This window comes from Phyllopteryx taeniolatus, chromosome 14 (genome assembly GCF_024500385.1).
Source record: "Phyllopteryx taeniolatus isolate TA_2022b chromosome 14, UOR_Ptae_1.2, whole genome shotgun sequence".
Lineage (NCBI taxonomy): Eukaryota > Metazoa > Chordata > Actinopteri > Syngnathiformes > Syngnathidae > Phyllopteryx > Phyllopteryx taeniolatus.
In genome coordinates, this window is record NC_084515.1 from 11,605,557 (window position 1) to 11,817,285 (window position 211,729).

Genomic DNA, 211,729 nt, shown 5'->3' on the forward strand with positions numbered 1-211,729 from the left:
ACAATTTTGCACAATAGAAATAAGAGTATGTATAGAGTGTGTGTGTGTGTCTGTGTGTGCTCACACACCAAACTAAAAAGCATCGCGAGCCACTTCATCTTACATCGCTCAATTATTCATATCCGGCTTCAGCGCGGCGGCGGACAGGAGAGAGCGCGCGTGGAAATATCCTGTTGTGCTCATTAAATATGCACGCGCTCATTATCAACACACAGCTTTCCTTGTGAGCCTATTTGCATATTTGTGGACGTATGCAAATGAGGGAGTCGCCGCCTGCTGCTCTTGATTTGACTTGACACCGTAAGTTCATGAAAAATTCAGCGCTTAAGTCACGCCGGCTATTTTGGGAGATGAAAACGTGCATTATTGCATCGGGGGTGCAAGGGGAAGGTGGCGCTTTGGTGTCCGTTTCCTGTTCTACGGTTATCGTCACAACACTTCGCTGAGCTCAAGTCTCGTGGGATTTGCAGACGCCACAATTAGGACGGTCGTTATACTTTTAGAATCCAGAATTCTATTTTATTGATTAAAAGATAAAAGTGATTTTGCATTTTGAAACACTGACTTGTGCATCTGAGGTGGAGGTATTATTTTTGTCCACTTGGGGTCGCCATGCTCGCATTCTACTGTAGTATTTGTTACTTTGAGTGTGTATGGCTTTAAAAGGCGGCGTTCAGCCTGGTGAGTGACGTGGGTGTCGAAGAATGAGAGTGTAGAGATGGCGAGCTGTTTCGCTTTTTTTTGCAATATAATTATTCAATTGCTCCAGCCCAAGCTTACGACAGTGCAAAGCTTTTTTCGTTTGTTGTTCCATTTCCTGCTCTAAGGTTATCGTCACACGAGCGGAGCTGAGCTCTAACGAGGTTTGGTTTGAAAATCCAAGTTTGACCTTTAATTTTTGGGATCCAAATTCCATTTCCCGCTCTACGTTTGAGGAGATTTGCTTATGTAATGACTAACCTTGTAATGATACAGTATCGAAAGGGAAAATTCGGCTACTATAATAAACAACTTTTTTTTTTAATTTATATTCGTTATCTTTATGTCTAAAATATATTAGGCATGCATCAATTAATCGACAACTAATTGATTATCAACCTTTTCAACAACTATTTTGATAATCGATTGTGCTAGATCCAGTTTACCTTAAAATTGTCCAAATACTCAAAATTTCAGTCTCTCAGCAATAAATATTCTAAGAGAAAGCAAACTGATTATCTTTGTTTGTCATCAAAATAAGACATTTGCAAACCTCTGCTTTTACTTTGGAAAACAATGATCAACATTTTTGCCTGTTGTCTGGCATTTTACAGACCAAACCAGAACGGAATCACAATTAGTTTACATTTGTGCATTTTCTGCACTGTCAATTGAAATATCTAGTTTTTTTTAAATAAAATGATGCAAATTAAAACATGGCTTTTACCTGATTCATCAATTAATGAAAAAAAATAGATTAAAAATAATCGTTAGTTGCAGCCCTATGTATTACATTAATTGATTTATTTAATAAAAAAAAAACTGTGGGCCAGAAATTGACCTTCAAATGGGATTTCATCTTTAACGACAGCAATATGAAGGCATGTTGAATGTTGCCCTGCACGAGCCCAACATTAGCATAGCATTAACGTTCATATGTTGCATTGGTGCTTGTGGACTTAAAGGCTCAGGCAACATCTGGTGATTCTCCATAATTCTTCTTTCAACACTTCCCACATTCTCGCTTCCTGCTCCTCATCTTTCCTTGGGTTCTGTTCAGTGTGTGTGTGTGTGTGTAATAATTCACCAGAATGCTTGCGATGAAAAATGAAACACTTCAAAACAGCAGCAGCAGCGCCAGGAGGCCTGAAGCAGATGGAGAAGACAAAAGAGAGAAGTTTCAAATTAGTGCAACAAACTCAAACAGGACACATTTTTTTTTAGCACGGAAATAGAAAATGGCCGCTCATTAGCAGCAGGAGGCAGCAACCGCGTCCTATTTGCGTAACAAACACACTTCATGAAGCGTTCTTCTTAATAGCATTGCAGTAAAGCGTTGTAGTCTACTGACCTCTTGTGGTGGAAAACCTCACTTCATCTTTATTGGCAGCAACAAGTGGTCACATGATTAGGGACACCTGATTGTGGACAGTGGCATTTTCTTTCCAAAAGTAAACACAGCTATAGATATATGTTATATCTATAAATACAGTGGCATTAATCAAATGAATTTATTTTTATTTTTTTTTAAATTTGATTTGAAACTTTGTTTCAGCTGCGGTTGTTCATTTATTTTTTTAAGTGCTCTGAATAGAATGTTGAGTTGAGCCAAAAATAATGAAAATACCATTTCAAAAATCAAATGCAACAATGAAATAAAATTTAAAATTTCATTTTTAAATAAATGAAAAAGAAGGTATTAAAACTAGTAAGACAATACAATAAAATTAGAATTAAAAATTATAGTAAAAAAAATCTAACAAAATACAAAAAACTAAATCAAATCAAATCATCCATCCATTTTCCAAGCCGCTTCTCCTCACGAGGGTCGCGGGCGTGCTGGAGCCTATCCAAGCTATCATCGGGCAGGAGGCGGGGTACACCCTGAACTGGTTGCCAGCCAATCGCAGGGCACATACAAACAAACAACCATTCACACTCACATTCACACCTACAGGCAATTTAGAGTTGTCAATGAACCTACCATGCATGTTTTTGGGATGTGGGAGGAAACCGGAGAGCCCGGAGAAAACCCACGCAGGCACGGGGAGAACATGCAAACTCCACACAGGCGGGGACGGGGATTGAACCCCGGTCCTCAGAACTGTGAGGCAGACGCTCGACCGTGGAAATAATGTCAGTATAATACAACTGGAAATGATTTCATTGCAAAGATAAAATACAAATTTAAACTATTACAAAGCATAACAAAAACGTAACATTCATAATAAAATGTATAAGATGAAATACAACGCAATTCAAAAACATGAACAATATGAAAAAGAATAATGAACTGAAATGAAAAATAGAAATCGAATTAAAATGTATGGTAAAATATCTAATATGAAAAATATAAAATGACTAACTAAAAACACTACAAATCAAATGAAACAAAGTAAATATATACTATTCAAAATATTTGCTCTTTAATAGGATTAGATTCATATATCAATTTTAAAATGCCTTTGAACTGCTTATCACGTCTTTATCATCATTCATTGTGATCAATGTGGGTTTCTAGAGGCTCCCAATACTGAATCTCAGCAATTAGTGGATCAACCACAGTTTGATGTAAAATTGATTTGGATTTGTTTTAAGCGCTATTAACTCCTAATAGTGTATGGAAGGGAATTAAAGATATGTTACCCCGAAAACGTCCAACAGATGCCCCCATCGCGCCATTTTCACGCACTCACACAAAAAGAGACACGTGACACTATTCATATTGTATAACATTTATAGAATTGCTTTTCTCTTTACAAGCCGTCCTACAGAAGGACCAAAGGAAAACACACACGATATGGTCCATAAACCAAAAACTATGTAAACATATGATTGTCACTCACTGCCAGTCACAAAAAAAGTCGAGAAATAATAAATAATCTACATTAATTTGTACAATATGCACACGAAGAGAGTAACTTTGGGTCCCCCACTCAAAGAAAAGAAGCAGACGTACACGGGTCGCGATCACAGCAACATCCAGCCACTTTTTATTTTTTTTTTTAGACATTTTTTTGCCGTTTTAATGAATTCATCACCAGCGGAGCTTAAAAAAGAAAAAAAACAAGAAGAAGAAAAGCAAGCCATTTCATTATGTACACGCGGAACAACACGTTCCCATTCCATAAATGTGTGGCGCTCGTTGTCCGGTCGGGATCAAGGCAACAAGCGCAGGTCGTTGAGGGTATTGAGGAGCAGAACTGTGTGTGTGTGTGTGTTGGCACGCTACCGAACAACACACTTGGCACGTCGGACACGTCGTCAAAGTCTTTGGAGTCTCTCGCTTGGTTTTAGGAGTTAGCCGGAATTCAAGTATTCCAGAGCCACTTCGTAGCAGAACTTGTACTGCTCCTGTATCAGGGAAGGGGGTTAGGGACAACAGTACAGGATCAATCGGGTTCTTGCACCTGCAGACAACACTGGTGGACAGTTGGAAACCGAAAACAAATACTTTGAAGATTGCAGCGCCGTCTGTCTGATGAAAACCAATGGGGCTCTTCCACTGATGTAGACAACATTATGAAGTCTAAATTTGTGAACAACGTTATAACCTCCAGAACGGCAGGTCAGGTGTGATCAAAAATCTAAAGAAAAACTGTTGAAGATTGCTGCAAAATTGCAGCGGGCACAGCCCTGTGTGTCTGATATATGTCCCCCCCGAAAATCAATAGGGATCTTGCACCGAGGGAGGGAACATTATGACAACGAAGATGACAGGTCAGCTGCTTTCAAAAGCAAAAGGATGCAAAAATAGCAGCTGGAGTTTTGCCCATTCAACGCCGACACAATCTGAATTTCTCATGAAACAGTAAACGCTGTCATGCGTCGGAGTCGTGCAGAATGATGTCCTTGTGTCGTTTCTCCACTAGGGGGCGCCCTAACTCCTTTCAATCCAACGCGCATCTTTCCCGACGACAGTCGTCTCAGTTCTCGTGTGACCGTGCGCGAAACCCCGCAGGCATTTACAACAACAAAGGCGGGTTACGTTCGTGCTGCAGAATGTCCTGAGCATGATATTGCTTTTGCAGCCAAATCTTCTGCGTCACTAGCAACAAGTGGAGATGGAAAATATATCCCACGTTCTTAAATCCATCGCATAAAACAACCAGAAGGGCAACCAGGAGAAGGTTTTGGGTGAGAGTCAGCGTTTTCATGTTTCGTACTAGAAAATAAATCCTCTCTTTTGTAAAGTTAAACCAATACTAAAAGCACAAAGTATTGTAAAACATATCATCATATGTTCAGCCTGTAATCTTTGTTTTTGTACCGTAAGCCTTAAGGGACCACAAAAGAAGTTCTTTCATTCATTGCACAGTATATTTTTTTGTACATGTAAAAATAATCCCCGAAAACCCGACCATCCCTTTAAAACTCCGACCGGCGCGGCGCTACCAAATAACCGGCACCTGATCTGATCGCGTCAACTGCCCAAAATCATCAGGGCCCTTGCAATTATTGCTGTAAGGAGTTCGTATGTGTTGCGTGGGGGGCTGCGGGCTCACCAGCAGGTCCACCATGTTAGGCTTGTTGTTCCTCAGCGTCTTGACAGCGTGAAAGACGTCGACGGCGCGCTGGTGCTGCAGCATCTCGCACACGATGCTGATGGCGCAGAAGGTCCCGCTGCGCCCGCCGCCGTTCCTAACGAGGCACCAAAGCACAATTCATCGGTTCCGGGTTCCAACTGTGGCTGTAGTAAAACTTTAACAATGTCCTGTAACATTTTCAGGATTGTTGATTTTCAGGGTTAGCAAGCGTAAAAACAAGTGAGGCAAGGATTGTTGGAAAAATATACAACTAAAAGTCAATCAAATGTACATTTAATTCTCCCTTGAGGGATTAAATTAGTATTACAAATGGTAGAAGATACATTGAATTCTTTTTTAAATTAAAAAACAGTATTCATTAGCAAATTCTTCTTTTAGATTTGATCATTTTTGTATTTAAATTTGTCATTTTTGCCCATGATATATGTGTTATATATGCGTGTTTTTTGGTAAAACTGCAATAGTAGTTTTTCTTTATAATGCTCCAATTTAGTTGATTTATAATTACAATTTTATTTTATGGTATTTTAGTATTATAATTAATTTGACTCCTTTTTGCTTTATATTCGTTAGTATGTTGTGTTTTTTGGCAAAACTTGTTTATACTTTTATCTTATTAGACTATACTATAATTACTATAATTATCACTTATTTTTTTATTCATGTTTCATTTGTATTATTATTCACAATGATGATTTATTTATTTATTTGCCCATAACAGGTTTCTATATCTTATTTATTTTAATTTAGACTTTTTAAATATTTGTTTTAATTATTTGCCATTTATTTTTTGGGGCCATATTATGTATATCATATTAGCCATCTGCCCATTTTCCGTACTGCTCGTCCTCACGAGGGTCACGGGCATGCCGGAGCCTATACCGGCTGACTCTGAGCGAGAGGAGGGGTACACCCTGAACTGGTTGCCAGCCAATCGCAGGGCACATACAAACAAACAAACATTCGCACTCACAGTCACACCTACGGGCAAGTTAGAGTCTTCAAAGAATCTACCATGCATCATCGTTTAGTTTTCCTCTCATGACGACTTACAGCTGGAAACTTTGACTTTTAGGTGAAAAGGCTATTTTGTACACACACACAAAAAACCAAAGAAAAAGCAAAAACTAACAACCCATCACTTAGGTAGAGAAAGTATTGGTGCAACAAATCTGAGGGGCCACTTGATGAAGCGCTTTCCTCTCTAACCAGAGTATCTTTGTTGTTGTTCAACTTACAAACAGTGGACCACGGTGCGTCCCTCGCCGCCGTCGTACTCGTCCTGCCACTTTTCCACCTGGCGGATGAGCTTGAGGAAGGAGCGCTTCGACATGGGCGTGTCTCGGTACATTGGCCAGCCCAGGAATTGGAACTGCTGCACCATGCGGTAGCCGTCCTGGGGCTGACCGAAGGAAAACGCCACAAACGTGGAGGGTGAGAACCACATAGGTGTGCGTGTGCGTGTGCGTGTGTGTAGGGCTTCTAGACCTCTTGGGAGGCCCAGGCAAGAAGGATATCTTTGTATTCCAAACACAAATTAGCACCACTTTGGACAAACCAAACTGACAGCAGAATTGAGGTTGACATCATTTGACAACAAAAACACTTTCTCTGCCAACGGGACAAATTGCAGAATGGGTAATGACATACTTGTTCCGGGTGTACGAAAAGTCACCAGACACTTTCTTTTTCTATTTTGTTTCAGGAATAATTTGGACAAAAAGTGAGGCCATCAGCATTAGACAGCGTCGGCGTTTAAGTTTCTGCAAGCGTATTATTCCCTTGCCTAAGGCTCGTCAACTGACAATGGAGGAGAGTTGCAAAATTGCCACCCCGACTTTTTTTCTGTCCCCGACTGGATTTCAGTGCCACTTTGAGGAGCTTTATTTGTAAATGTCTCAAAACAGGATGTGTTCTTCACAAACCACACAGCGCAAAGCCTGCAACTACCACCACTCATGAACACGCACAGAACTCCCACAGCAGGCATTTGCGCAAAGCCAGGGAAAGTCCATCTGGATCGTTTGGAGAGTGATAACGCTTTACCTGTTGAGCAACATCAATTTTACTTGAAGGCTTTGTAAAACCTGAAATCGGTACAGCTTTACCATTTTCCTAAGCATCCGCTTTTGTTGATGCCGAGTTCCAGTGCGGCCTTCAGGGTAGACTTTCCCAGGCTTTGCGCAAACACCTGCGTTTTTTTTAATCAGCCTTCTACTGCGTTGTCTGTCAAGAACAGAGCCGGTTTTCGAGTAACTTGCCACGGATAGCCTAAATTGTACTACGCGTTGGTGTGGTGTGACGGCCGTTCAATACAAAGATTAAGTGCAGTCGCACTTCAGAAAAACATCTTGCCAGGTGGCCATTTTGCAGTGTTGCTCCAATGTTAATTGGTGAGCCATGGGCAAGGGAATGACATGCTTACAAAAACCGCAACGCCTATGCTGTCAAATGCTGTTGGACTCACATCTCTCCAAATGATGCATTGAAAGGAAACAGAAAAAAAGGAAATGTATTGTGACTTTTGGGATACGCTGTATATTACGTCCCAGCTCATTTAGTAGCAGATACATACAGTATTCCCACTTACCACTGTCATAATCTCTTTTTTTATGTGTGTGCCACGAGTGAGTAAGATCTCATTTTCATGTACTGTAGTATATTTCAACAAGCCTGCTACTAGGGGGGCCCCATTAGGGAGAGTTCCCAATCCTGGCGTGTCATGGCAGTGTGTGGTTCTAGTTATGTCATTGATACGGACGAGCATTGATGGATGAGCACGGTTACCACGGGAGACACGCAGTTAAGCAATCAGCAAAGATCCAGACGCTCGAAATCGCACCCAGACACGTCGATCGATATCTGCTGTCAGCGATCGCGCGTGATTTGATGGGCCCGGACGCAGCACGCATGCTCAAAACGTCTGGGGTCATCAAAACGCTCAAATAGTGCAAAGGTCAGCTTTGAAGTCACCTTTCGGCGGAGTTGATTGACATGGAGTGGGGGGAAAAAAAAAAAAAAAAAAGATTGATTTTATCATTCAAAAAAACTCCAAAAGAAAAAAAGTACTAAGATGACAAGTAATTTTGTTTTAGTAAATAAGATAGCTGAAAACATATTTCTAAAGAACAAAAAAGGAAAAATATGTATTGAATGTTTTGAAATGAAAAAAGTAGGGTTTTTTTGTTTATGAAATACATTTTTCAAAGATTTATTTTCAATTATTGAGAAAAAAAAGACAAAAAAATCCAAAGTGGAAATCAATGTTAGAAAATATTTCTGGAATATATTTCCTCCTTTAAAAAAAAAAAAAAGTAGTAAATGTCAATTTGTTACATACACCTGCACAATCAACTTAAGGATTAAATGTAGAAAAGAAAAAACATTCTAAAATGACAATGAAAAAATTTTCATTTTTTCATGTTAAAAAAAAGAAATATATATATATATATATATATATATACCTCATTCAAAAAATCATTTTTTTTTCAAAAGAAAGGTTTTTTTTTTTTTTAAATATATATTTTTGGTGAATAAAACTTTTTTCAGAGATAAAAAGGAAAACAAAATTTTAAAAGAAATTTTGTTTTTTCTAGAAAATGTATTTTTGTGACGTCCCTAAATTATTTTATTATTCATTTTTATTTTCTGAGCACTTTTTTTTTTCCATTGTATCATTTATAGTTATGAACTATTATTCATGTTTTATATTTATTTTTATATTTTATTTAGATAGTTAAGGTCTTGTATATTTTAATGATTAATGATTATTGATGGTTAATGATTTTTTATTTTTTTTAAAATGTATTTTGGCAATATATTCGAATATGTTGCGTGTTCAAGCAAAACCTGGCTTACAAAACACCTGCTGAAGAAACGGTATTTAAAGGGCCAGTTTGCTCAACCTCCTGCGACAATGTTGATTGTGCTCCCTTTGAGTTAAAAAAATAAAAATAAAGCGAGCGAACAGAAGGCCTCGGCCTCTGCACAGCTTGAACGGACAAATGGCGGTGACTGAGTGGGACGTGTGAGGTGCGCCGGCAGAATAAATTGTCGCAAGGAGAAAAACAAGTTGGGATGAAACTAACAAAAAAATAAAGGGAGAAAACTCACTAAACATTTACTGTGCGCGTACCCGTGCTGCGTTGTAGATGCGGAATATTCTGCTGATGATGTCCTCTTCCAGGTCGGCGGACACAAACTCCACCTGGATGGGACCGTGACGGTGGACGCCGTTTTCAGGCCAATACTGTGGGCACAACTACAAACAAAAGACACGATGCTTTACTACTACGTACAAACTTTACAGCCATCAAACAGAAGATAGATTTTTGTTCAATTCATGTTCAATATAATCTCATGTGTAAAAAAAATTAAGAGAGTAGTACATTTCTTTGAAAAAAAAGTAGAAGGAATATTTTAACTATGAAGAAAAAGTTTATCCAAAAAAGATGAATCTTAAAAAATACATTTGGAGAAAAGTCTTGAGTAAAAAAAAAATAAAAAATTCTGAAACAGGTAGACAGAAAAAGGGACTTTTTTTTTTTTTTTAAGAAGAAAGTTGTAATATTACTAAAAATAAAATTTCTTTTCGGGACTGTACGCAAAATTACATTTTTTTTTGTCATACTGTATACTCATTTCCCCCCGCACAATGCTATGCTATGATGAAAAAAAACCCTCAAATGAAGACATCAGCGATATTTGTATGTTTAAAACGATGCTTCCATGTCTTCTTTTTCCCCCTGCTGCTTCCCAGGAGAAGAATGAGTGCGTGTATTTTGTATGCGTGTGTATCCCACTTGTGGATCACTCACACGGGAATGCCACACTGAGTGAGGCTCGGTCACATGACGGCGAACAAACAAGAAAAAAAAAAAGAAAAAAAAAAGCCCACTTGCGAAGGGTTGAGATTGCAAACACACAACAGCACAAGTACACACTGTGTGAGTGTGTATGTGTGCATGTTGTCTGCTGATGTGTGACGAGCACAAATAGAGATGCTGATGGTGAAGACGGCACGCTCCCTCGCCGCCACCGACAGCCGCACTTCTTGCCTTCCCACCTCGGCGGTCTACAGTGAGAATTTCCAATGAAAGGCTTCCCCCCTTCCTCACCCAGGGAGGAGGAGGAAGAGGAGGAGAGCTGCCGGCTTTGATGAGCGGCTGTTATGACAGAGCCTCGGGCTGAGAAATGTGGAGAGCGATCGGAACTGCTCGCTCAGCTCACTGACAACACGCGTGCACTGCTTTTTACCCACAGTTCATTGCTACTGCACGACACACTGAGGCCTCCCCTGGGACTTCACCATATTTCTGATTGGTTGAGAACATGTCCCCAATTACATGTTTTTTTTTTTCTTTCAATGTTTTCTATGTATTTTGGTTTTTTGAGAGTTTAAGATATTTTTTCTTATATTAACTAAGTAATAACTATATAATACTGTTTCAACGCTAAATAAATTAATCATTTCTATTTATCTTTTTCATTTAAAAACTTATCAAATAAAAAAATATTTTGTTTCCTTTACTTTATATTTGTCCATACTAGCAATTCCTTGATTAAAAATTATTCAAATTTAACATTTATATAAAATTTGAAAAAAATAAAAAAAATATAAATTCTAAATTGAAATTAATATTAAAAATAAAATCTTAAGAAACATGGAAATTAAAAAAACAACACATAGTCCAAAAATAAAATTATGATTCAAACTAACTCCACATTAGGGATGAGCACGAAAACGGATTAAAAAAAAAAAAAAATAAATTAAAAATGCAGATACATTTTCATTAAATACAAATTAAATTAAAATTAAATCCTAATGGCAAAATGTAAAATAAAATAAAAACAAAGTAAGTTAATCTGTTCTAGTAGGCTTTTCCTGGCATTTTTTTGGCAGAAGCCTGGAGGTTTTGTACTAACTCTCCCTTGAGGGAGGGGCGTGTACACTTGTGCAGCCAAATTACCTCAGGATATTTTTACTTCAATTCTCGAAATTATTATTATTATTTTTTTAAATTGAGTTGTTGGAGTTGAATTAATGGTGGCAAAACGTTTGAAATGATTCATCTTGGTCTCATTTGTTGATATCACAAAAGCCTGGCATTTGAACAGGGGTGTGGAGATGACATATCTTTGTTTACTCTAGCTGCCGTCCTCCCTCTGTTACGGTTCTGACAGTGTGAAAGGCGCTTTAGCGCACCTGGGCAGGGTCGACGTCGTTGAGCATAACGATGGAGGTGCAGTGGTAGTCCAGCACCAGCCTCCAGAAGTCCTTGACTGTGTTGGGGAGGGGATGCTGCGTCACGATGAACGCCGACGGCTGCTTGTAACTCTGCCGAGACAGACAGAAACAGATATGTCAGACATTTGGAATATTTCGGACAAAGTTGTAAGCGCACAGTCGTTAGAGCGTAGTGTACGAACTCCATAATGCAGTGTTCAATCTGAGGAGACGTGATGTTTCTCCAAAGGCTGACACAGCCACCATCTGGCAGTCAAAGCTGACGCGCCAGATGGTGGGTTTGACCGAAGAGACGCAAAAGAGACAGAAACCGTGTGGAAAAAGGTCAGGCGCTCATAAAAAAAAAATTGTAAATTAAAGAAAAAAAAAAAAAAGCTACTTTAAGGACAACAGGATGAAGGCTTTAGCATGATCGCTTGATACCTACAGTATGCTAATCTGTTGCGTGGATGCGAATGTTTGACCCTTCTTTGCTAATATTCGAATGGAAGACAATTCAGATAAAACTACTGCTAACATCCATGCTAACCTTTTTTAGGGTTGCAACCGTTTACAAACTTTTCATTACGATCCTTTTCATGAAAACAGTTCTGATAAAACTTTGGCTGACACCCATGCTTATCATTTTGTGGGCCACCATTGCTTACAAGATCATCTTTGACAATTCCAATAAAACTTGCTGCTTACATCTATGCCGATGACTTTGGGGCGACCACTGTTTACAAACTCTTCTTTGCTATTCTTAAATTGAGATAGTCCTCAGAAAACCGACTAACATCCACGCTAATCTCGTTTGGCTTCGTTATCCTTTTCATGAAAGGCAGTCCCGATAAAATGTATACTAAGATCCATGCTAATTACCTTGGCGCTGCAATTGTTAATAAATACTTTTTGCTATCACATAGGAGACAGTTCTGATCCATGCTCATCATTTCAGGTATTACCTCTCTTTACAAACTACCATTGTCATTAAAACAGTTCTGATTAAATTGCTGCTAACTCCAATCCTAATCCCTTTCTGGGGACCATTGTTTCCAAAGTCTTTTCTATCTTAAATGGAAGACAATACAGCTAAAAGTGCTGCTAACATCACGCTAATCTCCGGCGGCCGCTAGTCTTTCGCCCGGAAGACGGCTTCGATAAAACCGCCGGAAAACTGTGGTCTCTTACGTCCATGAGGGCGGCGTTGATGTAGTTGGAGCTCTCGCCATCGATGGTGATGAGGAAGGGCAGGCAGCGGTCGGGCGGCAGCACGTCCATGCAGCGGTTCTTCTCATGGTTCCTGGGAAGCAGCGCGATGCTGCAGTCCTCCACCCTCAGCGTGGGTGTCACCATGTTCAGCGTCTGGACCAATGGGAAAAAAACAAAACACCAGGCTAGTTAGCCATATGCTAACAGTGTGCTGTCAGAGTGGGCGAGGTCATTTTAAGCTTCAGGGTGTCTATTTGGTGCATCCAATTTTTCAGTTTCAAGACGTGTTGGCTGAACTAAATGAGCATAGGTCCAAATACAGCAACTGCGACACAAGCCGTAAATTTCGACTTTAACGGTGAACTCCGACTTACGCGGAAAATCGTGTTACGTCGCCAGCATAGGAACGGAACTTGTTCGTAAATCGAAGGACTTTTTTAATCATATAAAATTTTTAGGGTAGTTTTTTGGGGAAAGTGACAATTTGGGCCTACCCTGAACTCCTCCTTGATGGGGCTGGAGTTAGTCTGCGGGTCGAGTCGGTTCATGTCGTAGAAGACTGAGCGGAACTGTCCGGCAGGGATGGTGGTGTCGCCGCACAGGCACGCCTCCAAGATGGCGTCGTGGATGAAGACGTACTGCTCCTGCGAGACAGTGCATCCTCATTGCGAATCCGTCAGGGAATCAGTGTCATCAAAAATAAAAAATAAAGCAGAGGACAGAGATAGGACAGTAACCTCAAAACTGGCTGCTTGCAAGAACGCTGTAAATTCAGTGGGAAAATGTCCCTTTTAAGACCTTTCCATGAACCGGCCATGTTTGTTCCCGTGCCCATCCCCAGGCTGTTTACTCTGACTAATGTTTGTCTTTGGGTGCATGTTTAAAGGTCACATGACATATTTTGCTGTGCTTTGCTATCACTGCAGGAACTACAGTACCTCCAATACTTTGACCTTTTTGGGCCCCCCCCTGACCCAAATTCACACTGACAACCACCGGGCATTGCCAGTTTACAATTCCAGCGTCTTTAATAATGTTCTGATCAAAACCACGCATCCCCTATGATATAAGGACAGAGTTGGCACACCCCTTGTCACCCTCAAAGAAAAAACTTTAAAAAGCAAAGCCTGTTTGAAAATAACAAAAAACATGCGATAAAAAAAAAAAAAAAAAAAAATCCCAAAATTGGGTACAGTGGACCCGTGTTCAGGATTTGTCCCTATCCCCTGTAAATAATTGACGCTCTTTATAAATGCCATAATTTTTTTAATTATCTTTTTAAATCGATGCAAATGACCAGGGGATCTGGTAAAAAGAAACAAAAGACGACTAAGAAGGATTTTCTGCAAATAACGGGGATAGGTCCCCAAAAAAGAATCCACAACAAAACTAGAGATGAGTGAGTACCAAAACCAGGTATCGGTATTGGGCCGATACAGGCCTTATTTCAAGGTATCGGGTACTTGTGAAAGCTGCAGATACCCCCCACCGATAGCTAAAGTTGGCGCTACACTGTGGCGGTTTGACACACTGGCGAATAATCACGTGCATCAAAAAGAAAGTTCACAATTATCTGTCATTGTGTTAACTGAAATTTTATGTCTAAAAAGTACCACTGGTATTGGTACTCAATATCGTATCATTGAGTACTCATGAGTGAATACTTGTATTGGTATCGGTCTGAAAATTGTAGTATTCAACATGCCCCCCCGAAAAATACTAGCGCATTATTATCTTTGTAAAAGCCTATTTCTGATGCAGCTTGAGTTTGTAGGTGTACGTAATGAAGTGGCCAGTGACTCTACAACGCAAACTACGTAGAATGAAGCAGGAAATGGCAAAATGTACCCCCCTCCACCTCCTCATTCCATCAATCAGTCAAGCAGCTGTAACGGTGACAGCGCTCGGGGCTTGATGGAAATCTGTTCTGAAGTGACATTTTCAGCTGACACCCGCTTGTCGTCTCCCGGTAAAATCCGCACGCACGCACAAGGTCGGAGAGATGAGGGCGATTCGCAAGAAAACACGTGTCGCCGTTTAGCTAGGCATCACCGGGAATGCGACCTTCTGACCGCGGCTCGGTTTCCGCCGTTGCGCTTGAGCCGTGGCACGGAGCTACAAACCAGCCAATCGCGGTGGAGCAGGTCGACGAGCCACAAACACCTGCAAGGCCGGGAAAAACAAACAAACAAACAAACAAATAAAAAACGCTCTTTGGGTATACTTTGAAGGTCACTGAACTTAGAACTGGAGGAGAAGTGAGTCAGGATGAGCGGCGCTCGGGCAGCAGCATTGTTGAAGCGCTTGTCAAGCCCAGCAACACTCTCCAATTAAAATTTTATAATTTTTACATTTTATATTCCTTTATTGTTTTATGCCTGTTATTTGTATATTTTCTATGTTACAGAATCAGAAAAATACAGCAGAGCCAGGAAAAAAATAAATACTAATTTAATAATAAATTAAGATTAAATACAAATTTTAGACTTTTCATTTAGCGCTTCATACATTAGAAAACCTTTATAAATTATCATTTAACACTTTTTATTTTGTGGTTTTCTACATTAAAAATATATAAACCACTTATAAATGAGTGTATAATAATTAAAATGTAAATATGATTAGTTGAATACGTTAAAATGTTATTTTTTAAATAATGTTAATATTTTCTGTTATAAATTTAAAAATTTCATATGTTTTATTTTATGCTTTTTAGTGGTAATTATTTTCTACTATTATTTTTTTCATACTTATTTTGTGATTTTCAGAATGACAAAAATCAGAAAAATATCGCTGAACCAGGAAGAAACAAATAAAAATATATAATTACAGTAGTTCATTTTTTATCTGTTTAAATAATGTTATGTATTACGTATTTTTGTTTCATAATTTGTATTTTGTGATTTTCCATAAAAGAAAAAAGTAAAAATGCCACAGAGCCAGAAAAACTAAATTAAATATCTAATATTTACATTCGTATTTATAATTATCAACAACAATCAAAATTAATGAAGTGAAATATTTTTCAAAACCAAATTTAAAAAAAATAATATTTAGCTACACCTCGGACCAGCCAATCACAGAGGAGCAGGCTGTCAAGGAAGAAACGACTGCAGGGGGTTGGGGGACGAACTAGGTTTGGGACACTTTGAAGGTCACCGAACTTGAGGAAAAGTGAGACAAGGCTTGCAGCGCAGCTCAAACGTTCGCCCATTAAGACCAACGATGCTTGCCGATTCCAAAGGGAATTACGAGCAAACGATGCGTTCAAGTGGCGCCAGATGGCTGGTGTTCAGGAAAGTCCTTTACTCGCTTATAAGCCTCTAAAGCTCTTTTATGACGGCGGGCGTACATGCCAGGCGAGCGTGCGCCGCAATAAACGCCTTTTGTGAGGAACGCTCAGGTGACAGTGACACAAATATTTCCTGATTGTGTCTGAATACACTAATATTTGTGCATTTTGAGAAGCGGTACATGGAACGGTTTGTAGAAAAAGCTGTTATATTTTACATTTAATATAGAGCAGTGATTACTGGGTTCCTTCCGTCCTTTCTCTGCCATGTGGGACAGTCTCTGCCTCAAGTTGCCAAGGAAAACATGTTGTGTGCATGACTGGACATCTATTTATTTTTTAATCGTGCCCCATGAATTCTGCCTAGCAACAAGTGACTGTGTGCAAACATGTGACATGAAGCAGTGTTGGAAAAAAAAAAATAGAAATTAAATGGGCAAAGCTGACAGGAATACATTACTATATGGTGCCCCGTGAATTCTCCCTAACAACAAATTACCGCGCAAATGTGTAACATTTACATTTCATGCAGCCTCCCCCTGTCCGTTTTCCTGCAATATGGGGCAGCTGAGCCCTCTGCCCCAAGATGTCAAAAAAACGTGTCATGGCCATCACTGGTGTGAGACATTTTTCTTTAAATAGCAAAATTGTGCCCGGTCATTTCTGACCACTCAAACGTGTGAGCTATTATGTTTAATATTTAATACAGAGCGATTACACATATGAATAAGCATGCTTGTATTTTGTTAAGCAGTTTTCATAATGTGTGTCAGTCTGACTTTGACTTGGTTCCTGCTGGTCTCCTGTCCTTTCTCTGCTTTGTTGGGCGGCATATACAAAAACACCTGATGCCCAGCGGCGCTCCCCTTGGTCCCGGACGCGACCTACCTCGGTCTGGACCATGTTGACGCGGCGCGATCGAAGCTCCCGGACACAGTTGTAGATGTCCACCACGCCTTCGCGCTCCGCCATGTCCAGCATGATGTCAATGACGATGAAGCAGCCCGTCCGGCCGGCGCCGGCGCTGCGGAGAAGGGAAGGCATGGCGGAGGTTTGAACAAGAGAGAACACTTTCAAACGGAACGGCTGATTTGATATTTTGTCACAAAACGAGAAGAATAGGAGTACATATAGTATAGTGTGTGTGTGTATATATATATATATATATATATATATACACATACATACATACATACATACACACACACAGTATATGTAGTACTTACCTGAACTAGATGCCAGCCAATCGCAGGGCATATATAAACAAACAACCATTCACACTCACACCAATGGGAAATTTAGAGTCTTCAATTAACCTACCATGCATGTTTTTGGGATGTGGGTGAAAACCGTAGTACCTGGAGAAAACCAAAGTACCCGGACAAAACCCACACAGGCACGGGGAGAACATGCAAACTCAACACAGGACAGGCCGGATTTGAACCCAGGTCCTCAGAACTGTGAGGCGCATATTATGTGTGTGTGTGGCCTCCACTTACAATAGCAGAAAGTTGCTTCTCTCAAAACGAGATGAGATGGAACACTCATTAACGGACTCATTAACTGTACGTCTTAGTATTTACTGTTTAAAAAAACTTATTCAAGTATTAAGTTGTGAGCATGTACCTGCAGTGCACCACCATGGGCCCGGCGTTGCTTAAGGTCTTGGACTTGACGCGGCGGATGAAGCCCAGCAGCCCCGTGGAGTGGTAGGGCACGCCGTGATCCGGCCAGCCCGTGAAATGGAACTGACGGATCTCTCTGATCTCGTGAGCGCATCGCTGAGGAATGACGATGGACACGCGGTCGCCGTGGGAACACGCACACACACAAGCATTCCAAAAAATTGTTTAGCTTGTGGTCATGACAAATTTTAAGTGACAGTTTCATTCATTTTCGGTTTTTACACTGTGGATTGTCGGAGACAACATTCGTTCATTGCTGTCATGCGAGGTGTATCATGAATAACTGGCGAGAAGAGCTATCGCATTGATCATATGACACATACACTGCGCACCGTGTTTTTTTCACTCTATGGATTACTTATCACAGTTCTGTTTATTTCTATTATGCACGCTGATGGTTATCATTAATAACTGGTCAGGGGAGCACTCACATTGCTATGACTGCATGTGCTCGTGCAAGATCAAGTGTATCGCTGACAATTCTTTTGACTGCGGATTGTTTCTTATTTTTCTGTTTATTTCTTTTGCTCAAGGTGGCGGCTATCATGAATAACTGGCCAGAGGAGAGATCGCTTTAATCATATGATACATACTGTAATTTCTCTTGGAAAATATGCTCACGAGTATAACACGCGCTCGCAAAATGGAACCCAAAAATCTGGAAAGTTAATAGTTGGTGTATAGTCCACCGGCCATTGTTGTGTTGCAAGTCTGGAGATGCTAGCAGCTGCAGCGCTAGCTAGCTTCCGTAGCGCAGCGGAGTAGCGATTCAAAAAGAAGTGAGTTCCGAGTGAAACATCTGAAAAGGTAGCCAAGTGGGGACAGCGTTACGGCGGAAGGTAAGCGGTAATCTACCAGATATATAGGAAAAAAACTAGATAAGTGGCGTTGCAATGACGTAACACTGCGCCCTTGACTTGGAAGTACATCCGGACAGATACGATAACGGCATGGCCGCGCCCATAACGACAACATGATTCTCAGTGAGCAGCAAAAATGTACTTTGTTTATATACACGTTTGTAACATTATACATCATATAGGAATGATAGTAGCTTACACCTTTTTCACCATAGGTTCTGGTATATGTTGATACAATGTGATCCCCCCCGCCCCCATTTTCCTTATACCTATGTATAGTATGCTTTATCAACTGAGGATTTTTTAAGAAAAAAAATGTGTATTATACACAAGAAATTACGGTAAATTGCGTGCGACCAAATGTGCTGAGGCAGAGCCATACCTTCTCCACGGCGAAGGTCCGGATGACGTACTCGGAGAGGAGTTCGGTTTCGATGAGCGTCACCTTGATGTCTCTGTAGATCTCCGTGTCGTCTGGCCAGTATTTACAACACTTAACCTAAAAAAAAAAAAATAAAAAAAAAGAGAACGACGCGATAAATCACATCTGATGAGCGCAGTAAAGCCGCGTTGCGCAAGTTGTAAAGATAAATGGCACGACACACCGCTGCCTGATGTCTCAGCTCTTCGGGCACGTCAGAATGAGCCGGGCGGCGCCTTATAAAAACTTATCAACGGAGGGGGGCCTCCATTTGCACGTTATTGCTTTTCATCCATCGGCGCTTCGGCCAAGGGAAAATTAGGTAAATGGTACAGAACTCGGGCGGCCGGGGAGAGAGAGAACATGAAAAAAAAATGGATGAGGGAAAGGGAGGTGGCAGTCCAATAATGATGTGAAATAATAAACCCTGGGCTGTTAAGAACAGATTTCCCTACAGGAATCTAAGACACTCCCGTGGAAATATTACTGGTATTAGCCATAATAAGAGTGCAGAATTACCCGCCCTCCTCCTCCTTTTCTTCAATTAAACTGTTGCTAGTGAGGGAGATGGAGGGATGACGAAGAAGCGCATTCACTGGTCCTCTGAGGGGCCCGTGAACGGGTTAGCAGTGAAATGAGAATTTGAGAACACGCGTGTGCACGCACACACGCACGTTGCGTAATCCCCAGACGACATCCACTTTCAGCCATTCGGAGGCCATTACAATATCAGATGTCGGAATGACCCGCTGCACTCGGCCACAATTGGCCTCAGTAAGGGGTTCGTCTTTTGCCCGGACTGGATTATATCGAGTCGTCTTGTTTGTTTTTATTGTGAAATGTGGCGGGTTATAGTGACTAACTGACAAGGACCAACCGCGTAACGCTAATTTTGTGTGTGTGTGTGTGCATTGACATTTCCGTGTGGCTGACTGAGCATGTAGTGGATTTATTGATTGGCTTATTTCTAATCGTCAAATTTATTTCTATTGTGCAAGGTGGCAGTTATCATCAATCACTAAAAAAGGACTTAATAAAGTAATTGTGTGCTCGTTTGCCTTGACATTTACATTGAGAGTGCAAATGTAACTGAATTATTTACAGTTTATTCCCAGTCGGTTGGTTGATTTCTATTGTGCAAGTTGATGGTTATTATTACTACCAAGAGGCGCGATTGCTTAATCATGACATTTACACACGTGACCGAGTCTGTTGTGGATTATTTTTTACTCTGTGGATCATTTCTAGTCATTTTATTTATTTCTATTGTGCAAGGTGGCAGCTATAATGAATAAAGGACAAGGACCGATTGCGTGTGTGTGTTGATGTTTCAGTTTGAGCATACAGACATGTACGCATTTACAGACTAACTGGTTATTTCCAAATTGTGCGTCATTTATTTATTTTTTGCTGTTACGACATTTATGTTGGGAGTGCTCATGTAACTGGATTATTTCTAGTCGTTTTTTACAACCCCAATTCCAATGCAGCTGTGACGTTGTGTTAAACATAAATAAAAAAAGAATCCAATGATTTGCAAATCATGTTCAACCTATATTTAATTGAATACACTACAAAGACAAGATATTTAATGTTCAAACTGATCAACTTTATTGTTTTTAGCAAATAATCATTAACTTAGAATTTTATGGCTGCAACAAGTTCCAAAAAAGCTGGGACAGGTGGCAAAAAAGACTGAGAAAGTTGAGGAATGCTCATCAAACACCTGTTTGGAACATCCCACAGGTGAACAGGCTAATTAGGAACAGGTGGGTGCCATGATTGGGTATAAAAGGAGCTTCCCTGAATTGCTCAGTCATTCACAATCAAAGATGGGGCGAGGTTCACCTCTTTGTGAACAAGTGCGTGAGAAAGCAGTTCGAACAGTTTAAGGACAATGTTCCTCAATGTACAATTGCAAGGAATTTAGGGATTTCATCATCTACGGTCCATAATATCATCAAAAGTTTCAGAGAATCTGGAGAAATCATTGCATGTAAGCGGCAAGACCGAAAACCAACATTGAATGCCCGTGACCTTCGATCCCTCAGGCGGCACTGCATCAAAAACCGACATCAATGTGGAAAGGATATATCCACATGGGCTCAGGAACACTTCAGAATACCAATGTCAATAAATGCAGTTGGGCGCTACATCCGTAAATGCAACTTAAAACTCTACTATGCAAAGCAAAAGCCATTTATCAACAACACCCAGAAACGCTGGCGGCTTCTCTGGGCCAAGCTCATCTAAGATGGACTGATGCAAAAGTGGAAACGTGTTCTGTGGTCCGACGAGTCCACATTTCAAATTGATTTTGGAAATTGTGGACATCGTGTCCTCCGGGCCAAAGAGGAAAATAACCATCCAGACTGACGCAAAGTTCAAAAGCCAGCATCTGTGATGGTATGGGGCTGTGTTAGTGCCAATGGCATGGGTAACTTACACATCTGTGAAGGCACCATTAATGCTGAAAGGTACATACAGGTTTTGGAGAAACATATGCTGCCATCCAAGCAATGTCTTTATCATGGACGCCCCTGCTTATCTCAGCAAGACAATGCCAAATCACATTCTGCACGTGTTACAACAGCGTGGCTTCGTAGAAAAAGAGTGCGGGTACTTGACTGGCCTGTCTGCAGTCCAGACGTGTCTCCCATTGATGAAGTGTAAAATACGATAACGGAGACCCTGGACTGTTGAACAGCTGAAGCTGTACATCAAGCAAGAATTCCATCTACAAAGCTTCAACAATTAGTGTCCTCAGTTCCCAAACGTTTATTGAATGTTGTTAAAAGAAAAGGTGATGTAACACAGTGGTAAACATGACCCTGTCCCAGCTTTTTTGGAACATGTTGCAGCCATAAAATTCTAGGTTAATGATTATTTGCGAAAAACAATCAAGTTGATCAGTTTGAACATTACATATCTTGTCTCTGTAGTGTATTCAATTAAATATAGGTTAAACATGATTTGCAAATCATTGTATTCTGTTTTTATTTATGTTTAACACAACGTCCCAACTTCATTGGCATTGGGGTTGTATTTCTATTGTGCAAGGTGGTACTAGCTAAGGTGTGAGAATCAGAGCCAATTTGCTCGCTTCTTCCAAATAAAAATTGGAGTGTGTCATACATCAAAGTACACCAGGTGCCATTTCCTTGTGCTGTAGTGTGTGTGTGCGGCAGGATTTCCCAAAATTCATCAGGCCAGCGCACCGAGCAGATGGCCCGCTGCGCTACGCTCCAGCGACTTTACGAGTTAGCTCGACTGTGCAGCCACAGCCGCCATTGGCCAGGGATCATATAGCAGACGCTTGTGGGACCCCCACGGGGGTCTAGAGGACGCCGCCCGCCGCCGCTAAGCAGGTGTGCAGAAGGTGAGGGGCGGGGCTCAGCGGGTGCGGAAGCGGCCTAATGAGGTACCAGGAGAGTAGCTGGGGGGGGGGGCGGGGGGTGGGGCCGTGCGATAGGCGCTGTGAATCATTGAGCAGCTCTGCTATGCTGCAAAATCAGCAGAATGTGAAAAGGTGCACTTGTTTCAGCACCTTTCAGCCACCGGGGCGCTTTAATTAACAGCTTTGTGCCGCTCTTGAACGCTGCTCGGTGATTCAAGTGCAACACATTAGGGCTACAGGAGATAACTTGTATTGTACTGTTTAAAAATCATCAACTGTTGTCCTCACTCAAAAAGAACCCTCTCGGCAACCACGCGAGGAGCCCAGGAGGGGTCACATGACTGGGGCTGGAAGTCTAGCAGGCCGCTACTCACCCGGCCTACTTCGACTAAGTTGGTCACCATGACGATGGCCGCCGTGTTCTCCTGCCACACCATCCGCCAAAAGTCCAACACCGTCTCCTGCATGGGGCCTGCAGACGGAGAAGAAATTGAAGGAAACTGAAGGAAAACAATAACTGCTGCAATTTGATTATTTTGTCCACCAGATTTACGACACACAGGACAGTGTTTCATGTTGTAAATTGTCGATTAATAAGTTATTCACTCCAAATTATTCGGGTTAATTAGAATGATGATTATTAGTTTAATCAAACATGAGTGTTTGAAATTATTACAAATTAATTAGCGCATGCAAATCAAGTCGACACAGAAGTCTCCAACCAACAGCAATTATCTGGAGAAATTAGTAAAATTAGGTCGACCCGCAATAGCAAAGTTCATTATTAAAATTAACTCATTGTCTTACTTGTTGGTTAGATGCATTATAATTACATGCAATAAGAACCAGGTCAAAAACAAGCACAGGCAAAATGTGAGACAATATATAATTGCACACCATATTCAACATCAATGGCAACATTTTAGTAGTCAGCCACAAAAAGTGATAAACGTGATATGTTGCTGCATGCTTTGAATGGGTAAGAAGTGGCACTATATGCTTGATGAATTTAAAATATAGAAAGACATTTTTTTTCCATCCCCCATTTATCCCAACATAAAATGAACGAGCTTGCTTTGTGTCAAGAATTTCATTTGAAGTACTTGATTTTTTTTGTCCACCAGATGGTGCTCCCTTCCCCCATTCGAAGCATGTAGCAAATATTTCACACTTCAGTTTTCTGCAAGGCTGCCTAGCTACTGAAATGATGAAGGCGATATTGTTCTTACGCACATTGACTTTTCAGTTCTTGATCGCATTTGATCTGTTTTTCATGGCATTTAAACCTCTGTTTTGTTGCACTTGTTTGAAACGCTCCAATCTGCTCGTCTGATTGGTTTGTGACTCCTGCCAAGCTTGTTCTTTGCAAAACAACATTTAACGCTTTTATTTTAAAAACACAAACAAGAGATGACCTTGTGTTTTGTTCTCAAGAAAAAAAAGAAAAAAAGAAAAAAAGAAAAAAAAATTGACAAAAGTAAAACAAATACCCTGTGCTTGTCTTTTCGCATTTAAAAACAAAACAAAAAACAACAAAAGAACAACTTCGGAGTATCTGCATCATCCCACCCAACCACCTCCCACACTTCTCGATCCCGTGGGAAGGAAGAGGAAGGAGAAGTTTAGGCGAAAGAGAAGTGGGACAGCTGGTGTGTAGGTAGCACTTGGCATTATTATGATAAAAAACAAAACAACCCCCCCCCCCCCCCCCCCCAAAAAAAAAAAAAAAAAAAAAACCCTCATCATTCACTGGTGGTCTGGTGCCAAGCTGCATCCAGGACGACTTTATTGTTCCATATGCGTATGAGGACCGGAAGAGGAAGGCTCTTTAACACCACCAACTCTACTGAGAATCTATTTGAATATTACGAGACAAATAAAATGACTAATACAGTAATCCATCGTTTATCACGAGGGGTTAGGTTCCGGAACATCCCCGCAATAGGTGAAATCTGCTAAGTAGTGACCACATACGCTTTGAATTATTTATACACATCATATTTTAAAGCTTTATGAATCTCCCCAGACTCATTAATCTTCCCCACACTCCTATTAACCTCTACCATACTCTTATAAACACTTTCTAGACTCTTAAACATCTTTTAAACGCTTAAATATACAGTAATGCACAGTAGTGCTGTACACTATGTACATTTTCAATGCTAAAATGCAAAGATTTTGAGTTTTCTTTCTTGTGTGTGGCCTTGGCATTGCGGTGATATCTGATGACTTTCTTCATTTTTGGTGAATTATTGTTCAGATTCAGTGACAAAGTCAGGCACACGCTTACGTGAGCACATTAGCACCGCTAATGAGACACGTGTGCCTATTTTGCTCCTTCTCAGTGGGAAAACCTTGCCGAGGGGCCGCTCGCTCACACTCTCCGAGATCGAAGAGGAAGAAATGGAAGCGTTTGAGCGCTCACTCGCTCGGGGAGCGGCAAGGTGAGAGCGGTGTTTTTTTTTTTTGTCTTTGTCTGCAAAGTTTGCAGACGAGTTCCTTTCAACTGCGAGGGCGGGTGGTTGCGTTGTAGGGGTTGGCGCAGCGTTTCTTCGTCAGAGGCAAGGAAATGCGACGGTGACGGATATTCCGGTGGCCGTGTAGCCTCGTCACGGATCGACGGGAGTCAACGCCGCGTGGCGCTTGCCTGGCGGCCGCTAACAAAATTTATTTATTTGACTCCGAATAATGTACTTTTGCTCATCTATCTTAGATGGCAGGAGATACAATTAACCTGTGCATCCACCTATTGCCATTCATACAAAAGTAGCTTTGTGTTCAGCTAAACAGGACCACATTTCAGTACATTTAGTAAGTACATTTGTGAGAAGTTTTGTACACTGTATACACCTTTTGTGACATTTTTGTTTGCCGGTGTACTGTGAGATTTGGAAATGAATGAATGATTTAAATGAATTTTTTTTTTACCTTGGCTAAATAAAGGTTGGGAAACACTGGTTTTGGATACCTGCTTCCGACCGGGGCTCCAATCCAGTCGGACTTCGTAGAAAGTACGAGCCCAAAATGGCCGACTTCCTGTTCCATTATGGGATGGGCCCATGAGGCTTTTTCGTGCGCCCTATTATAATCGATATGTCCAGCAAGTTTTGTCAACTGGGGAAACTGATGTCCAGGAGGAGCTAGTGATTGCGCTTTTATATTATTACGAACAATTTGTACATCAACACTGCACTTAAATATAGGAAAATAAGACAAATTTACTTAAAATATATTTTTAAATGAAAAGAAAAACATAGATTACAAGTTAAATACAAATGTTATCTAAATAAATGTAAAAAAAACTAATATTAAATGCAAACGCACTAAAAAGTTAAATACATCTGAACTGATTCTTAACACTAGAGGGAGGAACACTTAGAGAATCACTGCTTTACTGTAGATGCCAAATATTTAGGTTAATTTTAGGCACTTTTCTTCTACACTTCCAGGCCACAATCGATTGCGATTGGACACCACCCTGGTCCATGGAAGTAGCTGGTAACTGATGAGAAAGAAAGAAAGAAAGAAGAAAAAAAAAAAAAGGTTGGTGGTGGGCCGGTTGAATTGATCAGCGCCTCATAAAAACGAACCAAGGTGAGCCGTTTAATGTGGCGAGTAAATGAGCTGCACCGCGAATACATCAAAATAGGTAATGAGCGGGCGAGCTCGGCGATGATGACTTTTAATAGAGTGACAGCTGTTGCACCTGTCGTCGTCGTCACCTTGATGCCGCCGAGGGACTCGTTGGTAGCTCCAAAAGCTAATGAGCGCCGCTGTCGCCCATATTCGGCTTTGAGCTTCGCCGGCGCTTTTCCTCGGTTTAGCCGAGCGGCTGTTTGCCGCTCCTAGAGGGTCGACGTTTTGGAGCCCCGCGCCAAACTTTTTGCTTACGGGTCATCAGCCAAATAATTCATGAAAGAAGGTTGCTCTCTTTCTCCCGGAGAATACAGATGTTTCCAAATGGGTTGGGGGCAAAAAAGGCAACCAGCGAAGTGGCCGGGCGTGAATCCACTATATGCAGAACGTCACATGACCAACACAAGACACGGGATAGCATAACTAGGATCGATGACATGACAGTTTGAAGCCGAACTTGCTGAAATTTTGTTTTCCTTATGGCTGGTGTGATATATGTAAACACAAACAAGGCCTAAACATCAGCTATTGTTATCTTTGGTAGCTCTGTGGTGAGATCTTGTGTTAAAAAAAATATATGTTGCAGAAGTTTAAAGTTCCCATGGGTGTTATGCAACGGTAGCTTTCGTTTTTCCCCATTTTGCCGAATGCGGAAATAGGTTGCGCATATACCGGATTAAACTCGGAATTTTGCCACACCAAACTTCACTCACTCCATGTTTACTTGCACTTCCATTTCTAGAGCAGCCCATTTCTGCAGCAACCTAGTTGGGTCTGAATCAAGTGCCTTCACCCATGTTATTTGTATGCTTTTAAGAGGATAATGTTACTGCACTACATTTCCCCAACTGTTCACCTCATGTTTGTTTGTTTTTATTTTTACACTAGGTCAACTGCCATTTTATTTTTATTCTTTGAACTCAAAAATATTCTCAGGCCACACTTCACTCACATTCTGTTTCGATTTGAACAGCAGCTCGTTAAGGCAGAAAACTACTCTGGCCTGGATTAAAAGTGCTCTGTTATTTATATTCTTTACCTTCCAAATGTTTCTGCACTAAACTTTACTCAGTGCCGGTTTCCCTTTCCATTTCTACTGCGGCCCAGGAGGCAGAATACGAGTCAGGCTTGAATTAAAAGTGCCCTCTGTTATGTTCCTTTTATCATTCTTTTAGCTCAAAATATTCCCTCTTAAAATGTTCTCGTGCAAAACTTCTTTCACTTTCCGTCTGTCTTCAGTTCTAACTTTTACCCCAGGCTGTTTAGGCGGCAGACTCGCCGGACTAGACTTCAAATAAGCCCTCTGGCACCATGTGAATTTTATATATTTTTTTTATTTTCAGTTTTTAATTGAAAGATAGTTTGTTTAGGCAAAAAGCTAGTTGAGCCTGAATTAAAAGTGCCTTCTGCCATTTTGTTTTCATTCTTCTAACTCAAAATGTTCCCGCACCAGCCTCGACTCTCCACCCAGTATGGATTTCTAAAACAAGACAGTCTTAAATTAAAAGCGCAAAATGTACCTGCAACAGAATGTTACCTTCCGTTTCAATTTTCTTTAAACAAGTCAATTTAGGCAGCAAACTAGTCGGGCCTGAAACAAGACCGCCCTTTGCCGTGTTAACTCAGCTTTTGTTTGCTTTGTGTTTCAAATTTTAAAGAGTCATTTAATGGAACAAACAAGTCTGGTTTATGCAATGTTGTTCTTTAAGCTCAACGTGCCCCAACGTTCGATTTCTCCTCTCAACAATTAAAAACAGATAAATTGATCTCGAGGAGGCGGCGGCGTAGTCACGTGCGCATGTTTGGCTGGGCGGTCAGCGCCACGCGAGCACGTCTGGTGAACAAACAGAGCCTCGGCTTTAATTGAGACGCTGAGGAGTAGCGGCGCCGCGCTAATGAACAGCTAATTATGCAACTCCCAGTTCCCCCCGAGCAGCTTGCGAATGTATTAAGGCCTCCTCTTCGCTAAACACCAACAACAAAAAAACACCTCACTGTTTTCTTCTTCTTCTTCTTTTTTTTTTTTAAACTTATTATTTTTTTACCATGAAAGTAAGGTACTCAATCTCCACGCACGCTACCCTGCGCGTGCTATGTGAGACTAATGTGGTAACCATTGAGCATCAGTCACTCATTAACCTCCAGGGTGGCGCTAAGTGCTCATCGCCTTGTAAATCCGCCGGCGGGAGAAACACAGTGACAAAATGTGTCCGCACATGTCAGATAATCCAGTTATTTTTTATTTATTCATCCCGCAGCCCGATTAATAGCTCCTGCCGCACAGATGGAAGAGAGACAGAGGAGCACGACGACGCATGCAACAGCATCCCTGTGTGCTCGTACGCACACACACACTCAAATCAACAAGTTTCCGTCGGTGGCATGAGTAAAAGATCACAGGTTTGATTATGCAGGTGGAAATGTGTAGAACAACCACAAGGAAATTATTAAGCAGAAGTGTAATGGTTCACTTTTTGTTCCAATGTTTACACATGGACATTCGAGCCGCAAACCAGTTGGGCCTGAATCAAAAATACCCCCAGCCATGTTCATTTAATCCTATTATCTTACATTGTACTGTACCCAACACTCATTTGCCGTTTACTTTTGGGTTGGTTTCTAAAAAAAAGCCCGTTTAGGCAACAAACTAGTTGGATCTGAATAAAAAGTTCCCACCATGTTCATTTGATCCTTTTCAGCCTAAAATGTTTCCACGTGAAACTTCAATCACTCCGTTTACCTGCAATTTGTACACTAGGCCGGCCATTCAGGCAAAATGTTTCTACACCAATCTTGACTCACTCTCCTTTGACTTTCTACTTCAAGTTTTAAAACATCCTGTTTAAACAGGACACTAATCAGGCTTGAATTAAAGGTGCCCTCTGCCATGGCATTTGTTTTCATTTTCGCTCAAAATTTCCCTGCATCAAAGTTCGCTCACATTTCGATTTTCAAAATAGCCTGTTTAGGCAGCAATCTAGTTTGGCCTGCATCATAAGCGCCCTCTGCCATGTTCGTATTAACCTTTTAGCTCAAAATCATCCCACCCCAAATTTAACTCATTAGTACTCATTTATTTAATGTTTGGATTTTTAAGACAGACAATTTCGGCAGCACTTGTCGCGACAGAATCAAAAGTACCCTCTGCCAAGTTCATATCATCCCTTTGTCTCAAAATCTTCCCACGTCACACTTTTGTGTTTCGACTTTTAAAACAGCCCTTCTAAGCTGCTAACTCGTCGGGCCTGAACCAAAAGTGCCCTTTGCCATGTCGTATTGTTTTTTCCTTTTAACTCCATTAACTTAACTTCCCGTCTACCTCTAAAACAGCCCCTTTTGGCCTCAATTCAAGTACCCTCTGCAGTTTTATTTTCTTCCCCTTCCCCTTCCCTTCCACCCGGCATTCTGTTTCAATGTTTAAAACATTCAAGCAGCACACTAATCAGGCCTGAATGAAACGTATTCTTACCTTGAGTGGCGATGTAGTGATTTGGCCTGTGGTAACCCTACAAAGAAAAAGAAAAAAATTACAAACCCATTCTCCGTTTGCGTGATAGCAAAAGATCAAAGACATTTCCCCCCCCCCCCCCCCCCTTTTTGGCAACGTGCATTAGTGTGGACGTGGACACCTACACCCCAATCGTGAATGTGTGACACATACACACGCACACACACATCTGGAGTGAAGCTGCAAAGTGTCGATAATCCTCGCGATACGACTAACGGCAGCCGTCTTCACAACGGGCTTCCAGTCTGCGGGATTACGCTAATCCCTTCAAGTTGCGCTTGCCCAATTCCTTGTCTTGTCCCCGGAGACGCCAGGCGGGAAACAAAACATCAGGACGACTTAAAGGCTTCCTTCCCCCATCATCATCATCATCCTCCTCCCTCATTCATTCGAGCCCGGACCGCTGACAAACGCGAGTGGACGCAAAAAGGATGCTTCCCTCGCCCTTGTCCTCTATTTTTAATGACGCCTTTATCTTGTTTGTGCTTTCATGTGACGTCCTGTCAGGCAGCGTTGCCGCATTAGATGCTTATTCAGGTGAGGAAATGGACGCCGGAGAAGAAGGTCAACAGTGGAATAAATCATGTGTCTAAAAGGGAATAAAACATGCTTCGTGGTTGTTTGTTTTTTCTCGCTGCTCTGACCATTTCTATGTTGTTTCTACGATCGCCGCGCATTCTTGCCAGTTATCAGCGTTCACCTGCAGGCCTCGATTTGCGTTCTCTGACTGAATTAGCACACGGCTGCTAATGGGAGCTTCAAAGCCACAACTGTAACATGCATCCCCCTTTACTTTTTCTACAAATAAATGCTGGAGGGGATGGACTAAATAAAACTACTGTAAATAGCCAAAACCTGCAGGTTAAGTACAACTACCGTAAATCCCATGAAAGTTGCACTGGTTAAAATAAGACTGCCTTGACTCCAGTAATAGTTGTGCTAGCTAAAATAAGACGACCAATGAAGAAGAAGAAGTGACTTTCATCTGTTTCCAATAATCTCCCAAAATTGTACGGATTAATTAAGACTACCATAAATCCCCCAAAATTGCACTTGTTAAAATAAGGCTACCATAAATAACCCAAAAGGTTGGACAGGTTACGATAAGACTACCATAAATTCTGCACATGCAAAGGTAAGAAAGACTACCATAAATCTCTAAAAAGTGCACGGGACAACCACAAATGTCATAAAATTGATCACCATTTAAAAGAAGACTAGTGTAAAGCCCATAACATTTGCACAAATTAAAAGGTCCCCTTCCATCACCGTTTCTACTATTTTCAAATTGTATAATCTCTTGATATGCAAGATAATTTGGGTTGAACATGCCCAAAATGTCCTTTTTTTCAAGCTATTCTAGTTAGTCTTTTCCCCCTGACATTTGAAACGGTCGAATTTGTCATTATTATGCGACAAAGTTGCACCGGATAAAAATAAATAAAAGACCACTCTTAATCCCTCAAAAATGACACAGGTTAAAAGACTAGCGTAAATCCCCTAAGAGTTGCACTACTTAAAACAAGACTACCACAACCCCCCCCCCCCCCATAAAAATTACACGAGTTAAAACGAGACTCCCGTAAATTCCATAAAATGTTCACTACTTAAAACCAGACTACCGTAAATCCCCCCAAAACTGAAAAAGTTAAAATACAACTAAGGCTTGCTTGAAATAAAACTGTTGTCTCCCATTGCCTACAAAATGTTTGACTGTTGGGTTTGCTAATGCTAATTAGCATCTTACTATAACATAATGATGGCCAACATACTTGGTTTATCGTGAGTGCTTTTGCATTCGCCACTGCGCATGCTAATTTGCAATCAGGGCGAGAATGCGGTTTCGTAGCCTAATGACTCGACATGTTTGGGGGTACATTGACTCGCTTACTACCGAGCCCTCGTGAAGACCATCATCATTATCATCTGCCGGCTTCCGCGCAATAACAAAAACAGCGGGGATGTTGCCTGCACGGGCTTTTTATTGGCGCGTTCTGATGAGTTAGACAGTAGAAAAAAAACAAAATAAAACATCGTTAGCCGTCTGTCTGCACTCTCTTGAATATGCACGTGTTCTTGACTTTAAGTGGGCCTCGGCTTTGTATGGTGCAGCATAATAGCCCATAAAACCAATAGCGGCCAAAGGTAAATAATTGAAGGCACACCTTGCATTATGAATTAATGTGGGGAGGCCGTAACAAGAGATTACAAATGAGCGTGTCGGGCAGGTACATCACCAGGCTATTAGCGGCTCGTCATCCTCATGGCGGCATTCGCGGCGAATCAGGTCATAAAAGCGAGCTAGGCCGCTTTGTAACACGTTTCATGTGTCTTTTTAACGACTTGAGCGCAGCGTAAAAGGTGCGCAGAGACAATGCAGTGCATGTAAGTGCTGAAATACGAGTGTTGCTTAGCATGCAGGGGATGGTGTGGTTCATTGTGGATGGGATGCCAAGTTCTATGAAGGACAGATGAAAAATACAAATAGGAAGAAAATGAATAAGAAAAAAAAAAACCTTTAAAGAAACTTTTAAAAATGTAATTAAAAAAAATACAATATTAAAAATAAACTTAAAAATGTAATTAAAAAAAATACAATATTAAAAATAAACTTAAAAAAATTAAAATAAAAGTATAAAAACTGAAAAGAATGATGACTGAAAATGGGGGGGGGGAAAAATAAGAAATACAAATATAAAAATTAATAATGCATTGATTTGTCCTTTGTCCATGCATGTGATAAAGCCGGTGCTCTGGAAAAAAAAAGCTGTTTTAACGCTTTCTTTTATATGAAGAAATCTACAAATATATACACACACAAATGAATACAGGTACAGTGATAATAAAATATTGAAATAAATACACTGTATTCATTTTTAAGGCCTTTGGATTTGTTTAAGATGCAAAAAATGTGATGAAATAAGATAAAAAACCAAAATAAAAACAGAAAAACAATTATGAAATCAATCATCCATCCACCCATTTTCCAAACTGCTTGTCCTCACTAGGGTCACGGGGGTGCTGGTGCTGACTTCAGGCGAGAGACGGGGTACACCCTGAACTGGTCGCCTTCCAATCGCAGATTATGAAATTATTGATTGTTTAAAATGTGTATACAATAAAACAAAATGTATCAATAATACCCAGCCATCCATTTTTTTTTTTTACACCGCTTATTATCCTGTTCAGGGTTGCGGGGAGCTTGACTTTGGGCGAAAGGCGGATTCCACCCTGGACTGGTCACCAGTCAGCCACAGAGCACTTATTGAGACCATTCACGCTCACATTCACACTTTGACTGAGTGGGAACTAAATCCATCCTGCCTGGACCAAAGTCAGGCGAACGTACCACTATACCAGAAATGACCCATATAAACAATTCAATATACACGGATAAGCGGAAGAAAATTGATGGATAAAAAGAAATTATTGTGACAGCTTTTCTATGCTCTGCCCGCCCTCAGGGAAAAAAAAAAAAAGAAGCTATAAAGGTGGAGGGTAGAACCCCTGGATTGGTTTGGAATACAAAATAAAAAGCATCCATCCATTTTCTTTAACGCTTCTCCTCACTAGGGTCGCGGGCGTGTTGGATACAAAAATAAAATGTAAAAATACATTTAAAAAAAAAAAACATTTAAAAAAGTTGCATACAAATAATCTCTCCACTGGCATTGTGCACGTTACAACGGCAGCCCCTCGATAAAGGAAGCTCACCTTGCACTTTGTGTCAAGATCACACAAATGTTTTTCACTTAACAACAACAGCAAAAACCACAACCCAAAGAGCAACCTTCTTTCTCGTACGAGCGAAATTGGAGGATTTGTGAAGGTCTGGCGAGAAAATAAAAACAGCAAAAATGAAAAATGCTTGCTTGAGTCGCAGTGGAAGGATGACGCTTGACAAGGAGGATTGGTTGCCACAACACCCGGGGATTGTCATTATTAAGTGTGTGACGATAACCGTAGAGAGGGACAAGGAATTTACTGCGAGGTGGGAAAGTGGTATGCGAGAGGTCTTTGTGCTGGCTCCTCAGTACGATACCGCCAAATTGACGAGCAATTTTAACACACCCACACAGTCAACTTCTTTTCAGACTGTGACTATTCTGGGATCTTTTGCGCATTTCATAAGATGTTGTACCACAGCGATTCTTGAGTTGGTGTTGAAGCCTTGGTGGAGGTCCTTCCTCCTCGTATTTTGTGTCAAGCTCTTTTTCCAACCATGTGTTTGCTCTTTTTTTTAATCTCTCGGCGAGCGCTGTCATCCTCTGATCTTTATTGCTCTTAATTCAAGCACACACTGATACAGCAGCTCTCTACAGTTGTGTGTGTGTGTGCGCGCATTTGCGTGCGACTAGTCCCCATCGCTCAGGGCCCCCTGCGACGACGGCACCGGCGTCCTCTCCGCCACCCCCGAGAGGAAGCGCGGTGACCTTTTTGCGTCGGTGGTGCTGGCTGGTGTGTGTCTGTGCGTCAGTGTGCGTGTGTGTACTTACATCAACGTAATTTGCATTAATGTAATCGGAGCTCTGTTCGCCCTCCAGGGCCTGCAGCCTGACACGCGAGTGATCATCTGGAAAAAGAGGCAGAGGAAGAAGAAAGCAGCATTGAATTAATGACATTAACCAGGCCACGACATGTTGAGGAGGAGGAGGGGGAGGATGAAGACTGACTGTCACTCTTTAAGGCTTCTAAGCCTAGTGCCCACCTGCTCAACCATGAACATCCGCCATATTTACCTCACCTCAGATTACCATCTATACGCCAAGATGAAAAAAAGAGCTCAGCGGTCAACATTTTGCCACGGATGATGACATGATTGACGCCGTAGAGGAGTACTTGGGGGGCCAATACTCAGGCTTCTATGAAGAGGGGTTCCGTAAACTCCACGACTGCTGGAAGAAGTGTATAAACTTACAATGGGACTACGTTGAAAAATAAATGTTTCAATTTGTCACCCTTTTTTTGGTACCATAGACCACAAACCTTTCGATAAGCCCTCGTATAGTCCACATCAAGACTCACAGACAAAATGATCTTTGCCTCATAAAGCACCCTGTCGTATAAGTTTTACTGTTGTCCCGATTCGGTCACCTGATCGAACGTCTGGTCCAATCACATTTTCAGCTGATCGGTCTCGGCTGAAAAAGAGCGGCTTTTATTTTATATTTTTATGAACAGAGTTCTACTGGTTTTATGCAGTGGTCTGTGCAATTACTCTGCAGTCACAGTGATCTGTAGTGGGGGGCGTCTTTTGTCTGAATCTTGTGTTCAAAACGGCCACAAGCTTTAGCGCTCGTCCGCAGCTTGTTAAAGAAAAAGAGGCACCAAGTGAGATATGGAAACGTTTTGCTTCCACGGCAGACAGTCAGAGCAAGCCGAAAGACTTTACAAGTTAAACCAACAACTAAATCCCCACAGACCACAAGAGGGAACAGTACGGCCAAAACGCTCGCTCAGCGGCATTGTTTAAGTTCAAAGAGCGACAGGTTAGAAAATAGGACGCTTTTAAATGACTTACCTTCAAATAGAAGTCTAGTCAGTCTGACAAGCAAACTTGTGCCCGCCTGGTTGCATTCGACAAGGCAATTAATCAAAAGTGTTATTTGTAGATTGTATTGTATGTGTTTGCAGCGCAGTCGAGCACTCACCCACCAACTACGCAGTACACCCGCGACACTAGTGAAGGTAAGCGGTAGAGAGAATTGATGGACGGAAATTTAGATGGCCAACCAAAACGGCCAAAACGTTGTACAATTTGGAGTTCAAAGCATCATTATCTGTGCCAGCAAATGTTCTTTGCCATTTCTTTGGTTTCTTTTGTTATGCCAACACTGAAGGTTATAAAGTATTAACCCAAGAACAGGAAATTTAACTTTGAGTGTATTTTTTAAATATCGCTTTGAAAGCCTATTTTAGTTACATATTACAATTTCTCTCCCATTTGATCAAATGAGGCTTTTAAATTGTATGTGTTTTACAGTACGCTTTATACTTCTATGGCTATAGCATTGGAACAAGAGCCCATGATACAACAATCCAGATCTTGATTAATAACGATTTTATCCCATACCTTTTTGTAGGAATATCTACTGAATTCAACAAACATTGTTGCTGAAGGCACTGTGGGAAGATAAATACATAACCATGAAGCAGAAAGGTCAAAGCTGCTTCAGCTGTGCTGATAATAAAACTCTTTTGCTTCTTATCCCGCGTCGCAAATAAACCAGCTGGTTGAGTTAAAAGAAAAAAAAAAAAGAAAAAATCACGAGCGAGGCGTGTTGTTGTGTACGCACATGCAATAATGTTCCCGTATCGGTTCTTCATGCGGTTCTCGTCCTTCTTGGCCGAGTCCCACGGCGCCGACTGTCCCTCGAAGAAACGCTGCGAACAAAGACAACAGTGGGAGGTAAACATGGCGGCATTGGGAAGCTCTTTAAAGCAAAAGCTCTTTAAAGAAAGAAGCAGCATTGCTGTGTGCAACTTAATTTGAACATTTACTTTTATAATAATAATAATAAATATAACATGATATAATACAATAAAGTCAATTTGTATGATTTCCAATGAACAAATAAGACAATTGGCAGCAACATGGATGGAGTCAACAGTCTGCTTGTCATTGAAATGATGTCTTACGATGTAAAACAAACTGTATATGCAGTGCATACGCCTCAGAAAGCTTTTGAAAAGAATCCCTCATAGCATCTTCTGCTGTTTTGTGTGTCCCAGAATTTAGAAGAAATTTGAACAAAACAAAGAGAAAACTGCAATTTTATGCTGGCAACTATATTATTTCCTATGATGGGGAACTACTTTTGAAATTAGAAAGACTTGGTTATCAACTAGAGCCATGGAAGGTGTTCCACTTCAGAAATTCCATGACTTTCCAATTCAGATTTTTTCTTAAATCCGATCTTTTTATGTAGTCGTTTACATTACAAAAACAAACGCGACTTTTGCTGCGGACGGGACGTCAGATTGCGCATGCGCACAAACATGAGGTGCCGTGTTTACGGAAGTAAATATGACCGCTCGCGTTGGTCTAGTCATGAATTTTAAGGATTTTGTGCAACTGGAGTCTACATTTTCTTATCTTTATCAGTTTGAAGCATCTTTTCGCCACTGACAGTTTTCTGCTCCTTCGTCCGCTGTTGCTTTTGTGGAGTGTCTGTTTTGCCAAACAGTTGTGACGTTTGTCACCTTTTGATGACATATAGGACAGGTGAGTGCCACCTGTGCATAATTTCAATTCAAGTATTCCTTTCAAAAGCTTTACACAAATTACTAGCACATCTGACACAACACAGGTGTCACATTACATCCATCAAAATGCGCGTGTGGTGGGTGGGGGGTAGGGGTGGGTCACATTTGGTTTGGTAAATGCCCTTTTGGTTGTGTATGTGCATCCATTTGTCATCTACTTTACACTTTACATGGAAAAAAAAAATAATTCAACATTAGTGGTCTTACCTCGTTGATCTGATCCAAAGTTAAGGTACAAGAAAGAACATGGGTCAGAAAGAGATATAGTACAGCGTTAAGTCAACAGCACCACACGCTCCAATTCACTCAGCAGTAAAGGAGAAGAAAAAGGGCATTAACCTGAGGACACGGTGATGTCACGGTGAAGACGCAACGTACAAGGATGGGAGGACGTGGGTGGTGGGGATTAAGTGGTTTCTACCCTGTGGTTGTGGCCACATGAATCCAAAACACACACGCTGCATTGCGCCTGGAGGGACGCCCACGGCGCCACAATGATCCCCGTGGTACAGGTGGCCACGCATGTTGTTCAAGCCTCTTCATTCAAATTCACTCAGGAATTCAACTTAACAACGTACTTTATATATATTTTTACTATTTGTGCTCGTCCGTTTCCCTAAATATTATTTAACTGTGACATATCACAATAATAGATGTCCATTTCATTGTATTTCGTTATAAATCAGTCATTATTAGGTCCACTAAGCATGAGGGGTGTTGTTTCGAGCACAAAAACAAAACAAAAAATAGAAATGTTCGAAAAAAAAAAAAAAACTATGCTATCAGGCTAGCGTGCGATTGCTTTCGAATTTTTGGCTTAATGTTTAACATTTACAGGGTTAATACTGAAGAGTCTGTGTTATTTGGTCATAAATGGCCACAGGTGTTATTAAATCTTATAAAACTTAAATGTCAAACTCAGGCCTGTAATTATGTTTGGCCTACGAGACCATATCAAATGTGTATTAGAGCTGGCCCGCCAGTATAGCGCGTTGGCCACTAAAACTACAAATCCCAGAACACTTTGCTAGTGTGTTGGTGCGTCAGTCGAGACCTGCAAACACCTCCTCCTTTTCTGTTTCAGTCATTAGGAACCATGCTACCAGTCTCCTCAGACAAATTTACATCTCCCCTTCCCAAAAATGGCCAAATGAAAAAGCTTTCAAGCAGCAGATTATCTGTTCACGACACATTTTATATTTCAGATCTACACATTGTATCTATTTAAATAAGAACCAAATACCACTGATGTCATTTATTGCACATTTGATTTCTCATGTGTTTATACTATTAAAGTCTGCTTATTCCAGATTCAGTTGAGTTTATTTTCATATGACATGGTTCACCATTACATATTTGGAGAAAATGGAAAACAAACAATTGCAGTCAATTTTCAATAAATATTGAGCTTGACCCACGCCGTTGTGCCAATTTTAAATTTTGGCCCACTGTGAATTTGAGTTTGACACCCCTGCTCTAAAGGGAACTCAACATTTTAACAATGAGCTGTCTATAAGTGGAATAAGCCAATCACAGTTTTCACAATGAACCACTTGCAGTCCATTTAGCATTTACCGATGCATGTGAAGTAACAGAACCACAAAAAATAATTACCTCTGCTAAGGAGCTGCATGTTTGTTGCCTGCAGTGACGACTTATAAAACATCTGGTAAAGTTTTTCATGGGCTTTGGCGCTGTGGTTGAAAGGCCAGTTTGAAGACGTTTTCGGGAGAGAGATTTTGGCGAGTAAGGAAATGGGAAGAAGGCAGCATTTGACAGAAAAGTGCACAACCACCACTAACAGCAAAAAAACACATAAACAACATAATACATTGTAAACACGCTGAGATGGGAGAAACATTAACAATTTATCCTGACAGTGCAGCGGGGGAAAAGCAGGCAGAACACAGAACATAAATGAAGAAAGGCGTACACAACACTGATGAAGCATCGCAACCACATGTCCAGACCCACACAAGTCTTTTAAAATACCATAGCTATTGTTTAACATCAAGTGTGTTTTGGATCATAGTAAAATAACCGCTTGAAATGTTTTTCATTTTGGTAGAAGTCATTTTATTTTAGAAGTTTCATTTTGTAGGATTTTATTTCCATTTTCTTTTAGCATAGTCTTTTTTTTTTTATTGTTAAAGAGGAGTATTTATTTTCTTTAGGATAATTTTTTTTTTTTTAATTTCCTTTAGAATATTTTTTTTTTTTAGTACATACTACTAATACGATATATTTTTCAGAATTTATAATTGGAATTTATACTTACATTTTGTTGAATTTTTGTTGGGTTGTCTTGATGTTTTATTAATTTGTTCAATCAAAAAAAATCAGATTCTATATTTTTCAAATGTGTTTGGTTGAGGGGTGCAACTAATTTAATAAATGATCAATCCTGATGATTTTTTTCATTAATCGAGGAATCGGATGATAAAAAGCATTTTTCTAATTTCCATCCCTTTATTGAAAAACACTATTTCAAAGTGACAGTGCAGAAAATCCACAAACCTAAACTGATTCCAATTCAGTTACTGGTTTGGTCTGTAAAATGTTAGAAAAGAGGCAAAAATTTATTTTTGCTTTTCAAGGTTAAAGCAGATGTTTGCAAATGATAAATGCAAATTATGATTAAACAAGGATAATCAGTCTGCTTTCATGGAGGACTCCTGAAATTGGATAATATTTAGTCTTGAGAGACTTGAATCCAGAGGATTCGGAAAATTTTAAGTTAAACACTGTCTCTGAACTATTAATTGATTCAAAATAGTATATAATGACTATTGGGTCAGTTATTGGACCCCTCGCTTTCAGCCTGTATATGCTAGCCTTGGGTCAAATTCTTCAGAACTTTAATTTTGACTATCATAGCTATGCAGATGACACACAGTTATATCTAGCACTGTCTCCAGATGACTACAGTTCAATTGAGGTGTTGTGTCACTGTCTAAAACAGACAACTGGATGAGCCAACATTTTCTTCAATTAAACCACAACAAAACTGAGATAACTGTTTTTGGCAATAACGAAAAGAGGATTCCTGTGAGTAATTTACAGTCACTCTCTTTAAAAACCAAAGACCAAGTCCGAAACCTTGGTGTTTTCCTAGATTCCGACCTGACTTTCAACAGTCATATCAAATCAATTATTAAAACTGCCTTCTACCATCTGAAGAACATATCCAGAGTGAAGCCTTGCATGTGCCAAGCAGACCAGGAGAAGCTCATCCATGCTTTTATCTCAAGTAGACTTGACAATTGTAATGGTCTTCTAACTGGACTCCCCCAAAAGAGCATTAAACAGTTGCAGCTCATTCAGAATGCTGCAGCTCGGGTTCTGACCAGAACAGAGAGCTCAGAGCATATTACTCCAATTCTAAAGTCTTTACACTGGCTCCCAGTCAGCTTTAGAATAGATTTGAAAGTTCTGCTATTGGTCTACAAATCACTAAATGATTTAGGTCCTGAATACATGAAGGAAATGCTAATGGTATATAAATCCAGTAGGGCTTTGAGATCGACAGACTCAGGTCAAATAGTGGAGCACAGAGTCCAAAGCAAACATGGTGAAGCAGCATTTAGTTATTATGCTGCACACAAATGGAATAAGTTGCCAACAGAAGTGACGTCAGCCCCAAGTGTGCATGTTTTTAAGTCCAAATTCTTTTTTTAATTTTTGCTTAAAATTTTCATAAGCCATTTTTTTTCTTTGTTTTTAATTGCTTTTAATCATGTAAAGCACATTGAGTTACCTTGTGTATGAAATGCGCTATATAAATAAAATTGCTTTGCTTTATCGGAGATGGCGGTGGGGACTCCGCCCCCACCCTTCCGCGTCGATGATCAGCTTCCGATCGGGAGACTACTTCGCCTCCTGGCGACGATCGCTATTAGCTTCAGAACCCCCCATGAACCTCTTGCTATAGTTACCCCCAAAAAAAGGCTTTTAAAAACTCCAGTGTACGTGTGGACATGTGGGCTGACTTTTGGGACACCCATCCGCCTACCTCGTACTCCTCCTTGAAGCCGTAGCCCTCGGCGCACTTCATCTGCGTGATGTGCTGCAGCAGGTCGGCCACGCGGATGGCCGGGTGCAGCTGGCCGCTCTGGTACGGCACGTCTACTGCCTCGCGTTTCCTCAGCGAGTGCGACTGCACCAGGCTGCTGGTGTCGCTGCCCATGTTCTGACTCTCGTCTGCTTCACGAAGCACAGGGACAAGGCCCGGGAGTGAGCGCGGCAAAGTGGGCGCCAATGCGGTATACAGCAAAACAGGGTGACTCGGTGACACGATGCTTGAAAGCGGTAACTGCTATGTTGTGACATTCTGGTTCACCGCAGATGGCCGTTTATCTCATTTACCGCTCAGCATTATGTCACCAGCCACCAGATTGACAAACAACTCTCCAAAACTAGTAATCTGTTTGTAATGGATGGTCACAACAACACAACGCCATTAAGTAAGAGGATGAGTCATGTGGTGGGAAGGTTCAGGTCCATCTGTCTCAGAATACAGTTTACAAACCTAAAGCCATGGAGGCCGCATTCTCACTTTTAGTTCAGTTAAAACGAACTGTGGCACAAAAGCTCGGATAACGCGCTTCGTTTGGTCAAGTGTGAATACAGTACTATCAGACGAACCCTGGTGGGTCTCAGTTCACTTGGGCTTAAGGGTGCGTTCACACATTTGGTTAGGTTAAAACTGCTTGAAGTGTTGGTCTAGGTGGTCTAGCAAGTGAACCCTCATGCAGTTTGGCGCACTTGATCTCAAGATTAGCGTTAAAAAACAGGTCACGTAAATGGTGAAGTGTAGAAGCTATCACCTGAACCCCAGTGCGGCTCAGTTTACTTAAGCTTAAGGGTGTGTTCACACTTGATTTCATTTAAACTCTTGGTTGGGACTGTTCTGTTCATGGTCTTCATTTAGTCAAGTATGAACGCTAACAGGAGGTCTCGGCCTGTTTGCAAGTGAACTCTGGTGCGGTTTGGTTCACTTAAAATAGAGAAGCGTGTTGCCAAAAAATACATTTTACATCAAATAAATGGTCAAGTGGTCACCTCAATCATTAAGGGTGTGTTTACACTTTGGTTTAGTTAAGCTGGTTTGTAACTGCTGTGGTTTGCTACTGCTCTGTTAGAGCACTTCATTTTGTCAAGTGTGAACGCTTAGAAGTCGTGCCGACCTGTTTGCAAATGAAATCTGGTGCGGTTCGGCTCTATTGAGTTCAAGGCCAACGTTAAAAATCACATTAAGTTTACGTCACGTAAATAGTCAAGTGTGAAAGTGCTTCACTGAAGCTTAAGTTTACACTTTGGTTTGGTTAAATTGAACCCTGACTGTGTGTTTGGTTGGTTGTGCGTTATGTTTGGTCAAGTGTTAACGCTATCATGCAAGACCGCTTCAAGGGTCTAAGACTCTTGCACACTGACTGAGGAGTATCTGCAACATTTGCACAATCAACATTGTCCCAGATTATCGCGATACTCGTCACTTTAAACTGCATACACTCCTTCAAGTCTCGGCGCCCTTTGAACAATGGTCATTGCAATATTAGTCATTCGAACTGCTCTAAGTGCTCGAGGAGTCTGCATCTTTTGCACAATTGTCCAAAAAAATAAATAAAAATAAATGTGCCTGCATTACGAGATAACTATTAACCCTTTATTGCTCAGTGACTGTTTTTTTTCAATGTCTTTATGTCTCAAAAGTGTTCTCTGTCAATTGACTTGTCTGTTGTCGTACCAGAGCGGCTCCAACTACCGGAGACAAATTCCTTGCGTGTTCTTTGGACATACTTGGCAAATAAAGATTATTCTGATTCTGACCGTTTGCAAGTGTACTCTAGCATGGTTTGGATCACTTGAGTTTAAGGATAAATTCACACTTTTGGTTCCGTTAAAACCACATGAGGTGGTTTTGCAAGTGGATCCTGGTGCAGTTCAGTTCACTTGAGTTGAAGGGTGTGTTCACACTTTTGTCAAGTGTAAACGTTTTCATGCCAGACTGCTTGAAGAGAGTGTCTCGGCCTGTTTGTAAGTGATCTGTGCTACTGTTCGGCTCGCTTGAGTGTGAATGCTGCACGGATCTGCATTAAAACAGCGAAATCGTGAATATTTAAGTGTAGAAATTCTCATATGCACTGGAACAAACAAAATATGGGCACAATGTGTAAAAAACAAAAACAAAAAAAAACGCAAGTACCACTATGTACTACAATTATGAAATCCAAACTTAAGAAGAAAGAGCATATTTTGTGTGTGCATTTTAAATTTTTCTTTATCATCACAGCGTGTCACAAAAAATAACGCCATGGAAAATTATAATTCCGACTAAATTCACATAACAGCAACTAATATAGATTTGTGCAAACCAACAGGTTTGTTTCGGTTGATCTTTTGAACGACAAATACCCAGTTAGTGGCAGACGTGAGGCACAGATGTAGTTGGGGGGGTGGTAGAGGGGCGGCGTGCACCCACAAACATGGAGGAAGGGGATGTGGCAGAGTGGTAGTGGGGCGGAGGGATTTTAGCAGAGAAGCATTACACAAACACAGCATCAATTCCCCCCTAGCTGACCTGTTCTTTCGATAATTAAAAAAAGAAAATAGCCCGAGAGGGAGGCGGAGATGGAGGTGAAGATGCTGCCCTAAGGCACTCGGATCATGCTATGCTAATGATGCTAATGGCGGCATGGGATGGAGCGGGACAGGGAGGGGTGGAGTGGCGAGGGGAGCGGTGAAATGCTAACACTGGTCATGCAAGTGATGTCACAAAATGTCGGTCGCTCGCTGTCCGACAGAACAACGCCCCCACTTCCCCAACCCCGGCCCACCCGGAGGCCCACATGGGAGAACTTACCATTAATGGGCACTTTTTACATAAGAGGTGACGGATATGGAAAAGAGAGAGAGAGGGAGAAAGGAGGAGAGAGAGAAAGAAAGGGGATAAGCAACAATACAGCATGATAATCTGGTACAGTGTTTTGAATGCTACGCTATACACGGACCACCGCAGCCCGAAATAATACTTCGGCCCAGTAAGGGTGGGAGGGGGGATTATGAGAAGATGGGAGGGTGTTGGGGGGGGGGGGGGGGGGGGTGCTGACTGATGGAAGGTGGGATAATTTGCATGACAAAAGGAAAAAGAACCAAACAAGGAAGTCGTGGATTTAAAGGAGGGAGAAGAAAATGGCAGGATTTGGATTGCTTGCATTGTGAAATGGTGTCAGAAATTTTGTACGAATTCATACAAAAATTGATGGCAGTTTTCTGGGTTAGTAAAGAAATAGAAAAATAAAAAAAATTATTTCTCTTAACCCTAACCACTAAGACGTTTTTGTGAAAAAATATCAATTTTTTAACTTAGCATATTAGTCAAATTGGGGAGATAATTTGGATTGTCATGTGACAGATAATTTACGATTTAAAGGATAACATGGGAATTATGAACCATGTCACAAAATTTAGTAGGATCTCACACAAAAATGATTGCATTTGTGTTTTTCCCCCCCTAAGAGACATTTCAAATGGTCCAAAAAAAAATTCTAGTAGAAAAATATTTAGTAAAATGTTTTTTTAGCTTACTATTGGCCATATTTGGGGACGATATTTGCCATTTGGATTGTTGGAATTGTGAATGTGGTATCCCAATAATTTAGTTGCAAAATTAAAAAATGACATTACATTTTTTTAAGTTGACTGAAGAAAGTAATAACACACCCATTCAAGTTATAACAAAAAATCTGTTCTTTGGTAGCAAATATTTAGTAAAATATTTTATTAGCTTTGCATATTGTCCATATTTAGGTCCGTAGGAATTTATACAAAAATGATAGAATTTTGGGGGTTGAATTAAAATAAATATCCCCTCTCTTTATAACAGCAAAATATGTTAGCTGAGCATATCGGCCATATTTGTAGACTATTTAGTTAATTATATGTTCATCATTGACAGTGGTTAACTTATTTTTACACTTGTATGACAGCTAAAAAAGCAGGTAACACATAATGGCGACAGTTTTATGCCAGGAACGTCTTATTTCTACTTCTTGTCGACATTAATTTGCTTTATCATTTCGACGACTGTGACTGGCGCAACCTCATGCCAATTGCATCATGCTTCATTAAAAACTAATGGTGGCATATGGCGCTGATGAAAGACACCGCTTTAAGTTACGCGCACTGTTAAACTCCGCTTCTCTTGTTCTGGAGAACTCAAAGTGTGGCGTGACGCCCACAATTTGTCGTCGTGTGATGTGTTACGGGGGCCACGTCCTTTTATCATTCCATTTCATCGGGAAGCGAGAAGCAAAACACAAACAAGTAGGCCGCCGACGGCGCAGGGACGACAACATTAAAAAGAATAATAGAAGAGCTTGTTGTGTTGCGGGGAGCGAGGGCAGGGAGCTAAATGAAGAGAGGGAGGGGAAGACATGGATGTTTTTGTTGAAGGGAAAGGTGGTAAAGCTCGTTTCCGCCTCCCAAGCTGTTTACTTCCGTCTAACAAATGCTAAAATAGTCAAATGTAGCCCCTCGCCACCTCCAAAACCGCCCCACACACCCTGTCCACATCTGTCCATGCATATGACAGGTCAAAGACGTATGTGACATCACACGCGAATGGGATGCAGCCAAGCCCCTCCCACCCCACCAGAAAGACCCTCGTTTGAGCGGGAAGATGAGCATGAGGAGGTTTAGGCAGGATGAGCAGGCAGGTATGATTGTGAGGATCTTTGAAAGAAAAAAAAAAAAGAAAAAAAAAGAAAAAAAAGAAGCCAAACAAAGCTGAAATGATGGAGGGGAGAGGGTTGGGCGAAGAGGAGAATCTGTGCTTTTCAGTCCTCAAATGTAAATGAGTCACTGCAGATTTGACAAAGTAACGAGACTCCGTGCTAATAGGCTAGCTGCTTATGTCAAGGCTGCGCAGCATCTCGCCCCTATTCTGCTAATGTATTGTTCACTTCTATCATTCTTTTTATGGCATTTATGTTATGTAGCACACAGCTATCACACTGTCATGCGCTCACTCTGTGCTTCTTTTTCAGGGGCATATGTAGCACACTTGTCACGCTCACGCTGCACTTAGTCAGGTTTTTGTCACAGTCTGTGCTCTTTTCAGACTTTTTATATTATGACCACATTGCGGTCACACACTCTGCACGTCTTTTAGCAAATTATCATCACTTCTCTCACTCTGTTCTAGGGGTTGACTTTACTACTTTGCATCAGTAATCACGTCTTTGGCATCTCGTCTTCCAATCGGCCAATTTACAGATGACTTTCTACTTGCTCATCAACTGCCGTCACCAGACTGTAACACTCTGCGGACCAGCGAAAGTTCAGACGAAAAAGACTACATACGTCGGCGCGGCTCAGAGTAACAATAAGTCGGTTGTGGATGATAACAGCGATTAGCCTCGCTAGCTTCGGTAATTCCAATCGCCACCAGTCTTGAAATATTCATACCAGCGGGACCACGGGACTGGCAGCGAGGCGTGAAGTGAAGCTCCATCGACGTCGCCAAAATATTTTAGCACATCATAGTCGACTACAATATATATATATATTGTTCGACCTCTACTCTATAACTTATTTCGGCTTTTTTAACTGATGTCACTTCTCATTCTGAGCTTCTTTCTTAGGCTTTTGCATAACACACTGTTGTCAGGCTCTAACCCCATGCCTCTTTTTCTGGCTTTTATGTAGCACATGGCTGTCTAGGTTGATTCTTTGCCCCATGTTTGTGCCACCTGCAGTTGCCATCGCATGCTATAAAAAAGCCCAGAAAAAGAAGCACAGAGTGAAAGAAGTGAACAATAGTAATGAGATGTCTGGCTTATGGGTTGTTACACCTCGTACATATAACGGGTCCTCATTAATACGTCATGTACAGAATGAGAGAAAGGGGACAGATTCTCACCTAAGATGGCGGTCGGCACAAATGCGTCTGAGGGCACAAGTGTTTGGAGGAAGAAAACAGTTGCAGTAAATACACACAAGAAATACAGTGAGTTTAGCTTTACATCTTTACATACCTGGGTAAAAGGCGCTTGTCGGGATGGAGGTGCTGAGGGTGTTGGCTTTGGGCAGAGTGAAGGAGGAGGGCGATGATCCGGCTGCAAAAAATAAACAAATAAATAAAACAGCAGGATTTAGGAGGAAATTGGGCAAAAAATTTGTAGTATAATGCATCTGAAGTGTAAATATTGCATATACACTAATCTGCTCACTGCCATGTAAACAGGAGGTCAGTATATTCTCATTATTTCATCCCGCTTTTATGTAGCACACTGTTGTCACGCTGTTACGCTCTCACTGTGCTTCTTTTTAAGGCTTTTATGTAGCACGTTTTGCTTGTCTTTTTGTTTTGTTTAGCTCAATGCTACCAGGCGTTTTTCACTCTGTGCTTCTTTTTTCATTCTTTAATTTAGCACACTCATGTTCTGCTTCTTTTTCAGCCTTTTTGAGACGCTGTCACGTTTTGTCACTCCTTGCGCATCTTTATCAGGCAACCATGTAGCACATGGCTGTCTCGCTGTCCCAGGCTCGTGCTTCTTTTTCAGGCTTTTATGTCGCACACCACCATCATACTTTGTCACTCTCTACATCTTTTTTAGGCTTTTGTGTAGCACACTGCTGTGCCACATTGTCCTGTTGTGTGGTCCTTTGTCAGGCTTTTTTGCAGCACAACATTGACGGGCTTCGTCACTCTCTGTGCTTCTTCCTCAGGCTTTTCATCTTGCACAAAGCTGTCACACTATGTCATGCTGCCTGCTTGTATTTCAGACATTTAAGTGTCACACAGCGCCATCATGCTTCGGCACTCTGTGTGTCTTTTTCAGCCTTTGATGTAGCACACCTATGTGTCACGCTCTCACTCCGCGCTTCTTATTCAGGCTTTTGTTTAGCACACCACCCTCACACTTTGTGCTTCTTTTTCAGGCTTTTGTGCAGCATGTGACTTAAGAGTATCTGAGAAGCTCAGTAGCCCCCGTCAATGTTTGTTTACAAATTTTTCAGAGTGAACTCAGAGGCCACAGTAACCGTCATGTGAACATGTGGATTTAAGACGGGCAGTAGATTAAGCGCAAAATAAAGTGGATGGCGGATAAGAAATAAAAACTCTGGAGGCAATACGCTCGATGTTGAGACGCGCAAAGAGCATTATTACGAGTCAAATGTCTAATCTATCACGTCTTAATCCCAAACGGCACTGTCACTTAAGGTCGCCGGCAGCTACCCTGATCATAAATCAGCCGTTTAAATCTTAAAAGCTAGCAGACAACAAATCTGGAGTCCACGCCGACAGACAGTTAATCAAGGTCAGCGCATCATTGAGGCTCCTAACCGGCAGGGGTTTTTTGTGCGGGTGTTTGAGTGTACACAAGGAGGACTGCTCCATTTGTTTAATCAGATGCTCAGGAGGCGGGATTACGGTGGGTCGAGCCCCCGGGCGCAGATTTAGCCCAGCTGCCCATCAACAAGGGATTAAGTGGACCCTGTGAGGGGCCGAAATGAAGAGGTCATCACGCCACAATGCATGGTGTTGGGTGTGGATGTGCGCGTCTGCCCACCCTTGATGGAGGTCTGTGCTACCAACATTGGAGTAGAGCATTTTCAACCAAATAAAGACACACTTGTCTAGGGGTGCGCGCTATGTGCAGTATATGCGATAGATGCACACAGTACAACAGCAGAGAAATGAACAATATCGCAGAAGATTAGATTTTTGCCTATCATACCTCGGCCGTTGAGGGTGAGTGTGCACTCGCTACGCGTGTTAAGGGTGAGCGCGCACTCGCTATGCGTGTTGACGGTGGTGAGCGCACACTCGCTGCGCGCGTTGAGGGTGTGGCTGTGCGGATCCATGAAGGAGAGCGCCTCGTCGCAGTTGGTGCCCTGCTCCGTGTAGCTCTTGTCCATTGAGTTCACCATCACGGTCATCTCCTGACGGGTGCTGTTCAGCGTCTCTTTGCGCTTCTTGGCCAGTTTCCTTCAGAATAGGGGGATTAAAAAAAAAATAATAAAAATTTAATGTCGTCTTAATAAACTTTTAAACATAGCGTCATCCTTCCGTCTAGTTAATATAACTGGTAGAAATTTGGCAACAACCATATGAATTCCCTTAACCAGTGGTCCCAACGTTTTTTTGCACCAGGGACCGGTTTCACAAAGACATATTTTGACGTCATGACGAGCATAGAAACAAACAAAAACTAATGATTAATAATACTGTACAACTTTCCATTATGCTAAATTTTAGTTGTTCTAATTAGTGGGTTAGATTAAGTTAGATTTTACTTTTTGCAGTGTAGGAGGAGTTCGCTCGGGTAAAACCCCTGGAAACAGCCTAAAATCCAGGATAAATGGCACCTTCAACACAAAATTGCCACCTACCTGTACATTTCATAGCAAAGGTTTTCTATTAACGGTGTCATGATAACTATATGCACTGGATTTCATATTAATCGCACAAACTGGTATTTTCTTAAACAGTAGCTATTGTCTTGTGTTTCATGGCGAAGCATCAAACTTTGCCGCCAAGCTCTGCCCAGACTCAATGATGAAAAGTCACAAATTTTGGCAATTAGCATCTAGTATGCTTGTTCAATTTTGGTCTAAGACAAGTTCGTTTTTGAAGGCCCATTGTAAACGACCCCTAAATGGCCACTTTAAACCAAAATGGCAGAATACCGGTGTCTTTTCAGGTTGTGTGTACATTTCATGTTGCCAAGTGAATTTATTTTCGGTGTTTGTTTTCAAGAGGAACTCGTCCTTGTAGGACCCCTGGAAATGGCCCAAATGACCCTAAAATGTCCACTTCAAACCAAAATGGCGGCCTAAAACCAAATCAAAGTAAATAACTGCTCATACTGTCCGTAAGTCATTTGTCATGAGACGGTGGGTCACATATTGAGCTCTGGTTTGTGGTCACATTAACTTTTATTAGGCACCAAATGACTTTTCCACCTTTAAAATAAAACAAAAAACGTATGAAAACGTGGAGGAGGCGGGACATCCTGACCCAAATCCATCAGAAGCCCTCATGATTGAAAGTCTACCATCTTGGAACTCACACTTTTAACCTGCTGTGCGTATTTCTGACCCACTTTGAGACAACTGTACAAAAGCACTTTGTTCTCTATTACAACAACTACCAATCTTTAATTAAATAATCATAATTAATATTTAAAAACTGTAATAAGTGTCCCAAACCTTGAAAGGCACTACCTGTATATTCATAATTCAGCCCCAACTGTGAATGTTTTTAATTCCAGGTTAAAAACTACTTGCACTTTACGTTCTTTTCATAATTTTAGTAAGCAGTTTTATTTCTGTACTTGGTTTTCAAATGTTTTTTGCCTTTTGTTTTTAAATGCTTATAAATGTTTAACGTAATGTCAAGCACATTGAGTTAGTTACCTTGTGTATGAAATGTGCTACATAAATTAAGATGCCTTGCCGCAATGTATTAGATTCCAGATTTCTTCCTCAGATTTTCTGTGCTATAAACCTTTTTTTGGCAAAGCAATTTATAGTTAAATACAAGCAAAAAATAATCAGAATGATAATAATTATATAATCAGAAAAGCAAAATAAAAAATAAAAAGTAAAATGTGGCTTGATAAACTGCGCCTGGCCTGTACTACATTCTGTAGGCATTGTCATGTCATTGACGGGTGGATAAAAGCTTAAACAATGATTAATAGTAAGAACATAATCCACAGAGAGCGAGTAGCGAGGAAAGACTCCTTTAATCAATGTGATTTCTTTTGTGGTTTTTCTCCTTTTTAATTAGATATGCTTATTGTTTTACTCTTCGATTTACAAAGTCTCAACTTGTCTCTATTTTATTATTTTTTATTACTTATTGCACCACTCGTGCACGTAAAGCCTTAAACACCAGAAAGTCTTTCAAACTTAAAAATATGGAATTTCTTTCCTCTTTTTGACAGAATAAAAAGGAGATTTCCCAAAGGAGAGGCTCTCTGAAGCCGAGCCTGACCCCAACAACGGAAGGAGAATAAAAGAGTGTTCCCGTGGCGATTAATAAAACATGGAGTCAACGCTCCGTTATTCCACAAAAAGTAGCTGGAATGCCGTCGGAATGATCGCCTTGCCTTGATGACCCCTCCGCTGCGCTCTCCCGCTGCTCTGTTGCGGCAGATCTCCTCTGTTTGTTCAATTTCCTGGCATATGGCGGCGTAGGGGAGACCCCCCGCTTGCTTCGAGGGGCTCAGCGTAACGCTAATGGCGCGGCAAATTCCTCGGCGAGCGAAAAGTGACAAAGGTGACATTTTCATGCCGGCGGACGCGTTCGCTCTTTTCAATTGGCAATTAAGAGCGTAAACAGAAAGACGTTGTGTGTAATTGCAACACAGGAGGAGGTGGCGAGCGAGAGGGGAAGCTTCGAATATAGCCCACCACGACAAAACAAACAGTTTTTGGGGGTACTCTTGCCATTGGAAATGTGTTCGAGCCCATTTGACACGTAAATTACCGTATGCACCGATTGTGACTTGCAAGTTACTAATGCTGACCTTGCACAATTAAAAATATCCTGGAAAAAAAAAAATCTGCAATGCAAAAAACTATCATCTAATCAATGTGACAGCTCCTTTCGGAAGTAATTGATGAGAAATGCAGGATAGAAATATGCATTATTAAACTCAAAAACATGCGCTTGTGATGTGCGGGTATTATTTTTGTCGAGTTAGTGTCCCCATCGTCATGTTCTACTGTAGTACGTGTGACGAATTGTGTATGGCTTTAAAAGGTGGGGCCTGTCCTGGTAAGTCACGTGGACATCAGCGAATGAGAATTGAATTCAATTGATATTGTGCTGCTCCTTCTGGTGTGTGCGTATAATATGGAGACGGTGACAGTTCCATAGTAAACTGCAGTAATATTAGTCATTCTTTGCAGATGATAAAGAATATATGCCTGTTAGTATTCTTATACTATCTGCCTACATACGTTGCCCTTCTGTTTGTGTTCAAATATCTGTTGCTTAAAGGGCAACTCTGACACAGATGCTATTTGTTGTCCCTCTTTGGCGTTTTGCATTGTTTGTTAGCATTAAGCACAACAGACTTAACTAAAGCAATGCTATGAGGTTGTTTTAAATACACAATGTGTAACTCTTTAGTTATATGTTTAGTTTGACATTACACTTTAATTGGGAGTGTTAATGAACAAACAGCTTGAACCCTCTCTTTTGAAGAATTGTTCACTGTCAAACTTGATTGTTGTGAAGTGAGTTGAGTTTAGTTCACTGCCACCATACCGTGCTTGTATCTCAGATTTCTGCTTGCAAGTCAAAGCAAAAAAATAAAACAAAAGAACAACAACAGCTCATATCTTACTCCTATGATTATATGCAATTTTTGGGCTTTGGCGGAGGTCTGAGCACCACTGAGTGACATTCTAGTTTAGTTTCAGCATCTGCTACCAGTGGGAGAGGCACAGCACAGATGAAGGGAAGCTGCTTGCTCGGCGGCGCAGCTGATGAAGATGAATGACGGCGCTAATGCTGCGCTAATTTATATGAGGGGGGAATTTAATGATGGATGACTGGATTAACGACTCTTACGCGCCATCAGAGATAAGTCGGAGAAAAGTACGCCGTAAAATGTTTGCACGAGTTGATAAATGGGACCATTCGTCATGTCGTGATACCAACAACAAGCGCGCTGAGATGAGCGCCGACCTCTGTCAAGGCTTGTGAAATCAATGGGAGTGAATGGTGACATTCTCCACATAATGTTAGATAGGTTTTTAATACTGCTCATGTTTACAGTAAAGACTCCGTACTACTTCATAGTGCTGCTGTTTTTGTTAGCATGATGGAAACAAACAGAATGACTAGAAATAATTTGCAAAGTCAAACAAAAAACTATGGGACCATCGCTCATTGCACGGACTGTTTTGTAAAATTACTGTAATGCAATCCCCAGATGCCATTTATTAATGATATCCGTAAATTTGAACAAAGGAAATCAACAAACGGGTATGATCGACAACGTTTATAAAAAAAATTAAATAAAAAAAAAAAGGGGGTAGAAATAATCCATAGGATGCTTGGTCACGGACGAGCTGTGAAATACAATTACAGTAACGTGATCATTCCTTTCCACCGATTCATAACTGCCACCTTGCACAATAGCAACAATGACTTGAAATTATCCACAGAGTATAAACAATCACTCGAAACAATCCACACTCAGAAAATTTCACGGCACTTGGTAGAAATAAACAGTACAATCTACGTATTATACAAACACTGTAATGTGATGCAAGTTGCTAAAGGGAACCACAATCTTGCACAATGGGTATGAACTCAAAAACAATCTAGTCAACCACAAAAAGGATGGCAACGAGTGAGTTGACTAAATGAGCAAAATGAGAAGAGCGTCGACGCAGGGATTGATGCACACAGCAGCGTAGAAGAATACATGAGATAAATAAATAAAAACAACCAGTAAAAGGTTAAAAAAAAAACAATTTAAAAATCCATGCCGAGTCGGTGGGTTTTGAAGCTCCGCCTTAAAAGCGTCACTTCCCGCCGTCGCCGTTTCCCCGTTCAGTTGTGGGCTGAACTCCTGGAGCTCGGAACCGCAGACGCTGGCGCTAATGAGGCGCGACTGATGTCGTCGCCCGTGGCGTTTATGCCTTGCCTCCGCAAACACCTCCATGCGTTCTCGCTCTTGTCTATTGTTGTCCATGCACTCTGTATATTTTTGTTGTTGTGCTTTCATTAGCTTAATTTTTCTGTGTACAACTTCCTATCGTTCAATTTATGATGGCAGTTGAGCCCCGAATTAATCACATCCTGGCTACATTTTGAGGGCGATTTAAAAAAAAAAAAATATAATGACAAAGGGAGCGTCTGGCATCATAGAGTGCTTTAATGCAGACACTTTCAGTTTCAGTGAGGTCTCAGTGTTTTACTGTTTGGAATAGGAAAGAAGCAAGTTCAGATTGTACACAATTTTGAGACAGCCTGCTGGCCTTCTTGAAGAAGTCAGAAATGAACAATAGAAATAAAGGCTGGTTTCAAGGTATGTAAAAAGTCACGTTTTCAAAACCGCTAACACTTTCTATCAGCTGAGCTTTTCTATGAGCTTTTCTATTTATGTCAATGTAATATTTATTGCGATCCCTCCTCTCATCGGTTTTTCATAATGGCTGTAGAGAAGTATCGAGTCATTTTCTGCGAAATGTGTACTTGTAGTCTTGAACTACATTGTGATTCAATTGTTTATATTCTTTACGCGTTTACTATGTACCTATAGGGCGCGTTTAATGGGAGAAAGTTATTTAGAGAAACATTTCAAAATAATTCATTTTAGAGCTGTAATTGCAATACCACGAAACCCCAATGTTTTGCTATTTTTGATAGCGGCCGGTGCCTACTTGCAAATTAGAAAGAAACAAAGATACTATAGATCCACAGACAAAAAGTGCTCAGTCAGACATGTCACAAAATTACTGTAATTCAGTCATTCCTAGCAAGTCACTACTACTAACCACAGTCAGTCACACACAGACGTGTCCTACCATTAATCGGATTGCTCCTCTTGCCAGTTATTTATTCATGATAACCAGACCCTAGCACAATAGAAATGTGGTTACTTTCCTGATAAATAAGGTACCAAGTGTGGTTCCGTTCCACCAATTACGGTGCCTTTCCCGATGCATTAGGTTCATGATAGAGCAGGGACTAAATAATAAATAAATGATCACTAAAGACACTATAAATGGTTTTTGATATGTAAGGAACCATATCAGGTACCAAAAATGATACCTGATAAATAACAATGAAAGTAATAATATTATTAATTACGTTTGATGACAGTTTGATTACATTTCTTAATTTTGAATCAATGCAACAACAAGACGTGTGGGGAAAAAAAGAGGATTAAAAGCATAGATCTTTTTTTGTGAATTAGTTAAAACAGCAACAGTTTAATATCCTAACAGTGTTCATATCAAACCCATACATCCTGCCCACCCCCCCCGACATCCTGCCCACCTTCCTCCTGCCTCCTCGTCCTGCCTGCTCATCATCATGCGGCGCAGCTACGCCGCTGAATCTGCCAGGCTGCTTGTACCAATTAGCGTGAATCTTGCTGCACGTGTGCCACGCGCTGCCTTTAATGAAGGCGTTTGTTCGTCCACATTGTGCGTGCTAGGGTTTCTCACACACCGCCATTAGCGTACCTCCTGCCTCCCGACACTATCCACCCATTATTTATGACATGGGTTATGTACGAGTACTATAAAAAGTAAGCAAGGGGACGAGCTTGAACTAGCCACTAATGTTAGTATCCTACTAGGACTCCAATTTGCTGGTCAGGTTATAGCATTTTTGGTTTGCCATGGAATAAACTACTCTTTCGCTGTGAATTATACACACAACATTGAATAATGACAACATTAATTTCATTAAAATGTTGGGCCATTTTTGTTGCACTTCTGAAAACTCCATGTAAGCGAAAGTACTCAGTTGTTTACTTTCACAGAAAGGCACCTGAACTAGCCACTAGTTTTAGAATCAAGTGAAAGTGCAGCTATTTGAAACAAAGTGGAACTTGCTGCTCGTGTTAGCATCACTTTTCGGCCCTATCCACTACTTCCGTTAACACTTGTGGTTTCTTATATTCTGATAACTTCATCTAAAGGAATCCATACATTCAGATGAGCTTTAGGACGTTCTCATAGGAAAGCGGCTAGCGTGGCTGCTGTTTGATGGGCTCACTCACACCCTCACGGGACCTCGGCAGCCCTTGAACGCTCTCCCGCCACGCCACCAAGCCAATACCACCCGCTACACCGGGGCAGCCAGACAGCTGATTAAGGCCACGCTTTTGACGGCACATGTGAGCGCATGCCTAACGAGCATGTCAAGCGACTTCAGTTGGTTGCTACCCCTGGCGGTGGTGGCTGAAGTGCATATTTTGGCGACGGCACTTTGAGGGACGCACATAAGTATTCACAGGCTTCATCAATCATACAGGTGACTGCTTGCATTAAGGAAAGATGCTCCAGAGGAGCACCTATAACTAGTTATTATTAATTAGCCGTTAAAACATGGATAAGAACAGCTGTCACTAGGCGAAAGGTTTGCATTTCATTGAATAAACCTGACTGTCCACCGCATTAGGCCACCACATACCAAGTAATGTGATTGCTAGCATGAGAGTAAGACACTCCCACAGTAGGAACTATACATCAAGTTTTGATTACCGTAATTTCGTGTGTGTAATACGCTTATTTTTCCCCCTCCAAAATTCAAAAGTGGATAGAGCGTATTATACATATGTATAACGAAAACTTTTTTTTTTTTTTTTTAAAACAAGTATCTCCATTGGGCAGGCTTACAAAAAAAAAACAGACTAGGGATGATGCTTCAGACGAGGGTCTGTAGCTAGTTATTAAAAAGATGTTAGAAAGTTAGAATTTCAACCAATAAACGAATGTCCGATGATAAGCAATGATACCTCCGTATGACGTGTAACGTGACGGCTAGAATTTCAAGACAAATTAGAACCTTTTAGCCAATAAATGTGCATTATTCTGACTTTTTCGCTTCAACGCGGCAGCGGACGTGAGCAACACACCGAGTGTTCAGCGCAGCAGCATTATCTGCAGGTACATTGGGGGATGTCCTTTGAAGTGAGGCAGCCTCCGTGCCGTCTCAGCGATCAACGCAGATTAGCCACAAATGCAGCACAATGTGAGCCTCGCCGCCATTCACGGCAATTTTTTTTTGTTTTGTCCGTGTTGACGATATTTCAATGGGAAACTTGAATAATAAAGTCACGGTGTACACGTGCAGGAAACCAAAAGCATGCCGGAGAGGGGAAAAAAAGCAAATCAGGTAAGCCAAACAAAAAGCATGAGATACAAGATGTGGGAGGATGACGTGGGGGAAAAGAACAACTGCATGCTAAGTATGTGAGATGTGCTAAAGCAGCTAATCCTGCAAACGTGGCACGTATATGGAGGTGAAATAAGTAGGGTGTGGTGCGCTGACATGCGGTTCAGAGAGAAAGCATGGCGACGAACATGGGCCAGAGTTTGGTTACTTACAGGTAGTAAGTGTAGGAGTGATAGGTTCTTCTGCCGAGTGGGGTGGTGGTGGTGGTGGTGGTGGTGGTGGTGACGGTGGTGGTGTTGGTAGTTTTTTTTAAGCAGTGGAGGACAAGGAGAGAGGGAAAAGAGGACGGGGATGGAATGGAAAGAAAAAGTAAAAATATATTAATGTTTTTGGAATAAAAAGAACAAAATCAGACATGGTGGCAACACGTGGAGGCTTTGTGAGGTGATCGCAATGAAGTCCACCAGAAACCCGTGTTTTCCCACATGTAGATGTTAAAATTGAGCAGTTTTACGAAGCCATGTTGTTAACAACTATCTCCACTGACCGCCAAAACTGTCCTTAAAAAGATGACGGCTTTTGACTGGGGATGGGTGTTCAACTAGATTTCCTTGACCGATTGAATTGATGAATTGAATTAATGAAAAATTAACGTCCTTTAAAAACATAAGTGGTGGACCGAATGTCTTGCGCAATTAAATGGGAAAATTAACAAGCTTTTTTATTTTTAGTATTTCTATCGGCATGCAATAACTGTCCTTCAAAACACATACATCCGCTTAAGAATAGGGATGGACGGTCAACTACATTTCCTTGATCGATTAAATGGGAAACACTTCATTTTAAACCATCATCTACATTGGCTGCCAGAATTGTCACTAATGATGTGCTTCATCAATAATACAGATGATGCCTACCTAGTTACAGCTAGTTATAATACTGAGTTAAAACATACATACTGAGTTGAAAAATATGAACAAGAAATTTTCTCCCTAAAATTGTTTTCACACATTGGATGTAGTATGAGTAACTGACTTGATACGATTCTTATAATATAATATCTTGTATCTTAAAAGAAGTCAAAACTGTCCTAAAATAAGCACAGCAAGATGTTTAAATATCACACTTTTTTTTGTACTCTTCCTGACAAAAATAGAAATGTGATACACACATTATTAATAATAATATAAAAGAAGGTCCATGTCTGACCTCCCAGGTCGAATCTTAACGAGGCGCTCACATGTCGGCGCACACGACTTTGATTGGCCCACCCGACACCCCGGTTGGCCCGAGTCATTTGCGGTAAATTCTCCCGCCTCGGCTTTGATTGACTCAAAGTGAAAACAATTACTGCTCCGATGGGGATTCGCGTGGAAAAATGAAAACTCTTAATTAGCGGGCGACAAAACATAAATCAATAAAGAGTTTTTACCTCTCATTCCCTGTATTTCAACACATTTAGCTCACAGGAATAATAATAAGAATTAAAGCACATGAAAGAATCATGGCTCCCTGCGCTATTACAACGTAGAAATAAATCAGCAATTCATCTTTGCCCAACTGTCTAGTATACCTGCTTCCAATTGGGGCTCATTTGGAGGAATTCCCGAATAGGAGTTTGTCATGGCATGAGCCCTGAAATTCATCCAAAATGGCTGCTTCAAAGGAATATGGCTGACTTCCGGTTAAATTTTGGTCATGGATTCTTGAGACATATTTATGCACCCTGTTATGATAGACGCAATTGTCTGTCGAACAGAGAAACTGTCTGAAGCTCCCCTAATAATGTCTTAAGCTTCCCCCAAATGATAGGGTTGTTAGTGGCTATTCGAACACTGTCCCCCCACCAAGGGTTGAGGATTGTATTTTCACCCCCCCCCCCCCCCCACACTCACTCCACTGACTTGGGGGGGCTAAGCCCCCTCAATCTGTCGAACCTAGTGACGCCCCTGGAAATACTTTTATGAAGCACATGAAAGAATCATCTGTCCTCGCGCCACATGACGTCTCACACAGCAGCAGAATGGAAATACAAAAGTATAAACAGTCACCGTAGAGGAAAAGGACATTTGATATTTGCAGAGCTTTGCTTCTTATTATTGCAGCCGTATGAGGAGAGGGGCCATATGTAAACATAGCCTTTAGCTACGCATTCATACACTTTCAGAATATTAGAATATTTTTTCACGGCTTATCTCCTTCGCGGGGCTTCACAAGTTCCCCGCCGACGGCATTTGTTGGAGGGCGCAGCGTAAAGGGATTAATATTTCCCCGATGGGGCGTAACCGCCTGATTGAATTAATTATTCACAACAACAAAACGCAAAGCCGCACAAAAAGAAAAATGACCGCTTACCTTTTTTTCATGAGGAGCACCACGCCGAGAAAGATGATGACGAAGAGCAGGATGCCGGCGATGACCCCGGCGATCTTCACCGTATGGTCCGTCTGCTTCTCTGGCTCCACGGCGTCGGGTTTGTGGGTGGCAGCACCTGTTGAATGAACAGTATTTAGCCAAATTAATAGAATTCTACGAAGAATGCAATTCAAGCACTTTTCACAATTTTCAATTGCATTTGTTTGTTTCCTATAAAGAAGAGAAACTATTATGTTGAGCTTTTCTAAAAATAAAGAATCAAGCTGTTATAGTATATGGGATTTTATATATACTTTCCCCCCCCCTCTCCATTCTATTGTGTCATTATTTTGTTTATTTGAGAAGCTGTCATTTATTGGAGAATTCAAAGCTTGTGGTTTGATGCTGCACTTTCCTAAAGAGAAAAGAATTAAGTGATACGTTAGTAAACATTTAGTGTCTTGTTTCATGGTTTACATATAGTACATTATTTTTGTTTGAGAATCTTTCATTTATCGGCTTGCAGTGTGACGTTGCACTTTCCTAAAAAAGGAAATATTTAAGATGTTATATATGGTTACATATTTTGCTTTGATCTTATTGTACACATTTTGTTTGATTAGAGAATTTACTGCTAGTAGTTTGCATTTTATTTGTTTAGTTTTAAATGTGATTACCGTCATTTCTCGTGTATAATGCGCACCCATGCATAATACGCAGTCCCAAAGTTGACCTCAAAATTCTGGAAAACCCTTCTACCTATGTATAATGCATTTTTACAATGCATGATTTTGCTTCTACCCATATGATCAAAACATGAAGTATTATCTGTATTTTGTTAGTTTGTAGAATTATTTTTTTAGAATTATTTAGAAGTTAAGCACATTATTTGAACACGTAATCCTTTTTTTTTTTTTTTAAATTTACTTGCTCTTATTTAGAAATTCACAGCCCTACTTTTATTTAGTAAATTAGAAAACACACAGTTGTGCTCATATGTTTGATTACCCAGGCAGAATTTGTAAGATGGGTACAATTTTTGAAAGAAAACATGAAGGACCAGGCGATTTAATGGACATTTAATTATATTTTAATGGAATTCAAATTAAACGGTCAAGCATTTCAGAAAAGCATCATCATTCAACAAATCATAACCATAAATAAATTAATGATTGTTGTTGTTCAGTCATCAGTCATATTTAAAAAAAAAAAAAAAACTTTCACAAATTCTGCCAGGGTATGTAAACTTATGTGCACAACTGTACATATATGCAGTCATATGTACCCCTGTCATATTGAATGAAAGTGTAGGCTGCACATTTTTTATAACCACTAGGTGGCGGTGGCATTTTGGAATGAAAGTGTACAGCTTTTTCATAACCACGAGATCGCGGCATACATTTATAAAATGTGAAAGTTTTTTCCATTTGCCCCTATACCTCTGTATAATGCGCACTATTGAATTTTGACAATTTTGGGTTGAAAAAAATGTGCATTATACACGAGAAATTACGGTAAATGCGTTTCTGTTTACACTTGTTTTGCATTTTGTTCCCTTACTGTACCTCATGTGAACCCAAATGGGGTTTCTAATAATAATTTTTATCCATCCAGCCATTTTCTGTACGGCTTATCCTCACAAGGGTCACAGGCGTGCTGGAGCCTATCCCAGCTATCTTCGGGCAAGAGGAGGGGCACACCCTGAACTGGTCGCCAGCTAATCGCCAATAATTTTTATATTACGCTTATTTATTTAATAAAAGGCCTAGCACAGTTCTGTCGGAGTGATATTTTGGTTTTATTTGGAATATGTTTCCACATTTTCTGTGTTAACATAATTATCTGGAAAGCGCATAAAACATTTATCTGCTTCAATTTTGATGCATGATTTCTTTTCATACTAATTTTGTTTTGATTTATTTAGACATAACGATATTAATTAAAGCTGCAAAACAGCGATTGTCGAAATGATTAACAAACTTGGCCGCCATGCTCTAACCCCGTTAGAAGGCATAGCTGTGGTCAAAGAGGCTTTGAAAATTAGCGTCGCCCATTTGTCTTGTATACGTGGTTCAAATTTGGTAGCAACTGGACAATATTCATCTCTTGGATGAGTATGTCCTTGAAGGCCCCCTGGAAATGGCTAAAATGAGCCTTAAATGGCCACGTCGAACCAAAATGGCAGACTCTCTCTTTTCTGGCATGGGTTTTGAGACTTTTTGGAGGGTCTACTCATGATAGACAAAGCAATGGGAACAGACCCTCCTTGGTGGAGGTAATAAATAAAAAGCAGATCTTGTTAAAATTCCGCTGGCTTCCTGCTAGCTGTGCGAATCGCTCGGAGAATCTCAATCCCACTGGGCGTCGAGACGGGAATACAGACGAGCCTCTTCCTCTTTCCTGACGAGCTCAAAGTAAGGATTTGTCACACGTTCGTGGTGAAGGGAAAAAATAAAAACGGTGACATGTGGCATCAGCTCCATCAGTTCGCAGCTGATTGCTACCATGTCAGTCCGGCCAATGGAATGGAGGGATAAAAAAATAATCTGTTAATAGCGGCCCACCGGAGCGAGAACAATATGTCAGTGGGATGGATATGCACCTTTTTTTTTTGATCGGGAGACAACATAGTATCACATTTGGCTGACGTGGTAATTCGCCATTCTAAATTTAGTAATGCTGATGTGTAGGTGCAGGACACTTGCTTCTTATCGCGTTAAAACTCTATTCCTCACTATTACGCCTTGGCTATATCTCCGCCCCAGCAGATGCGTAGTGTTTTGGTTATTTCGGGCATTTAAAAAATGTATCTTCTCGGGTTTTATCTTTTCCCCACCGCATCTTTTGTATAGTGAGCCTGGAGCGTTCTGGCCGCAAACGTGATTAAGCGAGGGTGCACTTATCTCACTTAGAGCTTCGCGCAGGATGCCGCTAAAGGTTGGGAGTCTCCGAGAGGACAATACAGAGTTGCCGACATTTATCTAAGCTGTTAAAGGTTTAATGTCGTTTGCGGTCCCCACCATAGCAGTGTGTTGACTGTTTAGCCTCAGCACATTGCGGCACACCACTTATGCATGAAAATCTCCAAAATGTTCACATTTTAGCATTTTGTAGAAAGTTCGAAACGACAAATATCAGGTGTGCCGTGGGAAATTATCCAATTTCAGTTTATTCGTCCAATATGTTTTACTTATTACTACAAATAATGTATCTTTGGTCATCTATCTATGCCAGCGACGTACAGTGACAGACAGTAGGTAACCTGTGTATCCACCTGTTTGTTGTCATTTATACAACAGAATAGCTTTGTGTTGAACTAAAAAGGCTCATATTTCACACTAAGTAAATAAATTGAGATGAGATCATCATTTTTCATTTTGTACGCATTGCACTCAGTGTGAAATCGGAGCCTGTTTTGTTGAACACAAAGCCATTATTGTGTTGTATGAATGGCAACAGGTGGACACAGGTTAAATGAACTTTGTGCCATCTAGTGGAAGAGACCAACTGCTCTGCATTTCACTATATGTCGCCGGCATAGATGGATGACCAGATATGCATTATTTGTAGCTTTACATTTTTTTTGGACTAATTATGCCCGTGAGGATAAGTGGTAAAGAAAATGGATGGATGGATGTCAAATTGGATACAGTAATGTGCCTCAGCACAGTGGTTGGGAATCACTGGTCGAGGATGCCTTCTTCTGTTTGGGGCTCATTTGGAGGAATTCGGTAGTGGGAGGATGTCCAAGTATGTCAGAGCCTTGGAATTCGTCAAAAGGTTTACTTCAAAAAGAGAAATGGCTGACTTTTTTTTTTTTGCTTATCCTGTTAAAATACGTCTGCATACTTTCACTTACGAAACATCATACGCCCCCGTCCATCCCTCACCCCTCCACACTGCTGCTGTCCTTGTTCATAGCCTTGTCACTTCTCGCCTGGATTATTCCAACGCTCTCCTGTTTGGTTTCCGTATTATCACAAAGACCCCCTTAACAACTCCACTAGCTCCCTGTCCAATACCGCATCCAATATAAAATACTGATGCGCACCTTCAAGGCCCTCGCCCCGTTCTATCTCGCTGACCTCCTTCACGTTGCCATCTCCCGATCTCTCAGATTTTCATCCTCCATCCACCTCACCGCCCTTCTGCCCATCTGTCCACCATAGGGGACACAGCCTTCAGTCACTGTGCCCCCCCGTCTTTGGAAGTCACTACCACTGGACCTCCGAAAGACTGGCTCATTTAACACCCTTCAAATCCAAACTCAAGATACCTATTTTGGACTGCCTATTCAATTTAACATTTCCCATATTATTTGCCATTTTAATTGACGTTTTTTGCTCTGTTATATTTTTTGCATTGCTTCATTTCTTGTAACTGTTTGTATGGTGACCTTGATTGCACTGAAAGTCACATATAAATGAATTATTATTATTATTACATCTCCACAAGGGGCAGAGCCAGGCGGTGGCCTGGGGTGGTCACGGCCACCCTAGACTGAAACTCGGCCACTGGTGCATCCTGTCATGATAGACATATGTGTAACCCCAATTCCAATGAAGTTGGGACATTATGTTAAACATAAATAAAAAAAGAATACAATGATTTGCAAATCATGTTCGATCGATATTTAATTGAATACACTACAAAGACAAGATATTTAATGTTCAAACTGATCAACTATTGTTTTTAGCAAATAATTTTATGGCTGCAACATGTTCCAAAAAAGCTCGGACAGGGTCATGTTTACCACTGTGTTACATCACCTTTTCTCTTAACAACATTCAATAAACGTTTGGTAACTGAGGACACTAATTGTTGAAGCTTTGTCGGTGGAATTCTTTCCCATTCTTGCTTGATGTACAGCTTCAGCTGTTCAACAGTCCGGGGTCGCCGTTGTCGTATTTTACGCTTCATAATGCGCCACACATTTTCAATGGGAGACAGGTCTGGACTGCAGGCAGGCCAGTCTAGTACCCACACTTTTTTTACTACGAAGCCACGCTGTTGTAACACACGCAGAATGTGGTTTGGCATTGTCTTGCTGAAATAAGCAGGGGCGTCCATGAAAAAGACGTTGCTTGGATGGCAGCAAATGTTTCTCCAATACCTGTATGTACCTTTCAGCATTAATGCTGCCTTCACAGATGTGCAAGTTACCCATGCCATTGGCACTAACACAGCCCCATACCATCACAGATGCTGGCTTTTGAACTTTGCGTCCATAACAGTCCTGATGGTTCTTTTCCTCTTTGGCCCGGAGGACACGACGGCCACAATTTCCAAAAAGAATTTGAAATGTGGACTCGTCGGACCACAGAACACTTTTCCACTTTGCATCAATCCGTCTTAGATGAGCTCGGGCCCAGAGAAGCCGGCGGCGTTTCTGGGTGTTGTTGATAAATGGCTTTTGCTTTGCATAGTAGAGTTTAAAGTTGCACTTACGGATGTAGCGCCGAACTGTATTTACTGACATTGGTTTTCTGAAGTGTTCCTGAGCCCACGTGGTGATATCCTTTCCACATTGATGCCGCCTGAGGGCTCGAAGGTCACGGGCATTCAATGTTGGTTTTCGGCCTTGCCGCTTACATGCAGTGATTTCTCCAGATTCTCTGAACCTTTTGATGATATTATGGACAGTAGATTATGAAATCCCTAAATTCCTTGCAATTGTACGTTGAGGAACATTGTCCTTAAAATGTTCAATTATTTTCTCACGCACTTGTTCACAAAGAGGTTAACCGCCACCCTTCTTTGCTTGTGAATGACTGAGCAATTCAGGGAAGCTCCTTTTTTGCCCAATCATGGCACCCACCTGTTTCCAATTAGCCTGTTCACCTGTGGGATGTTCCAAACAGGTGTTTGATGAGCATTCCTCAACTTTCTCAGTCTTTTTTTTTCCTCACCTGTCCACGTGTCGCAGCCATAAAATTCTAAGTTCATGACTATTTGATAAAAACAATAAAGTTGATTAGTTTGAACATTAAATGTCTTTGTAGTGTATTCAATTGAATATAGGTTGAACATGATTTGCAAACCATTGTATTCTGTTTTTATTTATATTTAACACAACGTCCCAACTTCATTGCAATTGGGATTGTACTAGATTTCATGTGGAACTGGTTTTGGGGGCTGAATTTCGCCCCAAAATTACCGCCTCCACCAACATGCCCGACTCTAATGGTTAGAGTGCGAGAGAGCGAGAGAGAGAGAGGGTTGCAGCGATGGCCGTGGCGGCTCTGACCTGTCAGCTGGTGGTCACCCGCCGCCGGGGCAATGCGGATGTACGGTGTTGTGAGCTGAGTCACAAGGATGGCGGCTGAGCGTGACAAAGGTGAGTAGATCCACAACGCCATGCAGCAGGTAAGGAGAGAGAGGACACACACACACACACGCACACAAACACACACACACACAAAAGAGTGAAGCCACACTAACTAAAATAACGCTGCTGACTGCCAATATTAAATGGACAAAAGTATTTGGACCAAAGGTCATATAACCTACAGAAAGTCAACATGTAATTCCCCCTTCATGCACACATTGCAGTTCATCCCCCAAAGGTGTCGGATATTGTTCTTCCACATGAAACTCTTCCAAGCATCCTGGGAAAGGAAATAACTTTTCCCCTTTCAAGAGGTGAGTCCCATATTTTTGTCAATGTAATGCAAGGATACTTAATGAAAATAAATTAGGAAGTGGAAAATTGACTTTACAACAACGTTCTTGCTTCACCGTGGATGTACAGTACCAGAGACAATTTTATTCATTTTTAACTATAGCCAACACAAATTGGCCATGGGTCAAATGTTGCTTTCAAATAGCTTACTAAATCGACGCAAGGATCCTACTGATTTTGAATAATAGCTGACAAAGGTAGGCTGGGGTATCTTAACTCATAACCTATTTCTTTGTCAGCATTTCTTGAAGCTTTAATGCAGGGGTATCAAACTCATTGTTGTCACGGGCCACATCGTAGTTATGACTTTCCTCGGAGGGCCGTTACGGCTGTGAACGCATATAAATGAAAGATTACATCATATAATTACATACACTATACACAACACATGAATAACCAGTTTTGAATTCAGAAGCCTATATAAAAAGATGTTTATCAACTATTACATTTCTTTTCAAAGGGGGATTGGTAACAATAAAAAATGCTTGTAAATTTCTCAATGTTATTGAACCAGATCACAATGAGCAATTTTGATTTGCTTTCGCGGGCCAGATAAAATGATGTGGTGGGCCTGAACTGGCCCCCTGGCCACCAGTTTGACACCGGCGCTTTAAAGAATTCAAGCCCTGTATTAATTCAAGCAACCTATGGATTTCCAATGATATAAGAGAAGTAGTAGGGAATTAAAATCAGATGCATATGTTTTTTTTCTATCCAAAATTACAATCTGATGCTCAAATGATGGAACAATTTAGTCTCGTAAATGTATAATCTTGCATGAATTTAAAAGGTTTAAAAATCTACTGATTTGCATTTTTCAGTGACAAAGTCATATTCTATTCTATTGTATCTTTTTCTGATATGTGCCAAATCTTGGCTGAGGTAGTATAGGGCAAGTAGGGCATTGAACTTATTTTCTTCGCTTCAAATTTGCAAGGTTTTGGGGCCTTTATCAAAACAATAATCCTATTGGCTTTTAATTCTATCAGACAACTGTTGGCCAAGGTAGATGGAGTCAAAAATGGGATTTTCCTGTATTTTACTGCCACAACTTTAAACTTGACAGAACTACTGTCCAATAGCAAAGAAAGAAATTAAAAGAACAGGGATTGATGGCTGTCAAAAATATCAACGACATCGATTAAGCGAAGCCAACTCAACTATCATCACCTTAGCGTCGACTACAAAAAAATCTGAAGTCGTTTAACCCCTACAATTCAAGTGTCTCTGTTAATGTGTTAATTTGTTAGAGGTGAGTGCACACAACCTAAAGCAGATCCTATAAGGGGTCGTACCTTTGGTGGCGACTCGGACACAGTCGATCTTGGTTTCCTGCACAAAAGATAGGAGAGGCAGGACAAAGAAGGTTATTATAATGACCCATATCCGTATAAGCGGGGGTGCACAAATACCAATAATAATTGTGTGTAGCCCACTTTACACTGATATGGTAGCAATAAAACAGCATGCAACTCAATGACTGCAACAAAGAAACGTACTTGAACGAGAAGACACTTGGTGCAGATTGGCGGTGGAGAGTTTGCAGACAGTGACGTGCGATCAGAACCTGTGACAGACCTTGTGTCTGAATGTATTTATATAAAAAAAAAAAAAAAAAAAAAACAAAAAAAAAAAAACCTTGTTTTGGCCTCTCAAAAGTTTCCCACTCGGAAAGGGAGACAGAGGTTTTCCAAACATTCGAGTACTGAAAAGAATAAAGGACAGGCAATAACAAGGAGGCTGTGAGCGACACAAAGAACAGGCATCTTGTGTCCCTGAGCTGGGCCTAACTGCTGAAAGGTTGGCCAATGCTGAGGGAGACTCTCACCGGCCACTTTAATATCCAAGAGCAAAGCATTCTGTCTGTACAAAGATAACTAAAGCAGTTACTTGTATTTGGTGCTTCATGACAAATAATCAAAGGTTCAGCCCACATCCTAGCAAGTGGATCCCCACCATTGTGTTTGGCTTGGCACCTTAGTTGCTGGACCAATTTCTGAGATGTAAGCATTAGATGGCACAGAGAAAAAAAAAATTGCAATTTTACATTAAGGAAATTGTTTTCTTCAAACCGAGGAATGTGGTCCTTCACCTGCTCCAAGTGGTGTCTGACAACTTATTTTTTGATTTGGCGCTATGTAAATAAAATTGAATTGATTTGAAACCAAACTGGCTGACTTCCTGTTGAATATCGTGCATGTGCCCTCAGGACTTTTTCATGTGTCCAATTATTATAAACACCCAATTTGGCGTTGATTTGTGAAGCTAGTTTCGGGGACTGCAAGCAGCAATAAATGGGCCCTCACACGCTCGTTATCACAGCCAATCCTCAAAATGGTCATTTAACACCAGGCTTCGTCCACATTGGATCACATAGTCAAAAAAGATTTACAGTTTTGCATTGCCTATTTGTCTTGGATACATGTTTCCAATCACAGCACAGGACGAATTCCCTAATTGTAAATCGCCAAAGCCCTAGAATTCACCAAGAATGGGTGCATTAAACCAAAATGGCTGTGTTCAATTTCAGGCACAGGTCCTTGAGACTTTTTCATGCACCCTGTTATGATAAATATCCATCCATCCATTTTCTGAACCGCTTATCCTCACAAGGGTTGCGGGAGTGCTGGAGCCTATCCCAGCTATCTTCGGGCAGGAGGCGGGGTACACCCTGAACTGGTTGCCAGCCAATCGCAGGGCACATACAAACAAACAACCATCCGCACTCACATTCACACCTACGGGCAATTTGGAGTCTTCAATTAACCTACCATGCATGTTTTTGGGATGTGGGAGGAAACCGGAGTGCCTGGAGAAAACCCCATGCAAAGATTGAACCCAGGTTCTCAGAACTGTGAGGCAGACGCTCTAACCAGTCGCCCACTGTGCCGCCCCCAGATAGAACCGTTATTACTATATGTTTTTATAAAGTACAATAAAGTGTTCTATGTTCCTTATTAAAAATATATTACAAACATTTTTAGGTTTTTTGGGGGGAGGCTGGAACGGATTAATGGTATTTCAATTTATTTCAGTGGGGAAAGATGATTTGGGATGCGAGTGCTTTGAATTACGAACATGGTCACGGAACGAATCAAACTCGTATCCTAAGGCACAACTGTGTATGTGTTTGTTCGTCCATCTGTTTATTAATTAGAAGTGTACTTATTGGTTTATGGGGTATTATGAACGGTTGGGAAGTACCATTATGATTTAAGTGGGTGATTGGATTCCACTGATGCTATAGAGACTCAATATTCACCCAATTTCATGTTGATCTGTGTGGCTGATTTTTTTCCAACTTTCTAAGGGGCACTTACAAATGGCTGTTTCTGGGACACCAAAAACACAATTTTAATACCATTTTATGTCCTGACTTCCATACTAACTGACTCACGCAGGAAAAGTTTGTGTAAGTATTCTATTCTGGAGTGCCAACTGGCTAATTGAATTCAGCCAGGGCCTCACGTTATTACCGCTGCCCTCCCGGAACGGACGTGCCGCCGCTGCTCAAGGAGGCTGGCGGCAGCACATTCTCATTCAGCTCTAGCGGCTGGCGCGTTCTGCAAATTGTTATCGAGCAGCTAGCGAGGAGGGAGGGGAGCGAGGGTCACGTAGCTTCCACTCGAAGATTGGGGGGGGGGGGGGGGGGGGGGGACCTGTGTGATCGGTAGGCTGGCCCACCGCTGCGGCTGCAATGCCCATGACACTTAACAACCACCGCAATGCCTTAAATGCGAGCCTGGCATTTGGCAATAAAGCAGCAACACAGACGCTGTATTACTAAGATGAGCACGATGCAGTCAGTATGTATGAGTTTCATTCCTTCAATGACTTGAAACCAAGGGGCAGTATATTACCGACATACAGGTAGAGATACACACAAAGAAGAGTTTTATAAATGACTCAGTAAACTGCATTAATATGAGCTGTTTTACAAAAAGGTTAAAGAATATAAGCTTGTGAATATTATTTAATCCGTCTACATTCACCGTTAATGCTCAAATAATGGTTGCTTAAAGGGGTATAACAACAATAATGATGCTCTTTGTTAGCCGTCTATGCAAACTCGAACTAGCAGACATTCCAACAGCTTCTTCCCTCTTGCGATCAACTTCTTAAACACCTAACCTACAATTCCATTACAACATGCTGGCAATTTTTTGACTTGAGTTCTTTGTCACATTTCTGTGGGGCCAATTATACATTACTCACGCACTCACTGTAGTTGTCTCGCCACGCTGCACTATTTGCATATCTGTTGTTGACCAATAGTGGCCACTCATGCCGGAGTAGCATCTGCTCCATTTGCACACTGATTGAGGAGTATCTGCAACATTTGCACAATCAACATTGTCCCAGATTATCGCGCTACGTGTCGTTTTAAACTGCATACACTCCTTGAAGTCACGGCGCCCCGTGCACAATGGTCATTGCACCGGACTATTGCAATATTAGTCATTCGAACTGCTCTAAGTGCTAGAAGACTCTGCATCTTTTGCACAATTGTCAAAAATAAATAATTAAAATGTACCGGCATTACCAGATAACTATTAACCCTTTATTGCTCAGTGACTGTTTTTTGTCAATGTCTATATGTCTCAAAAGTGTTCTCGGTCAATTGACTGTCTGTTGTCGTACTAGAGCGGCTCTAACTACCGGAGACAAATTCCTTGTGTGTTTTTTTGGACATACTTGGCAAATAAAGACGATTCTGATTCTGATGGTGTTTTGTATTATGTGAGCATTAATGTAGCAGACATTTCAACTTTTAAATACACAAATTATTTTTGTTTAGTTTGCCAAACTCCAACTGGGAGTGGCAATAAACAGCTTGAAGCCTCTTTTTTTCAGTAATTGTTCACTATCTGCCGAGTTGTTGCTTGTTGTGAAGTCAGTTTGCTGCCAATCTAGCACCCGTATCTAAAATATTTGCTTGCAAGTCAAAGCAAAAAAAAAAATTAAATAAAAAAACCTAATACATTTTAAAAATAATAATCCATCCATCAATTTTCTGTACTGCTTAATAATACAAGAGAGAAAAACAAAAAAAAATAAAAAAATAAAATAAAAAACTTAAAAAATAAAAATCAGACCAGCGATGGCTTGTATTTACAAAAACTTCAAATCGGGTCAATAAGTTAAGGCACCACTGTACTGGTTATTGTTGCTACTGCATGTGTCCATCCTTTTCCGCATACTGGTTATCATTGCTATGTGTCTGACTTTGAACATACTTGTCACTGATACAACATGTCTGCTTTTATTGGTCTTCCTTTCAACATCCTGGTCATTGATTTTATGTGTCTGCATTGTGGTTACTGGTGATCTGAGTCTGCTTTGTCCTAATACTTTTGTCCCACTGAGGGACTGCCATGTCTCACCCCGTTTGCGGTGCTGACAGCTTGGTAGTAGACGCTGTAGCTCTTCTGGGGCAGCAGCGGTGCATTCCAGTATCCACTGTAGGTCTTGTTGTCGCCCACGGTGAAAGGTTGCGGCGCGTGGATACCACCGGCGGAGAACTGGGCGGCGAAGTAGTACTGCGAGTTGAGCTGGGTAGCGTTCTGGAATTGGATGGGCACCGGGTAGCAGCGCAGGATCTCGGCCGTGCCCCGCGCCCGTCTCGGACGCTCCTCCTCCACCACCACCTGGTAGGCGCTGTGAAAACAATGCCACATGAGATAAACGTGCACAATATGATGAGATTCTAGGAGTCCCCAAAATCCACTCACTACGACCCAATGTTAAGTTACGAAAAAATATAATGCCCCGCACATCAGTTTCTCAAATCAACACTGAATTTGGTGGACAAATCTATCATAATAGGACGCACGGAAAGGTCTCATGGACCCATGCCCAAAACTGAACAGGAAGTTGGCCATTTTAGTTTGAAGCAGCCCTTTTGGGCAAATTCCAGGGATCTGGTGTACTTCGACCATTGCCACCTAGCAAATTCCCCCAAAAGGGCCTCAATTGAAAACAGGAATCATGCACAGATGGGCCACACTAATTTTTAAAAACTTTTTTTGCATATGCTATCTATGGCGGCTAAGCATAGTCTCAAAGTTGGATGATTATTTCGAAGATGAAAACAGGGTCCGAGGGCACGTTTATCACAGCTTACAGCCCCGGCAACTAGTTTCACCAAACAACAGGAATATTTGGTGACCATGTCTATCACAATAAGTTTGAAGAATCCATGCCAGAAAATTAACATGATGTCGGCCATTTTGCTTAAAGCAGCGATTTTGGACAAATATCGGGGCAGTGATATATGTTGATGGACTATAACAAGGGACTTTGCCAAATTTAGCCATAATTGAAAGGAGATTTTTAAGGCCAGATGGGCGACGCTAAGTTGCAACACTTTTTTGCCTGTGCCCTCTAATGTGGGACAAGCATGGGATCAAACCTGGATGATCATTTCTTGGATGAAAACGAGGGAATGTTCATTGCCGCTTACAGCTTTACTGGTTTGACCAATCGACACGAAATAGGGCGGACCTGTCTATGATAACAGAATGCACGAAAAAGTCTCAAGGACCAATGCCCGAAATTGAACAGGAAGTCACCCATTTTGGGCGAATTCCAGTGCTGTGAACTCCTAAGTAAGGAATTCTCCCAAATGAGCCCCAATTGGAAGCGGATATTCTGGACAGATGAGCGATGGTTAATTGCGAAGGGTTCTCTAATGTGGGCGGAGAATGGTGTCAAAGTTGCACGATCACTTCGTGGATTCGCCATGGAAAATGGGGTGCGAGGGCTCATTCAGTAGCTCCCTTGCGCAGTGTGCCGTTACCCTTTTGACCCTCCGCGACTGCAATTAGAGGGATCACCCTCTTTCCCGGCGGGATTAACTATTTCCTCACCTCTTTGAGCTGCTGATAAACAGGTGAACCGCCGTGAGTTCTGCAGATGACGGTGCAAGCGAGGGCCCTCGTGATAAAGTGTCAGGTTAAAGAGTGCGTGCTGTACACACTAAGGCGTACTTCATCATCCAAGCCCCAACCGCAGGGAACAATTAATCATCTACGGTGCGTGTGTGCGTGATCATCAGTGTACATTAGCTAGGTGTTTCGTAGGTTTGCTTCAAACATGCAAGGTCGCAGAAGCCATTCAGCTGCACAGATTGATACGAATGCTTGAGTGGTGCATCAGGATCCCGATATGACATACTATAGAGTTGCCAACTATGATAGAACATATGATCATCAAATAAATTTGAGAATATCTTCGAACGTTCAGACTGAGAAAAACAATAGGGCCACCATATTTTGAGATAAAGTTTCAGAAGGAGCTGCAAATTTGATCTTAGATTTAATTTGATCAACGTTAATACACTTTTTGAAAAGCAATGATAATTATTTCATGTTATATCAATCAAAATGTGTCAGAATGCTGAGAGATGCCTTCGCAAAGTATAAAATGCCAATTACCGTACTTTACATATACCAGTACCTAGGGTTGTGAAAAAGGTATACTCATTCCAATAGAATATGTAATGTCTAATGTTATACGTTTATACTGTATATAATAGGGTACTTTTTCAATGCTCACCGAGGGTGCGTTCCGAAATTCTGACGCCCCTACTCGGAGAGGGAGGAAGGGAGGGAGAGAGAGAGAGAGAGAGAGAGAGAAAGATTGAGAGAAAAAGAGAGAGAAAGAGAAAGAGACTGGCAGGCAAGCTAACTGCTCAGTGGCTCAGGCCCACAGGAGCTGTGATTTGTTGCTTCATAATAAACCCCAAGATAAATGGACTAGCGTATCCCGTGGTCATTGAAGACGCTACAGTACTAACTAAAATGTAATACCATATCATTGCGCAATGATATGAGTCTGTCACCATCTTTGTTTTTTTGCTAATATAAGAACCAGAGTAGAAAGGCAAGGTCAGGAAGCGAAACCAACGTCAGCGCATGCACACAGACCACAATGTTGCACCCAATAAAATGCAAATTGCAACAGAATACTGAGAGATGTTTTTTTTTTGCTAAAATGTCAATTGAATAAATTTGACAATATTTCAGAATGTTCCGACTGAGAAAACAATAACGTGTCTGTTTTTTAATCAATAAAGGTTATGAAATAACTGTAGAAATGTATATAAAACATTTTTTGGGGGAATTCTGAGACAAGATGAAATGCCAATGGAATCATATGAGAATATTTTGGAATGTTCGGACTGATAACTATAACACACCTGCATTTCGCAATCAATGAAGGAGATGCACATTTCAGAATTAGAATCATCTTTATTTGCATTTCATCTGCACCACTTGCACACCGACTGAGGAGTATCTGCAACATTTGCACAATAGACATTGTCCCAGATTATCACACTACTAGTCACTTTAAACTGCATACATTCCTTGAAGTCTCGGCCCCCTTTGCACAATGGTCATTGCACCAGACCATTGCTATATTAGTCAGTCAAACTGCTCTAATTACACTGGCAGTGAACCACGGTTTGTTATTGAATGTACGAAATGACTTTGTTGGTACACACACCTCTTGACAGAAACTGATATAGGATGTGACACTGCCCGTATATTCATCCAGGCTGCCAGCTGAATTTTCAAAGACACTCCAGTCTGTACAGTCTAGAAAGCTTTGAAGTTCTATCTTTGCTTCGTTGGTCCACCTTTTCACCGTTTTCACCATAGGCTTCACACATTTAAGTTCTTGTCTGTATGTTGGTATTAAGTGAATTAAGCAGTGATCAGATGAGCCCAGACCTGCACGGGGGATAGCACGATAGTATAGCAGTGGTCTATAATGTTATTTTCCCTGGTAGGACAGTTGATGTGCTGCTTGTATTTAGGGAGTTCGTGGTTGAGTTTAGCTTCGCCGTAAGCCTCGTGCAAGCAGCATTTCATACATTACATATGTGGAGCAGTCTCTTCACATTACAAACATTTTTTTTACAAAAACACATTTCCACCATCTTCTCGGTAGCAACGAGTTCATAGGACGACCACGATGTAAACATCAAGGCAGCTGCGAGTGGACTCTATGACAATCAGCAGCTTGCCGATCTCACAGTGGGATGCAACTCGCATGCTAAACCGGTCTAAGCGAATCTCCGCTCCAGGCCCAATTGGCCAACTCAGTGGACAAAGTGGTCTCTGTCAGACACACAGAAGGGGCCAAAGTGACAATCTAGCTCGACACAACAGAGTGTAAGGGGGGAGGAAATGGGAAGAGCGGTGGACATTTTCTGTTCTTTAATGGTAAGAATGAGCCAATAACGCAAAACTGGGAACATATTTGTCATTCTTTTTGCTTTCCAACTGTTGTGATGATTCTATGCAATATTAAAATTTTAAAAATGTCTTATGTGGAAGTTTGTATATTTAACAGATTTTCAAATACAAAATAAATATGTTGGGGGGGGGGGGGGTGGAGGAATAAAAGATATTTGGAAAAAATATTCTGATAAAGAATATGTTGAGGTAAAATACATTATAATATTGTTTTAAATAAAAATACAATATTTATATTAGAAATATTTTACAAAAATAATGTTAGTGGTGTGCATATCTATATATATACATATATATACATATACATATATATACATATATATACATATACATACATATATACATATATATACATACACATATATACATATACATACATATACACATACATACATACATACACATACATACATACATACACATACATACATATATATATACATATATACATATATATACATATACATACACATACACATGCATATATACACATACATATACATACATACACATATACATATATATACACATATATATATATATATATACATACATATATATATATACATATACATACATATACATATATACATATACATACATATATATACATACATATACACATATACATATATACATATACGTACATATATACATACATACATACATATATATATATATATATATATACAGATACATATATATATATATATACATATATATATATACATATATATATATATATACATATACATACATATATATATATATATACATATACATACATATATATATATACATATACATACATATATATATATACATATACATACATATATACACACATACATCTATACACACACATACATGTATACATATATACACACATACATGTATACATATATACACATACATGTATACATATATACACATACATGTATACATATATACATATATACGTATACATATATACATATATACATATACATATATATACATATACATATATATATATATATATATACATATACATATATATATATACATATACATACACACACACACACACACACGCGTATAAATGATGTGTTGAAATGTTAAAATAAAAATACATCTGTTAATGGGGAATTAAAAAAAAAGAAAAGAAAATAACTATAAAAAGATAAATATATTTGTTCGGGTGAAATGTATAATGTTCGTAGAATACATATTTTTTAAACAATCTGTCAGGGCAAAAAACAAAACTGTTAATTAGGGAGAAATATTTTAATATGAAAAATTTGAAAATTAATAAAAAATTTGAAATCCTACATTGGAAATTATTCACAAGGTAAAGCTAATACTTTTCCTTGAATGACTATGTAACATGGATACCACATACAGCAACTTCTCCTTAGAAAAGAGCTGAGAGAGATTGACTAAATCTGTACTTTCTGTTCTGCCAATCAGCAGCTTATAGCGGGAAAGCAACAAATAATAAAAAGGAGACTCCCGCAGGTGTATCTCTCCATGTGATACGATGATGCGGCTGCTCCATGCGTGATTTAATGATACAGCATAGGGACGGCTGCTTTTCCTTTCCCGCGGCAAAGTAGCGAGTGCCAAAGGCGAGGAGGCTCTCGGGGTTACGAACTCGTGTCATGTGCAAATCTCAACCTGCTGCTTCGTGTCTGCACAGCCGCATACTCAAACGTTCTATTCGGCTGGCTCACAGACAACAACAATAAATATTTTTCAGCAGTTTGTTTACAAGGAGAAGCAACGACGACTTCACGAGATGATTTGGGGTGGGGTGGTATGCAATTCTTCTGTTCTTATTTTTGATTAATAATCACTGCTGTCAGATTCATGTGAGGCTTTGTCACCAGCTCACAGTTGCGAGGATGACTCACTTGGACAGGCCCAAGGCGTAGGACACAAACACATGGATGTCGAAATACATGAAAACAAACAACATTAAAGACCCCTGTTGTAATGGCAAATTATATAAATGATCCAACTTCGATGCCATCCAATGTGGGCAGAAAAAGTTTGGCAATTTAGCGTTCAGTGCTCATTGTGGAATTCACCAGAATGACTATTCCAAAGCAAAATGGTCAACTTCCTGTTTATTTTCTAGCCTATACACAATCAGGATTTTTGGAGCCGATCACCGATCAGCAAGTTTTAAAAAACGATAACCGATCACAAGATGGAGCAATGTGTCTATTTACATCATCGATGACGTCATTGATCGGATCTGCGAATTATGACATGGAAGCCGATCAGCAAAAAATGCTAAGTATCGCCAGATTCCGATCAAGTCGATCAGATCGGTGTAAAGTCTATTTTCAAGCCCTTGAGACTTTTTCGTTATGTTAGACGTGTTCACCCATTTTTATGTTGCAAAGTTATCTTCAGGGGCTGAATTTAAAAAAAGGGTTAGGGTTACTAAAAACTAATTTCTCGTGTATAATGCACACCCATGTATAATACGCACCCCCAAAGTAGACCTCAAAATTCTAGAAAACCCTTCTGTATAATGCATTTTTACAATGCATGGTTTTGCTTCTACCAGTATGATCAAAACGAAGTATTATCTGTATTTTGTGAGTTTTTTTTAAAGAATGCTTACTTTAAGCACTTTATTTGAACACGTAATAATTTTTATTTACTCGCTCTTATTTTGAAATTCACAGCCCGATGGTGGTGATCAGCCGGGGAGCAGTAAGTATACCCACACCTGCTCTGAACCTCTGACCGTGGGTAACTCCAGAGTGGAGTCCAAACCCTCTCAAGAGGACTGGTACCAGAGCCCAGGCTGTGTGTGGAGGCGAGTCCGACTATATCTAGTCGGAACTTCTCGACCTCACACACCAGCTCGGGCTCCTTCCTTGCCAGAGAGGTGACATTCCACGTAGCTAGAGCCAGCTTCTGTAGCCGGGGATCGGATCGCCAAGGTCCCCGCCTTTGGCCACCGCCCAGCTCGCACTGCACCCGACCCCTATGGCCCCGGCCACAGGTCGTGAGCCCATGGGAAGGGGGACCCACGTTACACTTTCGGGCTGTGGCCAGCCGGGGCCCACGGGTGTAGGCCCGGCCACCAGGCGCTCGCCTTCGAGCCCCACCTCCAGGCCTGGCTCCAGAGGGGGGCCCCGGTGACCCGCGTCATGGCAAGGGAAAACAGAGTCCATTGTTTGTCGTCATCATAAGGGGTCTTTGAGCCGTGCTTTGTCTGGTCCCTCACCTAGGACCTGTTTGTCATGGGTGACCCTGCCAGGGGCATAAAGCCCCAGACAACTTAGCTCCTAGGATCATTGGGACACACAAACCCCTCCACGACGATAAGGTGACGGCTCAAGGAGGGGTCCAGTAGACCAGTTTCACCTATCAATAAGAAATTGGATGGATATACAAAACACACAAAAAAGCCTCAAGGACCCATGCCAGAAATCAAACAGGAAGTCGGCAATTTTGGTTTGAAGTAGACACTTTTGGGTGAATTTCAGGGATCGGAAGTACTCCTCCAAGGAAATTTGCCCAAACAAGCACCAATCAGAAGGAGGTATAAAAAGAAATGGGCAACGCTAAATTACAAAAGTTCTTGGCCTATGCCATCTAATGTAGATGGGGGCAAAGTTTGATTATTTTAAGCATTTTTGCCATTACAAAATGGGGTGCGGGGGCCTATTTAGAAACCAGTTTGACCATTCGACATGAAATTTGGGGCACACGTCTATCAGGACAAGATGCACGAAAAAGTTTTGTTGACCCATGAACGAAAATGAACAGGAAGTTGGCCATTTTGGTTTGAAGGAGACATTTTGGGTGAATTTAGAAGAGTTTATCAATTGGAAGCAGGTATCCTACACAGATGGACGACACTACATTTTTTTTTTTTAATTGCCCCATGACCTCTAATGTGAGTGGAGCATGGCATCAAAGTTTGATCATTTTGATGATTATTGATATAACTGCTTGCAGAATTTTGATTCCCCCCCCCCCCTCATTAATTCACATTTTCTCAATTCACCATTGATGTTGTCCGTTTTAGTGATTTCATGCTTTGAGTGGCTAAAAGGACCTAACAATAGTTAAGAGGTTAAGGCGCCATCTTAAAAACAATGTGTGTATGAATAGATTTATTTGATCCCAGTTGTTAAAAGTGGCAACCTGCGCCGACACCAATTAGCTCCCCACCCCCTCTGCCCACCAGACATCATAGCTTTCTCCTCCGCAGACCAATTATGCCGGATTGACTCGCCCTCAAGTGGACGGAGGCCACGGGAGTCAGATTTATTTTTCATGTGGGCTTATAACAGGGGCGGAGGCCTCTCCATCACCGTCTTGACTCACGCTAATGCTAACGGGGGATGAGTTAAGGCGGCCGTTAACCTAACGACTCCGGACCAGACATCTGTGCAGCTCATGCCGTAACATAAGGTGCGGGAAGACGAGGATTTTTGTGTCATGTTTAGTCGCAGCTATTAGCACATGCCTGCTTGAAGCAAAAAAGTTATTGCATATCTTCGTGGTGTGTCAAATCACTTGGCACGCTCAAGTACAGTGGAGTCTGATGCTACTGGCAGGGGGTAGCACACACAGGTGGGCATTTACAAATAAAAACATGCTTAGCATGATTAAATATATTTAAAAAGTATATTAAAATAAAAAAAATCTGCTCAAGGAAAACAATATATATATATATATATATATATATATATATATATATATAAATGGAGAAATATGTTAGGAAAAAAAAAACATATATATATATATATATATTTAAACATTTCTTTAATATTTTAATACAAAATAAATCTCTTGGGAAAAAAATATTTAAGACAGAGATAAGTATAAAATATCTTAAAAACATTAACATAAAAATGTGTTTGAGGAGAAAAGCCTCAATCAAAAAAATCTGGTGAGAAAATGCATAAAAACCTTTAAAAAAAAAAGTTCCCACCCTAACAGCACTTGTTTATTTTAGCACTGTGCCAAATCACTTGCCATGCTCCTGTGCAGATAATCTGACGCTACAGGGATCAAGCAAGCATGTCATTTGCAAAACCACACTTCGCAAGGGAAAAAAAAAAGGCGTGTATTTTAAACATCTCTGCTAACTGGAGGCAAAGGTGACGCCGGCAAAAGGTCTGATTTAGTGGCAGCAAAGATAAGCTGGGGCATCTCGAATCATTTATTCCCGCACAAGCTTGTAAACATTTATTTTGACGCAAGGTGGGTGGATTCTGGCCGCCGACGAAGGGGGGCAAATGTTATAGTGACATTATTGATAGACATTCGTCTTAATCCTCTCAAAGGAACAGTGTCGCCTCTGGTGAAAAATGTTCCCAGGGATTAGCGGCCCAATCTGAGCAGTATATATTTTTTATATGATAGCAATTAGCTTCTCCTCGGATAATCTCTGCTATGATTTTAATTCGGACGGAGTGGCGGATGCTTAACGGACAGTCGTCATAGGGTTATCGTGTCATCTTCCAGCGGACTTCCTGCAAAACAACTCGAAACGCCTGTAGGCGCCATCAGCTCCCAAACCCAATCAGCGTGTCGCATGATCAAATCAAATATGCTGCTGCTGCTCTGCTGTTATAAACTAGAAAAAAAGTGACCAAATCCCTCTCACTCTTCTTTCCCTAAAAGGGCTTTAAAAGTGATTTCCTAAAGTGTACCATTTCAAAAATTAATTAAACGTCATGTGAATTAAAGTCCTTTTCCCAACGACATGCAAGGTCCTCTGTGTCAATGATGTGATTTCCTGTTTTTGGTCATTTGTGAATGTGGGATTCATTAAAAATGACATTCCCTCGCACGCACGCACACACGCAATTTAAAACGATTAATCACGGGCAATTTAAAACATCTGCAACATGTTTTTGTCAAAATACCCCAAGAAGCTAGAATGACTTCACTTTTCAACAACTTTTCCAGCCTGGTTGAAATCAGCCTATCTTGTGGCGGCGAGCCTGTCTCTTGTAAATGAGCCACAGCTCATAGAGTTTCCCCTCTACAGCAGGATCAACGTCGAGCACAGCTTTCATTAATGTGACAACTAGGGGCCAAAAATGTTGATAAAAAATGTTTGATATTTAAACAAATGTATTACAATTTTGGTTTTTTTAAACAATAAATGCATCATTATTATTAAAATGTTTGCATTTGTGTTTTATTTTCGCATTACATTGGTGCCTTGAGATACGAGGGAGTTGAATTTTGAGTTTTTCGAGATAGAAGCCGTCTTTCAGACGATTTCTTTTGCTTTGACTTTCGAGCACAGCCTTGAGATACAAGGCTGGCAGTGAAATCAACTCACTTCACAATAAGAAGCACTTTGGCAAATAAACAATTCTTCAAAAAAAAGAGGGTTCAACCTTTTTTATTGCCACTCCCAGTTGAAGTTTGTCAAACTAAATATGAAACAAAGAATTACAGCTTGTGCATTTAAAACAACCACATAGCTTAGCCTTTCAATTTGCTAGCTTAATGCTAATGATAGAGAGCATCTACGTTGTGGTGCAATAACCCTTTAAGCAATGGATTGAACACAAACGGTGCAACAACTCATGTAGACAGACAATATAACAGTACACAGTCATTTAGCCTTATTCCTCTGTGAAGAACGCCTAATGTTAGCACTGTACTGATGATCTGTGAGGAGTTAAGACTCCTCGAACAATATAGCCATCCGTGTCTTTCTGTCTGTCTTATATGCCCCCAGATGGCCAAGGCGGGCACACCAGGAGGCGTAGGATTCAATTGATAACATTTGACAAAATGTTTGTATTTTTAATTCTAAAGATGTCATTACTGTATATTTTAAATGTGTTTTGATAAGATGCAATATTAAGGAGTGCTACTTTTCCTCCAAAAAATACAGATCACATTTTCATTTAGATTTTTTGGGGGGAAGGCAAGAACGGATTAATGGCATTTCCATTCATTTCAATGGGCAATGATGATTTGAGATAGAAGTGTTTTGAGTTACGAGCGCGCTCACAGAATGAATTACTCATATCTCAAGGCACTGTATTTGGAAATATAAATTACAGTACACAAAACAAATACAGTATATAAAAAAACATTTGCATTTGATTTTCATTTTAGCATTATTGTGTGTAAAAATTTACATATGAGTTTATATTAATACAAATAAAGAACAAACAACTAATTTCACAGTATAGAGAATGTATGGTAATCAAAATACCCAAATACATAGTATGCATTTGTTTTTCACTTTAACACTGAGAAGAAAGGTATTAATTGATAAATAAAAATACTCCATAAATGATCAGCTTTGATAGTCTCGGATTCAATCTGTGCAGGTATACCCAATATTATGGTCAAAGAAAATGCTTTGCTCAGCATCACATGGCAAAGATTATGATGGTATGAAAAATAAAGGGAGAAAAAAGTAGGTGTAAGCTGGCAGAAGTTATCATCTCCAAAGACTTTTTGGGCGGGTGGTAAACAAAAGCAGCAGCCTGCTGCGCTAATTAATGGAAGCTGTGATTCACCACGCGCTTCGTCATCATTTGAGCTTTGTAATTGGCCCGCTGACGGGACGCCAGGTGGAGCGGCTCCCCCCGGATGGTACCTGCGAAGAGATTAAAAAGCCATCCTTCTTGCCATAGAGGCACGCCGTGCTAAACACTGAAATTGTAACGACTCAGTGGAGACTGTTGTGGAAATGCAGCTTTGAGTCTCTCGAGTTTACCGCCTGCCCAAGAGAGGGCTCGGGTGGGGCACTCATGCTCACCAAGCCCCCCTCAAAGTCTGGTACTTCCTAATGAGAGCTCCAAAGCAAAGTGCCCTGCTTGGATTGTTGTCTGCCCAAAAGGGGGCTTGGCTGGGACACTCATGCTCACCTCGTCGCACTCCCAAAAAAAGTCATATTTGTTTTCTCAATGAGAGCTCCAGGGCAAAGTGCCCAGGCCTTCTCAAATCATTGCCCGCCCAACAGGGGCCTCGGCTTGACCACTCATGCTCAACCAGTTGCCCCCATGTCTGGTTCTTTTTTTAATGAGCGATTCAGAGCGAGAAGTGCCCAGGCCTGCTCGGATCGTTGCCCGCTCTAGAGTGGCCTTGGCTGGGGAATCCATGCTCAACCAGTTTCCTCTGTAGTCTGGTTCTTTTTTTTTCTGTCTTTTTTAAAGACCATATATTAAAGAAATTGCTAGCTAAGCCCATTATAAATATGTATTTCATATTTCTTTGTGTTTCCAGTGAACCACTGAACTAACTTAAAGGCCTTGTAAAGTGCATTTCAGATATTTTTTTTCTAAATAAATTATATGTTTGAAGATAATTGCTGAAAATGTGCCAAGACAGAACTATGTAGTACTAAATTGTGGAGATATCGGGTTAAACTGTTTTTCACCATTTCACTTTTCCTGGTTGTGTTTTGGGCATAGCTAAAACGGCGTTAATTCATTAATAACTCAACGTCCATCCATAATAATGGCCTCAGCTTGGATTTCATGCTCACCTAGACCTTTCAAAAAGTCTGCTTTTTTTTTTTTTTTTCTAAATGAGAGCTCCAGAGCACAGGTTAAAGTCTTTTACATCTTACAAAAAATGGTTACCGCTGCACTAACGTACAGTTCTGTAGCCCGTTTCCTAGACTGACAGTGTCTATTAGATGAGGCAGGCAGGTTGTGCCTTCAGCGAACCAAAACGATGACTTTGCTCAACTCCGAACACAAATGTGATAATAATTCCCAGTAAACGCGCCGACAAAACTGGTTCAAACGAGTTCCTCGGTTGCCCGGAAGCCCGTTGAGGTTCAGGGTGAGACTCCCTGCTAACATGAAAGAGTCGTAGAGGCGGGACATCTTGGAGCTAGCTCATGCCAACCGCTCCAAAGTTTCTTCTCATCTTCAAAGCCAAAATGCACGAAGCTCTGAAGATAAAAAGCTTTGATAATTCTCCAAGCGTCGTCGTAACACTCTCCAATGTTGTTCTTTTTGGGTTGGGCTGTGGTTTTACTGCGAAGACGTACCTTACTGGAGCGCCCCTGCTCTGGGCGGGCTTCAGCAGGACCGTCACCGTGCTGTCCGTCTGGTTCAGTGATGTCTCCTGGTCGTACGCCGGCATGGACGGAGCTTAGGGAGGAAGTCGCAAAGTCAAATTTTGCTCTTTTAAAAAGGTAATTATGGTTTTAAAAAATGTACAGTAAAACATCAATTGGTGAATTACCATTTGCGCACTCAGATACTCGCAATTATTTTCTTCTGTCGAACAAAACTAACTATTCACTAAAAAAACTCAACCAATTCACGCCTATCCGCACATTTCTGTGCTATAAATGTAATGTCCTAAGATCCTCACAGTTTTTTTTCAAAAATCAAATAATCTGTAAGCCATTTATTTTTTAAGGGTAATGTAAGATGAATTTGAAATGATATTAAAGTGATCTTGGATCATATTTTGGGATGCGGTCAGGGTTTTAACTATTAATATAGGCAATTATAAAAATGCGCACAAAATCCTCAAAAGCATCTCTGGCCTAACCAGTTAACTACTCGAGAACTGGCATATTAATGCAATAGCGTAAGGAAGTAGAAAATATATTTAAAAAAAAAAATAAATAAAAATAAATCATACGGTTCCATTTCCATTTGCATGACTTGAACAGGGCTAAGCACTAGCTTCATGATTTATTCAACAGACCCACAGACACCGACCTGAGATCTTGGTGGTGAACTGGGTGATCACGGGGGGGCCGTAGCCTTTGGCCGTGCTGGCGCGCAGGGTGAAGGAGTACGTGGATCCCGGGTGGAGGCCCGCAAACGCGTGGGCGGTCTCGTTGCCTGCCTTGGCCACTTTGCCGCTCTGGTTGGAGAGGTCCAGCTCGGGGTCGAAGGAGCTCACCGCCTTGTAGGAGATCTATGAAGGAGATGAATATTCAGTGGAGAGTGTTTGCTGCTGCCGCTCCAGGGTCTGTGCTTGAAAACATCTCCAATCGTTTTGCCTGGTCTCGGGAGAATCTAGCAGGATTTCATACCCAAAAAAAAAACAATACTGTACTGTTAAGTCAAATCAAGTTTGGACGGACGTTCTGGGTATCTGCTGCATATTTTATTCAATTGTTTATATATAGACTATGGTATTTACTGATCCAGTTGTCTTGTTACATATAATGCTGCTGACTATTATTGCTACTGTTCACATTCACTTTTGTACATTTACAGTATGTGACTGTGTATCAGTTTGCCATTCATGCGTATAGACTGTTTATAGGAGGAATATTTATTGACGTGTATATTTTTTGCTGCTACATACAATGCTGCCATCTATTGTTGCTGCGATTCGCATTGACTTCTGTCTGTATATGGCATTTATTTATGTATTGTTTGCCACATATTCTCGCTGCATATTTAGACCATTTATTGATACATACAGTATGTAGTTTGTTTGCTACATATAACACTGCTGACTATTGGTGCTACTGTTCACATTGACTTCGTATGCATTGGGTCTATTTATTCATGTACAGTTTTTCATTTACGTAGACTTTAGTAGTAGACGAGTAGTTTTTTGCTACATACACTGCTGCTGACTATTCGTGCCACTGTTTACAGTCACATCTGTATATGAATCATCTATTCACGTACAATTTGCCAATCATATACTGTATATAGACTATAAATTGACAGTATATTTGTTGCGGCATACAACACTGCTGTCTATTGTTGCAGCTCTTCACATTGAGTCCTTAGTATACAACCCCAATTCCAATGATGTTGGAATTGTTTTTATCAAATAGTCATGAACTTAGAATTTTATGGCTGCGACACGTGGACAGGTGAAAAAAAAAAGACTGAGAAAGTTGAGGAATGCTCAACAAAAACCTGTTTGGAACATCCCACAGGTGAACAGGTTAATTGTGAACAGGTGGGTGCCATAATTGGGTATACAAGGAGCTTCCCTGAATTGCTCAGTCAGTCACAAGCAAAGATGGGGCGAGGTTCAACTCTTTGCGAACAAGTGTGTGAGAAAATAGTCGAACAGTTTAAGGACTATGTTCCTCAACTTACAATTGCAATTTTATTTATTTAGGGATTTCATCATCTACGGTCCATAATATCATCAAAAGGTTCAGAGAATCTGTAAGCGGCGAGGCCGAAAACCAACATTGAATGCCCATGACTTTTGATCCTATAAAGGATAGGACCACATGGGCTCAGGAATACTTCAGAAAACCAATGTCAGTAAATACAGTTTGGCGCTACATCCGTAAGTGCAACTTGAAACTCTACTATGCAAAGCAAAAACCAATTAACAACACCCAGAAACGCCGCCGGCTTCTCTAGACCCGAGCTCATCTAAGATGGACTGATGCAAAGTGGAAAAGTGTTCTGTGGTCCGACGAGTCCACATTTAAAATTGTTTTTGGAAATTGTGGACGTCGTGTCCGCCGGACCAAAGAGGAAAAGAACCATCCGTACTGTTATGGACGCAAAGTTCAAAAGCCAGCATCTGTGATGGTATAGGGGCTGTGTTAGTGCCAATGGCATGGGTAACTTACACATCTGTGAAGGCACCATTAATGCTGAAAGGTACATACAGGTTTTGGAGAAACATATGCTGACATCCAAGCAACGTCTTTTTCTTGGACGCCCCTGCTTATTTGTCTTTGTAGTGTATTCAATTAAATATAGGTCGAACATGATTTGCAAATCATTGTATTCTGTTTTTATTTATGTTTAACACAACGTCCCAACTTCATTTGAATTGGGGTTGTACATACAGAAGATAAATCATTTATTGATACATGAATAGTTTTTTTTTTAATGCAAACTGACTATTCTTACTGCTTTTCATATTTACCTTTGCATACATATTTACCTTTGCATACATCAATATAGCATCTATTCATGCACAGTCTGCCTTTCACATACAGTATATATATTTTGTATTGCTACAAGTATAGTTTTTTGATACGTACAATACTGCTGGACTATTTTTGCTGCTTTTCAGATTCAGATCTGCTTATATAGTAGTCATGTCTTTATATAGTTTTCCATTCATATCATAAAGTTGTATTGTATCGCCATCAAAGGCTTGGGTCACACTGCATGGCAAAATGGCCAATTTGGACTTTTTGTTAAAGCCGATCTTTTTACGTAGTTTTTCACATTACAAAAAAATAATAAATTCGGCTTCTATTGTGAACAGGATGTCTCTGAGAAGTGACATGCACAAAACACGACGACACATTGCGCATATGTAAGTAATATGTAATATGGTCCTGCGTGTACGGTAGCTCTTATCCAAACCAATTTGTGGCAATTTCAAGGATTTTGTGCTTGAACTGACTGGTCCGCCATATTTTTATCAGTTTTAAGGCATCTTCTTTTCACCACTGAGTGTTTTCTGCATTTTTGTCTGCGATTGTTTTTCGTCTGTTTTGTCAAATAATAGTGATGGTTTTAGCCTATAATGACATAGGTCGGATGTGCGCGACCTGAGCATCCGTACTGCAGTCCAATCTGACACATATCCGATTTATATCCACATACAAAAGAGGCCTGGGTCGGATTTGAAAAAATAATAATAATAATTGGAATTGTACCGTTAACTTTGATCTGGACAAATCAGCTACATGTCAAATTGGGCAAAATTGGATTTGATCTGCTGTGTGAACATAGCCAAATTGTGCCAAATGAGGCTGGCATGTGTGTTAAGTTGATGGCTTCCTGCGCGTTTTCTCCCGCCATAACTCACTGCTTTACCCAACTTGTTTAAGAGCTTAAGTGGCGAGGTTACAGCCCATTTGTTCATTTTTGCCCCAACCCGCACACGCCTAAGGTGTTGATGATGGTGTATGTATTTAATTTATGCGTTTGTGATGCTTCATAAATCCCGACACCCCGCGTCAAGGGAAAAAAAATGCAAACCAATATTACGTGGAATGGAATTTGCCGACATGTTTTTCATTATTTCTGCTGTCACGTTCATTAGGACGGCGAGAGAGGCATTGACGTGTAATTTCAAACTAAAACGTTGCGATACGTGCTTGGGTGGTGCGGACAAAAGGACTAAATGAGAGAAGGCTTCCGAGCATTTCCAAACTTGATGGACACAAATTATGCGGCGCTCCTGACTCTCTTTTGTGTGCCTTAATTGGAATGATAATGGAGCTTTTCCTTTTTATGAGGAGCGTGTGGCGTTTTCTTGAAGTGGGGACTGGAGTTATTCTAAATGGATATTAGCGAAAGCACTCGCCTTAATGCCTCCCTGCAGATCCAACACAATGAAAGGCACTGGCACTTCCTGGACACCGCAACTCGTAGCTGACAATTGGAGTGTTGTTGCCGCCACGGCCACTGCTAATTTTAGAAATGTCAGGAACAAAAGCCTTGACGTTAAGTCGCAAGTCTGCTGCTGTCTAAACTTTTAAATGTAACATGAAAGTCTGGAATACATGAACAACATGTTCGGGATATTTAAAAGCATGAATACCGGTAGTCAGCAGTGTTGTATATTACCCCTAAAAAACTATACGTATCAATTACTAGTCTATATACTGCATGTAAATGGGAAACTGTACATGAATAAATAGATCCTATAAATACAAAAGTGAATGTGAACAGCAGCAAGAATAGTCGGCATCCCTGTATGGAACAAAACATACTGTACATGTACAGTAAATAGTTTCTCAATAGGTACAGTGTACACTGTATATATGAATGACAAACTACATGAATAATAGCTACCATGTATACACAGAGATCAATGTGAACAGCAGCAACAATAGTCGGCAGCGTTGTATGTATCAACAACAACAAAAACTACGTCTAGAAATAATATATCTACATTTATGTGCATGGTAGAATGTATAAATATGCATGTACTATAGTTTCAGAAGGTAAAGTGGATTACAGCAAGTACAGTCAGCAGCATTACATATAGGAAAACTTCCGTAAACTGTGTCTATGTGAATAAATACCATATCAGCAGATGTGACCGTGCACGACAGCAAGAATATATGTAGCAAAAAAAGTAGAGTATAGTATCAATGATGATCTATATACTGTATGTGAATAGCAAACTGTACATGAATAAATCCTATATCCGGTATACAGTCTATAAAAGTGAATATGAACAGCAGCACGAATAATCAGCAGCAAGCAAATAAAGATCACCAATATCTTCTCAGAAGAGGATTGGTCACAATAGATGAATATTAATAATAATAATACACACAACGAAATACTACACTATGCTATACATGTGGATGTGACTAAAAGGGCGCAATAGTCAGCGCCATTTTATTAAATCACAATTAACAGCTGGATTATCAAATTTTCAGGGGTTATTGGAGTAAATAAATGAACAGAAAAGCCTGAAGTTTGTGGCTAGTAGCAGTAAGTGGTGGGTTCTGAGAGCCTGGAGGCGGTTGTTATGTTCTATAAAACGGATCACACACGCACACGCGCACACACACACACACACACACACACACACACACACACTCGCTTCCCTGTTACGTGTCGCATGAAATTTTAAAGAAGATAAACAGCCCAGACGTGTCGCTCTTTAAGCCATTAAGCCAACCTGCTGTGTGTGGTGTATTTTTCTCTCTTTTTTTATGGACATTGTTTCTGCATCCGCTCGACTAAACAAAGCCCCCCGCCGCCACTCAATCCTCGCTCTAGTCCAATGAGAGGAGAACCCCGCTAACCCAGTCAAAATAACGCATCACGGTGAGCAAACAGCGACCAGAGAGGGAATCAATCTGTGAGAAAGGCGGTGGGATTACTTCCCAAACCGTAGGCTTGGTGAAGATCAATCTGTGTGTGTGTTTGTGTGTGTGCGTGCATGCGTGCGTTTGTTTGCCTTATGGAGGCGTGAACAAGGACGGCGAGCGGCCGTGAGTCAACATTTACTCGCCACCGCAGTCGAGTAGCAAGAGATTGTGCTTTCAATAGAGTTCAAAGGGCAAAAGAGGACTTCGTAGATATTCTTTTCACTGTCGTGCACTTGAACGAGTGTCCGATTGTTTTTATGCATTACGAATGAGAGTGGTTAGCTAATATTTGGACTTGTACAAGTGTCTTTCTGTATGTCCGCGTGACGGTTAAGAGTGATTAGCATATTTTCAGACTCGTACAAGTGTCTTGATGTTACGTTATGATTATGATGCTTAGCTAATTTTTGCACTTGTACAAGTGTCATATTGTTTTGACGCATTACTATTGAGTAATATTTATGCTTGTATGACTTAATTACTTTGTTTTTACGTTTTCCAATCATAAGTGGTTAGCTTATTTTTACACTTGTACGAGTGTCTTATTGTTTTTATGCATCACATTCCAGATTGGTTAGTTTATTTTCGCATGGTAGGTTAATTGAAGACTCTAAATTGCCCGTAGGTGTGAATGTGAGTGCGAACGGTTGTTTGTTTCTATGTGCCCTGTGATTGGCTGGTGACCGGTTCAGGGTGTAGCCCGCCTCCCGCCCGAAGATAGCTGGGATAGGCTCCTGCAGCCCGCGACCCTAGTGAGGAGAAGCGGTAAAGAAAATGGATGGATGGATGGATAATCAAGAGTGGTAGGATTATTTTTTACACTTGTACGAGTATTTTATTGTTTTTACGTTACTAGTGAGTTATTCTACACTTGTATGAGTGTCTTGTTTTTACACATTGCTATTGATTGAGTAGTTTATTTTATACTTGTATGAGTGGCTTCTTGTTTTTACGCTTACTGTTGAGTGGTTTGCTTATTCTATATGCGTTACAACTGAAAGCAGTTACCTCTTTTTTACACTTATAGGTCTGTCATATTTATAATTTTTATTTTATTTTTATTTACTGTAATATTAGAAAATGGATGGATGGATAAATTAAAATAATTCATTTATACCTATTATCTGTTTTATAAAATGCTTGTACTAATTTCTTTTTATTATTTTCATTTGATGTAGTGATAATACATGTGGTTGAAACCCAATTTGACAAAACTAAATTGACAAATATTTTTGGTGCGTGCGTACCTCATATTGCGTGATGATGCCGTAGGTCTGCGCCGGCTCTCGCCACGTGACCACAATCTTCTCCTCGTAGGCGCTGCCCTGGATGGACTCCAGCGGGACAGCGCCGGGCACTGCGGGACACCAACACGCGGAACAGATTAGCGACACCGATAAATAAAAGTCACGCTTGTCGCTGTCACCGTGATTTATCCCGGGGCCGACAATCATCCAAAGAGCTTTTCAAGGACGTCCATTACACAAATGGCCATTGACCAAAGTCAAAGATATTTTAATGGGAATGTTTAAAGTGGTTGACATTATCGACACGCATGCTGCATGTCGTACAGCGGAGATGAGTGGCATGCGGGCACACATAAATAAAGTAGGGGGTGCGCCTTCTCTGATGCGACGTTGACGTGGGTGTATGATATCGTTGCACCTTTTAATAGAATTTCTGCCACAAATTTTGATCCAACATGTCTATGAATAGGCTTTGTTTGGACTTTTTGAGGGGTGTAGTATTTCTATATGAACATTGAATGGGGTGCGTTCCTTTGGGTTTGACCTATCATGTTAAATGGAATTCCGGTAGGTGATTTTTGTATTATTTTGTCACGTGTTTTGCTCCAACATGATGTGTTTAAATGGGCTTGGTTTTGATTTGTTTTTTTGAGGGGGTGCACCATCTCTGACGAGACAATGAAGGGGGTGCGTGACGAACAATCAGGCTTTATTTCTGTTATTTTGTCACATTTTGATCAACATATCTTTAAATGGGCTTTGTTTTTACTCCTATTTTGAGGGGGTGTGCCACCATAAAATGATCTTCAGGCATGTGTGTGGCTTCAAAATTTTGGGTTGGAACTATTACATAAATTCAACGATCTAGCCAACTGCCCATAACGTGGTGGCTTTGTTTGTTTAAAAAAAAAAAAAAAAAAACAAACAAAAAAATGTATTTAGGAGGTGTCCCAGTCAAGGTGCCTCTTGGGCGAGCAACTACCCTAACAGGCCCTGGGCTCTGGAGCTCACCGTCTTCATCCGTCTGCACCTCCAGCTCGGCACTTTCCTTGACGCCCTCAAGGTTGCGCAGCACCAGCTTGACACTGAGGTTGGTGTAGGGCGTCAGGTTGTGGATGGTGTGCTGCGGGTCGCGGCCCTGCGCCTCGTAGCACACCTCCTCGCGGGTCTGGTCCTTTCCGCCCACCCGCGAGCGGTACTGCGCCGTCAGGTTGTAGCTGTGGCAGCGCGTCACGTTGTAGCCCAGCGGCTCCCAGCGCACCGTCACCTGCTTGGACTGTACATCCAGCACCTCCAGACGGCGTGGCCCGTGCATGGGCTCTGCGGGGACAGGAGGGAGGAGAGAGTGTGAGGTGACATGCAGACAATCAATTAGGACTCATGAAACGCCAGGTGGTACGCATTACTCTCAGCGAAACGAGGGAAATGGATGCAATGTATGTGGCGGCACAGCCTCCGCCGCTCTTCTTCTCTCTTTTATCAACATTTGACACCCGGTCAAATTTCATTTGTTTGAAGTTGATGGGCTTCCTGTTTCAAAGGCACAACATGACAGAGAGAGAAGGAGCAAAGGCATATCCCATCGCTGCGCTGCACACATGCCGACGCACCCCCAGCACCACGCTGGTGCTAACCCTCCACGGGGAGCGTGTCATGTCTTCACTGGGCGCCATTTTTTCCAAATGGCATGTGGCTATTAATGACACCCCGTATGGATGGAGTCAGTCACTAGCAATGGTGATTATTATACATTATTACACGATAGTTGAATAATAATATCATCACGATACCACGACAGTGTGTTTTTAATTCATATTTTGGATGAAATACTTAAATTTTGTACTAATATTGTGTATTTTTTAGGGGTTGCTGAGACTGTTGAGATACAAATTCACTTGCAAAGTGGATTGCTCTGGACTGTTGACCACTTTTAGTGGTAGAAGAAAATAGATCCAACTTTTCAACTGCCACACAAAAAACATTTAAAGGCAATACCGGTACTGTTCTGAGAAAAAAAAAAAGAAAAAAAAAAGACAATTCGGCTTTAGGTCTGTTGAATTTTGAGAAGGGATCTTTTTTACCGTTTTGGATTGGAGTGCAATTAAAGGCATTTTACCCTGAGTTAACAATATTACCGTCTGTGTGAATGTTTGATACAGTCCTCCACTAAAATCTATTAACAAAAAAAAATAAAAAAAATTGCTTTTTAGGACAAATATTGTATATCATTAAAATGTGATTGAGATTAATTATATATATATATATTTTTTAATTGAGTCCCACCCCTAGTACATTTCAATTTGTCCATTTTTGTCATATTTCATTTTTATTCCATGTTTGTACTGTACTTTTGGCTTCTATTTTCCCCCCCAAACGCTTTATTATTCAGCTATTGTGGCCATTTTTGTAATGTTCATGTATTGTATACCCTTGATATTTGGGTAATTTTCATGTAATATTTGTTCATCCAATGTCAAATATTTTGTCTGTTTTGTATTGTTTTCTAATATTTTGTCATATTTTTTCTAATATATATATTTTTTAACAAATATTTTCATTCATATGTTCCATTTGCTGTGGTATTGTTTTTTCTATTTATGTAATATATTTTTAATCTATTTATTTTGAGCTAATTTTGGCATAAAATTGTGCGTTTCTCTGTGCCCTATACCTCCAATTATAATAATTTGGGATACGTTTTTCATCAGAAAGTAACAATGTACATTTTTAATGTTTGTATAGATACTGTACTCATCAATATTTTGTCCCACCCCTACAAGACACCACGTCTGTTGGACACCATCTTCCTTCCTTTTCCATCTATTAGTGCTATTAATTCCATCTGATAAGGAGTTGGTCCACCGTGGTGGCACATGACCCCAGCCCCAAGTCATCCTATCACCTCGAACCATTCTGCTTTTTCCATTGCGTTTTCCGAGGCTTTTTTCCCTATTCCTAATCCTTATTTTGTTGCCGTCCCACCTCTCTGACAAGAAGGTGAAGGCGGGCGGCAGCAAGGTAATGGGATCAATTTCCGTTCCAGGTTAAATTTGCAGCCCATTTCTCTGGAACTTAACACTTTAGCAGCTATTAGGGAGGAGACAGGGTGCTCCATTTTGGCTCCCATTCCTCCCCGGGGATACTCGGCCCTGGCGGCGGATCGGGCAGGCGGCCATGCTTAACATTCATTGGGTGCACCGAGGTGGTTGATTGTGTGGCGGAATCTACACCGAAACACTTTGGGCTGCCGGAGGGGGCGAGGGGTGAAAACATTGCAACATCTGGAAAGAAAAGTTAAAAGACACGGGGAGGAAAAAAAGAGGGTTCCATTCGGGGAAACGAGGTCGTAACGTTAGCTCGGGAGGCGCTAACGCTAGGAGAAAACGTGGCCTCCACACGGCTGAGCGACAGATGGAGCAGTTGCGAACCGGTGGATGCTTTCCCTCCCGAAAGAGAAGATGAAACGTCATCGCAAACCGTCACCCTCCGGGCGCGGTAGCGACACTATGGCACTTCACACAGAGCTAGAGCGCTACAAACGTGCCAGTCCGCAAAGTGAAAAACATCTGTCTGGAGGGGGAAATGTGTGAACCAGGGATTTTATGCATCAGCCTAAAAAAATGGTTTTAAACAAACGCAAAAGTCAATACAGGTAAAACGCCCGCCTATTTGCAAGCCTAAACTTAACTTCTCAAGATTAGCCAGACAAAGGTTAGGATTGCTATTGACAGTGGTGGAAGTTAGAGTTGTTTTGATGAGACATACTTTTTTACTTTTACTTGACTATTTACGTTAAGAAAAATTATACTTTTTCCCCGTTCCATTGAACTGCACCTATTTATTAATTTATTGCTTTCTTGACTCCATTTGGCCAATCAAACAGCGCCAGGGAGTCACATGACCGAACAGTTTTTGCGAGCTCGCCAAAGTGATTGATTTCCGTGAAGAATGACGGACGAAATGTAGGCTACACCGGCATGCAACTCAGTTTTAAGAGGCAGAACACCCCTGGCTTCACATTAAGCCCATGTTTACATTTCAATGTGCGAAACATAACAGCTTCATAATGAGCTGTCATCTTTATCTGCCCAAACGCGGAAATTTTAGCCTACAAAAGTTGGTTTAACGTGAGAAAGCACGTAGCAGTAAGTTGTTGATTTTTCTTGTCGTTTCCCTCTTTTTACTGTATTTTCCCCCTAATATTTCTTTATTCATCCTAATATTTCTGTAGTTTTTTTGTCTCACTTATTTTTCGATTTGTATATTTTCCCTCCATAATTGTCCATTAACTTTAACATTTTTATATTTGTTTGTGTACGCTTAAAAATATTTTGCAGATATTTGTGTTTCATATTACATTTCATATGTTGTAATTGTTATATTTATTAATATTTTATATTTGCTTAATGTATTTTCTTTCCAATAGTTTTCCATTTTAAGTAATATTTGAAGCATTATTCTTTTTACAAGCAACATGATATTATATCTAGTGACGGAGTACAAGTTGTACAAAACACGGCTAATAACACCCTTGACATCCAAAAGCTAACATTTAGCTGTTGTGATATTTTCTACGTCTGCAGTTTGCTGACACACAGGCCCATTTATCAGAGGCGTTCCACCTAGATGCAAGTGTGACAGCCCGCACAAATCACAGCGAAGGGGCTTGTCTGCTTGAGATTCACACTTTCCCGCTTTTGTCCTCATTTTTTTCTCCAAAGCTTTAATTTGATTTGTATGGCCGGCCACCCTGCATTTCTGCCATTTACCGCGTCCCTTTTGGCCCAGTGCAGCTTCCAGATAGTTCCGCAAATAAAAGGGCTTAAAACTTCAATTTTCTGGTCATCTCACCGCGATGAGACGCTTGTGAAGTCCATCTTTTTCTTTGTCGAGTTTCTCTTTTGCCCCTTTTCTACTGCACAGTACCTAGCTTCAGCAGGTAGGTAGGCCAACTGAAATCAAGCATTTTCTACAACTGGCAATAAGTCTTTCACATCTCTGTGGAGATATTTTGGTCCACTCTTTCTTCCGGAATTGTTTTAATTCAGCAACAATGGAGGATTTTGGATTTTCAATTGGATTGAAATCCGAACTTTGACGAGGCCACTCCAACACCTTCATTTTGTTTTATCAAGCCATTCAGCTGTTGACTTGCTAGTGTGTTTTGGATGTGTTTGTTGGATTGATGGCCGAACATTCTCCTTTGGGATTTTCTGGTAAAGAGCGAAATTCAAGGTTCCATCCATCACAGCAAGTCATCCAGGTCCAGGAGTAGCTGAGCAACTGCAGACCTTCACACTATCACCCACCTGTTGGTATGATGTTCATTTTCTGAAAGCAGTGGTGAGCAGTGGTTTTCGCCTTGGACCTCTAGCATGAATGCCATTTTTGCCCAGTCTCTTCCTCATTAACAACTCATGAACATTGACCTTAACGGAGGCAAGCGAGGCCTTCATTTATTTAGATGTTGTCCTGGGTTCCTTTGGGACCTTCTGGATGAGTCGTCACTGTGCTCTTGGGGTAATGTTGTAGGCCGGCCACTCCTGGGAAGGGTCACCATTGTTCCACGTTTGTTTTTGTTTTTTTCTTTTTTTCTCATTTGTTGGTAATGGTTCTCTCCGTGGATCGCTGGCCTCGGGATCCCCCGAGTTGGTCAAAGTTGCTGGATGGAGGCAAGTCTGGACTTCGTTGCTAAAGCTACTACGACCTGAATCCGAAGAAAATGGATGGATGGATGGATAAACGAGCTCCTGTTTACACAAAAGAAACATTTTGTTCCCTTAGGTACGTACCCAACCATGATTTTCGCCATACCATTACACCCCTAATACATATTAACGTGCTTCATGTAAAATTTCCTCCTATATTCTTGCATGAGCACATACTGTACCACAATGCCAGTGAAGTCACACAAGCTCTAGAGGCTTTACAGGGTAAAAGTAGTGACAATACCAAGTGTAATACATCCCGGCATTGCCCTAACTCCTGAGGAAAAAGTATCAAAAGAACATCTTCATGTCTGGAAATGAGCTCTGGCAGACAAACGATATCACCTGCATCGCTGATAAAATTGAATCATTTGAATTTGACATTTACATTTTCCACCCCCCTCATCATCATCATTATGGTGTGACATTTGAATCATGTTGTCACAAATTAACGGCACATTAGCGCCACTTGTCAAACATTTCTTTGCCCGTAAGAAATAAAGGGGCTCCATGGTTATGTATTAGAATAGTGATTCTCAACCAGTGTTCCGGGGCACATTAGTGTGCCGTGAGAAATTATAAAATTTTACGTAATTGCTCCAAAAATTATTAACAAGAAATAATGTAATTTATGCCAGTGAGGCATAGTGACAGACAGAACAAATAAATGCTCTTCTATTCCATGGCAGGAAGTACATAAAGTAATTAATGTATCCACTTTTTTTGACATTTTTGTTTGTTGGTGTGCCGTGAGATTTTTCAATAGTAAAGTATCTGCCTTGGCTTCATAAAGGTTGGAAATCACTGTATAAGAACTATGTCTATTCAGTAAAAAACAAGATATATTGTGATACATTTTTCCTCCTCCGTTTGTGTACTGAACCGCTATACACGCAACATCTGGTTCTGCCTAGCTGTTGTACGGAAGAGCAATTAGCTTATCAGATCATCCTAGGGCGCCACAAGCACAGAGTCTTTATCGGATCTGCATCGATTAAGCACGAAGACGCCGCCGGCTCCCAAACATCGATGAGAACACTTTGCTTGTGTGATTCTGTGATTAGACATCAGCGGGGACGCAAGGCGACAGCTATGAGGCTAGCCGCTATCTTGGCACCTAAGTAACCAATGTGTGGTTGCGCATACTGTAAAACAATACGATACACTAGAATGCTGTTATTTTGTTCCTGCAACAGAAATTGTGCTTTTGATATTTTGTCCCACCGCAAATGAAAACTGATCAATCTTAGTGGGATTGCATCGATTAATCGAATAACTTCTCTTCTTTTTTTTTTTTTTTTATCCATGTACACTGTATCAGAAAAGAAAATCTAGTAACAATATTTTGTCCCATCACAACTCAACATGTATCAATATTCAATGCTTGTAAATGGAGACCAGGAAAAAAATAAAATAAAATCATACATTAGGATATCATTATTTTGTCCCACCCCACATTCCTAAAATGATCACAATATTGATATGTTGTCAGAACCCTGGATAAACACAAGCATCTTCTTCTTTTCCTTTCGGCTTGTCCCTTTAGGGGTCGCCACAGCACGTCATCCTTTTCCATGTAAGCCTGCATCCTCCTCTCGAACACCAACTGCCCTCATGTCTTCTCTCACGACATCCATCAACCTTCTCTTTGGTCTTCCTCTAGCTCTCTTGCCTGGCAGCTCCATCCTCATCATCCTTCTACCAATATACTCACTAGTTCTCCTCTGGACGTGTCTAAACCATCCAAGTCTGCTCTCTCTAACTTTGTCTCCAAAACATCGAACCTTGGTTGTCCCTCTGATGAGCTCATTTCTAATTCTATCCAACCTGGTCACTCCGCGATCGAACCTCAACATCTTCATTTCCGCCACCTCCAGCTCTGCTTCCTGTTTTCTCTTCAGTGGCACTGTCTCTAATCGTACATGTCCTGTATTATTCTAACATACTCCAGACCACTCCAGACCTCTGCATACAGTACCACAGTTCCTCTCTGGGTACTCTGTCATAGGCTTTCTCTAGATCTACAAAGACACAATGTAGCTCCTTCTGACCTTTTCTGTACTTTTCGATCAACATCCTCAAGGCAAATAATGTATCTGTGGTACTCTTTCTAGGCACAAAACCATACTGTTGCTCGCAAATACTCACTTCTGTACAGAGTCTGAGCCTCCACTACTCTTTCCCATAACTTCATTGTGTGGCTCATCAACTTTACTCTGTAGTTCCCACAGCTCTGCACATCACCCTTGTTCTTAAAAATGGACAACAGCACACTTTTCCTCCATTCCTCAGGCATCTTCTCACATGCTAGAATTCTATTGAACAAGCTGGTCAAAAACTCCACAGCCACCTCTCCTAGATGCTTCCATACCTCCACAGGAATGTCATCAGGACCAACTGCCTTTCCCTTTTTCATCCTCTTACGTCTTCCTTACTAATCATTGCCACTTCCTGGTCCACCACACTTTCCTCTTCTACTCTCCCTTCCCTCTCATTTTCCTCATTCATCAACTCCTCGAAGTATTCTTTCCATCTATCTAGCACACTACTTGCACCAGTCAACATATTTCCATCTCTATCCTTAATCACCCTAACCTGCTGCACATCCTTCCCATTTCTATCCCCCCGTATAGATAATTTTCTCCTTCTTTAGTGTCCAACATGGCATACATGTCATCATATGCCTCTTGTTTGGCCTTTGCCACCTCTACCTTTGCCCTATGTCGCATCTCAGTGTATTCCTTTCGCCTCTCCTCAGTCCTCTCAGTGTCCCTCTTCTTCTTAGCTAACCTTTTTGCTTGTATGGTTTCCTGTACTGTGAGGCTCCACCACCAAGTCTCCTTCTCTCCTTTCCTGCCGGAAGATACACCAAGTACTCTCCTGCCTGCCTCTCTGATCACCTTGGCTGCAGTGGTCCAGTCTTCTGGAAGCTCCTCCTGTCCACCGAGAGCCTGTCTCACCTCTTCCCAAAAAGCTGCACAACACTCGTCCTGTCTCAGCTTCCACCACATGGTTCTCTGCTCTAACTTTGTCTTCCTAATTTTCCTCCCCACCACCAGAGTCATCTTACACACCACCATCCTATGCTGTCTAGCCACACTCTCCCCTACCACTACCTTACAGTCGGTAACCTCCTTCAGATTACATCGTCTGCACAAGATGTAATCCACCTGCATGCTTCTACCTCCGCTCTTGTAGGTCACCCTATATTCCTGCCTCTTCTGGAAAAAAAGTGTTCACTCCAGCCATTAGCATAATTTTTGCAAAGTCTACCACCATCTGTCCCTCCAAGTTCCTTTCCTGGATGCCATACTTACCCATCACTTCATCATCACCACTATTTCCTTCGCCAACATATCCATTACAATCTGCACCAATCATGACTCCCTCTCTGTCTGGGATGCTCAGAACTACTTCGTCTAGCTCCTTCCAGAATTTCTCTTTCACCTCAAGGTCACATCCTACCTGTGGGGCATAGCCACATAACACCCTCAATTTCAAGTTTGAGCCTAATCACTCGATCTGATAGTCTTTTCACCTCCAAGACATTCTTAGCCAACTCTTTTAAAATAACCCCGACTCCATTTCTCTTCCCATCTACACCATGGTAAAATAATTTAAACCCTGCCCCTAAACTTCTAGCCTTACTGCCTTTCCACCTGGTCTCCTGGACACACAATATATCAACCTTTCTCCTAATCATCATGTCAACCAACTCCTGAGATTTTCCTGTCATAGTCCCAACATTCAAAGTCCCCACATTCAGTTCTAGGCTCTGTGCTTTCCTCTTCTCTTTCTGCCGAAGAACCCGTTTTCCACCGCTTCTTCTTGGACTTCGACCCACAGTAGCTGAATTTCCACCGGCGCCCTGCAGGTTGACGCCGCCGGTGGCAGACGTTGTTAACCCGGGCCACGACCGATCCGGTATGTAATTCTTTGGATGAACGCTCATATTTGTTTGGCAAGGTTTTAAGCCGGATGCCCTTCCTGATGCAACCCTCTGCATTTATCCGGGTTTGGTACTAGCCTACAGTTTGCACTGGCTTGTGCCCCACATAGGGCTGCATTTGCCCCCGATAGGACTGCATTAAACACAAGCATGAAATCTGGATTAATATCCAGATTTCATGCTAGTGTTTTGATACTGCATCATAACAAAATATGTTGCATTGTGATATCAATATTTTGTTCCACCGCTGGATTAAACTGATTGATATTGGATTCTTAGGTAATGATACTGTATCCTAACAGAAAAACAATGTCACTATAACAATAAGTAGTTGTACCCATTCTTAAAACTGATCCATATTTTGATGCTTGTGTACTGCTATTGTGTCATAACAGAAAACAATGCAATACATTGTGGTATTGAAATTCTTTCCCCATGTCCAGTTAAACTGAACTGACGCTTCTGTGTTGATGACGCTTACAGTATTGATACTATATCATAAAGGAAACCGATACATTACCATACCGATATTTTGTTCAATCCATGGACAAAACTGCTCGATATTTTATGGCTGGGTACCGATACTGAATCATCCATCCATCCATTTTCTGTACCGCTTATCATAACAGAAAATAATACAATACATTGCGATATCAATATTTTTTATATGGATACATCCTCTTGGTAAAACTGGATGATATTTGTTTTTTGTGTTGATACTGTAACATAGAAAATAATATATTTGTCCTGATATCAATATTTTGTCCCAGCCCTTGATAAACATTTATTTGAAGCTTGTCTATTCAGTATCATAACAGAAATTGATATGAAACAAAATTTATATTTTGTTTCACAATACATGGCTCATATCATATACATCTTAGATACAAAATATAGTATACTATATATAGTATAGTTCGACCCGCCCCTTGGTAAAACTGAACAATATTTGACAATTGTGTCACAATATTGATATGACACGTAACCAGGAGGAGGAGGCATGTGCGTTTGGATTGCTGATGTAAAAAACAAAAACAAAAAATTTGGAAAAATTGCATCTAGTTGGCATGCTGCCCTATCAGTGACAGAACAACATGTCAATGGCCAACATTTAATCACTGTCTCCTTTTTTCACCCCCTCAAGTGAAAAGATCGCAGAGTTGTTTACCGCCTTCTTTTACACCTTGGCGGCGGCAGCGGCTATTGAGGTAATGACACGGCTTGAACACTCAGGAAATAATTTTCATATCCCGTACAAGCGAGACATGATGATAGCTGGCGATAACAGACAATCAGAGCGCCCGTTCTCAAGTGCTAAAGAAGGGGACGAAATGGAAGGGAGTCAGGAATGCTTACGTGGAGGACGACGACGATGACAAAATATCAATATCACTATGTATCATATGGTTTTCTTTCTATTTTGACTGTCATGATAGAAAATCATGACACGTGTCAAAAGTCATTTTAACTAGGGGAGGGGCAAAATAACGATATTGTGGCTCATCGTATCATCTCTCCTTCGAAGCTTTGCAGGAATAATTTTTTCACACGGACTAATGTTACTGCTGTGAAATGCACCACTCTGTAGAAGTAATTTGGCGCAATGGTGGAAAGCCAGGATGAAAATATTTGGATAAGACAAAATGCTGAAAGGTTGGTATTATTTCACACCAAAGAGGGAAGATAAAGGGCAATGTGTACCACAACAGCACATCATGATCGTTACCACAAAGTAAGGTTTTTATGTTCGGTGATTTAATATATTATAGTTATTGAACAGAGGTTAAGAAAACGGGTAACTAACAGCCAGTCAAGTCAACATATTTTCATTCACTGACGGCGACGTCACTCACCAGGCCAGGCCCCACCTTTTAAAGCCATACACATGCAAAGTGACAGATAAAACAGAAGAACGTAAGGATGGCGACCCCAAGTGGACAAGAAAATAACTGCACCTCACAAGAACGTTAATGTGTTAATAATGTAAAATCAATTTGTTTCTGATTAACGGATTAATCGATGGGATAATAGGTAGAATACGCAGTTGAATACTCAAGTCTAAAAATATTCGATTGCCCTATAAACAAGCATTAAAAATGTATACATTTTTACAAGGGGTGGATCAAAATATCGATATTGTGACATATCATTTTCTGTTATGATAGAATAGAGATAAACATTACATAATCTGTTTGAACTCAGCATGGGACAAAAGAATATCGCCACAATTCTATTCTTTTGTCTTGTGATACAGTATTGATACACAAACAAATTAACTAGGGATGGGACAACATTGATATCGTAATTTTCTGTTATGATACAGCACTCAAAAACAAGCCAAATCATCTTTGAATTGGGTTTGAGTGCGCCCCTCTCAAAGGCAAAAAGTGGAAGCCTTCAGAGCTTGACAGGCGTGCATGTCTTATAACAGATGGCATTTAGTAAGGCAGTGCACGTGTTCCTTGCTGCTCCTACATCAGCCTCTACATCCATTACCAAGTCAAAGACAAATGCTCAGGAGTTGGAGGGGGGATTGCACCCCCCCACCCACACACCTATATACAATATCCATATACACACAGGCTGGGCGGTACACCTTGGGGGCGTGGATAATCACCAGGATTTATTGAATGGTGCTGGCCGCTCCTCACTCTATCAAGTCCTCCTTTATAGGCCCGCTGATAAATGACACTGAGGTTGGAGGAGGCGGTGGGGGGGGGATTGAATTGAAAGTACAAAATGAGGCGCTGGTCCGGCCTGAGCTGTCTATTCACTCCCCACCCCCACCCCGCGAAGTAGTGAAGGTGGAGATGGATGGCTGATTGTCGACAGTCAAAACAACAGAAAGGAACCTCAATACAATTCTTTCTTTGTTGCAACTATACACATCACACATCAGTGACTTGGAACTTCAGAACTTGTGACAAAAGCATTATTAATCTAGTTTGTCGTACCTCTAGTTAACGGCGTTTCATATTTGACACTTGTGTATTGATACTGGATCAAAAAAGTAAATGAAGTGATCAATTTTGATGTTTTGCCTCCCCACTAGTGAAAACAAAGAGACATTTGACGCTTGTATATTGTATATCTATGTGTACTATAATGTAAAACAATGGGATGCATTATTATATCAATACTTTTTTCCCCCGCACACAGGGGGTCTCATCGCGGTTTACGGCTTTATTTTTTAATTTGCCCCCGCTAAAATCTTTTGAGGTACCACTCTACTGCAGCACTTTAGTCTCTATAGTTTAGTGGTTCCCAACCTTGATGGTGCCAAGGTACATATTTTACATGCTCACGGCACATCACCACACAAAATGTCACAAAAATAATATACAATACCAACATAGGTGCCTTTTGATAAGAGCTTATTTTGTTCCGTGACGATGCTCCTAACTCAAAATAATAGTATCTCAAATAATTTTTACCCATTGAAATGAACGGAAATGCCATTAATCCGTTCCAGCTATGTGATTGTTATAAATGCACAACATGTAATTACTTTTGTTTTACGTTTAGTTTGACAGTAAATTTCAACTGGGAGTGGCATTAAACTGCTTGAAGCCTCTGTTTAAGGGCTGCAACTAACGATTATTTTTATTAATCTGTCAATTTTTTCAAATAATCAATGAATCCGATACAAAATATTTCCATCACCTTTGTTCGAAAACAGGACAATATTTCAAATTGACAGTGCAGCAAACAAATTCATTACGATTCAGTTTGCTGGTTTAGTCGATAACGTCAGAAAATAGGCAAAAATGTTGATCATATTCATCTCCAAAGTAAAAGTTTGCAAATGTCTTCTTAACATAAAGATAATCAATATGCTTTCATGGAGGATTCCTGAAATCTGATAATATTTACTGTCGAGATGCTGAAATGCCAAGGATTTGGACAATTTTAAGTTGAACAAGCGTTCTAAATGATTAATCGATTATCAAAATAGTTGATTAATTTGATAATTGATTACTTGTCAATTACAAACTGCTGCAAAAAAAAAAAAGTTAATTGTACCTTAAGTTCTACCATCTAGTAGAAGAGCACTTAATTGTTCTGAACGTCACCGGCATAGATAGATGAACAAAGATATATTATTTGTAGGAAATAAATAATACTTTTTAGATCAATGAAGTGAAATTGGATAACCTTCCACAGCAGACCTGATAACCTTTGATGTTGCACTGAGGATAAAGTACACGCCTCGCCTCATATTTTTTAAAAGGATGCAACATCATTTTGATGTCCAAACAAATGGCGAGCAAAATGTTGCCTTCTCGTAGGCGCCGAAGGTCACTAGATTATTCATGTTTAGTCGCGACAGGTCGGGATGAATGGCCCCAAACCTGCGCCGCCGCCCTCCGGGGGTCCCTCGACCAAGCCGCCATGCACACTGCGAAAAATGGATGACGCTGGCTGCGAGGAAGCGGCTCTTGCTCTCGTCCGGCTTCTCTCTCTGACAGGCCGGGCGTCAGCCTCGGATCCTAATTGAGCGGTTAGGCCTGGCAGGGCTGGATGCGATACATCACGGCAGCTCCAGACCGGACGGGACACTTCCTCGCTCTCCCGCTTGCTCGTTTGGGAGGAGATAATGAAAATATTTGGGTCCACCTCTGTTGCTTTGCAAATTATGCAATGTTTGCCACGACAAAAAAAAAAAAAAAAAAAAAAGGACGCTTTAACGCTCAGGCGAGGATGTTTAACATTCACTCAGAGGGAAAGGCAGCAGCGGCCTTGAGAGGTTTCACATCAAAAGCGGGGGCGCATGCCATTGTTGTCAGCCGCTATTTGCTTGAAACAGAAGAATGTGTTCTTTGCTTTCAAAGGGGCTTGCAGAAGCATTTTATTCTTGTTATCCTCTTCGCTTAAGTGCGCGGCGCTCACAGCTTGCTAACATTTTTCAAATGTCTCCATTTTTCAGCATTTGGCAATGGCACTCTCGCTTCCATTTTCGTGCGAAGTCTAACAAGCCCTCCCTCCAAATGATCAGGCGGTGGCCCCAGCAGAGCAGCACCCGGGGTGGTAACTCACACTTTTCGGCGACACTGTCGAGGGGCCCTCGTCGCACGGAGAAAACCACTTGCAGCCTCCAGCAAGGAGGCGTATAAAACTTTTAACAACTCTGCAGTGAAGTTGTATTGTTGAATCCCAGCAGTGGTGAAAGTAAAACACTCCAAAACAGCTATATAATATACAGTGGTTAAGAGTTTTTCGAGATACAAGCCGTTGTTCGGTCGATTTGTTTGCCTTGACTTGCAAGCAAAAATTAAAGATATATGTGTTGTATGGTGAACTCAACTCCATTACAAGCAGCAGCAGATGGAGAACAATTCTTCAAAAGAGGCTTCAAAATGTTTGCCACTCCCAGTTGAGGTTTACCAACTAAACATAAAACAAAGCATTGCATTCATATTTCTAACCACATAGCAAGTCTCTTTAGCGTAATGCTAATAAACAATGCAAAATACCACAGACAGGCTAACGAATAGATACAATATAGAAATATTCTCGCGCATATATTTTTTTTTATCCTCTGACAAAAATAACTAAAATTACTTCAGCTTACTGAACCAGTTGTGAAACTCTTCTAAGTATATGAGACTTGCTATGATAGAAATGTCCACCCATTTTCGTGTCCATCTGTGCTACTGGAGTCAGGCGCTATGTTTTCAGACTTTCCAGGAATCACTTCTAAGTTGGTTTCGGGGGTGTAGGGGGGGGTCATGTTGCGGACCCATTCTCACCAAGATAGACACACTTGCAAAAAATTGGTGAGTCTTTACTAAAATTGAAGCCGCAAGCAGCGATGAATGGGCCCTTGCGGCCCCTTTATTATGCCGAATCCAGACAAGGATCAACAAACTCTCATTCTCCAACCACATTAAATGCTTTCTTCTTAAAAATAAGTGTCATGTGGTTTATTGCATGTTTTTGGAACACTTGGACTGTTTTACCGTGTCAACACCTACGGAAATTGTTTACAAACTCATCAACTGATTCGGACCACAGAAAGAGAAACATAGGCGTGAAAGCACCCTGCCTGCATCATGGCCGTCAGAGTTCCCGTGTGATGGCTGGAGATGGACTCCATCCATCTCCTTGTTGTTTGCCCAGTGAGACGTGTCTAATTAACACTCCTGTGAATGAAAAGCCTCCTCACCGTACCGCCTCTAAGAACATCGGTGGCCACATACAATGGCGAGCGGTCATGTGATGTATAGCATTGGCGAGGTTCATGAAAAGACCCTCGTAATTTGTTCTGTGGGAGAAAGACACTCTTTTCCCCCCCCCAAATTATCATCATAGCCAGTTGGAAGAAGAAAGGAGAACTGTGCTGCTATAATGTCGGCTCTGCGAAAAGGTGATTTGTGCGGAGCTCAAGGACGCATCTTCACACGAGTGCCGCCGGAGAGTAGACAGTATAGACTCTTCGTTATGGTTATTTCCCTCATCTTCAGACACAAAGTTATCTGTTCTCTTAAAACCTGAGCAACCGAGGCAAGTGGATGTATGATAGTTGGAAAAAAGGATAGAATTTATTGTTTGCAATTCAGACTCCAGAAATGTTTAGAAGCAGGTCTTGCTGTTTTCTAGGGATGTAACAACAGGGGGGGGGGGGGGTCTAGATTCCGTGCATACCTTGGTTTCAAGGTCACAGCTGGATTCACTTGGATCATCACACTTTTTCTTTTGGAAAGTATTCATGAGAATGTAAATGTCTGCCTTTAGCTGTACTTCTATCCAATTCTTTATTGGCACTCACTTTTGCCAGCTACCGGCCAAGCATGCATGTCAGTTTTTTTCAGATCGGTGGTCAAATAAGAAAAAAACACAACTATATTGTTATCAAAGTGTGCTTGCTGATGGCTGTGTGCAAACAATCATCACGGCCATTGTTTGTCACCTCCACTCAGGAGCCTCCGGAGAACTCAAGTAGCATTAATTTAGTGGCACTCCTCGATGCTCTCGCCTCGTGTTTATAAATTCAAACCGAAGTGCTTCTCAAGGTCTTTAAATGTTTTCTATTCACCGCCTTTAAATATTCATGTGCTATCTGCTGTAATTTTTCTCACAGATGTTTTTTTTTGTATTTTTTTTTAACCTCCTCTTCCACTCCCTCCATCGTTTTTGCTAAATTATGGATGTCGCGCTCCCCTCGCTCACTCGGAAGCGCTCATTCAGTCGGCTCGCGTCACTCATAACATCTCCCCGAACACGTCAGCCGAGAAGCGATTTATTCAACGTTTTCAGCCCCTCCTGTAAAAGCTTTATCTCGGATTTCACGCGTCTCCTGAGTGGGGCGGCAGTGAGCGTTTCGCAAAGTGCTTCACTTTGATTTACGCTCTTGACAGGGTTGATTCTTTTTTGTAAATGACAGTACATGAAGATTTACACTGAATATGGTGTTTATGTCAGGAAATAAGGACATGTTGGCAACACTAGTTTTTTACTGAATAAAGATGTAGACTGGTAGGTTAGCTTCTTAGATTAGCTGTTAATTAGCTAGCCATTTTAGGATTTGAACTGAAATTGGATGACCTCACGAGACGTCTGCGTGTAAATGTTTTTGACTCAGTCAAGGTGTGGACTGCTACATTAGTTTGTCGCACTTGTTGCTAAGTAGGTGATGACTAGATACTAACTACATGGCCACGCCAGAGTTTGAACTAAAACTGTACGACGTTGCACAAAAATTAAGTGTACATCACGTTTTTGACTGAGTGAAAATGTAGACTACCGTATTTTCACGACCATAAGGCGCACCGTATTAAAAGGCGCAGTCTCAGTTACGGCGTCTATTTCTGTATTTAACACATACATAAGGCGCACCGTATTATTGGTCGCAGGCATGGTAAAATGTAATATGTTTTTAAAAAGGCAACGGGAGCAAAACTGTGTTGGTTGGTTGTACTTTATTGAAGTATTTAATGTACTCACGTAATTTTTTCAATCAATCCTCATCCGCAAAACCATTAAAGTCCTCATCTTCTGTATAAGAAATAAACAGCTGGGCAAGTTCTCCATCAAACACGCCGGGTTCCCTCTCGTCATTGTCGGAGTCAGTCTTGTTGCCGGGGGGCTGTTCAGCAATGATGGCGGCTTTCGCCAACAGTCAAAGCAGATATCTTAGCTCAGGCATCCACAATCCATTCACATATGGTGGTGTAACTCGCCAAGCACTTCGTCTTCTTGACTTGGCGAAGCTCGTTTTCCTGCTTCCTCCACTTGCGAACCATGGATTCGTTGATCTTGAATTCTCTCGCGGCTGCTCGATTTCCATGTTCCCCCGCGTAACTGATAGCTCGCAGTTTAAACTGAGCTTCGTAAGCGTGTCTCTTCGTAGGTGCCATTTTCGGGGGTCCTTAGCCAAACCGTTGTTTTGCACAATGCACATACCGGCGCTATATATCTACTGGGGGCGTGCCTTTAGCGTCCTCTTTCTCGCGCACCCTTCCCCCTTTAACGTCCGCATGCTGTCCTCAGTCACGTCCGCCTTTCCTCTATACAAGCAGCGTGTCGGCAGGAAATGCTCCCAGTCAGTCAAGCGGAGCGCTCATCAAACTCACACAACATTTACAGATTTTGGAACTCGGTGCACATATAAGGCGCCCTGCATTATAAGGCGCCCCGTCCATTTTGGAGAAAACCTAAGACTTTTAAGTGTGCCTTATGGTCGTGAAAATACGGTACTTAGCTTCCAGCGCTTCCTAACTAGCTGGCCACTTCAAAGTCTGCACTGCAAATGTACAAAGTTGCGAATGATGTGAGCATATGTCACAAGTTTCTGACTGAGTGAAGATGTAGTCCGTGTCGTTATTTCTCGGACTAGTTGATAAATAGCCAGCCACTTCAGCGTTTGAGCTGAAAGTGTACAACCTTGCATGAGGCGTCAGTGCGTGTCACACATTTTTGACAGAGGGAAAATGTAGCCCCCCTGCTACTATTAGCTTTCGTGATAGTTAACTAGCTCGTCACATCGCACATGATGTCTGTGTACGTCACACGGTTTTTGACTGAGAGAAAATATCGACTGCAACATTAGCTTTTCATGCTAGTCGCTAACTAGCAAGCTATGTCAGTATTTGAGCTGAAAATGTATGCCCACACACGGGATTTTGACTGAGTAAGGATGTAGACCAGGGTTCGGCAAACTACGGCCTGCGGGCCACATCCGGCCCATTGATCATTTCAATCCGGCCCGCCAAAGATTGGTACAGAATTGCCCAAATCATATCAAAATCATGACGACATTCATTTGACCTTGTCCTGTAATGCCGAGTGGTTCCACCAGGTTGTGCTGTAATGCCCAGTGGTTCCACCAGGTTGTCCTGTAATGCCAGTGGTTCCACCAGGTTGTCCTATAATGCCCAGTGGTTCCACCATGTAGCGCAGTAGGTACAGTGATACATTGACTTGACTTTGGTTGTTCTATTTTTTACTCTGCTACTGCTCTGAACCCTTCTTCAACCATGCGTGGGCCAAAGAAGAGAAAAGTCGACAATGAGTGCATGGACTCCTAAATACTTTTTCCACTGAAGTCCGGTCGAAGGCTGTATGGCTAATTTGTTAAGAAACCATTGCGGTTTTAGAGGAATATAACATCAGCTGTCACTTTTTTACCAATGGAGCCAAGGAAATGTCAGTAGCCGTTTTAATAGCATAATAATTCACTTTGCACTTTCCTAAAAAGAAAATGAACTACTAATGTTGCCCTTTCATAAACAGAAAACAGACTACATATGTTGGATTTTACAAAACACAAAATTAAGATGTTACTAAATATTCCCTTACTATTTTATACATTTTCTTTTTTAATAATCTTACATTTATTGGAGCGTTAACTGCCAGCAGTTTTCAGGTCGATGCTATACTTCCCTAAAAAGAAAACATTTAACTGTTACATATTATGATTCTTATTAGTTTATTGCTTACGTGATTTTGTTTATTTTCTTTCATTCATTGGAGAATTGACAGCTAGCATTTTGCAGTTAGATGTTGCGCTTTCCTAAAAATAAAATAAAAAATGTTTAACACTACTACATTTTTCCTTTTTAATTTGTTTTGCTTATGTGATAACCTTTCATTGATAGGATAATTTACCGATAGCAGTTTACAATCTTGTGTTGCACTTTCCTAAAAAGAAAAAAAATAAAGTTGTCATATAATGTATAACTTTTTCAACTTTATTGTAGATTTTTTATCATTTATTTGAGACTCATATTTGGTGGAGAATTTACTGCTACTAGTTTTATTTTAAAAATAAATATGTCTGTGTTTCGACAAAAGAAAAGCAAATTTTTTTTAGCATTTTAGTCTCTTATTCCACTTAGTGAACCGTATCCGTTTTAAACCAAGGAACACACCCAACTGATTTTTTTTGCCCTACAGGAAAGACTCTTTATTGGTCTCAGCCCTGTGACCTCTTTTGTGGCAGTACACCATGTCCACGCTGGCTCCAAACACCTGCTCAGACTCCACATCTATTACATCAGTGACTTTGTTCCCATCTGTGCTCGGTCGCGCCATGTGGGAGTCGACCTCATCTGCTTGGTTTTTGGTTTGGCGTGAACGGCCGTGTAGGAGGGAATCTGCTTTTTAAATCTGGGCTCAGACCTCGCTTACAGGAAGGAGAGGGAGGAGTTTGTGTTCAGCACAGCAAGCTGGTTACTTAGCTTTTAGCTCTTAACGTGTGATAAAATGGCTCAATGAGAGGTAAGCTTACAATGCTAGCTTCGCACGCTAGCTGCTGACTAGCAAGCCACGCCAGCGTTTGAAATAAAAGGTACATCAAGGCGCAAGACATCAGCGTACAGCACAAACTTTGGACTGAGTGAAGAAATAGACCTCTATGTTAGCTTCTCACCGTAGCCTCTAACCAGCTACCCACTAGCTAGCTAATCACTTCATGCAGTTACACTGCATGACCTCGTGCTTGACGTCAGCTTAAATCACAACTTTTTGACTGAGTAAAGACATAGACCTCTATGTTAGCTTCTCACATTATCCACCGAAACTGCAAATGTTTCATACATTTACATACATGTTTCACACCTCATCATAGACCCGCTACCTTCGCTTCTCCCATTAGCTGCTAACTAGCTAGCCACTAATAGCTAAGCACTTTGGCGTTTCACTAAAAATGTACAAATTCACGTGAGGTGTCGGCACACGTTTTTGACTGAAGACGGACCACCAAGTTAGCTTCTTGTGCCAGCCACTAACTAGCTAGCCGCTTCATGTACAACATCGTGAGAGACATCAACTATTGTCACAAGTTTCTGACTGAGTAACGGCCGCTATATTAGCTTCTTCTGTGAGCTGTTAACAAGCTAGCCATTTCATGTACAGCCTTGCTAAAGACGTCAGCGTACAAACTTACATTTAGCAGGCGGACCAAAATTACCACCAAGTAACCATATTATGAACGTTAACTCACCGGCACATCTAGTTCGGGCCCTCAGCGGTGGGCCAGGCGCACCGGTGCCACCCTCCAGAGGCCTGGTGAGCAGCACGCTGATCTCATACTCTGTGTCGGGGTCCAAATGTCCAATCTTGTGCATGGTCTTGTCAACGGGCTGCAGGTCGTACATGGTGCCTGACACCGTACGGTACTCCACCTCCCGGTCCACGATGGGTCCGTCTCCGTTGATAGAGTTGGCATTGAGCTGGATCCACAGGTAAGTGGCACCCACAGCGGTCAGCTGGGGCGGCGCGATGGGCACTGGAGGCTCTGGAGGGGTTCAAAGATGTGTGTTAGTTTGGTGTGTGATGATCAAAATAAAGCAATTGTCACTTTCCGACAACCATTTTACACTTCACACCAGACACTAAAAACATTCTGCCTTTAGAGCTAGTATGAAAGCAATTGCTGCTGTCTGACAACTATTTATACTTCACAATAGATGCTGGCACTGATGCAATGTAACTATCTGATTAAGGGATCACGCGTCACTGTGTGAAAACACACACAGTTGCGGAAATATCCCACTTCATTGGGCTCTGTGTGAAAGAGACTGTGCTCTGAACATGTGACAACCTTGACAGTGACCTTTTCCTCCATCATGTCACTGACATTTGTCTAATTTGGCTTGAACCTTGTTCCAGCTCTCCCTAAATCAGCCTTCTACAAATGTCAGCACAGGTTCTTTCATCTAAATCTGGCATTTCTATTACATGATTGTGTTCAGCAATACTAAGTTGGCCACAACTTCTGCAAGTCTATTTAATGTTCAATTTTGTACAGTATCATATTGAATATTCTACACAGCTCTAATGAACAGAATTTATGTTTTATATAAATCTAATTCACCATATTGACATGTTTCATGCTTTCTCCAACGCTAAAGGACTATATTTACATTTATGTAGCATATTTACAAATGTAATTACCTATGCACTGCTAATGTACCATATTTGCATCATACTGAATGTTCTATACAACAGCTATGTGCCATATATACATCACATTTAATACTCTATACAATTCAATGTCACATTTAATGTTCGATACAACTCTATTTTGATTGATTTAATGTGATGCTAATTTCTTCCTTTTTTCTACAAAAATTGAGAAGTAAATGGTGATTTCTTCACAGTATTCAAATTTGGCGAATTCCAAATTTTGTGGGTTATGAGCTGGAAACCCAAATTATGTAAAAATAAACAAATAATTGAAATTGTTTAAATTGTGGGCCCTGAATCTATAATTTATGAAAGCTTGACTTTTTGAATGGGATTATGGAAATAAATAAACTTTTCTATGATATTCTAATTTATTGTAAAGGGCCTTTACATCATTTAATGTTCTATACAATACTACCTCGCGTACTTAAAAATCTAATGCATTCTAAAGGATACGGCCGATGCCTCTACTGAGCTCAGATAACGTTATCATGGAGTGAGGTTAGTGGAGGTTGTCCCCCATAGGAAACAGATGGTAAGCACACACTAACCTCAAGTCAGGTTAGGTTCCCTAAACTGCATCTAATCCGAACTGTCAAACATCACCTCAAGCCAACCAGCTAATCCAACAGACCTCAGACTGTCGGAGGCGTCCAAATCTGGGCTTGTTTTGATGGGTTGTGGGGTCAAAAGTCTTTAAATGTCTGAGTCTTTTTAAGATGCCCACTTCAACATCCCACAAAGACATTGTGCTACCCCTCTCCTTTACACAAGCCTTAAAAAAAAGAAACAAATCTTTGGGCACCTCCTAGGGGTTGTGTGAACACCTAAAGCAGCTTTTCCCAAACTTTTTAAAGCGTGCCCCACCTTCAATACCCAGACAGAGATGGTGCACCCCTTCTTCCCTGCACACATCCTAAAAAACACTGTGTGTCTTCTAGGGCATGCATGAACAGATAAGCCTTTCCAAACCTTTTAAACCAAGCTTCCCCCTTTCTCCCCAATACACGAGATGGAATACACACACACACACACACAAAAGCCCAAACACTGGCTGTCTCTAAGGGGCAGACTTTCCGAAACGTTTCCTGCCACATTCCATTCTGACAGAGGTGGCACACCCCCTGTCCACCGCGACCCAAAAACAGAAGCAGTTTACGGTGATGAAAGCGTGTAGGTGCACTAAAACCGCCGTGTTGAAAATTACGGATTAACGGTGTGAAATACACTCAAGTGCTGCCACACGTCAGGGGTATTAATGACTTGCTTTTCCCAGCGCAGGCACCGGCAAGCTCGACCACGCGTCGGCTTGGAGATGGCCGAAGGTGGGTGTGCGACATAGGCGGCCAAACGCGGGGGTCGGCGAGCAGCTGCCTTTGCGATGTTTGACCACACGGCCAAGTGGAACGGCGACAGCTGCGTCCTCCTCGACTGTGACATCTACAGACTAACAGCAGCTTGGTCGATATACTGTACGTGTTGAATGTGTGAAAATAAACCATATGTTCAAGCTGGACTATTACTGCAAAAGAGAAAATGGTGGAAAAGTTGAATTTTCCACCATTTTCAGCTGCAAAACGATATTTTGCAGCTGTTAATCCTTTTAAAGCAACTTTTTATTTGCACAATATGAAAATCTTTCATGTAATCCTAAAAATTTCTTCACAGTATTGTGCCCATCTTTCTGTAGAAAAAAAAATCATTCTAGTAAACAATCACAAGAGAAGGTTTATTTTAGGGAATAAATCTTTATAATGGACATACGTTTTATGCAAAATGAATCTTATTCTGAAAAGCGAAGGTACCTTATTATCTAGCTATAATATAAAAAAAATGTTTCCTGCAATCTTTAAAAATGTACACGTTTCTTTGCAATATTGTGCCTAACCTTTTGTACACACTTCAACTATATGATCATAAGCGAAGGCTTGTTTTGCAGTTATAAATATTTATAATGAACACAAATAACCCCGTAGGGGTCGGGTGCAGTGTGAGCTGGGCGGTGGCCGAAGGTGGGGACCTTGGCGATGAGATCCCTGACTACAGAAGCTGGCGCTAGGGATGTGGAATGTCAGGGAAGGAGCCCGTGCTGGTGTGTGAGGTTGAGAAGTTCCGACTAGATATCGTCGGGCTCGCTTCCACACACGGCTTGGGCTCTGGTACCAGTCCTCTCGAGAGGGGTTGGACTCTTTTCCACTCTGGGGTTGCCCACGGTGAGAGGCGCCGAGCAGGTGTGGGTATACTTATTGCCCCCCGGCTCGGCGCCTGTACGTTGGGGTTCACCCCAGTGGACAGGTGGGTAGCCTCCCTCCGCCTTCGGGTGGGGGACGGGTCCTGACTGTTGTTTGTGCCTATGCACCAAACAGCAGTTCAGAGTACCCACCCTTTTTAGAGTCCTTAGAGGAGGTGCTGGAGAGTGCTCCCGCTGGGGACTCCATCGTTCCGCTGGGGGACTTCAATGCGCACGTGGGCAATGACAGTTAGACCTGGAAGGGCGTGATCGGGAGGAACGGCCCCACCGATCAGAACCAGAGTGGTGTTCTGTTATTGGACTTCTGTGCTCACCACGGATTGTCCATAACGAACACCATGTTCAAGCATAAGGGTGTCCACACATGCACTTGGCACCAGGACACCGTAGGTCGCCGTTCGATGATCGACTTTGTGGTCGTGTCATCGGACTTGCGGCCGTATGTCTTGGACACTCGGGCGCAGCTGTCAACTGATCACCACCTGGTGGTGAGTTGGCTCCGATGGTGGGGGAAGATGCCAGTCCGACGTGGCAGGCCCAAACGTATTGAGGGTCTGCTGGGAACGTCAGGCAGAATCCCGTCAGAAGGAGTTTCAACTCCCACCTCCGGCAGAACTTCACCCACGTCCTGGGGGAGGCGGGGGACATTGAGTCCGAGTAGACCATGTTCCGCGCCTCTATTGCCGAGACGGCTGACCGGAGCTGTGCCCGTAAGATAGTCGGCGCCTGTCGTGGCGGCAATCCCAACCCGTTGATGGACACCAGCAGTGAGAGATGCCGTCAAGCTAAAAGGAGTCCTATCGGGGCTTTTTGGCCTGTACGACCGCAGTCAGAGTTTGGTCCGCATTGTCGGCAGTAAGTCGGACTCGTTTCCGTTGAGGGTTGGCCAGATGAGGTGGCTCGAGCATCTGTTTAGGATGGCTCCCGGACGCCTCCCTGGTGAGGTGTTCCGGGCACGTCCCACTGGGAGGAGACCCCGGGGACGACCCAGGACACGCTGGGGAGACTACGTCTCTCGGCTTGCCTGGGAATGCCTCGGGATCCCCTTGGAAGAGCTAGAGGAAGTGGCTGAGGAGAGGGAAGTCTGTGCTTCCCTTCTGAGGCTGCTGGCCCCGCGACCCGACCTCGGATAAGCGGAAGACAATGGATGGAGGGATCTTTATAACAGACAAACATTTTGTTTGAAATTCAACAAAATTCTTACTGAAAGGTTTAGGTGCGTAACAAAATCCCTCCAGACCAAACATTTTAAAACCTGAGATTCTACTTAATCCTCATAGATTCCACATACTTTCTTGTAAAATAAATAAATAGAATAAAAAATTGGTACATTCAGAGTAGTCAAAAGTTGAATTTGGGAAAGTCAAAAGAATTAGAAAGGCATCCTCACAATAGACAGACTTTTGAATGAAATTCTCCAAATTCACACACGGGGCATTTTTGTACAAAATCATACTAAATTGAGTATAGCCATAGCTGAATTAGGGAATGTAACAGCAAAATAATACATTTTAACCAAATTAAAATATATCTCTCTTTGTTCGAACTCCAGTAACAGTAGTTCAAGTTTATGCAACCATTAACACCCAAGTACACACGAAGCCTTTCAGCCGTCCAAGAGTTGTCACTGTCCTGTTGATTCATGGTAATAATAATAAATCCTGCTTTCATTTGCCGAGAGCATTCTTCTCTCCCGTTAAGATGGGGGAGGGACCTCGTGACTCTCCTAACCGGGCTGGAAAAGACAATCGATCGCCTCTGGGAAGATGACCTGCGATTCTGGCTTCGATTCACCTCCCTCTTCTCGGTGGCTATTCCCATTAGAGCCAGAAAAGCTCAGCTGGAGCGCCGTGAACCCAAGGAAAAGGAGCCCAGGTCTAGACGGGGGGCAATAATTATCAGCCCTTTCAGAACCGCTACGGGAGAGCCCATCACGAGGATGGAAAGGGACAAGGGGGTCAAAGCGAGCCGATCCATATGGCACAGCACACTTTCACATAAATCTGGCATGAAAATAAGGACTGATTATCAAGGATAATCCAGCATTCATTCTCCTCCTGTTGACAAAGGCGGCGGTGTATTGTAATGAGGCGGGATGAAAAATCCACAGTCCGTGGTCACTCCCATACACATTTAAGGGGGGATTTCCAAGTCATTGCTCCAAGGAGTGAGGGTGGGGGTGGGGGGGGGGGGGGGGGGGGGGGTTTATTACGGCGAGATCCGGATAATGATTGAAATATTTACGACAAAGGCACCTTAAGATTGCTATTAAGTTTCCGCTAATGTGCTATTGAGAGAGGGACTGAGTGCAAAAAAATGGGGGGAGTTGTATTTGGAGAGTGGACCCACCGACGCACTCAAACGTCAACTCAACGATTACCTTCCGATCGTCTAATACTAGCACCTCCCGTCGATGAATGGTTGCCGGTCCGCCAATTAGATGTGCTTGCATGCACTGGTCCGTGGCGGAAAAAAAAAAAGGTTGAGGATCACTGCTCTATAAATATTGTACATTATAAAACATATAGCAATAACAATTAAATAGAATGTAAAGCATGAAACAGTTTGTTCGTCATAATTACTTCATTGCTGCTCCTGGTGTGTGCAACTTAGCCACAGTGGGGCAGTATAATACAGTCATGCAGCCAAAAACAAGAGTTTCACAACTACCGTAAGTGAATCAGTAACTGCAGTAATATTTGTCGTTTTTTGCAGAGGATGAAGGAGGGTTGGCTTATTGGGAAATAATGAGATCCTTGCAATCGACAAACATTTTGAGTGAAATTCCGCTGCATTTTCACTGAGAAAGGGTTATTAGGTTATTTGGGTACTGCAATAATCAAAACTGAAATTCCACACAAATTGGGGTAACAATCAAATGGTCACAAATCAAATCAAATCAAAATCTTCGAAATTCTAATGAAAAAGGATCAATAGACCAACATCTACAAAATACCGTGCATGTTTTGTACAACATTCCACTAAATTCTAATACAGATGCTGTGATTTTGTAATATGCAAATGCTCACATTTTGCAATGTTTTGCACCAAATTCTACTAAAATGACAAGGTTAACATTTTTGAACAAAATTCTTAACAGGGAAGGGGCTTCTTTAGCCCTTATCTCCCTCGCCCACTCTGTTGTGTCCATTCTGGCGTGATTGACAGAGCTTGATCTGCAGCAGCAGGATTAAACCTATCAATCACATAAGGCTCAGAGACAAAAAAACGAAAGAGATAAAGAGACTGGGGCAGAGGGAAAAAAAATAAATAAATCAAGGCAGTAAATTCAATTGAGAGCACACGGAGAAGACTGAGGTGAAGAAATATAGGAGGCCATTACCTGACGACTATAGGGGCTGTAAGGAAAGTGAGGCCTTGCAGCGAGAGACGACTCCATAAATTCATATCAAATGACTGCACGAGTCAAACATCAGTGAGGCTACTGTAAACCCGCCTGCCGCTTGCCTTTGTGATCCTTTAAAGCGCCATTGTGCTCAGTCAAGGACGGACCCCATTTTACAGGGGAAAAGTCCTCCAGGTAACCAATCACCATAAAAAAATAAAATAAAAATGAGGTGGGTGGGGTGTTTTGGAAGAGCCCTGAAGTACATTTACGTAGCTTTTGCTTCCTATTTATCTCCCGCAGACTTTGTGTGAAGGTGAGTTCTACTTACCGTGGCTGAATTTTAAATGTTCCTGATTTCTGAGTAATGTTAAACTTTTGAACGGTGCAAGTCTTTCAAAAATGAGGACGTTTCTAATTGACCCAAAGCTTTGGAACTGTAGAATATCAATATATTTTTAATATTTTATAATCGAAGGCGCGGCACGGTGGACGACTGGTTAGAGCGTCAGCCTCACAGTTCTGAGGAGCGGGGTTCAATCCCTGGCCCTGCATGTGTGGAGTTTGCATGTTCTCGCCGTGCCTGCGTGGGCTTTCTCCGGGCACTCCGGTTTCCTCCCACATCCCAAAAACATGCATGGTAAGTTAATTGAAGACTCTAAATTGCCCGTAGGTGTGAATGTGAGTGCGAATGGTTGTTTGTTTGTATGTGCCCTGCGATTGGCTGCCAACCAGTTCGGGGTGTACCCCGACCCCTGCCCGATGATAGCTGGGATAGGCTCCAGCACACCCGCGACCCTAGTGAGGAGAAGCGGCTCAGAAAATGGATGGATAATCGAAGGCTGATTTGGGTAACAACCAAATCCTCAAAATAGACAAACCATTTGTAGGAATTTTTTTTGGGTGAGAAATGACATAACCAAAATGGCAACCTTCTCTTGTCTTTTCGGACGTGGGTTCTTGAAACATTTTTGTTGTTCTCTTCATGACAGACAGGCCTACCAAATTTCAGGTTGCTAAGTGAAACTGACTTCGGGGGCTGAATTTATAATGTATCTAAATCTGTAAGTGATCGGTTTCAATGTAGTTTGCATTTGATTGCGTAGACTGGTTCTGGCTCAATACTCACGCTTGATGGTGAGCTCCCCGTAGTTAGACACGCCGACCCCTTTGTCTGAGTGGACGATGCATCGGTAGCGGCCCGAGTCGCCCTTGGTGGTGTTCTCCACGTCGAAGGTGCCAATGAAGCGGCGGTTATTCCAAGGTTTAGTAGCCTTCATTGGGGCCTCCCGTCCACCCATTCCCTGTTTGAACACACATACACGTACGTACAAGGGGTTTCACCTTGTGTGCTGTAGAATCTCTACTTTTGTTTGTTTGCCTGAGTCCCCATTGCAAGCAATACATTAATCACACTGCAATGCACAGAGAGGCAGCAGCTTCTCCCCAGCTGTCACCCCTCACAGCGGGCAGATGGGGGTGAGCATTTGTTCATTAGAAATGTTTCTTCACCGCTGTCATCGAGCTGGTATTTGGCCTAATGTTTGTTTGCAGCTCTGGAGCAAATGAGGACGCATTTGTGAAAATGATGGCGTACCTGGCACAGGACCTTTAAGCCCGCTGATCACACGAGTGACGGGGCGTGTTAGCATCATGGGCCGAAAAGGTTCCGGTTGGCAGATGCACTACCTTTGTCACTTGGATCAAGGTCGACCGCAGGCTGCTGTGTGCCAGATATAGAAGGCGCTCTCCACAGAGTCTGCGTCTATGTGGGTTAAGCGTGTACGGCAGTGAGCTGACACCTGTAATCCCCTGCTTGCCAGCCAGCAGGTTACACCCAGGATGGAATGAAGCAATGTGTTAATGTCACAGCTTGAACTTTGGACTTGTCACTCAGATTTCAAGACAAAAAGGGAGATCTTGGAGGCTGCGTTGCAGAGAGCAAGACCAGACCAAAATGGAGGCAATGTGAGACTAAATTAAGAGCCTGGCACGTCGCTGTCCCCTCCGAGCCGCGCTTTCTGGTAGCCTCGTCACACAATCCTTTGTTTCGGCTGTTTTGTTTCTGCGACAAAAGACTTTCTGCAAACCGAGCATTTTCAGTGGCCGAAAATATGGTGCATCACTACTGACTACAGACCAAGACCAAGGCTCTGTTATTACAGTATGTACAGGTATAAGTGAGGCTAACATGTAACCTTGTGCAGGGAGATGGAGAATAGCCCCCCCACCTGAAGCCATAGGCGGAAACTGTCCCGCTTGCGTCCATTGACAGTGCAGTGAAAAGACGCAGTCTGCCCAGCGTTGACCTCCACTCCCTTTATCGTGAGAAAGTGTGGCGTGTTCACTGAGAAACAAACAAAAAAAAAAGACAAGACGTTATCAGGCAAGTGCGTTGAATGCAAGGAGAGATTAAACTGTGGAGTTGAATGTCAGATGTGTGTGCTGAGAACGTTACAACCCCTGTGGCCATGGTTCGCTTGTGAACGTGAAAGGAGCAGGAGAACTAGCCTTGAATGGATGCTTCACTTTTACTTTAGTATGTGCTACTCAAGACGCCTCGTGCCCGAATCGCTTGGTGAGGAAGGAGGCGGGCACCTAAATCTCCAGAACGAGACACAGGAGGCCGTTCTGCTGCTAATTGCGCTATCGCTTCACTTCCCCCATGCCCTGAGTTAATGATACAGCTCTTACAGAAGCATTTTCCTATTGATTGTTCGGGGTTAGGGCTGCGGATAGGTGGTAAGGAGTCAGGGTGAGAATTAGGCTTACGTGTAGAGATAAAGGTTACGGTTCAAATTAGGTGTCAGGGTTAGAGCACAATGTTATGGTTTGGTGATCGGGTTTGTGTTTGGAGGTTATGGTTAGCGAGAAAGCTAGGGATCGGGGTTTGGATTTGTGTTATGGTGAGAGCTAGGGTTGGTGTTTGTGGTTAGGGTTAGTGTTTTGGGCAAGGGATAGGGTCGAAGGTTGTGTGTTAGGCGTAGGTTTAGTTTGAGACATTGGTTTGCTGTTTGGGGTTAGAGTTATAGTTAGAGCCCTAGGATGGTGTTTGAGGCAAGGGATAAATGTGAGAGTTGTGGGTTAGGGAATAACGTTAGTATTATGGATAAGGGCTAGGGTTGGTATTTGGAGCTAAAGGCCAAAGCTAGGATGAGATGCTATTTGCGCTGATGTTTAACTTCATCCCAGCACTGAATGAAGCAAAGTGCTCTGGAAAAAAAAAAAAACCCAAAAAACATTTGTCTCCTTTGTAACGGATCCTCATTATCATTCGCACATCGCATATTCTGCGGGAAACAACTTGTGTGGAAAATTTTTCATGAGTGCAGGAAAAAAATAGGGCAATCTCGCCAGGCGACCTTGATTTAAAATGTAACCGAATCTCTAAAGGCTCAGCGAAAAAAATAATCTAATTCTATCGCTTTCATCGCTAAGACTTCCACTAGTGCTTTTTTTTTTTTTTTTTTTTTTTTTTTTTTTTTTTAAAACAACCTCATCCTTCAGCAGCGTCCAGTCCAGTCACTGCCAAGAGAAGACATGTCTATTTTTTTCCTCCGCTTTAATGACGAGGGAGGGTCACAGCATAATCACACCTTGGATATTCCTAACGGTCGTATAATTAGAAAATAAATGCTTTCATGGTGTTGCCTATCAGTCAAAGAGAGCTGATTGCCACTGAGAGCAACATCGATCCCACCTCATGCTTTCCCCCCTCGCATTTAAACATTGATCACGTCGCAAAAGGCATCGATCACCTTGGATGCATTCAAATGCAACACGTATAGCCCTACGAATCTATCGTATTGACACAACATTTGTAGGAATTGGGCTGCTTTCAAATGGTTACTGCGTCATTAGCATTTAACAATCAGAGTGTGATACTTGCAGCTACTGCATGAAGGGCAAAGCAAAGTCTAAATCAATGGGTGCAAACCCATGCAAGCTATTGATTTAGACTTGAAGATCAGTGTGTGAAAACCTCTCAGTGTAACACGGGAGTTCCCAAACAGTAGTCCCTTTCATAGGGTTAGGAACAGAGGCTAGGGTTAGGGATTGAAACCTGTATGCACTAGTGATTTAGACTAAAGGCTCAAAGTGTTTCAGTGTAAGGCAGAGGTTCCCAAACAGTAGCCCCTTTCACACTTAGGGCTAGGGTTGGTGATAAGGGTTATACAGTAGATAGAGTCAAGTGTGAAAGGTTTCGGGATTTGGGGTTATGTTAGGGATTAGAGGCAAAGGGTCAGGGTTGACGGTGAGGACTAATGGTTAGGAACAGGGTTTAAGAAAAGGGCTCAGGTTAGGATCAGCAGCTGGGGTTGTGGGTTATGGCTGGGGGTTAGGGATGAAAATTTGCCTGCGCTATTGATTTAGACTTACAGCTCAGTGCAAAAAAAAACTCTTTATGTCAATCAGGGAATCCCAAGTAGCCCCCTTAGGGATGAATATTCAAAATTATTTTGTCATGTGTTTTGACCATGTTTGCATGTCTAAACAGTAACACGACATATTTGTTGGCAACAAACAGACCTCGTTGTGACTTTTGCAAGGGGCAGGGGGTGGACTAACTCTATCAGGTTGTGTGGCTTGAAAAGTTTTGGGAGTTTTATTTTAAGGATCCCACACGGGCTAAAGACTCAAAAGCACATAGATGTGCAATCCTGACAAGGCCTCACAGTCCCAAAAGCAGGAGCCCAAAATCTGCAGCCGGAAAGTCCTAAATATACTGGTACTTGCTTTATATATGCTGTAATATTAACAGGAATTTGAGCGCCTGAGACACGAGCTGCTTTGCTGAAGATCCTTAAGGGATGAGAGAATGAAGATGGTATTTGTTTTTCATTCAACTTTTTTTTTTTCCTGCGCTACAATATCTCGCTCAGACATCGCAAGTGAACCGTACACTCGTAAATCTTAAGGGAGCTACAAGGAGAACGTTTCCCCACTGCCCTTTGTTTGACGAGTGAGCCTTGAGAGAACAACAGGTTATATTTGGAGGGGTGTCATGCAAGGGACAATGGCTTTTTGATGAGGTTTTATGATGGAGGAGAAGAAAAGGGAGGACTTACTGCACTGGTGGCCTTGGACCAGGACATCTTTAATGGCCAGCATGCCGCGCTGCCCGGAGGTTACAGCTTCAAACACGATCTGGGGAGCACATACGACTCATAAGGCAGACCATAAAAAATGAGACGCTACCTGAGTGCTTAGACGAGAGAGTGAATTTAATTATTTTTGTAATACATCCACGCTGATGTGCAGTGTGACATGCAAGACTATAGTTTCTATTTCTTTCCTTCTATTGTAGCTTAGTTTGTTTTGTAATCCGGTCTCAATTGGGCTTACTTGTCTAGCAAGGTCACCTTCAATCAGTTTAGTCAATTGCACTTGCATGGAGAAGGTAATTTATGGAATACACATATGTACGGAAAACATGTCACGAAATGTAGGTATCTGTGGATATTCAGCACTAATTTACCTTGTCACCTGAACACCATTTTGGAAAACAGGGAGAAAAAAAGGGCTATGGTTGATTATATGAACAAAGTCCAATTCCAATAAATTTTGGATGTTATGCAAATTGTAAATAAAAACAAAAAACAATTATTTGCAAATCCTTTTCACCCTATAATCAATATAATACACTACAAAGACGAGGTATTTAATGTTCGAACTGAGAAAGGTTATTGTTTTGTTTTTGTTTTTAAAACAATATATATTTTCTACTTTTGAATGCCTGCCACACGTTCCCAAAAAGCTGGGACCGGGGGCAACAGATGACTGGGAAATAGAGTTGGGGTTAGTATCCAATGGTACCCTGATTTACAACTGGATCAACTTGCTCCATTTTTGGCTTTTAGTTGCGAGCAAAAAATGGACTCATGATCGAACAGATGCGTTGTCATTCAAGTGAAGAGGGAAACAAAGGAGAGCAACAATTTGATGCACTTTCAGCTGTTTATTGAACAGGATAAATTTACGGCTTGACAGCGTGCAATAATTACAATTCATGAAACCAGTTTTTTTATTTTTTTTTTTTACATTCTCTTTCATTAAGTTTTATTATGTTTTTACAGTGGTATTTTTTCCATTTAAAAAAACTTTTTTTTTTTTTTTTTAGGGGTGGCTGGAACGGATTATTGACATTTGCATTCATTTCATTGGGGAGGGTTGATTTGAGAGTCAAATTATCACTGCATTAAGGTTAGGGGTGTAGGCCTAGGGACTAGGGGGTTAGTGACTCGTGGCTATGGTTATGATATTGCGTTTACGGCTAGTGGTTAGATGGTATTATTAGATTAGGGTTAGACATAGGGTTTTGGGTTAGAGTTTACAGCTACGGATAAGAGTTAGGGTTTATGGTTTGTGATTTTGGGTTTAGGCCTTGGGACTACGGACTACTGGCTAGGGGTTTTGAGACTGGGGCTAGGGTTAGAGCTTAGGGTCAGTGGATAGGGTGAGATCTAGGTTAGAGTTAGGGTTTAGGTTTAACGCTAATCTAAACTTCACGATTGAACAAGAGTAAAGCATTGTGGTGTCTGTCTATAGATGCATTTACACAGCTGCCGCTATATTCCAAGTGTTCCACAGGAGACGCTCTTCTCGCTATTGTAATGTCCAAACTCCAAAAGGAGGCAGACAACTGTGTTGCGCTGGAAACAGTGACCTCATTCTGTGGAACGAGCTGCCGGATAAAAAAAACAAAAAAAAACAAATGGTCCACAGGCCTGTCTGAGGGCGTGTCTCTACAGAATGTCAGGTATTTTCTTGCTGGTCTACACGTGATAAAAAAGGAAACAGAATGTGCATGCCTTCCCAATCTAAAGGTGGGGCGCACTGACTCCTTTACACTCCCTGCCACTACACGTGTCCTGCATACCCATAGTCCATACATACAAACATATGTATTAACTGGTCATGTTCCCACATTACGATGCCACACTGATTTGCTGTCCGGAGGCTTTCACTGAGCATCTCAGATTCCTTTTGGAGCCTCTGAATGTGGTGGCAGAGATGCTTCTCATTGTCATTTGGGAGGCTGGATGCCTTCAGATAAGGCCCTCTAATAATTATTAATGCGGCGCCGAATATGAAGGGGAATATGTGGGGCCACCAATGATGGCCTCATTACGGACTAATTTAAAGGAAATTAAAAGGCCGAGCTCTCCATGCATCGCCATCAGACAAATGAACTGGACCTCGCCGCCTAATTGAAATCCTTTTGTTTGCGCAACAGACATCACTCAGCCCATCTTAATAGCTGCGATATAACTGATTCAGGCGTCGATGATAGCGCACAACATAATTGGGCTTGCCCTCATATACGCAGGGGGATCGCGAGCCGCAGACGACGTCGCCGCAAAAAAGTTCAGCTTCTTCATTTGTCAGAGGGACGGGCGTCTCGTCAACGCTGCAGTCGCCCCCCTCCCCACGGGACGTGGCTAAGTAGTACAATACATGCAGGATTGATTAGCTCCGGCCCTACTGTATTGAAATAAAGATGGATGAGCATGCGTTTTTCCGCCACAACGTAGGACAGCTCAAACCATGACTGAAAATTGTTGTAAATATTCCCCGCTAAGTTTTTGGGATGACCCCGCGAATAAGTAATTATCCATGCCATGAAAGCCTAGAAAGCTTTGCAGGTAATTGAGAAATAATTAAGAATCAGGTGTCTTCCCTTTGACAATTGTGTACTGCAGGTTACCAAGCAATTAAAGATAGCTATAATTAGTGCCGTGTTGTTAATTAGCGACAGTTTCAAGCGTTTTTGTGGCTGCGGGTTGTATGAAGATCATTACCCTCGCAGTTCCATCATGCGGTGCTACAGCAGGTTCATTTTCAATTCATGGTTTGGTCTACAAACAGTGGAAAATTGGGTCATACAATTACTGTAATGTAATCATTCCTTGCCAGTTAATCAGGATAATCGTTAAAATCCATTTTTAAAAGTCACCTATCCACATTTTTTCTGTGAAACCTATTATCAGCTATTCGCTAAAAAAACGTGCCTAGACTTGGTGATTTTTGTGCTACTTCTGAAAAGCCATAAGATGTAACAAGATGGCACACTAAGGTTAATAGGAGTAGTTGGTGTCATGGAAGTATATGTTGATGTGATACATACAGACTTGCGTGTCGGAGAGGAGCAACTCTAGCCTGGGTGAGTAGCAGCTGTTTCAGAGATCCTTCGGCAATGTATTGTTTTTTCCTCTGCTGAGTAGCTATCAATGATAGAGATCTTGCCATTTCTTGACAACTGATATTTTTAAGTAGCGAAGGCAACGTACACACATTTTTCAAAATCATCTGTAAACTCTATTTTTAAGGGTAATGTTGTAAGATGAGTCTGTCATGATATTTAAGTGTTTTGGGATCATATTTTGTGGCAATATTTACAGTTTAAACTGTTATTACAGGCATTTTATGCAAAGAGGTTTGGGGGGTATTTTCACTATTAACAAGAGAGCTTGGTTTCTACCTGCAAATACAGTGTAATGTAATCCAATGTCAATTTACCTGTTATAATCAATGCGACTGCCCCTCTAGTTATTAATGATAACCCACACCTTGCACAATAGAAATGAACGGAAAGACAAAAAAAAATTCCAAAGGGGGAAAAAAATAAAAATAATAAAAAATTAATAAATATTTAAAAAGTCCACAGCATGCTTGGTCCCGTGAGGGCACCCGCACTCACTCACTAACCAAAAGACGGCTCCACTTGTGGTTTCGTTCAGATGCAACTATCTACCTTGACTTGCGAGTGCCCAAACTTCAGAATTTTCAAAGTTACGAGCCTTCGCTTGGTCGATTTTTTGCTCTGTGTTGCGAGCGAGCTTTAGAGCACTTCAGAACTTCGTAAAGTGTTTTTTAAGAAGAAAAAGAGCACTCTATAATATTGGTACAGTAATGACATAATTAAACTGAATGTAAAGAATGAAACAGTTTTTGCATCCATTCAATGGACATTGTGCTGCTCCTTCTGGTGTACATGTTTCAGCCCCCTGGGGGAAGTGCAATACAGACATATAGCTAAACTGTACAATGAGACTGAATTAGCTTCTCAGGAAGAAACAACAAAATTAGCATTAAAGAATACATGGCTGTGAGTATTTTTATATCTGTCTACATGTGTTGCTCCGCCGTTTGTGTTCAAATATATGTTGTTATAAACAGCGACATTGATGCCAATTGCTCGCCCGTCTAAGGCGTTTCCAATGTTAGCATTCAGCTAGCAGACTATGGGGAAAATATATGGTTGTTTTAAACAAAGCATTTCTCGTTGCTTTGTGTCTAGTTTGACAGTAAATTTCAGCTTGGTCACTCACTAGGCCACGTCGATTCTCTTTTATTATGTTTTTATAAAATACAGTGCTATTTATCTTTATTTAAAAATAGTGCCGCATTTTGGGGAGTTGGAACAGTCAATGGCATTTCAATATCTTTCAATCGGAAAAATCTATTTGATATACGAGTTGATTAAGTTAAGAACTTGGTCAGGGAACAAATTAAACTCGCAAGTCAAGCTACAATTGTGCATGCATTACGTGCATACTATTAGTTTACGTTTCAATCTGGAAGCATCTGATCAGACTGGCATTGCATAATTTGTCTCACACGGCTCAGGCTGCTGTAGATTGTCAAACTCTCTTAACTGTTGCCTCTCGCTCTCTGGTGTCCATGCACCTCTCATTAAGTGCCCTCGCCTATCTTGTGTTCGGCAGCGAGAAACTCACCAGTGTCCCTTGTTAACCGAGCTATCGGGCTGCCTTTGGTTTCCCCTCTCAACGACCGCCCACCTACCACATAATGAAATAATTAACCGACGGAGCAGCCGGCCCCCACAACTGGAGGTTAAGGGGTCTCGCTGCATCAATTAACATTTGGTGGACTCGGAGAAGAAGCCCGGCGAAAGAGTAATAGGGTGGTGAGTGTGAAATCACCCTGCCCTGGCCGTCAGTGGTGCGCACCAGTAAGTGAAAATGAGTTTCAGAAATGGGGCTGAGATGGAGGAGCGAGTGAACGGATTACCATGGATACAGAGGTAGCCTCGTGAATCAATAAGAGGTGTTTTCAATGGGACGGTATTGTTTGGGCCGCCTCAAAAGAAGCACTGTGTCTCGCTCGGTCTCATTAAGACGGTTTAATGACTTTGCCGTTGCGACAAAAAGCGCTGTGCAATGACTCATCTTGTTATTCCCCATATGAGAAAAATTTAGAAAACTCCTGTTTCCTCACCTGGTAGAAGTTCGGCCAGTAGGTGCTGACGGCCAGCTCCACCTGACCCCAGGCGCGAGACGCTGGGGCGGACACATTCCACACAGGCATTCCCATGGGGCTGTTGTTCTCTTTGATGTAGACATTCAAGTGGCCCGGGTGGCTGTTGTCCCGGCCGCCAATGTAGTAGTGGAAGATGACGCAATGGGTGTCATTCTCCCGGAGCTGGGGGGTCACCAGTAAGGCCTTCTGCCCGGAAAAGCGTCCAGAGGTGTTGACCATCATGAAGGCTGCACCTACAAAGCGAAAGACAAGGGATGTCAACAACTAAAATGGTCCTTGATAACCACAGCAGACAAGACATTGGGGTCTGGCTCCGACCTTGGGGATTTGTGTTACGAGTTTCATTTCTTATCACCCATCTGTCAAGCTCAAATTTCATAGCAAATGGACAAACTCTTAAGGATGACTATCTATGAAGGGCCACTAGAAATGGCCAGAATGACCCTTAAATGGCAAAAATGTCAGACTTCCTGTGTCTTTTTTGTGGCTCTACACAATAATAGACATGCCAAAAAAGGTCATGTTGCAAAGGGAAACTGGCTTAAAGATATTTTTTTAAATGGAGAGTTAAACTCCGCTGTTATTGTCCTGCCCACATGCAACAATGAAAACCCCAATTTCTCGCAATATAGCATCGCCAATCGGTCTAATATATGCGGTTCAAATCTTCAAGAATGATTTTGTCACTGGAACTGGTCAAAAACACCCTACAATGGCCTCTTTCAAACAAAAACAGCAAGCTTCCTGTGTCTGGTTCAGGCAAGGCTTCTTGGGACTTTGTGGGTCTACTCATGGTAGATTAGGCTTTACACGATCAGGATTTTTGGGACCGATAAGTGAGTTTAAAAAAACAAAATAAAAAAACAAAACGATAACTGGTCACCAATTCGATCACAAGATGGAGCTATGCGTCTACTTAAATGACTTGTTCATTTACTATATAAACGTGTACAGTATACTGAGTATCTTCAAAAGTATTCTCTATTCAGGTCATGCATTCTAATCAGGTCAGGTCAAACCAACATTACCACGACAGAAATAATGGGTGCTAACTTACTGTAATTATATTACTTTATTGTAATTAAATTACTTCACCCACACCAAAACTTTAGAGCATGATTCGACATAATGCCGGCATGTTTACGTACAACCGTTAGTGCTAGCACTAGCTTGCTAGGCTACATAACGTTTTCTTGCCTGCTTGCGAGCGGTATTGTATTAAAAGTATGTGAACATAACTCAAGCAATCCTTGAATTTAAGTCGTCTCTCGAGCACCGGTGACCACCAGCACACGTTTTCCCCCCATTTTGTTCTTATAATACACACAACGCGATCCATTGTTGTCGTCGCCATGGTAAAGAGTGTATCCATGTGCGTTTGCGTTGACAAGATAAAGCCCAGTGATCGTTAAAGACTGGATGCGGTGGTATCGGAATACAAGATTTTATTGCCATAGTCTGACAATACAAGTGCAGTGCAATCGTGAAAGACCAAATGTGTCTTGTAGTCTGATCCAGGCGTTAACGTGTTGTCTGTCCCACACCGCCGACATGTTTTTTTGGGTTTTGTTTTTTAATAATTGTATTGTCGGTCAGATAATTGACAGTACTACGTCAAAAAACATGCGACAAGGCTAAAAATAAACAAGCTTTTGGATTCAAATATATTGTACACGATGGCGACAAAGCAGACAAAGCCTGTAAAAGTCTTTTGCGGAGCCGATCAAAGACATTGATCGGATTGGCGAATTATGACGAAGCCGATCAGCCTAAAATGCTAAGTATCGGCAGATATCAAACAAGCCGAGCAGATTGGTGTAAAGTCTATCATATACTAAGGGAAACTGTCCTATTTTACAGTGAGTCAATAAAATTTGCTGCCATGCGCAGATCACCCACAATGACTAAAACTTCAAGTCTCACAATTTATTGTTGCCTGTTTGTTTCCCATATGGAGTTCAAATTTGGTAGCTATCAGACAAAATCTCTAGTACGAGTTCATGACTAATTTCCAAAATTAGCCTAAAATGACCTTTTCAAACCATAATAGCTGACTTCCTCTGTCTCAGGCATGAGTTTTGAGACTTTTTTTTGTTGGTCTGCTTGTGATAGACATGCCTAAAAAATTGTCATGTTGCTAAAGGAAGCCATCAAACTTTGCTGCCATTTTTCTGCCCACACGCAACAATGAAACCCCAAAATTCTTCCAATTCAACAATGCCCTGTATATTAAATCAACTTTCTAGGAAGAGTTTGTAGAAGGACCCCTCGAAATAGCTAAAATGATGCTAAAATGGTCTTTTCAAGCCAAAAGACTTCCTTTGTATTTTTTGGGTGGGGGTTCTTGAGATCTTTTTGTGGGTCTATTCATAACAGACCTATAAGCAAACCCCATCTGTCTAGTGTATGTAGCTCAAATTTGGTATCAATTAGAGAAAATCTCTCTAACAAGTTCATCTTTGGAAAAACCTCTGCAAATGGCCAAATTGGGTGGTTCAAACCAAAAGAGTGGACTTCTTGTGTCTTTTTGGGCATGGGGTCTTGAAGCTTTTTTTGTGGGTCAACTCATGATAGGCATTGTTTTTAAATTTCAGATTTCTAAGTGAAACTGGCTTTGGGAGAGAAACAAATCTGACAGTCAGTACTCTTCTAATCCTCAGTTGCCCCCTGTATGTTTTTGAAAAATCAGGCCCCGAGCCCCGTTTCACTTTGAACGCCATGCCTGTAATGACACAGGAAGTCTGCCATTTTGGTTTGAACCTGCCATTTTTAGGATAATTTTGGCCATTTCAAAGCTTCAAAAGTCAATTTTGTCCAATTGCACCCAAATTTGAACCACGTCAAAAAGACAGTTGCGCAACACTAAATAGTTTGATGACTTACCATAAAAAAACAATACTCAGACAACCTGGCACCATAGAGTATGAGCCGTACCAAACGTCTTGGGTGCACTATGTGCCCCGGCCCTGAATATACCTGTGATCCTTGTGACCTCAATCTTGTGAAGATCTTTTACGGACACACTGGGAACAAGAACTAAGCTGAGGACTCTCCCGCCGTGACTCCTTCTACGCCTCCCCCTCAGTCCTTGCTTTGTCATGTAAACATGACAGAATTCCCCCCCCCCCCACCCCACACACACACACACACTCCACCCGCAGCCCCCTCGCTCGTTATCTCAAGTCAGAGACAGATGGAATCGTCGAGCGTTACAAGCTCTGCACAACAAGACAAGCGGGGCGAGCTGGACTCATTGACTGAACAAATAGGCTATTGTGAGAGCGCGCCGGGCCGAGGCCGGTGATGCACTCGATGTTATTTCAGAACCACAGTTGCCAGATGTTGACTTTAACAACAGAGATCCTGAGCTTTCAGTTCTGCCTCGCAGTCTCACATTGGCAAAAAAAGGTCGATACAAGAGCGAATGCGGTATCTTGTCAGTTTGCCAGCTTAATATTGCTCACTTGTGTTTTATTGGCACCACATGAGGAGCATTAGTTTAACTTTTAATATCCAACCCAAGCAATAAAAGCTAAACGGGGGCATGTATTGATTTCCCATCACTTCCTCCTGCTCTCTCGCTAAAGGAAAACAGTCCACACGAATATCTTTCATCTTTAAGCTGGCCTGGTTTTGTATGCTTATTGATGGTAATAGTCGGAGAAGTCAATTTATCAAGAGATAAGAGCATTTTCTCATTAAGGAACTTGGTTCTCGGGACATCTCTGCAGACTTATGAACCATCTTTCTGTATTCTGCTTTAATTATGGCTTTAATTTAGACCTACTAGTATATAATAATCCTTTATTCATCAGAGCTACTGTATGTACAATTCATGATACAATTGACCATCAATTCAAACATAACACCAAAATCTACAGTTCAAATTTAGTCTTCAGTTTAGTAATGCACCACCACGTTTTGAAAATCCAGCCCTGGAACCTGGTTTGACTTACAAACGTGAAATTAATAGAAAATTAATAGCATGTCTCTCGTCAGTAGATCCACAAAAGATTCTCAAGAACCCACGCTTGAAAAGACACAGTCTGCTATTTTGTTTTGAAGCCGCCATTTCAGGATAATTTTGTCCTACAGATATATATATCCAGGTACCTTCAAAAGTCAAACTTAAGAGGAGGGTCTTTTAAGATTTGGTGGGGCTTCGGAACCTGGAAGGTGGTTGGTTCAATATCCAAGGAGCAAAAGAGACACTAGGGAACAAAATGAAATAAATTCGTGAGACTAACTGCCCTTTAAGATACCAGCAAGGCACCCATTTGCTGGGGTGTCATACCATTTGTGTTGTCCCTCTTTGGTGGGAATCTTCAGAGTCTTTTTAAGATGTGGTAGCGCATAGGGACCTGGAAGTTGGTTACTTCAATACGCAAAAGAGCAGAAAAGCTCTAGGGACCACAATAATAGAAATTTGAGAGACTAAACGGCCTTTAGTAAGGCACCCTATTTGCTGGGAACACCGCATCACTTGTTTGGTACCTCGTTGAAACGCAGTTTCAAATTAGGGGATGAGGGGGTCCTTGGGAAGCTGGTAGGTGGTTGGTTTAATACCCAGAAGAGCAGAAATGTCACTAGGGACCACAATATGAGCGACAAGGTGCCCTTTAAGCCTAGAATTCTGCTGTGGGCGTCACATCACTTGTGTGGTTCCAGTTAAAACGGCGGTTTTAAGCATGGGGACCTGGAAGTTGGTTTGTTCAGTACCCAGAAGAGCCAAGGAGTCACTAGGGACCACAATTATAGAAATTTGAGAGACGAGGTGCCCTTTGGTAAGGCGAACCTTTTGCTGGGGTTATCATTTCAGTTGTGTGGTCCCTCTTTAGGGACCTGTTTCAAGCATGGGGACCTGGAAGCTGAGGAGCCACTCGGGACAGAATATTCGAGAGAGACAAGTTCTTAGCACTGACCTAGTGTCCTTTTGCATGGCACCCTCTTTGCTGGGGTCTGTCACCTCACTCATGCTTCCCCTTCACGTTGCTATACCGCCCTGAGGTTCTGAGTGTAAAATTGAATTACCTCAAAAACTATTAAAGGATCATTATTCTCATCTTCAGCGGATGCTCCATTTAAATGGGAATAAATAAATTGTGCTACTCAAGAATGTACATTCTGCGCTATGGGGCCGTTTCCATGGCAACCGAGCAAATGGCAGGATGCAACAGCTCCAGAGATGACCCAGAGCAAGCTAGTTTTTTTCCCTTCTTTTTTGGGGGTGGTTGTGTTTGATGAATAAGTTATGTAACAGGTGCAGCACGGCTCGCGGGAGACGGAGAAGGTTGGGAATGGCCATCTGGTACCGAAAAGGTGGGATCCTGAGGCTAGTGAAGCATTTCGAGCAAAAGATGGCGACACCACTAAATGCCCCTTATGAGAGAGGCCGCCCTCATTACAATTGGCCCGGTGTGGCTCATTGTTGTCATTCGCGTTGAGTTTGTCTCCAATTAAAGCTTCATTATTTCCGATACAGGAAGCGGAGCTGGCTTTGAGGCGTTTCAGGTGTCGCCTGACGTGAGACTCTGGCTGATGTTTCGCTAATAACGCTTGGCCATCTGTTGTGAGGCAAGGCGTCAACACTTCTCTACGACTTAATGAATTGTTGAGTTGTGGCTCACATGGCAAAGTCAAACCTCTGCACTCACATTTTCGCACAACAGCAAAGCCCCTTTTGTTTGGAAATTAGGAATGGAATGGGGAAGAAAAATGTTGTTTAAAATAAAAATCTTCCCGGGCTGCTTTTTGTGTAACGCCCTCTTAATTAATAAATAATAACACACAATAGGTGGACCTATTATGGAAAATTGACTTTTTAATTGTTTGCATAGAAATAGTTGGGTCTCTGGAGTGCATACCATTAAGTGTGAAATTAAACCAAGTAAATATTTTTCCTGTGTATGGATTTAGGGGAAGCACTGTAGCAAGTGGGTAGCATGTCTGCCAGCTGCCTGTTCCTGTGGTTCAGGATTTGACTCGCAGTTGTGGCCTTCCTGTGTGGAGTTAACAAGTTCTCCCCAGGCTTAGTTTTCTCCGAGTACTCCAGCTTGCCTCAACTTTCAAAACCCAAGCTTTTTAGCGTTATAAGAAGACTAATTTGTCCATTGGTGTGAATGAGAGTGTGAATGTTTTTTTTCCCCAATCATATACCGGATGTAGATTGGACACAATTCAATCATGTACAGGACATATATACATATATATACATATATACATATATATACACATATATACACATATACACATATACATATATACACATATACACACATACACATATATACACATATACACACATACACATATACATACATATGTATACATGCATACATACGTGTGTGTGTTTCCATTAACGCGTATATGTTTTCCTTTAACGGTGGCGTGTTCGAGATCAATTAAAAATTGAGCGAGCTCTCAAGGCTGCCTCACTCTGCTACTCGGACCATCAGATTTTATATTATTACAAATGTAGGCCACCTTTCACCTTCTATTACAATGACGAGGTGCAGAACACATCCAGCGAGACTATGAAAAATGAATTAGATTAGAAAATGAAGTGTCCCTGCTCCAGATGAGACTGACGTTAACGTTGCCACTCTTCACACGTGAATGTGAGAAACTGATAGATTGGTGACGCGTGGCTTTGAAGTTGACAAGTGAGGATTTTTTTATTCAATTCATTGATCATTAAGAATTCTGTCGATCGTGTGGAATTCATTGTGGTTTAATTGCATCCCAATAATTGATTGGCACGTTTTAAAATTTTCGTATCCTTTTTTGTAATTAAACAATACAATAATGCATAGTATCGTCATTTAGTATACCATGTTATAAGTGGAGAGTCTTAACTAGGGCGTGAGGCCACGTTTCTGATGTATTTCATTGTTTTGTTTGCTAAAGTATGGATACAAAAGTGTCATATCGAGCAGTTTTAACCAGGGTTGGAAAACAATATTGGGATCTATTGTTTAGTTTGATACAGTATCAATTAGACTTTACACCGATCTTATCGGCCGATAATTAGCATTTTATGCTGATCGGCTTTAATGTCATAATTCACCGATCCGATCAATGACGTCATTGTTCGGCTCCACAAAAGACATTTACTCCGCGTCGCCATCATGTAGGGTATATTTGAATCCAAAAGCTAGTTTACTTTTAGCCTTGTTGCGTGTATTAGACGTAGTACTGTAAATATCTGACCGGCAATAATGTTATTTAAAAAAAAAAAAAAAAAAACGCCATTGTGGGACAGACAACACGTGAGACTACAAGACAAATTTGGTCTTTCATGATTGCATGATTGTCAGACCAATGCATTCTTGTATTCCGATACCACCGCATCCAGTTTTTCACGATCACTGACCTTTATCTTGTCAACTCAAACGCGACCGGATACACTCGTTATCACGGCCACGACAACAACAATCGATCGCGTCGTGTGTATTAGAAGAACTAAATTGGGGGAAACGTGTGTTGGTGGTCACCGGTGCTTGGGAGAGGACTTTAATTCAAGGATTGCTTGAGGTATGTTCACGTACTTTAATACGATACGGCTCCCAAGCAGGCAACAAAACGTTATGTAGCCTAGCAAGCTAGTGCTAGCACTAACGGTTGTAGTGGCGTTGTGCCGAATCATGCTCTAAAGTTCCAGTGTGTGTGTGAAGTAATGTAATTACAATAAATGTACAGTAAGTTAGCACCCATTATTTCTGTCATGTTGTAATGTTGGTTTGACCTGACTGATTAGAATACATGACCTGACTAGAGCAGTGATTACCAACCTTTATGCAGCCAAGGCACATATTTTACAATTGAAAAATCTCACAGCACATTAACAAACAAAAATGTCACAAAAAGTGGATACATTAATTACTGTATGTACTTCCTTCCATCTAATAGAAACACATTTGTTCTGTCACTATGCCTCACTGGCATAAATAGATGAACAAAGATATATTTATCGGCCAATCAGATCGGTCAGTGTAAAGTCTAGACAAAATATCTATACAACATCGTATTGTATCCTGTATTGTTTTGTTTATGATAGAATATTAATTGTCACTCCCATTTATACAACCCCAATTCCAATTAAGTTGTGACATTGTGTTAAACAAATAAAAACAGAATACAATGATTTGCAAATCATGTTCCACCTATATTTAATTGAATACACTACAAAGACAAGATATTTTATGTTCAAACTGATCAACTTGATTGTTTTTAGCAAATAATCATTAACTTAGAATTTTATGGCTGCAACACGTTCCAAAAAAGCTGGGACAGGTGGCAAAAAAAGACTGAGAACGTTGAGGAATTCTCATCAACACCTGTTTGGAACATCCCACAGGTGAACAGGCTAATTGGGAACAGGTGGGTGCCATTATTGGGTATAAAAAGAGCTTCCCTGAATTGCTCAGTCATTCACAAGCAAAGATGGGGCGAGGTTCACCTTTTTATGAACAAGTGCGTGAGAAAATAGTCGAACAGTTTAAGGACAATGTTCCTCAACGTACAATTGCAAGGAACTGAGGGACTCTAATACGACAGCAAACAAATCACTGTAATAAAATTTACATTTGGGACATAAAAAAGTGCAGAGGAGTCATTGAGCAAAGTAGGGGTACCAGTAATGTGGCAATGATATCATGACAACTGTGTAAATGAGGCCGAGTTGTCAAGCAATTTAAATATAGATATCTTGTATCGTACAGCTTTTGTTCATGATACAGTGTTAATACTTCAAGGCAACAAAATATCAATGCTGCATTGTATCGAATAGTTTCATTTATGATATAGTATCAGGACAGTACAAGTCTTTGCAGACACACAAAGTGAGAACAAGTCTCACCGTGAAAACGGTGCACTCATATTAAACAACAAAGATGAAAAACTGTAATTGCATTGATCAAAGTGTACAGTTAGAAGGTATTTAGATGAATTCGGAGGTGAATGATGCTCCGAGCAGAAGATATAATTTGCAATAATGACGAGCGCTCATTATTTCTCCCGCGCTCAGGTCCTGAACTCGGAGAAAATTATTATGCGTGCGGTGGTGGGTGGTGGTGATGAGGCGGGGTTGAATGAAAATGAAGGGGCGCTCTTTAAACCCCAAAAGCCTGCAGGTCTCATTTGCTCATAAAATTCTGAGAGGTCGCGGCGGCAGAAAAGCGCGCTTGCCACTCAGGAAATGTCAATGAAGACAGGGCCGTCCTGTATGCCACCAATAAAAATGGCTCCGGCTGCTAATATGGACCAACATGAAAGGTGGCCTGATAAAAAAAGACGGCCTACGTGCTCACCTCAAACCGTCAATCAGGACCACTGAGCCGGCCTGCTTCCTCCATTGGTGTGCAACAATTCATCCCCATTACATTCTGTGGCTGACCTAGCAGTTAGCTTCTCAGACTTCCCTTGTTCATTCTTTGGCTCGAGTTGTACATGACTAGCTACTCCACTTCCAACTTTAAGTGATAACGATGCTTGTCATAAGTGAAGCCTCTTCGTCGCCATGGTGGCGAGGCTTAGCGATTTAGACGATGGCTCCGCACTGTGTAGCCGCACTAGCAAGCAAGCTGCAGTGTGTAGCTTAGCGCCGAGTGTTCCCTCGGTAGTTCCTGAGCAGCCGGGAAAGCAGGGAGGATGGGTGACGGATCGATGTAGACGCATGTGCGGTTAGCAGCTCTTCCAGCGCCGAAGTCAAACATGCTTGAACCCAGTTTCGCACTGAGGCAGATTCAATGTCATCAGGCGTTATCGTGATTGCTCGGTAGAGTGCCAATCTATACTTACTCTTAATCTATACCAAATTTGTACAGTCTACTGCACATAGCGTGTATACCACACACCTCTATTTTGTCGCACTCCTAGTTAATACTGATTGATATTTGATGCTTGATGCTTTCAATAGCTTCAATGTGCCATCTTCTTAGCAGTATGGCCAATTGGCCTTGTTGCAATCAACGTCTCATCAATGGCCCATTATATAAGAGAAGCTGCTGGTGTGAGTTACCCGTCGGCATCATTAGCAACAGATACGCTGAAGTTGGAATATGCAAATACATTCTGCATGGTAGCACTACAGTGTGCCGTTTTAATCCTGTTTGCCACTTCCCCTCATGCATGCACAAGCATCTCAAATATCCCAGTGTGCATCTCCACACGGGAATTAATCCACAAATGTATCAAGATGACATAATTTGACGTTCCGTTTGGTCCTCTAAATCGTATAATGGGCTTTCTCCTTAACCTTGCCAACTCTGCAGTGGGACCTCACACAAACTTGTGAATGGCTCTAAAAGCAATTAACTTATTTTGTGAAACACGGCGTACCCCCCAAGCCCCACCCTTCCGCCTCCCCCTCGTCCCACAGTGGCAAATCCCATTTTTGGCTGATGTGATTTGAATTCTGATTCAATTCAGGATGTCCTTCCCGTCGTCCCTCCTTCCACTCTTTCACTTCAAAGTGCATCCAAAACAACAACAGACCACCTGTTGTAGGGGACAGCCTGTCCTTATAAGAGTATTAGGATTTTGTATAAAATGTCAATTATTGAATTATTTTTTTTTTTTAAATGCTTCATTTTTTTAACGAGATGTTTGTAAAGTAATCATTTCATATTACTGTATTTTAAATATTTCAAATTACTTATTATAGTGTTTTTTACCATACTTAATACATTCATTTAGTAATAATAAATTAAGAAAAACACTTTTTAAACCTTTTGCAAGTTAACTTAATGTTTTATAGATTCGAATAATAATTATAATCATAATAGTATTTTTGTGCAAATCCCTCCATTTACTCTGCTATTAAACACATTTTCAAATTGTGCCACTTCAACCATGTGGTGGAAATCTACCTTGTGTGGTGAACACTGTCATCCAGACCTTTGTGCCAAAGAAAATTCCATCGCCATGATTGTTTCCATCGACACGTTATCCTCCTAATCGCCACATGTAAATGGCAAGTGGACTTGTTTATGCCTCCATGCAGCTCTGATTACAGGCTTGGGCATCTTTAGAGTGGCTCAGCCCGATTCAAAGGCTGTTAAATACCAACCCTGCCTTTTATTTTATTTATTTATTTTAGAAGTAAGCGCACCAGCTGACACTCAAGCAGTCGCAGCCCGGCCCTCCCGAGGGGCTCATTGCAGGGAATCACAGCAAAAAGGATGGCGGAAGAGTCTCAAACTGAGATTAATTAGAGTGTGTGTGTTACGTCGGGCACAATGGAAATTGCAGCTCCTGCTTAATGACTTATTGTCTCGCTCTAAATATGTTGCACGCCAGCAAATTGAACGTTCTTGTCGGGTCTTTTGTTTTGAAAGCGCAGCCTCATTGGATAGTGACACCTAAGACAATAGTGCAGGACTGGCAGAATGAGGCTCTTTTTACAGACTATAGTGGAACCTCTCCATAAGTCTGACAACATATGTTGGTGCAAGGTTTGTTGAAATGACGCCTTTACTAAAAAGATTTCAGGTGAAAATTCACCAGTTGGGAGCAGTTTTTGATGGCTCCTCTGTCCAGTTAATTATAGAAGTCACCTTGCACAATAGAAACAAAACAATGACTAGAAATAATCCGTAATAAAGTAAATCATAATAAAATAACCCACAGTATATGGTCACACAATATACGCGCCACATCAATCAATCAATCAAATTGTATTTATTTAGCACTTTTCATACATCCGTTCACTCGTATCTCAAGGCACCACTGTACTACAGTTAAGTCTACAGCACACTTGGGCACATGAGCACTCAAAGTACATGTCATATAATCAATGCGATTGCTCATCTCACCAGTTCACTATGAGAAGCACCACCTTGCACAATGGAAATAAACAGAAAACAACAAGAACATTTTCAGCCTAGTAAAATAAAAGAAGTCCACAGCAAAGCGTAATGAAGTGGACATATGTGAATCTATTGTTGAGCATAAGGTTAAACTCCACTATATGTCCATACAACCTCTTCACTTGTATCAGCAACGCGGACTCCCCATAGTGATATTTTAAATTCAAATAAGCTGATCAATTTTAATTATGTGAGCCTTTCCATCAGCCGCACACACGCTGGAATTAATTAGAATGCATTGTAGTCGTTCGAAGGCCGCCGTACTCCTTAAAATGCACAGACACTGCCAGACACCTGAGGAATGGCACTAATGGAACGACAAAGTTTTCATGTTCTAACAAAGCCAGTGATGGATGTTGTTTTCCTCGCCCGAGGATGGATTGCGGAGGGCCTCGATTGTGTCTGGCCTCCCCTTGGTGACACAGTCAATTAGCAGGGTCCTCGCTAATTTTAAGCAGACCCCTGTTTGCCGTGTGTGGCCAAACGCAAAGGAGAAATTACTTTCCACTTTTGATCAATGTCAAGGCGCAGGAAGGACGGGTAAAAGGTCGTAGTGGAAATCGGAAAAGGGTGACCTACAAATTAACAGCTCGCATGTGGTCTAAATTGAACGCTAAATTAAAATGTGTTGTAATTAATGCGACTGCTCTACTTGTCAGTTCACCACCACACTGCACCTTGGAACCTCGGTTTTCATATGCCCTAGTTTTCGTACAATTCGGTTTTCGTAAAATTTTTGTCCCGGTTTCTGCACATCCGATCGGTTTTGGTTTTGGTCTCTGAAGAATGGTTCAACCGACGTAAAGGCATATTGACATAACATCCTGTCCAAAGTATGAACTTCAAAATAAAAGCATTCAGTATAATAACAGCTTCATTACTGTTTCTTTTGGCCCATGGTGGCATATTTAGCAGATGCACTGAATAAACAAGCACAAAAGAGTTGAGTGTGACTGCTAAATAAGTCAACATGTTGCCAAAGAAAGTGGAGAAGGGGAAACTTATTATACGGGATGACTTTATTTTGAAGGCCTGACTTGCTTTTGACTTGCTATTACACCCATGTTTCCCCAACTTGTTAGAGTGCTGCCGAGCAGACTGGGAGGCTTGTTACGACTGCCTTGCATGGTTAATAATTGTGGAATACGCCTTGCCGTCTGTTCACCCCTTTTTACAAAATACAACAGAAAGTTCAGAGTTAACAAAGAAGGCGAGAAAAACGAAATAATTTAAGAAAGAACTTGAAGCAAAGTACGAAAATAGCTCCCACTCTCTTCGCCGCCATTCTTCCATATGCCAATCAAGAGTCTTCAATCAAGGTAAAAGTGATGTTAAATCAGGGGTGTCCAAACTATGGCCTGGAGGGCATTTGCGGTGCGCCGAACCATTTTCAATGGCCTGCAGCAAAAAATAAATTAAAAAAAGTGGAGGTGAGCATCATGAGACGGATGGGTTTCGAAAAAATAGGTAGGTTCATAACGCAGTGGTAAAATAAGATAAATCAGTTTTAGAAGCAAATATGATTTCCACCACTTTTCCCCATGCGATTTGTGAACATATCACATTAATGATGCTTTAAAAATGGCCAGGTTACTACAGATTGCTCTTGTTTTGGTTCTGAACTTGGAGATGGGATTCAGCTGCTGTTTAGTGCAGGGGTGAATCTATTCTAGTAGGATAGAGGGGCGCTGGCCACCCCAAAATCATTAACAGAAATCTGTGATGTAGCAGTTTTGTACAATAACTATAACATATTAAAAAAAAAAGGATTGCTTTATTTATTTATTTTAACATGTTTGATAAAGTCGAAGATTTTCAAAGTGGACCTTGCTTCCCGCGATTCTTCTGTATGCGGCCCTCGAAGGAAAAAGTTAGGACACCCATGTGTTAAATGTTCATTTATCTACTTCAACAGGTATTGATATTTATAGTATTTCACACTGTAAAACTGTAGTTATCGATAAAAAAATATTTTTTGTTAACATTTTTGGGTTTCTGGACAGATTAATTGGCTATACTGTAGATTATTTCCTGTGGAAATATTGCTTTGTATTTTGCTTTCTATAATATTGTTTTCGTACGATACGGTTTTTGTCAGACTTTGTGGAAAGGATTAATCACGAAAACCGAGGTTCCCCTGTAATCCATATGTGATGGCTTCTTTCACCAGTTACCTATAACAACCACTATCTTCCACAATAGAAATAAACAGAATGACTAGAAATAGGCCAGTCAAATGAACACCTCCCGGTTCGTCGAAACGTATCACCTCTGATTAAAAAGCAATTCTGTGCAGGCTTACGAGGCACCGCCCCACCGATTCCCCGTTTCCTTTTTGTCTGTTTTCCACCACTACGTAATTAGCATGCGCATCTTTCTCCATTTCTCAGCACTCAACCTGTCGCGTCAAATTGTCACCTCCACTTCCCCCTCTTCCATTTTGACCACTCCGAAAAGGATGGAGAAATGTATCAAGCATGAGTGCTGAAATTGTTTTACGCTCCGAATGTGTTCAGGTGGCGCAAAAAAGCCATCGCACCTCCGATTGCCGCCTCGCTCTTAACCCGTACTTAGGATTCTCAGCGAAAATGACCTCTCATAAGAGATTGTTATCCCAGCCCGTGTCCGTGCCATGACGGGGGGGAGGTAATTGAAGGCATTGGCGCTTGAAACATTTTTTAAAAGAAACTGCTAGTAGAATGTGGCGATTTGTCCATCAACGAGCATTGACTATTTGTCAGATTTGGTGAAAAACATTTTTGTAGCCAATGTATTTCGAAAGTGCTTTGTTTCATTGTTAACTTATACATAATTTAAGAGCTCCCAAGTATCTTGAACACATATTCTTGCGTCAAGAAAAGCAAGCATAAAGATAAGAAAAAGCATTTTTAAATGTGTATGTGTGCAGCATGTACACTTCTGTGATAAACTGCAATCAGATGGGTCTGGTGCTGTGTGTATAAAATACTTGTGTGACAGTGACAACTGCTTTCGGCACAACAGGGTGGCATGGGAGAGAGATGGAAAATGTTCAACAATGTCCCAATGTACCAATAAACCATTTGCCCTCTTGTCTTATTGGTCACAAGAAACGGGCTAATGAATGAAACCAACCAACTAGTAACTTTCTTACTAGTTTAGCCATCCCCACCTGAGGGCATCCATGGATCAAACGAAGGCTTCTCTCTGGTGTTCACCTGCTCCCAGTCCAGGTCGTCGTCTCTGCCTTGGCTGTAGCCGCAAGCTGCCAACGGCTTCGCAAAGTTGCAATCACCTGCGACAAAGAAAGGGAATTTAAAACCCTAAGAGAAATAATCATATCTACTAGAAATAATCCATAGTAGGCTGAGTCAGGAACGTAACGTCCCATAACATAATCCGATCGTTCGTTTGGACATTTGTTAATGATTAGTGGTGTTATCAACTTACACAATGAAAAACACAATTCCAGTCCTAGAAATAGTTAGGGATGTTCACCACTTTTTTTCCCAAACAGATACCAGTATTCATTCTTGAGTACAAATATTGATATTGAGTACTGATACCACCAGTACTTCGATACATAAAATTACAACGACACAATTGTGACACACGATTATTCGCCGCAGTGTCAAACTGACGCAGTGTAGCGCCAACTACTGGCTAGGAGAGCAGAAGTCTTAAATTGAGCCTAAATTAGTTCGGTTTCCTGGTCCTTATTGCCATGATAGCATTATTGCCATGATAAAAGAACACTATTGTACTTGTGTGATCGAATCCTACAAACAGCTTTTTATTCAGGGGACCTTAAAGGCCACATGGAGGACTAGAGCTGGTTTTCCGCTCTGAAATGTGCTTTCAACACACACAAACCGACCAAAGAAATACAAGTACGAGCATATTAATCCATCCAACTGTCCATGTTCCTGTCTACTGTTCCTGTGAGACAGCAAGGCCAAAACAATATGTAATTTCTTCTGACATTCTGCAGCATAAAGGCTACAAGCTGATGGGCTTCTTTTTTTTTTTGGTCTGTTTTTTTTCTTCGCCTTGTTGTCCAATTCATCTCGGCGGTGACATTTTCAGTATAACGTGCAAATGAGCAGCGATCACAGGATAATTAATATCCAGCTGGATAGAGCAGCCGCTAATGATTTATTTGGCGACTTGTCTGCTTTCGGCTGGTGGTGAGGGTGGGTGGGGGGCGGGTTGTAGACGTACGAAATGCCAAAGTATCAGAGGTAACATGTTGAGGAATGGTCCACAGGATTTTTTTTTTGTGGTCATTAAAGCAAAGGATGTGACTTCATGCGAGCTAACTTTAGTTGGCTCTGTGTTAGCGAGAAGCAAGCAATGCATCAAGCTCTCATAAGAAAAATGTATCAATGTGAAACCAGCATTTTCAGCGATGTCAAACTTGTTTTTGTCACGGGCCACATTGTAGGAACCATATAAATGTTTAATTGTCTCGTCATATTACATAACAAATTGATGGATAACTAGTTTTGTAATCAGAAGTGAAGGATAACTGTTGTTCAAGTTACTGTAAAAGGGGGTTTGGTAACGGAAAAAAAATGCTTGCAATGTCAATATATTGTTTATTATATATGAAAATTTGAAATTTTGGTACAGATTTTAGCAAGAACTAGGGAAGTTGAGATGATTTGCTTTCGCAGGCCACAAAATGATGTGGCAGGCCGGATCTGGCCCCCAGGCCTTGAGTTTGACACCTGTGATTTAAGCAATAGTAATGTAGATTTATGAGTTAATCTAAAAATGTCGCCTGGCCAAAAATGGAATGAGTGAAAAAATCTTTTGACAATTAATAGTACCTACAACGATTAGCACTAATTATTATATTATTATTTTAATAGCGGCTAACATTTAATAAAAAAACATCATGGGCATTGTTAATACCTCCTCCAACATTGCTATAGTGACAATGTGAAGAATACGAAGTAAAAATAATGTATATTTTAAATGTCGAATACTGTTTAAAAAAAAATACAAAAAATAAAATAAAAAAACAGACATCCAACGTCACTATGAAACATTTTAATGAGATTTGAGGCTAATCATTTATATAAATAGCTAATCATTTATATAAATAGCAACTCTTTCAGTTCACCGCTGGAAAAAAAAAGACTACTTTATACATTTTTTGGCACTAAGCAGGCCCAAAAAATGTCATGTAAATTTGACAAACCACAGAAAAGAGCAATGTTAACAGCCTGCCAAACTTGAATGAAAAAAACAAATCGCTAAGGTTTCAAAACTTGAATAATAAGGGTCACCTCTCAGCTCTCAGACGCTGTTGGTGTGTCGAATGGATGCGCCAAAAAGAATCAAACATACTGAGGGGGTGATAGCTTATACGATGTAAAATCACGTTAGGTGGCTCAACTTCAAAATTGAAGGGTTATTGTGGACTATAATCGTAAAAATAAGCACACAAGTCAACTTACAGTACCCTCGTTGTTGGTGACATAATGTCACAGCCGAACACGGCACCTGAAGACAGCGGCACGGTAGGAGGATGCCCAGGTAGTTAGACAGTCGGCACTGCCTCATTTGCTAGTATCACGTTACCCACGAAGCCATGTTGTCTCTGGTGAAAGTTTACAAACTGTCGTAAAATGCGCACTGCAGAGTCGGCTGATGGTGTTGATGTTCAGCCTGCCATCTGCGTGTGGCTTTAAAAAGTCAATCCATCGCTTTTTTATTTCCTCATTTTTTTGGTCGCTTAAAAAAACTTTACCGAGCTGTTCTGTAAATTCAGGCATCCAGCAAAGACGCAATTTTCGGGGTGTTGCTCACTGTAAGCTGGAATGGTAAATGGGCCTTGTTATGGACGCCAAGCACAACTCACACACACAACTGAGGAGCCAAACGAAATGACGTTACTTTGTACTTATACAGTGGGGGAGCCCCGCCCACAAAATCAGGAACATTTAAACGGTGAAAAAGATGCTTAAGCTATAGCTCACCAATTCAGCACTATATTGTTATATCTTTGCATATATTTTCAGCACTTCAAAAATATTTAACGTATTTAGAAACAAAACACGGATATCTGCTTCGAGCCCCTTTGAAATAAATACAAATATAAAGTATGCATTGCTGAGATGCAAGTCGGAGAGCGTTTACATGGATCCTTGGCCACGGCTTCACTGCCACTGGCTGGCTTCCATCAATATTTGCACTCAATAGTTCCAAGATCCTTCCCCCCCCCTCAGGCCACCCACCGTCCTCTCACAGCACGACCACGTTCAAAAGAGGTGGCTTTTATCGGTTAAGGTTGATATTCAAAATCAATGGAGTCGGCCAGAAGCAAAATGTATACTGACTCTGTGGGAGAAGTGGAGGCAGAGATGGGGTGGGGGGAAAGTCATCAAAAAGAATACACACAAAGCGGTTAAGTTGGGGGGGGGGGGTTCTTTCTAAGCGAACTTTTCATTTAATAATGAATCAGAAAGGTCTCGCTCGTTGCTTTCAAAGGACATCATCAACACTTGTGTGCTATTAATGATTCACTGGGCATGCATACAAAAGACATCCTCAGACCTTATCTCTTTATGAAATGAAAGAAGAATACAGCACTCCGGTTCTCTTGTATGGCAAATGTATTCATTCGCAGTACTGATCAGCTAAGATGGGGGATATAGAGTATCTATTGGTGGGAGGCCTTCATTTGAAAAAATGTGTTTTAGATATTTCACAATATTCCCGTATTTCCTCATATAGTGGGTGTTTATTTACTCAACTGAAGATGGGGGTGGCATCCGCGAGGCAGGACTAGGGTTGCGCATTTAAATTTGAACAAATCCGGTTCCCATTCCTTGTTTCAATTCAGTACCAAATGACTCTCGATTCAGATTATTTTAGGGGCAGGGTAAAAAATAAAGTGGTTTAACTAAGGGCTATCCAAAGTACGGCCATCCATTTTGTTGGCGGCCTGCAGCATACATTAAAATGAACATTTGACACAGCTTGTGTTGTTTGACTGTATTGCTCTACAGTACTTTCTACACTGGGTGGCAAGGCAAGAGAAGAGAGGTTTGTTCTCATCGCTCACTTAATTGTTTTCAACAAATTGCACATCATTCAGTAGTGCCACTGGCCACCCCAAAATCCTGGATGATGTGTTTTATTACAAATACAGTATATATAAAAATAATAATATAGCTTCAAATAACTCAACCTACACTGATGGATTTGTTTCTTGTGTTAAATAAATTAAAGATGTCAAAGTGGCACACCAGCTAACCAGTTATTTGTGGATTAAATCGTGAAATTCTCTATGAATTTTATTTCTATTAACTTCTACAAACACATTACCATATTATCTCATATCGTAGCCAAGGATATTGCAGATGGGGTTGGGGGGGTGGCATCTAGGGAGGCCTAAATATGTACAAATTTCATCATATCGTAGCAGGTCGCTTAATTTTCTCAAAATTTTTGGAGGGAGACATCTACACCCAAATTCCAATGAAGTTGGGACGTTGTGTTAAACAAATAAAAACAGAATACAATGATTTGCAAATCATGTTCCACCTATATTTAATTGACTACACTACAAAGACAAGATATTTAATGTTCAAACTGATCAACTATTGTTTTTAGCAAATAATCATTAACTTAGAATTTTATGGCTGCAACACGTTCCAAAAAAGCTGGGACCGGAATTGCTCAGTCATTCACAAGCAAAGCTGGGGCGAGGTTCACCTCTTTGCGAACAAGTGCGTGAGAAAATAGTCGAACAGTTTAAGGACAATAGTGCTAATGGCATGGGTAACTTGCACATCTGTGAAGGCACCATTAATGCTGAAAGGTAGATACAGGTTTTGGAGAAACGTATGCTGCCATTCAAGCAACGTCTTTTTCCTGAACGCCCCTGCTTACTTCAGCAAGACAATGCCTGCCTGCAGTCCAGACCCGTCTCCCATTGAAAATGTGGCGCATTATGAAGCGTAAAATGCGACAACGGAGACTCCGGACTGTTGAACAGCTGAAGCTTTACATCAAGCAAGAATGGGAAAGAATTCCACCTACAAAGCTTCAACAATTAGTGTCCTCAGTTCCCAAACGTTTACCTAATGTTGTGAAAAGAAAAGCTGATGTAACACAGTGGTAAACATGGCCCTGTCCCAGCTTTTTTGAGCGGTGGCTTCGATTGGTACTATTAGGGGTTATTAGTGGGGAAATTACCAATACTACTTCTTATTGAGTCATCTTTCTGGATCTTGTCACCTGGATATGAAACAAGCTTTCCAGTGGCCCCAATCCAGCAGTAAAAAGGGGTGACGACGCCCTACATGCAAATGATGGCATCAATCAATGGCATCGGAATGCCACGTCTCCCCGCAGGTGGTTAATATCGTCGCCGTTGTGCGCCCCTGTCGCCATCCAGCGAAAAACGCCAGGCCCCCTGGATGTGCCATGAAACAATTTATACCCGAACGACAACGCGCAACAGTCTTTATATTCTGACGCCAAGTGCATTTCAAAGAAATCTATCTTTTTCCCCAGATGGAGCCAGAGGCCAGAATCAATACGTCAACCCCTCTGCGCCGCTGCCAATTTCTCTTAAAGATTTTCACCTCCAAGTCAGACTTAAAAGGCCTTTTGTTCCAGCACCTGTAACAAAAAGTCAACTTTTTTTTTTTTCTTGCCATGAAAGTTTGGCGCTGTGCAGCAGCGTGCTGTGCTTTTCACATGCCGTCTGCTGAATGCCGGTGAATGAGGGGAGAGGAGCTTTGTGGAGGACAAAAAGACATTTCAACGATGGAATTTTATTTTTATTTTTTTTACACTTTGTGTGTGAATTTGTACATGGGGTATGGAAAATGACAGCAGTGAAGCTTTGTAGCATAAATTGTAGCTCTAAACCGCTTACCTTATTTTTCCTAATCGCCAAGATTTTTTATTTACTTATTTTTTTAATCACAACACAAAATCATAGACATTAGTAATACCTTCTTAAACAAGGCTATGGAAAATTTTGAGAAAAAAAGTCACCATGGCTATTAGTTATACCTACTCTAACGTCACCATTCAAAATTTTAAGAACAAACAAAAGACGCCATTTGATGAAGTTTGAAGCAAATACTTTGTAGAATTGGTAGATGCTGATGAACAAACAAAACAATACAAAAATCACTGTGGACATTATGAATGCCTCCTCTGACATTGCTATGGAAATTTTTTATGCTATTTGAAAAGAGTAATTAGAGCATTAATACTTCCTCGAACACCATATTATAAAAATTTTATGAGGTCCGAAGCAAATACTTTCTAGAAATGGTGGCTACCCATGAAAAGAAATCACAATGGACACTATTATTACCTCTTCCAACGTTGCTATGGAAACATTTGGAGAAAAAAATCCCAGTGGACATGATTAATTCAACCTCCAATGTCGCTATGAAAAAATATGAAGGGAAAATCATCACTATGGACATTATCAATTCCTCGTCCAATGTCACTATAGACGCATTTGATGAAATCTGACGCTAATAATATTGGACAATGGCAGATAATAAAGTTAAAAAAAATAAAAAATCACCAAGAACCATACTAATACCAACTTCAATATCACTATGGAAAAATGTGATGAGAATAATTTCTAGAAATGGGTGATAATGATTGATAAATTTCATCATGGACATTATTAATACCTCCTCAAACGTTGCTATGGAAAACTTTGAGAGAGAGAGAGAGAGAGAGAAAAAAAAACAAAAAAAACAAAACATTACCATGGACATTGTTAATACCTCCATCATCATGGAAAAAGATCCCAACAGAAGAATTTCTTGAAATTGTGGATACAGTTGGAGGCGGGGGCGAGGGAGTGGTAATCACCATGTACATTATTAATACCTCCTCCAACATCGCCAAGGAAAAATTTTATAACTAAAATCACAATGGACATTATTCCACTGTATTGATCGATTTGATGAAATTCAAAGCTTATAATTTCAATAAATGGCGGACAGGAATAAAAAAATAAATTATGGAATTATGGCTATTATTAATACCTCCTCCAATATTCCTATTGGAAAATCAGTCCCACCATGCTGGCTTGCTAAATGTGTTTTGTCTTTATATTTTGTAAAAAAAAAAAAAAAAAAAAAATGTTAATTACGGTGCAATGTTGCAGTCTCAAAAAGATGAGAAAACAAAAATAGGGATTCTGGTTGCCAAAAAAAGGACGTAGCCATTGTCAAGCAAACTCATTTCTTGTCACGCACGGCAGCCTGTTGCCCGCTCTCAAATAGATTTGATATGCCAACTTGTTTTTTTAAAAGCTCGACAAGCCCTCAATCAATGTGGAACTCCAGGAAGAACTAATTAGCATTATGTTTGCAATTATCGCCGCAGGACACCGCTACGCAAGGAATATCACACGAAGAAAATAAGGAGTCGTCCAAACGCCATATTTGTCTTAATTGGTAAGGAATGGAGACTGATTTGAAGCAGTTTCTTGACAGGTTCAGTGGTAGAGAACGTTGATCCTGACTTGGAAAGAGAAAAAAAATAAAAAAACAAAAAAAATAAATCCTTCAAAATGGGTTCATATCCGAGTAGAAGGCTGCCTGTCATTGTCAGTGGCCGTAGAAGGCTGGGTGTGATGTGATGCGCGACTGTAAAGCGCATTCATCAAGTTGATGGCCACGGTTTTGACATGCACAACATAGAGCTGAAGGGCTTTCTTTGCTGTAATGAATTTCCACGACATATTTTTGAAAGAGCCCTCAAAACATTCCACCGCGCGGATCACTTTGTAGAGCAAAACGGTGACGATGAGCGAACCGCTTAGCTCGGCAGATTACCAGTGGAAACATTCACTGCCGACTTATTTATTTCCCGGCGAATCAATGCGACGAACAGCGAGACGTGATTGATAATGATACTGAGATTGATTGTCTAAATCCCCTCCTGCAGTTCAAAGTCCCCAAACAGATAATATATATACATGCAATTCAGTGCAGAGATGGCTCTTGGCAGGAGCTGCCAATAGATAAGTGAAATAGGGCCGGAGTGAAAAGGCCTATCAGTCCCTAAGGGGCTTAAGCTGCAGGTTTCCACAGCTCCACGTTGGCCACAGTAGAGGGAGATAGTCGACATTGGTTTTAAATTACCCGAGATTGCCTCTCGCTCTTGGTCTTTGGGGGCCACCAGCAGCAGACGATATGTTTGTTAAAACAAGTGTAGACTTGGAGGCAGATTGGGCCGACGGGCAGACTCGGCCATTTTCCTCGGCAGGTTGGACGGCTTGGAAGGCCAGTAATTGGCAGAATTGGCAGGGGTCTTTAAGGAGGTCTCGCGGCAATGATATTTGCCAGTAAGACTGAAGCGCTGCTGATGACGATATTTCTGTACCCCGGAAGCAAAAAAAACCCAGCAAATTTGACACCATCAGACTATTCCAAGTATGGATAAAAATGACAGCATGTCTGCATGTGAGTGTCTGGGCGTCATATGTGACCCACAGCAGCGACTGCGTGAGTGTGTTAGTTGTGTTTGTGTATTTTACTGTTATCCTGGCAGTCAATAAACTACTGGAAAATGCATCGCCAACTGAGGCTCTCCTTTCCCATTACAGTAGGTATACTGTAAAAAAAACAAAACAATACAACTGTATTCCCTTTCCCAGCTTGAAGTTTTTTGTTTAGGGAAGTGTAACATCATGCATTTTGTCTTCTTTTTACAAGGAAGGATGCAAACAAGTGCAACAGTTGGAACAGTCACACAATTATTATGCTCTTATTGTAAAAATAATGGTATTTTTATTTCTTTGGCTCCTTCTGAAAAGCCCGCGAGAGGCTGTTGAAATTCCACTGGAAGTTGCATTTGCAGTGCACTAGTTTTTTTTGTTTGTGCTGCACTCATATCGCTAGATGTGTCGTCCGCTAGCCAGAGTTTGTTTATGGACTAGACGTGAGGCTAGCGTTACTACTCTTCCTGTTCCTAACCAAATACTACTCGGTATCCCTCTGTACTTTACCGAAAAATCTAAATTCACGTAGTTTTACATTCCTGGCAACTATCCGTCTATACATTATTTATACTGCTTATCTTCATCGGGGTCGTGTATGAGTTGGAGTCTATCCCAGCTGACTTTAGGGGAGAGGTGGGATGCCAACCAATCACAGGGCACATATAGACAAATAACCATTCACACTTACATTCACACCTATGGATAATTTAAGAGTCTTGAGTGAACCAAACATGAGTGTTTTTTGGAATGTGGGAAGAAGCCAGAGTAACAGAAGAAAACCAAACTCAGAATCTCAAAATTGATAGACATGCTAACCACTAGTCCACCTGGCTGCAACTATTGACTAGTAATATATAATTAAAATGTATAAGTAACTTGCCTAACACTGTTAATTTTGTCACGACGATCTCCAGAGGTGTATTGGACGTATTGGGGGGGGGAAAACAAGGCAATCGCACGTGAATGTTCTATTGTCCACTGACTACAGACACGCGGGAATGGTTTACACCAAAATTAGCCTCCGCCATCGATTCCCAACAGCGCTAAACTCAATACTCCAAGGCTGCGAGTAACTGAAACTTCCTCCACTTTCACATTTGATCCAGATGCAGCCTGGCGTCAATCAATGCTGGGAAGTAAAAGCAGCACGAGAGAAAGAAAACTGGTTTCCGTTGAATAATACTGTAGATCCCGACTGGGAGATCTTTATGGCGGAAGAAGAAAGAGCTCTGTGCTAAACCCCCTGCCAAATAGACAACATCCAGGCTCGAAAGTCAATGACCCTTCAGTGCAAAGCGCCTCGATCCTCCCAAGCTCCACTAAATCAACAATTCTTTGAATTCTGCCTGAGCTGCACTACAAACAGTGGGTGAAATGCTAATGTTGCTATCAGTAGCTTTACTCCCTCATCCCCCTCCTTTCCCCTTTTCTTTTCTTCCCTCTTTGTCTTTCTTAGAGTCTAATTTGTCAGACAAGATGGTAACAATAGCAGAAATTAGTCCAAAGGGAGGAGTTCACGCAAAGAGGAAAGCATTACCACGTTTGATCACGGAATAAACAAGATTCTTTTGTGTTGTGAAACAAACGCTTAGTTATGTAGCCGAATGTTGAGGGGAAAGATTCAAGGTTGAAAGTCAAAGAAATAGAAACGACACGGCTAATTAGAAAACGACAAGAATGGTGGAAACAATTCCCCTTGAGGTGTAAATCTGGGTTATTGTATGATCATTTGGAAATACCAGAAATACGAACAATCTGCCTTTGTGCTATTGGTTATTGCCTTTAAATTACTTGCAATCAACGCTGCCCTCAATAGCTTGTAAACAACTGTATATTTATTATTTATTCATGTGTTATTGTCACACCACTGCTGTTAGGTAATTACTGGTTTAATTACATAGATACATTTAGCTCACCCTCACATCTTCAAATACAGAATGCTTTGTTTAGTCTAGTGTTTTATCCATGTATAGATGTCAATCCACCGCTTACATATTGGATTGGATATTTTTTGCTATATCGTCTCCAAAATCGCTACTTTCCAGGAAAGAAAACAACAGATTGTTCAAGTTGACATTATAACTGAACTATTTTCACTCATTACTGATAAAAAAAAACAACCAGACTTTCCATCTTGAGGCAATACAATGCCGCACGGCTCCCGCAGAGTGAAGAGGAGGCGGAGTTTTACGACACTTATCAGACAGTTCAAATGTCAAAGAGAGTTAATATATTATCAAGCTATTTTGAACACTTTAAATTCATTAATAATGAGTTACAGACGTCGTGGAGACAGACCAATAGTATACAGTTTTTAAAAGATATTAAATGTAACCATATTTGGACATACTAGGTTTCCGCCCTACAGAGACAATACACATTGCTGCCAACTCTTTTTGCTGCCTTTTGTTCACATTCACAGCTGCACATATAGTATGCATGTTATAGTATACTATTAATGTATACAGACTAATGATACATGTATAGTTTTTGCGACATACAATCCTGCTGGCTATTCTTTCTGCTTTTGTTGACAAGACATCTAAAAATATTTTATCTAGTTTACTATACTGATACTTTTTGTATCACTCCACTGCTAACAGTCTATATATGACGAGCTCGGGTCAAAGGGTAGCAAATGACGTAGCCTTGACAGATGCAGCCGAAGAAATTGCAATCCCACCGAGAGAAAGAGAGCGCTCTCAAAAAGTGCTGTCTTGAGGTGCTCACCTGCGCACTTCAAACGTGTCGGGGCTCTTTGTTTCTTGCGCTAAAGCCCCATAAATCATCTGGAGGCGTCATCTTCTCGGGTTCAACGTTGAAAGCTTGAGGTCCCCTTTCAAATGGACTCACTATGCTCAACTCTTGACAACAGCTTCAATCTGGTCTTCATCCATCTATACAGCTCTACCTGTTCCCTGACAAAATAGCATAGCGCAATTAAGACCTCTCAGATAGTCAAGTGGCATGAATAAATCACGCCAAAGAATAGAATTCCCCGAGTCGCATTAATAGTATTAATTTTTAAAACCAATTATTATTTGACGGCTGCTGACCTATTTTCTGCTTTAAGTGTCCTGTCAAATCCTGGCACATCACAGAGTGGCTGGATTTACAAAAGTACCTCTTGCCGAATTAAAGGTATCACTGTGTTTATATTGAAACAACAACCAAATGCATAAAGACAGCTTCTATTCGTGCATTATGTGAACAAATGCATTTTTGGACATATTAAACAACGTTAGCAGTATGTATTTTAAGTGAAAGTAGTAGTGTAAAACGACTATTTATGGAGAAAAATTTATACAATCTGGGCAAAGCTATTAAACATGAACCTAAACAACGTTGTGGAGCGACCATACGTCAATGGAACGCCATTTGCAGGCTCAGCATAACGAAAGACTTCACTACACTACATTTTATTTAACCTTTATTTAACCAGGAATAGTCCCATTAAGATTCTGATTCTCTTTTGCAAGGGAGTCCTGGCCAAGACAGCATTACATGCTTCGGCAGGGGCTGCTCCTCTGGTTAGCAATAGAGTTCAAATTTTACACACTAACATACACAACATGGCTGAGTCACCCTGTCAGAGTCATCTTAAACGATAATGGTAATTCCCAGATGACCTAAGACCATGTTTTATAGTTGCGCTTGGAACTCACATTTACAACATGTGGTAAGACACCACACGTTACTCTTCACGTTTCTATAGATGCTGCTGTTTTGGTTAGCAACAGAGTTCAAATTTCAAACGCCTAACCGCAAAACCAAAGTTATATGCTTGCGCAGGGAACTCTATTTTACGGTGTGTAGTAAGACTCCACACTTTACATGCTTCAGTAATTGTAGTTCAGTAGCTGCTGCTTTGGTTCGCAGCAAAGTTAAAATTTGGATGTATAAAATATAAAAAAATGACATATGGCATGACCATATGTCAGAGACTATTGGGACGCAAATCATCATCTCCACATAATAAAAGATTATCTTTTAGACTTTACACTGATTTTATCGGCCTGATCGGTATCGGACGATAATTAGCATTTTATGCTAATCGGCTTTAATGTCAAAATTCGCCGATCCGATCAATGACGTCATTGATCGGCTCCGCAAAAGACATTGACTCCGCGTCACCATCGTGCACAGTATATTTGATTCCAAAAGCTAGTTTATTTTTAGCTTTGTCGCGTGTCTTTTGACGTAGTACTACAAATATCCAATAGAGTTATTTATATATTATATAAAAAAAATAAAAAAAATAAAAAAAAATAAAAAAATAAATAAAAACATGTCGGCAGTGTGGGACAGACAACACGTAATGCCCAGATCAGACAACAAGACAAATTTTCTCTTTTACGATTGCACTATGTCAGACTACTGCAATAAAATCTTGTATTCCAATACCACCGCATCCCGTTTTTTACGATCATTGGGCTTTATCTTGTCAACTCAAATGCGACCGGATACACTCGTTACCGTGGCGACGACAACAAGAGTGGATCGTGCCGACTGCATTATAAGGACAAAATGGGGAAAAACGTGTGTTGGTGGTCACCGGTGCTCAGGACAGGAGAGGACGTTCGTTTAAGGCTTGTTTGAGGTATGTTCACGTACTTTTAATACGCTACGGCTCGCAAGCAGGCAACAAAAAACGTTATGTAGCCTAGCAAGCTAGTGCTAGCGCTAACGGTTGTACGTAAACATGCCGCTGTTCCGTCGAATCATGTTGTAAAGTTTCGGTGTGGGTGAATTAATTTAATTACAGTAAGTTAGCACCCATCATTTCTGTCTCGTTGTAATGTTGGTTTGACCTGACTGATTAGAAAAAACGATCTGACTAGAGCAGTGATTTCCAACCTTTATGGAGCCAAGGAACATATTTTACAATAGAAAAATCTCACGGCACACTAACAAACAAAAATGTCACAAAAAGTGGATACATTAATTACTGTACGTATTTCCTACCATCTAATACAGGGGTCCCCAAACTTTTTCCTGTGAGAGCCACATAACTTTTCCCTTCTCTGATGGGGGGCCTGGGTCAGTTTGTAACAGAAAAAGTGTGACGTTCGCAGGGGTGCCTAAACATAAACATTTATTGTTTTCCAGAAAGCAACAAATAACCAAATATTAATAAACCCTTCCGGGAAAAAAGTCAGCAAATACGTACAAATGTATTCTGCTGCGCTAACAGTCCACCTTTTAGCTTTGAGAGTTTGTCTGCTCGCATTTGGCCTTGCAAGCTATCATACTTCAATTAATTCATAGTTGAATAGAATTCATAGTATCGGCGCATATTGTATTCTTTGAATACCGCCACCGCATCTCGACAGATGAGACAAACAGCCTTTTCTTTGCATTGAACAAATAATAACAATAGTTTGGCCACTGCAGGTTAAATACCCTGCATTCTGAATAAATTTTTCAGAATAAAAAAACAAATCATAATGAGTCTCTGGTGTTGTTCAGGGGGCCGGTATATACAGTAAATATATTCAAGTATATACAGTAAATGAAGAGGTAATTTAAATAGACACATTGGCTCCATCTTGTGATCGGATCGGTGATCGATTATCGTTTTTTTTAAAGTCGCTGATAGGTGATCGGTCCCAAAAATCCTGATCGCGTAAAGCCTATTATCTTTTAAACTCGTTTTATGACATTCAGTTAGACTCCAAACTTTGTGTTTTAGTAGGTGCTGCTGTTTTGGCTAGCAACAGAGTTAATTTTGTAGCGACCACGTCACTCAACTAAAATTTTCATGATTACTCACACGGGAACAAAATGCTAAGATTTTGCACTTGGCTGTTGCACGTGTTTGAGGTGGTGCTACTGTTTTGGTTAGCAAATTTTAAACGTACACGCTCAACATTGCAGAGCGACTCCATATGACGCAAATCATCTCAGCATACTGACATATTTTTGTCCAACAAGATCGTGATGCTCCATACTTTCCATTTTTTGTCCTGCTGTTTTGGTTAGCAATGGAGATCAAATGAGCTCTGCAGTTAATGAATGATTAACTGAGTGAATGATAGTATCTATGAAAAAAGGAAGGCGTCTATTTGAGGGAGGCAATTTGTCGCCTTAAGTGGATGGTGACTAAAGATGTAATGACCTTAAACAAGAATTACACACCATATCTATTGATTGATCACAATAAGTAATAATGATTAACTAGATTCCTGCTGCCCATCGCTACAACAACACCTCAAAACTTTTACATCCAAATTGATTCGTAGTGCTTGTGGGCAGCCTTCCGTCTGTCAAATCTAATCCCTCATATCTGTGGAGAAAACACGGCTGCAAAGGTCACGCCGCTCATAATAATAATCATATAATTGAGGAAACGCGTCTCATCCAGTCAGGCGTCACTCTGAGAGCTCCTGCTTGACCGTCCCAGAGGCCGGTTGGGCTTATATCAGTTCGGCCAGAGGCGGCAAATCAATCACGGATTGAGGGTGAGCTGCCAAAGTGTTTTTTTTACACCCCCGACATGAGGTGCTGTCATACATCGGATCATCAAAGACATGAAAGACGTAGATGGTAAAACACTGTGTAAACACGCCAAATTATTCACTTAATCATAGAAATGATTCATGTCATACTTTGGGAATTGGACCAAATTTCCTTAAATCATCATGAGGAAAATTAATTAGTAAAAAGTACTAATATCAGCAATACAGTCATATTATATTTACTTGGTATTGGATCATAAAAAACATTTAAAAGCAAAGAAGATTCAATCTGATTTAGCAATTAGATGATGCATCCTTAATTGTTAAAAAAAGTGTCCATATTAGCAATATTTTCACTGTATCTACTAGATATCAAATTACAAGAAAACATTTAAAGGTCATGGAAATTCATTCAGGTTTAGCCATTTCATGACGCAGCGGCCGTCATCATTAAAAAGTATCAATATTGATCAGGGGCAAGTCTAGGTCGAGTACTTTGGGTGGGCTGAGCCCATGACCTAATTTTGGAAAGTGCACTTCTGAAATTTGATCAAACTTTTTAGACCTTGAAAAAGACCATTTGGTGGACGACCCAAAATATTATTATTATTATTTCTATTTATTAAATACATTATAAAAGTCTGGTTTATTGTCAAAAAAGCATAGACCTTTTGTAACCGTATGAATACAATAAGTATTTCATCTCAGAGAAACTGAATATTAAAAACATTTTTGCTAGTCTCAAGCTCTATTAAAGAAGAAGAAATGTGTTTTATAAGGTCACCTTTTGATTTAAGTAATAGATAACACTGTTGGAAATGTAGTACAGTATAACAACTGCACAAAAAAGAAACGAAGACAAACTCATTATCATGCAATAATGTTTTTTTTTTTTTTTTTTTTTTTTTTTTTTTTTTTTAACAATCTCACCTGTACCTGGCTAACTTCTAAAAAAAATAGCACATGTCCCTATTGAAAAGCAGACATTTGCAAACAGTGTTTCTTAAGGTGTCCTGTCGTAAACTAGCATTTAACTAGATTTAGCACATGTAGTTATGACAATGAAAGCGACCTGCCAGCAATTCTTTTAAACTGAACACCCAAACTGCAAAAACTCAAAATCACACGTCACCTTGTTTTTAGACAATTTTCACTTGTTTCAAGCTAAATTTTCACTTGAAATAAGTAGACAAAAAAAATGTTTTTCCCCAATACTCCACTGGCAATTTTTTATTTATGTGATGCTTGTAATTTTAATTAGTTTTGACTAGAAATAGAATATTATTGGTAAGATTTTGAGTTCCCGCTCTCAAAAAAAAAAAAAAATAAATAAAATAAAAATAAAAATAAAAAACACACAAACACGCCCTATCTTGGCATAAGCTACTTCACGGAAATATTTCATATCGTGTCAGATACACTGGGCAAAACTCTTTGCTATTTAACAGCCTAGCGATAGCTCCAAGTGCCTAATTAGCTTATTACCTAATAGCGTTGCAGTACCCACCATTACAAGCCCCTGCCCAGTCAGTGATGACACAAAGCAATTCAAGAGGAGGGATTGAAGCATTGCTGTGTGGTCAACTGTCATTTCATAGATTGTGCCAGGGTTGTAAAGCAAGAATTACCTGGTCATTAGCGTGAACACAGCTGGAAACGTGTGTAGCTGTTCTGACCATGGATATGAAGACTATACGCCAGCGTGCTGTAGTTTCCCGGCTAACAGACGTGCCTACATGGCGGCCATGTTGGGAAGGTCAATGTTCCCTTCAAAGGGAATGCATGGACATTGAAATTAAACATAACTTGCTCATTTCTCAACCGATTTCTCAACCGAGGAGGGCTGGCCACTGATATTGATACTAGTGCTGTAGTTACTTGATATCGGATTACAAAATCACAAGTCATGAATCCTCATTCGTTTTTAGAAATTTGATAACACACCCTCCACAATTAAAAAGTAGTGGTAACAGAAATCAACGATACTGGCCCCTTTACTACTTTGTATCGGATCACAAAAACACTAAGGTCATGAAAATTCATTCGGATTTTGCTACTTGATGATGAATTAACCATTACTAAAACCTATCCGTGTTAGTGTCCCCATATTTACTTGGTATCAGATGTAAAAAAAAATAAAAATAAATTTAAATGTTTAAATCTCTTGGCCATGAAAATTCAGTAAAATTTAGCAATTTGGCGATTCACCCAACTTAATTATTAAAAGGTAATGGTATTGGCATTATTGTTCCAGTATTTAATTGGTAGTGGATCACAAAAAAAACCTTACAGGTCATGAAAAACCAGTCTGATTCAGCCATTTGATGGCAAGCCCATCTTAATTAAAATTGTCAAATTAAAAGAAGTATTGTCATCACCAGGCATATCGTCAACACTGATCCTAAATCTACTTGTATTAGATCACAAAAAAGACTAAGGTTTTTGAAACTTTATTCAGTTTTTAACAATTTAATGGTAGATCCATCAGTATCGAGCCAAGTCGTCATAGTATTGGTATCAGCAATACTGGCCCTGTATTTACTTGAACTTTCTATCAATCTAACTTCAAGCGTTCACCAGTAAAGTGTGAAAATTACTCTAGTTTTCCCTCACATCCACATCCACACACACACACACACACACACAGAGTACATATCGTTAACCTTGAGTTACTACATTGCTTAGATGCAGAAACACACATGCTTTGGGGTGGTCGGGTCCGTGGCTAATTACTGGCTGGGACCAAGACAGAGCCACTTAGACGGCCACGCGACGGAACAAACCGCAATGACTTGTGACACCAGCTGTCCTCCGTGGAAGCCTGAGACGACATGATATCGGCGCGTTTCACCACTCCCGACGAAATCGCGTCATCTCCATAACATGGAGGGAGACAAGAGACAACAACAAGTCGGCAACTTTAACGACAGCTCAGATGGAGGGGGGGGGCGTTGTGACAGCGAAAATAGGATCTTTATTTTTACACGACGGTTTTAAATGCTACATTCAAGGAATCCACAACAATTTGTCACATTGACAGCAGTGTTGTAACACTTGCATAAGGACTGGCTGTGGGCCACCGGCCGTGAAGGTCTTTTTTTAGTTAAGCCGTTTAACATGAGCGTTTTGATACCTGGCAACTTTACAAAGCAGTGACCTAGTATAAATGTGAAATTTTAAAGATTTTCACATTTAAAAAAACAAACAAACAAAAAAAATTAGGCTAATATGCATCTCAGGCCAGTGGGGAACACAAACTTCATACAGTGCGTCTGGAAATATTCACAGCGCTTAACTTTGTCCACATTTACTTATGTTACAGCTTATTCCAAAATGGAATGAAAATAAAATATTCTCCATATAACACCCTATAATGACAATTTTTTTTTTTTTTTCTTCAAATGCAAAACTGAAATTACATGTCGATGCACCTTTGGCACCAATTATAGCCTCAAGTCTTTTTCAATATGATGCCAGATACCACTAATGTATAGCATCATAATTCAGTCAATTCAAACTGTAATTGGTGCACGTCTGCATCAACAATATACCGGTCTGGCCCGGTCCCCATCCCCTGCGAACAGCGAGGGTCCACTGTACGTCTATACATTGCCAATTTTATTTTCTATACCCATGTATAATACGCACTATCAATTTTTGATGAATTTAGGAGAGAAAAAATGCGTATTATACACGAGAACTTCTGGTATTCCACTTTCTGAAAAACAAATTGAGATATATATTTGAGAATCTTCAAAAGTTTCATTTTAAATGTCATTACAATTGCTCCTGCTTTCAGCAAAGTAATTTTATTTTTAGCATTTTGTTCCCTCACTGTGAACCAAACCTTAAGTATTGTAATTTTCAGCGTACATTCGTTCTTGAATTCTAATTTTGTTTCGCTACTTGGCTAACAATAGCTGCAACGACGACTTTATAAATTTATAATGTTTCAATATTGTCATTCCTTGCCCATTTGAATTCCTTTTTTATATGCTCTGAACAAGACCTTAATGATGTGACTAGAAGTGAGAGAAGGACAATGGATGTCTGCCAGCTCTCCTTATCTCTTTCTCCACACAACTGGTCCACATTGCAGCTGTGCAACGCGGCCTTTATGGACGAGACATCATCAGTATTGCCTTCCAAATCTACGCTTCACAAAAGGCAAAGAATAGGAGACAGTGCAGAGTTATCTTCACCAATCTCCGGTGGGTATTTTTCTCCTCTTTATCCACCTGTCAACTGATTGTCTGGATTTTCCACAACCTTTCTTGCTCGTCTTTAATGGAATCGTCTTCTTTGACCTTGACAAGCTAAAGTTTCTTCTTCTTACGTGACTGAGGTAAAACAGCAGACCCAAAAAGATTCTGTTTATTTTCTTTGTCTCCGGTCACATGCTGTTCGGCGTCCATTTTTCTCGGCGGGGGCGAGGGGGGGGGATTCGTTTTCAACGAGATGCGCCACAAATCGGAGGGACATGTCGCGTCGTTCCACTGACAAGTGACGACCGCCGATGCATCCGGGCCGGCTGCCAGCGGTAGGAAGAGCCGTGGGCAAGGTGGAGGAGGAAGAGGGGAAGGAGAGGGGAGTCTTCAAGGAGACAGAGGTTTAGCAGTGACTGACTGCCTCCGTCAACAAAGTCTCCTACACGTCATGTGCAAAAGATGTGACAGTCAAGCTGCGTTGATTTGCCGCCTGATGCATGTGACTCATCCGACAGTAGTGCCGTATCATACCATCCATGATATGATATAAAAAATTGTTTTAAAAAAAGCCATGTGGCAAAAATGCAGTACAGCTAAGCTAAGCTCCTCGCAGTTGATGGCGTGCACCTCAAAAGTGAACAAATAACGCTAAAATATTGAATTACCAATATATCAATACCAGTGTAACAGATCGATATCTACACCTTTTCTCCTGTACTATCCATGAAATCAATATGCTTTTTGACAATAAAAAAGTGCCAAAAACACAGTACAGCCAGGCTAAGGGAAGATCCTCGCAGCTGGTCAACTCAACCAATAATTCTAAAACTAAAACATTCCTGGAGCACTACCTAATTACACTCATCATCTGAATCAAACAGTCGTGCCATATCAACAACAACACAAAGATGCCATATCACAAAAACACAGTATTGCCAGACTGAGGGAACTTGATGTGTACCTCAAAAGTCATCAAATAACAATAGATATTAACCATAAGCAGATTTGAACTCATTCAAGCACACTATGTTTAACAGAAAAATCCACATAGCGTGACCACAATAGGTAAACCGCAATATATACATAGATTAGTGTACTCTTCTTTCGAGGCTATCTTTGCCCACCCCCATCAGATTTGTGTCCACTTCTCTCACCTCAAGGTCAGACAGGTGACTGAAACTTTACTTTGCTCCGCTGGGGTGAAAAGTAAAACATACAGCAGCCATAAATAAACACTAATTGGTAGCTAATTGTCTTAGCTCTTGCCTTGCTTGATTCACCGCCTTTGGGCTTGTCCATGAATTATTCATGGCGATGGCAAAACAGCTTCATGTAGACCCCTACGAGGCACCACACATTCATTACGGTATCACGCCGAGCAATTCCAGGCACCGACGGCTGGTATTAGAATAATATGCATATTGGGTCCTCTTCCTTTCTTTTCCCGGAGCGTTTGGCAGGCTGCAATAGCACTTCCGCTGGCAGCCACTGAGAGGGATGCAGTGGCCCTCGTGGCTGACAAAACCCCCTTGTTTTGAGCGAGGGTTGAGAGAGCGGGGAGAGGGGATTAGGTTGGTGGTGGTCACGCCGGCAGGGGGTGTGTGGTGAGTCGTGCGTTCCTAATTTCTGGAGGTCCCTGAAGGCACCGCATGCATGTCTGGGTGGAAGACAGTCGCTGGAGAACCAGGAATTGAACTATGCACCGCTATGAGGCCGGCTTTTTCCCTGTGATGTAGTTCTGCGCGAAAGGTGTAGATGCAAAACAGGGAAATTAAGCCTACCGACGAATGTCTCAGCTTTCGAGTAGTATTAGCAGCTTAACGGAACAGTGGCTGTCTTAAAGGGAATAGCTCGTCAAAGCTGGCGTTTTCAGGGAGTTTTATCAATGTGTCTCTGCTCTGTGTGAAAGGTAATCCAGGAGAATGTACAAGAAAGACAATCCAAAGTCGTCCGGATGCTGAGATAAGAAGCCTTTTTTTCTTTGTTTTAAACCAACACATATTACTATTATTATTGACAGCTTCAACGAGTCAGGAAAAATGTCACTTGTGAGTAGGGGGACTCCGTTAAATGGCAGCCAGCTCGGCGTGAGGTATCTGTCGTCCGGAGCGTGTTTGGTCTCCACCGGAGACATCTCACCCCCAGAGACCCCTAACGTCATGTCCTCAGGCTATATCAACATTAGTGTGACAAGAACATCCCCGCCATCTTGAAACCTAGACAGAAGTACAGTATGCTACGGGGACAATGATGTCACATGTACAGTATCTCACAAAAGTGAGCAAACCCCTCACATTTTTGTGATAATATTTTATTATACGGTATCTTTTATGGGGCAACACTGTAAAAATGATGTAAAGTAGCGAGTGTACAGTTTGTATAACAGTATAATTTTACCATCCCAACATAAACTGCAACATACTAAAGCAGATCATGATTCCCTCCTTTCGGAAACTAAGGCACAGCGCAGTATTTCAGCATGATAACGACCCTTAACACACCAAGACGGCAACCCCCTTGCTAAAGAGGCTGAGGGTAAAGTTTATGGACTGGCCAAGCATGTCTCCACACCGCAATCCTATTAAGCATCTGGAGAGTATCCTCAAATGGTAGGGTGGAGGAGCACAAGGTCTCTAACACCCACCAGCTTTGTGATGAAATCAAGGTGGTGTAGAAGACGATTCCATAGCCAACCTGTGACGCGCTGGTCAATTCCATGCCCAAGAGGGTTAAGGTAGTGCTGGAAAACAATGTTGGCCACATAAAAAAAATTACAGATCGGGCACAATTGGGACATTTTCACTTAGGGGTGTACTCACTTTTTTTTTGCATTTTAGACGATTCGCTGTGTGTTGAGTTACTTTGAGGTGACAGTAAATGTACAGTGTTTTACCAGCTGTAAATTACAGTGTAGCAGTGTTGAAAAGATGAATGAAAATAAATATTGGGCCACCAAATCTGGGAACGGTGTACTCACTTCTGAGAGATACTGTAAGAGCAGTGGTTTGGGCTAGGAAATAGCTAAACCCAGGGCCAACTGTTAAAACAAATCAATAAGACGTTTACAATGTATGTAATGAGGAATGCGAATGTCAAACGCTACAATCTTAGCTCTGGCATCTGTGCTGAATGCAACATAATGTACTTTGCATGAAGGTAAAGGTTTGGGCTTTGAACACTTGCAAGCCTCATACGAAACCCTACATCTTATTGGAAACTCTCGCTTGAAACCTTACTTTCAAGTCCTAACCCTACTAGAAACCCTAACCCAGACTTAAAAACCCTGACTTTAAACCCAAATCCTGACATGAAACAATTTAAAATCTGATTCTTGGCTTGAAACACTTTTAAACCATTAACCTGGATTGAAACCTCAATCAAGGCTTCAAACCCGACATTAAAAACTCTAACCCTGATTTGAAACTTGCAATCCTCACCTTGGCTTAAAACCCTAACTTGAACCTGGTTTTAAGTCCAAACCATGTCTTGCAAACCCCAACCCAGGCTTGAAACCCTAATTTAAAACCCCACTTTCAAACCCAGACTTGGAACCCTAACTTAAAAGATTTGAAACCACAACTGGAAACCCAAAATGTGGGTTAAAACCCTACTTTACTTAAAATATTAATTTGAAACCCCAATTTCAAAACCGCAACCCTGGCTCAAAAACCCATTAACTCCGACATGAACCTCCACTTTAAAATCCTAACCACGGATTGAAACCCTAATTTAAAACCTCAATCCTGGCTTGAAAGCTTACAAACCAGGCTTGAAGCCCTAATTTGAAACCCAAAATGTGGCTTAATGCACTACTTTAGAACACTAACCCAGCCTTGAAAAGATTGAGCCATATTATTCCTCTTTTAACAAACTAGCTATCCAGTGACAACTATGAATGAAGCATTAAGTGCACTTCAAGCCCCTTTGGGATTCTCAAAAAATTAAGCATTTGAATTTCCAGCACATCAGTCCTTCAAATATTTTCACGCAAGAATGTAATGTATGTCATGTACGTAATGAGTGGCCCTTGAGAACGCTCTGTAAAAGGTTTTTTGTGCTGTCAATTATATGTAGTTATATTCAGCCCAACACTTGGACCAAACGGATGCAGTCAGTCTGATTGGGTGAGGTGCCGAGAGGAATTATCCTTAGACCAAAGTGGACTTCCTGAAGTGCGGCTGCCAATATTAGGCGGCATTAGTGTCAACGCGGGGCCCGACAGAGCAGAGGCCAACCCGACGTCGGACCACGAAACAAGAGCGAGGTAGCCTGATTAGCGGCGGAATTTGTCGCTTGAATGTGCAGCGTGTGGCTCCTGATTTAAGGAGGTCTTGCGTTCAAGGGCACTGCTAAAACCTTAATTTGAAATCCTAACCCAGTCTTGAAACCCTGATTTAAAACCCAACCCTTAGTTTGAAACACCAAACCTGGCTTCCAACCTAATTTAAAACCATAACCCTGGCTTGGAAAACCCCTAACCCTGCCTTTAAACCTTAATGATTAAAACGCTAACCCTGCCTTGAAAGCCAAATTTTGATCCCAAATTTGAAACCCTAACCCATACTTGAAACCTTAATTTATAACCCTAACTTGAAACGCAAACCCCGTCTTGAGACTCTCATTTGTAACCCAAATCCTGGCTCGAAACACAAATTTTAATCCCAAAGCCACACTTGAAACCCTAATTTGAAAAGAACACATTAAGTCCGTGATGGGGTTTAGGATAGACAGAAGTGGAGCAAGTGGGGTGTAACATTAATTAAGCGTGCGACTCGCAGCAGATTGGCACACGGCCACGCAGGCGAAAGTTAGCAATGTCAACGCATGTCTGTCTCCCCGCTGGTTTTCAAGAAACCTCATCGAGCACGCATGGCCAAGCGACTCAGGCTTTCTGCGTACGAGGGCGAACCTTACAAGGTGTGACGGAGTAAGTGGAGTGATGACACTTTGCGATGGGCTCCGGAAGACGTCGTAAATCCAGGAGGAACACAGAAGGGTGAATTATCAGAGGAAATGTCAGCTCCGCCCCCTGGATGAGAAGCCTCGCCGCCACTAATGTGAGCGAGCGTCGCAGGCTGGATTTACATGCTCGGTAACCAGTGAGGTACTGTTTATCACATGGACTGTCACTGTACCGTATCCATAGGACAACATTACAAATCCAAATAGTCACTTTACACAATTGCCCAGTATAAAGTTTACCCCAATGAACACCTGTTTCATTATGTCCTGCTTTCTCACTTCACACTCTAACTCTGGTTTGAAACCCTAACCCTGGCTTGAAAACCCTAATTTTATCCTTGCTTAAAACTCTAATTTGAAATGCTAATCCAGGTTTTTTACCCCAACTGAGACGTCAAATCCTACCTTGAAACCCCAACCCTGGCTTGAAACCCTCATTTGTAGTCACAACCCTTGTTTGAAACCCTACTTACAACCCTAATCCTGTCTTGAATGCCCACTTTCAAGCCCTAACCTGGGCATGAAAGGCTAATTTGAAAACTTACCCCTATTGGAAACCCTGAACCAGGCTTGAAATACTAATTTGACATACCTAACACTGGTTTGAAACCCTTACTTGAAATCCTATCCCTGGTTTAAACCCAAACGTTGGTTTCAAAACCTATTTTAAAAAACCTGAACTTGAAGCACTAAACTTAGTGAAACCTCAAACGTACATTAAAAAACTAATCGTTGCTTGAGACCCTAATTTGAAACCCCAACCTTTGTTTGAAACCCAAACCCAGACTTTAAACTGTAATTTGAAACCATAACTCTGTCTTTAAATGCGAATATGAAACCCTAATCCAGGCTTGAGCCCTCATTTTCCGACCCTAACTTGAAACCCTACTTTAAAACTCAGATACATTCCATATTTGTATTTATTTTTGGAAGAGGACTGATTCCCAATCTGAATTTTGCCACTTTGAAGCAGTTATTATAAAATCCAGCCTTAGTGGCGATATCACAGTCTCATTGACAAAGAACTTTCACCCTGCTTTACAACGATTTGGACGATTAGAATAAAATTGCAGACCGCTTTTGGTGTGGGTCAAATTGCCAGTAATGATGATGCATAAAAAGCATTTGACACGTCTTCAGGAAAATTGCCCACGTGCCATAAATACGGCTCACACTCTGGCAGAGAATAGGCAAAGCGACACATCACTCAACACTCAATTGTGACGAGACAAGGGTGCTAAAATTGACATTTGAACTAGCGGGGCCGGCCTTCAAAGTGAAACACCTCATTATCTCCCAGGCAATGAATGCGCATGAATGCATTCACCCTAAAAAATATTATAATTAATAAGACTAAGCCTATTCTTAATCCATTTTTTTGGAGTCAGGTGCCTCGGGAGGAGCTGGGCCACCTTTGGGGATTGCATCCAATTAAAAATGTGCCGCTCAAACTTAACCGACCAAGCCCGCCTCCTTTCCCGAGAAGCGGCGTTCTACCTCCCAGTTTCATCTCGTGGACAAGAAAATCATGTATTTTTCTTGTTGTCACTGCTGAGTGGGTCTCTAATTACGCACTTGCACATAATCTGGTATGGAAATGTCTTCTGCCTTCTTTCATGTGCATATGTAGAACAGGCACATACACACACACAAACACTGGGCCGCTTGAGTAAACCTCACTTGGTGTCATGCAAGTTCAAGCGGGTCAGTGCGTGCACTTCATATACAACGTTGAGGACCAGAAAGGACTTTTTGGGACAAACAAGCTTAGCCAAAGACGCACGGTGGTCAGGAGTTAAACACCTTCCAACCTCAGGATGAGAGTTTGTGATGTGACTTTCAAGTCGAAGAACATGGCTGACAGATATTGTCAGATAAGCACCAGGCCTAACGCATCGGATATGTGCCAATGTGACTGCAGTTTAAACAGATTAGCGATGTATGCACCCATACTTGCAAAACAAATGAATGGTCCATTCTCTCGCAATGCCACTAAGTCTTGCGGAAATCATTTTTGTACATTTTCATCTTAAAGGGGTGGTTAGCAATTTTCAAAAGAAAATCTCTTCAATGTGACCTCATAGTAGTACATGAGTGAAATGATCTGTGAAAAACAAAAATGGGAAAAAATATGTTTGGCCCCATCTTGTACCTCATTTAAGTTTTAAGAAACCACCGCACCTGAGGAAAACCAACCAATCACAGACAGACTGTGTGACTGACGAATTGTCAATCATTTGCCATGCACCCATGGACACACTCAAAGCAGGTACACTGCCTGCCTCGTGCTGCCCTGTCATCTTGGGGTTCAGGCGCTTTGGTGAAACTACGGCAGAATATCAATAGTGAAATGAGGCTACATTCAAATCTTGCAAGCAGTTTTAACACTTCTAACTCCTGCTTTAACAATGAAAATGAAATATGGATATGTAAATGACTTTGGGTTAAATTTTCAACTCAATTTCAGTTTCTATATTCCCCTTCCAATACTCCACCATGTGAGAATAAATCGAGGTTGACATCATTAAGCTCAAACAGAAGCTGTCCTACACCTGGCGGAATGTTCCAACGATTGTCATGGAGTTGCTAACGCTCACGGCTGCCTTGACATCTCCCATACATCAAAACGCAGGAGATTCTTCTTCAGTCTTTTCTTAATGTTATTTGTTCCTTTGTGTAATTATCGGTGAAAAAGACACTGGAGCACTGACACATTGCACGTCAGCATGTACGAGGCGCGGTGGTCAGTGACTACACGTCTGCTTATTAGCTGGGATGTGACAGGAGGCGGCCAGGGCACGGACGCCTCGGCGAAACCGCGGGCCCGACTAATTGGTGCCACCGCTGCGGCGGGGATTGAGCAAGGCGCTAACCAGACCAGCAGTCTGGACCTCATACCAGTAAATTAAGCCCAGTCATGTTCATTTGTAGAAGGCAAGAAGGGAAGGACCTGAATCAAAAGTCTGCAAATGCAAAAACTCCCAGCCGGTCATCCAAAGGTTGATTTGTACCAGAACCTTTTTTTTTTTTATCCTCCTCATGACAACTTGTGAACTTTCTTTCCCATTTATGTCTGCGATGTCAGCCATATTATGCAGTGGCGGTTCTGGGGGAGGGGCACACATCCCACATTCCAAAAACATGCATGTTAGGTTAATTGAAGATTCTAAATTGTCCATCAGTGTGAATGTGACTATGAATGGTTGGTTGCCCCATGTGTCAAGCAACCAGTAAAAATAAATAAATAAAACATAAAAACAAGCAAAAAAATTGAAATACAACTGTAGAACAAAGTAGAAGGTAAAAATTTAAAACAGCAACAGTAAAAATGTAAACCAAAAATTCACAAATCTCTATCTTTTGCCATACTTGCACAACAATTACTGGCTGTATTCATGATAATATTGTATCGCGAGTTACAGAATGCTATTACGCCATTAAAAACTAAAAGACCTCCGCCAATGCTGAACTTTGAAGAAAAAGAGATTCACAATGCCATTTTTATTCCACGGTAGACTGATCCATCAGTGTCAAAAAGAGAACTATCCTTCACACAGATCAGCAGATAAAGATGAGATGAAATGATTTGAAAAGCTCACATCACGATTATAGTGAGCAAAATGATCATATCAGTATTAACAAGATATTGCTAATGTATGTGGCATTTGGTAATGGGTGCAAGTGGCACGAGTCTAAATATTAGGTACACTTGTACGATTTGAGTAGAGCCAAAGCAGGAATGCTGAAAATATAAAATCTCTAAAAATATATTTAAAACAAAAAATAAAATAAAAATGATTTTTAAAAAAAAGGCAAATATTAGGAAAAAAATACATATTTGGACACAAGCTTGGCATTTTTGATTAACAAATACAATTGTCATGTAGGCAATGTAATACTCCAAAGCACTGTATGCACCTCATTGTCTTTATTGGTAAACTGTTTCGGCACCAAAATGCAACGGGTTATAATATTTGTTAGTTAACCAACAAAACAAGACAGGAATTCTGATGTACATCTTTAGCATTTATTTCTGTTCATAAGGGTGGGTAATACTCCCCCCCCCCCCCCCCCCCCCCCCCCCCCCCCCCCAAAAGACCCACAGGTGGTGTTGAATTGGTTGAATAACTCATTGTGGTAATCCGGACCATGGAAAGCTGTTTGCAACCCTAAACCTAACAGAGACTTAAAACAACTAAAGTCAACAGTTTTGTCAAGCCTCATGTTGTAAGTCAGCTAAAAATAAACACTACATTTTATTAAGGTTAACTGTGGTGTGAACGTTCTCAAAAAGCTGAGCCTGCCACCTTATCCAAGACAACAAATTGTCACCAAGGTAAAGACATGTAAGAGGATCATTTACATCCATAAAAAAAAAAATTGGGCTTCAGGTGCAAATCCAGCTCTCGTCGCCGGCCTCTTTGTCTGAATAAATTTGACTGCCTACCGGAATCCTATTATGACTAATTTCACATTAAGATCTACTAGGAATGGCAATAGGGAAATCTGTGGTTAGCCCGGGGACTCGCTCAAAGACTTACATGAGGAAAGGAAAAGATATATTTACATTTGAGTCAAGCCGAGGCTCCAGCGGCGGGTTAAATAGAGGGAAAAAATATTCAGAAGGGACTTCAAAACACTTTAGCTTTTGGGGAGCACCAAGCAAAATATGATGGTGCTCTCAAAAGGCCAATTTAACGGCTTTCTATTATGATATGTGACACTAGAGTGTGGCAAAACAAACTAAGTCTGGAGGCTATCCACATTAATGTATTAAGTACAAAACCTACAAATTATTGAGTCATAACCTAAACCATCAAGTGAAAACATAAAATTATAAAGGGGAAAACATAAAAATTCATTAAGTAAAACAATAAATGTGACGTAAAAAAAAAAAAAAGTAAAAACTGGAGCGAAAAAGCACAAATTAAGGAAAAACAAAAAAGTTTTCAAAAAAATAAAACTAAAGTAGTAACTGTGAATGTATTAGGAAAAAAAGAACAAAAACAATTAAGTACAATGAAAAAAAGAAAACTATTATCTGACAAATTAAAACATACTACAGTAAAACATTAAGTAAAAATGCAAAACGCACAAAGTGTAAACGTAAAGCTCTAATAAAAAGATGAAAAAAATTGTAAAAAAAAAAGTTATATGGAAAATATATGCAATTAAAACATACAATGAAAATATAAAATATCAGTAAAAAAATGTAAAAAAATTTAAAACCAAACCGTATTATGGTAAAACTAAAAAAAAACTAAAGATTAAAGTGAACTCCATTTTCAATGACATGTTTGGTATACATGATCTCTTTCGACTTGAGTAACATAACAATAAGACAACTTTCGATAATAACTTTCAGATTTATATATTTTTACAAAACGTAATTTCAATATAGGTCGGTCGCCATTGTTGACGTCAAATGGGAATGTGCCCGACGCCCGGAGTTTTTAGCAGTAGCCACAGTAGCAGCCCCTGGCAGCGATGAACACTGTTCAGCCATTTCAGTTCGAGCCAAAGTTTGATCAGGAGAAAGAAGAAACAAGAAATGAGGATGAAGATGACAGGTGTGAAGAAACTCAAGTTGGTCATTTTTAGTGGGGTATTTGTAGCTACTGCTTGCCAATGCCGACTGAGAAAGAGAGTATCTGTTGTAAAGAGCTCGTTTCATTTCTGCCGCCGCCCATGGTACTTGTTCGTTTTGCCCGATGTTATAAATGTATTCAGGAATAACTGAAAGTTATATGCATACCTATTTTACCATTTTTCACTGCTAACTCCGTGTCCGGTGGCAATGGCTTGTTTACAACAGCTGCTGCTGCTAAAGTCTTTCGCGTCTTTTTGCTCAGCTTTTATTTGTCACATGCGGCCGTTTAGGCTCCTTGTGAGGAAAGAGAGTCGGCACTGCATTGGATTTAAGCCGTCGTTTATACCCAGAAACACCGGTGCGCTCTCCCATGAGCTGGGGGCGTTCAAAGGCTTCGAACAACCACGGATCTTTCGGCAGGTCTTCCTCCCACCGTTTCCTCAACTTGATCTTTTTGGGAAAGCTATGAATGCTGACCTCCTTTTTTGCGTTCTGTCCTGATTGGAAATTGCATCCCAAAGCGGTGCAGTATGGCATTTTTAACACTTTTCGCTGACTATAAGTTGTTCGCAAGTGGCTAACTTAGCTCCGTAGCGAGCAGCAACCTAACAATTTTACAACAGCCATTCCACGTACCGTATTTTCACAAGCATAAGGCACACCATATTAAAAGGCGCAGTCTCAGTTACGGGGTCCATTTCTGTATTTAACACATACATAAGGCACACCATATTATTGTGCGCAGGCATGGTAAAACAAACGCTAGCATGCATGTTAACGTATGTTTTTAAAAAGGCAGCAGGTGCAAAACTGAGTTCGGTTGTACTTTGATGTATTTAACAATGCACTCACGTTATTATTTATTTTTTTTAATCAATCCTCATCCACAAATCCATCAAAGGCTTCATCTTCTGTATCCAAAATGAACAGCTGTGCAAGTTCTCCATCAAACATGCCGGGTTCTCTCTCGTCATTGTCGGAGTCAGTCTCGTTGCCGGGGGGCTGTTCAGCAATGACGCCGGCTTTGGCGAAAGCTCGGACAACAGTCAAAGCAGATACCTTAGCCCAGGCATCCACAATCCATTCACATATGGTGGCGTAACTCACCCAGTGCTTCGTCTTCTTGACTTGGCGAAGCCCGTTTTCCTGCTTCCTCCACTTGCGAACCATTGATTGGTTGATCCTGTGCCAAACCGATGTTTTGCACAATGCACATACCGGCGCTATATACTTACTGGGGGCGTGCCTTTAGCGTCCTTTCACGCACACCCTTCCCCCTTTAACGTCCGCATGCTGTCCTCAGTCACGTCCGCCTTTCCTCTATATAAGCAGCGTGTCGGCAGGAAATGCTCCCAGTCAGTCAAGCGGAGCGCTCATCAAAGTCACAACAACAACATTTACAGATTTTGGAACTCTGTGCACACATAAGGCACGCCGCATTATAAGGCGCCCCGTCCATTTTGGAGAAAATTTAAGACTTTCAAGTGCGCCTTATGGTCATGTCAATATGGTAATCATTCCCAGAATTCTTTGCGCACGCTAAATGTGGTGGCGACAGTGTATCAAATTATGGTCTAAACTAAATCTTTTTTTTAACTTATAGGAATAATTTATAAATATATACCACTGTATTTCAGTAGTAGAGGTCAGTAGTTGTAAAATAAAATGTATTTATCATTTCAATCGGAGTTTACTTTAAGATACATTAGATGACAAAAAAGACACTAAGATAAATGGAAAACTTCGGTAAAAAGTAAATACTATAAAGTAAAAATCTCAAACAAAGTAAAAACGAACTATATTAAGTTGCTGGCGTCATTAGGGTTTGCCACAGGGAGTCACTAGCATCATTTATTTTGTCATGGTTCTTAGTAAGTAATAATCAACAATGTGTCAAGTAAATAAGTAAAACAAAGCAAAAATCAAAAGTGTGTTGAGTTAAACGGTAAAACAAGCACACAAACTAAGATTGGAGGCAGGTTAACGCTGTAATAGTGAAGAATCCCGTGATGTCACCTTTCAGACCCTCTTCAGTTTTGTTTACGGAGATGCATGTTCCGAACGCAAATGTGTTTTCAACTTTTTTTGGTCCCTCCCCACTCATGCCGCACATCACATGACTCCGGCAGCCCTGTAATTTCTCTGCGTGATTACAGGGTGGGAGTGGAGCATTGGGCCAAGCATCATCTTTCCTTGGTTATTGTTTGGCTATGCAGCTGGTGGTTGCCAATGAAGGGCGCGACAGAGGCGAGAGAGCGAGAGTTGGCGCATTTGGCAGTGCCCTGTTTGCTCAGCCAGGCTAACCAAAATTAACTTGACACTGGTGATGTCCACCACCAGCATTATGAAAGCATTCAGGGCTTATAATAACTGCTCACAAATTAATGGCACAGCAGACTAACTTGTAATAAAGAATGTTGCCTTTCATCGAGTGTTGCCTGTTCCTGCGCTTTGTATTTGGGATTGAGCCGGAAACCAATGATGGCAATCAAAGCAACGAAACTTCTCTTTTTCTGTTACAAGGGTATCGTGACAAGCTCACGTTCTTCCCATATTATTATAGATTTAAAAGTCGCTGTATCGTGACTGTAGAATGTATCGCGAGAAAAATATCACAATCTGAGGGGTTAGGGTTTAGGATTTAAGGTGATAGTTTTGTGGTTAAGGTTACCGTTTCTCGGTTAGGGTTTGGTTCAGTTGTGCAACGTGAGGTGGTGGGTCAAGATTAGGTTTACGGTTTAGTGGTTGCAGTTTCACACAGACAGGGTAATGATTGAGGTTAAGTTTAAGAAATTAAAGCTCTATGCCTCGAGATAGAGTAGGAACGGGCACAGGTTTGATAGTTTTTCCAAGTCACATTGGTCTTAAATTCATAAGATTTAAAAAATTAAAGTTTAAGAAGACATGATATAAACATTCAAAAAATGTCTTGGTCATACATCATCCATCCATCCATCCATCCATTTTCTGAGCCGCTTCTCCTCACGAGGGTCGCGGGCGTGCTGGAGCCTATCCCAGCTATCATCGGGCAGGAGGCGGGGTACACCCTGAACTGTTTGCCAGCCAATCGCAGGGCACATACAAACAAACAACCAGTCGCACTTACAGTCACACCTACGGACAATTTAGAGTCTCCAATTAATGCATGTTTTTGCATATTACTATTCCATTTGGTCGAGAAACATTTCAGAACATCATTGGCATTTAACACCTATCAGAGGTGCATTAAAGGTTTGTACAGGGGTACCTTCTTGACTTACAATTTCCCCAATTTACAAGTTTTTCGAGTAACGAGCTGTCGTTGGTTGATTTTTTTTTTTCCTTTGAGTTGCAAGCCAAAATTTGAGTTACGAGCAACCTTCCGAAACCGCACGAGCAAAGTGAAAAAAAGAGCAGACTTGAAGTCGCTAATACACTTTCAGCCGTTTGTTGAACAGTACAAACAGTCAAAAATGCAAATACAAAATGAAAACGCTACGAAAAAGCCAAAACTCACGTCCAGGCGCCCAACTAAGCATCCATGTCCACATACATTCATCCTACACTACAACTGTTGTCATTGTGACTTGCCTTGACCTAACACAAAAGAATAAAACCAGTTTATTCTTTGCATTCGCTTTCATTACATGTTATTAGACATTTCTTTATAAAAAAAAGGTAACTAGAAAATGGTGGTGTTTTTTTGTGGGTCTGGAACACAATGGCATTTCAGTTCATTTAAATTTTGATTTGGAATACAAGTAAAATGAGTTAAGAGCTTAATCACTAAACAAATTCAACTCACAAGTCAAGGCACCATTGTAGTAGTGAGAACAGCAATAGCACGGCGGTGAAGCCTTGTGGCACTGCGCATTAGAATGTGACACGGTTAGCAACATAAACAAAATAAATACACTATTGGTGTCTAATCATTGGGCCACATACACTACAGTAGCTTGCGTGACATCCCTGAGGCATTCATTTGTCGTGGCACCCACCTTTGCAGATAAAACAGCATCAAATCTTCTCATATTCTACAAGATTTGGGGATGCTCCTGTTTTGCCCTTGTAGGTTCGGATCCAGCTGCTCCTGTTAAATTCATGCCAGAGGAGGTTTGGAAACGTGCGGTCATTGCGCTGGGCAAGGGTTGGTGAGTTTTACGAAGCATTCCGTGACTTTCTGCGGTCTGCCCATTTTGCCGGAGTGTTGCTGTTGTTCCACAAACCCTCACAGTCATCTCTGTATGTTTTACATTTAATGTTAAACCAACAGGTCTACTATTATGTTTCATTTAGCTTTTGACAATAAATAGCAAAGCATGACAACATGTTGACAAAGATTGTTATGAAAGTGCTACCATTTTATCATTTTACAATGAAAATCAGCTTAATGCTATTCAACTGATATTCACCAACATAAATTAATTAGACTCAATGCAATGACATATACATTTATTTCTCAGTTACTTTTCCAAGGTTGTCTGCACAACATATTACAAAGAAGAGTTTCACAACTTTTATAGTTTTTAACTTGGGAGCTGTGCTATGTGAAGTGGCGGTACAAGAAATAAATCTGCCATCCAATAAACAATGCTATCAAAATACATGTGATATGGTGGCACCAGCGAAGACATCATGATTGTCGGGTGAGCGTTTAAAATTTACCATAATGGATATACATTTGTAACATTAGCCATTACATATCATATTGAAAGTAAAGTGCACTTTTTTCACAACCCCCAAGTACCGGTACACGATGTGACAAAATATTTTCATTTTCCTTATACCCATGTATAATAGGCACTATCGATTTTTGTAAAAAAGTGTATTATACATGAGAAATTATGGCAATTCTATTGGTTTTATGTTTAAGCGTCAACTGTGAGTGGCAATAACGGCTTAAAGCAAACACTGTATCGAATCATTCAATGTGTGTTGTAAAAATTGAACCGCCACCATTTTAGGGTTCGTAACTCAAGACAAGTAAATCAGCCAAACTGACAGCTCGTATCTTGGAAAAACTCAGAAGTCGGGTCACTCACAAATCGAGGTACCACTGTACAGGAAACAACACTATCTTAACTAGGGCACTCACAGTACTGTACCATATATTGGGCAACTCGCCATTACCGACTGATCAGTTGTTAACTTCCATTACAGCGTACGCGATCTACACGTTTCTCTCCATCATGAGAAGTCTCACCGCTTTCTCCAGCTATCAACCGGTGGTCAACACTCACGACACCTCCGCTAAAAGAGCATTTTTGAAGGCATACTAGCGTGTAACCAAAAGCTACATGCGTGAGTTTTTGCAGCAAATAGTTATTACGTTCTACCGAACAATTCACAAGAAGATGAGTTTGCGAATGGTGAATTGCTGTACTATTAGATATTATTGAAGTTATTAAGGTGAAATTAAGTAATGGGAATTTAATGATCTACTGGACAAGAGGGCAATAGGTTCACATGGTGAACAAGCTTGTCTGAGGGTCATCAACATTATTAAAACAGTACATATTGTTTCTATCATTTGCTTGTTTTATTTTGTTTGCTTTTGTTTTTGTTTTTGTTTCCAAGGGCTCAGGAGGTGGGACCATTAGAAGCATCCCTGGAGAGCCAGTCACATGGAGGACGAGGAGCCTGGACAGAGGCTGAGGTTTGGGGTCTGTTTACAGAACAACTGTCTAGTGTCTACAAAATAGACAGCACAACACGAGCAACTGGAGTATAATCAGTACTGTTGGTCAATTATGCTTCATGTGTGCCCTCTCATACAAATGTATGATTTTTTCCCCCCCTCTCTCCATTACTCAGAGGCCCCACTGAGGCTCTATTCATCCTTGGGGGATGGCTTCATTATTGAACAGTTAAACGGTCAATAGGTGGAGCGCCGGGCGGCCTTTTTAGCACAAGGGCAAACGGCCCAGTGCAAATGGCTGGCGAGCCAGCGAGGCCCTAATGCATTAATGAGCGCGTGTGACGTGCGCTAATGTGACTGCAACAGATTCACGCTGACAGGAATGGAGGATTTTGCCCCTGGTTACACTTATGAGTGCACGCCCCCTACGCGCGCACACACACACAGGCGAGCACCCCCTCCTCACTTAGCCCAGCGGATGGAAGCGGTGCCGGCATGTTCACCTTGCCTGCCGCCGGAACCTTGACACACGCTTAATAAATAACAGGAGACAAGGTGGAACAAGCAGTAGCGGCACACCCCCGCCCGCCCTACATACACCCCCTCAGTGCCACTACTCGCAGCGCCACAGTTAACAGCAACACTGGCAGCTTTGGCAAGTCGCCTCCCAATACAGATTCAGCACAGCCTTTCGCAAACTTTTTAAGCCACACAGCCACTTCAACATCTCAAAAAAAAATGCCGCACTCACTCGGATACACACACCCTCATTAGAAAAGTAAATTTAAAATAAACTCATCAAAAGGAATCATGTTTAATCATGCTAAAAAGATCAAATGCTACAAAACAGCCTTAACCAATTATTTTAAAGTCCCTATAAAGTGAGAATAATGTCTAATAATGTAAATTTGACACACCACAGTGTCGTTAACAAGCCTGCCTAATTTGAATGAATAAAACAATCAGATGAGGAATCAGGAAAGCCATGTAATAAAGCCACTGATATTCAATTTGAGCCATGCGGTAAATCAGTGTCGTTCACAGCTTGTTTCTTAGCTGTATTAGCAACGTGAAAAGATTCCCAAAAATACTAATCTGTCAAAATGCAAAGTCTGGTTGGAATGGCCACTTCAACCTGAGTCAATACAGCAAGAATTTTGAAAATCGATGATTGGTCATGTACTTTAGTTATCAATGAGTTTTTAAATGAATTTATTTGTCATAGAGGATTTTAGAGGAGTTTGAAGTTTGCATTCCATGTTTTTGTTTTTGTTTTTATTCCACCAAGATGGCAGCCAGTTGTCATGTTGCTAGTTGTATATCTGTAAATAAATAATTTTGCCACCAAAAGCCCTTTATCAAGTGTTGTTTTTGTTGTTGTACAGTTGCAGGCGTCACAAAAGAAGAAAAAATATTAGCGTCACAGTCGCTGTTCTGCTCGCAATGTTTCGTTTTACAAAAAATTATGTTATTCCGCTTTTGGTCAGAAACTTGTATTTTTGATTAAACCAACGCATGCTGATCAACTGCTGATTAATAAAGAACGGAAAAAGCAAGAAACAAAAGAGAGTCTACTCTTTCTTTTGGTAGGTTTGGTATTTATACTGTCACAATATTCTGTCGGTCTTGAAAGTTCATTCAAAACGTTTTAAAATGTTTGACAATGTGTCGAACTCTGCTTTGCAAATGGCTGGCAGTGAATGAGTTAATCATGCCAAACATGATCAAACATCGGACAACAGACTTTCCCTACCTTTTTAAACCAGACACCACATTCAACATACCGACAAAGATGGCGCGCTCCCTTTAATATTCTCAGTTAAATGGGTTCTTCCTCCTCCTGGTCCTCACCATTAATAACAATAGAGAGCCTTGGAGCATTAATTAGTGCATTTATCCTCAATGCGAAGCCACCTATGATGCACACAGGCGTGATTGGCTGCATACCAACTTGTTTTTCCCACCACATTTTTTTCCTTACGTGTGTTGACGCAATCGCACAATTGTTCAAGCGTGCCTAGCAGACACACAAACAGTCCACACGCCGCTCGCTCCATTACACTGCCCCTGTGTCAGCCTGCGTGCAATTCATTAGTTTTCAGCCCCCTTCCTTCCTCCCTCCTCACTCCGTAATTAGAGCACCTCTGTTTGTCCGGCATCCTTCACTCAGCTGCATCATCTCAAGGCCAATTATCATTCCGCGGCAACAGCTCCCACATAACGCCGCCGCCTCAAGAGTCGACTTCAAAACTATTACGGCCTCTCAAGAATGTAAATAAAATGGCTGGCAAATCAGCGGCTAATGATCGAATGTGGAGTGGCACCCGCGGGACCAGTGAGATGAGGACTGATGAGTTTGCGCCACACTTGCTCGGTAGAGCTCAGGATGGGCCGGGTTTATTTTACACCACCACAGCTATTTTTGGAAGGGTTTTTTTTTTGTGTGTGTGATAGTGCTTCACTTCATAGCAACTTCACATTCTCTGTGGCTCGTTTTTTTCCCCCTTTTCAATGCAATAGAATGGTCGTAAAATATGGAATTCAATCCAAAAATATGCCTGTAAAGTCACACCCTAAACAAGCTGCTGTATTGATAGGGACAGAAAGTAAACATGAAGTGACCAAACTTCAGCGTGGGACTACTTTCAAATATATTTGATGGGTCTCTTTTTCTCTTAATTCCAACATTCCGGTCTCCCCAATGCTTTGACTGCATAGGTCACAATGATGCGGTGACCTGCTTTAAATTTGTCATCTATGCAGTTTGATCCATTGTATGCAATAGCCGATGAAAGGCAAAGGACAGCAAAATGAGCTGATCAATTTCAGGTGTCGTCATGACGTAGTTAGGCTATTCATTATTCAAGTACCTATCCACTTTGTGGTTGGTACCCACACTCAACTCTACTTGGGAAAATGGCTGAACGACAACATAACTGCATCTTATGCAAAGCTTAAACTTGTACTTTGCATCACCTGCCAACCTCAGAGGAGTTGACGAATAAATGGCTTCAACTAATTTTGGGAGAAATTCCTAACACAAATCCTGTTTACATCTCTACATCAGACCATTTGGGCGACAATTCCATTACAACATGCTGGCAATTTTTTGACTTGAGTTCTTTGTCACATTTCTGTGGGGCCAATTATACATTACTCGTGCACTCACTGTAGTTGTCTCGCCACGCTGCACTATTTGCATATCTGTTGTTGACCAATACTGGCCACTCATGCCAGAGTAGCATCTGCTCCATTTGCACACTGATTGAGGAGTATCTGCAACATTTGCACAACCAACATTGTCCCTGATTATCGCACTACTCGGTCACTTTAAACCGCATACACTCCTTGAAGTCTCGGCGCCCTTTGCACAATGGTCATTGCACCGGACTATTGCAATATTAGTCATTCGAACTGCTCTAAGTGCTAGAGGACTCTGCATCTTTTTGCACAATTGTCAAACAAAAAAAAAATGTACCGGCATTACCAGATAACTAGCAACCCTTTACTGCTCAGTGACTGTTTTTTTTTTGTTGTCAATGTCTATATGTCTCTAAAGTGTTCTCTGTCAATTGACTGTCTGTTGTCGTACTATAGGGGCTCCAACTACCGAAGACAAATTCCTTGTGTTTTTTGGACATACTTGGCAAATAAAGATGATTCTGATTCTGACAAACTAGGTGGGACTTAGCCATTAGTTTCTGCTCTTTGCTACCAAGTACTGAAATCCAAAATTGCTTAAGTCAAAACAGAACTCACGCTTTAATCTTTTGTTTGGATTTGCTTCCATCGCACGTAACTCACGGCAGTTTCCTCATCCTGCGTTTTTTAAAACTTCCAAACTAATCCCCCTCAAATCCAATTTTTATATCCGGACCTTCGAGCCACAACACACTCAAATTGGGACTGATGAGTATATGATTCCCCCCAACCCACAAGATTACAGGGCTGTTTGTCATTCAAGATGGAGGCATCAGACACTAGATAATATGTAAATGTGCCATATTTGCATTCTGGGTGTTTTTGTTGGAATTCTCTGAATGGTTAAAAAAGCATAATGCTCCCATCAGTCAGTCATCACTTCAAAAGACATGTTTAAATAGTAGCACTTAGCATTTGAGAACTTCAAGTTTCTCCTCAGAATTTGAAATCAACTGGTTACAATCAATCTCATTTTTTTCCAGGGGTGGGAGTCACACTACTCACGCTGCATTGGGCGTAAACCACGCTTTCCGCCGGCTTCATTATCATCATAATAAAAGTGTCTGAGAAGCAAAGTTACAGAAGAATGTAGACACCTCACTGGCTGCTTTGTAGTATCATCAATCCTCCAACATGGTTAGCGAGGGGGTGGGGGTTATAAAAATCATGCATATTTAAATTAATTCTGCACCAGCACTCACAAAAGGAAACTGCCATCCGTCAGGATACCTTGCGGAAAAACTCTATTAAATCCGAGTCAGCTGGGAACTGGGAAAAAAATGAGTGAGGAACTAAACGATTGCTTCCAATTAAGTTGTTTATCTCACCGAGGAACGTCTGTGCCGCTTCTCTTTAGTCCGAGTGTGCACGCCAATCAGGCCCGACTGACTGAGTCGCTCAGGAATGACGAGCTGTGATCGGCACATGGTTCGTCCAAGGAATAAGGATGGGCAACGTAACAAAACATGTCTCTCTGGAATTTCATGTGTTGGGTCCCAAGAGATATACGTATACGTTATATACGTAGACTAGGAAATTAGTTCTATCCCAACTGCTGAAATGGGTAGCTGTACAGATGAAAAAGGGAAGCAAGCAAGTTTAGTGCATTAAAGTTACACTAACAATTAGTTAACACCCAACCAGGTGTGCCACCGAAATAGGCTGCTGTAGATATATCAAAAAGCAAAGCAGCAAAATTTGGTGTAGAACTCTTGTGAACCAATTTAAATATCACTACTACTGAATACTTGGCAGCAGAAAGCAGAGTGTGCATTTACTACAGGCCTGCATAAACAGGTTGCTGTAGATGAACTAGTCGAAACAGGAAGTAAGGAAGGAGAGTTTGGTGTAGGATTGATGTTTTTTTCCTTTGTTTTTTAAAACAATTGGGTACAAGCTCCACCAGTGTGCTGCCTAAGCAGGCCGCCTTATACATCAGAACAAAAACTAAACAGGAATGGACTAGAGGTTGGTGCTGGATTAATGTGTAAAGAAAAATGTGTTTCAGTATGCGACATCAAAAAGCAGAGTACACAACAATACAAGCCAGTACAGTACAGTTTGCTTCCTAAACTGTCAGCTGTAGGATCGAAACACCCAAGGAACACAGTTTCTTATGGGACTATTTTTTTTAACATGGCTTTCACATCTTGGCAACAGAAAGCAGAGTACATAGTACAACCTCAAACAGTTTGCTTCCTAAACAGGCTGCTGTAGACATTGAAACAGGAAGTAACTAATAAAGGAGCACATTTTGGTGCTCAGCCATTTTGAAAAGCCCAACTGCATATTCAGCAGGAAGCAAAATATGCAATAGTACAAGCCCAACCAATTTGCTGCCTTGATGGGCTGCTGTTGACATCATAACAGGAAGTTAAATGAAGAGGAGCAAATTTTGGTGCTAAATTAATTTGGGAAAATTGGTTCCACTATTTGGCAGTATGCAATTATTACAGGCCTGCCTAAACGGACTGCAGGAGAGATGGAAAAGGGAGGTAACTAGTATGGGAGCAAAATTTAGTGTGGGATTATTTTGTGAAAATGGATTTGACTACTTTCCAGGAAAAAGACGAGTACATCGTTTATACAAGCCCAAACAGTCTGCCGCCTAAACGGGCTGCAGTCGCAATCCAAACAGCATATATTTTTTTTTTGACTGGACATCCCTGATAGAGACATAGGAGGAAAAACCTTTCAGGGGGAAAAATGGCCGCCGTCGCGCGGCGGAGAAAACCAAGCCCGACACAACGTGATTTATTGTTGTCACCGAGGGGGGGGGGGGGGGGGCAAAAGGTGAAATTTCAAGACAACTTCCAGGGACTCAAACTAGGGAGAGAGAGGGTTTGAGGGGCCCAAGTAGACCAACACACTGTGCGTGATCTGATTAGCACATGAGCTGTTAGTACGTCCCCTCCATAGCAAACACTCTAGCCTGACGCGCAGCTAATCCGTCACCTCACCGGGGAAAGAGTGAAACCCATTGATTTTTTTCCTCTTTACATATATACACACACACAAACTTGTGTGCAATTAGTAGGACGTTTATCGACAGTTCCTGCACCACCGGGGAGCCCCCGCTGTAAAATCGCTGCACACTCACTGATTTTTTTGGCCACATAACCAAATAAATAGTATATTTCAATAAAGAATATTATATGATTCAGCAAGACTGTTCAAAGTTTCCATCTGATCTGCATCTTCTCTAGCCACTGATGCTGCTGCATAAGTGTGCAATACTGCCCCCAACAGTACCCCCGAGGTAGCGCTTGTTGTAGTCAGTCAGCCAACTTTTAAATATGAGTTTAGGGGGTGGGGGAACAAAAATTGATATTTGGGAGCTAAATCGATGAGATCGGTCCTCCATTAGTGCTCATCAGCGGGAGAACAGATTAATGTGCTCTTCTGGTGTCAATATGTGCTGTTTAGGGATCCTCAGGCGTTCCATTTACTGAACATACCCAAAACTTTCTCACCCCCACCAAAAAATCTATTTCGCATGAATTTTATGAGTTAGACTGTCATAATAAACACACATAACATTAAAACAATCCGAGAAACACATTTGTTACCTGAAAGGGTGATTGAAACGTTTTCGCTAGCCGTTTACCCTTCTTATTCTCGCAGGTGACAGTCGGGACACTGGAACCTTTGAGGTTAATCACATTATACATGGTAACTTATAAAGGTAAAGTTAGACACACACAAACACTGAACTCCCTCAACTCGACCCCCGTCCCCGGTTACCGTACGCGGCAAGGTGGTCGCACCTGTTCGGAATCATTCACATATTGACAAATCATCTTTTTTTGGTTTGTTTTTTTAAAAAAAATTTTTTTTACGGCGACCGTGATGTATCCGACGCTTCCACTTACCTTTAAAAACTTCTCCGTGGGCAGAGAGCAGAAGAAGCGTGATGGCGGCGAACCACCAACCGACAACTTTATCCATGTCGACGGCGCCTTGGCGACCGCGGCTTTGGCAAAACTCAACTCTTCGGCGCTTGTCTCACAACTTGGACGGCTTGAATCCTTAAAAAATAATCATAATAATAATAAAAAAAAAAAAAAGAACCTCCTCGGTCGTCCTTCTTGTCTTTTTATAGCGGGCTGTCGTCGCCCCGGTGCTGCTGCTGCTGCTGCTTCCTCACTCCACGGCTCCGCGTCCACACTCGTAGGAGGACTGAGTGAGTCCTGATTGCACACTTGCGCGTGGATGGAGTGAGTGGTGCCTTGCCCGCTGTGTGCGGGCCGTGTAGCCGAAAGAGGGCGTGTGTGAGCGGGGTAGACGGAGGAGCGAACCGCGCCCCCACCATAACCAACAACACCCCCCCACCCGACACTACCTCTGCTGGGCGAAACCCTTAAGGTAAACCAGGCTCGTTTGAACGGTTGTGAACCCCTTTCAGACCAAATATCAATTATACTTGACGTCATTTTGCTATTTTACTCAACTTTCACATTTCTATTGGCGTTTTTATGAGCTATTTACCTTTAGGTTCGATCAAATCTATTCCCGAAAATGGCGTCTTCTTCACAGGGCTACACACCTGTTGGTCGTCAAGCCATAAAAGAATCATGAGGGGGGAAACGTACAATAAATAATTCTGTTTAGTAGCTAATCCATATCTTTATATGCTTAAATACGATCAACTTAACTAAAACCATCAGTTAAAATAACTTTTAACTTGTAATGGGCTTTACTTTGTCTTGAACTTGTGTTGTGTATTAGGGATAGTTATCTTTCAGCTGAAATTTCAGGATAACCCTAAAATGTACTACAATGTTTAGAGGTTAACTTAATTTTACCTTTTTATAAACGTTTGAATGCACATGTCACACTGTTGAATGTTTCAGTACTTTATTTTTTGCACACCTGGGTGGTCTCCAACAAGGAGCTTAAGCGCAAAATTCTGAACAGGAGTATGAATGAATAGACCAAAACATTTACAAGGACAAGGTTGCAATTTGTTGATAACACTTTGTGACACTCTTAAACTCAGAGGCCACTTCCCTTTGAGAACATCCTGTTTAAAGCCTTGCAATGGCAAGGTACTGGTGTGTAATCTGTTGGTAAATCCTAATAGATGCCATGAAGCAGTATTAAAAGGATACCTCTATTCAAAGTGTCAATGAAAACTGAACATTAACTTTGTAAAGGTGGAATTTTTAACACAGCATCTCATGTTTTTCATATGCTCAGGCATTTTTTTTTTTTTTTAGATTTAAAGTAATGATTGAGGACAAAACATCAACTTTAAAAGCATGCCCATATTGATACAGAAGATGTTGTGTGACACTAGGCCGACATGATTTGTAGTTGTTTTGGCCACCGCACTGTCATGCCTACAGCCCTTAAATGACCAAGAATGCACAAAAATACCAGCTCGAGCACAATGGCCTGCTTTGTGGGCCACACTGACCAAAATCCTGTGCAGCTGAACCACTGATATTGACATCAACGTCATAAAAATCCATACTCCTTCATCATACCGCCATCAGCAGCAGGGACGCAAATCCGTTAAACAGACATGATGTGGTAAATGAGAGGTAATAGTTGAGTGTAACTCTTGTGTTGTTTGTTGATAGGCGCCACGTGAGAGGGGTTCCTTGGTGTCGTGCAACGCAGTGGCACAGTTTCACACCTTAAACAACAACACCTTAATTATCCTCCTTGATTGTCAAAGGCTCTGTGTGGTATTGATTAGCTGTCAAAAGGCACCCAGCAATGATATTATGTTTTTACACAACTTTAAATGTGGGACTGTCAATACGGCCTTAAAATAATATCTAAGATTATATTTATTTATGAAAAGCTAAAAAACAGTAATTTTAAATTAAATGAATAAATCATCCTGAAAAATATGCTTGAGTTGATCAATAACATTAATTAATCGCCAAGCCCTGCCTTCAATTATGCATTCATTGACATGTTTTAGTTGATTACACAAAATAATTTCTATTAAGTTGATCTAAAAAATATATTAATGCTCTGAAAGTAGTATAATTTGTAGTTGAACTCCCAAAAATTCCTTAAGTCAAACAAAACACAGAGTTCACACGAACATTATGTGTGACATTGGCATGTGTTGCTTTTTTGGGGGGACTTTTATGGGTTTTTGGTAATGACGATGATAACTATAGAACAGGAAATGTAGCGACCTGTGACATAGGAAAGGATCTGAGACAGGCTGCATATTTGTTATGGCAATCATCCAAAGTTACAATGAGTAAACAAACAAATGGAAAAACAGTAAGTACAGGCATTAACCAAGCGTGCAGCGCGACCATGTATGCTTATGCCACAAATTATTTTACTTTTGTTGCACACCATTCATAACCAAAAATGGGTAGTAACATCCTACATTTACTCCGTTACATTTACTATTGTAACTTTTGTACTTGTGCACAGTAGTTTTAATGCCACATACTTTTAGCGTAGTTTTGCTAAGAGGAAACTCTACTTCTGTTACATTGAGCCACATTCCGCTTTTGTTTTTTTATCTGTTATTGTTCTGGTTTCTCAGAGAGCTTTCTATCACATAACTATGTTTCACCAATCTAACGTAACCAAAGCTGACAATGTTTGACAAGCAGTCACATGATAACACGGTTCTCGGGGTCACACAGAAGGAAAAGTTTTAAAGCGACTCATTTACCTGAAGTGTTGCATGGCAGAAACAATTAAGGGTTTCCTTCCATTCGATCTATGTGTACCTTACAGACCACAAAAATCATGTCTCTGCCCCATGATGTCCACATTTCCGCCTACAAGAACTCAATTTCAAACTCTTGCTATTTCACATGTAAACAAAGAAAATTAAATGAGGACCATTTCTTGTTAATGCATTTGCCTTAATTAGTTTTTTTAAAATAAAGATTTAGTTTAATCTCGTTAGAGTCATATTGTTGATCAATGTCTGAGTTTCTATTTTATATTTGCGTTTATTTGACTTTCATGCTCTGATTGAAAAAGATGGTGGAGATGACTCAGGAGTTAGTTGGAGGACTACTTTGTACTTGAGTCATTAATCTGAGAAAGACAGACAGAGAGAGACAGAGGCAGAGAGAGAAACTTATGTAATAACCAGTGAACTCCGGCAGAGGTCACTTTTCTGCCTTTGCTACCAGTGCCCTGGTGCTAAACTGATAGCGAAGACAGGAGAATCTTGGAAAGTTTATATTGTATGGATAATATATGTACAGAAATACATAAATGAGTAATAATATAATCCTTCTTGTGAGCAAACACGGGGATAAAAACATAACGTCTGTGCCAGATTCGCTACAAGAGTGTGGAAAGTGACATAAAATAACCAAGCAAATAAGATTTCAATTCTTTAATTTATTATAATGCCCTAAACAAATACCGCCAAAAAGTGTCTGGTGTTCATTTTATATACACATACAAGAATTTTGTAGGAGCTTTCACCATAGTTAATCCATTTTGGTTAGAAAAAAAGTGACAATGTTTCTTGGTGAATCCATGTTTTTGCTGCAAAATACACTGCATGTCCGCCTAGAATGCAGGTTTTTTTTTTAGGGGAAGTAACTTACTCCGAAGATAGAGACTCATGTTTTAGTATTTAGAAGACTAAATTGCCCTTAGGTGTGAAAGTGTGCGCGAATGGTTGTTTGTTTCTATGTGCCCTGCGATTGGCTGGCGACCAATTCGGGGTGTACCCCGCCTCTCACGCAAAGATAGCTGGGATAGGCTCCGGCATGCCCGCGACCCTAGTGAGGAGAAGCGGCTCAGAAAATGGATGGATGGATACTAAAGCAGTAATTTTAGAATCTTCCCATAATGCATCTCACACTGGACGTCTTTCTTGTCTGCTTCTTGTTGCATAATTTTTCCCTTTCTGCTTCACTGTTCTTTCCACTGACTGATCCCTATGACCTGAATGCAACAAACCATGTGTGTGTTAGCTGCCACCCCACCAACCACTCACCACTAATCAGCCTCCAAAAGTGGACCTGTGAATTTTTGCTTCCTCCTTTTAACCCTTAACTGCGGATTACGCTCACAGACGTGATCTGCATAGCGTGCATGGTGGCGGTTTGTAGGTGTTTATTTACAGCCAACGACACTTAAAATCTATTTGTGTGCCGCAAGATGCCCTGTGATGTAATACTGATAGTGGAATCTGTGATCGGGCGGGTATGTGGTTGGCGTGAGCGCCCGCGTGTCCGGCATCGACCGGGTGCCAGCATCACACTCGTTGGTGGGGCCTCACGTTGGTTTGAGGTAGTTATACAGGGAGCTTAGTCCTCCTTGCAGTACCTCCTGAATGGGCTTGAGCAGGGGGTTATGTATAATATGGAGACCCTTGTCCAAAGGGTGGCAGGCCAGCCTCCTGAGCCTGATCAGCAAATACATCTCCACCGGCACGTTTTGCAGTTCATTGAAGTCCACATTGAGGAGTTCTAAGGACTCCAGGAAGCACAGGGTCTTAGGCAGTGTGTGGATGCTGTTCCCCTCCACGATAAGGATCTTGAGATTGACCAGGTCCTGGATCTGGTCGGCGATGGTCTCCAGGTGGTTGCAAGCCAGGTGGAGGAAGACCAGGCCCTTCATGCTGTAGACGCAAGTAGGGATGTGCGCGATGCGGTTGTGGCTCAGGTTGAGCTTGGTCAGGCTGCACATGGCTGCCAAACTACCGGGCAGGCCACTAATCTGGTTGTTGGCCAGGCTGAGCACCTCCAGACAGGTGCAGGAGCCGAGCTCCTCGGGCACCTCGCTCAGGCGGTTGCGGCAAGCGAAGAGCACACGCAGCTTCTTCAGGAGGCCGATCTCGGGCGGCAGGCTGGTCAGGTTGTTTCCCCACAGGTTGAGCACCACAAGGTTGTCCAGGGAACTGAGGGCCGGTGGCAGCGAGCAGAGGCAGTTCATAGAGAGGTTGAGCTTTTGCAGCTCGCGAAGCTCCCACAGCTCGGTGGGGGCATCATCAAGACCACGCATAGCTAGGCTCAGGGTGCTGTAGCCAAAGTGTACCGTGGCGTGTCTGCGGATTCTCTCGGCGGCTGAGGACAGGCTGGTCTGGTCGCTGCCGGCACTTCTCCGGCCTCCTTGGATCACGCTCACCTCGCTCAGCTCCTTGTTGGAGAACGCGTGAGATTGCTTCCCGCCCATCGCGACGAGCCGTCCGCATGTGATTACTTAACGCTGAGTTGTTGCTCTCTGGACCGCATCAGTGGTGGTATCACTGAATCTTTCCTGAGCTAACACACCACTGCGGGGGGCTTGCGGATAGTTTGCTGGTCACAGACAAAGTGCCTGTCTTACAGGGTTTCATTCCCCAGCTGGCCCTGTCACTTGTCAGGTCCACAGATAGAACCGTGCTCCCCACCCACTCTGCAAGTGGGGGTGTTCTGTGTCAATGCCATAACCTTATACTCAGACACGGGGCACACACGCTACATGTCAATTTGCGTACTTGTGTTGATCTTTTCACCCCTGTCCCTTGGGAGGGGGGGACTTTTGATTTAAGGCACAACATGTGACCGGACGTAATCTCCTTTGTCCGCTCTCTCAACCAGGGCGGATGTTCTTCTGCCGCGACTTAAACTTGACACCAAGGATGCAGAGGGAAAAGTAACACTTCTCAAAGGCATTAACTGAGCCTGTGCAGACGTGCGACACGGAACATTCCGCTAAGCTTCCCGGAAATTTTGACCGCAGGGCAATGCATCTTCCATCTGGTCCCTAAAGGGCAACTCTCACCCTCACAGGTTTTGGGGGAAAATTAATCTCCTGAAGCCAGTTTCACCTTGCAACAGGAAATTTGGGAGGCATGTCGATCATGAGAGCCAAGAAAAAAGAACCCATGCCTGAAAAAAAACCCATCCCTGAAAAACACAGGATGTCTGGCATTTTAATTTGGAGCTGCCACTTTAGGGTAATTTCGGCCATTACCATTGGACCTTCACAAACCAACTTGTCCTTGAGATTTTGTCCACTTGCAACTAAATATGAGTCCTGGATGGATGGACGACACTAAATGGCAAAACGTTTTCAACAATACGTGTAGGCGGAGCAAGGCAGAAAGATTTGATGACTCACCATGAAACACTAAACTCTTAACAACTCAACTCCACAAGGTTTGAGCCAGAGCCGGAGGACTGGTCTTAAGATTTTAAAAGTGCCCCCTACTGTCAGAAGATGCAATTACGCCACTCACTTCTTGCATGGTTAGGTGTTCCAATGTTTTCCTCAAAAAGTGTCCAACCGTTATTAATAATATGTTCTTTGGCAAATGTTGACAAAGATGATTCTCGCATCAAGAGAAGTCACTCATCATGTTATAGAACTTTTAAGGTTGTTCGACTTGACTTGATCCAATTTTCCAGCAGACGTTACAGAACGGAGGCCGTACTTAACATTGGCCTTAGTCATCATTTCTGGCGGTGCTTGGTAATCAAAAGAACTTGGATGACAGTTAGCAGCCATCTCCAACTCCAGAATACTTGCCGCATCGCCTCCCAGCTACATCAGCACTTCTGAGTGGCAGCTGGAATATTGACTTTGCTGAATTGGACATTAGAGACGGTTGGAGTGTGCGGCAGCTTGTCACAGCTGGGCGTTTTAAAATAAATGATCAGTCTTTTTATAATGCCATGTCGGCGAGTAAAAACTGTGAGCTTATGCCCTAAAATCACGATACAGCCCAGTGGTGATTAGGAATCAAGGCCAGAAGAAAATTGTTCTTTTATGAATATATATATATATTTTAGAATAGTGATTCAATAGTGGCATTGATTTGAATAAGTCAACAATGTTCATCGTCCTAACAGTGCTGTTTTTGAAATCTCAGGGCCCAAACACCAAGTGGTGTGAAGATACTTTTGGATTTCATCCATCCAGCCATCCATTCATTTTCTGAACCGCCTCTCCTCACTTGGGTTTATTATGAAACACCTTTTTTGGGGGGTCAAAATATGCCTGAAAACCTTTTATTTTTTTATTATTATTTTTAAAGTGATGTTATTCTGGTAATCCAGAAAATGACCCCTCAAAAGGTAGTGCTCTGAAGAGTGTTAATTACCGCAGGACACCAGTTTCACCAATCAACATGAAATTCGGTGGACATGTCGATCATAACCAGATGGTCAAAAAAGTCTCAAGGACGCATGCTTGAAATTAAACAAGAATAGTGCTATTTGCTTTGAAACAGCCATTTTGAAGAATTCCAGTGCTTGTACTTTGACAGACTACTGATGGGAAATTCACAAAATGTGCTTCAATTTGCAAGTATCTTTTCGAAATGCCACCATTGCTGGCAGAGCAGAAAGGTTTGACCAATATGAGGATTCACCATTAAAAAAAGGGGAATACGAAGGTCTGAACATAATCGCTGCTTGCAGCTTTATTCTTAGTACAAATGAATTTCCTTTTTCGGGGCCTCAAAGTGTGTTTGTATCCTCGTGAAAAATTATGGCGTCTGTTTTTTTTTGCCTTTGCCATCGGAGCGTGGCTTCAAAGTTTGATGATCATTTTATGAAAGACAAGAGAGGTTGCAAGTTTCTGCTCATTTAACAATATTTACTGTGTTGTTTGTACTACATCATACTGACAGCTGTTTCTAATATTTTGACCTCGTGTGTCTAAAAAAAAAAACAGCTGCATTAATTAACATACTGTTAAGTATAAATATCTCTATTTACTGTTAAATACAAATATCTCTGACATTGCCAATCAAAACTGAGCAATCTCTTTATTTTGACAATTTGTCTAAATAACAAACAAAACAAAACAAACAGCCGCATTAATAAATGTACTGTTAAATATAAATATTTCTCTGACATTGCCAATCAAAACTGAGCCTTCTCTTTGTGTTGAGGCAGAATTTTTGTATTTGATCTCTTTTGTATTGGATCGTTTGTATTGCCTGGTGCATCTCCAATGGGTAAGACCATGCGCAGTCATTATGGCACTACATCGCCGGATAACCCTTCAAAGAAGATAATTTTTGTCACCCTGGAGGGTGTGCAACTGTGCCGGTTCTCATTTCGGCGCTAATGACACGCTGTATTAAAAAGCTGTCTCACAAATGCACGAGGAATGGTAGATCCCATTTTACGGTCATTTAAATGTCAAGCTGTTTTCGCACATCTGTTCCTCCGGGGTGTGAGAAAAAACACATGCATGGGATAAAAGATGTGTTTTTAATGAAGAGTAATGAACCCAGTGGTCGCGTTACGGCGACAACGCGTGTCATCGTGACATCTCTCCCGGCGTTGACTGAGCGCGCTTGCTAGTCCGACTTCTCGCTCCACCCCCTTCGAGCAAGTGAAGCCTTTTCTGCATATTTGATTGCGTGTGATGCGAGCCTCAAGTGGCCACCGCGGGAGTGGGGGGATGGTTGTCGGCACACAGCTGATGTAACTTTTCCTATAAATACATGAGCGCTTGTTTTGGGCACACTTTGGCGGTGGGCAGCTGTCCTTCGCTTCAAATCCACCTTAATGTTTGACCACTTCTTTTTTTTTTTACGTTAGCGTGTGTGCGTTGTTCCGACTCCACAACATTGACAGCGGCACACGTGCTGTCACTCCTCTGTCGCGAGTTGTTAACGCCAGAGGACAGCGTGCCAAAAGATGATTTCCTTGCGCACCTCCACTTCATTGAGCAACTTTCACATTTAGAAAAACAAAATTTCTTCATTACCTTGCTCATTGTCCTTTTTTCCTGATCATACAGAGATCAGGATCTCAGGTGCAGGGTTCATTTAAATATGACAGGAAAGGGTCAGCTCCTCCAACGTGCGCTCATTTCCACGTTGATTGGAATGTACGAAGGAAATGTGCTTGGATTCATGCGTATGCACAGATCCATACATCTGGATATTTTTGTGCGTACGACGTTTTCTGGATTTCAGCGTACGCCATGTTTCAGTAGGAAATCCACGCAAGTCTTTGTACATGAGGCCCCTGGTCTTCAGTTTAACACAGTAGTTGCTGTCACACTTAGACTAACCATGCTATCAGAAGCATTACAATTACTTGGAACCGTGAAGTACAGTTACTCTACAGCTTCACCACATCTAAAGACTGACATTATCTTAAATGTGCTCTTGTTGTCTTTTGCAAAGGCATAATTTTTGGATGCAGCTCATGTAATGGATCTCAGTTGCATGTCCAGGTGTGCCTAATGTGGTGTTCGGTGGGTTTATATTCCTCCAAGTGCTCATTCATTACCATCGAGGCCTCGCCACCACAGAATCTGCCTTGAGGCCTTTTGAAGTGTGAGAAGTACCTGGCAACACTTGAGCTCTTTAGTGTCTCAACATGACTCCCCGAAGGCCACACCGCCAACAAAGGAAGCTCTTTAGGTTAGAACACAAGACAAGTTAGGGTCGGAGAGACTAGACATTTGCATGCCGCAAGCCCCTCTGAGCATTGGGGCCATTAAACGGGGCAGAGTAGGTAGAAGCGCCCAAGCTGATCATCATCAGTTATTCAGCAGGCGCATGTAGGAATATTGACACCAGTGGACACATCTCCCGCGTTAATGGAGCATTGTGAAAGCAACGAATATGGATGTTGGCAAATTTGAGGACAAAACCTGCCGGAAACATAAAGCAGCCTATCATGCGAACTAACCGAGATTGATGGAGGTCAAGTAGTGGTTAGCACTGCTGCCTCACTGCAACAAGGTCCTGGGTTTGAATCTTGACTTATCTACTTGAGTGGGTTTTCAAAGGGAACACCAACCTCTTCCAAAAGACCAAAACTGTGCATAAGTTTGGCTGAATTATTAACAGACTTATGTTACTTATGTTCAGTGTTAATAGTTTTCAATTTACAAAATTATGTACTAGATTTGATGAAAAATTGTCTTTGTTGTTTCCAAAAATGCGTTTCATTAACTGAACACTAAATTATCCTTGACATTTACAACTATGACCCTGGTTAAAGGCTCTGAATTGTCTTCAATATTTACCAAAAATATGTACATTAGAATCACTGAAGGCTAAATTGTCTTTATTGTTCACGGAAACGTGTAAGTTTAATGAAGAAACTAAATTGTCGTTTACAAAAAGATGCCTTTGCCTAGTGCCTCAGGTCAGCTGAACAGCTACTCCAGGAGGTCCCAAAAGCGGAAGCTTAAAGGAGTATAGCCTTTTCTACTGCTGGTCTGAATCTATGGAACGACCTTCCACTGTACATCAGACAAGCACCCTCACTATCTATTTTTAAAACCCGCCTCAAAACCCATTTTTATTCCTTAGCTTTGAACACAGCTTCTGTCCTTGCCGTGTCTTATTTGTATTGTTTTATTTATTTTACTGTTTAAACTTTTTTGTTTTGTTTCTACATTATGTTACCGTAATTTCTCATGTATAGTGCGCACCCATGTATAATACGCACCCCCAAACTTGACCTCAAAATTCTGGAAACTCCTTCTACCTATGTATAATGCATTTTTACAATGCATGATTTTGCTTCCACCCATATAATCAAAACATGAAATATTATCTGTGTTTTGTTAGTTTTTTCCCCAAAGAATTCTGAAGTTAAGCACTTTATTTGAACACGTAATACTTTATTTTTATTTATTTGCACTTATTTTGAAATTCACAGCCCTACTTTTATTTAGTAAATGAGAAAACACACAGTTGTGCTCATATGTTTGATTACCCGGACATAATTTGTAAGATGGCTACAATTCTTTAAATAAAACATGAAGGGCTAGGCGAAACACATTTAGTGTAAATTTAATAGGATTCAAATTATACGGGCAAGCATTTCAGAAAAGCATTATTACCAAACAAAACATAACCATAAAGAAATTAATGATAGTTGTTTTTCAGTCATCAATGGCATTAAAAATATCCATCCATCCATTTTCTGAGCCGCTTCTCCTCACTAGGGTCGCGGGCGTGCTGGAGCCTATCCCAGCTGTCATCGGGCAGGAGGCGGGGTACACCCTGAACTGGTTGCCAGCCAATCGCAGGGCACATACAAACAAACAACCATTCACACTCACAGTCACACCTACAGGCAATTTAGAGTCTCCAATTAATGCATGTTTTTGGGATGTGGGCCGGGGATTGAACCCGGGTCCTCAGAACTGTGAGGCTGACGCTCTAACCAGTCGCCCACCGTGCCGCCGCATTAAAAAAAGTAAAAATAAAAATAAATACATTTCACAAATTCTGCCAGGGTATGTAAACTTAGGAGCACAACTGTACATATGCAGTCGTACATACCCCTGTCATATTGGAATGAAAGTGTAGGCGACACCTTTTTCATAGCCTCTAGGTGGCGCTGGCATATTAGAATTAAAGTGTATGGCTTTCTCATAACTGCTAGGTGGCGGTGGCATATTGAAACGAACATGTACCCCCTTTTCATAACCTCTAGATGGGAATTTTCCCCTATACTATGTATAATGCGCACCATTGATTTTTGACATTTTTTGGGGGGAAATGTACAAGAAATATACGAAAAATTACGGTATGTTAAATTTTCTTTGTTGCCGTTCTTAAAGTGCAGCTGCAGTTGTTCTTAAAGTGCTATGGAAATAAAATTTAGTTGAGAGTTGACTTTAAATGCTCTAGTTTTCGATGGTTACAAAAACAGTGTTTGGTAATGTAAATAATGGAGGTATTATTACGACGGCATTAGCGAACTTTGAAGCCAGTCGATGATAAGGGAGCCCAAACAATTGAGATAAGCATCCTCCGTGTTCTTGGAATATTGTTATCCTTCCTTATCAGCGAAATGAAACTCTACAGTTTTGTCATCCACTAATCTTGCTCCAGGCTGACTATCTGTAGTTAGATCTACGGCCAGATACACACGGCGAAACAAACTGGGCCGACGTGATGAATGGATGATAACGACACCCACGGGAGAGCGCGATCCAGTTTAACTCCGGTGTATCAAGATAACATCTGTAACATGCGTGGAGAAGCTCCAAAGTGGTTGAACTAAGACAAGGGCGTGCAAAATCCTCTCGGACCCTCCGCACCCCGGTCACCAGCTCTTCCAGCTCCTTCCCTCAGGTAGGCGCTACCGATCAATGCAAACTAGAACTAGTAGACATTCCAACAGCTTCTTCCAATTCCAATTACAACATTACAACATGCTGGCAATTTTTTGACTTGAGTTCGTTGTCACCAATTATGTATTACTCGTGCACTCACTGTAGTTGTCTCGCCATGCTGCACTATTTGCATATACTGGCCACTCATGCCAGAGTAGCATCTGCTCTATTTGCACGCTGATTGAGGAGTATCTGCAACATTTGCACAACCAACATTGTCCCAGATTATTGCACTACTCGTCAGTTTAAACCGCATACACTCCTTGAAGTCTCAGCGCCCTTTGCACAATGGTCATTGCACCGGACTATTGCAATATTAGTCATTCAAACTGCTCTACGTGCTAGAGGACTCTGCATCTTTTTGCACAATTGTCAAAAAAAATTAATAATAAATGTACCGGCATTACCAGATAACTAGCAACCCTTTACTGCTCAGTGACTGGTTTTTTTTGTCAATGTCTTTCTGTCTCCAAAGTGTTCTGTAAATTGACTGTCTGTTGTACTAGAGCGGCTCCAACTACCGGAGACAAATTCCTTGTGTGTTTTTTGGAAATACTTGGCAAATAAAGATGATTCTGATTCTGAATCAGAGTTTTCTGATCCAGCAGAAGAGATGACCCAGTGTGGTTGTGACTGCAACAGGCGGGTGATGAAGCACCACTGAGGAGCCTAAATGAGTCCCACAGCCCTGATGTTAGTGCTAGTGTGAGCATAGCAGTCAGAGTTTGACTAATCCTGATGAGCGGTCCTGTAAGCACATTCTGTGAGACTAATGGGTTGACCTCCCCATGTCCCAGGCTGCTTATGACACCATTTGGTAACTCCACTGATCTGTGTTTAATGCTACCAAACTTGTAGGTTAGGTTAATTTAAGTCTATAAATGATCTTCAAGATAACATAGACATTACATACCATTAACATTATCACTATAACATTTAGTAATTCTTTTACAAATTGTCTTAGAAAAATGCACAGGTTTGGTGCACCATGTGTACAGTCTACCCATGTCTGTCGGGGTTGGGGTGGTCTCTGGGGGCCGTGGGCCATGACAACTCTTAGTGTGTCTGCTCCCCTTAATAGTAGTAATTAGTTGGCCTTTCCACAACGGGTTCCTCAGTGCAAAAGCCGTGTAACTATACTCGCTGTTAGTATGTATGTGTTTGTGTATGTATGCATTGTGGTTTTCTTGGTGTATGGACGGGGCAGGGCGCATGAATGATGGCTCCCTGCTACAAGCTTGCTAATATTTGGAAGTGGTTGCTTTGCAGCCTACCAGGAAGTAGCAGGGAAGGACGAGCTTGCAAAATCCTCTTGGACCCTCCACATCCTGGTCATGACGTCTTCCAGCTCCTTCCCTCAGGTAGGCGCAATCGATCAATGCAAACTAAAACCAGCAGACATTCCAACAGCCTCTTTCCATTAGATTGCTAGCGGTTAGATGACTCTCCATCAAGATTTATTGTCAAGATGGCTGTCTGTTGTCGTACTAGAGCAGCGCTGGCTACCAGAGACAAATTCCTTGTATGTTTTTGACATACTTAGAAAATAAAGAGGATTCTGATTCTGTTTTTTCTGCTGGTTGGTCTATTGCTGTGAGCACTCTGAAATCACCCCACCAACCCCTCTTCACCATCTGTCATCGCGTCGCTTCTCCCGAGTTGAACATTTTTCCAAGGTGCAAATGGGCACCTTGCACGTCATAGTGTTCTGCCATTGTGCAGCACCTGCACAATGAATGGGTTTGTTGATGATGCGCTGCGCCTTGCTAAGTGCAGTGAAAAGGCCTTCATTTTTATATGTACTTTAATTGTTCAGGTACATACATATTATGGTAGATCTAAGCACTAAGTTGTCCGAAGCTGAAGATTCTGTGAACAACTTCTTTTTCCCTTTTTCTTTTTCTATCTTCTTGTTGCCTGGTTTGAGACCTTTGAGCAAATTCCAGTAAATTATCACAGATAGGGGCTCTGTTACGCAGCAGGGCAGTGTGGTTAGCTAGACAAGATTTACTAATGAGTTCTGCAGCAGCGGGATGGCACAGAGAAACGGCAACTAAGGCTCTGCATTAGACGTACGTTGACAGTGGCTGGAACAGGGCCTTCAAGGTACGTCATGTGCAATGGACCAAGCTATATTTCAATGTTCTCATTTCCGTCCTTCCCTGTTCTGCAGCGGATTATTGTTTTGGCATGGTTGCTTCAAACAATGGGATGTGACAAGGCTCTGTTCTGGAAATTGATGGCGCTTGCCGGAGCGTATCACTGCCATAAATGTTTCACGCCGCGCTGATATGGTAATCATTGAATCCCCCACAATGGCACCTTGTGCGGGATGCCTTTGCAGGTTCGCGTGACTCTGGACACCACCCAACCGCTAAGGTCCAAACAGCTCAAAAAAGAAAAGATTATTTCTAAAAAAGTACGGTGATCGTACATGTACAGGAAAACAGCAGCCGAGATTCTCTTGCCAAGAGGGCATGGTGTACATGCTGAGACGTGAGCACCATACTCCTAGTTAAATATGCAATTCTGTTTTCACAAGCGTGGGTCCAGGTGCCCGTCAGTGGCCCCGGTCCAGCTGGAGGATGTGGCCGATTCACTTCGGCTGGCATGCAGGCTGGCATACTAATGGAGTGTGACAAGCCTCAAACTCCTGCCTGGTGTCCACAAGCATGCGCAACTACAGGATTACCCAAGATATGTTGGAAGTCACACACAACCACCTGGCACATTTGAGGAGGGGTCATTCATCCAACAGCTTCCCCAAAAAAGGGTAATTAAATCTAGTCGTTCTGGTTGGACCTAAAATGTGTAATAACATTATTGAGGGTGGTCGATTTTCGGCGACTTTTTAAGTTACAAAGCTTGAAAAATGCTCAGAGGTCCCCTTTCAAGATTTCACCGTCCCAGAGTTCTTTGCTGGTCTCTGTTCGGTCTGTAGCCTAGTTCACTTACTTGACCTGACCAAACAGACCACAATAAAGGGGAAGAACAAAGATTGTTTCATTTGCCATTTGGAGTGGATCAAGACCATGATCAAACCATGCTAGAGTTAATTTGGAGGTCTTGGACCAGTCAGTTCAGTCAGCACCCGAGTTTCCTTACGTAGCGTGGACAAATGGACCGCATCAAAAGGATTAGTACACCAGGTGGAATGGATCAAAGTCTGATTGTGTTTTCAATGTAATCAAACTGCTGCAGATTTCATTTGGCAGTCTCTGATCGATTGGTTTGTTCCGCACCAATTCACTTTACCTGACCGACTGTACCGCAGCAAGTGGGAAGGTGAAGATGGTTCATTTATCAGGTAGAGTGGATCAATGTCAGATCACATTCTTACTGCAACCAGACCACACCGAAGTTTGTTTGTTGGTCTTAGATCAGTTGGTTCGGTGCACACTATAGGTTTTTTACTTTACCTGACCAAATGCACCACACCAAGGGTGAAAACAAAGACTCATTTGCCAGTTGGAGCAGATAGAGGTTGGCTTATGCTCTCACCACAACCGAACCGTGCCATATTTCTTTTGCTGATGTCAAATCAATTGGTTTGATCTGCACTCATCTGTTTTACCTGACTAAATGAACCGTAACAAGGGAGGGAACCCAGGACTGGTTTGGTACCAATGTCAGATTGCGTTCTCATCAAAACCGAATCACGCCAGAATTCGTCTGGTGGTTTTGGACCACTTGGTTCGGTCCGCACGTTTAATTTACCTGACCCATCAAACCACACAGAGGTGGAATACAAAGATTGGTTGGGGATCAAGGTAGGACCGTGTTCTCACCACAACCGATCTTCGCCAGAGTCATTTTGGTGGTCTCCCACCAGTTTATTTGACCAGTTCCTGGGTTTATTTACTTTACCTGTCCTAGCGAACTCCAATTCGATTAAAATGTGTTAAAGGTTTCTCGTGTGAAACCGCACTCATTGTCTGGGCCATCATGGAACGCCTTTGCGTCACAGAGCTTAATGTATTCTTTCACCAAGGCTTGTTTTAAGCCTTTCATTAAAGTGAAACAATCTTGTCACACACCTGTTGCTAGTTCAAGGGAGGGGTATTTATTGTCAGGCCCTGTCAGCACACGCCTAATCCCTGGCCACTATTACCAGCGTGACCTATAAGTGGTCATCATTTTGTGTGTGATTGTACAGTAGGTACCCTACAGCCTTCTCCATCCACTGTCCCTGCTTTTTTTTTTTATTTATTTTTTTTTTTTGACACCCAATATCATTGGGACCAAACGGTCTACTGCTGACATGCTGATTTCCTTCCCCATGTGCTGAAAAGTGTGTGTGAAGGAAAAACACTTGGGTCTGACCGTCTAGGGGCTTTTCGACTTTGCTCTGGCATGTAGTGTTTGGAGAGTGGCATTAGTAACATTAGGTCTTTCTTACAAGTAAATGCCAAAAGAGGAATGAATGCCATCCTCTCACCACCTTTGCCTGGAATTCCACCATATGCCCGCGGGCTTAACCCACTAATTGTGGCCGCACTTCCTACGCCATTGTTGCATGCCTGCGGCTCGCTTTTCCAAGCCACGGTTATATTAAGAAGTGAGTGTTTTAGTGCAACGGACGTCACGCTATCAGCTGAAATGATCCGTGTTTGTGTGTAATGACCGCCTGATTGTTGTGCTTGAGGTTCCTGCGGTTCGGTGTTCAAGAGGCTTTGGCTGAGTCTGGCTTCTTATTAGATAGTGCCAAGGATGGAAGTAAACAGCAATTAGGACATTGGGTTGTTATGGTAATGTACAATATATGCAGTAGCCTATAATAGCTATTTTGAAGAGTGACTGGTGCCGCGTGGGTTGTATTTGAGATATGTGATGCAATGGGGACATCTATTGGCTAACTTCTGTCAAGACAAACATTGGAAGTATTTTCAGGGGAATCAGCCACTATTTTGTTTTACTACTATCCATCCATCCATCCATTTTCTGAGCCGCTTCTCCTCACTAGGGTTGCGGGCGTGCTGGAGCCTATCCCAACCATCATCGGGCAGGAGGCAGGGTACATCCTGAACTGGTTGCCAGCCAATCGCAGGGCACATACAAACAACCATTCGCACTCACATTCACACCCACGGGCAATTTAGAGTCTCCAATTCATGCATGTTTTACTACTACTTATTTGTAATTATTTTTCCTGTTAAATTGGTGTAAAAACGAAATTGTTTTAACTTCAAGTACTACTCCTATGCTACAACACTGACTACTGATAATGATAAAATAATACTTAATAAGCAAAATCACAATAGAGGATGTTTCTCATACAATCTTCGCAAAGTGTTTTTTTTTTTAATTCACAAACAATTTTATTAACACATTTAACTATAATGAACTCTTAATTTTTTTGTAATATAAAAACAGCAGTTTTATTATTAACACTTAATTGTTCTTTTAAATGTGTAACACAAATGAGAAAAAAATATCAGTTGTATTAACTCTAGATGTGTATTTATTTAACTTATAATATGAAAAATGGTAATTTATTAACTTGGATTTTTTTCAATTGTGTACTAAAATAAATGAATGATTTTTTTTTTTAACTCATTACTACATAAACCCTCCTTGAGCCGTCACCTTATTGTGGTGAGGGGTTTGTGTGTCCCAATGATCCTAGGAGCTAAGTTGTCTGGGGCTTTACGCCCCTGGCAGGGTCACCCATGGCAAACAGGTCCAAGGTGAGGGACCAGACAAAGCACAGCCCAAAGACCCCTTATGATGACAACAAACAATGGACTCTGTTTTCCGTTGCCCGGACGCGGGTCACCGGGGGCCCCCCTTTGGAGCCAGGCCTGGAGGTGGGGCTCGAAGGCGAGCCCCACCTGGTGGCCTGCACCCATGGGGCCCGGCAGTAACGTGGGTCCCCCTTCCCATGGGCTCACCACCTGTGGGAGGGGCCATAGGGGTCGGGTGCAGTGCAAGCTCGGCGGTGGCCGAAGGCGGGGATCCGATCCCCAGCTACAGAAGCTGGCTATAGGGACGTGGAATGTCACCTCTCTGGCAGGGAAGGAGCCCGAGCTGGCATGTAAGGTCGAGAAGTTCCGACTAGATATAGTCGAACTCGCCTCCACACACAGCTTGGGCTCTGGTACCAGTCCTCTTGAGAGGGCTTGTACTCTCTTCCACTCTGGAGTTGCCCACGGTGAGAGGGGCCGAGCAGGTGTGGGTATACTTATTGCCCCCCGGCTCGACGCCTGTACGTTGGGGTTCACCCGGTCGACGACAGGGTAACCTCCCTCCGCCTTCGGGTGGGGGGACGGGTCCTGACTGTTGTTTGTGCCTATGCGCCAAACAGCAGTTCAGAGTACCCACCCTTTTTGGAGTCCCTGGAGGGGGTGCTGGAGAGCGCTCCCGCTGGGGATTCCATCGTTCTGCCGGGGGACTTCATTGCTCACGTGGGCAATGACAGTGAGACCTAAAAGGGCGTGATTGGGAGGAACGCCACAACCCCCCCGCCCGATCAAAACCCGAGCGGTGTTCTTTTATTGGACTTCTGTGTTCATCACGGATTGTCCATAACAAACACCATGTTCAAGCATGAGGGTGTCCACACGTGCACTTGGCACCAGGACACCCTAGGTCGCGGTTCGATGATCGACTTTGTGGCCGTGTCTTGGACACTCTGGTGAAGAGAGGGGCGGAGCTGTCAACTGATCACCACCTCGTGGTGAGTTGGCTCCGATGGTGGGGGGAAATGCAGGTCTGACGTGGCAGGCCCAAACATATTGTGAGGGTCTGCTGGGAACGTCTGGCGGAATCCCCTGTCAAAAGGAGTTTCAACTCCCACCTGCGACAGAACTTTGCTCACGTTCCGGGTGAGGCGGGGGACATCGAGTCCGAGTGGACCATGTTCCGCGCCTCCATTGCTGAGACGGCCGACCGGAGCTGTGGCCGTAAGGTGGTCGGTGCCTGTCGTGGCGGCAATCCCCGAACCCGTTGGTGGACACCAATGGTGAGGGATGCCGTCAACCTGAAGAAGGAGTCCTATCGGGCCTATTTGGCCTGTGGGACTCCTGAGGCAGCTGATTGGTACCGGCTGGCCAAGCGGAATGCAGCTTTGGTGGTCGCTGAAGCAAAAACTCGGGTATGGGAGGAGTTTGGTGAGGCCATGGAGAAAGACTTCCGGACGGCTTCGAGGAAATTCTGGTCCACCATCCAGCGTCTCAGGAGGAGGAAGCAATTCACCACCAACACTGTGTATAGTGGGGATGGGGCGCTGCTGACCTCGACTCGGACGTTTTGAGTCGGTGGGGAGAATACTAAAAAGACCTCCCTCAATTCCACCGACACGCCTTCCCATCAGGAAGCAGAGTCTGAGTTCTCTGAGGCGGGCTCTCCTGCCTCTGGGTTTGAGATCACCGAGGTGGTTAAAAAGCTCCTCGGTGGCAAGGCCCCGGGGGTGGATGAGATTCGCCCGGAGTTCCTAAAGGCTCTGGATGTTGTGGGAATGTACTGGTTGATACGCCTCTGCAACATCACGTGGACATCGGGGAGAGTGCCTCTGGATTGGCAGACTGGGGTGGTCCCCCTTTTTAAGAAGGGGGACCAGAGGGTGTGTTCCAACTACAGGGGGATCACACTCCTCAGCCTCCCTGGTAAGGTCTAGTCAGAGATGCTGGAGAGGCGGGTCCGTCGGGAAGTCGAATCTCAGATCCAGGAAGAGCAGTGTGGTTTTCGTCCTGGCCGTGGAACAGTGGACAACCTCTACACCCTCGGCAGGGTCCTCGAGGGTGCATGGGAGTTCGCCCAATCAGTCTGCATGTGTTTTGTGGACTTGGAGAAGGCGTTCGACCGTGTCCCTCGGGGAGTCCTGTGGGGGGTGCTTCGGGAGTATGTGGTACCGAACCCCCTGATACGGGCTGTTCAGTCCCTGTACGACCGTAGTCAGAGTTTGGTCCGCATATCCGTCTACTACTTCTTTCGGCTGGCATGGGAACGACTTAGGATCCCCCCGGAAGAGCTGGATGAAGTGTCTGGGGAGAGGGAAGTCTTGGGCGTCCCTGCTAAAGTTACTGCACCCGCGAGCCGACCTCGGATAAGAAAATGGATGGATGGATTACTACATTAATTTAAAAAGTAAACCTTTTGGTGCAAACCCTTTTTTTATTTTTTTATTTAAGATAAATTTATCTTATTATATGAACTTTTAATTTGTTAAATTGTTAGCTGTTAATGTTATTGTTAAAAATATTTTTAAAAAAACAAAAAATCATGACTTTTTAAAATAAATTATATAATTTAACTTTTGATTTAATCCCGCAATTTATTGACAAAATGATCATTCCCACTGTTTTAAATTGCTGCTGCGCCACCTACTAATAGTAATGATCATAAAAACTAATACTATAAAACTAATAATATATACCACAATACACGTTGTCATTGTGGTGTAAAATGTAAACAAAATCTCCAATTAAAAAGAAAAACCATGGCCAGATAAGGTCGTCCTGGTAGGAGCATCCTTGCTTCCTGACCCCAAAAAGATGTCAACGACATTGTGTTCGCGTCACGATGCTCGCGTTGACCAATCACATCCTCGACACGGACTACTGTTATATGACGAACAGCCACATTGTCCAATCGTAGCCTTACAACGGCCCTTCGAGCACGCCTCCTGTCATGGTGTAGCCAATCGGGGCGGAGAACTTATTACTAATTCATTCCAATGCGAAGGGGAGTGACGCAGTTATTGAAAACCCCAAAGCTACTCCACGCTTTCCGGCGTATGACCTGAAATAAACTCCGTATATCCCCCCCAAGCCCCCCCCCCTCCCCTCACCCCGGGCTGCGGGCGGCAAACCTCGGCGGAGGACATCGCCGGTTGTGTGGACGGGGGCTGTATGTGCCAGTCTCCGCACTCCTTGGGATTCGGGTGCCACACAGGTTTGAGGTTGCGGTCGAACCCCGAGGACTCGATGCGATAACCAGAGCGAGACATGCCGCAGCCTAAGTCACGAAAGCTCGCCATCCTCGGCTACCGATCCGTAGGTGAGAGCCGGTCACACGACGATAAGCGGCGGTCCTCGATCCCCGGGTAAGGCGTGCTTTGGCCGAGCTAGGCTGTAGCGGGCCGTGGCTACTCGCACGATCGCAGCATCCCTCCGCCAGGTGAGGGCGGCCCCGACACCATGCCTCCGCCTTAAAACCGACATACGTTCGTCGTCAAACTACAGCATGTCCGCGAGTCGACCACCCCACCCCCCACGCTAATGCGCGACGAGCGGATGGATTTGACGCATGACTGACCGGTTATGTCACCGCCAGCACGGCAAACGGGCGCAGTTGGGATGCGGTTAAAAAGAAAGGGGGGGAAAAAAAAAAGGCCCAGCGTGATGAATGCTTGAATATGCAATATGTAGTGTTGAGTTGTTGAGGTTTGAGTTTTTATATAAAAATTGTGATTATCCTTTATATTCCTGGTACCGTAGTCAGGTCTATAGGGCAACCTACATTTAGTTTATTATAGTTGTAAGATGTTTGTTTTGAATTAATATATTTGCATTTTTATAATGTATAGTTCACAAATATATAAATAGTGATGCCCGAATATACAAGCTGGGCTAAAAATCGCTAAACTTAAAATAGTAGGAGTAATTTTATTACAATTTACAGGTTCTTATTCCGATGTGCATCAATTTTAATAAAAGCTTCCAAAATTAACTCTGAAGTCACAGTTGTATAAATAAATTATTAGGATTCCAAAATAGAGTTTTAAGTTAAGTGTTAGGGTTTCAAGCCAGGGGCAGTGTTTCTATCCAGGGTTAGGGTTTCTAGCTGTAGTTGGGGTTTCAAGTGGGTTTTGTTTGTATATCGGTGGAGACGCTAAAAGAGGTGGTGATCGCCTTTCTTTCTTCCTTTTAATACAGTTTCCTTCCGCCCACCCTTCCATCTTTCCTTCATCCTTCCTTTGATTCCATCTTAATTTCCATCATTCCTATTACCTCCCTTCATTGAGGAAATACATTTGTTTAGAACGGACATTGACAATATGATAATTAGGGGCTGGGGTCCATTAGAGAAGAAGGGAAAAATGATGAAATAAGGTCATAGGGACATGGTGTATATTAGAGCAGAAGCTATTTAAGGAAATGCAGTATTTGGGACAGGGCGTCTTGAGTAGCGTAGGCGATATTTGAGGAAATACGGTAATCTGGGCATTGGTCGCTTGGAGCGGAAGTTAGTATAGTAGTTGAGGAAGCAATGTTAATTTGGGCAGGGCATTTATGTCAGTACAGGCCACTAAAATGGTGATTGAGGCAAGGTGTCCATCAGAACGTAGGGGAGTATTTGAGAAAATGCAGTATTTGTACTTGTATAAGATGAGGTAAGACATTCCTCTAAGGTTGTGAACTACTACAGCTTATATCTTATATCTTCTTCTTTTCCTTTCGGCTTGTCCCTTTCGGGGTCGCCACAGCGCGTCATCCTTTTCCATGTAATCCTATCTCCTGCATCCTCCTCTTGAACACCAACTGCCCTCATGTCTTCCCTCACGACATCCATCAACCTTCTCTTTGGTCTTCCTCTCGCTCTCTTGCCTGGCAGCTCCATCCTCATCATCCTTCTACCAATATATTCACTATTTCTCCTCTGGACGTGTCCAAACCATCAAAGTCTGCTCTCTCTAACTTTGTCTCCAAAAGATCGAACCTTTGCTGTCCCTTTGATGAGCTAATTTCTAATTTTATCCAACCTGATCACTCCGAGATCGAACCTCAACATCTTAATTTCCGCCATCTCCAGCTCTGCTTCCTGTTTTCTCTTCAGTGCCACTGTCTCTAATCCGTACATCATGGCTGGCCTCACCACTGTTTTATAAACTTTGCCCTTCATCCTCGCAGAGACTCTTCTGTCACATAACACACGTGACACCTTCCTCCACCCGTTCCAATCTGCTTGGACCCGTTTCTTCACTTCCTGACCACACTCACCATTGCTCTGGATGATTGACCCCAAGTATTTAAAGTCCTCCACCCTTGCTATCTCTTCTCCCTGTAGCCTCACTCTTCCCCCACCACCCCTCTCATTCATGCACATATTCTGTCCTACTTTGGCTAATCTTAATTCCTCTTCTTTCCAGTGCATGCCTCCATCTTTCAAACGGTTCCTCCACCTGCTCCCTGCTTTCACTGCAGATCACAATGTCATCTCCAAACATCATGGTCCACGGGGATTCCAGTCTAACCTCATCTGTCAGCCTATCCATCACCACTGCAAACAGGAAGGGGCTCAGGGCTGATCCCTGATGCAGTCCCACCTCCACCTTAAATTCGTCTGTCACACCTACAGCACACCTCACCACTGTTCTGCTGCCCTCGTACGTGTCCTGTATTATTCTAACATACTTCTCTGCCACTCCAGACTTCCGCATGCAGTACCACAGTTCCTTTCTGGGTACTCTGTCATAGGCTTTCTATAGATCTACAAATACACAATGTGTAGCTCCTTCTGACCTTCTCTGTACATCAACATCAACATCCTTGAGGCAAATAATGCATCTGTGGTCCTCTTTCTAGGCATGAAACTATACTGTTGCTCGCAAATACTCACTTGTCCTGAGTCTAGCCTCCACTACTCTTTCCCATAACTTCATTGTGTGGCTCATCAACTTTATTCCTCTATAGTTACCACAGCTCTGCACATCACCCTTGTTCTTAAAAACGGCACCAGTACACTTTTCCTCCATTCCTCAGGCATCTTCTCACGTGCTATAATTCTATTGAACAAGCTGGTCAAAAACTCCACAGCCACCTCTCCAACATGCTTCCATACCTCCACAGGAATGTCATCAGGACCAACTCCCTTTCCATTTTCATCCTCTTTAATGCCTTTCTAACTTCCACCTTACTAATCATTGCCACTTCCTGGTCCACCACACTTGCCTCTTCTCTCTCATTTTTATCATTCATCAACTCCTCGAAGTATTCTTTCCATCTATCTAGCACACTACGTGCACCAGTCAACATATTTCCATCTCTATCCTTAATCACCCTAACCTGCTGCACATCCTTCCCATCTCTATCACTCTGTCTGGCCAACCTGTATAGATCCTTTTCTCCTTCTTTAGTGTCCCACCTGGCATACATGTCATCATATGCCTCTTGTTTGGCCTTTGCCACCTCTACCTTTGCCCTATGTCGCATCTCAGTGTATTCCTTTCGCCTCTCCTCAGTCCTCTCAGTGTCCCTCTTCTTCTTAGCTAACCTTTTTCCTTGTATGATTTCCTGTACTGTGAGGTACCACCACCAAGTCTCCTTCTCTCCTTTCCTGCCAGAAGATACAACAAGTACTCTCCTGCCTGCCTCTCTGATCACCTTGGCTGCAGTGGTCCAGTCTTCTGGAAGCTCCTCCTGTCCACCGAGAGCCTGTCTCACCTCTTCCCAAAAAGATGCACAACACTCGTCCTGTCTCAGCTTCCACCACATGGTTCTCTGCTCTGCCTTTGTCTTCCTAATCTTCCTCCCCACCACCAGATCCATTTTACACAACACCATCCTATGCTGTCTAGCCACACTCTCCCCTACCACTACCTTACAGTCAGTAACCTCCTTCAGATTACATCGTCTGCACAAGATTTAATCCACCTGCGTGCTTCTACCTCCGGTCTTGTAGGTCACCCTATGTTCCTGCCTCTTCTGGGGAAAAAAAGTGTTCACTACAGCCATTTGCATCCTTGTTGCAAAGTCTACCACCATCTGTCCCTCCAAATTCCTTTCCTGGATGCCGTACTTACCCATCACTTCTTCATCACCCCTATTTCCTTCACCAACATGTCCATTACAATCTGCGCCAATCACGACTCTCTCTCTGTCTGGGATGCTCAGAACTACTTCGTCTAGCTACTTCCAGAATTTCTCTTTCACCTCTAGGTCACATCCTACCTGTGGGGTATAGCCACTAATCAAATTATACATAACACCCTCAATTTAAAGTTTCAGCCTCATCACTCGATCTGATACTCTTTTCACCTCCAAGACATTCATAGCCAACTCTTAGCCGACTACATTTCTTTTCCCATCTACACCATGGTAAAATAATTTAAATCCTGCCCCTAAACTTCTAGCCTTACTGCCTTTCCACCTGGTCTCCTGGACACACAATATATCAACCTTTCTCCTACTGAACTACTTCAATGAAGGCACAAAACCATTCAACAACAATATTGTAAATTGATGGGATGAGTCTACCTGTCTAGTGGGTCGCATAGTGGTCATCTACAGCCATGCGTTTCTGATGATTGCTCATACGATTTCTCCATCTTTTCTTTTCCAGGAAAATCCTCTTTGACCATTCAGTTCGTTGAGGGCCAGTTTGTTGACTCCTATGACCCCACAATAGAAAACAGTAAGTAGGCGGAGGATGATGCCCTTTTGTCTTATTTGCCATCAGTATTTTACTTGTTGTAAATTTGC

General features: G+C 41.6%; 3 protein-coding genes across 15 annotated transcripts in view; 1 reads left to right on the plus strand and 2 right to left on the minus strand.

Annotated features, from left to right (window-relative positions):
• Window positions 1-3,418: 3,418 nt before the first annotated feature.
• Window positions 3,419-186,823, minus strand: LOC133488609 (receptor-type tyrosine-protein phosphatase mu-like). 12 transcript variants are annotated; one of them, XM_061796684.1, is made up of 38 exons: window positions 186,750-186,823; window positions 186,134-186,289; window positions 143,895-144,017; window positions 128,835-129,109; window positions 123,662-123,740; window positions 120,824-120,939; window positions 120,282-120,404; window positions 119,722-119,896; window positions 112,031-112,324; window positions 91,942-92,250; window positions 90,931-91,040; window positions 84,615-84,816; window positions 83,930-84,032; window positions 71,056-71,329; window positions 66,967-67,003; window positions 65,237-65,311; window positions 58,990-59,125; window positions 56,847-56,876; window positions 48,494-48,744; window positions 46,787-46,867; window positions 46,672-46,698; window positions 43,612-43,623; window positions 40,762-40,952; window positions 38,364-38,546; window positions 35,780-35,867; window positions 33,980-34,056; window positions 29,445-29,481; window positions 22,714-22,811; window positions 18,904-19,020; window positions 17,603-17,757; window positions 16,865-17,000; window positions 13,179-13,328; window positions 12,664-12,837; window positions 11,452-11,583; window positions 9,382-9,507; window positions 6,485-6,648; window positions 5,205-5,340; window positions 3,419-4,053 (listed from the first exon to the last, which is right to left on the minus strand). In XM_061796684.1, exons 2-38 carry the CDS (start codon window positions 186,207-186,209, stop codon window positions 4,000-4,002), a joined length of 4,926 nt encoding a protein of 1,641 aa, XP_061652668.1. In that variant the 5' UTR covers window positions 186,210-186,289; window positions 186,750-186,823; the 3' UTR covers window positions 3,419-3,999. The 12 variants fall into 12 exon arrangements, with proteins under 12 accessions (XP_061652668.1, XP_061652670.1, XP_061652669.1 ...); XM_061796686.1 differs by lacking the exons at window positions 43,612-43,623; window positions 186,750-186,823 and having other exon boundaries at window positions 40,762-40,949; window positions 186,134-186,536; XM_061796685.1 differs by lacking the exons at window positions 43,612-43,623; window positions 186,750-186,823 and having other exon boundaries at window positions 186,134-186,536.
• Window positions 186,824-187,101: 278 nt separating this feature from the next.
• LOC133489467 (leucine-rich repeat-containing protein 30-like) lies at window positions 187,102-192,017 on the minus strand. The gene has a single exon (XM_061798579.1). It carries the CDS (start codon window positions 191,388-191,390, stop codon window positions 190,491-190,493), a length of 900 nt encoding a protein of 299 aa, XP_061654563.1. The 5' UTR covers window positions 191,391-192,017; the 3' UTR covers window positions 187,102-190,490.
• A 6,949-nt stretch (window positions 192,018-198,966) lies between these two features.
• rheb (Ras homolog, mTORC1 binding) overlaps window positions 198,967-211,729 on the plus strand; it is an 18,295-nt gene continuing 5,532 nt past the window's right edge. The window contains exons 1-3 of one of the 2 annotated variants that reach the window (XM_061796697.1): window positions 198,967-199,001; window positions 199,578-199,669; window positions 211,590-211,661. In XM_061796697.1, coding sequence (XP_061652681.1) covers window positions 198,982-199,001; window positions 199,578-199,669; window positions 211,590-211,661 — 184 coding nt within the window. In that variant the 5' untranslated portion in view covers window positions 198,967-198,981. Of the gene's footprint in view, window positions 199,002-199,577; window positions 199,670-207,001; window positions 207,306-211,589; window positions 211,662-211,729 lie in introns of those variants that run through there. The other variant, XM_061796698.1, reaches the window with a different exon arrangement.

Excerpts from the sequence above, each read along its gene's own strand:
- LOC133489467 (XM_061798579.1), bottom strand. The coding sequence starts at position 191,390 with ATGGGCGGGAAGCAATCTCACGCGTTCTCCAACAAGGAGCTGAGCGAG.
- LOC133488609 (XM_061796684.1), bottom strand. The coding sequence starts at position 186,209 with ATGGATAAAGTTGTCGGTTGGTGGTTCGCCGCCATCACGCTTCTTCTG. Across the intron at positions 144,018-186,133 it reads CCACGGAGAAGTTTTTAAAG|GTGATTGCAACTTTGCGAAG; the intron begins GTAAGTGGAAGC and ends TCTTTGTCGCAG. Across the intron at positions 34,057-35,779 it reads ATACGGGAACATTATTGCAT|ATGATCACTCGCGTGTCAGG; the intron begins GTGCGTACACAA and ends CTCTTTTTCCAG.